The sequence below is a fragment of the Neofelis nebulosa genome, chromosome 7 (genome assembly GCF_028018385.1).
Source record: "Neofelis nebulosa isolate mNeoNeb1 chromosome 7, mNeoNeb1.pri, whole genome shotgun sequence".
NCBI classification, from domain to species: Eukaryota; Metazoa; Chordata; class Mammalia; order Carnivora; family Felidae; genus Neofelis; species Neofelis nebulosa.
In genome coordinates this window covers 2155165-2435420 of record NC_080788.1, presented here as the reverse complement: position 1 = coordinate 2435420, position 280256 = coordinate 2155165, and the positions used below count along the sequence as shown (strand labels likewise).

General features: G+C 57.2%; 5 protein-coding genes and 2 long non-coding RNA genes across 13 annotated transcripts; 3 read left to right on the top strand and 4 right to left on the bottom strand.

Moving 5' to 3' along the window:
* Positions 1-25084: 25084 nt before the first annotated feature.
* TLNRD1 (talin rod domain containing 1) lies at positions 25085-28106 on the bottom strand. The gene has a single exon (XM_058736378.1). The coding sequence runs from the start codon at positions 26837-26839 to the stop codon at positions 25748-25750; it is 1092 nt and encodes a 363-aa protein (XP_058592361.1). The 5' UTR covers positions 26840-28106; the 3' UTR covers positions 25085-25747.
* Positions 28107-39177: 11071 nt separating this feature from the next.
* Positions 39178-47682, top strand: MESD (mesoderm development LRP chaperone). Its single transcript, XM_058736377.1, has 3 exons — positions 39178-39419; positions 45193-45425; positions 46668-47682. Exons 1-3 carry the CDS (start codon positions 39216-39218, stop codon positions 46930-46932), a joined length of 702 nt encoding a protein of 233 aa, XP_058592360.1. The 5' UTR covers positions 39178-39215; the 3' UTR covers positions 46933-47682.
* Positions 47683-53451: 5769 nt separating this feature from the next.
* LOC131515921 (uncharacterized) lies at positions 53452-71847 on the top strand. The gene is made up of 9 exons (XR_009263744.1): positions 53452-54022; positions 59088-59249; positions 62491-62536; positions 62756-64829; positions 65155-65780; positions 66170-69343; positions 69814-70043; positions 70314-71175; positions 71789-71847. It is a non-coding gene; the product is annotated as an uncharacterized LOC131515921 (long non-coding RNA).
* On the bottom strand, positions 62685-195142 carry CEMIP (cell migration inducing hyaluronidase 1). 7 transcript variants are annotated; one of them, XM_058736370.1, is made up of 30 exons: positions 191645-191837; positions 119030-120496; positions 117600-117694; positions 113659-113808; positions 113027-113165; positions 112131-112367; positions 109315-109494; positions 106828-106898; positions 105684-105779; positions 105175-105296; positions 103064-103196; positions 102131-102322; positions 95929-96104; positions 94088-94297; positions 85726-85931; positions 85083-85152; positions 84177-84305; positions 81926-82011; positions 80895-81026; positions 79930-79965; positions 79693-79848; positions 76682-76862; positions 75454-75669; positions 73133-73344; positions 72303-72488; positions 70200-70404; positions 69946-70032; positions 69204-69361; positions 66922-67022; positions 62685-65366 (listed from the first exon to the last, which is right to left on the bottom strand). In XM_058736370.1, exons 3-30 carry the CDS (start codon positions 117676-117678, stop codon positions 65239-65241), a joined length of 4074 nt encoding a protein of 1357 aa, XP_058592353.1. In that variant the 5' UTR covers positions 117679-117694; positions 119030-120496; positions 191645-191837; the 3' UTR covers positions 62685-65238. The 7 variants fall into 7 exon arrangements, with proteins under 7 accessions (XP_058592353.1, XP_058592356.1, XP_058592354.1 ...); XM_058736373.1 differs by having other exon boundaries at positions 113659-113805; XM_058736371.1 differs by lacking the exons at positions 119030-120496; positions 191645-191837 and adding an exon at positions 194895-195142.
* Positions 156094-197349, bottom strand: LOC131515856 (collagen alpha-1(I) chain-like). Its single transcript, XM_058736268.1, has 14 exons — positions 197341-197349; positions 194787-195528; positions 194329-194574; positions 193918-194129; positions 171548-171783; positions 171287-171337; positions 167958-168066; positions 166408-166531; positions 166192-166268; positions 165788-166028; positions 157878-158048; positions 157573-157719; positions 156298-156426; positions 156094-156185 (listed from the first exon to the last, which is right to left on the bottom strand). The coding sequence occupies exons 1-14, from the start codon at positions 197347-197349 to the stop codon at positions 156094-156096; spliced, it is 2586 nt and encodes an 861-aa protein (XP_058592251.1).
* Positions 197350-207012: 9663 nt separating this feature from the next.
* ABHD17C (abhydrolase domain containing 17C, depalmitoylase) lies at positions 207013-255948 on the bottom strand. The gene is made up of 3 exons (XM_058736368.1): positions 255282-255948; positions 212982-213161; positions 207013-208513 (listed from the first exon to the last, which is right to left on the bottom strand). The coding sequence occupies exons 1-3, from the start codon at positions 255881-255883 to the stop codon at positions 208294-208296; spliced, it is 1002 nt and encodes a 333-aa protein (XP_058592351.1). The 5' UTR covers positions 255884-255948; the 3' UTR covers positions 207013-208293.
* LOC131515918 (uncharacterized) lies at positions 255670-269774 on the top strand. The gene is made up of 3 exons (XR_009263743.1): positions 255670-255757; positions 268577-268672; positions 268759-269774. It is a non-coding gene; the product is annotated as an uncharacterized LOC131515918 (long non-coding RNA).
* Positions 269775-280256: the final 10482 nt, after the last annotated feature.

The following is a 280256-nucleotide window of genomic DNA, read 5'->3' as shown; positions in this document are numbered from 1 at the left end:
CTTATTTGTGGAAAACCTAATTTCGCTGCTCAGAACGCCAGACGTTTATAGAGCTACAGTTTGGGGACATGCTGCTCGGGGGAAGGTGTCCCCAGGGAGCAACGGACCCCTTCGTGCCATCCCGCTTCCGAGCCGGGCTGCCGAGGGGACACGGCCCATCCCAGGGTCCGGAGCCAAGTTCCTTCTGTGCGAGGAAAGGGGCAGGAAGGCACCCAGGCCCCGGAGGGCGGGCCGCGAGACAGAGCCGGGGAGCTGCAGGGTCCTGGGCCGCGCGACCTCCACTCCGCTGCCCTGCGGCACAAAACCCGCGGGGAGAAGCGTCCGCTCGCCCCGGTTGCTGGTATTTCCAGGCAAAGAGCGAAGTAGGTGGGAGGGAGACAAAACCGTGGAAGGAGGGCAGGAGGGGGACACGGGGATAAATATAGTCTCTTCATTCTGGATGCTCCCCTATTTCAGTCCCCTGCCGACTTGCTCTCTCCTCTCTCTCTCTTGCTCTGTCTGTCTCTCACTCTCTCTCCCTCCCTTCCTCTCCCTCTCTCTCCCTCCCTCTCTCCTCTCTCCCTCTCTCTCTCTACTCTCAATCTGTCTGTCTACTCTCAATCTGTCTCTCACTCTCTTTCCCTTTCCCTCCCTTCGTCTCTCTCTGTCTCTCTCTCTCTGCCTCCCTCCCTCTCCCTCTCCCTCTCTCCTCTCTCTCTCCCTCCCTCTCCCTGTCTGCTCCCCCATGCACCCTAACGCCATTTGATTCTAATTCCTCCGTGAACCGTCTTCTTAAAACCAACAAAACCTCACTCATCCCACATTTAGGATTTGCTTCGAAACATCTGAGAGAAAAAAGAGAGAGAAACAGAAGACAGAAAACAGGTGAGGGGGGGTGACTGGGGTTCATTGTGTGACTCTGGGTATTTATTACAGTTTCATGATGAAGTAAATAAAGCGACCCGTCAGGTTCTTGGCCCCACGGTGGGCGTGGCCTCGCCAACACCCGGAGTTTGTACAAGACGCCACGCGGCAAACGGAATTCATAAAACGAAGAGGAATCAAGAAAGAAAGACAAAGAAACAAGAGACCCGAACAGGCATGAGGCCTGGGCGCTGATTACACAATTGTGACATCTAAGCCCTGAGCAGCCGCTGAGGAACAGCCCCTGTCTCGCACCCAGCACCCAGCACCCAGCACCCAGGATAAAACACCCACGACCTCAGTACCCTCAGTACTCAGCACCCAGCACCCACCACCCAGCATGAAGCACCCAACACCCCGCACTGCCAGCCTCCTGCGGCCATGCCCCGGGCTGACACGGTGTTCCCAAAGCCCGGCAAGTGTAAGTAAATGCTACAAACCTACCCGAGAAATCATTTGAATTTTTAACTATTCACGTTTCTGTCAGACCTGTTTGGTTTTGTGAACTTGGAACAATAATTGTTTAATCTTTTGTTGTGGTCCATGCTAACTATCCACAGTAGAGACCAATCTTTTATTTTTTTTTAATGTTTATTTATTTTTGAGAGGGAGAGAGGAGAGAGTGCAAGCAGGGGAGGGGCAGAGAGAGAGGGAGACCCAGAATCGGAAGCAGGCTCCAGGCTCCGAGCGGTCGGCCCAGAGCCCGACGCGGGGCTCGAACTCACGCGAGATCACGCGAGATCACGCGAGATCCTGACCTGAGCCGAAGTCGGAGGCTTAACCGACCGAGCCACCCAGGTGTCCCAAGAGGGACCGACCAGTTTTGTCTCTAATCCCCAATTCAGAAATGCAGTGAGTGTAAGCGACACTGAAAACCTTACATTTTAGAGCGACCTCTTTTGTAAGCTTGGTTTGACTTGCTGGAGCTCAGAACCGCATGAAGGCTTCTCTCTCTGGAACACCGCGCCTGCAGCCTGAGTACGGCCGGTGTAAGCGTGTGATTAGCATGTGACTGGTGGACCCTCGACGGCTGGGCATTCCTACAGGTCGCGCAGACACGGGATCCCCAAACCCCGGGCCGGCCTCCGTTTCTGCCATCCGCCCTCGAGGACTGGGTGTGTTTGTGACAAAAAGGCAAACATCATCCTGTTTTGCCCATATTTCTCTCCTCTGACACCAAAGGGCTTTCCACACTCAGTTGCTGCCCGACCGTGACTTCCCGCCCTTCCTTCCCGGCCCCAAGGACGGTTGGGTGTCTGTCCTCTCCCTCCGAGGGGCAGAGAAGCCGTGGAGTCTTGCCTTCGTGGTAGAAAGCCTACGGGGCAGGAAAACACACAACAGTCCACAAGAGGGAAACCGGCCGTGTGACGTGGACGTGTTTCCCTTCTCCCCTCTCACAGGGGCCGCCTTCAGTCCGGAGGACAGCGTCTTCACGCCCGGAAATCCCTCCGGGCCAAGACGGCTGCTGGATGCGGGCTGACTCCTCTCCGATTCGGCAGGCTGAGCCCAGTGGCCACACGTGGTCGGGGAGGGGGGCTCCGCTCCCCTGGCCCCTGGCCCCTCGCCAGCCGGGGAGCCCCAGAAAACCAGGGGAGTGTGGACGTGTGAACAGGGGCTTGGTCGGGTGAAAAGCGCTGTCTCCGGAGTTCGCACGGGCTGCGGACCCGACCCTGTGACCCACGTCCCCGGCGGTACAACGGTCACCAAGGGGGCCGTCGTCGCCCGGTCACGACGCGCATGGGCTGAGACCATCCGCAGAGCGCCCGGACCGGCACACGGCAAGCCCACGATAAAAACGAGCTGTTCTCATCTCCCAGTACAGGTAGCCCTCGATGCTACCTGTTTCGGTTCCCAGGTGTTCATCAGCCACGGACCGTACAGACGCTTCCAGAAACGCGCGGGAAGTTAACATCGACCCGCCGTTGGGGAGTCTCGGGATTCCCCCTTCCATTTCCCCTCAGCAAAAAAGACTCGGAGAAGCATGGACCGTTTCTGATTTCTAACGTGACCCCTCCCTCTCCCAGTGCCCTCGGTTTCTGGAAGATTCCTAACACGGCTTCTGCTCTCACAGCTACACTTCCCCTCGGGCCTTGCGGTATAATTCAGGTGGACCCGACGACTCGAATCCAGTTCACGCGGCTACCCCCCCTCCCCCTCCCCCTCCCCCTCCCCCTCACGTGCCTTGGTTCACTCATTCAGCAAATACTCCCGAGCGGAGCCCTGTGTCAGGGCCCGGTCAGTTACACGCTGGCAAGACCCAGCTTGCAGTCTAACGTCCGAAACGTCAGCTCCCTGTGCCTGCCATTTGCCCCATCCTTTTGCCATTAAAGCAAATTCCCTGGCCGCATAAAATGGAATCAGAGTAGGGGCTGAGCCACTTTGCTTCCTCTTGGTCCCCTGGTAATTTTACGTCATCTCCTCCGAGCCAGGGGCCTTTCCTGTCCTGGTCCTCTCCATCCGAAGCCTTAGAAGTCCCTTCTGATGAGTTCTGCCTTTCCTCCACCCCTCTGCTTCTCCCCACTCCGTCCCTGCATGTAGCCCTCTTTCCACCTTTTACATACGCCCTAAATCTGTGCCTGGGGAGAGATCAGCTGGGTCCTCCAGGCCCCTCTCCCTGTCCTCTCTCGCTGTGAACGGTATTAGTCAGGACAAGTCAGTTTTTGCTGCAGTAACGAGTACCATCCAGGTCTTAAAGCCACAACTAGCATGGGTTTAGTTCTGGCCCGGTCAGCCGGTGAGAGTCAGCAAAACGGGCTGACCGAGGCTCGGCGTCTTATACCGCGCCACGGGAACGGGTGGCCTTCTGGCCACCGGGGCAGGACGGAGAGGACCCGAGGGTCTCCCACCAGTGAGTGAGGGCGGCCGCAGGGACTGATGCACACCGCTGCCACTCACACACCACCGGCCAGAACGCGGCCCCCGCTCCATCCGCCTGCCAGAGGGGAGGGGGGCGCTGGGGAAGTGGCCCAGGCGGGAGAAGAACAGAAATGGGGGAGCACGAGCTCCCACCACGGGCTGCGTCACAATAACACAACCACTCATCTTCCAGGCCCTCCCGGTCCTTAAGCATCACGGACCCTTGGCGATGCTCTGACCCAGCCTAGGGTCACTCCCATCCCCCGCTGACCCCCCTTTTCTAAAATCCGCTTCACGTCCCATTACTCCCAGCCTGTCCCTGCTTCGCTCCTTAAGCCCACGAGCAAGATTCCTCGGGAGAGACTCCGGCCCATCTGACTTAATTCCTGAATAGCTTTTTGGGCAACCGGAGGGAAATCTGACTCGAGCCAGACGGCCCTGCCGGGGGACAACTGTAAGACAAGCACACGCAGGCCAGAGAGAGGAGTGAGGCAGAGGGCAGAGAGGACCACGCGACTCCTGGGGTTGGGGTAGGGTTGGGGTAGGGTTGGGGGACGTGAGGCAGACAGAGGCAAGGAAGGCGTCACCGGGAGCTCATCCAGCCTCTCGGAGCACGGCCCCCGTGCCCGCTGCCCCGGCACCACCTGACCCCCAGCCCCACCCCAGACCTGCCTCCCGGCGGGAATCTGCACTTTAACCAGATCCGAGGATCCTCACGCACACGGTACAAGTTTGGGAAGCCCTGTGTCAGAGCACTGAGAATGCACCTGTCGGGACGGACGACGTGGCAAGATCTCTGGAGCCCAGCGAGAGCTGGCAGACAGAATTCAGCAACCGCGTATCTCAAAAACAGAGGCATGAGACAGTCACATAGAGGGTGTGGGCACATGCCAGTGGTGGTGACAAGATATATGTTCTTTCGGCAGCAAAATGCAATGGGTTTATGAGCATGTTGTTCAAACCAAAGAGGAAGGAGATTCTGCGAAGCCTTTACCGAGTAAGGAATAATAAACGAGAATTACTTACGTGACGTTTACCGTCGTTGATGGGAGGTGTGCTAAATGTTATTGGTAGCCTCTGAATTTAGTACTTTATTTCAGGAGAGCGCAGATATCAGAAGGGCTTTGGTGCAGGGTCCCCCGGCACCCTCAGCCCCGCCAAGCTCTTTTTCTGTATCAACCCGTTGGTGGTCCAGGATCACAAACCACCCGCCTCGCCACCCCCCGCCTTCGCCTGAAGAAGACGCGGTCAGGGCATCTGATTTGGTCACTTCAAATTCTCGACGTTCTTACCGCCTACGCCCCGAGCCTCCCCCCTCCAGCCCGGGGACTTCTTCTCTCCGCACCGTTGCCCTTATCCGTCCTGAGCGGTCACAACCTCCAAGTTTACAGGCCATTCTTCACCTTTCGTGGGCTTGGTTACGTCCTCAATGGCCTGGAGAGAGGCATCCGGGCCACAGGCCACTTGGGAACAAATCCCGGACGAAAAGACGAAATGCAGACTGATTTCACGCAAAGGAAGGCTATTCCTTGCACCTGCTGATATACCAGGCTCCTTTCACTCTTTTTAAGGAACTTTTTATATCGCCATCGCTCCACATAGCCATAGATAGAGATGTAGGCATATGTATTCATTTCTTCATGCACGGGTTTGGGATCTATGCTCCAGCCACGCGCACCGTAAGCGGTGATAAGGCCTCTCTCCTCTTGGGAAAAGCCAGTGTCAGTGAGAGCAAAGCCAGCACACCAAAGGCCGCAGGTGGGAACACGGACAGCACATTCCCCATGCGTTCAAGGCTCCAACTTTCGATCATTCCGGACGCCTACTGTCCCCTCTGCTTTTAGACTCAACTCATTCTCAACCGTGAGCCAACCCCCTTCGGTGCCAAGTAGCTCAAGCTAGGTTTGTGTTGAGGTGGGACCGAGAGACCAAAGTCATTCTCTGAGGCCTTACCTTCTCCAGCCTGATGCACCCAGGCAAGCTAAGTGGGGACGCGGGAGGCAGTACGCAGCCCTGGACGTCTGTCACCATCTCCAGGATGACCTGAACGCACGCCCTGCTGAAGTCAGGCAAGAGGGCATCTCTGAGATCACATGCCAAGGCATGTCCACTAGAAGATTTGCCATACGGGAGGACGGGTGCATCCCACTGGTCCTGGGGCTGGCTGAGTCCGGAAAGAAAGGGAATGTGTGCTTTTGAAGAATCTACACATACCAGACTTCGTGCATTTCCTCAGTCGACAATCTGCGGGCTTACACGCGCCGTGGCATTGGGACGGCGATCGTCATTTTACAGAGGAGGACACTGAGGCTCAAGGTCGCCAGCTAGTGAACAGTAGAGGAAGGATCTGAACCCAGCTCTGCTAGACTCTAGAACCCTTTCTGTCCCGTCTCTGTGCTTCTGACTGTACCGTGCACACAGCTCCCCGGGGACCTTGTGGACCGCAGTTTCTGACTCATAGGTCTAGACTTGAGGGTTGGAACTGAGAGTCCACATTTCTAGCAAGTTCCCAGGTGATGTCGGTGGACCCACTTTGGAGAGCAAAACTGCAGAAGGCAACATGGCCTTGAGGGCTTACGTTGAGAATTCTCAAGGGCCCTTGGGAAGTAGGAGCAATCTTGGGGAAGGACTCTGACTTTCCCAGCCCATGGAATCGGGAAAGGTTTGAGCTAATTTTGCACAGCTCTTGTGGGGTAGGGAGGCCTCCAGCTAACATCTGGGCTACATAAGTATTTAGTTTTACAGAACACAACTTCCTTTTTTCTAACATGCAAACGAGTTTGCAATTCCTTTTTTGGTCTGCCGGACCCTGCTTCTTCCAGACCTTGTTCTTCACCCGCCCCGTTCAGCATCCCCCCACGCCCTGGGAGCCGAGAGCACCACCGCCGGCCGGCCATCGGCCCCCACCTCCCTGCGTCCCTACCCCAGAGCTCGCTGTCCAAAATATTAAAATTACAGCAATTATGCGAATTGCTTTGACAGATGGAGCTGGAGACATGGATTAGTGCAATGGAGCCCGCGTCGTCAATCCAGGGGGAGGAAGGGCAGAGAAAACTGGCGTAGGGATCCTTCTAGCCCAGAGTCTGGGCAACCCAAAGAGCGTGCCTGCGGTGCTTGGCCGTGAAGACAGCCCCAAATGTGCTCCGGGACCGGAGGTGCTCTCCAGGACGGAGGTGCGCTCCAGGACCAGGGCGGAGGCGCGCTCTACGACAAGGGCGCGCTCCAGGACAAATGCAAAGGCGCGCTCCAGGAGGAATGCGCGAATGCGCGCCCCAGGACAAAGGCGCGCTCCAGGACGAATGTGCCCCCCCCCCCCCCCCAAGGACAAAGGCACATTCCAGGACGAGGGCCAAGGCGCGCTCCAGGGCAAAGTCGCCGGGCGCCATGTCTCACAAGCAAGTCGGACGCCGCCAAGGCCTTTTCTCAGGGGACTGTGAGCTCCGCGTGTGATCCATCAACAGCCGCAGCTTGACGCACACCCGCCGGCCTCGTTCACAAAACCCAACCTACCAAACCGGAAGCTCGTGTTCCGCAGCACCCGCCTCCCCGGGGACCCTGCGTCCGGTCCCGGGTGCAACCCTCAGGACAGGTGTGCTCGCGTGGGCTTCGGAGACGCAGCCAAGGCCGCCCGTGGAGGCCCTGATGCCGCGGGGTCTGCACCGGGAGCCCCTTCGGTGTCCGCCAGTAACGGAGGAGGCGAAGGAACCGTGCTGTATTTGTACAGCAGAACGTGGGGAGCGCGCCAAGCGGACCAACAATTCGCGGGGATTTCACAGCACGCTGAATGGAAGACAAAAGTCATCTGAGGTTTTGGGAGTCAGAATGGCGGCATCCTTGGCGGAAGGGGGGAGGGGAAAGGGGGACAGGGGAAGGGGGCCTGGGGCCTAGCTGGGCTCAGTGTCCCCATGGGGGTGCCGGTTACGCCTGTGTTCACCGTGCGAGGAGTCATCAAGGGGTAGGTATCCTCACCGTTTGCGTGCTTGTCATGGATATATGTGACACTTGAGAAGTTTACTAAAAAAGGAAAGCCTAACAGCCCCCTCTAAATCAAAACCTTCTTTCTTTGAATCGGGGCGCCTGGGTGGCGCAGTCGGTTAAGCGTCCGACTTCAGCCAGGTCACGATCTCGCGGTCCGTGAGTTCGAGCCCCGCGTCGGGCTCTGGGCCGATGGCTCGGAGCCTGGAGCCTGTTTCCGATTCTGTGTCTCCCTCTCTCTCTGCCCCTCCCCCGTTCATGCTCTGTCTCTCTCTGTCCCAAAAAAATAAATAAAAAAAAACGTTGAAAAAAAAAAATTAAAAAAAAAAACAAAACCTTCTTTCTTTGAATGACTTCAAAGGAGCACGCTGGAAGGTGCCCTAGTCCCCCCTCCCACACCAGCCTCCACCACAGCCTGGCTTTGCGGGGCCCCTAAGCCACCGGCGACTGTCCCCTCCCTCCCCACGTCCTCACCAGGCTCTCAGGCCCTGAGCCCTGTGGTGAGGTCGCTGCCTCGCTAGGCTCCCTGCCTCCTGTCTCCCCCCAGCCAACCCCTTCCAACCTGGCTGTCCTCACTGCTGCTTTCCTCGTGACCTCCCTCCTCAGCCCTGGCACCCTAAGCAAAGAGAAAGCCTGGGTCCCCTCTCTCTGGCTCCTTCCTCCCAGAAGGAGGGATTTCCTCAGCCTCCCCGGGGCAAAAGTCGGCCTTAGCCTCACCGCCTGGCACCGGCCGTCCCTGCTCACTTGCCCAAAGCACGCAGGGTGCGCCCCTCGCAAAAAGCGGGAGAGAAAACTTCCTGAATTTTTTCTTCCCCCCCCATACCCGAGCCGGTCCCGAAACTTCACAATCCGCAGAAAGTCGGCTCAGCGGGGAGAACGCTGCCCACAGGCTACCAACGATGACAGAGCGTGAGCGTTTCCTCCGGCTACACAATGGAGAGGCTGAGTAATTCACCCACCACTGAATGACAGGGACTAAGATCACAGGGCTCAGAGGTCGGCTGAAAGTCCGCTGCCGGATTTGTCCTTCCTCTCGGGGGAAGCCTCCCTGAGAAAACCCTGCTTTTGCAGAGAATCAAAGCTGGAGTCACGGCCCAGGCAGTTCCTGGCCTGCCGGGCTGGGCCGGGTACTTCTCGGCCCTTCCCCGGGGTCAGGCCGCAGGAGGGCCGGGGACAGAGTGAGGCAATCCTGGCCTGGCAGCTGCCGCGGGGGCCGGCAAAGCCCCGCGGGCCGCAGTGGAGAGGAAGCGGGGCAGAGGCGGCCTGTCAGTCTTCCGCGGCCAAAGACTACGAGTCCAAACTGGATTTCTGACCCAGCCCAGACGATCCCCCTGGGAACGTCGGCACGGCCGTCATCGACGGGCCAGGGAAAAGCCAACGGAGCTGCTAGGAATGCACACACAGGCGGTCCCGGCGATTCCGGTGACACCGCGCACCGTGTGGCCTCGGACCAGGTGCCTGAAGCCTCCGCGACGCCCCTGCCCGTCTGGAAGTTGTGATGACAACATGCGTGCTTCCTGGCGGGGTCGTATGAGATGGGGGCGTACCTTAGGGGCTCTGTCCCTTCGCACGCCCTCACGATCGGGATTCTACCAATATCCTGGGCGTCCAGCATCCTCTTTCCAAAGAGAAGCCCTTCCGTGCAGAGGAAGTGTGTGTTTTAGTCATTCCCATACTAGCGATGAATTAGCACTCTGCTCCTGCGAGGGACTCAGGGCTCTGACTGGGCGGTGGGGGATGCGGTTAATTCAGGAGCACAGAGCACTCCGAGGGTTAGGCCCGGGCCCCCTGGTCCCGCCACCCCGCCCCACGCAGAGGCTCTGGGTAGCAGCGTTGTTCAGAGCACGGATTCTGGAGCCCCCCTGCCCAGGCTCAAATCCCATTTTCATCATTTAGCGGCCGTGACCTTGGGAAAGCTTCTGCACCTCTTCGGGCCTCGGTTTCCTCACCTATAAAATGGGGATGGTGATCCTGAGGTTATATCAGGATCACGAAGTCAGTTGTGTGTACGTGCTTGGAACCGCGCCTGGAACACAGGAAGTATCATATGCGCACGTGTTGGTTATTATTAAGAAGTTAGAACCTGGGGCCCGGATCCCGAATTACCAGGAAGATGATGTCCAGGACACATTGCCGCCATTTCCAAACTCAAGGCCCGGCCAGAGTCACTGTTCCTCCCCACATCCGGGCCATCCCATAGTCCTTTGCTGCCGACACAGGGAAAGGTCCGTCCACCCCGTCTGGGGGAACGGGAGTGTGGGGGCCGCTGAGGACGCCAGGCAGCAGAGTTGGCACATTTTCCTCGGCGAAACGCACCTAGGCTCCAAACCACCAGGGTTACCAACGGTTTTGTGGGCCCAGGCCTCACCTGGCTCATCCTAGAGCACCGTGTGTGTGAACACGGGGACCTACAGCCTGGAAAAGACACCGGTTTGTCCGGACAGAAGCGTCCTGGGGTTAAGATGGGTGAGAGCAAGCTGTCTCCCCACAGACATGGCACCCGAGCGACGCCCAAGACGAGAAGCTCCTCCGGTCGCAATTGTCTTTCTAGAGAAATCTCACAAAATGCCCTTATCAGACCTTGACCTCAGCCTTCAGACTCAAAAGACAAGAATTAGCTTATTTTGCTCTTCTGTGCATTCTGGCGATGACCTCACTTTCCTTTCCCTGGGACAACACCCTGCCGCAGCCCTTGTCCCCTCTTTGAACTTCCGGTTCCTCATCTGTACAAAGGGGATAAAAACCCAGACCTCCCAGGGCTTGAGAAGGTTTAAATGAAGTCAAGTACGCGCTGAGTTCGGAGATCCGGCCCGCATGTAGCTGGTCAGTCACACGGTTCCCGTTAGCATTTCTTTCTGAGCCAAACAAATCTCCTCGTTGCAAGGTGCCTCTTTCCAGAAGCTTTTCATTTCTCAACTCCTCTTTGCTCCAAGCCCGGACCCTGCTCCTTCATCAATAATTTGGTTTGTACGAAGGTGTCGTCTTGGGGTCCTAGGGCAGAAATAAATGGGGCTACCTCGCTGCCTCCCGGCGAGTCCCACAGAAACTGTCCCAGATTGCTGGACGTAATTAGACATTTAAAAAAGGAAAGTATGTACTCGTGCTTACCCACAGCCTCCAGCTATTTAAGGGGCACAGAATGGCACCATTCGAAGCGACCTAATCCAATGACCTCATTTAAAGATGAGAAGACCAAGGCCACACGAGGACAACTTGTCCAAGGTCACAGAGGAGGGTGAAGGCAGGCTCGGGTCAGAACCCTTCAGCCCTGAGTCCCAGGGAGCGCTCAGTTCTCCTCCTGGGAGTTCGGGCCCCAAACACAGGAAGGCACGTTGGAAAGCGTGTGCAGAGATGACCGTAGGTCTTTCTCTTTGGGGTCAGTCCTATTTGCACTCCTACCATACTCCCCGACTAAACTCTAAGGGCAGGAACCAAGTTCAATAATTTCTTCACCGATGCTCTGTACTCACTAAATGTGTGTTGCTAAGCCTAGAGACACTTTCTGTACAATGAGAGCGCTCAAACTCGAGCTGTTCACACGGTTTCTACAAATCCATCCTAGGAAGTGATCACAAATGTGGAGGGGAAAAACTCATTCATAAAGATGCCCATGCGAATACTATTTGTAAAAGTAAACTATTGACAGGAAACAACTAAAATGTCTAACTGTGATGAATGACCCATTATACTGTAGTATACTTATATAATAATATTGAATTGTATTTTAACGACATTTTAATTAACTTAATTTCTAGAAAATGGGGGAATGTTGATTTTATGAAATATTTTTTTAGTGTTTATTTATTCCTGAGAGATAGAGAGACACAGAGCACGAGCCGGGGAGGGGCAGAGAGAGAGGGAAACACAGAATCTGAAGCAGGCTCCAGGCTCTGAGCTGTCAGCACAGAGCCCGACACGGGGCTCCAACTCACGAACCGTGAGATCATGACCTGAGCCAAAGTCAGACACCTAACCGAGTGAGCCACCCAGGCGCCCCGGGAATGTTAATTTTAAAAGCAGGTTACAAAATAATTTTTTTAGACAATGAGCTTTGTTAAAGAATATGTACCGGAAAAAAACTTGGAGAGATGCACACCAGAAATTAAAGAGTGGTTACCCCTAGGGCGTGGGTATCGGGGAGTTTCTTTTCCTTAGAACCTTGGGTGTTTTCTAAATTGTCTACAGTGGGTAAGCATTTTATGACAGAAAAAAAATCACTGTAAAAGTAACAACTGAGAAGCTTACTTTTAGAAGAGTATGTGCTTGGGTCCCTAGAACTCAGGGTACCAGGGAAGCCTGCAACAGAGAAATGTACTGCTTCCCGAGTGCTACATGCCCCTTTATCCCCAGCTCTCCTACAAGTAGGGCACGTGATTACTTCTGACCAATCACCTATGACACAGAGCACTGGACGTCACTTCTAGGCTGAATGAATCATTGAAACCACTGGCCTGGTTCTCTTGGCCTTGAGTAATACACTCATATTAACTCAAGTGCCTTTTTAAAAAATTTTTTTTATCGTTTACTTATTATTGAGAGACAGAGAGAGACAGAGCATGAGCAAGGGAGGGACAGAGAGAGGGGGAGACACAGAATCCGAAGCAGGCTCCAGGCCCTGAGCGGTCAGCACAGAGCCCGACGCGGGGCTCGAACCCACGAACCGCGAGATCATGACCTGAGCCGACGTCGGACGCTCAACCGACTGAGCCACCCAGGCGCCCTTTAACTCAAGTGCTTAACTGAAGGTAGACTTATTAATCAGATTATAAAAAGACAGGTCCCAGCTCCTCAGAAAGGCCTCTTTGCCTGGATTCACCTTTGAAAGAATTTTGACATAGTCTTTTCCAAAAGCGACTGCATTAACTCAGTCTCGTGGCAAAAGAAAAGCCATAGGACTCAAAATGCTTCACGGGCCGGCAAGGCCAGTGCCGCTCAGACTTCGGTCTTTTTGAATACACGATAATTTTTTTTTTTTTTTTTTTTTTTTTTTTTTTTTTTTTTTTTTACTGTTGGAAAGACCAGAGTGAGATTAAGGACCGATTCTGCAATGGGATAAGGCAAGTCCGTGAGGGTCCTGTTCGCCATTTCACTGTCCCCTTCCATTCGCCACCCTTCCATTTCACTGTCTCCTTTTTCCCTTTTGCTCAGACGGGTGAGATCTCCGTCACCGACAGGCTCTGGTCCTCAGCCAGCCTCCTGGAGCCACTGATGTAGGTGACAATTAGGGCCAGCTCTCTATTCCCCAGGACATTACGTAATATCCAAAGCCTCCCCAAAGGTGCCAGAAGTGGACCCTTCTAAGCACTGCTGTGATCTTCAGGACCAAGTTGTCACAACTCACCAATCATCCCACCTGTCCAGAGGCTTGGCTTCGGCATGTTTACAGTGTCATTCACGTATTTCCCCAGTCTTCTGTCCTCAGCACAATGACAGGCCAGAGCATGTTGTTAAGAATCTCCATACACAAGGGGCGCCTGGGGGGCTCAGTCATTAGAGCATGTGACTCTTGATCTCAGGGTCATGAATTCCAGCCCCACGCTGGGTGTAGAACTTACTTTAAAAAAAAAAAAAAAGGAGTACCAGGGCACCTGGGGGGCTCAGTTGGTGACACGTCCGACTTCGGCTCGGGTCATGATCTCACGGTTCGTGAGTTCGAGCCCCGCGTCGGGCTCTGTGCTGACAGCTGAGACTGGAGCCTGCTTCGGATTCTGTGTCTCTGTCTCTCTCTCTCTCTGCCCTTCCCCAGCTTGTGTGCTCCACCCCTCTCTCTCTCTCTCTCTCTCTCTCAAAAATAAACATTAAAAAGAAAAGAATGTCCGTCTGTAAGCCCCAGTTAACAAAGACACAAGTCCTGCCCAGCCTGACACACCCTTCCCTCAGTACAGCCCTCCCCCCAACACCACTCAAAGCTTCTCTCCTAAGAGACAAGTGACCAAGTACAATCTCCGTAATTTTTTGTCACATTCAGTTATGAGTTGGCGGCTTGCCTGGAACCAACTAGGACATCCTCCCTTTGGGGGAGGGCGAGGCCTGAAATCAGTGCTCCCGGACGAGGTTATTAGTACAAAGGCCAGAGCGATGCCAGTTAAGCAATCTGAGTCCAGATTTCTGTCCGGTATGTTTTGCCCCAGAAAACACCGCCTCAGATGTATTCCCCGGAGCCTTGCAGGACGGGCCTGCCGAAATCTAGTGTGTTCTAAGAGCAGTCATTCTTAGAGCATCGAGAGCCGGCCTCACTTGTGTTTCAAGGATGCCTGGCGGCCCAGCAGGCTTACAGGAGCAGGGGCGTGGCTCCGGGCACTTCTGGGGGATGCACTTGATAGGAAGTCTGCTGTGTGATAGGAAGCCAGGCAGTGAGCGGGGGAAAGCGCTCCCCTGGGGGACATTAAAGGCGGGGTTGTTCTGAGAAGGTCGGTGAACTGCCTCCAGCTGCTATGAGCTAATCTCTTAAGGGTTCGGATGCAGGCATCCTCGGACAGGAAGTACTTCGGGGAGTATTTGGGGAGAGGGCAGGGAGGCGCAAAGACAGGTTGCCAGACTGCGCCTCTCACACCTGCCCTTGGACCCCGTGGGTGGGGATTCCTCCTCGTGCCAGGGGAACGCGACCTCAGACTGGGCTCCTGAGCCCCATGGCAAGCTTTCGCGTGTGCTGAGAGGTGCCGCTGAAATCCTCACTGTCTTCATCTGGCATTTCCTTCGAAGTTGAAAAGCACAGTGTGAAGAAGCAGGGCCACTTGGAGACCATCAGGCCGTGGCCCACGCAAGGGGCCCGGCCCCGCCCCGGTGCCCCCGGCCGGCCAACGCTCTTCGGGTCCCTGTCACCTCAGCGGAAGGGAACGCGAATAACTCATTGTGGCTTTTATGGAGAGTGTTATGGCAACGCACCGTGGCCATGGTAACTCTATCTGCCTGTTACTCCCCTGAAACCGGAAAGTCGGCACTGGAAGGAAAGTTAAATGATTAAGTAGATAGAATGCTTTCGTTTAAAACAATCCCTTTAATTCGATGAGATAAGCATCATCATTTATTTTTAGGTAGTGTCCACAACCAAAGGCAAGAGAAAACAAAGAAAAACGGGTTGGATGAACTACTCCAGCTGCAGGGATGAAATGGAAGTGAAGCCCGAAGGCCCAAGTGCCAGTTTGCCGGACGCCTTCAGAGGCCTCTCGCTCTGCCCGCTGCGGGGGGTTCGGGCAGAGCGCCCCGCCTTCTTCCCCGAGGTTTCGGCTTCTTCCCTCCGCTCACAGGAGCCCGGGCTCAGCCCAGAGCCCGGCTCAAGCACACTGTTACAACCCAAACCTGACTATGGAAAGTCATGAGTAATTTTTGCACTGACAACAATTATGGGATTGAAAGGCAGGACTCACCCCCTCGGTCAATTCTCACGCCGGCTTCAAGGGCTCCCCGGGGAATGTGGCTCTAAGTCAGCTTGTGGGAAAAAGCGTCCCGTCCCGGGGTAGCGAGCGGTTTCCACATCCCCGCTGGGCCCAGCACCACCCCGAGGAGGCCAAGGAGAACGACTACCAAGCTGCCCCCCAGTCCCACAGCCGAGGCCCCAAGGAACCCCGACCGACTGAGACAAGAAAGTTTGGTCCGTCCAGGGCCTCTCAAACATCCCCCTGGAACCCACCCAAAGCTCTGGAAGGTCTTCAAAGGACCAGACGTGTCAGAGCAGCTCCGTCCCGCAGCACTGAGAGCCCCAGTCTTCGGACCCGGGGAGCTGTCTGGGCTCAAGGGGTTAGCAGCTGTTTGGACGGATGGGAAGGACATTCACGTAGAGGCCAACAAAAGCCGAGTGCAGAGCCGGGAGGTCCGCCGTGCAGGAGGCAGTGGGAGGTGAAGGCCACAGCCGGATCGGGGCCGTGTGCCCAGTCCAGAGGCGTGCCGTCCGGACTCCATTAACGTATCGAAACACTGACTGTGCGAAGCGGCGGTGAGGGTCTAACTTTGCTGCACTCGAGGCAAGGCAGGGGGAAGGTGAGAGCAGGCCTGACCTGGGCGAGTGACCCAGGCTGCAGCCAGGGTGCCTCGCTCTGGACCGCTGTCCCGGCGAAGGCCAGCGAGGAGCCGGGCGAGGGTCTGCGCAGTGCAGTCCGGGGTAAAGGATGTTCGTGCAGAAATGTTTATTGGGGCCCCTGGTCACTGCGGATGAAAAGATCACTCTGTCACCTGACGACAGGGGCTGGGGGCGTGGTGGGTAAACAGAGTGTGTGACGCAGTAAGTTCTAATAAAGGGGAAATACGAGGGACCCTAGGGACCCGCAGGAGGCTGCCACCAGGCTGAGGAGTAGGGGGCAGAGGGGAGAAGCAGCGTGCGGGAGGAACGGCCCAAGCGACATCCGGGCAAGAGCTCAGAGGTCAAATGAGAGCGCGGCCGGGGAAGGAAGTCACAAGCGTTACTTCGCAGGGAGTTGGCCGGGAGCTGTGAGACACCAGGCTGGTTGGAAATATCTCCATCAGGAGTTTGCCTTCCACCCTACAGTCGGCGGAGCCGCCGCGGAGGTTGCTAACTGGGCAAGTAAGAGAGAAGTCTGCACGCTAGAAATCCACATGCAGGTTATGCGACAAAGCCGGGGTTGATCTTCCTCAAGCACCCTCAGGAGATGAGGACCACGCAGCAGGTAGAAAGCCACTGGTCCACGTGATCAGCTCTGCCGGAGACTTTACGAGGGAAGGGAGGGCATCCTGAGCCCTCCCTCCGCAGATGGTCCAGGAGGGGTTCCGTCCAAAGGCTCATGTGAGGCTCGGAAGGAAACCCACAAAAACGGCCGTGGGCAAGGTTAAAAAATAACAGGGGCGCCTGGGTGGCTCAGTCGGTTAGGCGTCCGACTTCAGCTCAGGTCACGATCTCGCGATCTCTCGGTCCGTGAGTTCGAGCCCCGCGTGGGGCTCTGGGCTGACGGCTCGGAGCCTGGACCCTGCTTCCGATTCTGTGTCTCCCTCTCTCTCTGCCCCTCCCCCGTTCATGCTCTGTCTCTCTCTCTGTCTCAAAAATAAATAAACGTTAAAAAAAAAAATTAAAAAAAAAAAAACCAGGCATGGGGAGCATTTCAGCCTCGAAGGGCAGTTACTGAGCACACTGGCCACCTGCTCGGGATGACAACAATGAAAAAAAATAATAATTAAAAAAAGCAAAACACAAAAAACGGTTCTTGCCTTGGAAGGCTCCCAGTCTATCAGCCAGCCCACACCCCTGCCACACGCTTCTTCGGGTGCCCCAGCTCCGCTCCTGGTGACCCCACGGGATGCCAGGCAGCCCGGCCCAGGTCCCGTCTGCAGGTAAACTGGTCTCACCGGCCCCACCGAGAGGGTTCCTGATCCAAGGCCAGGGCAGCAACCTGGGGGAGGCGGGGACCTGTTCTGCTTCCTGTAGGGCAGACCCTGCCCAGTAACAGCCCTACACTCTGCATCAACACTACTCAAAATCAGTGAGTGAAAAGAAAATGATCCCCAGGCCTTGGAATAAAGCCCACTCTTTAAGGCACCTACAACCCCTAACTGAAAACTCCCCTCCAGCTACAAAAAAATAAGGTCAGTGAAAGTCTCACTTAAATGCCATGCAGTCACCTGGCACCAAAGGTAGGAAAGACCGGCTCTGATACCGACATCCTTCCCCGGTCACCAAAATAACATCAATCTGATCAAATCCAGGGACCTCCAAGTTCCCGAGTAGCCAGAGACCCAGGCTCGAAGGTCCTCGTGAACTCTACGGCGTTCATTCTCGTCGCTCGTCCTGTGCTCTCCCTCCTATCATCTGCATGACACCCGAAGTTTGTCAGAATCAGCCTGATTGGAGACCACTGGAAAATCCAGGGTGAGGCTCCCGCTGTCTCGACATCCCCAGGAGGCGTCACGTGACGTCCTGCACCCTGCGTGGTGTTTGTGACCCATTCTCTTCTCAGCCCGAAGGAAAAAAATGAGCCAGAACAAGGTAGGAGGAACCATTTAGTTTAGGTAATTAGGAAGTCCTTCCAAAAGTCTAAATGAACTCACAACAGACACTGTAGAATTCACTTCTCCACCCATCAAGAGGGTAGAAACATCTAGTCTCTCAGGCCTCAGATCCATACAAGCTGATGCCATATGGAATTTCCCGGACACACCTACACGGGAAAGATCAAACAGACTCTCACTTGTAATATATATTTAAGCCCTTTTCCTGTGGCACTTCAAGTGAATGATCCTCGTACGTCCAAGAAGGAATCGGCCCCCGTGCTACTAAAACCACTTACCGTATCTAAAAGGGAAGAAGCCGTGGGGAGTCCTGACGGTTCCCGCTCACTTCTCCCCAGTCATTCGGTGAGTTCTCTGAAAACCATGCTTTCCCAGACCTGCGTTTCTTGCAAAGTTAAACGGGTGTTAACGCTAAAGGGTGGTGTGCCCAGAAGACATCTCCATCGGAAGACGAAGCATCTCGAGTCGGTTTTGAGGGCGACAAAGGAGGGGGCTTCTGGGACTGTCGCTAAGAATATCCGTGCGGCTTAGTCATTCTTCTCAAACAAGCTGATATAAAGAACATGGCGACCATCAGACTTGCTAAGCCTGACACTGTTCTAGACCCAACTAATAATAAAGTGTCATGAGCAGCAGCCTGACCCTATGGGACACTGGTGTCCCGCCCTCATCCGTTACAGGTGTGGCTCTCTCCCATCTTCTCCGGCTGCCCAGGATGAAGCAGCCCCAGTGAAGTCAAGAACTGCCAGCGTTTCCGGAAACTCTAGTGGACAAGAAGCGTTGGGTTGAGTTGCAGAGGAGAATGTCGGGACTGCACTAGAATACTTGAATGACTATTGACATTATTTCACATCGTTGGAGACCACGGTTCCACTTTAGTTATGGTGGGAAAACTCCTGTTTTTGTCCTAAGTTGTCAGCGTCCTGGTGGCTGAGCCACATTGGATTTAAAGCCATCTTCTGGGACTCCCCCTGGTCACTAGCACGTCTGTCTGATGCCCGTGGCACGACTCCACTGAGAGATGCTCTCATGGAAAATCAAGACGGGTGGCCTACCAGACGATGCCCTCTCTTGTCATTGCAACAGACGACCGTCCGGCCGTCACTAACACAAAATGCCCCACACACCTTAGAAATGAAATTCCGAGTGGCAAGACCAGAACTACGCTTACACTTTCAGAAATACCTTTATCAGGGAACTTATAAGAGAAAGAACGTCCAAGTAAAATCTAGCCTCCAAGGAAGCTTTTAGGGCAATCGTGCCAAAATCCTACCTAAGGGGTGGTGCTCGAATGACGTGCCAATTAATTTTAGAACAGGAAGCGGATGGCCATCAAACAAAAAGTGAGGTTGAAGCCGGAAAGGCACCAGTAAGCACTGGATGGACGAGGTTCCCTGCAGCGGTTCTGGAATTTCTGGAGGTTTGACACCCATCTGGGTCTCCTGAGAAGTTGCCGAGTAGGAGTGTCTGGCTGGTTCGGGTGGCAGAGTCTGCGACTTGATCTCGGGCTCCTGAGGTCGAGCCCCATGTTGGGTGTAGAGTTTACTTACGATAAAAAGCTCTTTAAAAATTTTTTTAACGTTTATTTATTTTTGACAGAGAGAGAGAGACAGAGTACGAGAAAGGGAGGGGCAGAGAGGGAGACCCAGAATCCGAAGCAGGCTCCAGGCTCCGAGCTGTCGGCACAGAGCCCGACGCGGGGCTCGAACTCACGAACCGTGAGATCGTGACCTGAGCCGAAGCCGGACGCTCAACTGACTGAGCCCCCCAGGCGCCCCACCAATAAAAAGCTCTTCAAAAAAGTGACTGATAATATAGCCAAGGCGATTGATTTTTCATTCGATTGGTATCTTGAGTGCCATCTGAAATCCAGGCAAAATAGGACAAAGTCAGAAGCTATGAACTCTTAGTTGAGGCCCTGAGATTTCTGAAGTGTTTCAGGGCACGATGCTTGGTAACCTTGAACGCACAGCCCATCCGTTTCTCTTCCTGAAACACAGGGTTTTGAAAGTTCTCTGTGTGCCCCACTTCTGCATAACCTGGATACATGTAGTTATTAATACAAGCAAGTGGATTCATTTTTAAATTAGGCTAGCAAATCTCAATTAGCATTCAACCTCCTCCGTGAAGTCTGAAATGTTTGCCTGACGCTGCGGTTTGAAGAACTTAAGACCAGGGGCGCCTGGGCGGCTCAGTCAGTTAAGCATCCGACTTCGGCTCCGGTCCCCATCTCGCGGTTCGTGGGTTCGAGCCCCGCATCGGGCTCTGTGCCGACAGCTGGGAGCCTGCAGCCTGCTTCAGATTCTGTCTCCCTCTTTCTCTATCCCTTCCCCATTCACCCTCTGTCTGTCTGTCTCTCTCTCTCTCTCAAAAATAAATAAACATTAAAAAAATTTAAAAATTTAAATAAAGACAAGCAATGTTTCAAGGTGCCTGGGCAGGCGTGGGCAGACGGACGAAGAGGCAGGGCTATGCTCCCTATCTGGGATGTCCTTGAGCATATCACAACATATCAGCTGTGTCAAATTAAGTGAAGGGTGAAGGAAAGAATACTGAGGGAAACAGACTTGCACATAAATGTTTTAGATGATACTCCCAATGACCCGATGGAAGCAAAGTGAGGTCCACGGAGCTCATCACACGCTGACACTTCACAGCAACTCATCAGAAATATTTAACTTTTACAATGGGAAAAGAGAGGTACAAATGTTTAGATGACATGCCCAGCAAACACCTGCCTACCTCCCAAGACCGCCGGAAGGACCCAGCGACACAGCACACGCAAACGCGTAAGTTGAAAAGAAGTAAGTAAACACAGTAACTGCCTCAGCTCCCACGGCAAATAAGGCCGTAGTCCGGTCATGGTCACTACGTGCGTCTCCTAGAACAATGCTTCTCAAAGTTACCGTGTCCACAGATCACCCCGGAGTCCTTGCCAAAGAGCAGATTTCTCATCGGGTAGGTCGGGGGTGGGGGTGGGGGTGGGGAGATCCTGCTCCCCACCCAGTTCCTGGGCAAGGCAATGCCAGCCCCCGGGACCACCCTCGTGAGGAGCGTGGCTCTGAGAGGTCACCCCAGTTCTTGGTGCAGGACAGCTCTGGTAGGACACATTCCTGAGTGCACTGCAGGGGTGAGCGTCCCTACCGTGGGCTTTGGAGAAAGTCTGCACGCTTCCTTTGGTTCTGAACAGAGTACTTTAAACTCACTAGCAAAGTGTCCTTTCTCGGGCAGCCCAAGAGCTCAAGGGTTGATTTTTAATTACGGTGTCTGCCAGGCTCTAGTTTTCTAGGACGAGAGTCGGCAACATGCAAAAACACAGAAAGCTGATTTGCCCGTTTACTATCCTACACTTCAGCTCCTCTCCAAGGGGGGTCGGAGGAAGGGAAGAACTCTGTCCTCGTAAACACGCCCCGACACACACAGCAAAAGAAAACCCTGCCAGTTTGGAACTAAATTTGGACTAAATTATCTTCTCTATCGGAAGAATCGGGCTCAAAATATCCAGGAGGGGAAAAAAACAAAACAAAACAAAAAAGAAAAAAAAAAAACCACCTGAGCAAACAAGAAACTTGCAGAAATGCAGCTCCCTCCTGATACAGAAGCACTCCGGTCTCACGGAGTCTGGCCGGGAATAAAAAGACACCAGCAGGGTCTGCAGACCGGTGGTTGTCCAGGCTGCGTGTGCATCAGAATCACCTCGCTGGACAAAATTCAGACGCTCCACCCCCAGGGTTTCCGATGAATCGGGCCGGAGGGAGGGCGCAGAAAGGTGCTGATAAGGCCACTGCCGGGGTCCCCAGACATGGCCCGCAGCACAGTCTATGCAAGGGGGAGGCACCACGTCTCCCATACAGCCGCACCCCGGCGCCCAGCACCGGGCCTGGCACGCACCGCTGGCCCCCAACAAGCATTTGCCGAACGAATGCCTGTTCTAACTTTCACTGCCAGAAACATTTTCCTGCTCGCCTATATACACTTGCACTTTGAAAGCCAATTACACGTGTCCCAGGCATGACAGCCCGTGACCCGTAAACGGGGACCTGTAAACGAAATCCATCCCAATCACAGACACTAGTACCAGTCTTCCCAGACACTCTCCAGACAGTCGGCCTCTGAGCCTCCTCCCGCTAAAGCGGAAACGCACACACAACTCACCGGTCCGAAGGACCCCAAAAAGAAGGACCCTACTCGGGTAAGACAGGTCAATTCATTTCACGCGTGCTCGGGCAAAAACGAAATGTTTCATCGAGACAAGAATTTGCTGGGAGAGCACACAAATATCTGCGTCCCCCTCAGAAACCCAGAGACGGTGCCGGACCCAAGATGCAGCCCCGCAGGACGAAGTGCGGGGGGGGGGGGGGGGGGGGGGGGGGGGCGGCGTTGCGGATTAACTCCCTAACTCCGAGCTCTGCACAGAAGGGGCTGCGGCTGGCGGTCTTCAAATCCTCTGCCTGATCTGCACGTTACCATAGCCACCAACCTTCCAAGAAACAGGTGTTTCTGTTAAAATTAGCTGCTTCAAACTGTTAAGTGTTCTAGATCCCTAGATGCCAGCTTTTAAAAAAAGTGTTCACGGGATAACCAATCAGATGTCACTGATGCTTCCGTAATCATAGTCTTTAGATTTTCCTGAGAAACATCTCCCCTAAATTAGGAGAAAGGGGGGGTGGGAGGAAAGAAACTGAAGTCGGGGAGAACACACACACCACACACACAATTTCTCTAGGTTCCTCACATCGACCCGGAATGAATACTAGGATGAGGCCATGCTTAAACCAGCCAAGGAAAGACAGCTTTTTTTTTCGGGTTAAGTCTTGTGTTGGAAAGCCTTTTGTCCCGCTTATTTGCCTTGACCATCATAAATAACGGCTTTTGTTCTAAGACTTTAGGCATAATGATTTCCTTCTCTCCCGAAGATCCGAAGGAAGGTTTTCAACATCCCCGGTCAGGATGGCCCCATTAATCCTGGGTAAGAAAACGTGCCCTTGGATGTCAAAACAGCCCAAGGATGAGGTCTTAAGTGAACTCTAATGTGGTTTAATTAAAACAAAACAAAACAAAACAAAACAAAACCAGGCCACTCTGATTTTAGTCCTGGAACACCAGTGATCTCTGCTGACCTCGTTAAACCCAATGAACTAGGTCTGAGATGTTCCTTTTTTAAAAATCAGGGCTATTTTGGGGCGCCTGGGTGGCGCAGTCGGTTAAGCGTCCGACTTCAGCCAGGTCACGATCTCGCGGTCCGTGAGTTCGAGCCCCGCGTCGGGCTCTGGGCTGATGGCTCGGAGCCTGCAGCCTGTTTCCGATTCTGTGTCTCCCTCTCTCTCTGCCCCTCCCCCGTTCATGCTCTGTCTCTCTCTGTCCCAAAAATAAATAAAAATCGTTGAAAAAAAAAATTAAAAAAAAAAAATCAGGGCTATTTTAAAAACAAGTTTAGCAAGCTGGTGCACTGAAAGCTGAGATGACAAGAGGCCCTCGCCTACAGAAGCAGCACAGACACAGAGATGCACTGTGTTCTTTGTTCTGGTTTCCCGAGAACCTGCTGAACAAAATACAAGAATTCATTTCGAGCCACCTGCTGGAAGAAAAATCCCAAACTTATCTTAGAGACAGAAGGAGGGGAAGGGAGGATGTTAAGACACAGTGAAACTTTTAACCACTTCAGAGGACAGAGATTTTGAATATTACAGGACACCTTTCATATACAGAAATGTAAAGGGACACCACCAGGTGGCTAGGACAAAAAGAAGCTTTAAAATTGATTTGCTGGCAGGCTAGCTAACTTCATCCAAGTAGATAGAGAAAGCGAGGGTTTTTTGGCATGCGGTGTCCTGAAAATTGCTTCTGTACGGAATGAGCCCAAGCAACAACTGGCAATTATCTTTGTCTGAATCAAACACCAAACTTAACGGGTTCCTGGCCCTAGTTTTGTTTTACCTTGCTCTTTTCAGTTTGCTCTCTGTGACCTGCATAGGCTAAAGGAGGCAGATAATTAGAGACTCTACAATAACTTCCGTACATAAATAAAAGTAGCCATTCCTATAGGCAAGCAGGATGGTCGTTGGCACACGGGTTAAGATTCCTCCCCGCAAATACTTCCGGAACCTGGCTGACCCAGACTTAAAGAAGGGCAGGGGGACAGGAAAAAACATTCTCAAGGTCATTTTCAGTTTTTACACACTTTAAACGTCTAAATCTACCAGGACCCAGGAGAAAGCCAAGAGCTCCCTTGACTGTTTTTTAAGAAACGTGTATGTGTACTACCATTTTAAGACTTTTCCAAACATCGAATTCAGAGCAGTTACACGATCCTAGTCTTACCCAACACGGGTTTACACGCCGAGCATGATGTCCCAGTAACAAACACAGCTATTCAAGTAAAACAGTCGTCAAAAGGACTTTCTAACATATTACGGTGAGAAAGTCTTTCTTCTCAGATCCGCGGGAACTACAAAGGTTTAGGCACAACAAATCCCGAGAAAAGTGTAAACGGAGCAAATTTAAAGCATGTACGACTTCTCATCCGTGTGGCTCTCCAGGACAGGCGCTGCAAATAAACATGTTACACTTTCCGTGGGGAAATGTCCAAAACTTAACTAGGTTCAGCAAAACTGTAACACCCCTCCCTCCCCGATGTTTTCTTAGCGTGTCTGCAGAGAGGACAAACCACCTCAAAATAACTCCAAACTTCAACTGGCGGAGATTCTTCCAACGCAGAATCAACCAGGGCAGATCTTGAGACAAGGTCACCCAAATCAGCCCTTTGCCTGCAACTATGCTGCGGCTCTAGAAAGTTCTCCACGCTCCCCCCCTCCCCCCAACACCTCTCCCTCTATTACAGTCCAGATCCCTTTGTACTGTCTCCTGACATCACCGGATCTTGTCCGAATAGACCCGCCTACGTAAATGAGGCTCCACGCTCTCCTGGAAAGAACTTGGGTCCACTTTGACAGCTGCACTGCACGGACCCTCCGACCCGAGGAGGGTGGGGTACCACGCAGGATTAGGGAGACCCTTAATCTGAAAGAGACGGGCAGAATACCACTCAGACCAGGGTCCGCCTGAACCAGTGTTCATCAGGGCAGAAAGGGGTGGGAGACAAAGGGGGCTGGCTGACTTACGTTCCAGGAGAAACCGGAGGCAAGACAAAACCCCACCGACAGCCCAGCCCCCGCACCCACGCCTGTGACACGTGCTTTGCATCGACAGCGTCACACCGTGCTCTCTTCTTGAATTCCAGGCTGCTCAAAGCGGTGACTCTCCAGGAGAAAGGAGACGGGCTGAGGGCCGGGGGCACCGCTCCCGAAGCACAGTCTCCGGGGCGCCCTTCCAGAGAGCGCGTGCAGAGTGCAACGTCACAGCGATCGAGCATCAACAATAACTGCCAAAGGCCATCTGAGAAACATAACATTTTAATAGATGAAATAAATACTCCAGTACATGCACGGTAAAAACTTGACATGGGGGGGAGGGGGGAAGGAGGGGGGAAATCACTCTATAGTGTAAATTAAAAAATAAAACACACACTCACAGTAGCTTTCCCCCCCATTTGCAAATCACATGGCAATGTCATACTCTTTCCACACCAAGTATACGCCTAATCCAACACGATTTGCTTAAAAAAATAACAGCATACAAAAAAAAAAAAAAAGATAGCTACATCCATGTCTAAGGAGTGAAACTGAGGTAACCTTTCTTTTAATTAGGAAAAATCAAAACAAAACGGAAAAAAAAAAACAAAAAAAAAAACGGGCCAAAAAAGAAACGAACCCATGACCTCCTTCCTGCCCGATTGGTTAGAAAATTGAGGGGCGGAGCTCCGGAGCAGGAGCCGGGGGCGGGTGCGGGCGCGCCACCTCGCGGTCCCTGCTGCGTGCGCGCAGGTGGGTGCTGCGGCGGGAGGGGCCCCCAGCTCTCTGGAAGGTTCTTTCCGAGCGTCTGCCGTGGGGGAGGGGCTTCCCCTGGGATTTCTTTGGTATAAATGGAGAGGGGCAGAGAGTGAGTATCTTCCTCTAGTGGGGGGTGGGGGGGGAGGGCGAAGGGGCGCGGGGCGGGGGTGCTAATTCACAGAATTGGAATTCACTGGCGGTAAAGTCCTGGGCGAAGACCTCTCCCGTAAAGCCTGAGATAGCAGGGTGCAGCCTTCAGACACGGCGCAGGCCGAGTTCCTCAGCCTCTCCCTGTGGTCCGACATCTTGGCGCCCCCGTCGGGGTGCTGCGCCAGATCCCTGAGGCACTGGGTCAGGAGCACGCAGGCCGACACCACGCTCATGGCGCCGCCCAGGATGGCGGTCTGCACCGCCTTGCCCTCGGCGCTCACGGCCGCCGCGCGACCCAGGAACTGCGGCTCGGTGGCGAAGCCCACCAGGGCGCTCACGGCCTGCACCAGCGGCCCGCTGAAGAGCGCGCAGCGGCTGCGGGCCAGCTCGCTGGGCGCCGCCTTCACCTCGCGCACGCAGGCCAGCAGCGCCGACGCGCTGGTGCTCATGCACTTGACGCCCAGCTTGAACTGCTCGCGGGAGAAGCGGTCCCGGGACTTGTCGCTGGCCAGGGCGCACGCGTCCGTCAGGAACTTGAGGTTGCGCGACAGGCCCTGGGACACCTCCAGCAGCAGCTGCGGCGTCATGTCGGCCAGCGGGGTGGCGCGCAGCACGGCGCAGCCCTGCTCCACCTCGTGGCGGCAGCGCGTCACGCGGTAGCGGTCCACCAGGCCCGGCTGCGCGGGCTGCGCGCCCGGCGTGGCCACGGCCGCCAGGTAGGCCGCGTGGGCGGAGCACTCGGTCAGCGACACCACCAGGTCGCCCAGCTCCACCAGGCTGTCCCCTGCCTCCCCGAAGCGGCCCATGTTGAGCTGGCTCTGCACGTCGTGGGTGAGGATGGAGAGCCCCTTGGTGCGCGCGATGATCGTGTCCCGGCACTGCTCGAAGGACTCGGCGGCGCCGGCGCAGGAGGAGGCGGGGCCCTCGAAGAGAACGGGCCGCGCCTCGCTCGACAGCAGCAGCAGGTCGGCCACCAGCTGCATCTTGCCCTTGCAGTGGTCGCAGACGGACACCAGCCTCTTCCGCGGCTGCGAGCAGGCCCCCCCGACGGCGCTCGCAGGAGCCGGAGAAGCGGCCTCGCCAGCGGGCTTCCCGGCGCTGCCGCTAGCCATCGCGCCCGGGGGGCACTGGCATGCCGCTGGGGAGCCCCCTACCGCCGCCGCTGCCACTGCCGCCGCCCCCGCGGCCGTCGCGACTCGGCTGGCCAGGACCGCGGTGCCTTCCCCGCACCATCATGCCATCCACCGCGCCGGGCGGAAGGCGCTGGGCTGCGGCGGCCGGGGCCCGGGCGGCGCGGGGCGGGCCCGAGGGCCAGAGGACGCAGGAGGCTCTCCGGGGCGCGGGGAGGGGCTGCGGCGTTCGGCCTCCTGGAGGGCTTGCGGGAACCATGAACCGGGGCACGGCCAGACTCACGGAGCGCGCTCCTCGTCGCCGGGCTGCCAGGAAAGTCCCTTCTGCTGGGCCGCCGCTGCCGCCGCCTTCCTGGGCATGGCCCGGCCCGGCCGCCGGAGCGGGAGGGCGGGAGTGTGGGGGGGGGGGGGGGGAGCTGGGAGGTGTCCTTCCTTCCTTCCTTCCTTTCTTTGAAATCAAAATCTCTTCCTCGGGGAGGAGCGCGGGCGGCGGCTCGGGCGGGCTCTGCTGTCAGCCTCCTCGGGCTCGGCGGCGCACGTGGGCTTCAGGCGCCCCGACCCCGCCGGGCGGCACTTGCCCGCGACGGCGGCCGGGGCCGGCGCGGTGGGGCGCGCATCTCCCGCCGCCCGGTCTCGGGACGCGGCGCCGGCGGCGGCGGCGGCGGCGGCGGCGGCAGGGCCGAGGGTGTGGCCGGAGCTGGAGTCAGAGTCGGGCGGGAGCCTGCACTGATTGCGCACAGCGGCCGCCCCGCTCGCGCGCTCGCCCGCCCGCCACGCCCGGGCGCGCCGGCCGCCGCGGCCGCCCCTTCCCGCCTCGCCGGCTCACAGCGCGCGGCCCGGCGCCGAGGCGGCACGCCCTCCCCGACCGCGCGCCCCGAGGCCGGCCGCCGGCCGCGGGCGCGAGTCCATCCCGGTCGCCTGGTCGCCTGGGGCCCGCGGCGGCTGCGCTCTCCCGAGCCCCCGGGCCCTGCGCATCGGACGCCCGGCGCGCGTCTCCCCGGCGGCCGCGCCAACTCAGAAGGTCCCCGCGGCGCCGCGGCCGCCCGCCCGGGCCCCGGCTCCTGCCATTTCCGTCAGCCGCCAACTTCCGAGCGAGCCGGGAGAAACCGAAAGGAAAAGGGCGGGGGCCGCCTCCCGTGCCCGCGCGGGCCGTGCGAGCGCCGCCGCCGCCCTGCCGGGGCCGCCCGAGCCTGCTCCCCTCCGCGTCCGCGCCTCGCCCCCGGGCTCGCCGCCGCCGCCCGGCCGTCACCTCCCCGGAGCCTATAGAAATCTTTTGTGTGGCGTCACCGCCTTTCGTTTAAATCCCGCTTCCTCCTCTCGCCCTTCCTCCCGCCCCCTCCGCCGCTCCCGGATGCTCGCGCGATGCGCTGCTCCTCCCCCGGGAAGCTGGGTGGCTGCGGGGGGACGCCGCCGCCCAGCGCGCCCGCCGCGGGCGCGGGGCCGGGGATCCCGCGGGGGTGGGGGTGGGGGCGGGCCGGGGGTCCCGCGGGGGTGGGGGGCGGGGGTGGGTCGTCCGGGCGCACGGCCCGGGCGGGGACGCGGGGCGCGGCCGCCGGCGGCCTGACGGGCGCCCTGGGCCGGCCCCGGGGCTGCACGCTTCCCGCCCGCCGAGTGGGCGAGTCTCGAAGGGGACTGTTTGGGCGCCGCAGGGAGGAGGGCGTCCCCTGGAGACGCGCCGGGGGCCTGGCTGCGCGCTCCGCGGGACCCGGGCCGGCTGGGCCAGACGTCGCCCTGCCCTTTGTTGTGCGTGCCCCTCCTCCCCGGGGCGCCGAGGGCGCCGGCCGGGGAGTCGGAGAGGAGCCGGGGTGGGGGTGGGGGTGGGGGTGGGGGTGGGGGGTTGGCTGTGTGGTTGGATCGCGGTCTTTCCGCCGGACTTCCTACGGGCACTCTCTCTCGGGCCGTGTAGGAGTTGTGTGACCCAGTGCGAGCTCTCCCCCCAAGTGGCCGTGGTCTCGTCTCGAGATCCGATGGCGTGCACCGACTGCTGGAGGGCCTGGCTCGCCAGCCGTAGAGGCTAGACCCTCTCCTAACGAGGACGCCTTCCGCTCCGTGATGGGGTCGTAGTGGCCCCTGTGAAGGAAGACGAACAGCCTTTCGGGGGGAACGTTGCCGTCCCGTTTTACAGATAAGGAACCGATGGTCTGATGGCTCAAGAGCCTCCCTAAGGACAGGAGGACAGCCAGTGGCCGGGCGAGGAGCCCACCCCAACCTGTTTTCATCTTACCCAGACCTGGCTGGTCAGGAAGCGGTTCAGGCACCTGGGCTCCCTCCCAGCCCAGGGCCCCCCAGATGCCCAGCCCCTCGCAAGCTGGGTGTGTCCGCCAACGGAAATGTTTGTTCCTCTGTCCCTTCCTGGGACCTCGGGGTCACCTTTTTTTTTTTTTTTCAGCCAGCCAGTTAAGGTTACTTATAACTAAGATGACCTTGCAACTTATCCAAACTGAGGCTTCTCTGAGAGTGAATTGTGAAATACATTACTTTAAAAATTAACCAAGAACAACGGATACGAACCTGAATGGGTATAGTCACCCTACTTATAACACAAAGTGTCCTTAGATATCTTCTAGAATCTAGCCGGACCCACTTGTTTTGCAAACCAAGGCCAACGAAACTGGTGATTTTCTAAACACGGGGCAAATCTATAGGGTTAAAATCCCTTTTGTTTTTCTCTGAGCAAAAACCAGTTGGACGAATCGAGCTCTTTCCCTGGCAATCCAGGAAAGTACCCTGTTCTTCCGTAGCTCCGGAAACTTACTAGAAGTCAAACCCTTCCCGCCATTCCTGGTTTATTCATGAAACTTGCTCTAGGATCGGGATTTTCTCCCAAAGCTCCTTGGCTCTTCGGGGTGATGTTTTCCTTCTACGTATGCACTCTCTTGGTTTTGCTGGAAGCCTTCTGCCTCCTCCGTGAGCTCTCTTACACATAGAATGTCCCGCCATATTTGCTTTAGCTTTAAAAGCAGATCGGATTATCTTCTTGGCCTTCCTGCTTCATTTCTCAGGTACGGCAGCTCCTACACTGACCCTTCCCCATGCTATCTGCGCCTGCCTTTTGGGTCACCTTACCCTGTGCCATCATTCATTCACCCCACGAACACTGGACACCCAGCACGTGCCAGGACCCATGCCGGGCACGAAAGTCACATAATAAGTAATGGAAGGGCTCCACCTTCGGAGGAGCAGAGCCCAGAGAGGGCAACAAAGTGACACAAGGGAGTCGTCATCGGAATGGTGACAGCACGGAGGACAGAGAGTATCAGGGATACTGCTGCTCACCGGCGTTCAGTTGCAATTAGGCGGGGACGTGAGCAGGACAGACACCCGTGTCAAGCCCGGTGCTGTAGCCTATTGTAGCCTAACTTGAACCGTAGAAGGCGGGCTGTATGTGCCCCTCGGAGTCACTGGAGTAAGGACTTTTCTCTTGAGAAAACTCCACTCATTGGGGCGCCTGGCGGACCCCGACTTCGGTTCAGGTCACGATCTCACAGTTTGTGAGTTTGAGGCCTACATTGGGCTCACTGCTGTCTGCGCAGAGCCCGCTTCGGGTTCTCTGTCCCCTTCTCTCTGCCCGGCTTGCGCTCTCCCAACGTAAATAAATATTAAAAAAAAAAAAAAAAAAAAAAACACCTCCGCTCATCATCCCTTCGAATCCTCTCTTGAAATATAATAATGAGCCAAAGGCACTATGCAAAGCATTTTCCACTAAAATGGAAATAGGGTCAGAGAAGAAAGCTGCAAATACACGGGCTGAAGGGTTGGCTGGGGGAAGGTGAGTGGAACCCTCAAGGGGAAGCTGGGGCCGGGTGGAAAATAGCACGGCCCCTGGAGAACGTGTTCTCAGTGCCTGGCTCAAGGCCGACACTTCGTGGGCATTTAATAAATACGTGAATGAGCAAGATGCGAGTAGAGAGCTGCCTGAGGGTTTGGGGAGGCGAGGTGGAGCTGATTGGGATCGGACCAGGCAGGACTGGGGAGACGTGCTTTCTCTCCTTCCTCGCCTATTCTAGAAGGGGTGTTGACCACCCGGACTTTGGGCAGGGATGACACCTTTGACAGTATGAACGCTCTGTTTGGGTTGATTTTAATGTTTTTTTTTTTCTTTTTGAGAGAGAGAGCATGGGGGAGGGCCAGAGAGAGAGAGAAAGAATCCTAAATAGACTCCCCTCGGTCAGCACAGAGCCCGACGCGGGACTCGAACTCACCCACCGTGACATCACGACCTGAGCTGAAATCAAGAGTGGGAGGCTTAACCGACTGAGCCACCCAGGTGCCCTGGGTTTTTGGGGTTCTTTTCAATTGTAGCCAAACATTCACAACATAAAACTTTCCGTGTAGCCGTTTCTGTGAACTTGGCCGCAGTTCAGTGGCGTTATGCACGTTCGCGGTGTTGTGCAACTGCCCGCACCACCTGCCTTCGGATACCTCTCGTCTTCCCAAACGGAAGTTCTGTTCCACTCACCGTTCACGCCTCAGGTCCCTCCCCCCAGCCCCTGCCACCCACTGTTCCGTTTTCTGCCTCTATAGATTTGTCTGCTCTGCGTTCCTTATGTAAGTGGAACTACACGTACCCTAGTTTTCCTTCTGTGTCTGGCTTATTTCACCTAGAATAACGTCTTCGTGGGTCACGGGTATTGTAGCAGGTGTCCGAATTTCCTTCCCTTTGAAGACTGAATAACATTCCATTGCAGGGGTCTAGGCTGGGTTTTGATGCCCAAGGGTCAGGCGCTCTCCGGGGCTTGAAGACCGACAACCGAGCTGCGTCTGGTCTGCTGTGCCACCTGGTGGTCACTGAGGGGCGTTCTCTGCCCTGATGCATCTTTCCCTTGAAGCAGCTCTCCCTTGGTCTTGTTTTGGCTCCCAGGTGAGCCCCTTCCGACTCAGGCGGTCTTTTCTTACACATAGCCAAACAGCACTCTGCATCATCTTCCTTTTCGATCCTCCTCTACAGGACGGGAATTTATATCTGGAAACTTACCCCTACCCCCTCCTTTTCCCTGATTCACTCAGCCCCACTGGTGATGAACGAGTGTGTGACAGCCCTAGGGCTGTGGTTCATCAGGGGCGGAATCACGTTGTGACAGGTCCACCCCCCCCACCCCCCCCCACCCCCCAGCATGCCGTCTTGCGCTCTGGTGTATCTTGTTCCCAGCTCTTAAGAACTCCTGGGGAAGATCACATGCATTACTCCCACATCCTCCCCATCCTCCCCCCCGCCCCCCCCCCGCCTCCTCCCTCCCTCTGTGCCCTCTCTCTGTTCATCTGAAGCTGAACGGGGGAGGGAGGCGGTGTGCAGGGCCGGTTATACCACGGCAGGCACACGTGAGCACTCAGGTCCCAAGAGCTGGGAGATCTGGAATTCTCTCCAGTCTGGTTTCCAGAAAGCCCTGCATAGAGGTGAAGATTGCTTTCACGGGTAAATTCTCTACCCCATTTCCCGACTGGTGAATCATCTTGGGGGTTATTTTCCATTTTCCAGAACTCTGTAGGGGAGGAAAGATAAATGCCAAGATCCAGGTTCCCTGAGTTCCCAACACCAGTCCTGCCAAACCATTTTTGATATCTCTCATGGTGCCTAGCACATAATAAGTCAGTAACCGCAGACTGACTAGCTTTATGGCCTTCGGGTGGAGCCTCTCCGACCCCCCCACAGACCAGGGCATCTCTGCCCCCCGAGCATCCATTGTGCACAGCTGCAGTGCGGCCGTGAGCACAGTGTATTTGTAGCTGTTGGGGACGACCCTGTCACGTCTTTTTTTTTTTTTTTTTTTTAATTTTTTTTTTCAACGTTTTTAATTTATTTTTGGACAGAGAGAGACAGAGCATGAATGGGGGAGGGGCAGAGAGAGAGGGAGACACAGAATCGGAAACGGGCTCCAGGCTCCGAGCCATCAGCCCAGAGCCTGACGCGGGGCTCGAACTCACGGACCGCGAGATCGTGACCCGGCTGAAGTCGGACGCTTAACCGACTGCGCCACCCAGGCGCCCCGTCCCTGTCACGTCTTTAAGCGCAAGGACTTGATGTGTTCCTCTCTTCCCCCACACCTATTCGCAATTCTCTGCAAGGAAGGCGTCCTTTCACTGAGCCAAAATCCTGCTGGCCACAGCTCTTACTTAGCCGTGAAAGTCCTGGACATTCACAAACCCACAGCAGGGGCACGGCCTGTGTGTGGTCATGACGTATGGCTCCTGGTTCTGGGGTTGAAGCAGAGGCCAGAGGCCTATTTGCTCAGCAAGAGCATGCACCCCATTTTTTCTTACAGCTTCTCGTAGACAGTCCAGGGGGGGCGGTTCTTTGGAATCAGAGACTGTGAGTTCACTGGACGTATCCGTGCTGCAGAGCACAGCTGATGTTTCAGGCGACACCGATAAAAGTCGTCCCTTCTCCTCTTAGAAGATTCAGATCTGATCCTCAAATTTTCAAGGCAGTTGCAGTACCATGGATAATTCGGATTAAGTGTATTATTCTGGGAATTTCAGTCAAAATTAGACTTTTTTCCCTTATGTGCTGGTAGAGAGAACAGTATTAATCAATATTTTAGGGGCATCAGTGTGTTTACGTGTGTCTCACCCCTTTTAGAATACAACTGACTTGAAATCCCACTGCTCAGAGATAACCATTATCCACATATTTATAGCTATTTTCCTATGCATTCATAGATACATATGATTTTAATCCCACTTTATAACATTTTATTTAATAAATAAGATGACCGGTTTTAATATCAACAAATATACATCTAGGAATCGTATGTGATGATTGTAATGTTCCCCATTGGACAAGCGGACAACAGTTTTGCAATCTGTGAGTGTAGATTTTACAGTCCGCTCTTGTCGAACATCCAAGGTTCTCCTGTTTTCCCCTCTTTTAAAAAAAAAAAAATTTATGTTTATTTATTTTTGACAGAGAGAGAGAGAGAGAGAGAGAGAGAGAGAGAGAGAGAGAGAGAGAGAGAGAGCACCAGTGGGGGAGGGGCAGAGAGAGAGGGAGACACAGAATCCGAAGCAGGCTCCAGGCTCCGAGCTGTCAGCACAGGGCCCGACGCGGGGCTCGAACTCACAAACCGTGAGATCATGGCCTGAGCCAAAGTTGGGACGCTCAACCGACTGAGCCGCCCAGACACCCCTCCTGTTTTCCCCTCTTATGGAAAGAGTCACAGGGGCGCCTGGATGGCTCAGTGGGTTAAGCCTCTGACTCTTGGTTTCGTCTCAGGTCATGACCTCGCGGTTTGTGAGTTCGAGCCCGCGTCGGGCTCTGCGCTGACAGCTCGGAGCCTGGGGCCTGCTTCGGATTCTGTGTCTCCCTCTCTCTCTGCGCCTCCCCCACTGATGCTCTGTCTCTCTCTGTCTCTCAAAAAAGAAACGTTAAAAAATTAAAAAAAAAAAAAAAGAAAAGAGTTACATAGCATTATTACAACAGGTACATGAAGAAATACATGTAAAGCACTCGGGAGAATTGCTGCCATATGGTTAAGTGCTCCATGTTATGATCGCCTCTAGTGTTTTCTTTGTCTGTTTCCTCGGAGTCGGTTCTTGGAAGCAGAATTGCTAAGCAGAGATCATGTACATTTTTGTAGGGTTTTGATAGCTTTCGCCTAATTTTCTTGTAGAAAAACTGCCCCCCCACCCCCGTAAGCAAATGAGACTGCTTATGTCATAAGCATTGTCAACAGGGTACACAATAGTTTTATCCTGGCCCATAGGATAGGTAAAAAATCATATCTTGTATGTATCCTGGTGAGATTCAGCACTTTTTGTGCGTGTATAAATTGGCCATTTATTGATTCTGAGTAGAGAACAGTATTGCTCATGTCCTTTCCCATTTTTCAGTTGGGGTGTTCATCTTTTTTCTTACTGAGTTGGAAGATATTTTTGTCCATGCTGTGTTGGAGTCTAATTTACTTTTTGCCTTTGAACTTATTTTCCTGGGGCTTGGCAAACACACGTTATAACTGTTCTACTTAGATGGGAGTCCCCCTCTCCTGTTCACCCAGAGTGGTGGTGGCCAGGAATGGACTCTCACCCTAGCCTGGGCCAATCACGTTCTCCTCTGGAAATCTGGGAGTGCTACCAAAAGAGAATCAAGTAGTTGCTGTCTGTGAATAAATTTAGGGGCAGGTAAAGCCCGTGAGAGATGTTTTGCCTTTTCTTGCATTGGGCTAGGAAGTGGCAAAAGCAAGGAATGGTAAATAACCATTGTTCCCCATCTCCAACTTAGCCCCACCCCCAGGACCCTCCTCCCTTACCTCCCCATGATTCAGTCTTTAAAGGGTTAACGTTTGGCACACCAGAGCCTCCCAAACCACCCAAACCACAGGTACCTTTCAGGTTACAGGCCTCAGTTCTGTTAGTCAGTATTCTATTTCAGTTTTTCAACATTCTGAACATCACTAACCCCTTTCCCTGCCCGGATGCCCGCCCCGATTCCCAACACTGCCAGAAACTCTTGTCGCAGCCTCCGGTTGAGGCATCCCTCCTCTGCTGTTGAGGACACAAGCCAGGATAAACCCAGATGAGGACACCGGTTAGATCTGAGACTCGATTGTACAATCTGCAGTCACTGAACCGCTGAAAGGAGAGGTGGGTATGAAACCCGAAAGCGACGAGAAGTTCGTGGCTTCACTTAGCCCCTAACCATGCAAATCTCTTTCACTTCTGTTCCCTCCTCTCCTGCCCCGCGGCACTGCCTCAGACCTGGTCAGACTCCTATCTCACCCCATCTGAGCATTCCTGCTTCCAGACTCCTCTTCAGTGGCTCTTACCCATGGCTCCCCGTTTAACTATGTGAGTGTCTCAGTGATTAACCCAGTTGGTGCTACCTGGAAGGCAGACACACCCTGTCACTCAATACACCTGTGACCTCAGACAAATTATGTAATTCCAAAATCATATCATCCCTTTGGGCCGTGACCCCCCGTAATCTGCATTATACTGACTGTGTATTGTTTATCTCCTCTGCTAGACGGCCAGCTCTTTAGCGCAGGGATCTTGCCATCAATGCCTCATCTGGTTTTTGGTTGACAGTAGGCCCTTAGAAAATAAATGCTCGCAGAGTTGAACTGACTCAAGTTCCAAACACCAAAACGGTGACAGCAGTCAATCCAGATGTTTTCACAAAAGCCAGTGGATTATAAACTGAATTGATTTGTGCCTTCGATGAAAGTCAGTAGCCCCGGAATTTTTCACACAATCCCACTAGTATCTGTGAAACAGTAAATGACTTTTTTTTTTTTCTTCCTGTATAACCAGACACCGTGGACCAGGAATCTCAGCACTTTCGCACCTTAGCTTGGCAGCTGGCAAAATAAATTAGCAGGGTGACCCCTCCCAGCGGAGCACATGATCGACCACAGCTGTTCATGTTTTTTAGCATGACTGCACCGGGACAGGGCTGTGAGCCACTGGGTGGAGCCCTGGGGAGAAAGCTTATGACATTTCCCCTATGATTTCAGAGAAGAAAAGGAAAAAAACCCTCTTTTTCTTGTGAGTTTCTGCTCCATGTCAACGGAAAATGTCATAGACTGTATACATATGGATGCACGAATGCGTGCCTCTGCTGGGGGAGAGAATTTACACAACAACGGTCCTGGGAGAGAAGGTGCTGCCTGCATTGTTAGGTAGCTGTCTACTCAGCAGCCACTTCCTCTCGTCCCTTGATAACAGAATCCCGCTTTTATTTGGGGTGACAACGTATACAGCTAGAAGACAGTCTCCCAGCGTCCTTCGGGGGGCTAGGTTCCAGCCAATGAGATGTGAGCAGACACGTGTGGCTATCCACGCAGGCTGCTTAAAGGAAGCTAGCTCCCTAGAAAAGTGTGCCCCTTTGACCCTCCTTCCTTCCCCCGTCCCCTGGATGAAAGTCATCCTAACGCAGGTGCTCCAGGGGCCATCCCAGCACTTGCCGTGAACTTGAGGGTAGAAACCAGCAGCCAGTATGATGGAGCAGGGTAAGAAAGAGGCCGGGTGCCCGATGACCGAGGTACACCACCAGCCCTAGACGCTTACGTTTCTAACCGCTTCTGCGAAAGAAAAATGAAACAGTTAACAACAAAGCCCTCTGTCTTGTTTCAGCCACTTTACGAGAAACTCAGTTTTCTGTTATATGCAGCCTACCACGGATCCAATCCTATCCAAGCGGGATATGCTAGTTTGCCAGGGCCGCTGTACCAGAGTAGAGCAGATCAGGTGGTTTAAACAACAGGACTTTATTTTCTCACTGCTCTGGAGGCCAGAAGTCCCTGGTGGAGGTGTTGGCAGGATTGGTTTCTTCTGAGACCTCTCTCCTTGGCTTGTAGAGTGCCACCCTCTTCCTGTGTCTTCACATCATCTCTACCCCGTAGGATTATGATCAAATTTCCTTTCTTTTTTTTTTTTTTCCAATTTTTTAAATGTTTGTTTATTTTTGAGAAAAAGAAACACAGAGTGTGAGTAGGGGAGGAGAGAGAGGGAGACATAGAATCCGAAGCAGGCTCCAGGCTCTGAACTCTCAGCACAGAGCCCCACAAGGGGATCACGAGATCAAGGACCACGAGATCATGACCTGGGCCGAAGGGAGACACTTAACCGACTGAGCCACCCAGACGACCCCCAAATTTCCTCTTCTTAAAAAAAGACGGCATACTGGGACCAATCTTTGCAACCTCTTGTTAACTTAATTACCTCGGTAGCGCCCCTATCTCCAAATACAGTCACATTTTGAGGTACTGGGATTAGGATTTCAACATATGAAATCTGGGGGAGATACAATTCAGCCCATAACATAAGGCATGAATAAAGAGGTTTATTGTGGCTATTTTTTTTCTTTTGGTAATAGAAAAATTGGTAAGAAGTGTCCATCAGTAGGGTAGTAGAGAAATAAACTATCGCAAATATGCTATGCCGAAGCATAAAGAAAGTTCGCGTTATATTGCTAAGTGAAAACACTTAAGAAGCCAAAATGTTTACCAATATGTACACTCTGTTGCCACAGACATACATATAACAAGATTTATATGAAACACATTTCGAGACATTTTCGTTTAAAAATGTACAGAAAAATGTATACAATATGTGACAAACGGCTTGATTGGAGTACAGTTGTGGGGTGGAGCAGAATGTTTGGAACGTTGTACAACGTGTGACTATCTTACAAGTACAGTGTCTTTTTTCATGTTTGTACATAATTAACAATTTAAAAGAAACATCAGCAGGTCGGGCCATTTAAAACTCGTGTAATTCGAAAGCATCTCTGTCCACGCTCTTTTTAAGTAAGAAACAAACAAAAAGATCCAGCTTTAAAATGCATTAGTCAGAGCCTACAGTATTAGGTTAAAATCAGACAAAATACTGAAGCTGTCTTAAAAATGAAAAGCGATGCGTTTAAGTCTTATTCGCGTTCCAGAGATGACAGGGATCCTGAAAGCTGGTGGCGCTGAATCCTCTGTGCCCAAGAGCAGAGCAGCGGGCCCCGTCCATCCGTGACCTGAAAAGGCAGAGCCACCTGCCACTCACTACTTGGTAAGCGGCTGCAGGAAGGGAGAAGCGCCCGACAGGCTACGACGGTTTTCCCGGAGCCCAGGCAGCTCCCAGAACTTCCCCTCCAGTTCCTTTCGCAGGCCAGAAACGGAGGCCCCTCGAGAAGCTGTCTGGGGGCTCCTGGAGGCCCTGAGGGGACTTGTGGACGAGGCTTCCCGCCAGCAAACCAGCGGGCGCGGCGGCGGCGACCAGGCCAGGGGCCGAGAGCCTTATCTGGACCGCGGGAGGGGGCGGGGCGGAGCCAAGATGGCGCAGGGGCGGGGCCTCTGGAGGAGAGTACGAGGTGGGGCCTGGTAGGCCGGCGCGGGCCAGGAGGCGGACCCAGGGGCGGGGCCTGTGGCGGGGCCGACGCGGGCCGGGAGGCGGGTACGAGGCGGGACCTGGTAGGTCGGCGCGGGGCAGGAGCGGGGCCGGAAGGAGAGCCTGGGGGCGGGGCGTGGTAAACTGGCGCGGGTCGGGAGGCGGGCCAAGGGGTGTGGCCTATGGCCGGGCCGACGCGAGCCCGGAAGCGGGTACGAGGCGGGGACTGGTAGGTCTGCGTGACGCGGGGGCGGGGCAGGGGAGGGTGGGGTCGGAACGATAGCCCGGGGGCGGGGCGTGGTAAGGCCGTGAGGGCGGCGGGGGCGGGCCCAGGGGCGGGGTCTACGGTGGGGCTGACGCGAGCCCGGAGGCGGGCACGAGGCGGGGCGCGGCGGGCCGGCGCGGTCCAGGAGGCGGGGCCGGGGGGGGTTGGGGCCGGAGCGGGGCGTGGTAGGTCGGCGCGGGCCGGGAGGCGGGGTCGGAAGAAGAACCCGGGGGCGGGGTCCGCGGCGCGCGCAAGCGTGATCTCCGCGGTGGCGCGGCGAAGATGGCGGCCTCCGGTTGGGTGCGCGCGGCCCTGGTCCTTCTCTGCGCCTCTGACCTGCTGCTGCCGCCGCTGCCGCCGAGGGCCTGCGCTGCCGAGGGCGCGGCCGGGACGCCCGGGGAGGCCAGCCCGCCTCCGCGGAAGAAGAAGAAGGATATTCGCGACTACAACGATGCGGACATGGCGCGTCTGCTGGAGCAGTGGGAGGTCCGCGCGCGCGCACCCGCCGGCTGCTCTCGGTCCCGGGCCCCGGGCCCGCTGACCTCCGACCCCTCTGCACGGGCGCCCTCCACACCCCGTCTCGGTGTCGCCCTCTCTGCCAAGGCCGGGCGGCCTTGCTGCCCCGCACCAGCCTCACCCCAGTGCCTCCTTGCGCCCTTCCGGGGCCTCGCCCTACTTTCTCGGCGCCCCGGTGGTCAGTGAGCCCGGCGCGTGGGGAGGGGGACCTTTCGCACGCTGCTCCTCGAGGCTGGGCTGAGCGGGCGGGTGAGGGGTACACAGCGAGGGTCATCTCCCCTTTACTGGTTCTCCCGTCTTCTGGACCAGAAGCGTCCAGACTCCTCGTTCCAGTATATTTCTTGCTGAGGGTTTTGTAATTTGGGGAGTGGGGGTGGGGGAGGTCAAAAGCTGGTGCTCACATTTCGTTTAAAGGAGCAAAGACTTGTTTTTGTGAGAGTAGGTTTTTTGGTTTGTTTCCTGAGTGCTCTGGAGTGTGTGATAAGGTTTTTAGATGAGGTTCACTGGAGGAAAACTCGTGCCTTTTTTCCCTTGCAAAAGTGGTTGAATGGTCCTGGCTCATTTGCAGAGCTGGTGGAGTGGAGTCCGAAACTTGGGTTCGTTTTTAAAGTTTATGTATTTTGAGAGAGAGAAAAGAGAGCATGAGTGGGTTAGGAGCAGAAAGAGGGGGAGAGAGAATTCCCAGCAGTGCAGAGCGTGAGGCGGGTCTGGAACTGAAGGAGCCCTGAGATGGTGACCTCAGCGGAGTTCAAGAGTCAGCCGCTTAACCGACTAAGCTACCCAGGCGCCCCGAGAAACTTGGGTTCTGCTGGCTGTGTAACCTTGGGCAATTCCCGTTTCCGCTCTGGGCTTCAGGTTCCTTATCTGCAAAATGAGGTTTTACCCGATGATGCCTTCCCAGGCTGATGTCTTCTTACTTTGTGGTTATCTCCGTGTGCGTGCCTCATTTGATAGAGACTTTCAGACGTGAGTTTAAAAAATACCACCTGATGAATTTGACTAGGAGAAAGCAGACTTGTCCTTCCATGCGTATCCGCAGCTGATGGCAAGATGGGGGTAGCTATGAGTGTGCGTGGGGTAGATATGAGTGTGCACACTGCTAACGAAGAGGGAACGTCTCGCAGCAGCTCCTTCCCTGTTTACTGTCTCCCTTGTAATCGCCCATCTGTTTATGGTCTAGCTACTGAAGTGTCTGATTCCCTAAAGTAAGAGTGCTGTCTCTTGAGGAAATAATACCTTGAAGTACTAAGTTAGACAGAAACGGAGATGAACAAGGGATCCGACCATCAGGAACAGCAGTGACGGTACAAACAACCATAAAACAAAGTAGGAATTGCGGAGTACTGTGGGAAGAAGGTGCGGTGGGACTTTCAGAGGGTTCCAGGGAGCACAGGGCATCTGGCTAGAGGCAGGGGCGATGTGGAGAAGGGCAGCGGGAGCTGGGGGGGGGGGGTGCAGATAATAGAGGCCAGGCTTGGCAGCTAGACTGGCTGGGTTCAAACCACTTGTGACTTTGATGGTGAAAGTCTCCTTACCCACAAAACAGAGGCATTCGCAATGCCCACCTCAGAGTAGTTTGAGGATTAGCCGAGGAAACCTGGGAAGAACCTGGGCTAGTGCCACTCTGATGGCCAGCCGTGCTGGTAGGAAATAGTTCGGTTAGCTGGAGAAGGCTGCGTTTGAAGCAAGGTAGTGAGCGGTTCGGGTGGAAAGGCCGATGGGAACCAGGCTGCTCTGGGCCTCCAGTGTTCCGGGGTCTTCGCTTAGTTTAGAAGACAATACACGGACCCTGATGAGTTTGAAAAGCTGTGTGACCCAAATACTGCCATAATGGAATGCTTCCGTGTGATCGTTCATACCTTGGGACTGACACACGTGTTCCCTCGCTCGTGTCCCCTCCGCGTGCAGATGGTTTTTACAGCTCAGAGCCCGGCATCGGGGTCATTTCCCGCTGTTGGTTTTCTCATTAGACATATTAAGCATTTCCCCAGGTTACTGCACGGCCTTCATAACGCTTTGAGAGGGTTCAGAGTGTGCCCCGGAGTGAGGTTCCAGCTGTGGCGGGGGTTCTTGAATCGTGGGCTCTCATGATTAGAAAAATTGGTCAGCAAAGTTTAGGATGGGTGGGCAGAGACTCCGAAGGCAGAAACAACTTCGTAGTTAATACTTACTGAGTTTTTGTTAGCTAACAGGACTGCTCTGGGCATGCGCACTCCTTTAATGCGCTCACCCTGCTTTCTAGATGATGACTTTTGAAGCCCAGAGAGGTTGAGTAACTTGCCCCACGTTCTACAGCATATAAGCTGAATTCCGAATTTCGTCATTTGACTCTCAAGCCTATTCTTTTCACCATTTTACTGCCTGGCCGCGCACCCTGGTGAGCCGAAGTACAAGTGCAAGGTGATGGGAGGTCCTGCATGAGCTGGAGTCTCCTGGATCAGAGTGGAGGGGGGAATGTGAGAGAGTGTGCTCAACTTGGTAGCTGGAGGTTGTGTGACCAGGCAGGAGACAGCATGATGTGCTGAAGGCACAGGGGTTTTGAACCCGGCCTTACTGCTTGTAAGTGTGACCCTCATTTTCCTTAACCGTGAAGCCGGACAACCTCCCCCTTGGCAGGGTGCCGTGCAGACCAGGTGAGCTAACTTTTGCACACCGTCCACAAATGTGATTGCCCTTCCCCGTAGCAGTGATTTTTCTGTGGGAGAGCTTTTGTGAGAAACGGTACTTCCTCCCCCAGGGGGCGATCCCTAAATCCCCCCGCCCTACCTCCTTCCCACTGGTGTGAGAATCATTCTTCCATTGAGATGCCTGCCTCCCGGGTCAAGTGGGGCAGAACGGGAACCCTTTCCTCTGTGTTAGGTTTAATGCTGAGTCCCAGGTGGTGTAGGAAAACCGAAGGCAGTTCTTTCATTCTACAGCAAGGGGCAGGTGGGGGGCGGATCCCAGAGCCAGAAATGTGGGTTCGCTGTCCAGTGTCGGTGTCCCCCCTGCTAGCATGTGACCTCGAGTAAGTTATTTTCTTCTCCGAGGCTCGTCCCCCTCATCTATTCAGTGGGGGCCTCGCAGGGCTGTCCTGAGGTTGGGTGCATGGCAGCCAGTGTTAGCATCAAGGAGCACGGGAGGGAGGAACCAGCAGCCGAGGAGAAGCAGGGAAGAAGCAGGGAAGCCGGTCGAAAATGCCTGGAGGCAGGGTCGGGCTGTGTCTGGGGAATGCCTGACCTGTGACAGTCCCACCCCTGCCCAGGGGTAGAGGCTTGATTGAGTAGAGAAAATGATAAGAACACATCGGATGGCCCAGCGGAGAAGCCGAGGGGCATGGGAGGAAGTAAGTAGAACCCGACAGTCAGCCACATGGGGTACTGTTCCTCCCCCTCCCCTCCCCCCTTTTTGGTAACTGATACACACACAAAAACCTAGAAGGTGGAATTCAAGTTGTTTGAAACAATCCTTACCCTTGCTGTTTGCACTCGACTTCTGATCAGTTATGTTTTCATTGAAAAGAGATACTATGTGTGACGTACGGAGTTAACTTCGTGACCATTAGTGAAGTCGGTGTGAAAAATACAAATATTCTAGGTTACTGAGCCAACTCGAAGTCTGAAGGTGTTTTAAGAAGCGATAGCACATGTTAGGGAGGAATAAAACGGAGATGGAGACAGCCTGTGAATTCGGCGACCGGGAGGTCCTACGTCATCTCCACAGCTGGTTGCGGGTCTGATCATTGGGTGTTTATGGCCTGCCTTTATGTCACTGAACCCCCCCAAACCCTAGGAGGGAGATGCTGTCCCCCCCCACCCCATTATAGGGGGTTTTCCAACCTGCCCAAGACCCTCTGACTGCACAGCACGTGCCTCTGTGTGCCGGTCGCCACGGACTCTTAAAGCAAAATGAGGAAGAAACGGGGCGGTAGAGAGAGTGGCGGAGATGAGAAGCTCTATGCATCGTGTGTAGTCACTGTGGGGGCCGTGGGGCCAGCTGGTTCTGCTTTTCTGTTTAAAGATGAGGAAACAGGCCCAGGGGAGGAGGGAGTCCCGGCCGCGGTCGGCCGGCTAGTTAGGTGGGGCTCACGCAAGGTCCCAGGTCTGATGCGAACCCCGGGCACCTTCAGGCACCGCCGTACGAGTTCCTGTGCTCGCCTTTCATTAGGGGCATTTTAATAGACTGTCGACGTCCTTGTCAGTTTGTCAAGAGGACCGAGTAAGAGAGAGATAACGGGCTCTTCGTGTCATTTTAGGTTAGTCGTTTATTGGGTGTTCGATACCCGCTTTATTGAGAGAATTCACGCGCCCGACAGTTCACCCATTCAGAGTGTACGTTTCCGTGGTGTTTTCAGAGGGGCGTGCCGCCGTCACCACTATCAATTTTAGAACATGTTCGTCACCCCAGAAAGAGACTCTCGTCTTGGTCACCCTCCCCCACTTCCCCTGACCCTCCAGCCTGTGGCCGGCAGCCACGAATCTCTGTTCTGTTCTGGACGCTTCATGCCAGCCGTCTCGCACAGCGTGGTCTTCTGCGTGCGGCTTCTTTCACTTCGCATGGTGTCTCCAAGGACCACCCGTTTGGTGACTTCTCTCGGGACGTCGTTTCCTTTTGTGGCTGGAATTATTAGGCTTTTCTCCGAGGAACTCTGATGCTTAAATATTTTTATTTATCGCCCTGTCTGCCTGCCTACCTATGAAGAATCACGTGGTCCTTCGGCCACCACAGGGCGTCGTCTTCCTCCCGTAGTTCTGCCCCTAAGTGAAGAACCGGGTGTCATTGTCCCTAACGTATTTCCTCCTTGGCTCCAGCCTGGAAGTCACAGATGGTAGCGTCACAATTGCTCGTTCACACGACTGCAGAAAACGAAGCCTGCTAACTAGAGTTGAGTGAGTAGTTCAGGGTTTTTGATTAAAAATTATTTTTAATGTCTGTTTTTGAGAGAGCGAGAGAGACAGAGCACGAGCAGGGGAGGGGCAGAGAGAGAGGGAGACACAGAATCCGAAGCAGGCTCCAGTCTCAGCCGTCGGCACAGAGCTCGACGCGGGGCCCGAACCCACGAGCCGTGAGATCCTGACCTGAGCTGAAGCCGGAGGCTTAACCGACTGAGCCACCCGGGCGCCCTAGACAGTTCTTATTTTTTAGTTGACGTTGATACACATGAAATGCAGATTTTAAGTATAGTGTGCAGGAGTTTGACCGGTGAGTATCTGTGTTGTCCTGTCAAAGTAGAGACCATTTCTGTCATCTCAGAAGTTCCCTTGGGCCCCGTCCTAGTCACACCCACCTCATCCCCCACCCAGAGGCCACCGCCGTTCCTAATTTCTTAATTGTGTCTCATCTCGAACGTAAATAAGTTTATAGTGTTTCTGATTTTGTGCCTGGCTTCTGTCACTCACTATTGTCCTTTTGAGGTTTGGGGCACACCATCAGTGTTTTTTTCTTCTTCATTGCTGTGTTGTGGTTCATTGTGGGATCAAACCAGAATGTGGCCGTATTTACAGGCCACCGTATCGGGTAGATTCTTTGAAGCCATTACACAGGGGCCTCAGGTATCGGTGACCCGGAATGACGACGGGTGGGAAGTCCTGCCTGAGACTCGGGCTTCACCTGAAGGTCACGTAGAGGAGGACAGCTCCCGGGTCTCCTTTTCCTGTGCTAACGTGGGTCACCGCACCTGCGGGCACGCGCCGCCCTTCTCGCCTGCCCCGCTTGACAAGCACATTTCTGATGATGCGTGACGCTGTGTTTTGTGTCCTAATAGAAGGATGACGACATCGAAGAGGGGGACCTCCCGGAGCACAAAAGACCCTCGGCCCCTATCGACTTCTCCCAGATAGACCCGGGCAGGCCCGAGAGCATCCTGAAGATGACGAGGAAGGGGAAGACGCTCATGATGTTCGTCACTGTGTCGGGAAACCCCACTGAGAAGGAGACGGAGGAGATCACCAGCCTCTGGCAGGGCAGCCTTTTCAACGCCAACTACGACGTGCAGAGGTGAGGCGGTGGGCCGCTGAGAAAACCGTAGGTGGTGCTGGGACTTTTCCCCAGTCTGGAGTGGGCGCCCTTTCTGGCGGTGCCTCCCTCGGGCCCGGGACCTTTCCTGCCTCGGGTTTCCTCTTTGACGCTTCTGTTTATCCCTGCCTTTGTTTTCTTTTTAAAGAAAAACGTTTATTATTGGTCAAGGCCCGTAAGTTTTTTTGCCTTTTTTTTTTTTTTTTTTTTTTTTACTATCTCATTTGATCGTAAAATTTTCTATATCTTTATACCTTCAGCTGTTTTTTTTTCTGAGTGCAGCTGACAAACGGTCTATTCGTTTTGGGCGAACAACGTAGGGTTTGTCAGCTCCGTGTGCTCTGCTCCTTACACCTGTCACTCCCCCCCCCTCCCCACCCCCCTGTCCCCACACAACACTAGTACAGTGTCAGTGACCTTATCTCCTGTGCCGGGCTGCATAACTTCTGTTTCATCTGAGGAAGACTGGACAGGTGGTTGGCCTCTGGGGGCAGACTAGTCACAGCAGGACAGGGCCCCCCCCCCCCCCCCCAAGAGGTTTCTCACGCCAGAGATCCTTCCGTGTGTGGCCGTGTTCACACAGCCAGGTAACTGCTGCTGACAGGTAACTGATCCGAGGTCGAGGGTCCGGTTTTCATAGCTCAGTACGATCCTGAGATGCAGTTTTCGGGAAGTTTCTTGTTCCTCCTCAATTCAGGGTCTTCACGCGTCTTAGTTTAGGAAATAGCAGTGACAGACAGACACGAAGGGGTACCGAGCACGACGCTCGGTGCTGTCGTGGGCCTGCACGCAGGCCGAGGGGACCGGTCAGTGTGCCCCTGACGCCCTGTCCAGAGCCACCGCCCCACTCTGCGGGGTGGGCTGGGCGCGGCCCCCCAGGAGCGGGAGCTCCGCGCCCGCCGGCCACGCCGGTGCTCCACCCCACCCCGGGGCTCATCCCCTGCTTTGCCCCTTGGGGCCTGTGGAGTGTTGACGCGCTGAGGCGGAGCCAGATCGTTCCCCGGGGCTCCGAGACTGGAGGGGGCGGGGGGGGGGGGGGGGGGGGGTGGTGCACGGTTCGCTCAGCTCGGGTCGTGCGCGTCACCGTCAGTAGCTGCCGGGCTTCGAGGAGTGTAGCGTTTCGTTGTCGCGGCTGAAAGGAGTCGCTCCTCTTGGCCACGTGGCACAGGGCGGCTGTGCCCGTCAGCGCCTCACCGCGTGTCCTGACCGCGTGTTTCCGTCAAGGTTCATCGTGGGGTCCGACCGCGCTATCTTCATGCTTCGGGACGGAAGCTACGCCTGGGAGATCAAGGACTTCTTGGTCAGTCAGGACAGGTGCGCCGATGTGACGCTGGAGGGGCAGGTGTACCCCGGCCGGGGAGGCGGCGGGGAGAAGAATAAAACGAAGCGGGACAAGGGCAAGAAGAAGAAGGAGGGGGAGCCCAAACCCCGGGCCGCCGAGGCCGCGAAGGAAGGCAGCCGAGCCGGGAGTAAGAGGGCGGAGCTGTAAGGGGGCCTCCCCGGCCGCCCGGGGGCGCCCCGGGCTCGGGCAGGGGCGGGAGCCACTCCCCGGAGAATCCTGCGCCCCGCGACCGGTTGGCCGTCCACGCCAGAGTTACCGTTTAAGAGGCTTCGAGCGAGAAGACGGCGGCCTCGGCGTTAACGTTGGACTCGGACGCGTTCGAGGTTCCCGTAAGATCGCCGTAAATGGAAACGGTGGCCCTTCGTGTCCGGGGGGCGGCGCTGGCTCCTGAGGCGCCCCTCCCCCTCACGGCCCCGGCTCTGCAACCCCCCCCCCCCCCTCGTTTCCGCCAACCGGACGGCTGCCGGGTCCCAGCCAGCCGGACAGACGCCGTCCGTGGGACCGGGCCCCGCGGGCCGCAGACCCCGCCTCCGTGGCCGCGAACTCCCGCCCTGGCGCCGGGCTCGGTGCTCGTCCGCGCCGCACGGTCAGGACGCCGGGATGCGGAAGCCCGCACGTGCGCGGTCACGTGGACATGCAAAGTCCCGACTTTGAGTCTGACTGGAGTCCCCGCCGCCAGTCGGGGACACCTCCCGGCGGCCGTCGGGTTTCGCGTGGTCTGTAAAGGCCGGGAGTTGTGCCCGTGTCCTGCTCGGGGCGGCCGTGCGGGCGGCGGGGGCTCAAACGTGCCATTTAATGGGACGACCGTCAGGGTGTGAATCGGGAGCCGGCGGCGGGTGACAGAAGACTCCGTAACCTCATCGTTTCTAAACGGTTTTTTTTGACAAAGTGCCTAAATCTGTGGTGTTTTGTGTGGTACTAACGCGCCCTGTAACGTTCATGTGTCAGACCTCCCCTGCCTTCGAGTTACAGAATTTATATGCCGGTGTCATTTTTAAGGACTCACATTGTTTGTACAGAACTTCCCTCACAATTTTAACAGATTGAAAAGGGCACACGGACGTGGTTAGGAAACGTCACCGCTGCAGGAGGGTCCAGAGTGAAAAGTCTGTGCCTACCCCTGCCACGGCCTTGTCTCAGTGCAACCTCCTGTTAATTTGTTTCCAAAAACAAAAAAAAGTTCACTTCCCGGCCTGCAGCCTGTGTTTGTTGCGGCCTCACCCCGTCCACGAGGTGCACCCCCTCCTGTGTGGCTGGAGCTTAGCCCCTGCCCTGTCCCGGGGAGGGCCGTCTGAGCCCCTGCCCTGTCCCGGGGAGGGCCGTCTGAGCCCCTGCCCTGTCCCGGGGAGGGCCGTCTGCACCCTTGCACGCAGCCACGGTGGGGCAAGCACTGTCCCTTGGCACTCTCAGCGTGTCCCTTGAGCATGTCGGCTCTCTGTCCTCTCTAGTCAGGATGGAGCAGGTGTCCTGATGGGACGGGCATGGCACCCTTCACACGGTCCCGGGCCTTGTGTTTCCGGTTAGCAGCCGTCCGCGTGGGGGAGTCCTAATCCCACCGCTTCCTGCGCAGGGTGCAGCCACGTCCCCCAGTGCTCGGAGCGTCTCTTACATGCGAGGCATTGCTGGGAGCCGGGGACGGCCCGGACCTGGGCCCAGGCGTCCTGAAACTTTGGGACCTGGTGGGAGAAGACAAGTACGCATCATGCACAAAGTGGCAACTGTTGGAAGACCTACACGGGCCTCGAGGTGGGGTGGAGGTGGGAGCCTGGGGATGTCGGCGAGGCCGTCTCTGGGGCAGGAGCAGAGGAACGGTCTGTGTCAGGGCCCTGTGGTTAGAAGGAGCAGAGGGGGGCTGGGGGCACAGTGCAGCACCCGCCTGAAGAGGGAAGGAGGTGCGTGGGGTCTTGCGGGGAATTTGGGGTGCCCTGAGGGATTTTAAGCTGTGGTGGTTTGAGTGTGGGACACGATCCAGTTTGGACCAGGCTGCGCTGAAAAACTGATGGCGAGGGGCCCCCAGTGGGTGTGCGGGGCCGGCTGGGAGGGTGTTTTGGTCGCGGGCCACGGCTGCGGGTGGCCCAGATTAGCAGGGTGGGGGTGACCTCCGCCCCGCAGCTGACCCGCGCCGTGCCTCCCGGTAGACCCTTGAGTTTGCAGTTTTCGGCGTTTCGTTCCGACATACGGCTGCCCAGATATTTTGGTCAACTTTTGTTTATATCTGAAGGGCAGGTTCCCAGCAGTGGACTCGCCAGAACAAACGAAAGGTGACGTCTTGGTACATATTGCCGACCTGCTGTCCCAGGTGGTTCCGTTACCTTGTCCCCTTGCCAACAGTAGATCTCAGATCCTCGCTGGTACCGGGCGTTGCGTTTGGCCGGTTCACTAGACGCAAAAGCCGGTAGCTTTGTCGGCTACCCCGAGGCCACCGCGCCGGAGAGGCCCCGTGGAGACAGATGCCGGTGGCAGGTGGGGTCCGCACCTGCCCAGCCCCTGCCGTGTCCAGCCCACGTGCACGTGTGTGAGCTTGGGCGCCTTCAAATGCTTCCGGCCGCAGCCTCCAAGGCCTCCTGGAGATGGCTGTCACCACCTGGCCCGCCAGCCTGCAGATACACGAGCAAGAGAAGTGTGTTTAAGGGAGGTGGGGGGAGTGTGTCCACACACACCCTCCTACGTACGCAAGTTTACCTGTGCTCGTTCACGTCGCTTTTAATGTCCTGATCCAGTACATCCGCGTGGTAGCTTTAACGATCAGCTACGAAACACCAGCACGTCATTAGGGAGACATCCTTGCCCCCTTGGTCCTCATGCCCTCTGGTTTTTGACGGTCACGCTGTTTTTAGTGCTGCTGGTGGTTTCCTTTATATACAGTGGTAACCCTCTTTCTTATTTTTCTTGTTTTGTTTTGAGAGAGAGAATTCAAAGCAGGCTCCGTGCTGCCGTCGCAGAGCCCGCCTCGGGGCTTGAACACACGAACCTCGAGATCATGCCCTGAGCTGAGATTGAGTTGCGTAACCGACTGAGCTGCCCAGGCGCCCCTGTTTTTTATAAACCACCTTCACCAGCATGCGTTAACCCATAACCGAGGCGGGGAATTCACAGACTTTCTCCTCTCTCCCTGATTCTCATCAGTGTCTTACTTCTTCTAGTGGTCCAAGGCCAACTGTCTTTCTCCTTAATAATGATTTTTTTTTAATGATTTCTTTTTTTTTTTTTTAATTTTTTTAACGTTTTATTTATTTTTGAGACAGAGAGAGACAGAGAGAGACAGCATGAACGGGGGAGAGGCAGAAAGAGAGGGAGACACAGAATCGGAAGCAGGCTCCAGGCTCCGAGCCATCAGCCCAGAGCCCGACGCGGGGCTCAGACTCACAGACCACGAGATCGTGACCTGAGCTGAAGTCGGACACTTAACCGACTGAGCCACCCAGGTGCCCCAATAATGATTTTTTCTATCAGATTCCTGGAGATCCTTACTCCTTGCTAATGTTCAGTAATTTTGCTAAGGAGTTTTATGGATTTTCCTTCCTTCCTCTTTCTTTCTTTCTTTCTTTCTTTCTTTCTTTCTTTCTTTCTTTCTTTCTTTCTTTCTTTCTTTGTTTAATTCTCATAGAACATGGTGTGTTATTTTCAGTTGCAGATTCAGGGATTTTTTTTTTTTCTTACCATTTTGGAAACATTTACCTTTGTGTTGGGTTTTGGGCACCCAGTTTTTTTCTTAGTTCTGAAATGAGATTTTTTTCTTTCTTTCTTTTTTTTTTTTTTAATTTTTAATGTTTTTATTTTATTTTTGAGACAGAGAGAGACAGAGCATGAACAGGGGAGGGGCGGAGAGAAAGGCAGACACAGAATCCGAAGCAGGCTCCAGGCTCTGAGCTGTCAGCACAGAGCCCGATGCGGGGCTCGAACCCACGAACCATGAGATCATGACCCGAGCCAAAGTCGGACGCTCAACTGACTGAGCCACCCAGGCGCCCCGAGATTTTTTTCTTTAAAATCATTCTGGTTTTAATCTCAGTGAGTTGGTTTTATTAAAATTCAAGGTTTTATTAAATTTTATGAACTCAGAAAGTCCAAATGGAGAATCCCCACCTTGGGTTCTTCCCCCCCCCCCCCCCCCCCCAGAATATTTGTCTGTATTTGTAAGTATATTTTTCTGTTGTTTTTTTATTGCAAAATGTTTGGCTGCCACATCGTTGTTTTTCCCCTCCTGTTCATGCTCAGCAGACAGCTTTTCCCAGGCCTTGGCCTACAGCATCTATTTTAGGTGCATTCTGAGTTTCCTCCATCCTTGTCTGAGCATTGTTTTATCCGTTGGAGCTGGGACCCAGGGGCCGGCTGTCCCCCAGCTTTCCTATAGCTGAGCAGGGAGGCCAGGGGCCCGGGCAGGGCCGTGCGGTCTGGCTCGACAGGCGGGATCTGCCCCGCTGTGGGTTTACCCGTGCCCTGGACCAGGGCTTTCCTCGCACGGTGGCAGCAGGAGGGGTCACCACTGCTCCTGGGAGGCCACTTGTCAGGTCTCCGGAGAGTTTCTCAAATTAGCCGTGGACCTTGGGCTGTTGGCTCCTCTCAGAGAGGGAGGGTCAGGCTGGGGCGTCCTTTTCTGCTCCACTCTGAAAACCATGTTGCCTCCCGTGTCCGCAGGAGGAGGAAGGGCCACAGGGAAGCTGCTGTTGGCCAGGGCGGGCCTAGGGCACCGGGGGAGTTGGGGGGGGGGGGGCTTGTTGCAAGCACATGAGGTACAGGTGTCACAAGGTGCAGCAACCAATGCAAATACTGTTTTCACACTGTATTTAAAAAATTAAGTAAATGCGAAAAAGCTGACAAAAGTTGACAGCGTTAAAGGCAGAATCGGAGAGTGGGGATCAGAGTGAACAGTGAGGCCACGCCACACCAGCACGGGGTCCAGCAGATGTCTGTCAGCACGTCCTCTGTTTTAAATGGTCATATTTTCCCTGACTTCCTGGGTTCTTGCTCCCAGACCAAGAACTGAAATCCTTGTTTTTACTGAGATGATATGACGGCGACGTTAAGAGATCCCTATAAAAGGAAGAACTCAGCTACCCACACGCCACCCTTGAAGCTATTTTGAAGGGTGAAGCTATTTTCACCCTTGGCTTGAAGCTATTTTCATTCGACCACGCTTCCTTCCAGAACGTTATCTGTGCACTTTGTGGTCACACGGCCGTTGTCACAGCGGGAAGAGAATTTTGTTTTCAGCCTTTCCCACTTGGCGTCATACTGTAATAAAGTTTCCGTGGTGGCGAACTGACTCCATGTTTGACATTTAGTGGCTGCGCGACGTCCCATGCTTCTGCTGTGCCTTAAGCCGACTTTACAGACTGCTGGCGTGGAGCGAGTCGGGCCAGACCGTGGTGCCCAGCTTTGTCTCACTGTCCGCATCCCCTTCGGGGACCGTCTGCTTCTACCCAAGCCCACCGTGCTCGCACGAGTGACCCTACCCTGTTCCCACCCCGGCGTGGCCACGGCCATCCACGCCAGAGGTGGGCCCCACGCACCAGGGTGGCGAGTCGGATCCTCTCTCAGCCGGACGCTGAACGATTTGGTAGCTGTATTCATCAATGCATTTATTTGTTCAAAAAATACTCAACTGATGACCTACATGCCAGCCAGAGTTCAATAGAGAGAAAACAGCAATTTAATTTGTATGCCTCTGATTACTAAGGAGTTTTTGTGTTCTCTGCACTTAACTAAAAGTCACTCCCTTCTGTGAAAATGTTTAAAAAAAATTTTTTTTAATGTTTATTTATTTTTGAGAGAGAGAGAGACCGAGTGCAAGTGAGGGAGGGGCAGAGAGAAAGGGAGATGCAGAATCCGAAGCAGGCTCCAGGCTCTGAGCTGTCAGCACAGAGCCCGATGCAGGGCTGGAACCCACGAACAGTGAGCTCATGACCTGAGCTGAAGTCAGACGCTCAACTGACTGAGCCAGGGGCCCCAAAAATGATTTTTTTTAATAGGGATTATTTTATTTTGTTTTTAGTTTGAGAGAGAGAGAGAGAGAGAGAATCCCAAGCAGGCTGTATGCTCAGCACAGAGCCCGATGCTGGGCTCGATTCCATGACACTGGGATCGTGACCTGAGCCGAAATCAAGAGCCAGTGCTCGACTGCCTGAGCCCCCCAGGTGCCCCAGAATTGATCTGTTATCTTTCACCTCTTCATCTACTGGTGGATTCTGTTAAAAGTCATGTGCTGACCGTGGCTGAGTGAGGGGTTGCTGGATGGGAAAAATTCGAGAGGAGCCTGATGGGGGACCGGGTGTTCTTCCTAAACTGGATTCTGGCCGAAGGCAGGCCCAGGACTCGGATGTCAGGGCTCCCGAGAAGCTGCTGGACCCGCTTAGCTGGATCCTCCGCTAACACTGGGCGCCGAGGGCCCGTTTGAGATGAAGCCTCTGGAGGAGTCTGGCTCCAGGGAGGTCAAGGACAGGGGTCTGCCGTCTCTGACGTGGGTAATGTGTGTGTCCTTTGTTGAAGGTGGCAGTAACCCTTTGGCCTCGAAACCCGGTAAAGGAGTGTCTGCCCGTGGTGAGGCCAGCGCCCGGCGCCCTGGGGCCTCTGGGGTGGGCACAGGTCAGGCTTTTCCCGGGGTGGGGGGGGGGGGGGCGGGGGGGGTGGCTGGGACTGCGGGTCTTCAGGGAGAGGCCCCGAAGAGGGCAGTCGCTGAGTGGGACGCTCAAGTTCATTCGGGGCCTGGGGGCCGAGGAGGAGGGTGATGACGGCGACCGGAACTATGGCTGGGACTTCCCTTCCCCGCCTCCGGGGAGCCTCGCCCCTGCCTTGCCCTGGAGCCCGCTGTGGCAGGGCCAGCGGAGAGGGGCGCCGCTGCCTTCACCGGACCCCGTCGGTGAGGTGGGACGGCTGCACCCCGCGCCCCTAGAGCCAGGACCCCGCTCCCGCAGCCACGTGGCCGGGCCGCCTAAAGCCACGAGGGCCTTTAACAGTTAGGGGCGTGTCCACTAGGGGGCGGCAGAGACCGGCGTCCGTCCGCACTCTGACCCCGCCCCTCCGGCTCTAAAGAGCGGCTCCCGGAGTCCGCACCTGCCGAGCCGGGCCCCGCAGCGCCGGAACGCGCCTCCGCCCCGACTTGCTCCCGGACCCCGACGGACTCCCCGCCGTGCCGTGGAACGTGCACGAGCGCACTTCGTCCCCACGGCGACCCCGGGCGGCCGGGGCTGTGTTACCGCCCCCGTTTTACACGCAGGGAAACCGAGGCCCAGAGAAGGTAAGTATTTCTCCCAAGGGCACACCGCGAGGGGTTGCCGGAGACGGGAAGAGGTACTCGGCGGGGTCCCCCGCTTTCGGAGACCCCGCCGCAGGCGGGCTCTTCGCGCCCTCGATCTCACTCGTGCCCCAGCGCCCCGCGCTCGGTTCGCTCGCGGGACCCGCGGGGCCCGTAGCGCCGCCTTCTGCACGTGCGAACCATTCCCACCGCAAGCACAGCTGGGATGAGGCCGATGGCCTTGCCCCCGGGGCCTCCCCTGGACGCCGGGCTCCTTTCCGCTGTAGCACAGCCCCCCAGAGGGGAAGGGGGGGATGGGAGACCGCTTGGGCCACAGAAACTGTTCTGGAAGGAGTGCAGACATCCGCCCAGCACACTGCACCCAGGAGCGCAGCGGTCTGCGTCCGTTTTGGCTTTCCCGCGGCGGGAGCGGCCACTCTCCCACCAACTTGGTGTAGCGCTCCCAGATCTACGTGGGGCCCCGGGGCCTCCGGCAGGGGCCCCACCCTGAAAAGGGGGACGGACCCGGGCCACAGCTGCCTGGGTCCTGGGGGGGCCGCAGATCCAGGGTTTGCTGGACCAGGGGACTTCCCGTGGGCCGATTTCGGGAGGTCCCACCAAGTGTCACGGACCTTCTCCACTTGGTCCAGCGTCTGGGGACCCGTGAGCTGCAGCCAAGGCCACTCGCTGAGCTCCCCGCGGGCGTCGTTGAACTGACCCCTGTCCACGCGCGAGCCTGCCGCTCTGGACCTGAGCAGCCAGCCTGCACCGGGTTCCAGTCTTGGAGTGCCGTGCCCGGCCAACCCAGGCCAACTATTTTTCCTCCAGAGAGGTCGGCCGGAGTCTCCAAGATGCAGCGTCCGAGCCCACGAGTCCAGAGTCCAGAGCACTCCGGGCCAGGAGGGCTGCCGTCCGGAATGTCGGGAATTTCAGGGGACGTCTGCTCGGCTGTGCACCTGCTTTTCCCGGCCAGCCGGCAGGCACTCCTCCCCTGGGGGGGCGGCTTCGGTGCGGGCTTGGAGACACGGGGCCTCTTTGGTCCCTGCCTCCCGCCTCAGCCCCGACGTGGTGGCCCTGAGTGCCCTTATCTGACGTCCCTCACACTCACCCCTTCTCTAGACAGAGGTGAGGACTTCAGCCTGGCCTCAGATTTACATCCCAGGGTCTGGAGGAAGCAGGACAAGAGGGGCTCATTTCCAGTGCAAAGCAAGTCCCTAGACCCCTAAGGCCGAACCTTCCTCACATACTCCTGAGGCCTTTGCTCCTCCATTGGAACCTCTTGAGGGGGAGGGTGGTGTTTTCTGCCTTTCAGCGCCCAATTCTAATTTTTAATCAGTGCATGTGGTGGGCCAGAAGGTACCCGTCACTTCTCTGCACCACACTTGGGCCAGGTCACTTCTCTGCACCACACTTGGGCCAGAACAGCCCCCTGGGGAGGAGTTTGCCTTTTTGTTTTTGGGCTTTGCCAGATTGTTCTTTGGCCTTTTGAGATGCAGAACCAGGAGGGAGGAAAGAGGTAAGGGAGGAGGATATGCAAAGGCCCAGGGGCATGAGGGGGCAGGGCCAGGATGGAGACAGAGGCTGTGGCTGTGGGAGTGTGTCCCCGGGTAAGGGTGGGGAGCAGAGCCAGAGGGTGCACGTGTATGTGCGTGTGTGTGTGTGTGTATGTGACTACATGTGTGTGTGAGCGTGTGTGCAAGAGTGTGTGTGCGTGCACACGTGTGAATGTGTGCATGTGTGTGTGTGAGTGCGTGAGTGTGTGCGTGTGTGTATGTGAGTGTGTGCGTGGGTATGTGTGCGTGCGTGTGCATGTGAGTGTGAACACGTCAAATGTGGGGAAAGTCGGCCAGTTGAGCTCTCAGCTCTTCGGCCTGTAATACTGCGTGACTTCCAGAACCCACGGGGATTCTGCAGCTGACTCTGCCGGTGAGCGGGGTGTCCTCACACACTATGCAAGTATTTTCTCCACGAGGACTAGTAGTTCATCATGAGGCTGTAATGGGTGTAGCCCTTGCCATGTAGCCGAACGTTGAGGCTCTGACCCTGTCGGGTGACTAGAGTACAAAGAATGCCGTAATGAACGTCATTACACTGAGACTCTGTTGGCTTAGGGTAAGTTCCCCACAAGTAATTAGTGGGTCACAGACAAGGACTGTTTCTAAGGGTCTTGATGCACGATGCTAAATACTTCCTAAACCCGTTACTTCTTAAAAAAAAAAAAAAGTGTTTTTAATGTTTATTTATTTTTGAGAGAGCGTGAGCAGGGGAGGGTCAGAGAGAGAGGGAGACGCAGAATCCGAAGCAGGCTCCAGGCTCCCAGCTGTCGGCACAGAGCCCGACGCGGGGCTCGAACCCACGAACCATGGGAGCTCATGACCTGAGCCGAAGTCCGATGCTTAACTGACTGAGCCCCCCCCCAGTGCCCCCTTCAACAGTCACTTTTAATCTTTGCTTTGGGAAAGGGAACCTCAGTTTAGCCAATTTCTGATTACTGACTATATAATTGTTTCAGACTTTCTTTATTATTGTGCAAAACGCGGCAGCGAATGTCCTTGTCACAGATCCTCGTGCACCCCAGTAGCCCTTTCTTAGGATAGAGTTTTGGAGCCCAACTTTGCACACATCGTCAGACCACCTTTACATGACGGTAAATTATGTCACCATCGAAGAGTGTCCATTTCTTCTGGCCCTTTTTTCATATTTTCAGTTTGATGGGTGATTAGTAGCATCTCACTGTTGTTTGAGTTTGCATCTTACAATTGCCAGTGAGGTTGAATTTTTAAATGTGTTCGTGCGCCATGTGTCTGTTTTCCTTTGTGAGTGGCCCCTTCCTGTTTTTCTCCTGGTATTTTCCTTTTCTCCCCACTTAGACTTCGGAAGGGCATCTCGTACATAAAGTTATCAGTGGAGTCCAGCGGGAAGCCTTAGTAAGGGTCACTTCACGAAGGGGCCACTTGCAAGTCGCGTGAATAAAGTTTAGGGCCCCAGCAAGGAGCGGGTCAGCAGCCCTGGGCCTGGGGGTGCCGGGAGGGAGGGAGGCGGTTACTGGGCTTCAGCCAGACGGTGGTAAAGTGTGCTGACCCAAGCCCCGTGTTCCTTAGGAGGATAGCACCCGCCCGCAGGGCCCCGGCAGAGAGGGAAGCAGTGACATTAGTTCCCCGAGCCTCCCTCCCATCTCCTCAGGGTGCCTCCAGCCGGCCCGCCCAACCCGCTGGAAGTCAGCGGGGCGGGAGATGACCTGGTACCTTCCGGGGGAGTCTAATCCTCGTCTTCCGCCTTCCTCTCTGTGCTTGATGTGCTGAAGGGCCCAGACTGGCGGGGACTTTCCTGTTTCTCTCCGCGCTGCCTTCAAGGCGCCCTGCCGACTCGGCCTTCTGCCTCGGTGAGCCGAGCCGGCTAGTATCGGCTTGTGAGAACCAGTGCTCAGGCCGGCGGGGACCCGGGGATCCGCAGCTTGGCATCGGCCACGTTGGCCGCGTCGGGACATTCACACCATGGGCTTCAGCAAATGCTACAAACCAGGGATTTCTCCTCTTGCCCCCAGAGCCAGGCCACCTGCACCCCGCCGCTGTCCCCCGCCTCCGCCTTCTCTTTGAGCCCCTGCAGGAGGGAATGGGGGCCATCGGCTCTCCCTCTTGTCTCCCTGCTCCGCGTCCTGAGCCCTCCCCATCCCCGCTGGCTCCTGCAGGGTGGGGCCCAGAGTGGGGCGTCGGAGGAGGGGGGGCCACAAGGCTTCCCCACCCTGTGTCATCGCACACTGTCCTTGGGCGCCCTCCCTCATGGTCTTTGGCTTGAGACGTGTTCCGGATTATTCCCAGATACTGTCCTTTCGACTTTGATCTGAGCAGTGCATTTTCCGGTCGAATACTGGTGAGACCACTTTCTCCTTCAGCTCCTGCCTCTGGGGGCGGCCCATCACCTCTTCCTGGAAAGATCCTGCCATCTGAGCAGGTGGCCCTTTGGGCCGGGGTCCCTTCGAGCTAGCTCACGACGCTGCGGGTGACGTCCGTGGCGTGTGCGTGGCTCACGGGAAGCCTCGTGCGTCCTTCCCGGCTCAGAGGTGGAAGTGAATGCTACGTGTATCCAGAGGCAGCCCTCTGTTCCCCCCGGGAACTGCGGCCTCACTGCGTCCACTTTCAGATACCCCAGTGGGGGGACAGGCATCTTCAGCCTCTGCCTTCCCGAGTGACGAGTGACGGGGAACCAGGACAGCCCTCCAGAGGACACTCTTCCCGCTCCGCCCCAGCCCAGTGGCCAGTCAGCTCGGGGCTCAGCGAGCGTGCAGCTGAGAAGGGAAATGCCGGTCTTGTCTCTCCCGCAAATATCCCCGCCTCCCCGGCACCCCTCCCCTGGCTCGGGGGGTGCACCCCTTGAGAGAGGAGAAAGTGCCCAGCACCGTCCACTCTCGGGATATCCACCAGGGAACCCCGCCCCGGCAGCGTCTCTTGCCTTCTGTCCCCCGGTCTGGAGGGAGGTGACGGGGCCTCTCTCACGCGAGCCCTTCTGCAGAGCGTGGGTAACTGTCTGTCACCTGTTTCCCCCCGACAGGCCCCGCCCCGCAGACTGGTCCTCGGAAGAGACCCCTGTGCGTACCATTCCGTCATGATGACTCATTTTCTATTTTAGACGGCTGCGCTGCCACATTCCCAAGCCCTCAGCAAAATTCTGCTACGAGTGACCTCCCTGTGTCCATGTAATTTGGGGAGATCCAGAAAGAAAGAGGCCGTGTTCCCCACTGAGGTCATCGCATAGTGGAGAAAGGGGACGGCTCTGTCAGGGGAGACAGGGAGGTCCAAAGCGGAGGCCAGCCGGGCACGGGAGCAGTGGAGGCTCGTGGGTGTGTGTGCGCTCAGGACTTGGCAGTGAGGGGCGTCACTGAGTTTCTCCCAATGAGGGGACCTTCAGCAGGTTCATGTAACTACTAAGAGAAGAGGTGACCCCCAAACACTGAGGACACCTGGGCCGCCGACGTTAATGATGTAAACCCGTGGTCCGCAAATTATTTTATTTTGTTTTCTTTAATTTCTAAAACTTTTTTTTATGGTTTATTTATTTTTGAGAAAGACAGAACGTGAGCAGAGGAGGAGCAGAGGGAGAAGGAGATGCAGAACCCGAAGCAGGCTCCAGGGTCCGAGCCGTCAGCACAGAGCCCAACGCGGGGCCCGAACCCACGAACCGCGAGATCGTGACCTGGGCCGAAGTCGGACGCTCAACCTACGGAAGCACCCAGGTGACCCTAATTTCATTTTTTTTTTTTTTCTCTAATTTCATTTTCTTAATGGGCCCTGGAGATCTTCGATTCTTAGCACTGTTACCGGCCCGTTTTGTCGCACTTCAGAGATACTGCACATTTTCACAAACGGAAGGTTTGCGGTGACCTGGGGTTGAGTAAGTCCGTGGCTCCATTGTCTCAACAGCCGTGGCTTACTTCGTGCGTCTGCGTCACGTGTGGGTGGTTGTCGCAATATTTCAGACTGGCTCACCATTACTGTCTGTGTTGTGGTGATCTGTGATCGGTGCTTACGACTCCCTGAAACCCTGAACGATCGCCAGCATTTTTTAGCTGTAAAGTAGTTTAAAGTTAGGGTGTGTGCAGTTGACCTTTTTAGACACAATGCTATTGCATGTTAATAGACCACGGTCCGGTATAAATATAACATTAGTCTGCACTGGAAATCAAAGCTCATCTGATGCGCCCTGCTGACGTCCTCTGTGTGGGTGGCCGCACATCTCTGAGGCAAGCCCCTGTGCTTGCCCTTTCCGGGGGGTCGTCCTCCCCCCTCACTTCCCACTCCTTTCCTGCCCCTGGGGCAGGGGACCTCAGAGTGGGGTCGGAGGGCAGCTGGGTCCTGGCCCCCTGGACAGAGGGAGGAGAGGGGTCTGCCCGTGCCATCATTCGACCTTCAATGATGCGTTTATAAAACATTTTTTTGTTAAAGGTTATTTATTTTTGAGAGAGAGAAAGAGAGAGCGAGCGAGCAGGGGAGGGGCAGAGAGAGAGGGAGAGAGAATCCCAAGCGGGCTCCATGCTGTCAGCCCAGAGCCCGACGTGGGGCTAGAATTCATGAACCGGGAGATCGCGACCTGAGCCGAAAGCAAGAGTCGGATGCTCAACCGACTGAGCCACTCAGGCGCCCCTAATTTTTTTTTTTTTTTTTTTTTTTGAGAGAGCAAGAGTGTGAGCAGGGGAGGGGGGTGGAGAGAGAAAGAGAATCACAGGCAGGTTCCATACTCCGTGCAGGGCCTCACCTGGGGCTCGATCTCACAAATGTGAGATCATGACCTGAGCCAAAACCAAGAGTCAGATGCTCAACCAACTGAGCCCCCAGGCGCCCCTCGATGAAACGTTTATAGAGCACAACTCTGCCCCACGTGGGAAGTCAGATGGCCCGCCCTGAGGGAGGCTGGCAGAAGGGGCGAGTGGCCTCGGGTGGCAGGGTGTGGGCTGTGGTGGCTCGGGGCCCGGGGCCCCGGGGGAGGAAGGAGGAAGGTCCACGGGGCCAGGGGTGGGTCAGAGACGCCTTCGCGTGGAACTCAGCCTTGGAGAGAGTAGGGCAGGCACACGGCGAGTGGAGGAGGTGGAGGGAAGGGTGTGCCTGGTACAGGGAACGGGTCACATGTCACACTGCGGGGACACTAAGTGCTTTGGGTGGGCGAGACGTGATGAGATTCCTGTGTGCCTGGGGCCCGGGAAGCAGCAGTGGGTGACGGGGCCAGAGATGCAGACAGGACCCCAGGTGGGGGTCAGCCTGCACACCCAGCCGCGTCTGTCACGTGGATACAGGGACTGTTGCTTCAGACTCCATGCCCCTGCCTTTGGAGCAGATGCTATGAACTCTGACCCGTCGAGGCCACCACTGGGTATCTCTGCGTGGACACCCGTCCCTTCTTCCCTCCAGTCTGTGGAATGGCCCGCCCCCACCACTTCCTACGGTGTCTCCTCTGCCAGGCTCCGCAAGCACTGTTCCCTCATCAGGACCGCCCTCCTGCCCTTCCTCGTTACTTCCTGCTCCTTCCGCAGAAGCCCCTCCCGCCTCTCCCCTCCAGGCTGGCCTGTCAGCAGGCACGGGGCTTGGGGCCCAAGCTCTCGTATGGGGACTTCCCTATGGGCATCAGTGACTGTTGAAGGGTCCCTGAGTCCTCACTCCCGCTCCTTAGCCGCCCAGGGTCTCCGTCCCAGCCCTCCCACTGGGGCCGTTCCCGCGTCGCCAAAGCAGCATGTGTGCGGGCGTCCGAGTGGTGAACCGGCTGCCCGACGTTGCCCCCCGCACGCTGTTCCATCCTCAAGCCTGCACCTCTGCTCATTTCCCTTGTGCCAGGCCGTGCCTCGCCCGCCCCTGACTTCCGGGCGCCTCTAGCCCCTACTGATCCCCGACCGCTGCAGGTGAGGACGGTTCGTCCCTGTCCCCGGAGCCCTGACACCTGTCCTCCATGGGGGTCTTTTGTGTCCCCTGTGTGCTGTGCCTGGCACCCAGCAGGTGCTCAGACATTTACTGGATGAATGTTCAAATGTGATGCCTCCAAGCGATGTTCCTCCAGGGCGGGGTGTCAGATTTGTCCCTGGCCCACCAACACGGGTGTCCGAGCTGGTCCGCCGGACTTGTTCCTTGGCACCTCGATACCACAGCCTGATGCCAACCCCTTTCGGTGGACTGAGCACGCACGCACAGGCACACACACACGCACACTGAGCCCTGGGAGCCCTCTAGAAACCACCAAGAGAAGAGTTCTCTGTGGTGATGGAAATGTTTTATTTATTTTTTACGTTTTAATTTATTTTGAGAGACACAGAGGACAAATGGGGAGGGGCAGAGAGGGGGAGAGAGGATCCCAAGCAGGCTCCACGCTGTATCGCGGAGTTCAACGCGGGGCTCGAACCCGCGACCCGTGAGATCGTGACCTGAGCTGAAATCAGGAGTCAAGAGTCGGACGCTCACCGCCTGAGCCGCCAGGCGCCCGCTGATGGGAGCGTGCGCTAGACCTGCCCCATCCGGGACGGCCACCACTAGCCACGTGGGCTGGAGGAACTGAACTTTTGATTGTATTTAACTTGTAATTAACTCGAATTTAGCCACACGTGGCTAGTGGCTGCCAGCCGGGCAGTGCAGTTCTAGAACACTCCCCGGTCTCCCCGTTCTAGGCTCTGCGTCTCACCTTCTCCCCACCCCGATCCTGTGGGCCCCTCCCAGCGTGGCCGAGGGGACCGCTCTAGCCTGCCTCTGCCACTCTTGCCTGACAGCTTGGTTTGGACCTACCTCCCCACCCCCACTCCTACGCTGTTCTCAGACACTGTGCGTGGCCTCCAGAAGGAGGAGACAGTCCCGCTTCCAGCCAAGGCCCTGTTGGCCCGTCCTGGCTTTCCCCCGGGGGACAGTGCTGCCCTGAGGGCTTACTGATGGCTTGGGAGTGAGGAGGGCAGGGCGCGTCCTGGGCATGGCCGGTCACATGAACGAATGCCTCTTCTCCCACAGGACCAGCTGCACCGGCTCTTGTGGGCGCCCCGGAGAGCAGGACAAGGTAGGACATTAACATATGAATAATTCTTGGAAGTGACAGAGAGGCAGACTGGGGGGGCGGTGGGATTTCATCAGTCTCATTTTTGCTTAGATATCTGGCTTAAAACGAGGCCCCCTTTAATGGAAAACAAAAGCAGCAGGCGGGAGGCTGAGATCCTGTGTATGTTTACTATGGTACAAGGTTTTCCAAACCACAGCCAGTGCCCTCTGCCACCAGCAGAAGGTTCCGGGTACGTGGTCCAAAGGACATCCCCGAACGTGACATTTAGGACGATCCATTTCTCCATCGACGACTTCTCCAAGTGCATACATAATAAATAAATAGAAAACACATCTTTGTTCGTGGCAACACCTATGAGAAATGTTTACGAACAAAACATCTAATTCCCGAAAAAGGACCAGCCGTTTCGGCAACAGGAAAGAGACCAGCATTTCAGGGGAGTGTGGCTCGCCCCAGAGGGCCTAACTCATTTGGACGCCGACAGACAGAACCGTGGGAGCGATTTTCCAGGCAGTGAGAAAACGTGTGCCACCAAGAGCACGCCGGGCCCCTGGCTCTTGCTGGCTGGCGTCGGAGGGAGAGTGCGCGCACGGACCCTGAGCTGCTGGGCGTGTGTATAACTCTGAGCATTTTCAAACAGATACACTCTCTGAAACCAACCGAACCAAAGACTGTCCACACTCCTGGCCACCGGAAGCGACCCCACCCTAGCTGGTTCACAGTGTGAGACCCTCGCGTCGACAGAGTTTGAAAAACTCAACAGAACTGCAGACAGGGACATGAGGTCACGACTCCCCTCCCCACCCATCACCGGGAATCTGCGTGGAAGAGGTTTCTCCCGGGAGCACGGCCCCTGCTGTGTCCCACCTTCACCTCCCAGCAGCTGGACGGACCGTGCTCCGGGAAACCGCTCTGGCAGTCGGCTCAGCCTGGGGAGGGGACCCCCTCCCGAGGGCCACGGCTGCAGAGGGGGCAGAGAAGGCCGTCTTCGAAGGAAGAGGTGCCAAGAGTGTGTGGTTGGCACAGGAAAGGGGGACATGCAGCTCGGCGTGACCCTGGGGCCCCCCGGGAGAGTGTGAACCCCAGAAGGGGTCCCCTCCCTCAGGAGCTCTCTGAGCTCCCTGCAGGGCGGAGGGTGCGCGAGGCAGACAGCTCAGGGGTCAGCGGTAGCTGTGAGCCCCCGACCCCGGCAGCCGAGCCGGCTCACCCAAAGCGTTGACGCAAGCCCGCTACTGTGCCCTGGGCCGCACCTGTGCACCTGCACTCGGGTAGCACCAGCGGGACGGCCGTGGCCACCAGGACAAGCGGGGGCCGCAGGGCCGCCCCAACCTGCGGGGCGGGCAGCGGGCCTGCAGGGAAACAGCCATCGGCCAATTCTCTCTATTCTTATGACTTTTTCAGGGGACTCGTCCCCGTTCGGGGAGCTCCGGTGGGAGCGCCAGGGGCCGGTTGTTGAGGCAATGTGGTGTGGCGGCAGGTGCTGGCCGGGGGCCTCTCGGCCCGGCCCTGGCCTGGCCGCGTGGTTCTTCCCCATCTCGGGGTCTCACACGCCCCCTCCGTGAAAGGAGGGTCTTGGACTGGACGTACCCTAAGGTCCTCTCCGACTCTGAAACCTCGGGCTCCTGAGGTGAGAGCACGCTCCCAGGTCTCGGGATAAAGAACAAATGAGGCCCCAGGTAGGAGCTCACTTCCCTCGACTTGGTCCAGCCCGCCCTGGGGCCAGGAGGTGCTCAGTGCTCTGGGCACCTCCGCCCGGCCCGGCCCCCCCGCCCCGGCTCATGCGGCCTTGCTGGGTGTGCCAGCAAGCTTCAGGCACAGGGTGACCCAGTGGTCAGCAGCTTCAGCAGGTGGGAGCACCTCCGAGCTACTGGGGGGGGGGGGGGGCTGCCCGAGCCCGCCCTGCAAGGTACCCACCCCCTTCCTCCTCCTGCAGGCCGCGTCCTGACCCACCCGAGCACGCGGGATCCTGGCCCGGTCTTCTTCTGATCCCGCCCATCCTGCAGCCTGGGAGCCCGGACCCCAGGCCGGACCTCCCGCAGCTCTGCCCTCACGGCCCAGGGCGCCCAGCCACACGGCACCCTCGCGTCTGCCGCTGGCTTCCGCCTGCAGTGTGGTCTCAGAACGCAGAGGGCCTCTAAAAGTCACCTCGTCCCCGCCCCCCCCCCATTCCAGGACCCGAGGCCTCCTGAACGGTCGGGTGAACCCTCCAGAGGCAGGGCTCGCCCGTCCCCCGAGGGGAGCTGGTCCCGTCCTGGCCGCCTCCATCTACACACCGGCTCCTGACCCCTTGAAGGTTGGTGTCTGCTCACGGCTCCCTTTCCCCCGAATCGACCAGCCTGCTGTGCGCGCTGGAGAGCGCGGGGTCTGTGAACGGCTGGGTCAGGGCTCCTGCCGCCAGTGCAGCTCGGGTCTCCTTGCGTAGCCCCCGCGCCCCCCCCCCACTGAAGAGGCACAGGTAGGAGAGAAGCACCCAAGAGGCTGCAGGAAGGAAGGTTTCCAGCACGGTCGGCTGCCCCCCCGGGGGCCTTCGGGAGACGCTGGAGTGGGGGCGGGTGGCCGCGCCAGGGTCTCTGACACCCTCCCCCCCACCCGTCAGGGCTGCCCCCGGCCCTTCCCAGGGGGAGCCAGCCGTCCCGCCTGGCCCGCGGCCAAGAGTCCACCGTCCGAGTCCACTGTGGAGCGACACGAGGTGGCTGGCGTCCTCACAGTTTCTTCTTCCTCACCACAGGGATGGGCACCACTTGGAAGATTTTGGCACCGTGGTCCTCAGTGTCCAGAGTCACCCAGGTGGGCCGGAAGCTCCCTTTGAAGCCAACGAACGCCATTTTCTCTGGAAAGCGGGTGAGTCACATGAACAGAAATCCCAAGAGAGTGGCTTCCGCCAGGGCTCCCATCGCCCTTCCCTGCAGGCATTTCCAGGCGCCCTCTCCCAGCCGCCCCGGGCTCTGCCCCCCCCGGGAGCAGCTTTGCGCCTGATGATGTCATTTGCGAGGGGCACACAGGGTCTCACCCGAGCCTCCAGTCGGCCATGCGGGGTGGTGGCCCTACTTTGCACAGGAGGCCCCCCCCAGGTCCCCGGCCGCCTTCGGGCTGAGCCTCTGATCACCAGCGAGTCCCTGTGCCTCTCTGAAGCCCAGCGTCCCCTGTCAGCCAGCCAGTCACACGAGGGATGACGCTCAGCTACAGGACCTCTCCCAGCTCCAACATGCCGTGGCTTTGGAAGGACTCCGTCCGAGGGTTCAGAGTAAGTGGTGCAGCCAGACTAGACGTCTAGGCCCCCGGCCCCACGCAGCGAGCCCTGCCTTGCATTCGGAGCTTAACCGAGGGAGGGGCGTGGGGCTCTCTGTCCACACTCGGGATCGGCCCGGCCTGGCGGGCGGCACACACGTGCCACCTCTGGGAAGACGCCACTTAGATCACCTCACCTACGTCAGCTTTTGGCAACAGGGTCTTAGTTAAAAAGGCAGAGGCCCCAAGATGAGTCCAGGATTGAGCCCGAGAAGATACTTCTCTGTTCTTGGGGCTCTCTTTTGGCTCGAGGGAAGGGCCTTCAGGGCCTCCGGGCTTTCCCGTGAGAGCTGCCAGGAACTGACGTCCCACATGACGGGCCACGAGCTTTGATGCTCCTCACAGGATGGCGTGGCAGCTGAGCTCTGGGTTAGAAGCGTTCGGATCCAAATTCTAATCTTGGGCAAGTTACTTAAGCGTCTGGTTCCATCCCAGACAGAAGCAACGGCACCGTGACCCGTGAACGCGTGGCAATCGCAGCGAGCTCAGCAGGTGCACAGCCTAGCACCACGCGTGGACCCCAGCGGACGTTAGCGTCTGCGGGCTTGTTCCGCCTCCCTCCCAGCCTCCCCTGGGCTCCGCGGTGACGGTGATGAGGGTCTTGCTGGGCGGGCTTCCCTGTGGGGTCTGCGCTGGGCTTCACCGCAAAAGCACCGAAGGACCTCCGACAAGCCGCAGCAATGCCTCGGGCTTTCGTTTCTCCGTCCCTCCCTACCTGGGCGTATGAGTGTCCAGCCCACCAGAACATGGAGGACAAGGCAGAGCCCCGCCTGTCCCTGTAGCGGGAGCCGGGACGGGGGCAGATCAAGCCACTATCCTGCTGATGCTTTGGTTTAACAAGGGGAGGGGGCCCGTGCTGAGCGGACGGGTGAACAACTCAGGAAGTGGCTTCCCGTGTCTGGTCACACGTTGGGAGGAGGCTGCTGGCGTGTAGGGATGGTGAACGGGCGGCATCCGGCCTGCACATTCTGGAAGGCCACCTAGTGTCGAGGACCCTGGGGTCTGGTGGGGAGCACTGTGGTCTCGGCAAGAGGTAGCAGCAGCCCGCACACCAGGCATCTGGACTTACGTGTAGACCCCTGGTATGGAGCGCTTACCTTTCAACCTGAGGTTCTTATCTGCGCCGAGCTTTTCTAACACTCTGGTCCACAGGCCCCTGGAAGTGTATCGTCCCTTCGACACCACGAGCACGATGGAGCTGCACGAGAGGAGGTGTCAGAGGCCAGGAGGGGAGAGCAGGTAAGGTGGGGGCAGTCAGCAGCGCCCAGAGGCCCGGCTGCGGGTTTGGGGAAAGGCCACCTGTCCCTTGTGCCGAGCGGACCAGCTCTTTCCATGCTTGACCCACATCCTGGCCTCCCTCCCACACATCTGGCCGCAGTCGGCACCCAGGGACCTCCCCACACCTGCTCTCAACTCACTTGCTGCCTGCACGTGTGTCTGTCCCCAGAGAGGACGGGGTAGGTGCACAGAGGAGGGACTTCGGCTTGCATTTATTAATGCGAATGTCCTCAGCCCATTGGGTTGGGACCAGATAGAAACATGGCAGGAGAGCAAGCCAGAAGCTGGGGTCACCGCGTGCTTGGGGAGTGTTAACCTCCACGTTCACATCACTTTCTGCCCGGTTTGCACATGGGAGATTGGGGCGAGTTTACTAGGCCCAAGGGGAGTCGTGCTCGGAGGCGGGGGGCAGGGGCCTGGAGCGAGGCGTGTGCCCAGCCGGACGGGCCCCGACTTGCAGAAGCCCAGCTTGGGGGCCCGGCGAGACTCTCTGCTCCCCGCCTTGGTCGTGTTCAGGCCCACATGTTGGGAACACAGCCTCACGGTGGCAGACTCCGCGGGGCCGGGACAGACAGGCGAGGTGAGCACCTCCCCCCCAGGAATAGCAGCCTAACGGGCTCCCGGCTCACATCTCACAGGAATCCCATAACCACAGACCACAGTCCAGACGCGGAAAAACCAGACAGGGTTCTGGAAGCCGCGGTCACCCCCGTTTGTGTCCCTTCGGGAGCAGAAGGAACACCCTTCAGATGCACCGGGCTCGTCAGCCCTAGGGACAGGGAGGGGAGCTGGGGCTGCCTGGGGACGAGGCCCCAGGGGACGGCAAGGTGAAGCCAGCAGAGAGAGGGAGCATCGCACACTTGTTCTCGGCACTGGGCTCGGGCGCCGTTCCCAGGAGGCCATTTCGTCATCGTTCCAGTTCGGAGGAAAAGCTCACGTCCCTTTGGCACAGCTAGGCCTCGCCGCTTGGGAGAACCCAGACAAAGGTCGTGCCCTCTAGACTGGGCTCTGGGTTAGCTCCCAGGAGCGGGACGCAGACGGGGCTCCTCGTGCGTCACAGCATCCTGATGGGGCCAGAAGCCTGCACGCTCAGAGGTGTCCCTGTCTGCCCCGTATGGGACTGTCACGGCCTGTGAATGCCTACACTCATCAGCACAGGGTATGGTGGCAAGGCAGAGGCCGCTCTGACAAGCCACCCGGACTTCCCACTGTGCCAGGTCGTGGCCCCTGAGAGCGAGTTGTACCCCCCGTTTAGCGAGAAACGCAAAACCGAGTTAGACGTGGCCCCGACGCGAGGAAGCGCGGGCCCTCGCCCGGAAGCGGCCGCGTCCCCGGGGCTGCTGAGACTCGTGTGTTAGTAGAGGCAGAACTTTGTGGTTGCGTTGGAAGAGACCTCACCAAAGAGGTGCGCGTTAGATTGGGAAGGTGCCGGGAGTTACCAGGGATTTCTAGGAAAGGGCACAGGAGGTGCTGGGGGAAATTCAAGCCAGCAGCTGGCAGGGAGGCCGGGTCAGGCTGGGGCGGCAGAGGCCTGGCCCGTCAGGAGGTTGAGCCGGAGGGCCTGCTTCGCAGCCACAGACAGGCCGGGCTGGAGGGTGAGCGGGCAGGTGGGGGTCCGGGACCCGGTCACAGAGGAGGAAGGAACAGGGGAGTCACGCAGGAAGCCCAGACCGTGGTCCAGCCGTCTGCAAGGTTCAGGCCCACGAACCGAAACACGGTGAACGGGAGGAGGGGCCGGGCTGGGAGGTGACGGCCAAGGGCGAGGTTGGGTTCCACGGGAGACTTGTAGCCCGTCAGACGTGGCGGTGCCGGGAGAGGTGTGGGCTGGAGAACTTAAGAGCCACCGGCACTTGGATCGCATCGAAAGCGTGGGCGGGGTGAGGTCATGCTGGGAAAGCGTGTCGTGGCCGGGGAACGAGGCCAGGGCCAGGCTTCCCACTTGTAAGCGGGCAGCCCGGCCGCCTCGGCCTGACCTACATTCGCCGCCCCGTGCCCGTTAGGTCGTCAGAGGCGCGGGCAGACCTCGAACGCGCCCTCGGCGCCCCCAGACCGGACGCGATGGGGTGGGGGTGGGAGGGGGGGGGGACGCGCGCAGACTCACTTGTCGGGGATGGCCGTCACGTGACTGAACAGCTGCCACGGGACGCCCTGCAGCATGGTGCTGCTGAAGCTCGTGTGGCTCACCACGTGCCCGCGGCTGCCGTCGATCGCCACCATCTGGATGCCGTCCTCGGAGCTGGGGTACCTCGTCCCATCCACCTGCAGGCCCAAAGCAGCACAGCTGGGAGCGGGCTCGGGGCGCCCATGTGGACCCTGAAGCCGGGCGGTCCGTGCAGCCGCTCAGAGCCCAAAACCCTCTCCGAGCGGCTCTCTGGGGCCCTCTGTGTGGGTGGGCGCTGGGAAAGGGACCTTACTTGGCTGCAAGGTCTGCGCGGATGCAATTAAGTTAAGGATCTTGAGATGAGGTCATCCTGGATTTAGGGCCCGTCCTAAATCCGGCGATGGGTGTCCTCGTAGGAGGAAGGAAGGGGGTGTGGGGCCCAGACACCCAGGGTGAAGGCCGTGCGAGGACAGAGGCCGATGCCGGGGGCGGGTGGGGGGGCACGTCCACAACCCGGGGGACGTCAGCAGAGGCCTCGGGCAGACGGTCTCAGAGCCTCCAGGGGGACCCGGCCCTGCCGAGCCCCCGATTTGAGGCTTCCGTCCTCCAGGATGGCCAGAGAACAAGTTTCTTTTGTGGCGGGCAACCCTGGCTTGTGGTCGTCGGTGACAACAGCCCCAGGACATAACACCGCCTCCCCCTGTGGCCAAGCAGCGCCCCTGCAGGGGCCGGAACCACTCACTTCAATGTAAGCCACGTCGCTCAGGAGGTGAAAGAAACGCTCCCTGGAACTCTCCATCTTCACCTCCAGGAAGCGGTCCTTTGTCTTCTGGAAAGCAAGTAAGACCGGCTGCCCTGGCTGGGTTGGGGGCGCCACGGGCACGGCCTGACGGGGGCAGCCGCCCCCCTCGCCTCCCCGCACCCCCGGCCACCCCAGGATCGGACGGGGGTGCCGAGCGGGTGTCTGGAAGGGGCCCTAACGTGACGGCCGCTCACCAGCTGGGCACCACGGAGCTTCCTGGGCATCGGCACGTCCACCACCGCTCTCTCGGCGAACCTGGGGTAGGCAGTGGCCGTGCAGTCGCTGACGCCCGCGTTCTTGGGGATCAGGGCCTTGATCCTGATTCGCTCGCAGCCTTTCACGGAGCAGAAGGCGAACCTCTCCCTCTCGTTCTGGGCTCTCAGCTTCAGGAACAACAGCCTGCGTGCGGGGACCACGGCCGGGCTCGCTCATGCGTTCGCCACCCTCCTCCCCCTCTGTCTTCACGTCACCTCCCAAGCCCCACGCTGGCCCCCGCGGTGAGACCCACGGGCCTTACGAGATGGCCACCAGGCCGTGTCTGCCACGGGGTCACGTGTGGTCCGAGAGAGAAACGAGCACCCGGGCGTCAAAGCTCGCAACGCCAACGGGGACCGTTTTCTGGGCACGTGCCCTATGCCACGCTCCGCGCAGGCCGTGAGTGGACACACCATCTCGCTTAACCCTCAGACGGTCCCGTCCAGTAGGTGCCGTCACCGCCCCGCTTTCTCGGACTCCGAGCAGCTGACTGACTCGGGACCACACGGGAGGACGGTCACAGAGCCGGGCCACCCCGTCACTGTGCCTGCTGAGGCGAGCCTTCCTCACTATACTTTTCTCAAAACTGCATCTTTTCCCTGATTGTTGGACAGGACTAGAGGCCGCGGGGGTGGTGCAGGGGGTCGGCCGACGAGGAAACCGAGGCACTAACTTAGGACTTGTCACCGTTCCTCCTGCTGAGAAACGACCTTCCAGGCTGACTCCCATGCCTGCAGCATTTGAAAGGCTGTTCCCGTGCCGACCCCTCTCTGGGAGCCGCCTGCGCCCGGACGGCCCGGCGAGCTGGGTTCGCGCCATGATGCCATGACCTCCACCCACCGTCGCATAGCCGGTCGTGCCAGGGAAGCACCTGGACGCGCAGAGGGGCCGATCGAGACTTCAGACGGGCCCCAGGTATTGGGAAAGCCCAGTGCTTTGGGTCCTGTAACCCAGCTCGCAGCCCCCAAGGGTGTCACCGAATTAAAGCACAGCCTAATCACCACCAGGCACTGACGGTGGGTGTGGAGGTCGGCCTGCAGAGGCTGGGCTCCCCGGTCCGCCCCTCTGTACCCTGAGTCTTGGGGGGGGGGGGGGCGTCCGTGATTACACGGTGCCTCCTGGGGCCGGCAGGCACACCTGGGGACTTTATCGGTTGGCCCTGTCCTCCACCGGTTCCATCAGCTTAAGTCTCTGTTCCCTCTTCACCTGTGGCCTTGTCTGCCCCACGAGTGGTTTAGAATTTATGTGAAAATCGGGTGCTATTTATTTCCCCCCCAAACCTAGCATTCTACTAATGCCTCTGATTTTCAAATTCTAATTTTTCTCTCATCAAATTGATAAAACCATGTCTGAGAGAGAGAGTGCCCCTGCTAGGTATTTCCTTATCGCTCGCTGATTGCAATCAAGAGAGGGAACACGGCCATCAAGGGATCCTTTACGGCTACTCCCTAGGGGGATGGCTGTAAGCGGCCTCACCGCTCGGACATTGTTGGCATTCCGGAGGTGTTGGACTTACTCTCTCTTTCAGGGAGGGGACCAGACAGCTCCCTATTCTCCACAGACACTCCAGCCCTGTTATCCCTCCACAGTGACGGCTCTGGGGACAGGTGGACCTGGGTTTGAAACCAACTGTGCCAAGGTTGTGCCGTGGCCTCGGGGCAGGACCCCGCTATTTCCTCTGTCCCTTCTTTGTCCCCTTCTGGACAAGGGATGATGTCATCTGCTCCCCATGGCTTGGGAGGATCTGAGGGAACGGACCATGTCTCCTCCGTTTAAGGAAAAGCTGCTTTTGCTTTTTGCCTGAAATGGGCCTATTTCCTCCCATCCCCGTGTACATTCACGAATATTTACCCCCAGCTCAGCAGCTTGGAAAATGTCACTGGCGGATGGAACCTGAGTTCGGCCCCTGAGTCGAAGCCCCTGGGAAAGCGTTCTCCGTCAACGGCAGGTAACCCACTGGGGGTTGGCCTGCTGGGAGGGCCAGGGACACGGCCCGGCCCAGGGCCGAGCCGCCCTCCCGCGGCCACGGCGGGGGTCCTCACCCTGAGTCCTCGTCCCAGTAGTAGTGGCCCCTGCCCGTAAAGCTCTGTTCCACCTTGTCCATCTGGAGGGTCCGCACGAAGGTGCCCGTCTTGGATGTCTGCTTCAGCAGGCGGTTGTGGACGTCGGACAGAATGGAGAAGGACGTGCCGCGGGGGTAGCAGAACCCCACTCGGATCCAGTCGCCCCTAGAGGCGGGGGGGGGGGGGGGGTCAGGCCACAAGCAAGGGCGTCCGGGCCTCAGAGAGTCTGGGGCCCGCCTGGAGAGAGACCAGAGAATTCTCCCCCAGACAGCACCTCCGTTTCTGCTGGGGGGGGGGGGGCGTAACCATCTGGCTGCCAAGTGTTGGGGGAGGGGAGCATGGCTGGCGGGGTGAGGGACTCCCTGGGTGCCGCCCAGGCCTAGGTCGGGGTGCTGCCCTGCAGCTCAGCCCCTCCTGGTCCAGCCCTGTCTCAGGGCTCATTTCATCTCTTTCGGTGTCATTTTCCACATCTACTTGGCGTCCGTGTCCCAGGAGCACGTGACAAGTGACAGGCACAGACAGCGCCCGAACATCGACGCCGGAGGCCAGATCCGGGCGGGAATGCTGTCGTGCTGCACCTCGAGGGGACGCTGGCCCCCGCTCCCACGTGGGGCGTAGGGAGGCCCGCGGAGCCAGGCTTTCTGCCCGAGCCCGGCCGCGCCCGGGGCAGGGGGGCTCCGCCCCGGGGCTCAGATTCTGGACTACTGGGTGCCCTCGGCCCCTCTGCAGGGGTGACGTGGGCCGGCCTGCGGTCCCGAGGCGTCACCACCGCTGCCTGGGGCTCCGTCGGAGCGGCTGCGCCCACTTACTTGTTGAAGTTGATGAGCCAGATGGCCAGCTCGGCGGGCGCCGGCTGGTCCCAGTGCACGGTGTAGCCCTTCTGCAGGGCGACCACCGGCTGGTACTGCTGGTAATGGGTGCTCCGGGCCAGGGCCCCCTCCAGGTGGAGGGGGCGGCTGGGGAAGTCGTTCTTGATGATCTTCATCCGTAGGTTGCTGGTCTTGTAGGCCTGAATGTACATCTTTTAGGACCCGAAAAGGAAACACGACAGGACAGTTACAAGGGATTATTCCAGAGCGTCTGGTTAACATCTGACAACGGGCCCCACTTTCAAAGGAACGTTCTCGAGGAGCCCTTTTAAGGATGCGTGAATGGACGGCTGGGGGTGCGGCCATCGCCGTTCTGTGCGATCCCGTGGACACCTTCTCAACAGAGGGCTCCGTCTGGGACACAGCGGTGGAAACACGGGAGGAGTCTCCTTAACAGTCAGATAGCAGACTCCGGGGAAGGGAAGGGAGGGGACGTGCAGGGGGGAGGAGAGCAAACTGGCTAATCCTGTGCGCACAGCCCCCTCGCCCCCGCTGCTGTCCTGCCTGCATCTGGGAGGCAGCTTTGGGCACGCTCCTTCTCTGTCTGCCTCCCGAGGTCTGGCCCCCGTGGCCAGGCCCCGTGTCACTACGCCCTGCACGAAGGAGTGCCGTCTTGCTTCAGAGAAGTCCCTGAAAGCAAGACTACGAGCTCTCGGGTCCCAGGGACCCAAGAGCTGTGTTGTTTTGGGCCCGCCTCGGTGGAGATCTTGGCGTCCTGCCCTATGGCACGGCCCCTGTGCAGGTGACACCACCATGGCCGTGGCCAGCACAGTAGCGTAAAACTGGGCACGTGGGAGGGAGGGGTGGTCTCCCCAGCACTGCCTACGGGATGGAAAGAGGAGCTTCGGCTGCCTGTGGCACGTGGCCGTCCCGAGAACCAAAGCTTTAAGGGTATGTTACAGCACGGCGAAAGCTGTAAAGGGAAGGGGGGAGATTATGAGTAATAATGAAGCAGTAGCCGGTCAGGAGAACCGGGCAGGTGCTGACAAAGCTTTTGCACAGAAGACAAGCCCCGTGTGGGAGGGACAGGGTGCGGGGGAAGATCCAGGCCTGGTTTCACCAGCACCCTCGCCTCCCTGTGCCCACCTGGCCCTGTGGCCCCTTCCCCTCTCTGGCACCAGCTCTCTCTCCCGCCTCTCCCGGACCCCAGGCCACCTTCCGGCTCCTTTCTCACCCACCCTCCAGTCCTGACGTCCACAGTGTCCGCCTGTATGGTGGTCTTGAGGACAGCTTCTTCATACACGTCCCCTGCCGGCCCCGGGACTCCCCTCCTACTTTAATGCTGCCGTTTTCCTGGCTATCTTCCCTCTTCCTCGTTTATTCACCATCAGCCAAATAATAGCTAATGCCAGCATCGTAATAGCTAGCTGGTATTTTCGGCTCTGTCGTGTCCCAGGTGCTGTTCCCCACGACGGCCATTGGCCACATGTGGCCCCCGAGCCCCGGAAACGTGACCGGTGTGGCTGAGGACCCACCTGGGTTTTAAATTTTGATTAATTTAAACCTCAAACCCAAAGCAGTGTAAGAGATTTTCCCACTGCACGTGACTTTATCCTTTTGGGGAGGTAGGACTAGCTTTCACTTCGTCGAAAATCTGCATCCAAACTGAGCGGGCTCGAAGTGGAAACCGTGTCGTGGATTTCGAAGACTTAGAGGAGGAAAAATTACATCCAGGAAAAGTACCTCACTAACGATTTTTATAAATCGATTGCCTGTTGAGATGATAGGATTTTGAGTACGCTGAGTTAAAATATATTATTACGATTAATTTCCCCTGTTTCTTTTTCCTTTTTCACAGGGCCTCTGGAAAATTTAGGACCACGGGGCTGGTTTGCGTTATGTTTCCGGCGGGTGGGGCCAGCGACGCACTTTGCATCCGTCATATGAACCTTAGGCCCGCAATCTCAGAAGGAGGTTCGACTATTATCCTGATTTCACAGATGAGGACACTGAGGCTCCAACAGTCACCCACAGGTCTGGTTCCACATGTGTCCGCGTCTTTGCACTGACTCCAGGCACTGGGGCCTGACTTGAATCCGAGTGACCTCCCAGTGCCCTCCTCCTAGGCATTCTGCTTTCTGCCTGCAACGTGGTTTTCACTTTGATTTTTTGAAAATGCTACTGGGTGGGGAGGAGAAAGAAAAAGGAAAAGAGGAGGAGGAAACCTGACTCTCTCTCTGATCGGCATGGAGCCGGGCATACAGCAGGCGCTCGCTCCTGCTGAGGGGCTGGTGACACCAGGGGTGCCCTTGCTTCCCCACCTGTGCGTAGCGCCCGCTGCAGATGGCCCCTCTCCAGTCGGGGACGTTGATGCAGTCCGGGTGCCGGACCAGCCAGTTGTCGTCCTTGGTGAGGTAGGACCCCGGGTACTCGGACACAGAGCCATCGACATCATGGAACACGGACGTCTTATCCCCATCCATGTCCAGCTGGTTGAACCAGGGCCCCGGCTCTCCGAAGAACACTCTGGAAGTAATCTAAACAGAGCGCCGGGAAGTGAGGCTGGGCCGGAGGTGAAGGGAGACTGCAGCCCGCTCACCGGCCTCCACTCCAGACCCAACGCATTCGTGAGGCCTGGCTGCTGTGGGTGACCCTGGAGAGTGCTCTGAGGTGTGGGCTCAAAGCCTGCAGAGAGGAGGGGGCACAGGAGTGTGTGTGTGTGCGCACGTGCACAAGTGTGAGAGGGGGAGAGAGGTGTGTGCATGAGAAAGCACACACGTGGGGCAACGTGTGAGAGAGGACCGTGTGCTGTGTGTCTAAGAGGGGGGTGTGTGCACCTGTTTGAGGAGGACAGTCTGTCGACACGAGCCCGTGGCGGGCTCTGTGACTGACCTCCCCCAGGCCTCGGTGGCCTGAGTAAAGAAATGAAGTCACAAGTTCTCACGCCTTTCCCTTCAGCCCGCCGGCGCGAGGCAGACGGGCAAAGGGCAAGACCAGAGGGGAGGAGAAGGAAGAAAGTTCTAGGGGATCCAGAACCCAGACAAAGCATCCCAGGTCCCTCCCAGCCTCAAAGTGCCACCCTCCGTCCCGCCCTCCTCACCCCCAGCTCTTCATTGGCACCTGTCTGTGCCCAGGAAGACCCCATTTGTGGTGCCCTCTCAGAGAGACATGAGCGCCTTGGACACCCTGGGATTGGAGATTAACTGACCAACCCAGGTGGCCCTGTCAGAAGACTCCATGTTCAAAACCGAGGCCTGTGGAGAAACAGCCCCAGGACCTTGCGTCTGGAGGGAGGCTGTGCTGAGGCTCTGGGGGGTTCGGGGCAGGGTGAGGGCAAGTGGGACGCAGCCAGACCCGACCTGTAGGGCAACCTACACTTGTACTTTTCCAGCTTGGATGCAGACAGGCTGGGGCGCGGCCCAGCCTGCTTGGAGGAAGTCGTTCGCTCCCTGCGGTGGTGGCAACGGCTCAAACTCCAGCCCCGGGGGACTTGTGAATCACCGCCCGAAGTCTGGATTTGCCCAGAGCCCGCCCCAGCACCTCACTCACCGGGACATCCTCAAAGGCAATGTTGGTCACATTGTTATGGGGGCAGCTTTGCCAGGCGTTGTTCAGCCGGAAGGCCAGGGCACTGGTGTGCCGGCCCTCCAGGGCCACAAACTTGCGGAAGGTGCAGTTCTGGATGTTGATGGGGCCGTCATAGAACTGAATTCCTCGGATTGGAAAATTCCTACAGAGTTAAGGAAGTGAGAGGTCAGCCTGTTGGCCACGTTACGCCACCGAGTTGTTTGCACCCTTCAAGGCGATGGAAACAGAGACTTTCTGGGTAAACCGTCCTGATCCCCACCTCCTGCCACTCCTCGCTGCAGGGCATTATTGATTCATTCATCAGTTCATGAGGAAGTATTTATAGACACAGTAAATGTCAATAAATGCTAGATGACTTGATGGATGGATGGATGGATGGAAGGAAGGTTGGATGGATGGATGGATGGATGGGTAGATGGATGAAAGGAAGGAAAGAAGGAAGAATGGATGGGTGGGTGGATGGATGGATGGAAGGAAGGGTGGGTGGATGGATGGATGGATAGATGAAAGGAAAGAGAAGGAAGGATGGATGGGTGGATGGATGGAAGGAAGGAAAGAAAAGGAAGGAAAGAAGGAAGAATGGATGGGTGGGTGGGTGGATGGTAGGAAGGAAGGAAGGGTGGGTGGGTGGATGGATGGAAGGATAGATGGAGGAATGGATGGATGGATGGAAATGTGTTTAGTTGCTGGCTTGGGGGTTGGGGAATCGTCCTCTATTCAAACACTGGCCCCAGTTTTTCCATCCTGTTAAGAGTCATTGGGTAAATACCATAAATACTCTGTAGAATGCCAGTATTGTGTCCCTTGGGAGACTAGAGCCATTAGTCATTATTTAGTCTCAGTTGCCATAACCATTTAATCAGATTAAGACCCAAATGGGTTTCCTCTGAGTAAGCCTTTCAATTGTGAATCTGTTGGGTCTGGAAAACAGGCGAGGGGGAAGACCGAACGGAAGGGGATGATGCTGTAGCGAGATAACGCGCGTGACCTTTCAAAGCATGTAACCCTACAGGAGCGGCAGGCCCCACTGGGAAGGTAAGACTGTGGGCTGTCAAAGGACCCCAAGAAGGCTCCGATCTCCAGGAGTCAGGGAGAGGATGGGAGGCGGAGGTAGAAAGGACCGGAGAACGGGCAACTTGGCTCAGCAGAGGGCGGGGACTCAGAGACTCCTCTCCTCTGCCCTCGGACTCCTACACGGGGCCTGGCAAGGGCCAGCTGGGCTTCTCGGTGACCCTGGATCTAGGCTGGTTTGTTCTGGAAGCCCAATGTGCATGGTTCTGCTGGTATCTGTGCCTCTGGGCCAGGTCCCCTCCTTCCACAGCTGGCATGAAGGAGGGAGGGCAGAAAGAGGGAAAGAAGCATAGAGAAGGGTCTGTCCCTGGGAGGATACACCGCAGCCCCCCGTCCTCTACCTGGGGCTCCCCTCCCCACGTGCAGGTCCCCCAGGAAAGCCCGGATCACACCAGCCTTGGTGTGTGCCTTCAGTCGACACCAAGAACTTCCCGCGTTTCTGCATCTTTAAAAGCAGTCAATTCGCGTTGGCGCCTTGAATCCTGGTTCTCAGGGGGTGCCTCCGGGCACTGTTCAAGTTAAGGCATCTTGGGAACCAGCCACTCTTACTGGCTGTGTATGCAAAGCGTATGCTTACTTTTCATCTAAGCCCAACCCAGGACCATTGCGGACAAATCCCTCGTGACCAGGAGGACACGGTCCCTGCTCACAAACGCCGCGTGAGGGACTTGCCTGGTTCAGCAGAACTGTCGGGCCTCCATAAACAAACTCAGCCCTGAAAGTCATCAGGACATTCCGGCCCCGGAGGGCTGGTAACTCTCAGCAAAAAAACGCCCAAGTACGCAGATCCAGAGTTACTCATAAACACCATCCAAAGGGGCTGGTCTATCGCTGCGACCAGAGACCAGGGCTCCCAGACCACTTGCGCCAAAGGAGGCCGTGGTTCTGTCCGCAGAATCTTTGCAAAGGCGCACGTCCACCGGGGTGGGAGCTCCGGGCCCGTGTCCTGCCCACAGAGGCAGGGATTACATTTCCCCGGAGAAAGGCTGGGGGGAAGCTCTGGGGGCAGGAGGGCTCTCGGCCCTCGGGGAGCAGACCCCCATGCGTCTGCCTGGCTCAGAGCCTGGCCGTCGGGTTTGGGTTCACGTCTGAGCAGAATCACCATCAGACGGGGGACAGACGTCCTCACACCGACCCAGCTGAGGCTCCCTCAGGAACTGACCGAGCCCCTCTGCTCTGTGAGCTGGTCAGCTCTCCCGGTCCCCCCTCCTCCAGCCGCCTGGCCAGCCTCCCCCCGCTTTGCCTGAAACACCTTCTGCAACAGAGAGCCCGGGACCCCTCAGGACAGCCCTATGGTTCTGCTGATGAACAGGCCTGGCCGTCAGACAGTTCTTCCCGCACTAAACTCCTTCTAACCGTGGGGCCCATGGGGAATGAGTTCCGTCTTGTAAGCATCTGGAAGCCCCGACCATGTGTGACGTCGCCTCCCGTGCTGGTCCCCCTCGTCTGACCCCTGAACTCCTGACCGGAGTTCCCAGTCTGCGTGTGACACAGCGCTGGGCTCTGTCACCTTCCTGGGTATCGTCCTCCAAGCGTGCTTTGGCCCATCTCTCTCTCCCCCGACCCCAGAAGTGGGTGCAATGCTCCGAGTAGGGTGCTATGAGAGGAACCCCCGGCCGCTGACCCCAGACACCGTAGCCCTAGAACCACCCCGTGCATCTGGACCATCAGGTCCCCCTGCCGACTGCCATTCGACACTGAACGCTTGATTTCTCTCTCCCGCTCTAGACCTCACCCCACCGCCGGCCAACCTCCCTTGTTTCAGTGACTCCTCTGACTGGTAACTGACAGGGGGGTTCACAGTCGACAGGCGGAGATCTCCCACGAGCATCATTCCGTCTGTGGCTGCCACTCGGCTTAAGGCACGCAGGACGAGGAAGCCTCCGTGGCTGCAAACCTACTGGCCTATAGGGAGGGTCCTCCCGCTGTGGTCCAGGCCGCCGGGGCCCCAGATCCTGTTGTCCATCATCTCCGTCCCCACGTTGCCACTCTCGCCGACGAACAGGCTGTTCTTGATCTCCTGCTTGGAGCCATCATCATACGGGAAGGTCCCGCCGCTGTGGGGAGGAGGCGTCTGGAATGAGCCGTCCGCAGCCGGCTTCCCGCACAGGGCTCGGCACAAGGACAGCTGCTCTTACCTGGCCAGGGTCAGGCCGATGCCATTATCAGCGAACCTGGGGACGAGAGCGGACGGTCAGAGCCTGCCCTCGCGCCACGGCCAGGGACGTGGCCGAGGGCGGGACGCTTCCCTGTCCCTGGTGTCACATGTGGATACCGTGTGGGGAAGCGGCTGCGGGCTCTCCCACCCTGCGCGGCAAGCTTGCCTCCCGCTCGACGTCCGCTCGCGGACAGTGGCCTCCAGCATTGCCCCCACGCTGCTGACTCCAGGGCTCGTGGGAGGTTGGATCAGGGGGACGTGAAGGACCTCGCCACTCTCGGGGCCAGCCCCGGGTGACGGCTCGGTACGTGCGGGCGGGTTGCACTCCCCTTAGCCACACCCACTCCCATTTCAGCCACAGCGGGAAGGACAGACGGACAGCTGGTGCCACGTCTCCCGGGTAGGCAGGCAGGCGCCGGCCCCGGGGCCCCGGGGGCCCGGGAAGGGCGGGACCCGGTGTCACAATTGTGCTGTGGCCCTGCTTTGGCGTCCCAGGAGTTGAAATTTCAAGCCCCGGTCCAACCGCTTCCTAGTCGTGTGACCTCCCGGGAAAGTCACTGAGCTCAGCCTCAGTTGACCATCTCTAAAAATGGAGATAATTTGCATCTTTGAGAAACACAGTGAGGAAGGAAGGCAAATGAGGATTCTGCACGCAGCAGGTGCCTGGGACATGCTGGCCTTCTCTTCCTTCCCTCCTTCCGACGACTGGCTCCATGGCCCGAGAGAGCCTCACCCCGTGGCAGGTATGACACCCAGTACCCAGCATATGCTGTTTTCAGGGGTCTCGGGGGTGGGGGGGGGGTCGCTGCCTCTGCCTGGCCGGGGACTGACCAGAAGGCCGATGTCTGTGTGCCTGTTTCCTCCCTGCCCCGCTCTCCCCTCCCCCATGCGGGGGAGGCACCCCCCACCCCGTCCTCGTGTCAGGACCCCGTGCCCGGTCCTCACCGGCAGCTGTCCAGCCACACGTCCCCGCCGCGCAGCCAGGCCCCGTGGTCCTGGTTCTTGTAGGCGGTGAAGTGTTTGATGATGGCCGGCTCCCGGGGCTTCAGCGGGTCGGCATCCTGGTGAGGGCTGTACCTGGAGCATGCCACGGGGAGGGCACAGGTGGCCGTGTCAGGGGGACGGCTCAGCCGACCCCCCTCTGGGCCGAGAGCGTCTCTCCACACACACAGAAGCAAGGAGTCCTTCCTCCAGGGCCCCAGCCCCACGCAGGTTACAGACAGGCCACTGCTCTCGTCCGTGGGCACCGAGGAGCCCCCACCCCACCCCACCCGGGGGGGGGTGGGGTCAAGGCACAGCACGAACTGGCCGGGCCCCACCCCGGCGTGCGGTATGGCCCCTGGAAGGAGAGTGAGCTGCCCAGCGGCCTGGTAACCCGGGGGGCCCCCTTGGCCTAAAGCCTCTTCCGGAATCCAGCTCGTTGGCTACAAAACGGGGCACGGAGCCCAGCTGCTCAGTGTGTCCGGACCAGCAAAAGCCACCCGTCGTTGTTATCACGGACCCTAGTGCCACCCACTTCCGACGTAGACCGACGCCTCAGTCTCTAAAGGGCGCTGGTGTTTCTAATACCCTCGAGGTGTCGATGGCACCCGTGGAAAGCAGCCGCTGGCCTTCGGCTGAGCTCTGGATTGTTCTGGATTGCTTTGTGGGCACAACCCGCACGTCCCTTTAGACCTCGGCCCAACCCAGTCCTACCGACCGTGCAGGTACTGGCTTTGCTGAGGGATCCGGGAACCTCTAGAGATTTCTGTTTCCCTTCGGCTGCTGTAGCATAAACCCTAATTCAGTCTTTGCCCCGCTCGGGCTTTCCGCATCGGACCCCCAGCAGCTAGCTCACGGTCCAGGACGTAGAAAGTGCTCACCAGACACTGACAAGTGAGTGAGCGAACGAGCGGACGAACGAACGAATGAGTGGAGAGGACTGGGCTGGGTCAAGAGGTCAGCAGGGAGAGTGTGCGTCCCCACGGGTCATCTACCTGGCAGAGATGATGGACAGGAAGGGCCGCTTGTCCTTGGCAGAGGCCTCCGTAGTTTTGACCCCGTTGTCAATGATCATGCCCGCCTGTGGGGGAGGAGACGGTCAGGGACGCATCCACGGCCACGGCAGGTGGCAGGCACCTCGTCACGCCACGCACACTCTTAAACGTTCCAGTAACGCCGGCTCTGCTCTCAGGACGCATTAGTGGAGGCAAGGGGTCTGCAGTGAGGGAGGGGAGGAGCCCATGCTTCTGCTCTGCTCAGGGTGAATCTGAGGTGTTCACAAAGGAACCAAGAGGTCTGGGGGCTAAGTGTCTTGTCCAGGGCCACGGAGCTAAGTCCGTGACCAGAAGTCACCTTGCTTTGGGCGGTTACAAGCCCAGGCCCAACGTCAGGGGCTACGGGAAATGTGTCTGGTGATTTAAAGGAAACACTGCACTTGAGACCCCTCCCCTGGGGCAGGGGTCTCGGTTCCTCCCACTGGACTCTCGGCCTCCCGGGAAGGCCCGAAGGCAGGTTCCCAGGTTCCCTTCTTGAGTAGCTGAGGCCACTCTGGCTAGAACATTCTTCAAGGGACTGACAGTGAGGCAGTAGTGGCGTGAGTAGAACATGAGGGGCTGGATCCCCGCTGCTCGCTCATGGGCCGTGACCTTCACCCTGCAAGCCTCAGCTGTGGCCTCCACAAGCCGGGCTACGAACACTGATTTCAGAGAATATGGCGGGAGGCTCGGTGCTGGCCCCGGTGGACGCCCCATACCAGGACCCTCGCTCACTGGGCACAGGGTCAGGGCTCACTGGAGGGGCACCGAGACTGGGGGCCCTCGCCCACTGGTTACGGGGTCAGGCCTCACTCGGGGGGCACCAAGACTGGGGACCCTCGCCCGCCGGGTGCAGGGTCAGCGCTCACTGGAGGGGGCACTGTGCCCGGGGACCCTCGCCCACTGGGCACGAAGTCAGGGTTCACTGGAGGGGCACTGTGCCCGGGGACCCTCGCCCACTGGGCACAAAGTTAGGGCTCACTGGACAGGGCACTGTGCCCAGAGACCCTCATCCACTGGGCACAAAGTCAGGGCTCACTGGGGGCGGGTACCTCACCCTGCCACCTTCCCCAAGGCCCGCCCCTCCTCCTGTGCCCCTGAGTCCTTGCCTACTTCCTTGTAGGAAACCACTGTCCCTCACAGACCTCCCTGCTCTGACCTCTCCAGGCCCACCGCCCAGCTCAGGGGACGGCTTCTGGAGGACGAGGTCCTGACAAACGGCCCACACGTGCTGTGTCCTCTCGGCTGCCCACACGGCACCCCTGGCCGCTCCTTCGTGGCCCACGACGGCCTCAGAAACGCCTGCTCTGTCAGGGGGACACCGATGACCGGCAACTCTTCCTTCTCAGCTCCCTGGGGTGTGTCCTCTGCCCGTGCCCCCCCGCACCCCTGCGGGCCCCTCTCTGGCTCCACCGCCCGTGTAAGCACAAGCCGAGTGTGAGAAGGTTTCTCTTCTCACAGTCTTCTCCCCGGTTGACCTTCTTTTTTAAACCCTACCGTGTCCGTTCCCCGCCCCCCCCCCCCAGGGGCCTCAGTTTCCTCATCTGCACTATCAGGGACTGGACAGAAGATCCGGACACGGGACTCTGTCCACACACCGTGCCAGCGCCCCCAGCACCACCTGTGTCCCCAGGGCGGCTCCCCGGTCCCAGCCTGGCTCCCCAGCTCCGCGTCCCACGGCTCTGGTGTCCGTGCCGTCCTGGGTGGGCGTCCTCCACACCCTCGGGGCCCCGGCCCCTTCCTTGCGCCTCACTCGGCAGCGTCTGGTTTCCCCCCCGCCCCCCGCACCCCCCGGGCTCTGTGCGGAAGGACCAGCCCGCTTCCTGGAGCAAAAGCCAAGGGGACGGAGGAGAGGGGCCCGTGCCACGTCTCCGTTCCTTTAGAAGCGCGTCCTGACTGCGTCCGGCATCCAGGCCGGGCCAGCCTGTCACAGCCGGCATCGCGCCCGGCCTCCAGGGGGGCGGCGGGCCTGCGCTCGGGTGTCCCCCCGCCGTCAGCCTGCAGGAAGGCGCATCCCGCCTCTCTTCCCGGCTCTGACCGGGGGCCGTGTCGCGTGGCAGGAGTGGCCACGGGACATTGTCGCTAAGAAGGCCGCTTTGTTTCCTTCCAGACCTGCGCCAGGAAGGCGGCTGGTGCCCGGCCGGAGCCCGGCGGCGGGCCGGGGGAGGGGGACCGGCGGGAGGCCGGGGGCGCGCGGTCTGGAAGGACTTACGCGGTAGTTGGAGTGTGCTCGGTTATTGTGGAACCTTCCCAGCGGGATGTGCTCGGAGTAACCTGGCGAGTACGTTCCCACCGACGGGCCCGTCGGAACGTGGTGAAAAATGAACCAGAATCCGGTTTCCTGTGGGAGGAGGGCACCGGGGGGGAGAGCCGCCGAAATCAGCCCAGCACACCCCTGGTCGGGGCCGCGGGCTGGCGCCAGCCCCCCACGGGCCCCCCGCCGCCCTCCCCCAAACACATCTCCGGGAGACGGTCCAAACTCTGGCAGATGCGTTTCGTGGGGCCCACCCGGGCTGTGCCGACCCTTCACAGGGTCCCGCTCGATCGGCCGTGGGCTCCAAGCGGCTGGATTGCAGAGTCCCGGAGGGGAACGTCCCATGATGTGCTTGGCCCCTCTCATCTGGCAGCTGGGGAAGCCGAGGCCCAGAGACGGCACCTGGCCCGCTCGGGGTCCCCCGGACGGCGAGCCGCAGGGAGGAGTGGCCGTGTAGACGGAGTGCCGTGTTTGGGTCCCACGCACGCCCCTGGGCACGGCAGCGCTCCCTGCCTCGGTTTCCCCACCCACCACATGGAGGGTAGTGGCGCCGGCCTCGGGGGGCTGACGCGAGAATTAAACTACTTCGGCTTGGAGCGCTGGTGTGCCAGGCACCGCCCAGGCTGCACCCATTGGATCCCACGAGGAGTCATTTCGATAAAGTGCTTTGATCGCCGATATGATGCAGCGACGGAGCCATCCGTCAAAAGCAAGTCCATCTACCGCCAGTCTGGTTTTTATGTCTCCGCCCCAGCGGAGCCTGAGCTGGGGCCCCGAACCCACACTCCGGGCTCATCCCCGGCCGCCGCCGCCTCCCAGCCCCCCACCTTCCCTTCTGCCCGGCCCGGGACCCCTTGCGCTCACCTCAGAGCCCGCGGCCGCACAGTTGATGAGGTTGTTGTTGGGGTTGGCCATCCAGAAGGTGGACACTGCGCTGCAGGGGGGGGGGGGGGGGGGACAGAGATCGCGTGGGGTCACGTGACGGGCAGCCAGCTCCTGCACCCCTCGTCAGACACTCGAGGAATCCTTAATTTGCGATGAGACTCGGTTTTCTCGTTCGAGTGCGGTACATCTAAGCGCCTCACGTGCTCAGAATTTCCAGGGGGCCATGGCCCCGTGGGGCGGAGGCAGACCAGAGGTCACGAGTGCCCGGGAGAGGGGCCGTTACTAAGGGGGAGACCCCGCACCGGCGGGCGGGTCACACGGGAACCCCCGTTTGCCGGTGCCCACGGCCACACGCCCTCTCACGGGAGCGCCGTGTGACGTCGGCAGAAGCCGGAGGATAAGAACAGAGGTTCTCTGATGGACATGAGGCGAGCTGGGGAGGTACAGCACACCCTGCCCTCTGCACCCCCTGCGCCCTCTGGCCGCGAGGCTGAAGGCACCAGGTGGTGAAGGGCTGGCAGGTGCAAGCTTCCCAGAAGCCCCAGGGTGCAGAGGTCAGAGGCCACCTGGGGCGGGGAAGGAGGGGGGGGGTTGTGTGTGGCCTGGAGACGAAGCCACTCACTTGCAGTCCTGCCGGGGCTTGGGGACGTAGCCCGGGTACGAGTCTTCCGTGATCATCCTGCACATCTTGCTGTCCCGGTCGGAGGGGAGGAGGGTTCCAGACTTGACCAGGAGGCCCAGACAGTGGTCAAAGGTGTTGCGTTCCTCCGGCCCGTCCTCCGTGAAGAAGCAGTGGCCCAGGGAGTTATAGCCCACCACGTCCTTGACCTGCAGGGGCCAAGACAGGAGGGGACACGTCGCCCAGCGTCCAGCTGCTCATCAGGCACACGTGAGACGCCGCCAGCCGTACGGCCGGTCCCGCTGGGAGCAGGGGAGGCGTGGGGAGGGGGAGGGACGAACGGCGACTTCGAAGCCCCTTCCCGCTGGAGGTGCTGCGGCCGAGGCTCCGCGGGGCGGGAGGGGACAGGGTGTCAGAAGTGCGTCCAGGAGGAGGCAGGGACAGGTCACGTGAACCCGCCCTGGCGAGAACGCGGCGGGCCCCCGGCCCACAAGGACGGCAGGCGAGGTCCGGCACAGGAAGGTAGGGGGAGCGTCCCCGGGAGGCAGCCCGAGGGCCAGGCCAGGCCGTGCCCTCACCCGGGGGCCCGGGCCAGCCTCACCGCCCAGGAGGCACAGCCCGCGACATCTGCAGACTCGAGGGCCAAGAACCAGAAAAGTGTGCGAACCCCAGCTCGTCAGAACCCATCTTGGAATCCCGGAGTCAGCGGGGGGCGAGGGGCGCAGGGGGGAGGAGGAGCGGGAAGGCCGTTCTCAGGCCCCGAGAGAGCCGGGATGGTCCCAGGGCATCTGTCACACAGGCCCCCGGCCCCCGGCCCCCTTGCCCGCCGCAGATGAGCCATTCCAGCTCTGCCATCTCGGAGGCCCCTTCTGGGCCTGAACCCCGCTAACATAGCAGTCTTGGAACCAAGAGATCCTCAGGTGGGCCTGAGCCCCAGCTCCCTGCCCGGCGCCAGTCGCTCACAAGCATCTCTGGCAGACGGGCTCTGTGCTCCCCCTCGAATGCCCCAGAGACGGGACGCTCACCACCTCACCAGGCAGCCTGTCCACGGTGGGACCCCCAGGATGGCGAGAAGCACCTCGTTCTTAACCGAGACCTGCCGGCCTCACCCCCACCCTGGGGCCTGACCGCCCAGTGGCGTCACCCGACGAGGACGCTCCTGCCTCCCTAGGACCGTTCCACTCACACCTGTTAAGTGCCTACCGCCAGGCCCGGCCCGGAACATCCACACACCGTCCAGACACAGCTCCCCCCCCGCAGTACCGGGCACAGTTGGAGGGGCCGGCCCGTACTTGGCCGGATGTTTAGCGGCAACCCTGGCCTCCGCCCCCGATGCCGACAGCACCTCCTCAGAGTGACAACAGGGGCGCCTGGGCGGCCCGGTCGGTTGAGCCTCCGACTTCGGCTCGGGTCACGATCTCTCAGTCTGTGGGTTCGAGCCCCGCGTCGGGCTCTGTGCTGACAGCGCGGAGCCCGGAGCCTGCTTCGGATTCTGTGTCTCCCTCTCTCTCTGCCTCTCCCCTGCTCGCACTCTGTCTCTGTCTCTCAAAAATAAATAAACATTAACAAAAATTTTTTTAAATGTCTCCAGGCTCATTGCCAATATTGCACTGGTGTGTGTGTGTGTGTGTGTGTGTGTGTGAGAGAGAGACAAAACTGGCCTGACTGGGATGCACAGATCGAGGGTAAATACCCCAACTCCCTCCCAAGTCGTTGACAAAGCCTGCCCATTCCCATTTTTAGGCAACCATGCTCTGGAAGCATCCGGAACGGGGACCCTTTGTGTCCTTTTAGTCTTGCTGAAACCTCGCACGATTCTATGATCACTGTTTTCGGTTCTTTGCTTTGTTGTGTTTTTAGAGGTAGGGAAAGTGAGGCTCTGGGAAGTCAAGTGATTTGCCCAAGGTCACAAGACCCACGTGCTCAAGGTCAGGGCTGGAACCCCAGTTTTCTAATTGTGTCCATTCACCGGAAAGGGGAGGATCCGCCCTGTTCCAGGCGAGCTCTGTTCCCTCAAGCGTCCGTCCCTAAACTCTGGCCACTGGCAAGGGCGTGATCTTGAATCCCATTCGGTCCCTCAATGAGCATTTTGTAAACACCAAAGTCATCCAGTGGGACTGTTTCCTCTCCTCCCAGTGAGCTCTGAAAGCGTGTTATAAATAGCCTGGAAAGACAAGGACGGGAGGAAGAGGCAAAGAGCTGGGAGGCATCTCAGAGCAAGTTCCGGGCCTCAACTTGGCAAGGAGGGCAAGATGCCCAGGGAAGGGGCGGGGGGGGGGGGGGTGGCGGCTCCCAGGGGCTCATGAACCTCGGGCTGGAGCTCCGCTTGGACCCAGGCCCCCTGCTTCCCACCCGAGGCTCTTCCAAAATCGTAAGCCCCTGCCCGCCCCACCGTCTGATCACACCTTGCGTGGCCCTTCTCTGAAGGAAGTGACTGGTGGATCGGGGACATTCTAATCCTGACCAGTGCCCCAGGGAGAACTCCCTCCAAGCCCCTTGAGGTGCGCCACAGAGAGAAAAGTCCCCATCGAAAGGAGGAACAAGGACTATTTTTTGGGTGTCAGGTATCTTACAGAATCTCACTTAATTCTTATGACCACATCATTCCCTCTCACCCGATGACACTGAGGCAGAGAGTTGCCCAAAGCCACTTTCCCTTCAGGGACAGAACTGAGACCCGATTCTCCATCTGCCTGATCCTATAACCTGTGTGCTAATCGGCTGTCTGTACCCCAGGCAGAAAAAACCCCCCTCATCCCGTGTTGCATTTCTTTCTCCTTATCGGGCTGGCAGGGGGAGGGCGGTGAGGGTGGTGTGGGCGGTCCAGGCGACAGCACGGGACGGGGGAAGCAGGTGCTGGGTGGGGAGTAGAAGGCACAAGTTTCCGCCACAGATTTGCTGCGCCCGGCCCGGGAGCCCCTGGTGTGACAGGTGCCTCCTGGAGCCTTCTGGCTCCTGGGTCTACGATCAGTCTGCCTTAGAGCATTTCCCAGGATTAGATATTTACACCGTGACATACACAGAACTGGAGACAGAAGACGGGCAGACAGGTAGAAAAATCGGGAGGCTGGAGCCGCACGTGCAAACACACGCATTCAGATTTGCAGGAGGTCACCAGGTCCCTGCGCACGCTAATCCAATAACGTTTACGTATTTCTGACACAGAGAGGGACAGAGCGTGAGTGGGGGGAGGGGCGGAGAGAGAGGAGACACAGGATCTGAAACAGGCTCCAGGCTCTGAGCCGTCAGCCCAGAGCCCGACGCGGGGCTCGAACTCACAAACCGCGAGATCGTGACCTGAGCCGCAGCCGGACGCTCAACCGACCGAGCCCCCCAGGCGCCCCCTTCCGCAGTATTCTCTTCCACGAACTACACCCGTTCCTTCCTTCTCCTGGACATCACCCCTGTTGACGGTTGCCAGTCCTGAGAGGGATTCCTGAAAGCTCTTTTTAAAGTCTTCAACCATCGTTAGGTGGGGCTTCACCAAAATTTCTCAGCCCTCAGGGGCTGCTTCAGTAAAAATGACCATTTAATCTGCCGTCTGGTGTTACAGCAGAGGGAGGCGCCGGGAAGGAAGCTGGGAAAACGGGTACAAGGAGGCGCGTCCCCGGGGCAAAGCCGCCTGCCTACAGCAAGAGAAAGAAACGGCCGTCGGAGACAAGGAGACCCGAGTGGAAACGGGCCCTGCTGATGCCGCCGTCCCGGGTACGTGTGACACAGTTCGTCGTAGTGAGAAACTTGCGGCAAATACGATCATATTAAAAGAAAGACCGGGATTCCCAGGCTTCCACCGCTAATCGTGTGTGTTTTTGAGCCACCGGAGAAAAGAGGCCCGGTGTCGGCGGTAACTTGCTTTGCAGTGTCGTAAGGAGCGTCGGAACACGCGCACGAAGCCGGGAAGGAGGCAGAGCCCCGTCGCCCTCCGTCCGCCTCGCCAGGAAAGGACCGAGGCCCGGAGCGGGAGGCAAGGACAGCGGCCGTGGCCCGTTTCCGGTTGCTTCCTGCGCTGACCGGTGGGTGGGGCGGCCCTCCCTCGTCCCCGACCCGTCAGCAGAAGCCCCGGCCAGGAAACTCGTGGGGGAAGCAAGCAAGGGTTCCTCACGTGGGCTCAGGAGCAGCCAAGTTCAAGAAGCGACTGAGACTATGAACTCGAGAAACCGGGAAGAGGGGAAACCAGGAGACACGCACGCTCGCCCGTGAGTCCCAGAGCTGAGGTGGGGACACAGGGCAGGGGGCTCCTGCCAGGGGTGTCCAGGGGTGCCCCGGCCATCGGCAGAAGGACACGGGATGGCGTGTCCCTAAGGCTGGAGGGCTTGTGGGGGCGGCACGGGGCACGGCCAGCAGACCCAAGCCGGGGGCGTCCCGGCTGCTCCTGGAGGCACTTACACCAACGACGACACATTGCGAGCAGGGGACGAGGTGGGGAAGCGGGGAAGGACACGTTTTCTTCCCCACCCCACTCTTCGCCCCAAAAACAGGGGAGTCGGGGGGCGGTGGGGGGACGAACAGAATCCATATGGGCGTCTTTTCTACCTTCCTCAAAACTACTGGAAGACATTCATTGTTTCCACGAAGGAAAGGTGGGGGGTCCCCCGTGTCCTGCCCCGGAGCTCAGAAACACACACGAGGACGCGGTGGGAGCCCCCCGCAGGCCCCCAGGTACCCCGCGTGCGGACACCTTGTAGGACGGCCTTCCCCTGAGCACTGGCCTCGCCCACACGGTAAACCGCTCGCGCCGAGACGAAGCGAGCGAACGTAAAATGCCGACGGAGAGGGTCCGGCCCCCTTCCGACGATGCGGTGCGGCTCCCAAACCCCAGCTCCCCTTTGGGGGAGGAACAGGAAGGGCTCAGGGAGTCAGAGGCCCGCGCTTCGTCCGGGTTTGAGCCACGGCGATTCGGGTTCACCGTGGAAGGGCCACACGGGTCCGTGGCTCTGGATGGCACCCGGGGGGCTGACGGCTGCTGCCTCCCAGTCTGGTGGCCGGCGTCCCCGGGTGGGCAGACGGAAGGACGGCCGCGGGGCAGGACCGCAGGGTCTCCTGCCTCCGAGGGGGCTGTCCGCGGCTCTGGCTCCAGAAAGCCTTCTCTGCCACGGGGGCAGCTCCCCGCCTGCATCCCTGCTCGGGCCGCTCGCCCCGCGGCTGCCTGCCGAGGCCTCCGCCCCCCTCACCACTGCTGGCCCTGCGTCCCCCACCACTGCCTGTTTCGGCCGAGACCCGGGCTCCGGGCTCTCGGAAGCCTACCGTGACCAAGATGGCCACAACCTCTCATTCTTGTCGTCTTTTTAAAAAAAATTGTTTGTGTTTATGTATGTATTTTTTGAGAGAGAGAGAGAGAGAGAGATAGCGAGCAGGGGAGGGGCAGAGAGGGAGGGAGAGAGAGAGGGAGAGAGAGAGAGTCCCAAGCAGGCCCCGCGCTGTCAGCACAGAGCCTGAACTCATGAGCCGTGAGATCGTGACCTGAGCCAAAACCGAGAGTCCGACGCTTAACTGAGCCACCAGGTGCCCCCTTCGTTCTTATTTTCTAACTGAGAAACCACGAGAGGTGTTTGTCAGGCCCTGCACAGCCGCACGTCCACGCTACATGGCGCGTGCGTGTGTATGTGTGAAATGTCCACGCTACGCGTGTGCGTGTGACTGCCCCGAGCTTGAGAACAGCTCCCACTCAGCCCAGATCTGTAGTTACAGGGCCTCTGGGAATCTTAGTACCTTTCTCTCCAGGAACGGGAAGCAGGGGTGAATTTACGCTGAGTTTAAGGACGAAACTTCAGAACCAATGCTCCAATCAAGCAAAGGGCCTCACACTCGGGCCTGTTCCCCTTCTTAACTAATTCTGCGCCGTCCCGGTTCCCACAGCGTCTGAGCTCAGTCACCACCCGCGAGGGACCGTCTCCGACTGCCCGCGTGGGGTCCGGTCGGCAAACCGCGCGGGCGGACGGCACGGACCAGACGCTGCTCCGGGGCCGAGTGTGTGCCCCGCGCCCCGCGTCCTTGGCTCCCTCCTTACAACCACCGCGTGGGACGGGTCCTGCCCGCCTCCCCGTTTTCCGGAGGAGGAAACAGAGGCACGGAGAGGTATGGTGACTGGCCCAGGCCGCACGACTCGCAAGTGGCAGGAGCCGATGAAAACCCAGAGCCCGAGCTTGTCCGGTGCCTCGTGCTGCTTCCCTGATGGTTTCCCCTTGTAAGTCCTACTGTCTTTCTGCTTCAGCCAGAAGACGGCCCCCTTCCGTCTTCCTTGAGCCGGAAAAAAGTTCACGTTCAGCACAACCCCTCCCCTCCCGCCGGGGAGGATCAGCCCCGGCCCCCGGTCAGCTTCCACGGGAGCCCCGGCCGGGGGGGGGTCCCCTGTGGCACCCGTGCCTGTGTTTGCTGCGACTTCCCCACCCGGCTGAGGAGGGAACGGGGTGCCACGGCTCATACCCTGGGGACTAAGCCCTAGAACCCGAGGCTTCCAGACCAGGCCCCGCGGCCCATGCCGTCCCCCCGTTTCTCAGTGGGTTTTCAAATCCGAGCACTTGAGGCAGCAGGCACCGCTCAGAACATAGGAGCTCACCGAGCAGACTGGCAGTGGCTTCACCAGCAGCACGCGGACGGCCTCACCCCTCCCCTGCCCGGTGCGGAGGTCCATCACGTCGGGCTTCGAGCAGGGCTGCAAACTCGGGGGGCTTTGGGGGCCAACGGGCCACGGGTCGAGTGGCACCGGCCTGGGGCGTTTGCTGTAATGTGCTAGGGAGTGGGGGACACAGGGGAGCCCTCGGATGCAGGCCCGGCTCAGCTGTGGCCCTGCCCCAGGCCCTTGTGCCGTGCTGGAGTGTGGGTCCCACCTGCCTACCCAGACCACTTTTCTTTTTTTTTTTTTCTCTTTCAAATGCAATTGCTTTTTGAAACTAAAAATTTTTGAACGTTTTATTTTTGGAGAGAGAAACAAAAGCATGCAGGGGAGGGGCAGAGAGAGAGAGAGAGAGAGAGAGGGAGGGAGACACAGAATCCGAAGCAGGCTCCAGGCTCTGAGCCATCAGCACAGAGCCCGACGCGGGGCTCGAACCCACGAACCGTGAGACCACGACCCGAGCCCACGTCGGACGCTTGACCGACCCAGCCACGCAGGCGCCCCCCCAAGACCCCTTTTCAAGAGAAGCCAAGAATCCAGATTTCTCTGTGAAACCTCTTAATTTTTAAATGATGGAAACTAATCCCAATGTTTCTTTAAACACTATTTAAGCCAAACAAAACACAATCTGGATTCAGCTTGCAGAATGCCAGCTTGTAACGTCCAGGTCTTAGAATTTCTAGAGGATAAAAGTTGAGTTCTTTATCTTTTCTTTTTCTTTCTTTCTTTCTTTCTTTCTTTCTTTCTTTCTTTCTTTCTTTCTTTCTTTCTTTCTTTCTTTTCTTCCTTCTCTTTCTTCCTTCCTTCCTTTCCTTCCTTCTCTTCCTCCCTTCCTTTTTCTTTTCTTTTCTTTTTTCTTTTTTCCCTTCCTTCCTTTCCTTTCTTTTCTTTCTTCCTTCTCTTTCTTCCTTCCTTCCTTTCCTTCCTTCTCTTCCTCCCTTCCTTCCTTTTTCCCTTTTCTTTCTTTCTTTCTTTCTTTCTTTCTTTCTTTCTTTCTTTCTTTCTTTCTTTCTTTCTTTCTTTCTTTCGTTTTTTTGAGAAGCACAGAGAGAGAGGCAGAGGCAGAGAGAGAGAGAATCCCAAGCAGGCTCCACACTCAGCACAGAGCCTGACTGGGGGCTCGACCCCACAAACCATTAGAATGTGACTTGAGACAAAATGAAGAGTCCGATTTTGACTGAGCCGAGTCACCCCGGGCGCCCCCCAAGTTAAGTTCATTTAAAGAAGAACAACTTAGTGTAAAAATCGGCTGTGCGAATCGGGACAAGCCTGATGCACACTCTGCTCACGAAGCCGTGCCTCCCGGCGGAGCTCACGCTGAAGGACGCCCGGTGCCACAGGGGAAAGGTCTGTTGCAGCCGCCACAAGCGTGGGGGGCAGAGGCCACGGCGTGGACTCTTGGCATGACCCCCTTGCCGGCCCTGGCAGACCCGTCGTGCCACGGAAAGGTCCTCGGATGGCCCACCGCTCTAACGCGGCACCGAGGGGCTGGGATTCCCCGGGACCACTGCCAACTCGCCCCCCCTGCAGCCCGGCGCCCTTCGGCAAAGGCACAGCCCTGTTCCCTCTTTCCGCTTTGGCTGGAGACCTGCTCTCAACTGGCACCATGCTCAACTGTGAGGCAAGGATGGTTCAATCCCCAGCAGAAACGACCAGATCCGGACGTCCCTCCAGCGCCGACGGCCCGGAGGAAGGGGACTCGAGGGCGGGGAGGTGACGGAGCCTCCTCTTCCCCGGGAAGCAGGTACTTACCAGCAGGCCATTGGAGCCGTGCACGGTGACGCAGCGCGAGAACGTGTGGTGGATGGAGAGCTCCCGGACGTAGGTGGGCGGGTCGTAGCCTCCCCGTCCGTCCACGTCGCCCGCCAGGTGGAAGTGAATGGGGTACTGCCCCACCAGCTGCTGCCCCATGTGCTTCAGCTCCACGCCCTCCAGGTGGGCCGCCTTGAAGCCCAGCGCGAACTGGAAGAGGGGAGCTGAGGGTCGGAACGGTCTGGGAGGTGCCCCCGGCTCCTCGCTGCCGCCACGTCCCACACACGCAAAGGGCCGGGCCAAGCCCTGCCTCGGCCATGAAGCAAATCAAAGATCCGATCTGCAAATGGCCCTTCTCATCCCCCGGGGCGGGGGCGGGGGGGGGGGGTCGAGGCTCTGCGAGGAACACAGGGATGTTACCAGGCAGTGAACTTCCCCGGGGCGGGGACCCGCGGACGGACTGGGCAAGAGCGCTTCCATCCCCGCCCCCACTCCTAGGTCCCCGAGGGTCACGAGGAAGGGGGATCCCCCAGATAACCGGGGGCGGGGGGAGGCTGGCATGAGCCCTCCCCCCGCCAGGAGGATGGGAAGCCGGGGTAGGGCGGGCCATGGGGCAGAAGGAGCCTGTGGCCTGGCCCACGGTCTCCAGGTGAGAGGAAGGGGATGCTGAGCCCAAGTCCCCATCAGCCCGTGACTCCGGGAGCGTGTGCGGGGCTCGGGGTGCCCCAGGGGCTGGCTACACCGTGCACGTCCTCGAAAGCACGCTCCAGAAACGCCTCCCGTCAACAGTGGGGCTCAGCCCTCTGCCACTAGAGTAGGGTGACCTTCGGGACTCGCCAACCACTGTCCCCAAGGCAGGCGTCACCCGCAACGTGGCTCTGGTCGGGCCGCCCTGGAGGGCTCTGTTGGCAATGCCTCCGAGGTCTGGTTTGGGCCACGTGGCAGGGAGCTGGAAACAGTTCTCGGCTGAGAACGTTCCCGCAACCCCTGCCCCCTTCCTCCCCAGAACCCGACGGGGGCGTAGGTGCACCTGCTTCTGGAGGTTTACCGTGACCTCGCGTTGAACGAGCAGGGCCCGGGGACTCTGGGAGCCCCTGGGGGAACACGTGGCTTCACAGCATGACGCTGCCACGTTGGAGCCGGTGGGGCTCCGGTGGGGAGGTCTGGAAGCTTCCCTCTGGCGCGCAGTGGGGTCACCGAAAAACCTTATCCTGATGACACGCGATCGTAGCTTCGCGAAGCTCTACGTCAGTGACCCTAAGTCACTGACAACAGCGGCCACACACGGAGCTTCTGGGCGTCCAACGGTACCCAAGGTGCCGGGTAAGGGCCCCGTACACAGGGATGCCGACGAACGTCCTCTTTGGGCTCAACGCTAGGCAAGCACGAGCTCCGAGAACCGACAGCCGTTTCGACTTATTGCCGGGGGAGGACTCGGCAGCCGGGATCTCCGTCTCTGCCCGGAATGCTCGCGGGCAAGCTTTGCGCCAGACCCTGCACTTCCCCCCCCCCACTCTTCCTGAACTTGCATGGATCTGTGGCAAGTGGGGCTGTGTGAGTCAAATGCCCGTTCTTCCGGGGAACCCTTGGGGTGGGGGGGGACACCGAAGAAAGAGAGCGAGCACAGTGGCTGAGGGTCGGAAGCCGTGAAGGCAGGGAGCGCGGTGTGCCGTGTGACTGGGGGGCGGACTCATCTGTCTTGTGGCCGAGTGTTGACGGCTGGGACAGCACAGCTCTGGTCTCTCCCCCGCCGGTCCTGCCTTCTGCTCCCCGGCCCGGCCCGGCCAGGGTCCCGGCCAGGCTGGCATCGTGAGAATCCTCCCGGCCGCGAGGACCCTTACCTTGATGTGGCCCCCAAAGGTATCGAAGTCAAAGAAGCTGCAGATGTGGTTGCTGTAGGGGTAACACCTGTCCTCCATCTCCCCCATCACCACGATGTTCCGGCTCAGGAGCCCGACCTCCGCCCGCATGTCCACACCGTCGATCTCCTCCCCGATGTGCAGGTACAGGGGCTTCCCTAGGGCGGAGAGGGGGGCGGGAGATCAGAGGCCTGTGCTTCAGGCCCCACGGCTGCCACTCGTGTATCACCGCGCCCCGTGTGCTCGGAGGTCCCCGTGGTCCCCCAGCCCGGTCCCATTTTATAGAAGAACGAAGGCCATGCAGAGATGGCATTTGTCTCCCGGCATCGGTCCCTCCTGGGGTCTGTCGGTTGTAGCTCCCCATGTGCTCCTGGGGAGACCCACGTGTCCCAGCACCCCTGAGGGCGGCTGTCATACCAGCCCCGGCTCTGGCTCCGCCCCCAGCCTGGAATGTGGGCGTGTCCTGGCCACCCGAAGGAAGGAAGGAAGGAAGGAAGGAAGGAAGGAAGGACACGTACTCTCTCCCCTGTATGCCGACCCCAGCCCCACCCCTCCCACAGTCTCAGGGGCCTGGATTCCAGTAACTTCTTCTCTTGCCTAGTGTGGGTGCCTTAGGTTCTGTCTCCAAACTCATCCAGGCCTCCTACCCTTAAAAATACTATCAAAAGACCTTTCTGCACCACTCGGATGCCCCTGTAGGCAAGGTCGGTCCCCTCATGCCGCCGCGAGTCCCTGGGCGAGGGTGCCAGCTCCCAGCACCACTCCACTGGTCCAGTCCGACTCACTTACTCCCCTCCAGCCTTCTCCTCCTCCTGCTCCCCCGGGGGAGGGGCAGGTGCACCCCAGGAAGGTGTGGAGCGACAGGACCCCGGAACCTTGGAACTGTCTTCCGGCCCCAAATCTGCCCCCACCCAGTCCCAGATTCTTCCGTGGCATAAAGACATCTTGGCCTGCCTCTAAACGTGGCTCGTCACTGGGATGGCTGACCCGGCCAGCAGGTGTCTCCTCCATTCGGGGACACAGTTACGGGGCACAACCTCTCGTGGGGATTCCCGGCCCGCGCCGCAGGGCACACGCCGTCCCTGCGGCCCCGGCTCGAGCGACAGGCACACATATCAGCCCACAACACGGCTGAGCCCCGTGCACAAAGGCTGGGGCTGTGACGGATCCGACTTCGGCTCGGGTCGTGACCTCACAGTTCGTGGGGTCGAGCCCCGTTTCGGGCTCTGTGCTGACTGGAAGCCTCTCCTTCGTCCCTGGCTGGTCCGGTCTCCTGCCGGTCGGCCCGTGACCTTCACAAGCATGCCAGGGGCGGGGCCTTCCGGGCAGGTGGCGGGGGAAGAGTCTCCTGCGCAAAGAGCTTTGCGCGGGGTTCTGGGTGACCCGCCAGGGGCGCTGGGCAGGAAGCTGCTCCTGGCCAGCGAGGAAGGGGCCTCAGGTGCCCATCAGCTTTAAACGCCCGAAGGCCAGCAGCCGCTACAAGAATTGATGACAAGGCCCCTGGTCTGTCTGGCTCGTGTCTCTGAGCACGCTGGACGCGGACCTTCTTTTCTTTACCAGCGGCCACCCCCGTGGGCGGCTTCGCCAGCAGCCCCCGCAGAAGCTTCATGGGTCCCCTCCACCAAGCGAGGCCACGCCTCGGCCTGTCCCTGGAGGACAGAAGGAAGGCTGGCCGGCCGGGGCACTGGAAGCAGCTCAGAGGCGCCCAGGAACCTGCCCACATGAGTGCCCGCCCGACGGGCCGGGTCCCGGGAGGCACGGTGTGGCACTCGCTTCCCGGGGCGGAACGCGTGACGGGAGAGGTCGGAGGGGGTGTGCAGGCTGGGTCCTGCCAGCCAGTCACGGGGGCTCTGTGCTTCCCGATCCCACCCCGATGGCTCCTTCTCCGCCCAGCCCTCCCACCATCCTCCACACGCACCTTCGCTCCCCGGGGTTCCCGCCATGCCGGCCGGGCCAGGACACCAGGCCTCCCCCTGCAGACACACATCCCCGGACGCCCAGCCACCCCTCACAGCGTGTGCAGCTGGGGGCCCAGTGTCCCCCTCAACTACGGGCGGGGACCAGCGGAACCCGTGTGTGCTGACCAGGGGTGACCCCCGCTCTGGTGGGGGGCTCAGAGGGCCTCCCCAGGGATCCGCCCTCCTCTCCAACACGGCTGGTGGCGATGCAGCCAGGCTGCTCGTGTCAGATGGGGACTCAGGTGATAGCTGTGAGTCCCCGAGCACAGCACTTTCGCTCCCAGGACCCGGGGCTCTCCTTCCAGAAGATACGAACCGCACGCGTCTCCAAGGTCACCGTGCTTGTTAACTGAGTTAATCCATGGAGTGAGCTCAACACAGTGCCTGGCACGTGGCAGGGGCTGGTGTGGCCCAAGTGGCACGTGTGGCTGTGGCCCGCGTCATCCTCAGGGAAGACTGGAGTCTGGGGCTCCCGCCACTGCCTCACCTCCAGGTGGGGCATTTTTCTTTGTTCCATGGGGGGGATCGCAGGGTGAGGGAACGGCCTCGAGGGATGCGGAGGGACTGTGTCTACCCAACACCTGCAGCGGGGGCCAGGGGGGCACAGGGCAGGAACGCTTCACTTCAGCTGCCCCTTCTGCACCGTGGGCCCTTTACAGGACCTGTCAGGACCTTTAAAGAATCCATCAGGACCTTTGCAGGACCTGTCAGGACCTTTACAGGACCCATCAGGACCTTTGTAGGACCTGTTAGGACCTTTACAGGACCCATCAGGACCTTTGTGGAACCTGTCAGGACCTTTACAGAGCCCATCAGGACCTTTACAGGACCTGTCAGGACCTTTACAGAGCCCATCAGGACCTTTACAAGACCTTTACAGGACCTGTCAGGACCTTTGTGGAACCTGTCAGGACCTTTACAGAGCCCATCAGGACCTTTACAGGACCCGTCAGGACTTTTATAGAACCCATCAGGACCTTTACAGGACCCGTCAGGACCTTTGTGGAACCCATCAGGGCCTTTACAGAACCACACAGTTTATCTGTCCTGCTGCTGTGTTCACAGGCCACTCCCAGGCCCTGCTTCCCCCCCCCCCCCCCCCCCCCCGTCCTGTCTGCAGACCCTCCCACCCAGCCTCACCCCTCCTTTGCTCCTCCCACCGCTGATGTATGAGGGCCAACCAGAGAAAGCAGATATGGCTGAGCCAGATTGTCCCAAATAACCCAGGAGGGCCACGGGCACAGGTGAGGGGGGGGGGCCTGGGGAAAGCGGCGGGGGGGCTCTGCAGGTGCCCTGGCTCCACAGCCCGAGCTCTCTCTGCAGGCTGGGCTCCCACCTGGACACTCGGGGGTCCAGAGAGGAAAGGCATCGAGGCCCTTCCAGTGGGAGAGACAGGCAGGTGCACTTGAGGCTCAGACCCAGCAGGGCCCGGTGCGTCTGGGGGAGGGGCTCGGGCTGGAGGAGATCTAAGCCACGGAGTCCCCAGGTCCCTCCTACGGGCCAGTCATCGAGTGGAGGCCCTGGGGACGGGGGCCTCCGAGGAGGGGGACGGAGTAGAACAGGGAGCCTTTGGAGCCAGAGAGCTCGGGGTTTGAGTCCCGGCTCCGGCCGCCCGCACAGACACCAGCTCGCCAGCTAGAGCCCCCCGAGGTGACGGACATGCTCCGTTGCACGCATCCAGTAGGCCAGCCGCCGGCCGCCCGCGGCTACTGGACAGGCGGGATCTGGCTGGGGTGACGGAGCGGTACAATTTTCCACTTTAATTTTAATGAGATGTGAACAGCTTCGTGTGGCTGGTGCCTGCGATGGAAAGCAGGAGGCCGGCCGTTTGATTTCCCTGAACCTGAGTGTCCTCCTCTGTCCCGGAGAGACGGTGGCCGCCACCTTGTGGGGTCACCGCGAGGAGTGAACAAGATGGCTCTCGCCGCGTGCTCGGCAATCACGGGACACAAGAGGGGGCGACGCCAGCGGACAGCGGTACCGTTGAGAGGCGCGCGCGCGGGGTGGGGAGGGGGTGCAAGGAAAAGCCGGGGTGTGGGAACGGAGGTGGAGAAGGTCTCAGGTTTCCAGCCGCCGTGTCAGGAGGTGTGGGCATCCACGCGGCGGACGGCAGGGCTGAAACAGCGTTTGCAGATGAGTCACAGTTTCGTGACTCTGTGATGCTCATCTGTTTCCTGTCAGAAAGCCCTTCGTGTGCACAGAAGCCTGTTTCTTGGAATCTGGGGGCAGCGAGGACAGAGGGCCCAGGAAGGCTGTGTCCCTCCCTGCAACCAGCCCTGGGGGGACCCTGAGACGTCACTGTTGGGGGCACGGTTTTGGAAAAGACTGGGCGGGTGGGCCTTTGCTTCATGCCAGTGGGGGACGGGGAGGCGGACAACGGGCTCGGGGCTGAACGGGAGAAACGTGAGCCTCCACAAGACAGACGGACGGACACGCCCCCTGCCCCCAACTACCTGGGGCTTTTCTGACGCTGCCCACCAGGGGGCGCTGTCCTCAGGTAAGCGCCCAATGCTCCTGAGCCAAGTGCAGGGTTCACGGGAGCCTAATAACTTTAAGGGGGTGGGGGCTGGGAAGGGGGGCAGGGGTGGGGGCCTGGTGGAAATACAGGCAAGGCCGTGCTACGCCGAGGGAGTGAGGAGGGTCCCCAGGGGCTCCAGCCTCTTCTCCTGTCCTCCCTGGGTGCTCGGGGCCCAGGGCAGCCCCATCCCACTCTCTGTCCAGCCCTAAGGAGCCTCAGGAAGCAGCTGGGCCTGTTGGCCAAACGCTGCCCAGCGGGGCCGCTCTCCAGCACCCGTGCCCAAGCCGCACCGTCGGGCGAGGCCCGCGTGCCCTGACACCGCGTGGCCCTCGGCTCTCTGGGCCTCTCGGCGCTCACAGCTCCCCCATCGGGACCTCTGCCCCCGAGCCTCGGGGTGCGCGACACAGGGGTGCAGACGTGGGCTGGTCTCTGCCGGGCGCTCCTCCGTCGACCTCCGTGCAGGCACGGGCGTCACGGGCTTTTCACCCTCTTAGAACCACAAGTGCCACCCCGGAGCCACACGTCACCGCACATTGAGCAGTTGACATCAGCTCAAACCGTCTCACCGACAGTCCAGGAGGACACCTGACGTCCCAGGGGACCCGTGCACGTGGACTGGCCCTGGGGACACAGGAGTCGCCTGGCAAAGACCAGGGCCTATCGCTCAGGGGGGCCTTTCCTTCAGGGAGGGAGCCGCTCTCCATTCAGTAGTCCCAGAGGGGGGCCGGTGAGGGTGCACCACCGGGGGCGGGGGGGGGGGTTGTGTGGCACACAAGCCCCCAGCCCGTCTGCTCTCTCCCCGGAAGGTGGCCTGAGCCCCGTGTCCAGGGACCGTGCACGGTGCTCTCGGACAGCGATGCCCCGAGGACGCTTCCCGCTCGCTCCCGCTACCCAGACCCCCGAAGCGGCCCCTGCCCCTCGTCCTTGTGCACCTGGGCTCTCCAGCTCCTCCCTCGCTTGTCTAAGCTCAACGGCCTCCCGGAAAATTCCTTTTTTGCTTGCGACAGTCAAGTTGGATTCCGTTGCTTGTGACCAAAGCACCCTCGTGGATGGATACGGAACTCTCTCCACTAATAACGATTGACCTGGACTATACCTTTAACCCCAACCGTCTGAGACTCCAGGAACCTCACATGATATACATTGCAGCACCACTAAATCTACGTTTAGGAGAAGAATAAGGAAGACCCAGAAGCTACAGACGGAAAGGATTTAAAACTGCGGTAGGTCGCATCATGGCCTAACAAATATTCACCCCCTTCCCTCATCCTTGGCGGGAGACGCAGGCCGACACGCCCTTCCGTGTTGAGCTTGACTGTGTTACTTGCTTTGTCCGGTGGAATGTGGCTGTGAGAACATGCCAGTCCTGAGCCCAGGCCCTGAGTCCCCTTGTGTGTCTGTCCCCTCCCCCACGGGAAGACAGTGTCCCGGGAAGAGTGAGAGTCGCGGGTGACTCTCAGTCAGTCAGGTGAGAGCCGACCTGAACCCCGCTGGCCCCCTGGAGCCACGCTCGGTCCAGGGAAGCTGAACCCTCGACAAGCTGCAGATGTGGGAGTAAGAGATAAGCGCTTGCCACAGAGGTTCGGGTCTGTTTTGTTACGCGGCATTATCACGGCGGTGGCTGACTGATACAGATTTCCCCTGCTTTCCGACAACTTTAAGCCTAATAGGTCCGCTCGGCCTGGGGAGGGGCTAGCGAGGGTCTTACCTGCCACCTTGACCTGGTTGGAGGCACAGGCTCTGCAGGGGAGCACCTGGAACTCTTCTGCCTGGTACATGGAGTAATCGGTGCTGGCGACGACCAGCGTGTCTCCGGGCTTCCACGACCGCACGTCGTCCTCCAGGTTCAGGACGGTGCTGTTCACGTTGGTGTCGATGGTGACGGTGAGTCTGGGTCTCACTGGCACCCCAAACGGGAGGGACTGAGAAACGGCCCTCGGTCCTTGGCGAACTTTTGACCGCCCGCCCCCCCCCTCCCCCTCCCTAAATAAATGCTAGGTTTGCCTATCCAAACCCAAATCGCCAGGCTCAGCCCATCCCAGGCTTGGTTCAGGTTTTTGAAGTCAACAAAACCTTACCAGAAAAGAGCCGTTCATTAGCCCTGCCAGGGGAATTTTCCACCGGCTCCTTCGCTAGAGTTAAATGTGGTCCCTCACCACACCCACCCTGCTCAAGCTGCACCACAAATATAGTTCCCCTCAACTAGTATTTACAGTAGCCGTAAGCCCTCCGCCCCACCCCCCGGGAGAACTCTCGTCCCTAACGACTGCCTTCTGGACGGGGCCAAGGACCGGCCGACCATTTCCAGGCCCTCCTCACAGGCACCTCGGGATCCGGGTTAAAAATAACAGCACCCAGAGGCCGCGAGCTCGCGCCTCTGCAGGGGGGCGGGGGGGGGGGGCGCGCAGGGAGGTCGGCTCTGTCCGCCGCGCCCTGGCTTTCTCGGACCAGGCCCTTCCCCTTCCTGAAAGGCATTCGGGCAGGGCGGGGCTCTGCCGGCTGCTGCCAGCTCCCAGGAGCGTCCCCCGGCTCCCGTGTCACAGACGCGCTCCCCACGGCGAGCTCGGCAGTGGCCCCATGTCACCGCCACGCGCAGAGGCGGCCGGCCCAGCCACACCCCGGTCCCCGGCAAGCTGCTTACCAGGCTTCCCGCAGAGGAACCGCACGCGGTAGCCGTGGCAGGGGCGGCCCCGGTCGTAGCACGCAAACCTGTAATCCTGGCCTTTTTTGTGGACAACCTCGGCGGTGAGGTTAGCGCCGTCCAGCGTAGTGGCCTGGAAACGGCACGGAAATTACAGGGCAAAATCATCTTTCTTTTCGTACAAAGGAGGGTGATGATTCATGCTATACACGTATTGCCCCAAGCCTCAGAGTGCCCCTGCTGCAGATGCTGTTTGCTGCGGCCCGAGACTTTTCTTCCAGGGACCGAGTGTCACTTCGGTGGCAAGAAAACGGTCTTGTGACAAGGAGAACGGCATGAACTCGCAGGATGGACGGGCGCCCCGCCCGGGGTCCTCGGGTCCTCGGGGTCCAAACCACTGACGGCCCCGCCGGCCGCTGGCTGAGCCGTTACGGCCTCTCCACGGTGACACGGCACTTTTTCCGGAGCCCCTCACGACCCGCACGCCAGCCCTGCAGCTGTGCGCTCTGGAGGACGGGCTCTGTCCAAACTCCTGGCGCCCCACGTGGTTCCGCATCATGGAAGGGGGGGGGGCCCGGGAAAATCTGGCGCGCACGACCTCCTTCCTCCTCCCGGGCAAGCCAGGAGGGCTCTGGCTTTACGGGCACCAAGGCGGACACCCAGAGAGGCTGTGTGACCTCCCCGGGGCGAGGCAAGCCAGCGCGCAGCAGAGCCGAAATTCGAACCCACACCGAGCCCGTGCTTCCCCCCACCTCCCGCTGCTGCCCTCGGGCGAGCCGCCCTGCGTGCCTTGCTCTGCGTCCGTCTCCTCCCGCTGGACCCCGGGCTCCGGGGAGGGCAAGGAGCCGGGCTCTGCCCGCCTCCCGGCCCAGGGCTTGGCACACAGTGGGGTCTCGGGGATGGGCACGGACGGGCGGGCGGCTTCAAGGCCAGGTGGAGGGTTCAGGGAGCGGGCTCAGAGGAGGTCGTGATCCCTGCCAGCTGGGGCTCGTCCCGGAGCCCGGGTGTGTCTGCATCAGGACTGTGGCCGTCATCAGGGGCAGGCAATTTAGCGCAAGGCCACAGCTGTTGTCCTCTTTGGCACAGAGACCAAAGGGACCAGGGCTGGGGAAACAGGGGAGGCCAAGTATAGTCAGCCTACTTAATGATAGGGTGGCGGGGGGTGGGGGGGCTTTTCAGGAAACACTAGTTTGAACACAGCAGGTATCTGTCCTCCTTGGCTTCAAAGAGCCACGTAGCAGTGAGCTCAGGCGTCATTTAACTCCGCCCTTTCCTGCCAGTGACACACTCACGCCCATGATCTTGGGGGGCGGGGTGGGGGTGGGGGCGTCCAGCTCCCCCACAGAAGCAGGAGTCGCAGACTTGCCTGCTCCTTGCAAAAAGCTAAGGCCGGTAATTAGCGATTGTAAAATAATTAACAGTATCACCACGATAATGAAATAAAATAATTGTGAAATAATACAATTTACGGGCACTTCACGTATTGTTGCATTAAATCGACAGAATGATCGTGCGGGGGAACGACGATCATCTGCACTGTTGCCTGGGAGGAAACGGGGGCCCTACGTCACTTGACGGGCACCTGCCGTGAGGAAGGAGCAGCTCAGGGTCCCCTCGGGGTGGAGGGACTCCAAGTGAAACTGCTGAGCCAACGCTGTCCGTTCTCCCATCGCGGGTTTGTATTCAGCTCAGTGGAGCCCAGGGCGGTGGGTGTGCTCTCCACCCGGGCTGGGTTCAGCCTGCACCCCAAATCCCACTGGATCCTGTGCACCCCAGGGCCCAAAGGAGGTCAACTCTGCGGGAAGACTGAAGGAGAGGCCCCAGCCCCACGCCGGGCGCTCTCAGCCACGGCTGCGGGCGCAGGCTCAGGAGGAGGCAAGGGAAGGGGAGACTAGAATCCAGGAGAGAATCCGGGGTGCTCGCGTGGGAGCTCCCCGGCCAGCCGGCGCGAAGCAGACAGGAGCCTCTCTAACGGGAACAGGGCTCTCTGGCTCACCAGTGTCCTGGGACAGCCCTGAGGATCCCCACCCCCACCCCCAACTCAAATGGCAAGAAAGACTGTCAGCTGTAGCCTCCTCTTCAAAACCGTCCCATCATTTTGAGCTCGGTACCTGTATATCGATGGGGCGGTTGCAGATTTTTCCCGGGTGAGCCGCCCGGAGGTCTGAAATTTTCTCCCCGCCTTTAGTCTGCGGCGCTTTGTCGTGGTCGAACCACCCCGTCCATTCCACGTCTAGACAGAAAGCAAAGGGCAGGGTCGGGCAGGAAGGGCCGGCGAGGGCACGTCCCGCTCGGCGTGGCCCCAGGCGCCCCGAGGACGAAGACGGGCTCTGCAGCCCACTACCTGGGGCACCGAGGGGTGCTCTCTGCACCCCTGTCCCGCCCCGGCTGTCTCCCGTCCAGTGCTACTGCTTGGCACAGAGAGAATTCAAGAGGGAGGGCGTCCCTCTGGGCTACCGGCCGCCCTGGACCGATTCATTAGTGACAGCTTTCCGTCCGTCGCAAATTTAATTTACGGCCATCCGGTGACTTGCGGCCGCAAGAGAAGCACGCTTGCTTTGCCAAGACAGGAAGTCCTGGCCACTGTTGGGTTTTGTCCTGGGGGCCCCAAAGTCCTCACCTTGAACCCACTCGCTGGATGAAGAAACGTTGAAATGCTCGCCGTGCTCCGTCCGGAATACTTTGAACACCCGGGCAGCAGCGGAGCCGCGGTGCCCTGAGGGAGAGACCAGACCCCCCCCTGGACTCTGAGCGCCGTGATTCCGAGGCAGAGAAAGCCCCGCTACGCCCACGGATCCTGAGCTATTTCTTTTAAAAAAAAAAAAAAAAAAGTTTCAGGCCAGTGTTTCTACTTGGGAAGCAGACGCAGATTATGTCTACTGTCCCTTCTCGTGATTCTGTTTTAAGAGTCGACTTTTGGAGGGGCGCCTGGGTGGCTCAGTCGGCCCAGGGTTTTCATCTCCAGGGGATGACCTCGCGGTTCGTGAGCTCGAGCCCCGCGTTAGGCTCTCTGCTGCCAGCGCTGAGCCTGTTTTGCGCGTGAGCTCTCGCTCACAAGTAAATAAGCATTAAAACAGATAAAAGCTTGGAGCGCCTGGGTGGCTCAGTCGGTTAAGCGTCCGACTTAGGCTCAGGTCATGATCTCACAGTTCGTGAGTTCGAGCCCCGCGTTGGGCTCTGTGCTGACGGCTCTGTGCTGACGGCTCGGAGCCTGGAGCCTGTTTCAGATTCTGTGTCTCCCTTTCTCTCTGCCCCTCCCCTGCTCATGCTCTGTCTCTCTCTGTCTCAAAAATAAATAAACATTAAAAATTTTTTTTTTTTTAAATAAAAAAATAAATAAATAAAAGCTCGATTCCAGTGTTCCGGCAAATCTGTATCTCGGAGGCTCGTAATTTCTCACGTGAATTCCCGTCTAAGATTAGAACAGTGCCTTCCGCAGACTTCTCCGGGCAGAGGAGGCCCCCCCTTGGGTGGTAAAGGCCCATCCATAGACTCTTTTTAGTCCAAAGACTATCTCTGCTGGATTGTCCCAGCTCCCGCCTGTCCCAGGTCACTCGTTTCGAATTAAGTCAGCGGCCACCTCTTTGCAAATATGTTAAATATTATCTCCGTGATCGGCTTTTGCCGCTTTGGCGTGACACGTTCGGGACGATGGGTGTTGAAGGGGGCTCCGCGATGCTCGGAGGGAAGAGGGGGGTTCGGAAAGGGCCCCATGTTCAGGGGGACGCCGGCGGGGATGCGGCCTCTTGCCAACTATTTATTACCGTGATATTCAATGTGGTCTTCGACGGAAGAAGAGGGATTTCCTTTCACAGTTAGGAAACTCCAAGGGTGTCTGCAAAAACCAACAAGCAAAAGTCAAGTTCTTCGCACGTCTGAACCTGTAGCGGAGGCACAGCCCAGACAGACTGCCACCAGCGGGCAGCCCTCCCCGCCGTTCGGGGGCGATCAGCCCCCTGGCGGGGCTTCCCGGCTCCGGAGAACAGGGGCCGTTCTCTGCCAGCGCTGGGCTTCCTCGCCACCTGGCTCGCCCGCTGTTGGGCTCGCCCCGAGCGTCGTCAACCCTGCTCTGGCAGGAGCCCAGGTATGAATCACAAACAAACAAGCCCGCGGACCCACACGCCACCCGCCAGGCTCAGTTAGGTCCTGAAGCAAGCGCTCTGGTTCCATTGGGAAAACAAGGACACAGGTTCCAAGGGAGAAAGGTTCTTCCCAGGCTGCCCAGGAGGTCAGCACGAGGGAGACCCCGGAGGGCCTGTGCCCCGGCTGCCCCGGGAGCCGCACTGGCTTCGGGGAAGGAGGAGACGCGTCTCGCTCCCCATGGGGGACGGAGGAGGAAGAGATTTCCTCCCCCGAAGCGTGCTGTAAGGCAGGAAGGTTTTCTTACCCATTTCTGTCTCCCTCCCGCCCCGATGCCTGCTACAGCCTGAGATGCCGATAGATTACGGCACTCGAGAGCTTTTCTTATTTTTGTTTTGAGCTTTCATTTCGGGCAGGGAGCCTTCATTCACGCCGGGGATTTGACTGGGTCACTCTCTTGCTTGAGATCCTTCAGTGGCTCCCCGTTGCCCTTTAGGTGAAATCCACACTCCTTGGCACAGCGCGAAAGCTCGTCCCCTGCCCACCTCCTCAGCCTCCCCTCTGTCCCCTCCCGCCCTATCCCTCTTCTGCCGCCTGTGCGCTCCCCCCGCCCCCGGCCTCTGCACCTGCAGTCTCTCGTGGGGAATCTGCTTGTCCTCACCCTCACCTGCGGCTCGGCCCAGCCTCTTGCTCACGCGTCCCTGCCACTTCCCTTTCCACGCCTGCCTTCCCGCGAGAGCTCAGCGCACTTCGTCAGGCCCAGAGCCTCGGGCCGGCGTCTGCACGATAACTGCAGCCCCAATTCCCAGTTCCACTGCTCTTAGAGGTTTTGAGTTTGCCCCTCACAGTGCGTCTGTGCAAACGAGGGGGGAGAACGGAATCCCGCCTGCCTGTGTCCCAGGCCCGGGGGATCGGCCGTGACAGAACGTGTCCAAGCATCCCCCCCTTCCGGTGGCTTTGTTCATCAGGAACACGTTATTTGAATCCTTATTCTGTGCCAGAGGCGATGGCAAATATCTCACTCTTGTTGTCACATCTAATCCCTCCCAACGGTCCTTTGAGACGGCTCCCAATGTATCCCACTGTACGGAGGCAGGAACCGTGCAGAGAAAGAACGAGTCACTTCCTGCAGCCACACCTACCAGGAGGTGCAAATTCAGGCCAAATCAGAGGCCCGACGGTGGGCCCTCAGCTGTTACCTTCTTCTGCCGAGGCCCTAAGAGCCCAGTCCCCTGGTGGACAGCTCTCACGTGATAAATCAAGAAGCTGGCCTTCTGGCTTATTAACAAGGGGATGGGAGCCCCCTCGGCTTCTGCTAACAAAGGAACCTCGAGAAACCAAGGTGTGCTCGTCATCTCGGACTACTTGAGCTCCTGTCCAGGCCCTTCTAGAAGAAACAGCCCCTGGGCTGTCAGGGAATCACCCCGGAGCCCAGGGCATCCCCCGAGCCCTCACCCCTGCCTTGCCCGGGAATCTCTGTCCAGCCCATAAAACGGGGCTGGGGGTGGGGGTGGGGGGAAGTGCTCTGCTGTCCCCGATCCTGCTCCCGGATCTGCAGAGCTGAAGGGAGGGCCCCCCCCCTCCATCTTCCAGCAGCCACAGGATAGATAACCTCAACCCCAACGTCCCACCGCGCTGAGGTCGGATCCAACGTGATAAAAAGCTGTGGCTACTGTGGGGCAAACGGCTTCCTCTCGGGGCCAACGCGTGTGCCCCAACGTCAGGCATGAAGCTTATAACCCGAGACAAAGCAGACCACGTTGGAGCACAACCCAGGGGCCCTCCTCCCCGGGTGCGCGGCCGGGCAGGGACACTTTATGTGGTCTCTACACAGATGTCTGCCAGTCCCCGAGGCACGCGATGACCCCTTGGCCAAAGAAAGGGAAGGCGCAGCGAGCTATGCGGACGTCCAGCTTGTATTTTGTAAGTGGCTGAGTGAAATGGACGAGCCCGTGCAAGGAAAGACCGCTGCGTTTTAAGAAGGGAAGAAGCTTTTGCAAGAAAACCTGGGCGCCCAGACTTGCCCGGTGCAGACGGGCGATTGCCCGCCACAACCCAGGCCGGCACTGGGGGGGTGGCGTGCCGTGGGGAAGGGACAGAGGCTAAGGTAAGCTGCGGGGCGCGGGGCGGCTCTGGTGTCCTGGCAGAGGCGACGGCCCTGACCGCGGTACCTGAATCCAAGGTGTAGGAAGTGTTTGCTGCCCAGCTTCGTCATGGCCTTCCTGGCCGCATCATCCAGGTTCCGGGACCCCTCGTCGTTCACTGCCACCGAAAGGATCCGGCCCGCGGGCACCGCGTTCAAGTACTGGACCAGGCGTTCACTCTCCTTCTTGGATCTGTAGGTGTCAAACCTAAAAAGGTCGGAGGTTGGGGTTTAATAGTCCTGACAGCAGCCCCTGCAAAGAGATGTCTGAGCTCACGGTTGTGTTACAACCACCAACACGCCATCCAGAGCCCCCCGCGGGCTGTGAGCTTTCAAGAAAGTTGCTTCTGTGCCAGCAAACGCCAATCTTCCCGACCTTGACAAAGGTCACCCGGTCCCGCACAGAAAATACCCACGAAGTATGACTTCAAACAAACATCTGTACCACCAGGGGTGCGCATTTACGGGGAAAAGACACAACTTCACAACGACCCCCATGGAACTCTAAAGATTTGGTGCAATGACAACAGAAATGCCCAAAGAATGCGTCTTGGGAATTAACAGGCGAAACTGCTCTAAAGCAGATCTAGGGGCGCCTGGGGGGCTCAGTCGGTTGAGCGTCCGACTTAGGCTCAGGTCATGATCTCACGGTTCGTGAGTTTGAGCCCCGCGTCGGGCTCTGCGCTGACAGCTCGGAGCCTGGAGCCTGTTTCGGATTCTGGGTCTCCCTCTCTCTCTGCCCCTCCCCGGCCCATGCTCTCTCTCTCTCAAAAATAAATAAAAACATTAAAAAAGGTGTTTTTTTTTAACGGATCTAGAAAAAATGAACTGGCATGAAGACCTAGATTTGGGGAAAGAGAAATGGTGGTGGTCACGGGGGTGGGGCCGGCTGGCTAGGTGCTCCTGAGCCCTCAGACTGGAGAGCAAGTGTCTATGCAGCTGGCGGGTCCGGGCCGGGGCCGCTCATTCTGCGCCCCCCGCCCCCCTGGCTTCGAGCCGGGCCAACCTCAGTGCCACAACCACACCGCACGTCTTCACACGCCCTTCCCCACCTCCCCCTGCCTGATCACATGCTTACTGCCTGTCAAGGGCTGACCTACATTCTTCTCCCTCCCGGAACCTTCTCAGATGGCAGCTAGTAGCTCCTGTGTGCGGGCGTGTGTCGTGTTGGTGACCCTCTTCACTCACACACCTCCGGCCGCCGGGTTCTCGAAGCCACACACACACATACTTTAACCAAAGGAGATTCGGCCGAGCAGCCGTTCCGTCTTGGGAACCTGAACCCCAGCTGCCAGGGTGGCTTCCCACGGACCGCCCAGCCCCGGGGCACCCGCGGGAGTCGCCCAGGGTCAAGGGTCTGGGCAGATCCGGGTTTGAATCCCGGCTCTGACACTCGCTGGCCTTGTGACGCAGCACACGGAGCCCACGGGGCCTCAGTGTTTCCCTCTGTACGACGTGGATAATCACAGAACCTACTCGGGGGGTTGATGATACAGATGGCTGGTCAACGCGGTTAACTGGTCGTTTTGCACAAAGCCCAATGAATGTCACTGGTGTTCACCGCAGGGCAAGGGGGGTCGTGCCGCATATTCCTGCCCAACGTGCCCTGTGTCCCCGCGGCCCCCTGCTCCCGGCTCCCTGCTCCTCGCGCCCTGGTTCTTGCGGAGCCGGCGCCCCCCCGCATCCAGCAGCAGCAGGACGGCTCGGGGTCTGCCCGCCTGCCCCAGCCGAGTCCTTCCTGGGGGGTCCTCCCCTCCGAGTGCCCTGGGACAGCCTCTGCTCACACCCGAGCAGGGAAGGGGTGGGGCGGAGGGAGCGGAGACTTGCCCTCCCTGCCTCTTAGGCATCTCTCGAGGGCTTCCATTTGCCCTGCCGTAGCTTCTGACCGAGTCCCGGCCGGCGCCCCCTCTCAGGCCAGGCAGAAGCCTCCCGGCCACCTCTGCTCTCTTTCCTTCTGTCTCCACCATCCATCCATTCTCTACTCGGCAGCCAGAACGTTCTTTTCATCAGATCAGACCCTTCTTAAAACCCTCCAGGGGTTGGGGCGCCTGGGTGGCGCAGTCGGTTAAGCGTCCGACTTCAGCCAGGTCACGATCTCGCGGTCCGTGAGTTCGAGCCCCGCGTCAGGCTCTGGGCTGATGGCTCGGAGCCTGGAGCCTGTTTCCGATTCTGTGTCTCCCTCTCTCTCTGCCCCTACCCCGTTCATGCTCTGTCTCTCTCTGTCCCAAAAATAAATTAAAAATGTTGAAAAAAAAAAAACCCTCCAGGGGCTTCACGTCCCACTTAGAATAAAACCCGACTCCTTACGGTGCCCCGCGAGGTCCCGCACCTGCCCCTGCCCCAAACCCAGACATTACTGTGTCCCAGTGCCATTGCTCTGCAACCCCCTGCCTCTCTGCTGGCCCTTCCGGGTTTCCATCACGACCCCCTCACCACTGGCCCTTTGCACTTGCCGCCGTCTTGAACACTCTCTCCCCGACTCATGTTCACCCTGCAGTTCTCCGCTCAAATGTTGCTCCTTGAGGCTGGCCTTCCCTGGCTGACGCCACGTGGGCTTCCCCGGTCACTTTCTGCCTCTTCACTGTGTCTTTTCTCCCTAATCACCAACGATCGCGATCTGGAATGATGTCGTGTGTACGTGCGTGTGCGTCTGCCTGTTCCCGCTAATTCTCTTCTGTAGGCAAATGCCCAGGGAGGGAGGGACGAAACTCCTGGAGGTGAGGGCTTCTGGCTGGCCGGCTCCCTGCCGTATCTCAGCGCCTGGACCAGCACCTGGCTACGACCCAGGCTCGGTGAACGTCTGTGGAACGAAGGGCTGTGTGTTCACGTGAAGGCAGACCTTACCGGTCGGAGTGGATGACAGTCGCCGATTTGGGGTCGATGATATGCACAATGACTCCACGGTGACCCCAGCTCCTTTCGAAAAAGTAGCCCCCCTCCTGCATGCCGCCTGGGTGAAGGGTCTTGTTCAGAAACGTCCAGGAGAGCTTCTTCTGTCCGTGTAGCTCAAGGACGCCTCCTCTGCCGACCCCGATGTACTTGAGGCCAAAGTAGGGGTCCGGCTGGATGCCTTCGTCGGCCCTGCGAGAGAAAACAGCTGCCCAAAGTCAGCCGACACTCCACGGGACGCGGAACCCAGAGGGGACCTCGCCGCTCCCTCCCTGACCGCCGGAGAACCGGTCACACGCGGGGACTTGGGAGGCCGGCAGCAAGGGCGTCACCGACCAGATCTTCCTAAGCCAGACGGAAATGAGGCCAAAAGGCCAAGCCAAAGCCCTTATCATGAGTTTGTACGTTGCTGCTTCTTTCCGGGCCTGACTGTGCTACGCTCCGGTCCACGTCAGAGGCCCTGCACGGTGCACACGGACCTCTGTATATTTCTGGCCACCACTTCTGAGAACTCTCAGTTGGCCAGAGGCTGGCACCGTGTGGAAATTTGCTTTATCGTGTCCATCCTGACCCGTTGAATAAACACCCCCAGAGGCCCCCTGAGCCTCGACGTGATGGAAAGGCAGCCGGAAGTCTGGCAGGGACGTGCGTCCCCTCGGCGTGGACCCACAAGAAACACAACACCGCCTCCAGCTCGCCCCAGCGGCCCACGTCTGTGTTGCTCGTGGTTCCGCCCGGCGGGCTGCGACCACGGTCCCCGTCCCGCCATCCTGCCTCCCTCCCGCCTTTGGAAGGCCTCCTTCCCGTCAGATCCAAGAGGAGCATTTGACCCGCGGAAGCTGACCGCCCACCTGCCGTACAGAATGATGCTGAAGTTGCCCTGGTAAGGGCAGAGGGCGCTCCCCGCGTGCAGCTCCCCTCCGTTGTCAACCAGGATGTGCCGGGTACGCAGGACGATCGCCTCGTCTTGGTCCTTAATGACCAGCTTTCCTGAGGAGGCGGGCAGGGGTGGGGTTGACGAAGACGCGTGTTAGCGGGGAGGCCGTAGGGGGAGCCGCGGGCGGACCCACGAAGCCCCCGCCTCGGCCAGACGGGCAAGAAGGTGGGTCTGTCCCGGGACTCCTACCCTTCCCGCGCTCACTACCGGCTTCTCCTCTCTCCTCTCACCCTGCGATGCGGGGACACCGCCTGCCGGCTTGCACCCGCCGCCGTGCACGCCGTGCTCAACGGGCGAGCGTCTGGCGGCGTGACCGGCCGGCACGCTCCGAGCGCCAGCGAGAGCCTCCCTCTACGCTTCCTTCGCCAAGACGTGGACCGCTGACGGGCTGCTCCTAAGCGCCCAGAGCGGATGGCGTCACGACCCACCAGACGCTCTGACCCGAACCCGGGGCCCGTGACCGTCATTCTGCCCGACCGGACCCCCGGCCGCCTGCTGGGCTCCGAGGCCGCGGCCGGGAGGGAGGTCGGGGGGAGGCCGGCTTACCTCCCTCTGAGACGTGGATGGAGTTCACCGTGGCAGAAGACATGAGCAGCAGTGTCCTGCCCCGGCCGATGTGCACGCGGTGGCCCGGGTCGTGGCCAGGGCTCCAGGGCTGCAGCTCAGGGCTCTGGTCGGGGCACTCGGCCGCCACTGCTAAGGACAGAGGGGCGTCACTGCTTCCACCCACGCCCCTCACCAAGCAAAGGCTCTGCCACGCGGGAGCCTCCCCCACCTTCACGGCTCTCGTGGCCCGAGCCGTGTAGGCACAGGAGCCCTGGGGTCCGGCCCCACATCTTTACTACAGTCCGTCCCATCTGTCCACAGGTCACTTCCTTTCTCCGGGGTCAGTCTCTCCGTTTACAAAACGGAGGGCGTGGCAGATGATTCTTTAAAACATTCCCAGACCCGAAGCTAGGTAACGATCTGCCCAGAGTTCTTGCAATCCAAGAGAGTCCTCCCTCTGGAAAGCGGCGCTCTGAGAGTTAAGGAAGCCCCCTCCCTTTCCGCGCGAGACTCTGACTTTAGTTAATTTTCTAGCTCTGCTCCCCTGGAAACCCAAGAGGGGATGGTGTTATATCGTAAACCGGGTCACCAAGCAACGTTGCTTCGAACAAAAGCGACCCCTTATCAGTGAGCGGCATCTAAATGGGTCAGAACTGTGCATGATTTGTTCTCTCTCCCTGGCGGAGTCGTCTCCCTGCAGGGTCCCCCCTGGGCGCGGTGACTCCTGGAGCCCGGCCCGTCTCCTGCGGGGACCCAGCAAGTCATGTCTATGCAGTTGTCGTGACGGATCGCCACGGTCCTTTTTAAAAGAGAGTAATTTGGAAAAAAAGGTGCCAATATTTAACAACACATTGTTTACATACTAGTATGTTCTGTGGAACAGATGTTATTGGCAGAGTTGAGAAAGAGAGAGAGAGAGAGAGAGAGAGAGAGGGCGCGGCTCTGCGGGCCTGAGGCCCCCAGCCAGGGCAGCTCCCACACCTGGCCCCAGCTGCCACCTGGGGAACCACACAGGGTGGCTTCTGGAAAGCCACGTGGCACGCAGCCAGGACGTCCCCGGGCAAGAGAAACACACGCCTCGCGCCCGCGCCAACGGCGGCCTGTGTTTCCACCCTGCACCCTCCTCAGGGACCTGACGCCGAGTGTGGCCTGTGGTGGCCCCGGGGTCGGCATGTTTAGCTGAACGAGGGCCCCGTGGGGGGCGCTGGGGAGGCGTGTGTCCCCCGCCCCAGCGGGAGCACCGGGAGCAGTCCCCTGGCCATCTGGAAGAATCTCCCTGCAGCGAGGAAAAATCCAGAAGGAAACTGGTAGGAAGACCAAACGAGAAGGGCTTGCGTCCGAGAAAAAGCCCCAATGCCTTCCTCTCCTCCGTGCCCAGAGGTTGCTACGTACGAGGGTTGGGGGATGTGGGCGCTGGAGAGGCAGGAGGGCGGGGTGCAGGTGCCAGGAGGAGGTCGGAAGGGACGGACGCGAGCTCCCGGCTCAGGCTTCGAGGAGGACGGTTGTGTCTCTTGAGCAAAGCGCGTGCAGGGAATGAAGTCCACGACAGGGGGCCGTGACCCCAGGAGGGATTCAGTAGGATCCCCAGCACGTCGGTTCAAAGTGTCGCTTTACTTCCGTCCCGTTATCTCTGGGATGAGAGTGTCTGCCCCGCATTTACGCGTCCCCAGAGAGCTGGGAGGGGGGTGCCGGATACGGACCCCCGAACCCACATCACCTCCTCCTCTTTGTGCATCTGAAGGCAGTAACCGGCCCTCTGTCCTCTGCCAGGCAGCCCGATGCGGGCTGGCCGAGCCGTGTCCCCACCCGCCCGGCCCCGGCCCGCCAGCACCCCCCTTCCGCCCGCCATCCACTCCGTCGTCAGCGCGAATCCAGTCTCCGGATCTCCTCCACCGAGCACAGAATTCCACGCTGTTCGGAAAGCACCTCTCCCAGCTGCTGGAAACCCCCACGGGCTCCAGCAGTGGTGACAAACTGAACACTAGGACGCTTGCTCATCGCTGGACTTTCCGGAGCCTCCAGCAGGCACTGCTCTGCCTCAGCATTTAGCAGCCGAGGGTCCCGGGGGCCCAGACGAGAGCCCCCGTGGGTCAGTGCTCACGCGTGGGCTTGTCTTTGACTGGGTCACGTGCCTGGCTGGCTTCCAGCAGAGGCCAGAGGCCCCGGGCTGCCCTCCACCCAGTTCCGGACCCGGAGTATCCGTTTCCAAGGAGGCGTCCCCGCAGCGCGCGGAGGACACGTGTGGCCCGTGGCGAGCCACGCGGTGGAGGCCCGGCACCAAGAGCTTGCTGAGGAGGAGTCCCTTCGACCGCACGGGACACAGCCTCAGGGCCTCGCCACCCGCATCTCCCAGGACGAGCCCGACGGCCCCTTTACTCCCCAGGCACACGCGTGGCACCAGAGGTCACGTCTGGATCTGGAAGTGGTCAGCCTGAGCCCACGGGCCCTCAGGGGAGTGCAGGTCCCAGGGCACGGCTCCGGCCCCACAGCAGAAGCTCGGCGGTCACCAGACGGGCTCTTTCCTTACAGCTGGATGCTTGCACCCGGGGACGGCCCGTCTCGGTGGGTTTTCGTCTGCGTGAGCTCACCAGTGGCTGGAAACGGTCGGCGCCTTGGCTGGACTGTCTCCGCAGCAAGCACCCTCCCCGGGAGGGGCCGCGGGAGCAGGAAGGAGGGCGGAGGGTGGAGGGACGTGAACGCAAGGCCCACCCGCTCGGGGCACGAACAGCAAGACGTCAGGGAGAAGGAGAAGCGTGGACCAGGGGCAACCAGAGGCACGGCCGCCTTTCCGGGGGTTTAGACCCACACCCAGAGTGAGGAGGAGAGGAGACACCCAGGGTGCGGGAGGACAGCACCCCGTAGGGCCGCCCCAGGGCCCCGAGGCGGGCCCTCCTACGAGCGAACCGGAACCCCCTTCCTGGCCTGGAGCTGCTGCCCCTCGGTGTTTATGAGGGGCGAACACGACGGAAGAAGGAAGGAACGATATTCCAGCAATGCTGACAACTGTTTCGTCGAGAGCGAAAACGTCTGAAAGGCTGCGCGAGGGGCCGCGTGGAAGGAATGTCGCTCGTGATGGATACAGAGGCCCTCCTTCCCTCCGCGGGTTGAGGAAAACAAAACATAACCTAAGTTCCTTTATTCTTCTCGTAGGAAAGCATCCGGCTATTAGCGACAGCAGCATTTTAAAAACCAGAGCGGCTGACGGTTGGCGTTATGACCGCCAGCCCCGGGCTCGACCTTGTCTCCCATCTTCTGCCTCCTTCGACCCCGAGTCCGGCTCACGCGGCGGCTGCTTCCTGCCGGCCCTGCAAACTGGCCTGGAGCTTCGGGTGGTTCTTAGAAAATCATCCAAACAGCAAGGTGACATCGAGATCAGAGCAGCCACCCTGCGTAGAGCGGCGCAAGGTGCCCGAAGCTTCCCCGAGCCTGGGATGGCGAAGGGAGAAGGGGACGAAGAGCTCAGGTGAGGGGTGGCGAGCTGGCTCCCAGAGGTGTGACCTTCCTCCGGCCCCCGAGGTGCTTTGCCAAGTTTGAATTAGTCGTCGACGCTTGACACGAAGAATTTTATGGAAAAATCTATGCTTCTGGCTTCTCTGAGCAACCCGTGAGCTCCCGCCTTCCCGCGTGACAGCAGATTGGCCAGATCTGAGACGCGGGGGTCCCTCTCGAGGAGTGTGAACGGCCCAGGCGGCCACGGTGCCCACGCGGCCCCCCACACTGCTCCGCGTCTCGTCCTTGGCTCCCGCAGATGCTGGGTTTGGAGCCCCTGGGGCCGATTCAGCCCCTTGATTGTGTGGACTACAAAACCGGGGCCGGGATGAGACCCGCCTGGGAAGGGGCGGGTCAGCAGGGACCGGCCGGAGCCCAGCCACCCCGCCCCCCGCCCCGCGGCTGCCTCCCACCGAGGCGCGCGGCAGTCCCACGGCTTTGTGGCGACTCACCTGCGGACGCGGCCAGGGTGAGCCAGCTGAGTGTCAGCATCGCCTGGAAGGTGCCGTCCTGCCCGCTGGCGGCTCCCATCCTGGCCGCGCGCTCCCTGAAACTGAAGCGAGCGAGTGAGACCCGGGAGCTGGGCGGGCCGGAGTCAGAGAGGCGGCAGATGCGCACACACACACACACACACACACACACACACACACACACACACACGGGGCCACCTGCACACACAGCACAGCGCCCCAGCCAGCGCACAGGCCTCAGCCGCCCCGACTCGGGGCCGGGCAGACCAGGGCACGCGAGCCCTGTCACTGTCCCGCCCGTGTCCTGCAGCTCAGAGACCCGGTGATGGATGGAATTTCATCCTCGGAGCTCGAGCTCCCTCTCCTCCAGAATGAAGCTTTTTTTTCTTAAGTTCAGAAGCAGAGAAAACAAAAAATACCCCCCACCCCCACCACCACGGAATGTGAGCTGGGAATCAGATGCCGTGAACGTGCTGTGCGATCTCAGTGTTTTTGATTGACCTCTCTGGGCCTCAGATTCCTAACCTGGAAAATGAGGGTGTGGGCTGGCCGATTTCTAAGCTTCACTCCTTTTTTTTTATCAGTCCGTGCTTCTAAAGCAAGTCTTGGTGATATTGAAACCCTGACTATGATGCCTGTGCGTTATAAACCCTCTGTATGGTACCTGCCCGAAGGAAGGTGAGGCAGACAGAGACAATCGTCCCCTGGCGGTTCCCTCCTTACCTGGTAAACAAACCCCTGACTTTGACCTGGGCGTATGGCCAGCTAGTCTAAAGGCTACCTCTTCCAGACTCTCTTACATTTAGTCGTGGCCTTGGAATGGAGTTATGGCCAACACAGCCCCAGTGCGGTATGCGAATTCCAGGAAATGCCCTTGAGGGAAGATAAGAGGACCTTCCTCCCGCCTCCCTCCTTCCTTCCTGCTAACTGGAAGGTGGATATGATGGCTGGACCTTCTGGCTACATAGTGCCAGCCATGCGGAAGGTGACAAAGCAAATCCAGAGGAACATCTAGGCCCTGCCCCTGTGGAGGCCTCGACAGCCCTAGACCATGGGTTTATTTTTATGGGAGAGAGAATTAAATTTCTATGTCGTTAAACTTCCGTTTCATTAAAGCTGCTTCATTTTTTTCCTTTTTACTCATACGGACGGCGAATATGGGACTCTGTCTAGAAAAGCCTCAAGACAGGAACTTTAAAAAGAAGATGCCAGATTCCCCCTGCAGACTAGAATGCACCTGTTAGAAGATGCTTGCTTGTCCTCAGGCCCCATGCGGCCCACACCGAGGGCTCACACTGGGCCTGGGGGGCGACCAGCGCCGGCTTCCCTGCCCGGGGCCCCAGGTCCTGTCCTGAGCGAGACGGAGGCTGTGCCCAGGCACTCACTGACGGAGGGGCCCGAATCTCGCTCACCCAACACAGGCTCCTCCCCTTGAACTCGCTCAGGGACAAGTCTGACCCACCCTGGCCTGTGGGCTCCAGGTAAAGCGCTTTGGGGGAGCTCGGGGAGTCGGGCAGGCAGGAGGGTCCGAGGCGGAGCCCCCTGCCCTCTGCCTGGCCGTCCCTCGCAGGCGTGCGGGGAGCTGAGGTGGGGGGAGGAGAAACCGATACTCTGAGATTCAATGCCTGCGGTTTTCTCCCGGCCCGGCCCAGGCCTGGTCTTCGAGAACAACGGGCTCATTCTAGTGCCTCGGCCGGCTGCTGGAGGGACGCATCTCGGCATCTGGGAATGGCGCCTTTCCCATGGTCCCAGAGGAGGAGTGTCTGCGCTAGAAAGGAGGGGGCCCCGGGGACGGGAGGGCTGCATGGCCCTCAGGGGACGGCCACAGCCCCGTTCCAACTCTTCAGCGGTTTAGAAAACCCAGAGGAAGCGTGCCGTCTGTTGCTGAGAAGGCCCAGGTCGTCGTGGGCTCCTCTGAAGGGGCCTGGACTTTGGGGCCATCAGCCGGGTGAAGGGAGGGGACAGGCACCAAGGCTGGTGGTGACGGGTATGGGAGGCAGTCTGGGTGCGGGTACCCCTTCTGGCCCACTGCCAGGGGCCCCTCAGGAAAGCATCTCCTTCGGTGGCCTCAGACTTCCCGTGGGCAGAATGGAAGTTTGCGTCCAGGTGTAGCTCTGAGGTCTTCTGATCGCATCATAGTTCATTTCAAAGACCAAAGAAACAAAGCAGAATCGCTTTCTGGATGGGCGTGAAAACAATTCCACTTGGCGGTGGGGGGGGGGGGGGGCGGAAATCGTGCTCAAAACCTCTTTTCTCCAACATTAAGGAGACCTGTGCCGTGTCTCTGTCTGACCCCCGGAGGCACAGACTTCGTGCCCGGAGAGGGGAACCCCACATTGCTGGGGTCCGAGGGGCCTCTGCACTTCCTCTCTCCGCAGTGGCCGCGAACAGAGACCCCGAGAAGCATTCTGTTGAAGCAAAGCCCCAGACTTTCTCTGATCTCACTGGGGAATTCATCAAGGGGGACAGCTTTCTCCGTGGGCCACTAAAAGCTCTCTGGCGACGAGAGCTGAGATTCGGCCTCTCCGGCTGGCCAGACTCGGTCTCGACCCGGCTCCCAGCTGCCAAAGACCCGGGGAGAGCGCGTTGGCCGATGGCGCCGGGGGTTTCCACAGGAGGCCGCTGGCCAGAGCTGGCCGACCGCTGCTCGATGGCCCCGAGCCGGCGATATCCTACTCCGCTTTCCAGAACAGGAGCATTTCTGCCATCGTGCCGCCGCCCAGGCCTCTCAGGGTCGAGAAGAAGCGGCACCTAACCGGGAACGAGAGACGTGGCCTCCGTCCGCCTGGCCTCGCTGCCTCACGCACCGGCGGCCTGCGATTTGGCTCCTCCTCCGGGAGGCCTGGGCCGCAGCGGCCCCGGGGCCCAGCGCTTGTCACCTGCAGAGACAGGGGGGAGAGTGTTGTTCGAGTGTCCAGAGAAGCCCCCGGACAGTTGCTCAGCCCTCCCCAGAAGAGCCCGGCCCCACGGGCCGAGAGACCCACCGCCCCGTGGGGCCGCGCAAGCCGGAATTCTCCAAGAGTACCGGATGCGGGCCCAGAGGAGGGGGAGAGGGTCACTTGAAGCTCTGCGGCAGGGGTGAGATGGGACCTGCCGGGCTCAGCCGTCTCCCCCTGTCAAACCCACACGAACCCAGACAAGGCTCGGCCCAGCAACCAGCAGGACAGCGTGGTCTGGAGTCCTCGGTCCTGGCCACGCAGCTGACCTCGGGGGAAGCATCTGACCGCCTGGGGCTCCCTTTTTTTTTTTGAATTTTGAATTTTTGTCTGTAAAACCTGAAATGATGCATCCCAAATGCCAAGGTCACTGTGGGATCGAGACGCTGCCAGGCCCGAGCTCCTAGCCCTGTGCCTGCCTGACCCGCGGCCAGCCCCCCCCCCCCCGGTTGTTCGAGCCCCGGGCATCAGGACACGCGGTTGCACAGGTGCTAGAACCAGGGAGAAGGGTCTGAGAACCTGCCACCGGCTGTGTGGCCCCAGACCAGCCACTCAACTTCTCTGTGCCTTACTCTTCCCGATTGTCGAACAGGCTCCTGCTACCCACGAGCAGGAGTTATTTCCGTGAGGGTCAGCGGGACAGGCTGGCTCTAAAGGTGGCGGCTTACCACCGTGAGCGCCGGGGTCTTCCGCACAAAGGGAGGTAAGGAGACGGCCCCGGGGTTCAGAAGAACAGGGCACTCCCTCTTGGCCTCGCTTCGCAGAGTTCAGGGCAAATAGGTGACGTGGGCCCCGTGGGTCTGGACACTTCCCTTACAGTGACACGCGTGTAGACAGGCCACTCTAGTCCCTGCTGAGGCGGGGCGGGGGTTCTCTGGAACCAGCCCCACCCCCTGGATTCTCGTGGGTGCTTTGACTTCCTCTTTTACGCCCCACAGTGTTCACGAGTCTCAGCTGGGCTGAGCTGTGCCCCCCCGAGAGTCCTGTGGTGACGTCTTACCCCTCCGGACCTCGGAATGCGACCGCATTTGGAGAGGGAGCCTTTCAAGAGGGGATTAAGGTACAATGAGGTCCCCAGGGTGGGTCCTGAGTCGGCATGACTGGTGTCCGTGTAAGAAGAGGGTGTTAGGATCACAGACACGCACGGAGGGGAGAGCAGGTGCGGACACGGGAGGAAGACGGCTGTCGACACACTAAAGAGAGTGGCCTCGGAGGACAGCAACCGTGCTGACCTACAGCCCCCGGAACTCTGAACAGTGAAGCCGCCCCGTCTGTGGCCCCAGCAAACGACGCCGTGTCCCCGAGCGAGCTCATCTTCCCAGGCCTTCGGCCTCCCGTCCGCAGCGATGACACCAAGAGTCCCGGCAAACGCCAGCGTAGCTTTTGCGAGGCTCCGGGCACCGCTTTAGGCCCCGGCCACACGTCGACCGATCTGCTCTTCTGTAGCAGGGGGCCACGGTCAGCCCTCGACACGGATGGGGAAACTGAGGTACAGAGCACGCAACTTGCCCGAGGCACACAGCCAGCAGGTAGCAAAGCCCAAAGCCTGCTCCCTCCTCCAGAAAGGGCGTTTCTAGTTCCCAAAGATTAAACGGTTTGCGGTCTCGTCTCAAACTGCGAGAACGTAGAAGCCGGAGGGAAAGTCAGTGCTTCTCAAACTCCGTGCACACATGAACCCCCCCCGGGGAGCTGACTCAAAGGCAGACCCCGACTCGTTGGAGCAGGGCGGGGTGGGGGGGTCCTCTGAGGGCTACAGAGGCAGCAGGCGGTGACACAGTCAGGTCTGAACCTGGCAGGTCTGGCCCCAACGACATGCCCTGTAACGCAGGACCGCACCCCTGTCCCCCAGCCGGGCCTCCCACGAGCAGCAAAGGTCGGATTCAAGCCACCTCTCTGCCTCTCGCTATGCGTCAGTGATCCGGAAATCACAGCGCCCAACGCCCCCCGCCCCCAAGGGAGAAGGAAGGGGCAGGGGACAGGGCAGCCCACGCACCTTCCGGACCACAGGTGAACACGGGAGGAGCCCCCGCCCCTGCCCCCGCCCCGGCAGCCTGGGCCCTTTCTCGAATGTTGTGTGAAGGACTCCGGGGACAGGGAGCCCCGCCTGGCCGCCTCAGAGAGAGGCGCTCACAAGACCCCTCGCTCCTGCACACCAGCGTCTCCCGGGGCTGCTTCGAGGACCAGCCCCTCCCCCAGGAAGAACACCCGCCCAGACGGTTCTCACCGCCGCAAAGACCGAAAACATTCCAAGGAGACCCGCGACCTCACAAAGCCCGGCCTCCTCTCTGGAAACCGGGCTCCCGCGTCCTTCCGACCGGCCACGTCGCATCGGGCTCGCACCACGTAGGAGCAGACACGGCACGAGACCCGCTCCGGCCGGCCCGTGCGTGCGTGCACGCATGAGTCACGGGGGACTTGTTAAAACACGGGTTCTAACCCGGCAGGTCTGGGGTGGGGCGTGAGTCTGCGCTTCTGAGCGGCTCCCGGGGGAGCCTGGACCGCTGAGCTGGGCCGCGCCCTGAGCCTCCAGGATCTCCTCATTCACAGATGGGCAAACCGAGGCCTGTCGAGCCAGAGACAGTTGCCCACGTTGCTCAGGAGAAGCGAATGGAAATCTGAACCAGCATCTGAGAGGAGAATTTCTGCCCGACTCTAACTCATGGGACGCCTGCCTGTCCCTTCCTTGGCCGGGCAGGGTTGGGGGGGGAGGGACACAGAAGGGAGGGGGGCCCATCCAGTCCTGCCCCCGTTCCAACCCGGCATCACTTTATGTCACAGTTTGGGGAGTAGACACGTGCCTTTTCCGATGCCCTTGACACACCCACAGACTCTTAAATGATCTTCCCCAGACAAAACACCTCCTTTGATGCGGGAAATCCCCTCTGGGGAGCCAAGCAGGAGAGATGGGGGGGGGGGGGTTCCGCAGATCAGAGAGATTCGCACCAAGGCTCCCCCAGCCCCGAGCACTCGGGGTCCTGCCGTGCCACCGAACCCAAGTCCCTCATTGCGCCGCCGAAGCAGCACCCGTGATCCCCGGTCCCATCACATGTGCCACAGGCACCGAAATCGGAACCAGGAGCACGGCCCTCGCAGCAAACCAGACGCAGACACGACGACGTTTCCTAACGAGAAGTGGCTCCTAAAGACTTGCAGCAGCTTAAGCCCTGGAGTGAACCATTAACTACAAGGATAGATCTACCTCTCCTCTTCGTTTCCAGCTCCTCTGCCCGACTCCCGGCCGCTAGGCACATGTGGCTATGCAAACCTGCATTTAAAATCAGGTAGGGCCGCCTGGGTGGCCCAGTCGGTCAGGCATCCGACTCTCGGTTTCGGCTCAGGTCACGATCTCGCGGTTCGTGAGTTCGAGCCCCGCGTTGGGCTCTGTGCTGACCGAGCAGAGCCTGCTTGGGAGTCTCTCTCTCTCTCTCTCTCTCTCTCTCTCTGCGCCATCCACCCCCCCCCCCCCCCGCCCCGGCTCACACTGCCTCTCTTTCAAAATAAACTTAAAAAAATTTTTTTTAGTAAGAAAAATAATTTAGAAAACCAGGCAAAACGAAACCCGCACATCCTCCGCCCTCCCAGGCACACGTGAAGTGCCCGGAAGCCCCTGGCTGCCAGTGGGAGAGCAGAGCGGAACCCTCCCGTCATCGCCGAACCCCGTCGGTCAGCCCCGGTTCAGAGCCCCAGGATTCGCAGACCATCTGAGTGAGCCGGGTTCCCCGACCGGGAGCGTCGGCCCCCCCATCTGGGGATCGCGGCAGCCTCGCCCTCCCCGCCCCCACCCCCACCCACCGCCCGCTCCGAATCAGAAGCTCCGGGTGGCCCAGCCATCTGTGTGTGAGCCCTCCCAGCGGGGCTCATGTGCGCTCACATCTGACCCCCGTGAACCTCGTGAGTGTTTGACAGTGTGTTGGCTGAGCGCTAACCGTTTGGCCTGTGTCACCAGACGGATCCAAATTCGGGTCTCAGGTCGGCTGCTTAAGAGCCGGGCTTGGCCGTTCACTTAAGGGTCTAAGCCTCAGCCCCACGGCTGTGAGGTCGGGGAAGCCACCGGAGGGGGTGGAGTGATGCACCCCACGGTGACTGAGCCACGATGGTCCGCCACTGGGAGTCTGTCCCCACCCTCGGGGCCCGGCTCCTGCCGGCTGCATGGGGCTGCCTCACGTACCAAGTGGGGCCCTTAGGGGCCTCTTCTACTGGTTAATGGGCCGCACTGGGTCATCCGTTCAGAGGCACCACTACACCAGAGACTTTCTCAAAAGCTTGATGTGGGGGACCGCACAGGGAAGTCCCCCCCGCCCCACTCAGCGGTGGTTACGGTCGGGGAGGGAACACACGTGACACAGGGGGGCCCCACGCTGGGCCCCGGGCAGAGGTCGTGCCTGGACGGGGCCCCGGACCAGTAGGCCGCCTCAGCGGGAGGCGCAGGCGGTGGGTGGGGGGTCCCGTCGGCCCCGGGGGCCCCGGGGCAGGCCGAGGAGGTGCTCTGGCAACAGCTCGGCTCCTGCTTTGCTCCGGGAGGCCCGGCGGCCCTCACACTGGGGCCGAGCGCAGCGCCCGGGAGAGGACAGGAGCCAGACGAAAGGATGAGCCGAGACAGGGCTTAACCACACCACCCGGGATTCACTTATGCTTCTAGCAGCTTCCACGCGGGGCCGGGGAGGGGGGATGCCAGGAGGCCCGTGCTCGGGGAGCGGGTCCCGTCTCCGTCCCCAGCCGGCTTCCCGCTAACTCCCTCCCGGGCCCCCGCGGGCTCGCACACTTTCTGCCACCTTGACTCCAAGGCCGTCTCTCCCCCTCCTCCCCTGACCTCAAGTCCTTATCAGCTGCTTCTTCCTCGGCACCCTCAGCTTACTGACCCAGCCTTTCTTTAGTTTCTTTTTTTAAATGTTTATTTATTTTTGAGACAGAGAGAGACAGAGCATGAACAGGGGAGGGGCAGAGAGGGAGGGAGACACGGAATCCGAAACGGGCTCCAGGCTCTGAGCTGTCCGCACAGAGCCCGACGCGGGGCTCGAACTCACGGACCGTGAGATCATGACCTGAGTCGAAGTCGGACGCCCAACCCACTGAGCCACCCAGGCGCCCCTGACCCAGCCTTTCTTTAAACTTCTCTCACCCCGTGCTTGGGACTGACTGAATGGTTCCCACTGTTAACTCGGGCTGCGGGCTCCTTGAGGGTAAGCCCGTTTTTCTTTTCCCACAGAGCGCAGCTGGGCACACAGCGGCCGCCCGGCGACCCCTGGGTGGCGGTTGCCTGTGTGTGCCGCGTGGCTGCCGAAGGAGCAAACGACTTGGCTATCTGACCGCGCGGCATCGTTGGACTCTTTGTCCAGTGCTCTCGAGAACACCGCGTGGGAGTCCGAAAGCAGCAACCGGAGACGTTTACACAAGCTACCACTTTTCAAAATTATAACTCTCTTTTGAAGTCTCTTAAGTCATACCCTCAGTGGAGGAAAGGAGATGATCTTCCCTCTTGAGGATGTTTCTCTCCCCCCGGGGTCTTGAAGGAAGAGGGGACGTCATGTCCCTGCTGCAGGTGCCTTCTCCCCAGACTCAGAGTCCAAGGCCGGCGTGCCTCTGCTACGGTCAGAGCAGCGCTGGCTGTGGTGAGCGTCCTGGCCCGTCCTCTCCTGCTAAGCCCGGCACTTGCGGGGACGGAGGGATTGCACGCTCTAAAAGGGGACCTCCAGAGGCGCCTGGGTGGCTCAGTCGGTAGAGCGTCCGACTTTGGCTCAGGTCATGATCTCACGGTTCGTGAGTTGGAGCCCCGCGTCGGACTCTGTGCTGACAGCTCGGAGCCTGGAGCCTGTTTCGGATTCTGTGTCTCCCTCTCCCTCTGCCCCTCCCCCGCTCATGCTCTGTCCGTCTGTTTCTCTTTCTTTCAAAAAATAAACAAAACATTAAAGCAATGAAAGGTGACCCAAGTGTCCCCGGGTCCCTACCTCCAGTCCCCAGGCACCAGGTGCCCAGCACCTCCAAGCTCACTTACTCACGAGGGAAGTCTGGCCCCTTGCACGGCTCCTCTCTCCCTCCGGGTCTGTCTGGGACTCCTCGAGGGCACCTGCACGCGTCCACGAGCCAGCCCTGTCGCTGTCCATGCAGCCAGTGCCCTGGGACGTCACAGCTACAACCCCGGGTCAGCCCTGCTGAGCTCCAAGTCTGCCCTCGCAGGCTGGGCCTTCCCCCGGGAGAAGAGCCTGTCACTGTGCCTCGGTGGCTGGCACACGGGGGTCCCCAGCACAGAGAACCGCCCGGCTGAGATGGAGGGCCCGCACTCTGTCACACGTGCCCAGCCGGGTGATGGCTTCTCCAACTGTGGGGCTCCTCTCCCAGTACCTCCTTGCTCCCTCCCCCCCCACCCCCCATCGGAGCGTCTGTCTGGTCTGCAAAGCTCATCACGTGGCTCTACCCACCCCCACCCCCGGGGCCGGGCGAGCCTGAGCGGGGGCGGGTGGCGGGAAGGCTCCCGTACCCGGCGTGCCCCCACTAGACGTCAGAGCCCCTCGCCCCTCCAGGCGGGCGGCTGAAAGGTCAGACGATGCCCAGAACAGCCTGATCGCAAAGCACAGTGACCTCAGAGGGAAGCTTCTCCCAGGGCTCTGAGTCAGAAGCCAGACCTTTCCAACTCAGACCACCAAGCTGCACACCTTCCCGGCTGGCTGAGTGGCTAGGGCAATAAACACTCCATCAATTGTGTTTTCTAACCGAAAGTTCTAGCATCAGCAGCTGGCTGGGCATTTCTCCTGGCCTCGGGTCATATCATGTGTGCCTACTTATTTCTGGGGCTCCAGAAAGATCTTTGCAAAAAGGCCCCTACCTTCTCATCACGTCCCGCCCGAGTGGCACCTGCTGAACCCCTCCCCCCGCCCCCAAGGGCATCGTGACAGCCCCTGCCGGCCCGTCCTCCACGCCGAGGGGGGCTCCCGCCTGAAAGGGGGCAGGAAGGCTCATTCCCACAAGCCGCTTTATTTCCAGGAGCACGAAATCAGTGCCAAAGAGACCGAAGGTGCGGGAGGTCAGGGGCAGCAGAGGGGAGGGGTGCGGGGTCCGGATCCTGAAGCACCCCCGGGGCAGGAGTTGGGACTTGGCCCTGCCACTTCGGCCCTGGCGGACAGGAGGAGCGGGGGACAGAAGGAGCCCACGTGTGGTTCACAAAGACGCTGTCGGCAGGGGTGGGCCCGGCTGGGCGGGGTGGGGCCTCCAGCAGCAGCCGAGGCCTCCACCGCCAGAGTCGAATGAATCCCACACGCGTTTCGGGAGTGCCCGCCGCATGACAACTCGGGAAAAGAGCTCGTCGCGGGTTCAGCTCGAGCTCAAAGTCCCGCAGCGGAGGGGCCCGGGTTAAACGAACAGCCAGCGCGTCCCGTACCGTTCGCGCTCCACACAAGGCCTTCGACGCCGACAGCGCAGCCTCCTGGAGCCACACGCCAGGCGCCCCACGCGGACCGCGTGCGCCCCACGGACGACTGTCACCGCGACGCCAGCGCCCAGGGGGAAGGGGGGTGACGTGGCAGGGTCTGCAGGGGCTGGCTTGCAGCTGAGTGCGCGCCGGGGAAGGGAAGGTGTTCTCGAAACCGCGGAGCCCCGGAAAACGTTAACTGCCGACAGAGCGGTGTTCCGTGCGGTTCTGGGCCGTGGGTCCCAGGCATTTTCGCGCCGTGGAGCTTAGCTCCAAAGCACCTAGTTCCAGACGGGAGGGAGGGAGGGAGGGAAGGAGGGGAGGGAGGGAGGGAGGGAGGGAGGGAGGAAGGGAGGAAGGGAGGGAGGGAGGGAGGGAGGGAGGAAGGAAGGAAGGAAGGAAGGAAGGAAGGAAGGAAGGAAGGAAGGAAGGAAGGAAGGAAGAAGGAGGGAATGGAAAGGAGGAAGGAAGGCAGGAAGGCAGGCAGGCAGGCAGGAAGGAAGGAGCTGCGGGTCTGGGGCAGGACCCAGTCACCTGGCTTGCACACACACCCTGACGCCTTGGGTGACTGAGGCAGGCAGTGCCCTTCGAGAGGCGCCAGTCGAGACCCGTGCCTGGACTGACGATCTGGTCACCACACAGTACAAACCAGGGCCTTCCTCCAGACCGGAAACAAGGACCTGCGCGGGCAGAAAAATGCTCCCGCGCCCGGGACCAGCCCTTTGTAGGAGGTGCAAGGTCCAGACACGAATTTAGAACAGGAGGTGATGGGGGCACCTCGGTGGCTCAGTCGGTTAAATGTCCGACTTCGGCCCAGGTCATGATCTCGCGGTTCGTGGGTTCGAGCCCCGCGTTGGGCTCCGTGCTGACAGCTCAGAGCCTGGAATCTGCTTCGGATTCTGTGTCTCCCTCTCTCTCTGCCCCTCCCCCACTCGCTCTCTCTGTCTCTCTCAAAAATAAATAGTAAAACATTAAAAAAATTTAGAACAGGAGGTGATGAATCTGAGTTTTGCCCAATGGAAGAATGAGTCTTAACAACCCACAGGGCGGGACGTGCTGCACTTGAACGCAGTGAGACACAGGGAGAACTGGACGGGGCCAGGACAAGGAGAATTCCAGAAGGGACAAAACCAGGCCGTGGGTTCTGGAGCCCACACGGACCTGCGGCACCCGTCCCTTCCTCCAGCAGCCCTCTCTCCTGTGCCCTCCAACCGTGGGCTTCAAGCGGGGGCTGACCCGCCCTCCTTGGCTCCCCACGTAGACACGTGACCCAGGCTGGCCCACGAATACACCCTCCCGCCTGCTGCCGGGATTGCTTCGGGGTGGTCACATGACCCGAGACAAAGAAAGGGCCCAGGGAACTGCCGCTTGTCACCCACTGAGGGTGGTCAGCGTGGAGCTTCCGGGACCACCTTTGCTCTGTACTGAGAGCGCCTGTCTGAGCACGAGGCGTACACGGAGGAGGGCGGAGCCTGGAGATGGAGAACTGCCATCTCTGAACACCCAGATCCAGCCCTGTCTGAAGCCAGTGCTAACGCCGAACTTGCAATTCTGTGGGCCCATCAACGTCCTTTTATGTTTGAGCCAATGTGAGTTGTGCTGCGGACATTTACCATGGAACCAATCCCGACTGAAGCAGATCCCAGGGGGGAAGGCAAGAGGAAGGTTAGTTGCTCGTAAGCCGTTTGGAGCCCTAGCCACAGCCGCTGACGGGCCAACGCGGTGACTCTGGCGCACACAGACGTTCCTGTGCCCTAAGACCCCTTCAGAGGTGCCCTTTCCCCGCTGCTCCCGAGCCACACCTGCTGGCTTCCGCGCATCTCCTACCTCCTTCGTCCAGCAGAGCCACTGCCGTGACCCAGGAGGGCCACCACACCCACCACTGACGCGTAGGCCCCGAAAAGCTCCGCCAGGAGCCGGGGCCCAGAGCGCTTACAGGAGAGCCCGGGCCGGGCGAGGGTTGGACGCGAGAGGCGGGCTTGTGGCACCTGCCGTGTCTGGGAGCGGGGCTGGAAGGCGGCGGGCTGGGGCTGGCGGCCGTTCAGACGGACCGCCTTCCTCCCGGCCCCGTTCTCAGGCTCACACAAACCCCGGAAGGGCAGAGACGGGAGTGTCTGCACAGTGGCCAGACTCTCCCCACTCCTCCCTCTGCCCGGCCGGGTCGGGGTCAGAAGACAACGCCTGATTCTGGTTCAGGTTTGGGCCAGACCCCTCCTTTGAGCGGAGGGGCTGGTCTTCTCCTGCGTTATTTATTTGCAGAAACCACTGTGGCTCCCTACTGCTTCAAACACACCTCCAGGAAGCGACTCGAGGTGGGGTCCCAGCCGAGGCCGAGCTGACGGCCCCACGGGGCCTGCCATCAGGTACCTGTGGTCCCGCAGGCAGGTGTGATTCACAGCCTTGGGCTCTAAACACAAGTCTGCGGTCTTTGGAAGCAAACGGGCTCTGGTAAACCCACCAGGGAGGAGCACCTAGAAACCCAGGGTCCTGGGAGACCCTGGGCCACGCTCGTCTGCCCTCTGCTTTCTCACTGGGAGGGGAGACCCAGGTCAACGGTACTTTGGTGCTTACTCAGAACTAGGTCCCCCACGGGGGCTGGGACACAGGTGGCTGAAATGGCAGTTCCTGCTTGGAGAAGCTCACCCACCAGCCCTGAGCTCTGGGGACCCTGCTTCAGCACTAGGGGACCCCAGGGCTCCACACAGTTGTTTCTCCACCGCCCTCCCCCCACACCCCCAACAACCTTTTCCCAGGAAAATTTTCACACACTAGACCAAGGTGAAAGAGTTTCACGGTGACCAACGTACTCATGACCTAGAGGCTACCAGTAACATTTCACTACATTTGCTTTCTCACGTTGCTATGCATCCATCCATCCACCAGCCATCCATCCATCCATCAGCCATCCATCCATCCATCAGCCATCCATCCATCCATCAGCCATCCATCCATCAGCCATCCATCCATCCATCAGCCATCCATCCATCCATCAGCCATCCATCCATCAGCCATCCATCCATCCATCAGCCATCCATCCATCCATCAGCCATCCATCCATCCATCCACCAGCCATCCATCCATCAGCCATCCATCCATCCATCAGCCATCCATCCATCCATCAGCCATCCATCCATCAGCCATCCATCCATCCATCAGCCATCCATCCATCCATCAGCCATCCATCCATCAGCCATCCATCCATCCATCAGCCATCCATCCATCCATCCACCAGCCATCCATCCATCAGCCATCCATCCATCCATCAGCCATCCATCCATCCATCAGCCATCCATCCATCAGCCATCCATCCATCCATCAGCCATCCATCCATCAGCCATCCATCCATCCATCCACCAGCCATCCATCCATCCATCAGCCATCCATCCATCAGCCATCCATCCATCCATCAGCCATCCATCCATCCATCAGCCATCCATCCATCAGCCATCCATCCATCCATCAGCCATCCATCCATCAGCCATCCATCCATCCATCAGCCATCCATCCATCCATCAGCCATCCATCCATCCACCAGCCATCCATCCATCCATCAGCCATCCATCCATCCACCAGCCATCCATCCACCAGCCATCCATCCATCCATCAGCCATCCATCCATCAGCCATCCATCCATCCATCAGCCATCCATCCATCCATCAGCCATCCATCCATCAGCCATCCATCCATCCATCAGCCATCCATCCATCCATCAGCCATCCATCCATCAGCCATCCATCCATCCATCAGCCATCCATCCATCCATCAGCCATCCATCCATCCATCCACCAGCCATCCATCCATCAGCCATCCATCCATCCATCAGCCATCCATCCATCCATCAGCCATCCATCCATCAGCCATCCATCCATCCATCAGCCATCCATCCATCCATCAGCCATCCATCCATCAGCCATCCATCCATCCATCAGCCATCCATCCATCCATCAGCCATCCATCCATCAGCCATCCATCCATCCATCAGCCATCCATCCATCCATCCACCAGCCATCCATCCATCCATCAGCCATCCATCCATCCATCAGCCATCCATCCATCAGCCATCCATCCATCCATCAGCCATCCATCCATCAGCCATCCATCCATCCATCAGCCATCCATCCATCCATCAGCCATCCATCCATCAGCCATCCATCCATCCATCAGCCATCCATCCATCCATCAGCCATCCATCCATCCACCAGCCATCCATCCATCCACCAGCCATCCATCCATCCACCAGCCATCCATCCACCAGCCATCCATCCATCCATCAGCCATCCATCCATCAGCCATCCATCCATCCATCAGCCATCCATCCATCCATCAGCCATCCATCCATCAGCCATCCATCCATCCATCAGCCATCCATCCATCCACCAGCCATCCATCCATCCATCAGCCATCCATCCATCCATCAGCCATCCATCCATCCATCAGCCATCCATCCATCCATCAGCCATCCATCCATCCATCCAGAAAGCAGCCTTATTTTTTGGATGCATTTCAAAGTAAATTGCAAGCAGCAATATACTCCCCCCCCCCAAATACTTCAGTATTAACTAGAGTTCAATATTCATTTAAATTTTTAAAACTCTTTGTAGGTAAGATCTACGTGTCGTGAAACGCACAAACCCTAACCGTGCATTTTCTGAGTTTTGAGAAATGTCTCTACCTGAGCGATCCGGCACAGATCGTTATCATCATCCAGAAGGGTCCCCTCATGCCCCTCCCCACCAACTCCCCTCTTGTGAGACACAACCAGGTTCTCTCAGAACCAGGTCACCTGTTCTGGAACTCTGGAGAAATGGAATTGCCCATAATGCAGTCTTTTGCGCGAGGCTTCTCTCACTCAGCACTCCGGGTTTTTTTTTATGTTTACTTATTTTTCAGAGACAGAGAGAGACAGCGCGGTTGCAGGGGAGGGGCAGGGAGAGAGGGAGACACAGAATCCGAAGCGGGCTCCAGGCTGTGAGCCATCAGCACAGAGCCCGACGCGGGGCTCGAACCCACGAACCGCGAGATCATGACCTGAGCCGAAGTGGACGTTTAACTGACTGACCCCCCCCAGGCGCCCCTCCGTCAGCATGTTTTTGAGGTTCATGCACGTGATTGTGCACATCAGCAGTGCACTTCTTACAACGGCGGGGCAGTACCCCCAATCGCACGAACGTGCCGTCCTACACACTTGCTTTCGTGTTGTGCTCTGGGGAGCCACACAGGACGGAGTTTAGGGGACAGAAGAGGCCCAACTTTGCTACCAGAACACAGCCAGACAAAGCCGTGTGCGCCGCTGTCCTCGAACCCAACTGCGCTCGGGGTGCAGGTTCCCTGGGGTCGAAGGCCAGCCCTGCCACTTAGCCCTCACATGACACGGGGAGAATCCGGGTAGCTTTCCGTTCTCCAGCTTCCCCGGCTGCAGGATGCTGGTGACGGCGGGGCCTTCCTCAAGCGGCTGCCGTGAGCAGTGACGTAATCAGATGTGCAAAGTGACTGGCCGAGCAGCGGGCCCCGTCAGTAGGTGTCCTAAATGTTCCCATACGTTGTGAGGGCAGGCTTTGACTTTAGAAGAGGTGAACTTGAACCTCACACGTGCCACGAAGCGACCCTGCGATTCTGGGACATTTCCGTAGGTTATTAAAATATGAGCGGCTACGGGGCCCCTGGGTGACTCAACTGAGGACGCGTCCGACTCTTGATTCCGGTTCAGGTCATGAGCTGACCATGATCTGTTCGTGGGTTCGAGCCCCGCGTCGGGCTCTGCGCTGACAGCTCAGAGCCTGGAGCCTGTTCCTGATTCTGTGTCTCCCTCTCTCTCTGCCCCTCCCCCGCTCCTGCTGTCTCTGTCTCTTAAAAATAAATAAACGTGAAAAAGAATAATAACAAAAATATCTCTCTCTCTGCCCTGCTTGCTCTCTCTCTCTCAAAACAAATAAGTAACCCTTTTTTTAAAAATAAAATAAAATAGGAGTGTCTTCATCATATTTATGATATTATCTCGTGGATTTATTTTCCCTCTTCCAATTCTTTCCTCTTTCCACTCAACTTTGTAGACTAACCCCCTTCAACGTTCCAGGCAAAGACTTCTCTCCAGCACATAAGGCCGTTCCTTTCTTCTGCCTGATGAGATCATTTTAAAAGATGATGTACACAAAGTGCTTAGGAAGGCAGCAGTATGCAGTAGGCGCTCTATAAAAGTGACCTCCTACCATCAGCAGAACAGCGACTAAATCCTAGGTGCTGGCGACAGCGCATGCTCAAGGAATGGCCCCGAAGCGTTGTTGCCCTGAGAAGTCAGGAGCCTTGGGCCCCCACCTGCAGAAGGTACCGGAAGGGGGATCCCAGAGGAGACCCTGCAGGGGCCTGAAGTGTCCCCGGGGTCCTCAGCCGGTGCCCGGGGCTGCGGCCCTTGTGTGGGTCACGGCCAGGGGAGTGGCCCGCCGCACACAGAGCCCCCGCCTCGGGCTCTGGCCTCCTTTGCCGAGCTGAGCTGCAGCCCGGGACGCTGGCCCACATTCAGCCGAACTTGGCCGTGTTGCCTGAGATCTTCCAGAAGCTTCAGCTGGAAAAAGTTAGTCCTTGCTTTTCCCCATAAAATGGGAGAGAGCGGCCATGGGTAAGGGAGGAGGTGGGACTGTCAGCTCGGGGCAGGTCCCGCGGGCATCCCGAGGGTCTGCAGGGGCCGTGACGGCGCCTGGCTGAGACCAGATTCCAGCACTACCTGAATCCAGCCTCTTCCGGCCCCTGATGGTGAGTTTGCTCCTAGTGTTGTATTTCCAGCACCTTGCAGCAAGGATGGGCCTTGAGGACCACTGAGTCCATGGCTTGGCCAGGGTCATATTGAAGATCCAAAGCTGGGTCCCAGTTCAACTCAACATACATGTATCATGTATTGGGTTGAAAATATGAAACTGTCACTATTGAGCCATTTTCATCTACAAAAAAAATGGCAGGTTCATGTCATTCAATCTACCCAGGCCCTCTTAGGTGTACGTTGTTCGTCATCCTGGAGTCTGGGCAAGTGGGGTGGGGGGCACAGAGGCCAGGGATCCGTGCTTGACCTTACAGTTATCCTGGGGTATATAATCCATGTTCCATGTGGCAATCTCTTCCTAAATAGTCCTACATCTTTTATTTTTTGAGACAGAGGGAGAACAAGTTGAGGAAGAACAGAGGGAGAAAGAGAGAGAGAGAGAGAGAGAGAGAGAGAGAGAGAGAGAATCTCAAGCAGGCTCCACACCCACCACTGAGCCCAACTCAGGGCTCGATCCCATGACACTGGGATCATGACCTGAGCCGAAATCAAGAGTCGGACGCTCAACCGACTGAACCACCCAGGTGCCCCAATAGTCCTACCTCTTGCTATGAGATCCACACCACTTGACGTGGTCAATTACTTTCTCAGGGCTTCAGAGACGCCCCTCTTCTGAGGTTTCCCAAAGGTCTGCTATGAGCCAAGGCTTGAGTCTGTGCTCCAGACCGTCTGTGACCTGCCCTTTCTCAGGACGGGTCTTCTTGGGCCATCGTTGTTCAGTAGGACTTGGGACTCCCAGGCCAACTGACTGGACCGGTGGGTACAACTGGCCAAAGCTAAGCTGGTTCTTTCTCTGCTGGTTCCAGCCCTTTCTTATGGCCGGGCTTTATACCTGTCTTTGATTCTAGGAGACACTCCCTGGGTCCTTATAACAAATCCAACCCCATGCTCTTTTTATCCACTTTTTTTAAATCTCGCTAAGTTTAAGTCAACTTGGTTTCTATTATTTGCAACCAAAGGAGTCTTGGTTTTTCAGCCCATAAAGGAGTAACCAAGCCTTTCTCTCTGAAGGTCCTAAATGGGCACTGGAACTTTCAGAGACAACACATTTCCTGTGTGGCTTTCTACCCTATCCTCAGTGACTCTCTCATGTGGCCACGATCCCATCTATCACGGCCACGACTCTGTAAGGACAGAGGATGTGATGCCCCCGACTCACCCCATATGCCAGGGCTGGACAGGAGTGAGTGGGGCGGGCTCATGAAGGGCTCAGAAACATGGCACCACGAGGGCGGGTCGTCGGGGGCATTTTGCCACTCGACTATTTAGGCACCCATTAGCAGCTGCTCTCGTGTGTTTACAATTCAATTCGTGTTGGAACAAAGACATGCCCGAGATCAAATAAACAGCTTCCAGACACTGAGCACTGCACGCACTCTGTCTTCCCCTTTGGTATTGACATTAAGACAAGCGCCACCTTGTCTGGCTGCTCTCCAGGGTCCTGGCATGGCGGGCTGAAAGGGAGGGGCGAGAGAACAGCCCTGAGTGGGTTGGGACATGACAGCAGAGGGGTAAAGCCTTCTTTGAATGGGGACAAAAGGGTTTGTGTTTTTTTTTTTTTTAAACATGTTTCTGTATAAAGGAAGATTATATGCCAGAGGAAATGTTTGCAAACTGGGTCAGGACAGTTCCCAAGCCATAAAAACAGACTGCTGTCCTCAGGACCAAACTAACACCATTGCTACTCTTAGTTACCGTTGAGACCTCTCCAATTTCCAAAAACAAAACAAAACAAAACAAAACAAAACAAAACAAAACAAAACAAAACAAAACAAAACCAAAGCATCGAAAGTAGCCATTGATTCCCAACAGGTTCTGATTCAAATGACACACATTGAGTGCCTTCTATGCACCAGGCACTGGGTTATTCACTTACTACCCGGTTCGTCCCTCACCTTGTCCCAGAGGTTAAGTGATTTGTCCCGATTCACATACTTAGGAAGTGAGGCGTCTCTTCTAGGGTCCAAACTGTCAGACTCTGAAGCCACTGCATTTTTTTTTCTAGCTGCTTTGCTCTTCTCAGAAACTAACAGTCCCTCGGCTGGATCACAGTGAACTGTCAGACAAGTGTCCCCTCTTGCCCAGCACACTCGGTCCCCTCCCTCTCTTGCTCATGAACCCGTCCACCCACATGGAAGTTCTACCAGAAACGTCCACTTCCTCGTCCTCTCCTGGCTGTGGGCCCCAGCACAACCACTATACTGCCTTGCTGGACATTCACGGTGGCCTCCTGACCAGTCTTCTGTCCCCAGTCTCTCTCTCCTTCTGACTCGTCCCCTACACTGCTGCCGAAATAGGTTGGCTCTCATCTCTTGCGCTTTGCGCCCTTCCAAGACCCTTGAGGTCTTGTGAGGTCCTTTGCCAAGTGGCCCCCACCTGCCTACCCAACCTCACCTCTTGCCAGTCTCCATCCTGACCCTACCTGCTGTGTTCAGGCCACCCCGGGCCACCAGAAGACCGCCCCCCCCCAAGCCCCATACACCTCCTTTTCCTTGCACTGATCTTTCTGCCTAGAAGGTTCTTTTCCAGCATCACCGCCTCGAGAAACCCTACCACCCGTCCAGGACGACTTACAAGTTACCTCTTCCTGGAGCCTGTATCAGATTCCCGAGAGGAATTAGTCACTGCTTTCCTTCTCATTTCCCTTCCCTGTTGAACACTTGTCCTTGTTCTTTATTATTATTACTGTCAAACAATTTGTTACATCTCTCCCATGCTAAAACACAAGCTACAAGAGAGCAGGGGACCTTACTTTTTTCACCTCTGTGCCCCTGGTCCAGGGACTGGCACAGAAGAGGGACTCAGGGAACGCTTGTTGCGTGAATAACAGAATCAAGGTGCCAAAGAGAGATTCATCAGTCCGCTGGTCACAAGCCCACCCCGCTGTCTCCTTGACCCTGCCCTCTCCCTGTCTGGCCCTGCTGTGGAGGGCCTCCCAATGGTCTGGCCACCTCCCCTCTCATGAGACCCGGCCTTCCTACTCACACGCGGTCACTACGGGGCCTCCCACGTGGGTCAGCACCCCTCGGTGCGACCATGGAACACCTGCTCCAGCCACACCAGTGAGCCCCTCCCCCGGGCTTTCCGACTTGGGGCCAGAGATGGGGCTTGAGGACAGTAGGTGCTGTTCCAACAAGGCAGCAGTCCTGTCAGCTTCCCTGTCCCCCATCGGTCCACAAGATCCAGTGCAGAGAGAGGAGGAGGGGAAACAGAGTCAGGGAAGGAGAGTCTTGACCACCTTTGAGTCTGGCTCCCAGCTGCCCTGAGGTCAGACCCCCCACTACTCATTTCACAATCTGGTCTTTCAAATCCAGTGAGCCGAGGGTTTGCGGAGCCCTCACCTTCTCCTTTTGGCTGAAGTTACTTTGGGTTGGGTTTCTGTCGCTCACAACCCCAGAACCCTGACATGCAGAGAAACCTGGACGAAAACCGGGCTGGCGCTGGCTGGGGTCCCATGCTGTGGCTCCCTGCCCCTGCACCCTGCACAGACATGGTCCACAAAGTCCCTTACAACATGGTGGCCCCTCCTCACTCCACCCTCAGGACGTGTCTTCTGGGAGGAGTGAAAAGGGGACACCAATAAGGAAGCTGTCACCCACCCACTGTCTCCTTGAACCAGTCTCTTGGCCAACTCCCACCAAAGCTTCCCCTGCACTTTCAGCCCCGCCTGGCGGGCCCCCCGGCCCTCACATGGCTTTCCCTCTCCCACCCCCTGACTGGACGACCTTACAGAGCTCACCCTCTCTCTCTGGCCCACCTTGCCAAAGGAATCTTCCTCGAACACATATCCACTGCATTCAGTCTTGCTCAGAAACATCCAGGCTGCCCCTTCCCCCCAACGGTGGCCCGTCCACTTTTGATGGCTTGGGACACTGTGGTCCCTCCATAACTCACCACACGTTGTGCTGGTCAACCTGCAGAGTCATGGGCCACACACGGTCTCCCAGGCGATCGCCGGAGGTTTCCGCCTCTGGGTCTTCCCTCACTCAGCGCCCCGCCCAGAAGCCTCTCTCACCTATTCATGTATTTTGCTTACTTCTCCATATTTCCATTCTGCCTTACTTCTGAGAACTTCCCCCAGTTACCCTAATCGACCCCCTTGCTTCTTGATAAGTTTTCTTGCTCTCTCCCTCTCCCCGTTGCCCACTCCACTCACCCCACCATGACTTTCAGATTAAGAGAAACTCTCTGTGTCCTTTGGAATCCTCCCCTCCACCCCATTCATGCGGCCCGTGTCTCAAGCCAGGACTGGCCCACGGTCTCCTAGGTCCTGGCAGAGCTGGGCGTATGACGGGGTGAGTAGGGAGGAGGCGGCCAGGATGACTCAGGGGTCTGTGGCCGGGGTGGAGGGGCCCCGGCGAAGGGAATGGTGAGCAGATTTCCCAGCTGGCTGACTTCCCGGCTACATCTGAGACGCTGTGGCAGCCACGGGTAGATGTGCAGTAGGCAGTCGTGTGGGTGGGGTGGAAGATGGGGAGAGAGATGTGGGTTGCAGACACAATTCGAAGAGGCCCCGAGGCCGTGGGGGAGGGTGCCGACCCATCAGGGGCCCCAGCGGCCGGGCGGAGGCCGAGGCCAGAGCCCTGGGGGCACAGAACTGATACAGCTGGGGTGACCCTGCCAAGTCCACGTGGGCCCTTCTCGGGGGGCTGCCCCCGCCCCCGGCAGTGTAGGGCTGGCCCCGCCTTCGAAGGCTTCTGGGCACAGCTTCCTTCCACCGAGGCTCTCCTTCCTGGCCATGAGCACCTGCCCCCTCCCAGCCAGCAAAGCTGCCGGGGCCTGTGGAGCCCCCGCCTGACATGTGTGGGGCTGCCGGCCAGGCCCCCACCTGCTGGGCCAGGCACCCCGCCTTTCCCTGCCTCCAGCGGGGGCCAGCGCGGCCTCTGCTCCCACAGGCTCCAGGCCGCTCGGGCTCTCGGAGGTTCTCCCTCCGGGGACACTTCCCATCCTGCTGGTACTTGCCAGAAGATCACCCAACCCCTGGAGAGGTTCTCCACGAACGGGGCGCTGCGCCCCGAACTCCGTCCGTCTCCCCAGAAATGCCAGGCGCGGCCCGTGCGCGGGCCAAAGCCAAAGGCCCCGCGGGCTCAGGTCTCGGCGGGACGAGGCTGTGCCTTCGCCACCAGCTGTTCCTGAGACAACAGGCCTGCAGATGCACTCTGGGGAGCGGGCTGTGTGGGGCCAACGCCAGGCGTCAGGGCGGGAGGCAGGAGCCGCCGCGGGCGCTGTCCGCGGGACCCAAATCCCTCATCAGCCCTTTCCCAGACCATGGGCTGGCGGGGGCCAGAGTGAGAGGGTCTCCCTCGGCCCGCCCAGACCATGCAGCGTCCTGCACGGCTCTCTCTCGGGGTTCCTTTTCCTTTCTTTTCCTTTCTTTTCCTTTCTTTCCCTTCCCCTCCCCTCCCCTCCCCTCCCTTCCCTTCCCCTCCCCTCCCCTCCCTTCCCTTTCCTTTTCTGACTTTCCAGTAAATAATTCACTTTCTGTTTTGCCTGGGCCGTCCCCTTCCTTGTTCGAACGGCCATGTTTATGTGCAGAGCCCTGTGGCCTCCAGGCTAAGGTCCCCCCTGTCCTATAGGAGGTATCGGTGCGGTGCGGGGCGGGGGGGGGGTGCACAGGCTCGACAGCCATGCATCACGGCATCACGGCCTCGCCGAAAACCACGGGGGAGTCCCTGGAAGCACGTGCACGTCCCCAGCGCACTGTCCACACCTGCTGTCCCCGGCCCCCGTAGGCGAGGTGGGCAGGCCGGTCGGCATCCGGAACCAGGCGGGCCGTCTTCCGCCCCAGCACCGCATAGCTCTGATCAAGGCCACGGCTTCGCCAGGCTGGAAGAGGGGGCCTCGGAATGGGTCTCCGAGCACCTGGAGGGAGGACCTGTCTTCTTGGTGGCATCGCTTGCCGCCGCCTCTGGTGACCGGGATCGTCCCACGGCCACAGATGGCAGCTGCCAGTCAAGGGCATCTTGCTGCCCAGGAGTGGGAAGACCTATCTGACGCCGAGGGTCCCGCTCCCGGGGCGCACGGCCTGAAGGACCTAATCGGCACCCCATGGTGACTGCTGGACACCCCTGCCAGCCTCCTGGTGGCTCACACTGGCTTTATCCATAGCCTCTCTTCCATGGAGCCTGAAGTTCACTAGCCACCAGCTCCACAAAGCCACCTAGGGACGCCCAGGGCATTGAAATACACGAACTCTCAAGCCCTTCCCTGGAGATCTTGATTCCGTACGTCTGGGATGGGACCCGGGATTGCACCTTTGTAAAAATGCCCTGGGGGCTCCTGATCCACAGCCAGCAAAGGGGAGCTACCTGCAGCCCCCCAAGTCCGCTCCCAGAACCTCAAGGCTCACCAGGCTTTGATACTTGTGGCCGAGGGGCGCCTGGGGGGCTCAGTCGGTTGAGCGTCCGACTCTTGGTTTTGGCTCAGGTCATGATCTCATGGTTCGTGAGTTCAAGCCCAGTGCTGGGCTCCACGCTGAAGGTGTGGGGCCGGCTTGGGGTTCTCTTTCTCCCTCTCTCTCTGCCCCTCCCCCACTTGCACGCACGCACGCTCTCTCTGTCTCTCTCTCCCTCTCAAAAAGAACTGAGCTGGTCTCCAGGCTGCTGCTTGTTGCCAAGCAGTGACCCCGCTCGGCGGTCTGCTCAAGTCCAGCCAGGCCAGCGTCAGGAAGCTCACTGCCTGGAGCATAGTACGCGCTCACTAAATGTCACCTTGCCTGTTGGTTGTCGCCACGGTGCATGTGCCAACACCGCTGGTCTCCGAATCCATGCACACTGCCACTCCGAGAAGAGGAGTTTGCACATCGGTTCCATCGGCCCAGAACCTACAACAGCGTCCCGGGTAGGGCGGGCTCTACACAGAGTCGCCTACCCCACAGTCAAGGCACAGCTAACCTGAAGTTAGGCGCTCCGTCGCGCACCGCTGTTGGGAACGCGAAGTGGCGCAGTGGCTTTGGGAAACCACAGAGTTACCATACGACCAAGCAATGCCACCCCCAGGTATGCGCGTGCACAAGGGAAGCGAAAACATACCTCCGCAAACAGAAACCTACACGGGTGTTCACAGAAACACTATCCAGGACCGCCCAGAAGAGAAACGATCCAGAGGTCCATCCACAGAAGGATGCATGAACAAAATGGCACACCCCTACCACAGAGTATTATTCAGCCATGAAAAGAGAAGAAAGCTTTGGCCCCCGCTACATCATGGACGAAGCTGGAAGACGTGACGCTCCGGGAAAGAAGCCAGACGCCAAAGGCGGCTTTCTGTACGATGCGACATCGCACGGAATGCACAGGCCATGCAGCAAGTCCATGCAGACACAAAGCAGATTGGTGGCTGTCGGGGCCCCGGGGGAGGGAGAGGGTGCCTGCCGACTGGGGTTGACGACATGATCTGAGAATACAGAGTAGGGGCGATGACGGTTGCGTTCTGTCAATAAGCACGTTAAAGAATAGGTTTCACGGTATGCAAATTAAAGCTCAAGCTGTTAGGAAAAAAAAACCCAAAACCCTGAGCCCTGTCACTTCCTCCCCATGGGCCGTCGGACAAGTTACTCAGCCGATATAAAAGGAAAAACACCCTGAATCAGAGAGTGCCTATGAGTCACGTGGCACCTGCGAGCCTCCATAAACCATCATTCCCATTATCGTCGTCAGTTATCATTATCTCACGCGTAATGGTCCCGAGCCGGGATCCGTCAACAGCACAGCCCGGGGAAGGACCATGGTTCTGTTTACCGGCACAGAGGGAGGGGCCGGTCGGAAGGTATGCACACGGCCTCACACCTACGAAGTAGCTGGCTCAAGATTCAGAGGTTCTCGTCTCCCTCCAACGTCTAGCATGCGCTTACTCGTCCATTCATTCAACAGTCCAGCACTAAGCCAGGCGCTGGGAATATCGATAGTCAACAAATCAGCGGTGGCCCGCACCCTCTCGAAGTTGACCATCTACTGGGGCGTCAACGGGTACCAACTCGGGTCATAACCCAAGTGCGTGATTACAAGCGACATGACGAGTTATGTTACGTGAGAACGTGGGATGCCATGAGAGTGTGACAGGGGAAGTAAAGGCAGGCCGGACGGGGTGGGCAGGGAAAGCTTCAGGGTATCCAGATTGCTGCAAGACGCAAGTGACGTGTCCGGGGCACGAGGGCAGAGAGCTCCTGGCTGGCGGAGTGACTGGGTGAGCGCGTGAGTGTGGGGCCCACACCCACTGTGCGCGTGAGTGTACGAGCGTAGGGGAAGGTGTCCAGCCGGAAACTCCAGAAACTCGCCGGGACTGAAGCACACGGTTTGTACGGGGATACAGGCTGATGTGGGCGGGCAAGGAAGCACCTGTCCCTCGCCCCTCCAGGACAAATTTCGGGGCGGAGTGGGCGGGGCGGGGGGGCACGCCCACGGAGGACGGAGTCACACGGAGGTGCAACCTGACTGGGCGGGACAGGGTGTGTTGGCGAGCTCCCCCAGATCTGCATGGGGGAGGCAGGAGGGGGCGCGCCCTGGAACGCGCGCTGGGCTCCCCAGCTGTCGGCTGCCTCTGCGTGAGGGTCCGGGATCCCAGCCTGCCGCGTCCCAATTTCCCGGGTCTAATCCAGCCACCTGGTGACTTGATCTGCCTCAGACAGGACTTTCCAGCTCCGTCATGGGCCGCCTGCCCCGTCCCAGGCCACGGCCAGGGTCACCATGGCACAGATGATGGCTGGAATGAGTCCTGGACCCACGAACTACAGCCCGTTCGTGGGAATGTCACATGCAAACACCTGTCTTTCCCGGACAGTGACCAGGGGACAAGGGAAGAGGAGGACACAGAAAACCAGAACAAAGGGGGGTGATGGTAAGAGTCCCCATTTTCCTTCTTATGAATCACTGTCTGGGTTTTTCTACACTGCCATGTAGCACAATATCTACCTGATGTTACCTCTTCAAACATTAGCTTCCTCCTCCCGTGCGTGATTATCAAATCACTGACCACTACCAAAAGTTGCTTAAGTTTATCCGTCTATTACTTCAAAGGCATTCCACAAATCGTATTTAGAGGCGCTCTAGACCAGTGGACTTGGAGGTTCTTCTGGCGCTCAAAGACGGACAAGTATCGGGCGTGTGGCCCGCCCCCCGGGGACAGCTCGGTCCGGGGCCACCTCTACTCCCGCCCAGACCTGCCCGGCCCCTCTTGGCTCGAGCTCCTCGCCCAGCCTCTCTGTGCTCCCGGACCATCTCCGTCATTCCAAGCTGCCCGCTGTCCCCAGGCACGCGTCCCGGGGGTGGTGGGCCCCGAAGTGGGTGGGGGCACAGGAAGTGAGGGACAGCCCCACGCAGGGAGCAGCTGGTCGGGTCCGACCGGCTTACGGGGCCCGGAGTGAAATGAGCAGACGTGCCTCAGCCCTGAGTCATCCGGGGTGGGGGGGGTGGCTGTCGGGATCACGCCCCCAACCGCAGAGGCAGCGGCCACCCAGAAAGGCCAGAGAGGACGGGGAGGGCAGAGCGGTCACCTGGCTGGCTGTGCAGGAGGGTCCACAGCTGTTCCCGCCCCCTCCTGCCCCTCCGTCCTGGCATTCGGCTTATTTTGACAGCCCCTGCTTCTGGCCGGAGCTTGGCCGGCTCTCTTCTCCGGGATACACGGAGCTGTCAGGGAAGGGGCGCAGGCAGCTGCAGGAAGGGGCAGACAGCGGTGGGGGCACCCGACAGGAAGCCCACGCCTACTGACCAGCTGCTCCGGGGCTGGCCGTGAGCGCCAGGGAGGCCACTCCGGGCCACGGGGACCCGCGTGAGTGGTTGGGGGCGGGGAGCCTGGGCGTCCTGCCTTCCTGCAAGGTGGGTATGCATGGCCAGTCTCCCCAAGGGCACGCCCCGTGGAGAGTCAGCGACCTGGGACTGAGGAGAAGCCAGACAAACACCGGGCTGTGTTCTCGCCTGCTCTGTCCCCAGTTCACCGCGAAGCCTTGGGCAATGGCCCCTCGCTGCCTCAGTTTCCCCATCTGAAAAACTAAGGAGAGGTCTCCTACCTTCCCAGGTGCTGCACCATGACCCCAGTTAACTCCTTAGTAAGTGGCCGCCTCGCTCCTGCCCCCAGGCCGCACCGCTGGCTGAGAGCGCACCCAAGGGGAGGGTTTCCACGGGGTCCGCCTGTACTCGCACCCAGAGCCAGCGTCCCACCCACCCAGCTGCCTCGAGCCAGGAGAGTGTGTGTGGTGGAACAGGACCCACGCGAGGGCGGATGCTCTCGACCGGTAAATCCGAAGTGCCAGCCACATCGGAGACGCCCGGTAAATGGCACCTGAACGGGCCCACGCGCAAACGGGTGGGAAGCGGGCCCTGGGGTCGGACTGGCTCTGCTTGCTAGCTGCCTGGCCTGGGACCACTCAGTTACCTAACTCTTCTGACTTCTGACAGATTCACCTGCACAGTGGGGACGCTGCGGCCCCTACGCTCACAGGGCCGTCGTGACACTCAGTAAGGACATTTCACGCGTGGCGGGCACACGGTAGGCTCGCGGTTCTCGCTCACGGGACAGCTCCACCTAATGCCCAGCCAACGTCTCCAAGGTCGTTTCGCGCAGTCTAACTTGCCTCTCGTCGCCAGCGAGGCTTCTCGGCGCTCACTCCCAGCTCGTGGCGTCCACCCCATCGCCCACACGGGACCTGGGGGCTCCTCCTGGCCCCTCCCAGTCCCGCATCCCTGACAGTTCTTCCCGCCCTCACCCTGCAGTTCTCGTGGGTCCATGGGTTCCTGTCTCCACACCCCCGGCCTCTCTCAGGCCTCACCCCGGGCTCACCTGCCCCGCCCCGCCCCCCCCCCCCCCAGCACCACAGGCTTCCCTTCACCCCTACCCCTGGCCGCTATCTGCCACCCTCGCCGGCCGTCAGCACCTCGAGAGCGCGGAGCGAGCCTTGCTGCTCGGTAAATGTTTGCTGACTGATGAATCAGCGAACACAGGAGACCAGAGTAAAGGTCCTGGTACCAGGAGGGAGGCCGAGTAGAAGGACAGGGCGTGAGAGGCCCATGGAATTCATCATCTGTGAATCCACCATGGTTTTGTTAAAAGGGAAACACAAATGCATCTTTAAAGCAGGTACGGATGGAGCCCAGCTCGCTTCTGTTCCAAGCGGGTGCTGCTAAGTTGGCTGTTGAGACCCTGGCATGACATCTTCTGTGAGAAATGCAAATCAAGAGGAGTCGGGGGGCGCCTGGGGGGCTCAGTCGGCTGAGCGTCCGGCCTCAGCTCGGGTCGTGATCTCGCGGTCCATGGGTCCGAGCCCCGCGTCAGGCTCTGGGCTGACAGCTCGGAGCCTGGAGCTGCTTCGGATTCTGTGTCTCCCTCTCTCTCTCTCTACCCCTCTTCGCTCAGGGTCTATCTCTTTCTCTCCAAAATAAATGAACATTAAAAAAAAAAAAAGTGAGTCAGGGCTCAGTGAGAGCTATTGATTAGCTGTACTCTATACCAGGTACTGTGTCACTAGGCAGCCCAGGATTTAATCTCCTCCGGGAAGGAACGGCTGTCCCCGTTTTACAGATGAGGACAGTCTTGGGAAGACTGCCGAGCTGTCTCAAGGTCATGTAGCTCCTGAGGGAGGGAGCTGTGAGTTGAGCCAAGGTCTGTCCGATCCTAAGGCTTGCGTTTAATTCCCACCAATATGGTCAGCTGCTCTGATTGGCCAGCCACCAGCCTCCCTGCCCAACACTGGCCAGAACCTTCCAGAAAGAGGGCTCTGGTGATCCCCCAGGGCCAGTGAGGGAGCAAGCAGAGGATGGGGAAGGGAAGGGGCGGGGAAGGGCAGACCTCCTGAGCTCAAAGAGCAGAGTAAGGCCAGGCCAGGTGCAGGGGGACAGACGTGCCTGAGAGAGAAACGGGGTCTGGTTCTGGAAATCAGACCCGCTCCTCCTGCCGGTACATCCGTGCCAAGGTGGTAGATGAGAAGCAAGGGGACGAGAGGCGGTTCCTGCCCTTTTTGGGGAACAGGAGGAGGGTCATGCCCTTCTTGCCTGTGAACGTCGGGGCCCCTCCTGGAACCTTCTCTCCACCCCACTCCACCCCACCACTGGCACGGGGGCCCTTTGCTTGGGGGTCGCCCGGTTCTGAAGGCTGAGAGCAGAGGTTGCAAATCTGCAGCCTAGAAACCACGTCTGGCCTACAAAGCAGTTTTAAGTATTTCAAAAATTGAGAAATTTCCCACTAATATCTGGGATTCCAGCGTTGCTGGAAAATCGTCTACCCTCCCCCCGCCCCCCCCCCCCCCCCCCCCCGGCCAGGTCACAATTCCCACATGGCACCCGTCAGCTGAGACGCGGCTGCCCCTTGCGCTGGGTGCCGTCTCCCCGGGGCAGGAGGAGAAGGAAGGGGACTCTTAAGTCCCCCCCCCCCCCCGGCCCCCGGTCCCAGCCCCACGCTCTGGGAGAGCTGCCGGAATGTTTCCAGAAGCTGTCTTCCTCCCCTCGTGGCCAGCAAGGACAGAGAGCTGCTTTGTCAGCGTGGTGGCCACACAGCGGGGACCCAGGCGGACTCACGCCTGCCTGGCTCTTGACCACCAGACTCAGTCCCCTCCGGGAAGCCTGCTGCTGTTTCTGATGTAACATGAAACACCTCTGGCTTCCCGGCCTGGCCCCCCAGGGCTCCCTCTCTGGCCCCCACACCGCTGCCTGGCCCGGCCCGGGGCACCTGGGCAAACAGGGCCCGGCCGCCTCCTGCGCCCCCGCCCCCAACAATCCCAGCAGTGTGGCCCGCGCGGCTCCCCAATGCTGCGGCCTGTTCACCCCCCTCCCCCCGCCCCTGCCCAGGGCACGTTGCCGGAGGCAGGCCATGTCAGAACCACCTGGCAATCCTTCATTCCAGCTTCAATCCTTCATTCCAGCTTCTGGGAGCTTCCAGAAAACTCAAATATTTGAAACAGACTGCCCTGCCGCGGTCCCGGAGGCGGCCTGGGGAGGACGCGGACGTCGGGCTGGGCAGTGTCCGGCCCGGACCCCGGCGCCCCCAGCTCTGCAGTCCCTGCGAGGCACCCTCCCGACCCCCCGACTCAGTGGAGCGTAAGCGGATGGGCCGTCTCCGCTCCTACGCGGCCGCCCTGCCCTCCCCTCGGTCACATTCCCAGAGCCCACGCGGCCGCCCTTCCGGGCCCCTCGGGAACGTCCGTCACTGAGGCCCTCTGGGAGCCGGCCTCTGAGCTTGGGATGCCCCTCTCCACCGTCCACCTTCTACCAGAATTGGGTGTTTACGATCTCCTCTTCCCCGATGGCCTGGGGGGGCCCCTGGAAGGAGGAGAGAGATTCACGACTCGGATGGACCCCACCCTTCCCGGCTGTGTGAACCCGGGCCCCGTCGCTTCCCTCCTTTTGCGGCTCTGTTTCCTGAGCCGTAGGATAGTGCTCACGGCGTGACCCCGGCAGGGTAACAGTGAGGACCCGGGAGGCAAAGGCACCAGGCCCAGGACCCACATCACCCAGCCGCTGCCTACGGCAGACCGTCTGGGGCGGGGCCAGCCGAGCAGAAAGCTGGGGCTGCCTCCGCACAGAGACTCGACTCGCTGGGCCAGCGGGAGGGGGGCAGGGTGGCAGCCACGCCCGGATCCGGCTGGAGAGCCCAGGGAAGGGCGCGGAGAGACCGCGGTCTGCACGGGGCAAGTGTTCTGGGTGCCAGGTGGACCCCGGGGCAGTGGGGTCCCGCCGACAGCCCTGCGTCTGGACCGCGAGCTCAGCTGGGGCGACTTCGCTCCCGCACGCCGGCATCTTGAGTGAAACGAAACGGACGCTGAAATGAGGTCCCAAAATAAATGCAAGAATGCTTGGTTTAGATGCTCTGAAATATCTAGGCATTTCCTCCCGGTGGAAGGCAGATGGGGAAGGAGAAAAACGTGACCGGAAAGTATCTGGCGCGAGAGTCGCGGGAAGCCAGTGGCGGGTGCAGCGGCCCCCACCGTGACGGGAGCGCTGGCCTGCGATCCGGGTTCTGGCTGCGTGACCCCCGGCAACGCTTAGCGTCCTTGGCTCCAGCCGCCTCCCAGGGGCACCTCGAGGCTGGTGTCCGCGAGGTGTTCCGTCCCAGGCCGCGGGCCGAATTGCTGCTGTGCTGTGGGTCTTGCCATTCTCAACGCCTCTTCCGCAGCCGCCCGGGGGACCCCCTGTTTACCTGATTCTGCACCGTACAACTCGCCGTCTACACCCCTCCCGCCCCTCTCCGTGCGTTCCATCTGTACATCCGTCCGTCTGCTTGTCGCGTTCGGAATCTGGTGAATCCATATTCTTCCCCGGGCCACGGCATCCCATTAGTCTGGCTTGTTATAAAAATACTACTTGGAACTTTCTACTGCCATGGTCATGGCAACAGCCCTTTGCTGAAAACCCTATTGGCTGGAAAATGAAAATCTGGGCATGGAAGCCGACACCAGACCGGATTTCTCTGCCTAACACGGCGGGGAGGCCTTTGGGTTTGACGGGGAGACGGGAAGGAGTGTGGCTGGGAGAATATCTGGGGGAGGGGGAAGGAAAGAGAGAGGGTCTGGCAGGGCTGGACACTGAGGACATGGGAAGTATGGCACACGGACACGTTTGAGGACGGTTTTTGCGCTATTTTTTTATGGAGTGTGCCATCAAATCTCCCTTCATAAAGCTGCCAGAAAATTCTGCCACATTCGCTCATGCTCTTGGTGGACGTGGACGAAAAAGGGACAGAATCTGCGAGATGGCGAGACATGGATGAAAAAGGGACAGAATCTGTGAGATGGCGAGACGTGGACGAAAAAGGGACAGAATCTGCGAGATGGCGAGCGGTTGTCAGAGGCAACTGTTTTTGAAGTCGCTGCCTCAATTTCCCCTGGAGAAAGGCCTTTCCCTGCTCCCCACCTGGAACACGGAGCACAGCCTGGGCTCCCCACCACCGACACCAGCCCCCAAAATAGGCCCTTTCTCTCTCAGAGAAGCAGAAGTTGAAGCCGAGCAAAGCTCAGCGTATTTAACCCTTCGGTTTGGGAGACAGAAGCTGTCGGGCGCTGTGGGGCCAGGAAAATACACCGGCAGCGGAGAGAGCGGAGACATTTTCCAAGCTCTTTTTGGTTGAAAAAGAAAAATAGAGAAACGCTTAATACAAAAAATCACTTCCCCCCTCCCCTCTAAATATATCAAGCCTGAGCCTCTTTTTACGAGCAAACCAAGTTACACGTGACCTGTTTTGACGTTTCCCAAGCAACAAAGGAAGTTAACATTTTAAAAGGACACTTAAAAAAAATGTAGATATTTCCATTTTTGCCTAAATTTATTATTATTATTATTATTTATTTATTTATTTATCTTAAAACAGCTCCATAGTTCTAGATGGGGCAAGGCTCTGATCTGTCTAGACAAGCCGTGGCCAACAGGGAGGCAGAGAAGAAGAGACGGTGACACGAGAAAGATCATGACGGGTGTAGCACACGCCTCAAGGTCCCTGAGGAAGGACGGGAGACCCTAAAGAGATCCAGGGTGTCCACAATCCTGGAGACACCGGTGAGCCATGCGCTTCATGGACGTCTCCAATCCATAAACAATAAAATAATATCATCTGTTCCCAGGCCGTGTAGACACCTTGCAGATTCAGACCACCCGAAGACAGGCTGGTGGATCCCACATGCTCGAGACAAACCGGACGCATCTAAGGGCCAGAGAAGCACGGACTGGCTGCCCCTGGAGGGTGAGGTGGCCGCGAAGGGCATTGACTATCACTCGGGCGCGGGACATTGTGATGTCACGACTGAGCGAGTAGCGATCGAGCTCCCACCCCGTCTGTGTGTGGGCGAGGCTCCGGTGGAGGCAGCGACCCCCTTCTCTGCCTAGAAATTCCTGCCTGTTCTTCGAGACTCTGCACGGGTGCTCCACGAAGACTTCCCCGACACTGCCCACCCCGGTCCAGCGGTCACTGTGGCTCTTCTGTGCCCACCGTATCACCAGGCGTGCCCCAGGGACTAGGGTCGTCTTTGTGTCTTTATGAGCCCTTGGAGGGCAGCGTGTCTGTAGTCCGGGAGCCCAGCACGGGGCTGGCATCTAGGAGGACCTCAGGATGTGACTGGTGAATGAATGAATGAATGAATGAATGGGTGAATGTTGGCCAACATGGACCCACCCCATGCTCTACTGGAGGGGGCCGGCTGGAACATTACCAGAAAAAAAAGGATGGATGGCGTGACAAGAACACGGAGGGACCCAGAGGAAAATGTGATGCATCCCCCAAAAGCTGCAGGTGCTCAAGGAATTGCTTGGTCTGGGCCCTACTTATGGATAGAATTTTACTAGGGAGTTACCTGTGGCAGGGACGTTCCAGGCAGAGGGACAGCAGGAGGGAAGGCATGGCAACTCGGGGTGACTTAGGGTAGCTTCACAAGAGCACAGGAAGAGACTTAGTCGGGGAAGGGAGGGCCGGGGCAGGGGTGGAGCTGAATTGCTAACCTCACTGAATGCCTGGTCAGCAAAGCTTGCTACACCTGTCTCTCTCTCTCAGCCCCTCCTCTGCTCACAATCTCTCTCTCTCTCTCTCTTCCTCTCTCAGCCCCTCCCCTTCGGACAATCCCTCTCTCTCTCTCTCTCTCTCTCTCTCTCTCTCTCCAATAAAGATTCAAAACATTTTTTGGTCCAAGACATATAATCTTCGAAAATGGAAACAGATCCCTATTTTGAAAAATAACACTTCATGACCGTAAGAAGACACACACACACACACACACACACACACACACACACACACACACCACACGGTTTATTTTAAACCGACGCTTCAGAAACCCGTAGGGTCTGACACGGTAACTTACGGGCAGCGTAGATCAAAGAGTGAATTACTCATGACCACGACTGTAATAATATAACTTCACGCCCGTGGAAATCGTTGCTAAAAATGGGAAGGGCAAGGTTTCTGAACCCGGTTTTGCAAAACAGAAGCAGGCCCCCTGGCCGAGCTCACGGCACACGGTATATGCCAGGCATGTGCACCCGCCTCGGCAAACACATTCCTGGCCTTCGGGCCAGAGCAGGTGACGCTTAAAACAGGAGCCGTGTGGACGGCCACGGATGGGAAGTGTTGGCGACAGGTTCTTTCTATCCCCGTCTGGCCCTCGCCGTCACCCCAACTTCCAAATCCACCTTTCCGAGGAGCCGGGAGAGGCGGGGGAAGGAATGTGGCCCCCCCACGCTTCAAAGAGCCCCGTGGCCACAGCTGCACCTGAGCCCCTCCGAGAGGAGGGACGACAGGCCGCAACCCGGGGTCGGCCCGGGGCCACCCGACCCCCACCGTCATGCGTTCCTACCGCGAAGCCCTCTTGCGTCCAGAGCTGCGGGTCTCTGTAAAGAGACAGAGAACCAGGGGGCTCGGGGAGCCCAGATACCCCCGCTGGGCTTCGGAATCGCGGGTGTCCTCCACCCTGGTCTCCACCTGGGACCCCGGCTCAGAGAGGCCCGTCTCTGCCTCCCCACTGCCTGCCGCTCGGCCCTGGAGGAGGCACACTCTGTCCGGGCCACCGCTGCCTCGCCCTCGAGATCCTGAGTCCACACACCCCACGGGCCTGCCACCCCCACCCCACCCCCCCAGCTAAGCCCGAACCCAGGCTCCTGTGCCTCGCAGGACACCGGGGGCTGGAGCGTTGGGAAATGGCACGGCCCGCCGGGCCCGCCACACTTCATTCGGGGCCACCTGGGGACATTTCCCAAAGGGCGGCCTCGCAGGCTTTCTGTCCCCTCCTGCCCCCCGCTGCCCCCTGTTCTGTCCCCTCCTGCCCCCCGCCGCCCCCCGTTCTGTCCCCTCCTGTCCCCTGCTGCCCCCGTTCTGTCCCCTCCTGCCCCCCGCTGCCCCCGTTCTGTTCCTTCCTGCCCCCCGCTTCCCCCCCCCCGTTCTGTCCCCTGCTGCCCCCATTCCGTCCCCTCCTGCCCCCTGCTGCCCCCGTTCTGTCCCCTCCTGCCCCCCGCTGCCCCTGTTCTGTCCCCCGCTGCCCCCGTGCTCCTTCTGAACCTCTCCGCACGCCCTCCTTGAGCTCCATCGTGTCCTTCACGACCTTGCTTGAAGCTGCAACCCTCACACAAGGCTCCTTCCTTCTCCTCCCGGGCCAAACACACAGAGCCCTCCCCAGGCCACCTGCTCCCCACATCTCCCATTCGCCTGGGCTGGGAGCTGGGGGACCGCCGTCCCCTAGACCAGGGATCCTCAAACCTCACCCTGCGTCATCTCCGCGACCCCCGTGTTGTAACTGCTTCTGGATGGACTTCCGCCTAGACACGAACGCCGGGAGGGGCCAGGTCTGGGTCCACCTCGTGGCTAGTGCCCCATTCTACAGAAGGGGAAACTGAGCCTCAGGGAGGACTACAGACACGCCCAGCCACACCGCCGGCAAGCAGCGGAACCAGGGCGGGAGCCACGTCACCCACCTCCACACAGCTCACTGTCCCGTGACATCGCCCAGCCCAGAGGGTCCCAGTTACGTGACGGCCCAAACGTAAAGGCGATTTTGTTGCCAGTCAACGCAGCTTCCAAAGGGCTCACGGGAGGGAAGAAATCAAATGCAGGGACTCTCCTGCGAGAAACGGAAGGCACTCGTCCCCGGGGCGCCTGGCGGGTTCCCTCAGTAGAGCGTGAGGCTCTCGATCTCCGGGTCGTGAGTTCGAGCCCCGCGTTGGGTGTAGAGAGGACTAAACATAAAATAAAATAAAGATATCCATCCCTAAGGCCACTCTGCAGCACCCCGTCCCTGCCCACACCACCCTGGGTGGGAGGGAGGGCACAGTGACTGGCCCCAGCAGGTTCCAGGGCCCCCAGGACTGGCCTTAGCCACCGGCAGAGCGGGGAGTCAGAGAAATCACAGCTTCAGAGCCAGAGGGACACCTCTGGGACGTCCTCATCAGGACGTCCTCTTACTCCCTCCTGGGCTCAGTCTGACAAAAAGCCTGAAAAGCCCCAGGTACAGGCACAACCGTGCGTCATGGGCTGGCGCTGGCCAGCGATCGCAGTAACGGCTGCAGAAAGCCGGGCTGCGATCTGTTGCCGACAGACGGGTGTGAAGGAAACTGAGTCACCGAGCGTTGGATGAATGACAAACAGGAGTGGTGACCAACGCGAGCCACAGGCGGCCATAAGAGTGAGCGGCCGCCAGCCCAGACCAGGACCCCGGGCCCACGCAGGGCTGTGACGCAAAGGGTCTGCTGTGCAGAAGCAGCCAGAACCTCCGGAGCCGGGGTACCCACGGGGAGGACGCGTGCGATCGCACACGCGTGTGCACGCACACACCCCGCCCTTCTGCTGTGCCGTGCAGCTCCCCCAAAGGCCACGCCGGGGGAGACCCCTCCAGAGACCCCTCTGTAATTACGGGACCTGTGGCACAGGAGGTGAAGAGTCATCCCAAAGCTCCTTCTGCTTTTCTGAGCGGGTCTCATTCTACTAGGCTTTGCTCCAGAACACCCCACGCGCAAAATCCATAAATAGGCGACGGAGACTATGTTCCCATTTCCGGAGAAACGTTCACCCCCACGAGAGGACAGTCACGTTACAGGTGGCTGGTCACAGGAGTCCATTAAAGGGCAAGCAAGGTCCAGGGTCCGACACACGCCGTTCGCATCAAGCTCAGTGATCAAATTATTCAAATCGTTTACAGCCTTGCTTAGTCTGGACAATTCGATAGTTGGACCAGACCTCTTCCTTCCGGATTCTGGTACTTGGTGTTCTGAAGAAGTCTTGGGGCAAACCAACGTGCTTTCCTTTGCATGAAATTCTTTTTTTTTTTTTTTTTTTTAATGTTTATTTATTTTTGAGAGACAGAGGCAGAGCGCGAGCGGGGGAGAGGCAGAGAGAGAGAGGGAGACACAGAATCCGAAGCAGGTTCCAGGCTCCCAGCCGTCAGCACAGAGCCCGACGCGGGGCTCGAACCCACGGACCGTGAGATCACGACCTGAGCCGAAGTCGGACATTTAACCGACTGAGCCACCCCGGCACCGCGTGAAATTCTTTTTCAAAAAAATCCTCAGGAAATGCCTGTTTCCTGTGCACCTGACAAACAGCATCCCATCGGGACCTATCTATTTGCGATTCTGACAGATTTATATCTCTCTCTACATATTCCATCTAGTTGCAGATCTCTGTTGCAGCCTTCTGGAGACGGGGAAGAAGGGAAGGGGACGATTCAGATTTATTGTGGAAATGCCACACGGTAAACGGACAGCAAATTAACTTGCCAGCTGAGAGGGTTCAGCAGTTCCGGGGGGGGACGGAGGCAGAGTTCCCACCAGCCTCCCCTCCGCCGTGTCCTGCCAGAATTCCTCCAAGTCTCAGCTCCTATCATACTACGTTTGACTATCTCCGTGGCATTTTTCTGGGGACTGTTTTTTTTTTTTTTTTTTTTTTTTTTTAAATTTTTTTTTTCAACGTTTTTTATTTAGTTTTTGGGACAGAGAGAGACAGAGCATGAATGGGGGAGGGTCAGAGAGAGAGGGAGACACAGAATCGGAAACAGGCTCCAGGCTCCGAGCCGTCAGCCCAGAGCCCGACGCGGGGCTCGAACTCACGGACCGCGAGATCGTGACCTGGCTGAAGTCGGACGCTTAACCGACTGCGCCACCCAGGCGCCCCTGGGGACTGTTTTTTTGAAGTTCTTCTCGGATCACGGTCTTTGGGCTGAAACTTGTCTGGCTGTAGTGTGGTCCGTGTTTATAGGCCCGGGTTTTTTTTCTTCCACCTCACGCCCGTGGTGATGGCCACATTCTCTGTGTCTCCGCCTCTCTCCCTCTCTCTCCCTCTCTCTCTCTCTCTCTCTCTCTCTCTCTCTCTCTCATCCCAGCTACAGAGAATTGAGCTCATCACTGCCTCAGGTCAGGGGACAGCATCACCACTGGGGCGGCCCGGTGATGGTATCACTTTCACCATCAAGTGTGAGGGGACATTGGCGGTAGTCCCAGGTCACACTCAAGGGTCCCTCTGCTAAAAAAGGCAGCATCCAGGCCCACTCAGGATGACGCAGCCCCAGAGAGAGGCCGAGTGCCCCACCGGTAACTGGCCAGCAAATGCGTTCCGTGGATGATGCCAACGTGCAGCATCTGGAGAAAACGTACTATCCTGTAAAATCCACGGTCTTGCAGGCAGGAACAGACGTTCTTTAAAATTCCCCTGCTGTGCCCGCGGCAGCCTGACTCCCAGAAGGCGCCGGGGCCACCACAGGTGAATGACGGCGGTGGGCAGGTGCCCTGGGGACAAGGAAGGACGCTGAGGCTCCCACACAGTGGCTCACACAGTTGCAGGAGGGAGCCTGGAAGGCGGGTCTGTGCGCGTCGTGCACGCGGGAGGAAGGCCGGGCGGCGGTCTTTCCTTTCGTCGCGGAAGGTTCCAGCTGCCGGGACCCTAAGGGGCCCACACGTACGTCAGGCAGCCTGCCGTGGTCAGGACGGCGGGAGAGCGGCTTCGTGGGTGGGGGGCCGCCCGCAGGCCCCTAACTGGGGAAAAGGGAAGCGTCCTGAAAGCCCAGGGGTCTCCCGTCTGTCCTGCCACACGGCCTCCGACCCGGAGGGCCCAGGAGGCCGGTGGCTTGGCTCCAGGTGAGCTGACCGATGGAGACTCGGATTCTCTCGTTCCCGTTCTCTTCGCAGAGGCTGACGAGAAGGCGCACCGGCCCCGCTGGCTTGTCCGAACCCCGGCCATTTGTGCTGAGGCTTGGCTGGCTCTCAGCACTTGGGGCTGAAATAGCGGGTCAGACAGAGGCCGTCCCGGCCCAGCCCTGTCCTGGAAATTCTTATGAACGTGTCCAAGAATAAGAGGAGAAAATAATGCGTGCTCCGCGAAGGGTGGGGGGGAGGCTTGGGGCCTCGGGGTGAGGCTTTTCACGCATTCAGCCCGGTAGTTCCCGGCGTGTGTCGTCACTCACACCGGTCACCCCCGCCCCCCCCCCCCGAGCCTCGGTTCCCTCGATGCCGCCACAGGTTTGTTGTGAGCGTTAGCCAAAGAGACCGCACGCGTGCGCACGGATGCACACACGCGTGCGCACGGGTCCACACTCGTACACACGCACGGCACAGGGACACGGCGCCCACCTGGCACGCGGGAGGCACTCAGGAACGGGCTTCATCGCTACGTGGGGACCCCGAGGCCGCCGAAACCTGTGCCGCGGGTTTGCGACCACGGCCCGTAAGAGGAGCTACGTGGGTGCTGTGGGGGTGCTGCTTCCCCCTCCTGCCTCCTCCTCTGGCTGGTGGGGAAAACACACAAACCCAAATGGAGCTCAAAGGATCCACTTTACTCAGGCTCTCTGGTAACAGCTAGTTGGAGAATGCTCTAGAACGTCATTCATCCCAACTCGAAGTGATGAAACCTGGGCCTACAGGTAGGACCGGCCTTCTTCTACTGGCCCAGGGAGGTCACTTTTCACCTTTCGAGCCGGAGAAAGCGGGCTGACCGAATCTATGCCCTAATGGTCTGCTTCCCACACAGGAAGGGGGCACGTGAGGTCCCGCCTTCCCCCAGAAGAAGGGAAGGTCAAAGGCAGTGAGTCCGTCCCACGTAGAAAGGGTCTGTCAAGGTCTCGGTGAACCACAAGCCAGGAGGACAAGGCAGGATGGGGGGGCCTGCCAGTCTAGACGAGGAACAGGGTGGCGGGGGGGAGGCTGGTGCAGACAGCCCCCCCCCCCACGGAAACAGAGGCCAGAAGTTCCCCGCGGTGCCAGGTCGTGGAGCGGGGGCTGGGGACGCAAAAGCTCCAGCGCCCGCGGGGAGGGAGGCTGCGGGTCTGTCTGCAAAAGAGGATGCCGGGGGATGTCCGCTCGGGTCCCAGGAGGAGACCTGAGGACTTCAGGAATGCCAGCTGAGACTCTGACAGGGGCGACTCACCCGGTGGCAGTTCCAACCGCGAGCCTAGAAGGTGAGAGCCTGAGGCGCGGACAAGAGAAGGCCGGGTGCCTGCAGAGGCCAGGAGTGGGGGAACCGACAGCAGAGGAAGAAGGTTCCGGCGGGGGGGCGGTGGGGGGTGAGCCAGAGCTGGGAACAGGGCGGGTGAGCCAAAGGCGAGGCAAATACCCCTGGCTCCCCGTCTCCAGCGCCTGGCAGGTATCGCTAAGCACACACCGCGTCCTCTCCCAGGGACCCCGCGTGTGCCGTCGCCGCCCTGCTCCCCCTAGTGATGAACAAGACCTAACCGCCGTCCCAGGCCTCGAGAAAGGCCTCCGGCCCCAGGGAGCTTCGGGCCCGCCATGTCCCCATCACGTCAGCCGGGCCCCTCCCTGGTGGCGGGCCGCCTCGAAGTCCCGGGGCCTGCACACCGGGGGCCGCGTCCCAGCCCTGGCCCTCACCAGCGGCGCAGGTCCCACCTGTGAGATCAGGACACGTCTGGTGGCGGGGGGCACGTGTGGGAATCCCCACACTTGGCCGGCCGGGCGTGCACACGGCGGACGCCGAAGAAGGGTCCGTTCATTGCCCCCGTCTCGCCCCTGGGAGGCCCCCTCATCTGGACCTCAGCCCAAATAGACTGCTCACGGAACATTCTGACCCCTCCCCCCCCCCCCCCCCCCCCGGTCTCTCTCAGAAATGATGAAGCTAAGATTTGCTGGACGGGGCTCAGCCGGTAAGAGCTCAGCTGGCAGAGTGGAGCCTCCCCACGTCTGCGTCCAGGGGACCCCCAGCGGTGGCGTGGGTGTGTGAGGTCACGGAGAGCAGAGGGCACGGAATCTCCAGGGCCCGTGGCAGGGAGAGGCCTCTTGGCCCGAGAAGTCCCGAAGGGGCCACCGCAGGAGGCCTCCGTGCGAGGAGCCCAGAGAGCAAGCGATTTTCTTGGGATCACACCGTTACTCAGTAGCACAGCCAACACGGATGCTGGCCCCCTGACTCCCGGTGCCATGGTCCCCCCCCCCCACCCCGCCCCCCGGGTGCGACAGTTTTCCGAACTTGGCTCTGATGCCCGACCATCTGTGTGGAGGCCGCCCCGCCAGCAAGGTGCCCTGGGTGGAAGCTGATGGAAGCCGACGAAGGCGCAGAAACCACACGGCATCCTGTCAGGGGGAGGGATCCTCTCCAACTGGAAATGTCCTCATTTTATGCCACAAACAACAAGACGGGAGGAAATAAACCCAGACCATTAGCCAAGTGGCACCGCCTGCTTCTGCAAGGACTGAGCCCCCGCACCGGCCGTCATTACGGGGCAAGTGGCTGCTTTAAGCACAGCGCCGACCCTGCTAATGTCAGGTCGGAGCTCTCGGCTCCGGGCTTGGCCACAATCTCTTGCGTCCTTCCTGTGGACGATCAAGGTGGGGACAAGGGCTCGCGCAAACAGAGTCCCCGTGAGAACCAGTCGACGGGCACCGACAGGGAGCCTTGTGATGCCACACCCAGGGGACCTTGGCCCCGGTTTCGGAGACCTGATGCCTGGCACAGGCTGGGTTTGGCTTGGAAAGGGACGGGGCTGTGACCACACGCTAGAGCGGGCCGTCAAAACACCGTGAGGTCATTGCAAACATCAACCTCCCTCAACTTCCTGCAAGGTCTCAGACGTGGCGGCCCCAAGGACGACTGCGCACTCGGCCAGGACCGTGCTTTGAGCGCCTGTGGGGAGCCAGGCCCCGGGCTCAGCCCCGAGGCTGGGGGGGAACACGACACCAGCGAGGGCAGCTGTGCACAAGGAGGGTCGGCTTCTCGGCCTTGTCTGGGGGCATCTGTCAGAGCAACAGGATGCTTCTTTAGGCTCGACCAGATCCACCAGCTGTCAGACACAGGTAAGGTTTGCACGAGTCGGCACGCCTTCATTTATTCTCAACTTGGGGATGAAACACAATCCAGCCGGCGGACCAGAGCCTCCAGCTGCCCAACCAGGAGGAAAAGGAAACCGTCCACATCACCCTTCTTGTGCCCGATGGCCAATGGCCGTCTTCCCGCACGGTGGCTCTCGGAAACCCGAGAGCTTCCCAGAGCCCCTGCCTTGCCTGCCTTCCAGCCCCAAGGTGAGGCAGAAAGGCCCACGTGGGGACTTCAGAGACCCCCTTCTGGGATGTGCCCAGAGCGGAACCTTGAGTTCGCTCCCCCTCCCTCGCCCCAGGTCTGTTCCGTGACGCTGGGCACGTCGAAAGTAGCCCCTGAGAGGGAGTGCCCTGGCAAGGAAGGAGACCCGGGAGGAAGTAAGTGGTCCTCTCCCCTACCAAAGCCCTCACCCTCACCCCTGCTCACTTCCCCATCTCACACCCTGATTGAGCAGCAGCCCTGTCCTCTCCCAGTAGCCCTGTCCACCACCTCTTATAGACCTCTAGAATCTGTCCCCATCACTGGGTCACCGTTCTTTTCTTCTGGTTGAGGGAAAAAGCCTCCGAGCTGGTCTCCCTGCCCTGATCTGCCTTCTCCCACCCAACCCGCGTGGCTGCCAGAGCCATCTTGCCCAAATCCAAATGTACCCACGTCTGCCTCCTGCTCACGCTCTCTCCATGGCTCTCAGTCGCCTCTGGGCCGGAACTCCTGAGGGTGACCCTTTACAGCCCGGCCTCTGCTCACCTGCCCGGTCGCTCCCAGCACCACTAGACGAAACCGTCGCGAACAACGTAGAAATTAAACTTTCTGAACACAACAAGCCGGGGAGAATACGTTCTCCCACGCTCCACGCCCCGCGAGACTCCAAGCCGCCTCCGCTCCGCCCTCCACCACGCGGTCGGTGGCGGTCTCCCCGTGGGGTGGCGCATTCCAAGGGGCCAGGGAGGGGCGAAGTCCACCCCTAAAGTCTGAGCAAAGAGCACGGAGCCTGGGGCGCGGGAGACGGTCAGTACACGTTGGCCGAATGGAACGCTGGTTTGAGCAGTCCCTTTCTAACTGCTGCCTTCCGGAAGGTTTTCCATTGTTGCCACGAAGCCCAAAGTCAGCTACTTTTGAAGCACCCTACTGCATCCTGAACCCCATTGTCAGATGGGCTTATTCGGTGCCTACAGTTGCCCTAAGCGTGGCCGTGTCTTAGTTCGTTGAGTGTGCACAGCAACCCAGTCATATAATAGCAGCCTTAGGTGCTATTATAATCTCCATTTTATGGGGGAGAACACTGGGTTTGCAAACCAGCGGGAAAGATTTGCCCCAAGTTACCCGGTCTTCACGCCCCGGGGTCAAATCCAGACCCACCGGCTTCTATACCCTGCACCTTTAGCAACTCTCATCACCCCATTTCACAGATGAGGAGACGGAGGCTCAGAAAGTTCAGGGAGATGTTCAGGGCCACACAGCTTGCAACCCCCTTGCTGAGAGCCACCACCCTCCCCGCATCTGGTGATCAGCCCCGTGGTTCGGGAGGCTGAGAAGAAAGGACTGGATGTGTCGACAACCAGGTCCCCAAGACCCCAGAAGAGCAGGAGAAGCTGTGAGGACAGAGGACGCACTGTCCCCAGTCCTCGGGAAACGTATGCCGGCCAAAGGAAGGAAGACTTGGGTCCTGCCTGGATGTTCTTGGCAGCTGGGGATACATGTGACTCACGGTATTTATACAGAACAGGCTGCCCACGTTCCTCTGACCTGCCTGGGTAGCAAGGCTACCACGGAATACCAGTGCCCGAGAGAATTCCAGATTAAACAAAGGAAAATCAATCAGGGAGAAGAGACACACACACACGCACACACACACACAGAACAAAAGGTGGCATGGTTTCACACAGCTCCTCAGGATCCCGGAAGGTCCAGAGCGGGAGCTGTGACTTTGCACAGGGGGAAGGGCGAACACCGCCCCGTCATGCTGGGCAGTCCGGGCACCCCCACTCCCATCCTCGGGCCCCCCGCAGAGGCCTAGAGCTTGCACACGTGCCTCTGAGTCCCGACCCTGACCTAATGGGGCCGAGTAAGCAAGTCTTTCCACTTGATGGAGCCTCCGTTTCCCCAACCACAAAATCGGGTTATCAAAACCCACATCTTGAGGTTTGCTGCGAGGACCCATGAAATAATGCACAGTGTGGCGTGCGGGCCTGATACATAGTAAGCGCTCAATAAACGCGGCCCCGCTCCCCTCCCCTCCCCCGTGTAAGAGAACATCCTTCTCTCCCCTCAAAGTGGTAAAATAGACGGAAAAGTCCTTGCCTGCCATTTAAGTGATCAACGCCCCCACCTTCTCGTCCTGAGTGCTACAGAGGGTGAGGAGGGGAGTACAGGACGTGCCCCGGGGGCCCTCGTGCCCGCGCCCTCGCCCTCGCTCCAGGGCACAGCCTGTCGTGACCAACACACAAACGGGTGGCAGAGAAACCCGAGGAAAACCGATTTTTGCAGCACAGCCACCGGCCTCCTGAACAAAGCAACAAGCGAGCTGGGCCCAGCAAGGCATCCGGGATCACCCCCGAGAGTGACCATCGGTCCAAACGCGGCCCAAGCCTCCCGCAGACGGAATCCGCTCCCCGGCGTGTGAGGCGGCCAACGTCAAACCTTGCGTCTCTCCACCGCTGCTCCTAACCGCACGGGGACGGCCAGGGCATCTATGCAAGAGGGGAAATGGGTGAGGCCAGTTTGAGAATTATATAATCCTCCATTTTCAAAAACAGGACTGGGTATTTTTGGAAAGAACTGGCAGGGCAAGCTGCTTAATAGCCTCTCTGGATGGCCTGCGGAGACTCAGAAAACGGCTCTCTCTCTGGGGCTCTAGAAAAATGTGCTCCCGGTACAGCTGAAGAAGGACCAAGAGGCCACGCTGGCTTGAGCCGCTGGAGACAGGCGCTGGGCTCTGGGACTTCGCAGACATAGCGGGAGCCTGTAGAAGCCTGGGCCGGCTCCGCAACGCACCCTGGACGGAGGGGAGTCGGGAGCCGTCCTCCCGCGGGTGTCTACGGGCCGACCCCTGCGGCGGCTCCTGCCAAGCCCCCTGGGGGACACAGCTGGTCAAGGGTGGCAAAGGCCTGGCGACCACTTCCATACCCCACTTGCTGCTCCCGAGCCAGACATGACTAATCAAGCACAGCTCTCCTCCTCCATGAGCCCCAGACCCAACCCTTCCCACAGTTCCCGAAGCCACCCACAGTCACCGGGAACCAGCGGGAACCAGCTGACACTTCTTGATTCCGTCGGCAATAACTAGCAAGCCGCACGCGGGCGTCAGTTTGGGTCCCCGGTGTGTCACGTTAGGATACGGACAAGCTGCTGGATGAGGGGAAACCTTCCCATTTGTCTGGGGGCAAATAGCAAGTGCTTTCGAGTACGTGGCACCTTGCCAAAATTGAAGCCACCCACAAATACTCAGGTTCGCCCCTCCTGTGGGCCCCTGGTAAGTCGGCACCTCCCTACCCCCTCTGAAGTCGCATGATCATGTGACTTGACTTGGGCAGAAGTGACATATGTCACACACATCAAGGTTTTTTGTTTTTTTAAAAATTTTTTTTTCAACGTTTTTTATTTATTTTTGGGACAGAGAGAGACAGAGCATGAACGGGGGAGGGGCAGAGAGAGAGGGAGACACAGAATCGGAAACAGGCTCCAGGCTCCGCGCCGTCAGCCCAGAGCCTGACGCGGGGCTCGAACTCACGGACCGCGAGATCGTGACCTGGCTGAAGTCGGACGCTTAACCGACTGCGCCACCCAGGCGCCCCAAGGTTTTTTTTTTTAATGTTATTTGTTTTTGAGAGAGACAGAGACAGAGTGCGAGCAGGCGAGGGGCAGAGAGAGAGGGAGACACGGAATCCGGAAGCGGGCTCCAGGCTCCGAGCTGTCAGCACAGAGCCCGACGCGGAGCTCGAACCCATGAACCGCGAGATCATGACCCGAGCCGAAGTCGGACGCTCAACCGACTGAGCCACCCAGGCGCCCCACACATGTGAAGTTTTAAGAGCCAGCGTATGGCTGGCCACGTGCCCCTCCCCCCACCCCGGTGGTCGCAGAAGTACCCACTGAGACGGAGCTCCCACCGGTGTGGGGCCCTGAGCGGCCACGGTGGGCAGTGCCTCCTTGCTGAAATTTATGTTCCCCGATCAGACCATTTTCACAAGAGGTGGGGCATGTTAGCAAGTCAGAGATCTCGCTGAAAAATGAAACAGTACTTGGAAATTGACCCAGAAACACCAAAATTATTTCCAAGATGACCGAACACAACCATTTAAAAATAAAGCCAGAGTTTACCACCACGGCCTCCTACGTGAAGGGCCTTGCTCATCTATGCAACGGTCACCCGAATCCTCAGATCCGGCCACACCCCAGCCTTAAATGTCCCCACGATGCTCTCTGCCTTTGCTCGCCATTATTTGTGGAGATCCTGTTCTCTCGGAAGCAATATCCAGTTATTTAAAATACGACCTCCCCACTTCTTTTCTCTGCAATGACAGATACACTAAGGTTTCGGGAAAGCCTGCCCCTGGCCTTCCACACCCCCAGCTCCCAGCTATATATAATCATAATAATTATATCAGCTAATGTGCCATAATTTTAGCTCCTTCTTTCTACTAACGGCTTTCGGTTAGTATTTCTACGATAATAGCCTTATTGTAAACCTTTTACTGTCAGCCAACAACATTTTTTTTCTGCAAACAGGGTATATATTACAAACATCGAAATATAATAATAGATATCCCCTACTGTCTTCAGGCATGTAAATAACACCTCTCCGGTGAAGTCACGAAGTCATGGGGGAAAGGAGCCATCTCCTCAGCTCTGTTCGTACCTCTTCTCCTAGAGGCAGGGTGTGCAGCTCAGGGTTCGTTGGTCAGCTGGTCTGTGCCCAGCGCTGTGCCTGGGGCTGTGTGGACGCCATATTCTCCCGCCCCCATGTCATGCCTGTCTCTCTCTCCCGAGCTCCCGTCCCACCCCTCCTCACACAAAGTGAGCAGAGTTTAAATCCAGCCGACCGGCCCAGGTTGGAACACCGGAGGGGGAGACAGACTCAGTTTGGGTGGAGGTGGTGAGGGACTCTAGCAAAGGAATTCTGACACCAGAGTGATGGGGGAAGGCTTCCTGGAGGAGGAGCAGACTTGAGCTGGGCTGGGGGGCCTGGCTTGTTTGCGGGGCAGCGGGAGGGCTGGCCTGAGTGAAGCCAATACCAGGTGGGGAGGAGGGGGGAGGGTGAGACCGTGAAGGTAGGCATACGTGTCAGCCTGAAGGCATTCCCAGAGAAGGAGGCAGGAAGGGGCCAGAGGCAACATCGGAACAGAGTTTCTGCCTCCCCCAAAGCCCCGATTCTGTGCTTTGGAGCTTCCCCTCCCTGGAGAGGGGCCGGTGGGAGCCGGTCCAACCTGCCTCTCCTCCACCGACGGGAGCACGGAGAAGGGAGGCCTGGGGCCCAGGGCCCCGCTGCGGTGGACGGAGCACGCGGGGCCTCTCACCCTCCCTCCTGCTCCCTGCACCAGGTGAACCTTCCAGGCCACCGCGCACACTTTGTCCTGAGACCTTCCACACCTTTTAAAACAGAACAGCACCAGCTTTCACTGCAAAACAGCACTGCAAAGGGTTTGCTTTAGAAAGTCGTGGTCTCTCTTTCCCCGCTTGGGAGTGTTAAGCATAAATTTCAATGTGGAAGAATATTGGAAAGAGGGCACCAGTAATGGACTCATCCCAGGAAAAGTATTTATTCTTGCCTTGCCTCGGCCAAGGAAAGTTTCTCTGCTGGAAAAAGCACCTCACCGTCCACCGAGCTGTATGGCAAAGATTAAAAATAGAAATAAAGAAGTAATTCTGACATGTTTATCATTTTCCCTTTAACTCCTAGCGTTCTGGAGCTTTTCCCTCCTGCTTGGAAGAAAATCGTATTTCTTAAGGCTTCCAAGGAGTATCCCACTAATAAAACATGGTCTCTATCTCTCTTTTTTTTTTTTTTTAAAGGCACAGGCCCGGTCTTTTTAATTAGAGGATGTTTATTCTGGCCCTTCATTTTTATAACTGGGAAGCAAAGGCGGAGGAAGGAAGGGAGAGAAAAAGGCCCACTGAGCACCCACTTGGTTCCAGGCACGGTGCCGTGGTTTTCCGTGTGTTCCGTTGTGGGATCCCCATGGCCACGCTACCTGGAGGGATTCTTGGCCTCATTTTCACGATCAGCGAGTCTGAGGTACAGTCGCTAACTGACTCCCCACGTGACACACACAGCCTGGGCCAGAGCAACAACCAGAAGTAACGTCTGTGACACGTCGCCTACATCGCACGGTCTGGCACGTCGGTGACTTCTCCAAGGCCAAGTTGAGCAAACCGCGGTCCTGGTCGGCTTCACGGTTTTGCCTTCGCCCCGAGTCCCAGTTCAGGGCTGCAGAGCCGGCCGAGGAGTCCGGGACCGACAGACTCGCCCCGTCCCATCCCTCAGCCCGTCTGGTCTTCCCCACGGCCCTGGTGGCTGGGCCAGGCAGCCACACAATGTCCACTGGGTCAAGGAGGAAAGAGAACTGCGGACAGAACAAGGGGGTTCCCACAGTCGCAGAGAAGAACCTGGTCCTTCCCATGTTCGTCCGGTGTGTCTTCCACGGAACCACACACAGACTACAGATGGCGGGCTTTCCCTGACGTGGCGGGGGAGGGGACAGCCTCCCCAGACAAGCGAATTCCTACCGTACTCTCATCGGTGTGACCGGCCGGCGCTCGGGGACCGGACTGGGGGCTGTCCACCTGCACCGCCCCTGCCCGTCCTGGGGGGAGGGGAGACAGCACACGCAGCCAGATGTCGCTGCCGTGCGAGGTCCACGGCCCTCAGGTGAGGCCCACGAGTGTGCACGCGTGGGGAAGGAGGCGTCGGGTTGGTGCCACGGGCTCCGTGGCATCCCTCACCCCCTGGTAGCACCCCTCTCCTCACCCACATTTCCCCTGCAAACAGGTACGGGACACGAGGGGAGGGGACCCGGCACATGCTGGACGCGCCAGGGAGCTTCTGCTCAACACGGTGCATGAGGAGCTGGGCGAGAGGACCCCGGGAGAGGACGGTGAAGCGGTTCCCGGAGAACCGCACCGATGCGCTCAGGTGGCAGGCGAGGGGGGCAGGGCGCCCCCAAGGACAGATGCAGGGATGCCGCACGGCAAATCGAAGACGGACGTGCGGTTCCAGCACCAGAAAGGAAGGGGATGGAGACCGGGGGGTGGCACCTGCTGAGGAGGCCGGGCCAAGCCACAGGCGGCTCGGGAGTCAGGCCCGCTGGGTGGGATCCCACGGGAAGAAGGCTCCCTGCTGGGGCCTGGGCCGTCCCCCGGCCCCTGCGGCCCAGGCCACAAGCACACGCACGCTCAGCGGGGGCCACGGGGTGCCACTCGCTGCTTTGCTCCGGCCCAGGTACGCCTCCTGTCGCTGAAAAAGGGCTGAAAATAGGGGCGCTTGGGTAGCTCAGTGGGTTGAGCATCCGACTCTTGATTTCAGCTCGGGTCATGATCTCGGGGTTCCTGGGTTTGAGGCCCGCATCAGGTTCTGTCCGCACTGGCAGCGTGGAGCCTGCTTGGGATTCTCTCCCTTTCACTTTCTCTCTGTCCCTCCCCCTGCTCACGTTCTCTCTCTCTCAATCAATCAATAAATGACTGACTGAAAAATAAAAAGGGCTTGGCGTGGGGATCGTTTCCTAATGTGAAACTATCAAATCACCATAATGTGCACCTGAAATAAATAGGATATTATATGTCAACTATAGTTCAATTTACTTTTTTTTAATTTTTTTTTTAACGTTTATTTATTTTTGAGACAGAGAGAGACAGAGCATGAACGGGGGAGGGTCAGAGAGAGGGAGACACAGAATCTGAAACAGGCTCCAGGCTCTGAGCTGTCAGCACAGAGCCCGACGCGGGGCTCGAACTCACGGACCGCGAGATCGTGACCTGAGCCAAAGTCAGTCGCTTAACCGACTGAGCCACCCAGGCGCCCCTATAGTTCAATTTAAAAATTAATGAGAAAGAGGGAAAAAGAAGGAAGGAGGGAGGGAAGAAAAAAGGAAAGGAAAGGAAGAGAAAAATGAAAACAAAAGAAGGAAAAGAGAAGAAAAATAAGGTAAAAAGGGGCCCTATGAAACATTCTGCCGACGCAGAAGACAACTATCCCACCAGAGGCCAGAAACAAGTGAACTTGACAAGATATCTAATTTGCCATCTCAGCAAACTCCAAGGACACCCGGGCTCACGGAACAAAAGCCCAAAGACGAGGCGATGAGACAACAGGACACAAAAGGTAGCTGCTGGAGAACAGGTAAGGGGACACTGGGGGTTCGCGGGGACACTGAAAGGCGGCCGGGGGACTGAAATCTGCAGCGGGAGGAGAGAATAATAGAGGAAGCCCTGGGCGGCTCCCGTCTCCAGTCCTGCACCTTTGCTGTGCCCGCCCCCACCCCGGGCCCAGAGCAGACCCTCCAGGCCCCCTGAAGGCCCTCGGGGGGCGGGCAATGCTCGGCCTCGAGGCCTTGGGGGGTGCGGAAGAAGAGAAGGACTCCATCAGGTGGTGACAAGGAGCTTGGTCTGGAGGAAGGCGGGAGCGATGGGGGAGGACCAGGCTGGAGCACAGACACAACCGCGGGAAGCCAGGAAGCGCTGGCCACAAGCCAGAGTGTGACCTTTGGGCTGCTATGGATGGGAGGTGGCCTCTCGGCTTAGATCGGTATACCTTCGGTGCTGCAAAGTACGCAGCCAGGTGCTGGAGACACCCCAGCAAGCGAAACATGCCCCCCCCCCCCCATCCTTTAGAAGGTCACAGGCCACTGGGTTTTCTGTAGGGGAGAAAAAACTCTCAACTTAGCCTTTCAGAAAGACACTTGTAACGGATATAAACTTAATTCATACTTTCACAGCATCAAAGTTATTCCGGGCAGCATGATGGAGACGCCGGCTCTGAAATGATCTGCCTGCGTCCAAATCTGAACCGTCCCACCCTGCTGTGTGACCTTGGGCAAGTGACTTCACCTTTCTGGTTCTTACCTCTTAAAACAGCCCCGCTGCTCCTATCACAAATGATGGTGACCGTTCTATTAACCTCTCTGGAACAGTGACCTGCTTCTGGTCACAGAGGGGCTCATTAGCTCGCTCAAGGTCAAGGGGGGCATGGTTACACAATTATTTTTAGTCTTCACCTTCTCCCTTTATCGCCAAGAGGCAAACGCCTTAGTAAAATTACAACCAATCGTGCATCGTGAAGGGTGATCACTGCCAGGCCTAAGCTAGGCGTTTGGTAACAGTGCGATTCGTCCCATGGGGTTTCTTAGCCTGATAAACGAGACCTCGCCATCTGTTCTGCGCATGAAAGACTTGACCAGACTCTTTTTATGATCATCTCTAACCGTAAATTTGGCTAGTCTGATCAGGGAGTCAAGCCCGCCCGTAGAAAAGCATGAGGTTTCTCTCGGTACACCTTGAAACATCAAACGTCCCTGGGAGAGGCCGGAACAGTGGCGAGGAAGAAAGCGATTCCCGTTTCCTGAGTTCTACGATGCTCTGCGCTTTGCACTTGATATGCCTTGACTCCGGCAACCCGCAGAACAGTCGCACAAGCAGGCCCGATGGGGTCCGTTATACAGGGGCCAAACGCGAGCCTCAGCAAGGGCAGGGAACTCACACGAGGCCACGCACCCGATGGAGGATCTGAATCTAAGTCTGTCTCCGAAATCCACACTCTTTTATACCAGCCCGTAGTACTAACCGGAGGGTAACGGGGGTCTACAGGGATGACCCGAAGCCTCTGATCAAAATTAGCCTCAGAAGGACACGAAGAGAAAAGCGTTCAAGTGGTCCCTCGGACACTGGCCACCCAGGAAATCATCACCCTGCTGAACAGCCACTCCCAGGGCTCACCGAAGTCAGCCACAGACACGAACAACGTTCTCGCTGACTGTGAACTGCCAGGGGCCATGACAGAAGTTCTCTGGTGCTCAAAGCAGCTGGTCAGATTATGCCAGAGAAACCAAGGCGTTTGTGGACCGTGTTTAAATCGGGTTCACGGAGGGGCACCTGGGTGGCTCGGTGGGTTCAGCGTCCAACTCCTGATTCAGCTCAGGTCATGATCTCACGGTTTGGGTTCGAGCTCCACATTGGGCTCTGTGCTGATGGTGCAGAGCCGGCTTGGGATTCTCTCTCTCCCTTTCTCTCTGCCCCTCCCCTGCTCACTCGTTCTTTCTTTCTTTCTTTTTCTTTTCTTTCTTTCTTTCTTTCTTCCTTTTCTTTCTTGTTTCTTTCTTCCTTTCTTTTTCTTTCTTTCTTTCTTTCTTTCTTTCTTTCTTTCTTTCTTTCTTTCTCCCTTTTCTTTCTTCCTTTCTTCTTTCTTTCTTTTCCTTTCTTTCTTCCTTTCTTTTTTTTCTTTTCTTTCTTCCTTTCTTCTTTCTTTCTTTTCCTTTCTTTCTTTCTTCCTTCCTTTCTTTTCTTTCTTCTTTTCTTTCTTCCTTTCTTTCTTTCTTTTCCTTTCTTTCTTCCTTTCTTTTTTCTTCATTTTTTTCTTTCCTTCTTTCTTCCTTTTCTCTCTTTTCTTTCTTCCTTTCTTTCTTCTTTCTTTTCCTTTCTTTCTTCCTTTCTTTTTTCTTTCTTCATTTCTTTCTTCCTTCCTTTTTCTTTCTTCCTTTCTTTCTTCTTTCTTTTTCTTTTCTTTCTTTCTTCCTTTCTTCTTTCTTTCTTTTCTTTCTTTTCTTTCCTTCCTCTTTCTCTCAAAAAATAAACTAAAAAAAAGTTGTTAAAAATAAATAAATCGGATTCACAGAAAGCGTGACAGGAGAGGAGACACGGTCCATTCGGAAGGTCGCCTCTGGCACGTCTATACTTGACCACGTCCGGGAGGGAATGAAACCAGTCCCATCGATCGCTCCCTGTAGAACTGTGCTCTGGGTTCCTGCGGTCCCTCAGTCACACCGGCTGGAAGGTCACACACACACACACGGACAGCCACGGCACTTGCCTCCTCAGTGATGCAGGGACACGTGCAGCAGGCTGTCCCTGAGAATGACACAGCCTACCCACCCTCTCTTTCCCGCCTTCCCCAGACTTGGTTAGCCCTGTCCCTTCCTGACACTCTTCTATTCGAGGATTTCTCGCGTTGAATTGCAACTGCCCGCTGACTTTTCTGTCCCCCTCCCCACTAGAGCTCAGGCAGGTTAGGGGAAGAGGCCGTATCCTAGAATCCGAGTGCCCACCGCGGGGTCTGGCATGCAGTCGGCATTCAAACACGTTTACTAAATCAATAAGAAAGACAGTGTCAAGGTGACGGGCAGACTGATGGAGAGACAGGTGAATGAGCGGAAGGCAAGTTGGGTAGGAAGTATTTAACCAGCCACACTCTTCCCCCGATTGCTTCAGAGGCTGGCCTCACCGTATGAACTTTTCCCAGGTAAAGAAATATTCTTTTACGAGATTTTAAACAGCTACAGAGCCGGGCGTTAAATGGAGACACAGACACTGACTTAACTTCTCCCCTACTGCCGAGCATTTGGGAAGTTTCCAATTTTTCATGGTTATAACCATCGTTTACAAAGATTCTTATAAACGCGTGCTCGCACTCTTCCCTGATACGTTCTTTAAGATAAGGTCCCAGGAGTGAAATCCTTGCCTTTAATGCAGTGCCCGTTTCTCAGGCTTCTGCCGCACCGGATTCTCCCTCCAGCGTTACAGGAGGCCGCTCAGGCCCGCACACGGCCACAGCCCTGCACCGAAGAGGCGTCAGCGACCCACTCACTTGTGCACTGGCAATCCCCAGCGCTCCTACCTGTCATCCGGTCCCCTCGTCACCGGGCACTTCTTCATGTCTCCTTGCATTCTGGGACAGCAGCGCGTGCTGTAGCGTGATCAACATCAGGGGCAATTTTCAGCAAACTCTAATTCTTTCTACTTGAAGGCCTCCGAGCGCCTTACTGGTTTCCTCACACGGACCCTCCAGCCTCCCCCCCCCCCCCCCGTGTCCCTTCACTTCAGCCCGACGCCTCTTAGGTCGCGGAGTTGGTCTTCTCTCGAAGGGAGCTCCAACTACCTTCCCTTCCGTTTCCGGTAGCCACGTCCTGCGTCGTTCCTTCTCCAGCTCTTCAGGGCCACGGCTCCTTCCTTCTTTCCTGCCGCGTGACATTTCCACGGGCCTGGGTTTGTTTTGCTCTGTTTTCCGGCGTATTCCTCTTTGATGATGCCACGCCATCTCGGCTCGCTAATCGTCACCGCGTGGCCCAGGTAGACGCCTGGGACCCCACCACCGTCTCTAGGCTGCTCGTGGACCTGAGTTGGGACACAGGCGGGCCGGTGTCCCCAGCCCCCTGGTGGGACAGTGAGAAGCAGCTGGGCTCTGACCGACAGTTGCCGTTGATGGAAGCATCTGGCCTAGAGACTGCTCCACACTCGGTCTTCAGTCGGCCTGAAGCGGAGGCTCCGGGCGCGGAGGGTCCATGCGTGTGCTGGCCACCTTCCCACGTGGGTGCCATTAATGCCACCAAATGCCACTCGTCCTCGGGGCTCAGGGGACTCCAGCAGAGTCTGCCTTTTCCAGGTGTTTCCCCTTTGGTCCGAGGAGGGACTTATGGGCTTTGATAGACTGTACTGACTTCCCCAAACCCACACCGCTTTCTCAGGAAGGAGTCACCATCCAGTCCTTGGTGACACCTTAGCATTTGGGTCCACGTATACTATTTTCAGTAGAACGTCTTGACGTAGATGGTAAATGGATGATACCATTTGGGCACAGAGATGATAGGCAGCTGATACATTGCCTGTTGCCCGGGGAACCCCCTCCCCGCCCCAAACCTGCAATGCCGGGGGGCCTCCTTCTTCATCACCGTGTGGTGAACTAAACTACCCACGTTTCTGGTCACAGTGATTGACCTGAAATGAGCATGTGATTCAAACTAGGGCAGTTAGAGGCTTCCCCGGGGTCGTCTTCTCCTATGTGGAGCTCAGGGAACAGGGTCTCGCCAGGAGGGTCTCGGGGATCCCGGCCGCCAGCCTGCCTCCTGCGTCCATCTGCCTCGGAGCGTCAGCCACCACCCTCGTAAGCCACGTAGCCACCGGCCACGGCGTGATCGTAGGTCTCCCCACTGAGCCTTCCTTTGCCCATCTGTAAAACCAGGAGAAAAATGCCTCGCCCTGGTCTACGGACCTCAAGGAGCTAATCAGAGTGACAGAAGGTGGGTATTGAAGGGTTTTACAAATCGCCCACGAGGTACTAGACAGATGATGATAGGCCCGACTTGGCAACGGGCTGCGGTACGTCGAGAACGGAGATATGAAGAAAGAGGGATGGTCAGCTGGATACTGCCCTGATCACCCTCAGTCGTCACACCATGTTATTACAGCGGGCACCTGAGGTCCAGAGGCACCCCGCAGAGGCCCCCCCCCCCCCAGAGTTCACCTGCCTATGACACACAGAGACACAATCTCAGTGACATGGCAACCATCACAGAAGTAAGACCATCCCTGGCGGATCTCCGCAACATTAGCACAACAGCAAGACACTGACAAAAGCTGAACTGACAGAATGTGTTAAGCGAAGGCCCCCGGCGTTGGGGCAGGACCCTCACGGCCATCAGACTTCTCGTCCCTGGTCTGCATCTCACTCGTCCCTCGCCAAGGCTCTTCGCACCTCTACGCCCGTTCCAAGCAAGGCAGCCCGCGACCTAACCCTCTCCCCAGAACCCCCGGGACTCGCGTTTCTGATGATCACTTGGTGTCCATCATCAACCCACCTCGACAGGCTACTTTCGTGTTATAAGCCGAGGCCCTTCCATTTCAAATGGACACCCCGGAGCTTAGGCCTCCACGTGGCTATGACCTCAGCCGGAAGGGAGTGGGGACTAATGTCATTCTTGAGGGAGTGCCCATTAAAGCCCGAAGCACATTCTCAAGACTATTCTTAAAGGTGGCAAATTTTTATCCTTCTTAGGGGTGATTCCCTGAAATGCCGGCGGTCACGTGAAAAGACGGTCCAACAGTATAACGTGGAGTGACAGGGAGCGGTGTGACCCTACAGCTTACACAGTAACTCTCTTCTGGGGCCTAGAAGGCAGCTCTAAAGAGCTTTTCAAAGTGTCCCAAGCAGCTGTCTATGAGCACAGTTAATGTCACCCCCGTCCCGTCCCCACCCCTACGGGAGGCAGAGAGAACACGGGCTTTCGTGGAGACGCCGTAAATACATGATCCAACAGAGACTTTCACTCCCGTTTGCCCTTCCTGGTTCCTGGAAGAAAACTGCTCTCTAGGGCATGGTCACGGTCAATTAGCAGTTAAGTGCATATACAATGAAGAATGTTCTGTTAACCAGCATTTGACTTTTTTTTTTTTTTTTTTCAAGAAATTCAATATTGGGAGATTTCCTTTTATAGCAACTGGTTTACGAAAAGTATGGGTTCGTGGCTCAAAATAAGTTCTGTGATAAAAAGTGGGGGAGAAAAGACCTCTGATAGCTCAAACAACGGCCCTTTGTACCCCAAATCAAAGCCATCAAGACACTAACAAATGAAATACGAGACACAGAGATCAAGCTTTTCCCCAGGAAGTCCAACATTGGAGATTTCGAGGCGGTACGTTGAATGAAGGCCGACCATTTGAATTTCGCTCCCGGCCCACGGTCGAGATTTGTTTGCGTAGCCCTTGTAAATTTGTTTTAGGGTTGTAGCTGTACCAGAACTCTAAGCTGCAGGAATTTTTGCCTGGCTTTACGTTTGTACATATTGAAATGACATAATAATAAAGGTAACTTAAGTCAACACTGGACATCCTTGAGAATGTTTCCCCTTGAAAGCGGCCTGCAGCTCATTCGGACCAGGGCGACACGGCTCCAGACGCACTGACCGCACCGTAACCGCCAGAGGAGAGGCAGGCCCAGCTCGCTGGCAAACGGGCTCTTCAAACACCAAAGTCGGGGCTGGGCCAGGACCGCACGGGGAGAGCCTGGCTCACGAGGCCACTGAAACTTGAAAAGAAGGTCTGCTTGTTTGCAAGTCTTTGTAAATATTGTCCCGGGCCGGGCAGGAAGAGGCAGGTTTTAGAAACACCCATAACCCTCTTCCTCTGTGTGTAGCTCTTGCTCGGGACCTGACTCACAGAATTAGCCTGCTTTGGCAGCCCTGTTGGGCAATGAGGCAGGACAGGTCCTCCCTGGCTGATGTGGTCTCCAAGCTGCTGATGTCGCCAGTGCACAGAGCTGTTGTTTGGCCCGCCTCTCCCGCCTTCCTGAGCTTGGGGAGCCGGAAAGCAGGGTGGTGTCCGCGCAGAAATTGGGGTCCTCGAGCTGCCCACGCACACCAACAGCAAACGTGCCATTCTAGGCACCGCGACCCTCGGCCCCCGCACGACGGGCCCCTCACCCTGGTTCCGCAAATTCAGGCCTGGCCCACCTCCCACGTTGGACGGGAGTTAAAACCTTTCCAAAAACGATGAAAGCAACCAACCTCTATCTATCCCCCGTGGCCCCTTTGCTTGTCAGCTGGCCCGGGTATGAGGACAAGAACTCACCCAGGGGCGAGTCTGGGGCTCGCCCCCCACCTTTCACAGCCAGGCCGCCTGCACTGGGCCAGGGCGGCGAGGCCGGAACCGCGGACCCCCTGTGAGGGGAGACGCGGAGTGGACGCAGGGCCACAGGGACAGCTCAGGCCCCAACGCAGGACTCACCCCCTGACCTGGGGCTCTGGAAACATCCGTGGAGAGTGACGGCATCTGGAAGCTGTTCCACATGAGGCGTGTACCCTGCACAGTCACCAGTGGCTTTCTCCTTCCTGCCGTGACCACGAGGGGCTCCGAGCCGGCCGGAAGCTTGGTCCTCCGTGGAAGGAGGGAGAGCCCAACAGCGGTCCCTATCCGAGAAGACACAACCCCTGCCCACGAGGCACTCTTCAGGTGGGAAGGGAGGACGCACCTCACCTCTCCTCTCCATCACCCTGATCTGCGACCCACGAACGGCCCTGTCTTACCACTGACCTCCTTAGGATTTCAAGGTCTGCTAACATGGTGACAAAGTCGAAGTCCTATCATCCCAAGGGGTTGAACCTTTACCTGATGGGCCCAGGTGCACGGTCACAAAACACCCAGAGAGAACACAGGAGGCGGTGGGCGGCCTCACCGACTGCTCCGTGGGTACCCAGAAAGGGCATCTCTCCGGGGCGGACGCAACCCAGGGCCTCTGACTACAGAGCTATTGCTCTCCCGAGCGCATCCCGACCCGGGCGTGTGAACGTGCTAGAAACCTTCCAGGACAGGTACCCAACCCACAGATTTATGTCGGCCGTTCAAAGATGCAGAGAAAAGCAGCAGGAACCAACCCCGAATTGCAGGAAAGTGATGTCACTGCTCCCGCCAGCCCACGCCCGACGGTCATTATTTTAAAAGCTATGAGGCCATCCATTAAAGCTGGCGCTGGAGCCATGCCCCTGTCAACATCCGGGTGCGTGGGCAGGGCCCAGGGCCCAGCCTCTGGGGGCTGCATTGCTGGCATTGTGGGTGAGGGCTGGGGCCCGGGCCGCTGGGACCTGCCCGCCCACGCCTGGCCGAGGACAAGAGCACCGGGAAGCCAGAAAGGGGCCACAGGGCTTCCTTCAGGCTCTGGAACCCGCCCTACAGCAGCTGAAGGCCCGAGCCAGCCTTCAGGACAGGCAGCCCAAATTCTGTGCGGCGTGGCCCCTGCCTCCCGGGTCCCCCCGCTCTTGGGGGCCGCCCTGTCCCGTTTCTGCACTCGCATGGGCAACGCATGCCAAGGAAGTTAACTGACGGCTGGGATGCCCGCTGAGATTCACCCGAGCACCAGGGGCCCGCAGACTTGGATTGTGACCACCAACCACTGCGATGTGTCACCACCATCCAAGTACGTTCAAGTGCGGCAACGCTCCCGAGTAAGCAATTCTCTCAAAGGTGGGCGTGCCGGATGGACCCCCGACATGGCCCCGCGCCCCTCACCCTGCCCTCGTCTCCCCCTGCCTCGCTTTGCCGGAAGGACGGAGCAGATCTGTGCGCGCCCTCCCCTGTCTCATCAGTCACCTCGAGAACACACCCAGGTTAATCTGCTGGATGATGAGACACATGCTCCGGTCACCCTCGTCCCCTCAGTAGAAAGTCAGCCCGAGCCAAAAATGCGGGTGGGGACATCCTCGACCAGCCAGCCTCCGATGAGTCTGAAACTGAACATAGACACAGGAGCAAGCCGGCACCAGCTGAGCCTGTCCAGACCGGCCGAGCCAGCGGGCCCGCCCATCGAACAACAGTACGTGGTTCCTGTCCTAAAGCACTGGCTGGGGGTACTGTGTTACACAGCACTAGCTTACTGATACACTGGGGAAAGAGGGTCAAGGAACTCTTCCCAGGGAAGGGGCGGGCGCCTGGGCAGGGTCAGGAAGGGCGAACAGTAGTCTGACAGATGTTTGGGCAGAGAAAAGAGCATTTGCAACCGGAAGGTGGTGAAAAGCAGCATTGTGTCAGCAGGACCCAGACAAGCTCTGGAATGTTCTTAACGTCTAAAATGAAAGGGAAAAACAGGTGGACGAGAAGCCGGAGAGACAGGTGTGGCCCAGGCCCCGGGGGGTCCCCAAGCCTCTCGGCCATCCGTTTTACTTTACGACCGGTTTCCGGAAAGTTCAAAGAAGGGGTCAAGTACACCGCGCACCGAGATGTTTCAAATGCGACTGGTGAGGTTTCCGAACGTACGGTTTGTGAAGCCTCAAGAGTGTGACTATAACATGTATTTGATGAAAAATAAAGCCTGGAATTAGGAAGAAGCCCTAAAGCATGATGATATGAAAGTCAAGGTTTCCCCAGGATTTTAGTAAAGAGAAATGCCAGCGGCTTAAAAGGAGCTGCCCCAACGGGGCGCCCGGCTGGCTGAGTCGGCGGGGCTTGTGACTCCTGATCTCAGGCTCGTGAGTTTGAGCCACAAGTTAGGTGTGGGGCCTACTTTAAAAAAAAGAAAAAAAAAAACTATTTATAATCTAAAATTTTTTTCAGGGCGCCTGGGTGGCTCAGGAGGTTAAGCATCCGACTTCGGCTCAGGTCACGATCTCACGGGTCGTGGGGTCGAGCCCCACGTCGGGCTCTGTGCCGACAGCCCGGAGCCTGGAGCCTGCTTCCGATTCTGGGTCTCCCTCTCTCTCTGCCCCTCCCCCGCTCACACGCTGTCTGTCTGTCTGTCTCTCTCTCTCTCTCAGAAATAAAAAGAGTTGCCCCAAGCAGTGGGGAGTATCTGACCTGTGAGAAAACACGGACAAGCCAACCGCAGTCGATTGTTATTCATTCATTCATTCACTCACTCATTCATTCCAGAAAGGTAGCAGACACTGACCCTGTCGGATCCCACAATACGTCCTGAGGCTCTGTGAATAAGAAGACAGGAGTCCCCCCTGGGGACCCCCTCCGGCACTCCCAGCCGGCGCCCCCAGACATCCAGCCTCACCGCACCGTGTAACTCCCGCGGTCTGCAGTGATGAAGGCCTCTGGGAACCCAGGGGTGGTGACGTGATTTTGGCTGCCCCTTCTTCGTGAACAAAACTTGGCATAAACTCCTGTCTCCCAGGAGAGCCCGCACACGGTGCCCAGAATTACGACGTCCCCGGGACCAGGACTCCCTAGTCCGGCCCACGAGTGGGAGCCCCCAGAGGTGGTCTCCCTGAGGCCTGGACTCGTGGTCTCTGGAGGGAGGAACCAGGAAGCCCCTCTCCCCATCCAGGGCTACCCGAGGAGGCTGGCTGGAGAGGGCACGGCGGCTGGCGGCCCAGCGTGCCACCGGATTGATCCTGTTTGGCCAAGCTCTCAGTCTCCACGGGGCCTTGGGGACACAGCCAGGCCCGGTCCACAGAGGAGGGGTCTCTGAGGTGCGCCCAGATGGCCAGATCAAACGTGTGGCTCAGTTCCTACCACGCCAGCCCCGTTGCCTTCCCACGTCTTCCACACTGCCGACTGGACCCCGGGAGAACTTCTGCCGGCAGCACAGATCGACAGATAAAGGGAAGCTGGCTCCATACCTGCTGTCTAGGCCACAGGTTCGTAAATGGGGGGGGGGGGGGGGGACACCCGAGGGAGAGTGTTTCTTTGCAGCGTGAACTGAAATAAATTCCAGACAGGTCGAGGAGCGTACGGGTCCGTCCACAGGACCACCAGAAAGCCCTGGAACTGCACACGGAGAGACGAAACCGGGAGGTAAACAGACCAAACGTAGGGTTGGACTACACGGGGGTATTTCACATACTTCACAAAATAACCAAAAAGGAAGACAGGCAGCGAGAGCTTCACAGGTGTACAAAGAGGTCGGGTACGCTGATAAGAAAGATCGGGGCGCGTGGGGGGCCCTGTCGGTTGGGCGTCCGACTTCGGCTCAGGTCACGATCTCACGGTCCGTGAGTTCGAGCCCCGCGTCGGGCTCCGTGCCGACGGCTCGGAGCCTGGAGCCTGCTGTGGATTCTGTGTCTCCCTCTCTCTCTGCCCCTCCCCTGCTTGTGCTCTGTCTCAAAAATCAATAAACTTAAAAAAAAAATTTAAAAACAAAAAAAAGAAAGAAAGATAGAAACACCCCACCGGATAGGCATAACACCAACAGGAGGTTCCTAAAAGAGACAAGTAACTAGTTAGACAGACATACGGATGGTCTCAGACTTCACTAAAATCTGAGAAATACAAAAAAATCATCAGGTGTGATTTTTACCTATTAAAATGATCTTTGGGGCGCCTGGGGGGCTCAGCTGGTTAAGCATCTGACTCTGGATTTCAGCTCAGGTCAGGATCTCACGGTTTGTGAGAAGGAGCCCCACACCGAGTTCCATGCCAACAGCCTGGAGCCTGCGTGGGATTCTCTCTCTCCTTCTCTCTCTGCCCCTCCCCCACTTGCTCTCTCTCTAAAATAAACAAACTGTAGGGGCGCCTGGGTGGCTCAGTCGGTTGAGCGGCCGACTTCGGCTCAGGTCATGATCTCACGGTCCGTGAGTTCAAGCCCCGCGTCGGGCTCTGTGCTGACCGCTCGGAGCCTGGAGCCTGTTTCAGATTCTGTGTCTCCCTCTCTCTCTGACCCTCCCCGCCCCCCCCGTTCATGCTCTGTCTCTGTCTCAAAAATAAATAAATGTTAAAAAAAAATTAAAAACAAAATAAATAAAATAAAATAAACAAACTTTAAAATGACCTTTGAAGTTTTAATATTTATCTCTTGCTGGTGAAAGTGCAGGGGGCCCTATTAATCTGGATAAATCTCTAGAGGCCACGTGGATGAAGAACCACAAAAGTGTCCACATACCTTGACCTCCTTAATTTCGGCCTCAGGAAGGTCTCTCCCGGACATCACTCAGAAGTTGGTAGAAACCTCGACACGAAAACGATCAACTTTTTTTCAAAGAGTGAAAATTTAGAAATGAATCGGATGTCCTTTTACAGGCATCCAAATGAGGGTTGTAAAATCAGAGGCGAGGACGTTTAACTTGCTTGCGTGCAGGGTAAAATTCTGTCCTCAGTACGTAAACATACACACGGCAATGACAACACAAAACACACACAAAAAACTAGAAACAACAGTCACCAAAATTCTTACCGTGACTGTCTTACGTGGGGGAACTGGGGCTTTTTTTTTTTGTCTTTTCTCTACTTTCCAAGGGGTAAGGGGATACAGTTCCATGGTTACGTTACTTCGTCACACGCGCACTGCCCACCCCTGGCAGGGCCCCCGGGACGCTGTAGACATCACAGGAGGTGTTGGGGAGCACTGGAGAGTGACGGCGTGTGTCCCCAGCACACAGAGCACATGCAGTGATCTCAGGCTGTACTCGGACAGGTTTCATACCCTCCATTCAGTAACCCGGGCCCGTCATCGCCTGCCCTGCTCAGCGATGACAGCCACAGGCTGCTCCCCTGTAAGGGCGTCCCCCATCCTAAAGTTTTCTCTGTCCCCACGCTTGTCTTCGTCTATACGCGCTGGCCGCGTATAGAGCTCTTCTAACGGACAATATCGCCCCGTCTCGCTTTGTCCAAAGGGCCCTTCTCCGCCAACACACAAGTTCTCACTGTGATTCCTAGGGCTCGGAGGAAGCGTGAAGTCCCCTTGGGGATCCCGGAGTTCTGGCTTCTGTGCCCCCTCCGTGCCTCGTACAGACACAGAACGAGCGTACTACGCCCACTTACTCCCGTGGCTCCCCCAACCTCAAATTATAAGGTGGGAGAATGAAGGACTGGGTCGCGGATGCTTCGTGTCTGGGGCAGAGCGGTTGCTGGATAAAGTGGCCCAGCAAATGCAGCTGCTCATGTTTTTACTGACTCACCTGGCACTCGCTCAAAGCTTCAGGCCCCGGTATCTTTGTCGGTAAATAGGTCACGCTGATAAATGCTTCGGTGGCTTATCACGCACTTAAGTGGGACACAGAGCACTCACCGAAAATCTTGTGACAAGAGCATTTCATCCAGAATGCCTTCAGTCTGCTCATTCATTTCCTGGCGGCCTCCTTTTGCCTCCATCTGGGGTTTCAAGTTCTCAATCATAGCCATCCAGGGGGAAAAACGGACCCGCTGACGGATGCATCAGCGGTACGCAATTCCACCACGGTCCTATCTGCTTACAAAGCGCTCCTCGGGGGGCGCCTGGGTGGCGCAGTCGGTTGAGCATCCGACTTCAGCCAGGTCACGATCTCGCGGTCCGTGAGTTCGAGCCCCGCGTCGGGCTCTGGGCTGATGGCTCGGAGCCTGGAGCCTGTTTCCGATTCTGTGTCTCCCTCTCTCTCTGCCCCTCCCCCGTTCATGCTCTGTCTCTCTCTGTCCCAAAAATAAATAAAAAACGTTGAAAAAAAAAAAAAATCAAAGCGCTCCTCGGGACTAAGTGCCGTTAGCGGAGAGAAGCTAACCCGAATCTCCATTTCAAATCCTTGCTAATCTCTTTATGGAAATACTTGCTGGTACAAACTGTGTAGGGTTGCGATAGCAAATTGCAAAATGGGACAGAAACAATTCTGTACCTTATCCCCGGCGAGAGAGAACCGCTAAATACCCCTGCGCGTCGAAAAGGAATTGACTTTTAGGAAGCAGCAGGCATAGAAACTACCAATTTGGAAGCTCACTCTTACCTTGTGCGAGGTTGTAAGGGACACACTTCTGGCTGAGGTCCGTGCGGGACGGCGAGCCGCGGCCCTCGGTCAGGAGCGAAGGAGGGCCGCTGGGCCCTCTGCTCAAACCCAAGACGCATCCCAGCTCAGAAGAACAAAGACGGAAAGGCGACAGTGTCCCCCAGAGGCACCTGGGCCGCGCTACGGACTCTGCTCCCCTCTCACAGTCCGTGCCACACGCTGCTTATCAGTGCATTGAGAAGAATTTCGGGAATAAAAACACATCGACTTTGTTTAACGCAGCTTATCTGTGCCAAATTTATTTGACTTCAGCCTGCCTGTTAACGGCCAAGGAAGTCATGCTCCTGAGGAATGCACATTAGGAAAGGCTCCTCTAGGCTTGGGTTTCCAAACCGTAATCGGTGATAAGTTATTTCTTTCTTTTAACTATATTTTTAAAATATTTTTTAATGTTTATTTCTTTTTGAGAGAGAGAGAGAGAGAGAGAGAGAGAGAGAGAGAGAGCGAGCAGGGGAGGAGCAGAGAGAAAGGGAGACACAGAATCCGAAGCAGGCTCGAACTCACAAACCACAAGATCATGACCTGAGCCGAAGTCGGACGCTTAAGCGACTGAGCCACCCAGGCGCCCAAGATTCATTCATTCATTCATTCATTCATTCATTCATTCATTCAAAGACAGAGCACAAGCAGGGGATGGGCAGAGAGAGGAGACACAGAATCTGAAGCAGGCTCCAGGCTCTGAGCTGTCAGCACAGAGCCTGACGGGGCTCGAACTCACAAACCGCGAGATCATGACCTGAGCCGAAGTCGGACGCTTAAGCGACTGAGCCACCCAGGCGCCCCAACGTTTATTTATTTTTAGGAGAGACGGACAGAGCACGAGTGGGGGAGGGGCAGAGAGAGAGGGAGACACAGAATCCAAAGCAGGCACAGAGCTGGACACGGGGCTCGATCTCATGAATGGTGAGATGGTAACCTGAGCCGAAGATGCTTAACAGACTGAGTCACCCCGGCGCCCGGTGATAAGTTGTTCTAATCTCGCGGGTGTCCTACCCGTGGGAGAGCCAGCTCTGAGGGCCAGAGCTCCACCGATGAGCCACGACAGCTATCCTTTCCCTTTGGGTCGCAGACAAACCCCAAGGCTAACGCCTGGCAAGGGGCCGTCGGCAAAGGCTGGCAAAGGCCCTACCCCCTGGTGACAGGTGAGTAAGGAGCTTTCAGGATGTTGGCTTTACATACCCAACCCGCCGTCACACCGCTGATGGCTCCGCGGTCTGGAGAACAGAGGTGGAAAGCCGTCCCCCACGAAGACACGATGGCCTGCCGGGTCATACGGTCACAGTGACTGTGTCAACCCAGGCGGCCGTCAAAACCGCGGCCCCACACGCCTGCTCGCGGGACACCCCGAGCCAGGGCACGGAGACCCTGGGAAGTCTGCTCTGGGCACCTTTGAAACTTTGCATTGTCATCAGAAGTGGGAAAACTGCTAACCCGTTTCCCTGTTCTGCTTCCCGTGAGGCTGGTTCAGGCCCGGGGCCAGGCGAGACGGCCTCGTCGGGAAGCCGGGTTGTGCAGGGCTTGCCGTGCGACCCTAAGAAGTCGCCCGATTCCCCGGTTTCCTCACCCGTAAGCGGGAGAAGAAACCAAGTCAATGCTCACTCTCGGGGCCCTGCTGCACGACGTGAGGGAGGGACCGTGCGGCGAGCAGAGGGCAGGTGCGAGCGAGAGCCTGTCCTCGCCAACAGTGCTCACCCGTCCACGCGTGCTAAGCACCGGCTCGGTTCTGGAGAAGCCACGTGAGGAACTACACCCCGCTCCTGGTCCCATAGGCCACAGGGCCGGGGGTCCCCCACGACGTGGCCTGTCCCTCTGCAGCGGCCTCGGGGGCGCCCCGGGCCGTCAGAGGGGGGCCGCTAACCTCCGACAAAGTTTTTCAAGTTTGCAAACTCGCCCGGAAGTCACAGGTTTGCCTTCTTTGCTCGAAATGACTGCTGATTCAACTGAGTTGCTGACAAATGGGGAGATTCGCCATTTGTACGCCTGCTCTGTCCCGGGCCGCAGCCCCGAGAGCCTTGCAGGTGCTACGTGACCACTAGCTCCTTTATGTTATTCTCAGAAAAAACACAGTCATCCCGCTTTGGGGGATGGATCGCCAACTAGGGCACAGAGAGGTGCGGTAACTTGTCCAAAGTCACACGGCAAGTCAGTGAGGGAGGCGGATTTGCGGCCAGGTGTGTGGGGTTCCCATGCCCCTTTTCCAGTTTTTTACATCAGCTCTAATGTTGTAGAAACCCAAGAAAATACAAACTAAGGAGCCTTGTAAAATGGCGAGGAAGGAATACGGCAAACAGTTTATTCTGTGGTCAGCAAAATCGAGGGGAGTTTTCCCTAAAGCACTTGTCCATATTTCTCTCTGGTCATCTGGTTAGGATCCTCTTGGAGATGCTGGTGATCTGGACCTCAACTTATGGGTCTGTTGAGTGGGCAGAACTCAGTACAGCTCTGGGCACCCGGGCGACCCTCAGGGGACATTTGTGGGTGGATGTCGTTCCCTGAAATTCCCTGAATGCCTAATTACAAACGCCGGGCGGAGAGGAGAGGAAGCCACGGGAAGGTGGCCCCTGGGCCTCTGCAGGCCACACAGCAGAGGATCCGCTTCATGCGGGGCAGAACCGGAGAAGCATCCACGCTGCCCACTCTGTCCCTTCCCAAGGTGAGCCCCTCACAGACGCTCTGTTCCCGTGCCCCACCTGCTGCAGGCCAGCCCTCAAGGCAGTTAGGGATTTGCCCCAGAATCTGTGAAGAATTAGGAAGGCGCTTCCGGAGATCAGCACGAAGGCCAAAGGCCAGAGGCCCGTACCCTCCTGACCCCACACTGAGGCCGCACAGGGAGCAGGGGATACATCAGTCTAGAAGGGCTCGGGGTCACGAGCCTCCGAAATTTTCCCTCAGAGGCTCGGAGCTCTGCCTGCAGAGGGACCGGGCCTCGTGTTGTCAGAGACTCGGGCCGCCAATCCCCGAAACGTCTCCAACGTGATGCTCTCCCTCCTGCCCTCCACCCCCCACTGGCCGGGTTCCAATAGTTCCCCTTGGGCGGCCGAGGCCTCCTTCTTGCCCTTGCTGGGCCCTGCCAGCCACACTCCCCAGGGAGAGCGGGCGTCCTGGAGTGCACCTCCTGCTAAGAATACCACCCTCAGGACTGATGGACGCAAACCCAACCCAAACCACCTGCCACCAGGAACAAGGGTCTAACGTCCCCCTCGTCCAAGTCACCACGGTTGGAGGCCAGACTCCCCGACTCAGCTGTAAAGGACCAACCCCCCCTGCCCCCACCCTTACGATCTCGTTTCCAGGAACTCCTAGACCTTCCCCCAGACTCCTGTTTCCTGGATTCTCTGAACTTAGCTCAGACTATTCCTTCCTTCCGAAACCTTCTTCCTCTGCCCAGGAGACCATACTCTCCTTCAAGAGCCAACCACACACTTCCTTCGCCCCGGCCTCTTGCCTGCTGGTCGGTTTCCCCCGCGGGTTACGCATCAGCAATCTGTACCATGTCATTCACACCTCGCTTCCAGCACAGACCACAGGTCGCTGAATGTCTGTCCGTCTGTCTCCCCGGCTAGACCATGAGCTCCTCCAGCACAGGGAGGTACGACGGAGCCATGTCTGAATCCCAGCTGGCCATCAAGAATCGGGGCATCCACCGTGAGTGCTGTGGAGTTGAAATTAACTCTCCAGCTGCTTTCGTGTGAGTTACACTATCTATCCCCAGAAACATGCTCTCTCAAAATTCAAAAACTCAAGCAACATCGGTCATCACTCAGAGAGAGGGCGTCTGGACTCACACAGACGCGGGCCCCAGTTCCAACTCCATCAGCTGCCAATGTCCCTGCGGTGTGGCACCGTGGTTCAAGGCTGCTGAGTGACCGCGGGGGGGCCTCACGGAGTCCTATCCATCCGACGCCTTGCTCGGGGCTGTCGGACGATCAAGTGATTGCATGCTGCCTGAAACCGGTATATGCTCCGTAAGGCCGGGTTATCCATAATAATGACGAGAATGACCACAGGGCCACCCCAGTGCAGACCCTACCCCGGCTGGTCGGGCTCTGGTTTCGTTGAATTCGCATCAGATCTATTCCGCCCGGAAATGTGTGCCATTGGGGGCTGGGGCTCAGATGCAGAACTCATGCCTTCGTGTATTTAATAAATGTTTTGTGCCTACTATGTGCTAGGCCTTGGGAATAAACAGACCATGACAGCCTCTGCGTCTGAGCCCAGGGCCGGGGGGGAGGGTCTGTCCCGAATGAAGAAATGCCTCTTTCTTGGGCTGAGATGAGGCCCTTTGTGCATCGTGGGAGGCAGATCCCAGCCTCCTGCCCAGAATGGCCTCCAGCGGGCCGTGTGCAAATCTGACGCTCACCACTCAGGGTGGACTCTCCCGTCTCTGTTCCCCCGACCTTGGGGAGGTGATGTCCTCACGCAACCCAGCAGAACAGAGGCTCACGTTTGTGCTTATTAAGCAAGATTCAATCAAAGCATCATCCTTTTTTTTTAATATGTTAAAAATAGTCTCTTATTTAAAGTAACTGTATATGGGGATGTTCAAAGTAAAAATGAACTTCACTACATGGTCATTCTCAGAAAATCCCAGGAAATGTTTATGTGTTACCATTTGTAACAACATTACCCAACGATCTTAAAATTCAAAACAGACTCCAGCTCTTTCTCCGCCACCTGGCGCATGCATAGACACAGCCCACAATTTTGTGGTCAGAGGAATCTCTGAGCCTCTCCAAAGGGGTGAACCAGACAGACACCGTGGAGAGGGCTGTGCCTTCTTATTTTTTAAAAATCATTTAAATGAGGACAAATTCTTGCATAGGGAAGTTCCAAAGCCAAAACCCGACAGCTGCTTTCTTTTTTGCTACCGGGAACTGAATTGAGAAATCTCATGAACTCGGTCCCTTCTGAAGAAGTCATGGATGCAGGGACACGTCGGCCCAGAAGAAGCTGTAAAACATTCTGGCATCGACCACTGCAAATTCGTTCCCTGCTCTGAAAACGAAGGGAAGCCGGGTTCGGGTCACGGGGAAAGCTGACAAGAACTCACCCTCCTCCCCACTTCCCCCTGGCAGGGCTCCGCCCCCTCTCCCCTGGCAGGGCTCCGCCCCCTCTCCCCTGGCAGGGCTCCGCCCCTTTCCCCTGGCAGGGCTACGCCCCCTCTCCCCTGGCAGGGCTCCGCCCCCTCTCCCCTGGCAGGGCTCTGCCCCCTCTCCCCTGGCAGGGCTCCGCCCCCTCTCCCCTGGCAGCGCTCCGCCCCTTTCCCCTGGCAGCGCTCCGCCCCTTTCCCCTGGCAGGGCTCCGCCCCAAACCACATCAACAGTTGGGTTAACAGCCTGAGGGGAGGCACCGTCAGCGTCCCCAAAACCTTGTGTGCCTGGTCCCGGGCGCCGACCCCTACCCAGGCGGGGATAACGGCAGAGCCAGCTCCAACGGCAAGGTCACCAGCGCGCCCCAACCAGGATGACCCCGGGGGAGCGCTGACCGGGGTGACCCTGAGGCCGAGGCCAGCGTGCAAGATTTAAAAGAGCACCGAAAAACTCAGACTTTAATCCAGACAACATTGCAAATGCCCCATTTCACAAATCGAAATTCCTGCAGCAAATCCATAGCGAACCAACTATCACGATTTTAAATAAAGACAGGGTCAGCGCGACTGAGTTTTCCCTTTTGCCTCCAGGGCCTGTATTGACTTAGGCTGTAGCGGTGCTCAGGCGGGCGCACGGGTCGGTGAAGTGTGGGGCAGCCACAGCCGGGAAGAGAAAGAACCAAACCGCGCTCGTGGCTCAGCAACATCGGTGGGGGGGGGGGGGGGGGGGGGGGGGGAACAACCTTTGCTGAGTAACACGGAAATGGATCTGAAACATATGGATTAAGTTCCTCCGAAAATAAACACGATTTTGAAAGGAAAGGAAAAAGTACTTAGCCGCTATGTTTGAGGTTTTCCTGAGCCCAAACCTTTGGAAAATTAGCATATGACCAAATTACTCAGGGCAACACAGCTTTGAAACAGGCTTGTCATAAAACCACCAGTTTGCTTAATAACGTTTTCTTTTTTTAAACGGTTTGCCCAAATCTGCTCCCCTCCTCACTCCTCTTGAGGCTCCTTCCTGTTATTCTTTAGGGGAAGGAGAAAGCTCTGCACACCCGCTGTCAGCCTGGGGGGTTCTGGAGACCCAGGAACTGGGAGACTCGATGGGGCTGAGCTGGGAATAACTGCTCCCACCACACAGCAGGGACAAGAGCCTGGGAAGAAGGCAGGCGGCTGACGTACTCGACCAGAGCTGGACGGATGCCCAGATGCCATCCTCTACCAGCTCTGTACCCTCGGGCACCTGTGTCCTCATCACACACCAGCAGGCACCACTGCTCACCACCCCCCACCCCCCCACCCAGGGGAGAGGACAGAGCCAGGCATGGCCTCTGCATCTGGTGGACAGCTCAGGATCCCCGCGGGCCGCCCCCAGATGGTCCCATGGGATCTAGGGAACCAGGGTCTTTGGTCACAGATGCCAAGAGGTCAGGGTGACATAGGAGCCAGCCGACATCCTGCCCCTAGCAAGCGGGGACAGGCTAAAACCCCATGGTTTGGGAGTCAAGGCCAAAGTTCAGGGTGTTCCAGGTCTGGACGTGGACGTGAGGCCAGATGCCCCAGATGCCGGTCGCCCACAGGCACCGCAGCCCTCCCCGACACTGCCCGGTTCGGCGGGTTGCTGGTCTGGCAGGCAAGCCCGGGGCAAGTGCGGATGTCCACCCGGAGGGAAACGTCCCCTGCCACTTTCCTCTGCGGGCTCATCACACAGCCAGCGGGGCTTTCCGGAGCTGGAGGTACCCTCTAAACTCTCGGCACTGACCATGCCTCACCTTGATCACCTGGCATCAGTCATATGATTCCGGCTTTAGAGCTGGAAGGGGTTCTTCGGATCCCATCGGCGAGGGCGGGGTTCTCTCTGGGTCCCCCCCCACCCCCCATTCAGAGCGTGGACCTCCTCCTTTGGGGCAGCTCTGTAAGAAGCACGCAGGGGCCGCAGCTTGACCTGGAACCTTCCACCTCACCCCAGGCCAGCAGAACTTATCCATTTCTATACTTCTGACTTACAGTCCCGTTCCAACCCCATTTTCAAAAACGTCCCACATTCAGATGTGGCTACCTCGGTGAGAAAGGGTGCAAGATCCTGGATGTTCCAGGTCGTATACCCTGGAAATAAGCTATGTTTTCCTTCTTGCCAGCTTCTCTAGAATCCAAAGAATGGACAAGATTGACGGACAAGGTTGAAAATAAGTCCATTTTCTGTGAGAAGCTCACGCCTGTCTTCACCTCCTGTGCCCGCTACAGCTTGAGTTTTCTTTTTTCCTTTAATGTTTATTTATTTTTGAGAGAGAGAGACAGAGCACGAGCAGGGGAGGGGCAGAGAGAGAGGGAGACACAGAATCGGAAGCAGGCTCCAGGCTCCGAGCTGTCAGTACAGAGCCGGACGCGGGGCTCGAACTCACGGACTGTGAGATCATGACCTGAGCTGAAGTCGGACGCTTAAGCGACTGAGCCCCCCAGGCGCCCCACAGCTTGAGTTTTCTGAGCCAGCCCCTGTCACAGATCCTTACCCCTGGCAACCCACACGCCCCATAGTTGTTAGATAGTCACATGCAGGAAAATTCTGGCTTCGTTTCATTAAAAATTGTTGACACAGAGCCCCGCGAGACATCCAGAATATTAAGATGTAGCCAGACAAACCACAATCATAGCAAGATGACATTATTAAATAGGATGGCCAAAAGCAAAATGCAGTGATCCAGGACAGAGGTGTTCAAACCGTGCTCCTTGGAACCCACAGAGCCCTGTGGAACCCCTCGGGGGCCTCAAGATAAAAGCCCACTCCCAGCCACAGCCCCTTTTTATCTGATTTGTAAATCAGAGTTAGTAAGATTTTGTTGGGGGAAAAAACGTACGGTTAAAGTCATTTACAGTCACTAGTCTACGAGACTAAAGGCACCGAACGACTCTCTCTTCTGCCGGGTACAGCCCCAGGTCTGGGCAGGTAAGCGGCGCTGTGCCCGTGAGAGGCTGAAGGTAGTCAGAGGCCCAAGCCTGCCTGTGCTTCTGGATCTTTCCCCGCGGCCTTTTCTCTATGTGGAACGCCTCCTGAACTCCCCTCCCCAAACCTCACCTTCGCCTCTTGGGAAAATTCCTATAAATTTCTGCTAGTCCTTCCAGATGCACGGTATGGCCCCTTCTCAGGGAAGCTTCTAGAATGTCTCCCAGCTTCACCTGCCCTCAGCAGGCCCCCCGCCCACCACCCCTCCTGACCCGTGTGTCCCAGCCCCCATCACACCCGCCTGGAGACTTCTGGCTTAGGTGTCCGCTCCCCCAGCGAGGCGGGCAGCTTGGAGGGCAGGGCCCACGGATGACCTCTGCCTCCCCGGTGGCTAACACAGGGCCCACGTGTAGAGACGATCAAAAGCGCCTTCGGCTGACCCACATCCCTGGGAGGAGCCGCTCATCCCCACAGGGAGGGGGCCTGAGGAAGATAATTGAGGCTTAAATGTCATTTTTAGGTTCAAAACGCAGTTGTGATTTAGAGTCAAGGGAAGTCATCTAAATGTAAACACGACTTCTCTGTGTCTGGAACCAGAGGGAGAGGAGACCCCCCCAAGTGATCTCTTAATTCCAGCAAAATTACACTCAGCAAAATTACACCAAGCAAAGACGAATTGCCATTTGCACAACGGTCCCGCACTTAAAAGTGACTCAGCTCAGAGCGCTGGAAAATTTATTATGACAACGGACAAGGGATTCAAGATATTTAGTTGACTGATAAGACGGTTTAGAAGCAACAATAATCACCTCCAAGAATGTGAGGGGTTGGTATAAGGTCACCAGGGGGACACAGGCCAGCTGGATCGCAGGTGCTCAGACACCAGAAACCCACAAGGCACACCCGGAAGTGCCGAGGTCGAGGACAGGAAGGTGCGGGTGTCCCCACTGGCACCCCACAGGGGGCTCTGTGGACCAGCGCAGACTCTCAGCCCCCCACCCACCCAGACTGGCCAATGGGAGCGAGCTTCCTAACCCGGTCCCGAGACTCGTTTGCCTATTCAAGTCTCAGTCCTGCATCCATCCTGCCTCAGAAGCAGAAGATTCGAAGATAACACCCCCAGCCATCTGCCGGTGCCACGAGGAGCCAGACTGTCCGGAGCTGGCGACCTGCTCGGAGTGAGTACGGGGCCAGGGGACGGCTGTGCTCGCCAGGGCTCCCTCACCCGCAGGGGGTGGGCTCGCTGAGCCCACGAGCCTGGAGAGGGGCCCTGGAAAAGCAGCAGGGTGGGGAAGGGTGTTTCCTGGCCCTGAGGGAGCCGAGCGGAGAGCAAATGTATATTTGATGACATTTCTCTGCAGGCAGTCTCCCTTCTGAAGAGCCAGGTTTGAACAAAGCCTGGCACTGGAGCAGACGGAGGACAGGAGGACAGGGAAGGAGCGGGAGACCCACCAGAGGGGCAAGGATGGCCCCTGGAGGGAGCGAGCGGGGCCGGGGGGCGGGGGCAGAGGCACAGAGAGGAATCCCGTGAGAGCCACCACAGTCCTACCCCCTCTAACACAGTTTCTGTGTGTCGGGCTCTTGGGGAAGGAGGCTCAGGGCCCAGGTAAACACTGTGAAAAGGGCACTCAGCACTGAGAAGGGCCCCTCTGTGCCCACTACCCCTCCTAACGCTCTCTTGACCCACAGCTACAAACGCAGGATGCACTCGCTCTACAGACGGTGCCGCCCTGCAGACACCACAGAAGGGGGCCACTCCAGCAGCGGGGTTCAAGGGCCGTAGGCGCCCCTCTCAGCCTGCTGCCCCCCCCTCCCCCGAATGCCGCTCTTGCCATCAGACTGGTCTGTCCCGGAGACTCAGCCCCTGCTGTTGCGCACAGAGTGCCACGGGGCCCGCGGAGACCCCCTCTCCCTCCTACACCTGTTCCTCCCCTCGTTGGCCCCGCATTCCAAGAATGTTCTGTAGTTCAGTCGTCTTCCTACCAGAAAGCTGCGCGCTGGGGACCGGAACCTGCAGGGGAGTCCAGAGAAGACAGCCAGCCCTTCGAGGTCAACTGGGGTTCAGCCTCCTGCTCCATTCACATCGCCGCATTGCCGGGCAGGCGACAATGACCGAGAGACTCCCAGCATCTGTGGACTGCATCCTTGAGCTTAGAGGCAGGGAGCTAAAGAGTCTTCTGATCTGCTGAGGAAAATAAATAAATAAATAAATAAATAAATAAATAAATAAATAAAACTAATAGACAGGAAATCTAGGGGGACTAGAATGTGAAACTGGCAGAAACACACACGCGCGCGCACACACACACACACACACACACACACACACATTCTGGGGGAAAAACTCTAACTGTGAGATTGGGCCCGTTATAGTTCCATTATCCAAACTTCACACTCTCAGTGACATATACCAGGCAGAACCCCCACGTGCAGCGCTGTGTCCTGGGCGGTATGTCACAGCCCCCGGCAGGGCTCCACCAGGAAGGGGTGTGCTTCCTGCCAGGTCGCGAGCGCTCGCGGGCTTCCTAGACCAGGCACTGCCCCGGGCAGCGACCCTCGCTCCATCCTGCACAATCCAGAAGTGGGGGCCGTGGAAGCCACTCCCCCGGCAAGACCCAAGAGAACTCCCTGCCCCCCACCAGCAGGACAAGGAGGCCCCCTGGAGGTCCCGCCTTCTTCGGGAGAAGGATCAGGGAGAAATAATCCTCCAACCCAGGGAGCTGTGACAGTATTTTGAAAACGACTCACTTTGTCTTTCTTCCAAGCGTACAGGTGAGAAACACAGGCGACTGACTCGTCTCACAAAAATTCTTCCATTTAGCTTTCAGTGAGATTTTTGTTGGCACTGGGATCAGCTTCGATACGGGCGTGACTTTTGTCAACCAGTTCTCCAACAGGAACATTAAGCAGGGTTTGGAGTCTGTGTCAAACGATGGCAGGTTAGCAGAGAGAGAGAGAGAGAGAGAGAGAGAGAGAGAGACAGCAGAGGGCAGAGGGCTGGTGATTCAAAACAAATGCACAACTGCCTTTAAAATGCACCTGTAACCACCACCAACTTAAGAGCTTTCTCTGTGCTCAGCTAGGGGCTAAATGCTTTACACTTAGTTCTCATCAGCAATTCTGCAAGAGAGACTGTGTGGTCCCATGTGACAGACGAGGAGACAGGCACAGAGCTTAAGTGACTGTCACAAAATTACACACGCTGCCTCAAAAAAAAAAAAAAAAAGGTGCCTGATTCTTTTTACTCTCCACGGACCTCCATCGGTCACAACCGGAAGCCAACCTTGGAAATTTCTTACGATTTTGCACAGGTGCACATATACAAAAGGAACACACAGAGCCAGTGCCGTTTCTCATCAGAGAAAGGAGATGTTTAATTTGCACAGATATGAACCCCTACAGGTTCTCTCCTCCCTGTTTCCAAGCAACCAACTTGAAAAATCATCAACTGGGCTCCAGAGGAACCTTTAGAAGCTTCCTTACGAGTGCCATGCACCCTGCAGAAAACCATTAGGATCAGAAGTGAGTACAGTTGCGTTCCCAAATGCATCTGGACACATTCTCTAGAACTTGCTCTGGCCGGAGTCTCCTGTATTCCGTCCCTGTGACTCTGAAACTAATGTATCTTCCCAAGATCAAATTTACTAAATAACTTAATGGAATGCAGCAAGACCCTATGCGGTGCACAGAAAGCGGGCTGGGCGGTTCCTAATTAGGTCTGGCATTATCTCACTGCCTCAGTCGGATGCTCGGGCGTCACACATTTATGACACCTCCGAGGGACCTCAAGAGGTCCTTTGTGAGTGCCGCAAAAAGAGCCAGGAACGTCCTGTCCCCCAACACCATACCAGAGGTCCTGGACAGAGTTCACCTGCAGGCTGATCTAGGTCCCAGTCACAAGCCCTGGCTCCCTCCCGAGTGGCTCCTGCCGCCTCGGGACAGGATACAGAGGGCTCTCAAAACCTAGCTGTCCCTCTCCTCCCTCCTGTCGCCCCAACGCCTGGAGTCTGGGAGGACGCACCTTCCCGAGACCCAGGGCCGCACACCCGGAGTGGAGGAAGTGGCTGGGAGCTGTCCATGGTGGCGCCGCGCCTGGGCACGCAAAGCCGCGGGTCTCCGGCCCCGGGGCGCGCCCGGCATCCCTCTCCAGACCGCTGGAATGGAGACTCGCTCCCAGGCTCACCATCTCCGGGATGGGGCTGCAGCCAGGCGCTGGCTCACACATCAAAAGATTAGTTTCAAAACAGAGTTCTCACCTGTGGGCAACGCTGGCTGCGCGGAGCGAGACTCAGGACCTCAAAGCCGGCTGCTGGAGGCGCGCCTGGACGGCCGCCGTGCTGGACGCTTGGGGACCGGCGGCGGCGGTCTCTGAGAGCTGAGAGTCTGCGGCTGACGACCTCGGGCGCACTGGGCGCCTTTCTCCAGAGCACATGCGTGCCGCCGGGTCCATTCCAGAAGGTCTCTGGCCCTGGTTCCCGGAGCGGCGAGCCGGAGACGTGGCCGCAGCCCTGGCTTGCGCTCTGCCAGGTCCCTGCCTTTCCTCCCAACCTAAGGTAACCTTTTCTGGAGCCGACGTCCCGTGCCAGGCACCACCAAACCCTCTCCCGGCAACGCCGGGTTTGGAGTCTCAGTCTAAACATCAACAGGGGCCGTCAACTTCTTTTCACATCCAGTCGCCTCCCGCGCCAGCGCGACGCGGGGAGCCCAGCGCGATCCGGGGGTGCGGGAGCCAGAGGCGGCGGGAGGCGGAGGGGGGCCCAGGAGGAGGAAGAGCGCGCGGGGCCGAGCCGCAGGGCGCAACGTGGCCAGGCGCACACGCGCTAGTGCACAGTGTGAGCGGCCGGACCCGGCGACCCGACCCTCGGACCGGTCCCTCGCCCGCCAGCCACCGTCCCGGGCGCAAGACTCAGCCACTGAGAAGGAGGGAACGCTACGGAAAGCAAGAGCACCCCCCCCCCCAACCCTCGCGCTGGGTGCGCTCCGTGGACGCCGGCGCCCCCGGCACCTGCTGCTTGCACAGATCACACGGTCTCGGTGAAATCTCACAGAGGACAGTGACAGGGGCGCGTGCCCATCAACGGACGCTCGGACGGACGGACACACAGACAGACAGACAGAGGCGCACCGCAGAGCAGCGAGCGGGCGGGCCGACCGAAGCCACAGACGGGCGACGTTTTCCCGCGACCCTGCCCCCGCTCCGAGCTCGGGGCGTCCGCGCTCCCGGCCCTCTTACCTCCGGGTCCGCGGCGGCAACGGCGGCGGCGGCACGCCTCCCGGGCCGGGAGCGCGGCGGCAGGGGCGGTGCGGCGGCCCCAGCCCAGGGCCCCCGCGCGCTCCGGGGACGTGCGCCGGCGGAGGGGCGGCTGCGCCGGAGAAGCGAAGGGCTCCGCGCCCGGCCGGCCGCGCTCTGTCCCGGACGCCCCGCGCCTCCCGCGCCCGCCAGTCCGGCCCCACCGGCCGCGCCGCGCTCCGCTCCCCGGCGCCCCGGCCAGAGCGGCGGCTTTTATAGCGCGCGGCGGCTTCCCTGCGCCGCGCCGGCCGGGCTGGCTCCGCCCCGGGGCCCCAGGCGCCCGCCCCCGGCCGACCGCCCCTCGGCGAGGTGGGGCGGGGACCCCGGGCGGGCTCTGGCGGCCGCTCCGGGAGGCGCAGACCCGAGCCCGCCGCCGCCGCCGCCGCCGGGGGAGGGCGCCAGAGCCCGGGGCGCCGGGGGCCGGCCGCTCGGGGGGTGGGGGCGTGGGGGTCGGGGCGGGCGGGCGGGCGACCACCGACCCCGCGAGGCGGCGGGCGAGCACGTCCTGCGTGCGCCCGAGCGGCCGCGGGGTGGGGGCGGGGCTGGTGAGTCGCTGGCTCTTCTGCGGGTTTAACTTCTAAAAGCGTGGCCTTGGAGAGGGATCCTGGGATAGGGACCCGGTGTTTGCAAGCGGAGTCAGACGCGCCAGGCCGTGTGGCTGCGCGCACAGCTGGGGATCAGTTTCCTCGCCAGCAAATGGGTTCCGTGGGGCTTCCTCGCGGCCCTCCTGGGATTTCACCGGGGGCGCGGGAGCGCGGGTACCCCGCACGTAGTAGGTGCTCAGCGAGTTCGAATCCTTCCGGTGTCCAGACCAAGGCCCTCCAGGGTCAAAGCCAGCAGGGAGGGCTGGTGCAGCTTCTCCCCTGCCCGAGGGAGCACTACAAGTAGAAAGAGCCCGGGCCACCCCCCAACCCCCCCCCCCCCCCCCGGGGCACCTGGAGTCATCTCTCAATTCTGCCACGAACTTACTTGCGGTGTGACCCGGGGTCACCTGCCCCCCCCCCCCCTCCGGGTCTCTGCGTGTTTGTTGTTTGTAAAACGAGGGCCTTGGCGCCAGTCCTCCGTCCCTTCCACTTTTCTGGCGCTTACAACTCGCCCCTTCCACCCGGCTGACCGGCCTCCTCCTAGAAGATGCACCTGCCCTGTGAGGGCCACAGCTGTGCTGGGAAGGTCCTCGCGCTAAGGCAGCGGGGCTTCCCAGCCCCGGGAATCTGCCGCCGGGCTCTGAGGCCGAGCTGTAGGCCGAAGCTGCTGGGCTGGGGCAGAAACGCCGGTTCCCTGGCCAAAGCAGGGAAGTCCTGCATTCCTCTCCAGGCCTTTCCCACAAAGCTGGTCTTGACCCTCACCGGGGCTCCTAACTCATTCTCAGCCCTTCCTTGACTTCTTGAAAGGTAGGGAGCTGGGTCTTATGGTGGGCACCTGTCCCCCATCTCTCCTTTCCAGCGAATGTAGACGGAACCCACCCTTGTCCCCTCCTCCTCATATCATAATCTCTGGTTGCTTTCCTTTCCCAAGGGGGACCCCCCTGCCCCGGATGCCAGGACCCACAAACATTTGAACGATGCTGAGCATCTGGCCTAAGCAGAGAAAGGTCGGCTTCCAACCAGTCTCGCTGGGAGCAAGCGGAGAGCTACGGGGGAGACTTTGCTTCTCTCCCATCAGCAGAGAGCAGACCTGAGGCCTGCAGGGCATATGCTCTTGGCTGAGAGGTCTGCTCCCCAGGCACCGAGACACAAAACAGTGAAGGCAGACTCCTGTCTGGTGATGGGCCCTGAGAATTACTTAGTCACGTTTGCTCGAAGCACAGAAACGCCCAGCACATTCCTCTGGTGTCCAGCTTTACTTCATCACAGACCAGGGCCCCGGGCGAGAGGGTCGGGCTGATGGATCGTATGCAGGCTCCACGTGTCTGAAACCAGAGCTCCCCGGGGCATTGCCACCCGGCGCGCGATGGACAGGGTGTGCCGGGCGGCCCTTTGTGGCCCACTGTCAGCAGGGTTGCCGGGAGGAACGGCTAGCCACCCCTCCCTCAAGCCACCCGCTTGCCCTTGCGAGTGCAGAGAGCGGCTGGTTAAGAGGGCTGCGTCAGTTTTTTGCTTCTTATCGGAATCCCCCCCGCCCCCGAGAGTCTGCAGGGAGAGGGGAGATGCTCTTCAACGGTGGGACTCCGCCCAGAAAGCCTGCCCTTTTGCCTCCCCCGCGGGGGAGATGGAACCCGTCGGCCACGTCCTCTGTATCCAACGGCCTGTCTGCTCACCGCTCCCACACCCTGCCCGGGTCTGGCGTTTTCAGTCAGCTGGAGGGGTGTAAGTCTGTCCCCCCAGAGCGGGGGCCACCGCAGCCCATCTGCCGACGGGCAGAGCCCGGCCCCGGCCCCGCAGCAGCCCACCTGTGCCATGTCCGAAAGGCTGACCACACCTGTGGCTCCCACGCCCAAGCCTCCAGATGAGGTTTTCCCAGGAACACAGCAGGCACACCCGAGGAGGGGGGCGGGGCGTGGGGGGATGGGAGGCAGAATGCAGCTGGGGGAAGGAGAGAGTGGGCTGTTGGCTGCCAGGCTTCCAGGAGACCCCACAAAGAATAAAACGGAGACATCAGGTCTCCCGATCCACGGGCGTACTTAAATTCTACCGACAGGGGTCGCCCTTGCACACCAAGCCTGAAGCTGGCTTCTGAAAAAGGGAGACTCCCGGCCCGTTCCCTGGAGCCAGATTTCCAGGACTAATAGCTGCTCAGTTCCTGTTTTGTTGGATGCGGATGAGGTGGCAGGGCCAAGAAGAGACAAATACTTAATTTTTCTGGTGAGTGGAGGTCTGTGCTGGAATTCGGGACGGGAAATCTTAGAACGCTGGCCAAGCGCTTGCAAGGTCTGGGAGCGGATTTCCACATCTCCCTCTTCAAACTCATCACCACCAGAGAGAAAGAACATCCTCCCCTGTGGTTTTTTAATATCTGGTATTTTGCACAGACTCCTGTGTGCATGTGATGTGTTCACATCACGTATTTCTTTTCCCTAACTGCAAAGATGATGTGTGTTTCTTGCAGGGGGGGAAAAAAAACTTGGAAAGTTCAGAAAATGGACCAAGGAGAGACCACCTAATTGCAAACCTAAGGGGCGTATATTACAAGAACTTTGCAGAATGTACAAGAGCACGAAGGAAAAATATCACCGCGGCTCAGAGATCATCACCGTGAACTTGGAGTAGACAGCCTTCTTTCGCGTGCAAGTCACATACACAGACACGTATGCGAACACACACGTAAATTTTCCACGCGTAGCTCACTGTGTAGCTCAAAGCCTTTCTTCACCAGCCTGCACGTCCTGCGGAAGAGGAGCCCGAGCCCCTCAAGTTCACTGCTTTAAAAAAAAAATTAGAATACCTTAAAAAAAATAAAGAGGATAAATTTTATGTACTAAAATAAAAAATTAGGGGTGCCTGGCTGGCTCAATCAGAAGGGCATGTGACTCTTGATCTCGGGGTCATGAGTTCAAGCCCCACGTTGGGTGTAGAGATCACTTAAATAAACAGACAACCTTAAAATTTGTTTAATTTTTTTTTTAATGTTTCATTTATTCTTAGAGCATGAGTGGAGGAGGGGCAGAGCGAGAGAGGGACACAGAATCCGAAGCAGGCTCCAGGCTCTGAGCTGTCGGCACAGAGCCCGATGCGGGGCTCGAACTCACAAGCCGTGAGATCATGACCTGAGCCGAAGTCGGACGCTTACCCGACTGAGCACCCCCAGGCACCCCACAGGGGAAAAAAGCAAATACTCTTTGAAATGGGAAAAACAATCATGTCATATATAGTCCTAAGCCTCTTTTCACGTAATAATATACCATAAACACTTCCCCAAGTCTTTTTTTTTTTTTAAAGTAATCTCTATCCCCGACATGGGGCTCGAACTCATGACTCTAAGATCAAGACTCACATGCCCTACAGACGGAGCCATCCAGGTGCCCCCGCTTCCCTAAGTCCTAAGTCTCTTTCAACATTAATTTTAGGTGGTATATACCATTTCCTAATATGGACATAATTTATATAATCAAGCCCCTGTTCCTGATTCCAGTATTGTATTTTTTGTTTTTTGTTTTTTTTTTAATTTGACTTTTAAGTAGCCTCTACACCCAATTTGGGGCTCCAACTCATGACCCCAAGATCGAGAGTCATGTGGTCTACTGCCTGAGCCAGCCAGATACCCCTGACTCCAGCATTCTAAATAAGGCTGGGATTTTGAATATATTTGCACTTCTCTTTCATTATTTCCTTGGGAGAAATTTACGTTTGTAGCAGCTCGCAGCCAAGTTACCCACTAGGAAAGTCAGACCAACCTCCACTCCCCCGATCCACACAGGAGAGGGCCTGTTTCCCTGAGTCCCAATGCCCAGAATTGCTGTTTTTTGACTCATTGCCAATATGGCAATAAATATATATATTTATAAATATAAATATAAATAGGCCACATCATACTCGCCAGGATGCTGCCATTTTAACAAACACAGAAAATAGCAAGTGCGGACGGGGATGTGGAGGGACCGGGCACTACCGGTGAGAAAAGAAAACGATGCAGGTACCATGGAAAATAATACGGCACCCTTAAAAAAATGAAAACCCAAACTACCACGCCATCCAGCAATCCCGCAAGTGAGGACATATCCAAACGAACTGAAAGCAGGGTATTGAGGAGAGAGCTGTACTCTGGTCTTTGTCATCGCATTATCCACAGTAGCCCAAAGCCGGAAACAACAAGGGCCCGTCGACGAAAGAACGGATAAACGGGATGCGGTCTATACCTACGATGCAATGTTATTCAGCCTTAAAAGGAAGGAAATCCTGACTCAGGCCACCGTGTGGATGAACCTTGAGGACATTATTCTCAGTGACATGAGCCAGTCACAGAAAGACAAAAACTTTACGCCTCCTCTTTTACGAGGCTCCCAGAGTGAGTTCAAGGGTGGGAGGCCGAACGCGGCGGCCAGGGGCCGGGGGACGGCAGTGGGAGCTGGTGTTTAATAGAGTTCCCGTTCTGCAAGATTAAAAACTTCTGGAGACGGTTTGCCCAGAACATACGCAACACTATCAACTGTACCCTTTAAAACGGTTAAGGTGAAAATTTTTGTGCTATCTGGATTTTACCACAATTTCAAAAGGAAAAAGAAAGGAATTACAAAGAAATTATGGCTGGAGGTTTCCTTCCAGAATGGACAATGCTTCTCCAAAACCCTCCAGTTTACTTCTCACTTGGAACAAAGTCTACTGCGACCGTCGTCCGTCAGCACCCTGCTCCCCGGCTCTCCTGCCCGCCCCCCCCCCCCCCCCCCCCGTTTCTTCAGCACACCAGACAGGCTCCAGCCTGAGGCCCTTTGTCCCGGCTGTTCCTTCTGCCGGAAACGCCCTTCCCACACCCTGCCCCTCTCTGGAATTCTGCGCGACCCCTTCCCCGACTTCATTCAGGCGTCTACTCCAAAATCACATGTAAGACAGTTCTTTTCCATCCTCCTGCACACCGAGTCTCCAACACCATCACTCCCAGCCCATCCCCTTACCCCGATTTATTTTCCTTTTCTTTTTCCTTTTTTTAAAAAAAATTTTTATGTCTACTTTTGAGAGAGAGAGAGAGAGAGGGAGAGAGAGAGAGAGAAAATGCAAGCAGGGGAGGGGCAGAGAGAGAGAGAGAGGGAGACACAGAATCCAAAGCAGGCTCCGGGCTCTGAGCCATCAGCACAGAGCCCCACGCGGGGCTCGAACTCACAAACCGCGAGATCATGACCTGAGCCGACGTGGGACGTTTAACCGACTGAGCCCCGCCCCCCAGGCGCCCCTCTTTTTCCTTTCTTAATTGTCCCACTACCACTGGGGCAGTGTGAATGCCAAAGGATCAGGAATAGAGTCGTTTTATTAACCGCCGTGCCCCCTCCGCCCCCGCGCCTGGAACGGTGTCTCCACAGGAGAGCAGACACTGCGTGCGTATGTGTGCACTGACTGAATACATTTGGATTACTGAATTACAGCATCAGTCGTACAAGCGCCCACGGCAGAAGGTGGATCCAGTAAACACGATTTGTCTTCGATCTTTCTCCAAAGATCAACTAACTCACTTTCAACTCCATAACGTCGTTGGGAGACAGTGTGTTTCGTTGGAAGCCCCCGTGACCGTATTTGAGGAAAATCGGGGCCCAAAGGCTCCAAAGAGGCCTCCGCACCGATTTCCTAACAGAAAGCCCCAGGCCACCCTTCAGGACACCAGACGTTGCTGCCCGGGTTGGGGGGGGAGGGTATCTTTCCTGGCCTCTCCCCACCCTGAGCTCTCATGCAAGCTCGCAGGGGATTCTGTGTTGGAACCCCAGCAGCGCGTGCACCCCCGTCCCGCCCCCCACCTCCAGCCGCGAGCTCCGTGGCAGAGACGCGTCTCCCCCGTCTCTCTGTCCCCGGGCTGGCATGACCACAGACAGAGCGAACGAATGCTCAGCAGACGCGGAAGCCAGCAAATAACCACCTCTGCACTGAGATTTACACGATACGCCCGAAGAGAAATTTCCCAGCACGAACAATAAATGCGAACCACGCTGGTTAAACACTCTAAGTAATTCCCAGACAACCAAGGAGCACATTAGCGGATGCTCTCAGCTCCAAGTGTCCTCCGTGGCTTCGGCGGCAACATGACACAGGCATTGATCTTTTCCTGTGATGCCCCGAAACCTTCCGCCTTCTTTCCAGAAGTGTACAAGTGCACCCCGTAGACACGGACTGTGCTTAAACTGTCGCCAAATCAATCTCTCCTCTGAGGCAATTCTCCCCCCTTGTGTCACCTCTGTACAACAGCGAAGGGGCGGGACTAACCTGGACGTGCAGACGGAAAGCCCGAAGACCCCAGGCGAGCCCCACCTGCCCACAGGTGTGTGTGTGTGTGTGTGTGTGTGTGTGTGTGTGATAAAAGTGTACTCTTTCTCCCTCTCTCTCTGCCCCTACCCTGCTCATTCTCTCTCTCTCTCTCTCTCTCTCTCTCTCAAAATAAATAAATAAACATTTTTAAAGGGGGGGAGGGGGCACCTGGGTGGCTCAGTCAATTAAGCATCCGACTCTTGATTTCGGCTCAGGTCATGATCTCACGGTTTGTGAGTTCAAGCCCCACATTGGGCTCCGTGCTGGTGGTGCGGAGCCTGCTTGGGAATCTCCCTCCCTCTCCCTCTGCCCCTGTGCTGCTCTCTCTCCCTCTCTCTCAAAATAAATGAATAAGCATTAAAAAACAATGTGAGTGCCTCTCCAGGATGCCACTTCCTGGCTCCTCATGGCGCCCCACCCCAGGCACTCACGATGCTGTCTACCCCGTACCTGTCAAGGGGCATGGGTGCCCGTGGGCTAAAGCCACCGGCTTGCCTGGGGTGTCGAAGGAAGACATCACCACAGTGCATCTGGAGCAAAAAGTTGGATCTGTCCCTGGCCAAGCAATGAGTCTCGTACATGATGGTCTCATACCGAACGGGCAGGGCGGGGCTCAGGGACTCGTGGACTCTCACCAGCGGGAGATTTTAGGGACCAAGTGACCCTTTACCAAGGAGGCTTGGTCCCTGGAGCCAGGCTGTGGCCGACTGGCCGGCTTTCAGGAGCTGGGAACCCACTGAAGGAAGGCGTCACTGATGGACAGCTTTAAATCCTGTTCTCTTGGTCACCTGTTACTATGGTGTTGCCTTGAGCAGGGGAGTACAGGAGCTGTTCTCGGTAGGACCCCTTTTTCATTTCAACGTCAAATAACCTGGCTCAGAGATTTTCAAACGTTAACATGAACCGAATCCGATCGCCCACAGGGCTTGTTCAAACGGACCCCTGAGCCCCCCACCAGCCCCGGTCCCCACCAGGGGTTCTGATTGAGCACGGCTTGTGTGGCCCCGAGAATCTGCCCTGGGAGTGAGCTCTCAGGCGATGCTGAGGCTGCTGGTCCAGGGACCCCCACTTTGAGAACCACCGGCCTTCCGTGACAGGACTTGAGCGTAAATTATTGGCCGGTTAAAAAAAATGCTTCGCAATAAAATACCAGGAAGTCTGAGAACTACGTACGTGGATTTGTAAAATGGCTGTCAGTCACAGCCACGTGCGAAACGGACGGTGAGTAGAGAAGAGAAACATAGCAGTTACTCCTTCCACAGATCATAGTGAGAAAGGGTGAGTTCGAGGACACGGGGCAGGAAAGGGTGTCCTCTACCCACACGTTCCCAAGAGGCCCCTCGCTAATGTTCTGTTTCTCCAGACGCTGATCGCTAGTGGTCTCGGGGAGCCCAGAGCATTCTAGGCTCATGCGATCCTCACGTTAATGTTATGAGAGAAGTATTCAACCGTCCTTATTTTACGGGTGAGGAAACCGAGGCATGGAGAGGTGCAGCGGTGTCCCTGAGATAGGCAGCTAATAGCCGGTGGCACTCAAGTTCAAGCTCAGGTCGACAGGTGGATTCCACAGGTGGAATGCTGAACCACGACACCTCAACCCTCTCAGAAGGCTAAATGCTTTCTTACCTCCTCCCCGTGTTTATTGTTTCCTTTATGACGCACACCAAGATTGGCTTATTTTGTTTCCCTGTGTCTTGTCTGTTTCCCCTCCCAGAGGACGGGGGCTTTGACTTCATTACTGCCTCATCCCCAGAACCGAGCAAAGTAGAGTTTGGGGTCATAAATATGGTTGGAGGAAGAACGAATGAATGAATGAATGAATGAATTCCGCGCATCGTTTGGCTTGATAGACGAGCTCCGATTGAAAGAATATTACGTTTTGTTTTTTCTAGTGGCCACTAATTATGCACCGAGTGGTCTTGTTTTTAAGGAGAAGCCCCCCTGCGTCTTGCCCTGGGAGGGACGAGGGTCCGTCATTAAGGAGCCAGCCAGCGGGCTGTGCAGGAGCAGCATTCCCCAGCCCGGTCAGTCTGCCCTTTTGTTTGTTTGCCTTTCTTTAAATGACTCCGAGAACTTGATGGCACGGGCATGGACGTAGGTGGGAGGCCCGAGGTTCCTTCCCAGATGGAGGCCGGTACGTCGCGGGGTCCCCTCTGAGGAGTGGGGTAGTGACGGGGGAGCGACGAGGCGAGAGAGACCCCCGGCTTTTCACTTGGTGTCCCATAGAGCTGTACTCTCCCCCGTGAGCATGCGTTATTTTTGGAGTAAAACACAGCCGACAAGCAGCATTAAAAGGAGAATTTGTAAGACAGGGACTGGCGAATGAGAGCCCGCGAGCCGAATCTGGCCCACCGCCTGGTTTTATCAGTCAGGTCATTGGAGCACGGCACGTGCCCTTATTTCAACGTCTACGGTGCAGCTGTGACACATTGGGAGGCTGAGCGTGGGGACCATGTGGCCCCGGAAGCCGAAAACATGCCCTATCTGACCCTAGAAGGGAAACATTTTCTGACCTCTGATCTAAAGTCATTTAGCATAGGGGCGCCCGGGTGGCCCAGTCGGTTAAGCATCCGCCTTCGGCTCAGGTCATGATCTCACAGCTGGAATTGCCTGAGAGGCTAATGTTTAAGACGCTTTGGGGGTTCCAGCCCCACGTCGGGCTCTGTGCCGACAGCTCAGAGCCTGGAGCCTGCTTTGGGTTCTGTGTCTCCCTCTCCCTCTGTCCGCAACCCCCCGCCCTGCCTCAGGCTCTCTCTGTCTCTCTCTCTCAGAAATAAACAAACATGAAAAAAAATAAGGCCATTTAATATACATTTCTTACAGGTGTCCCCCGACAGAAACGAGGCACAGTGAAGCAGTTCACAGAACCAGGCTCTTTGTGCCCACGAGGGAGGCACCCACCTGCTGTCTTGTTAGCGGGTCCAGCAGCTTCCAGGCTCTGTTCCGAGCATACGCAGGAACCATAAAGCAACTCCGGCTCCAAAACAAAACCACCCTTCCCTATCCTTTCCAGGAACGCAACGTCTGCTCGCGTATCTGACGGGGCGTGCATTAGTTGGAGGTGGGGGACTTGGCTTCTGGCCGGACGGCAGACTGATGACCCTTGTCCTGCTGGATTTTGCTTCGCGGCACCTGCTACTACTTGGCGTGTTATACATTTATGGGCGCGTTATACCGCTGTCCCACTACCGCCGGACTGAAAGCTTTCCCGGGTGAGGGGTGCAGGCAGAGTGATTTCTGTGTAAAGAGCATGATACGGAGACCGCCTGGATATTTGCTGCTATCGGAATTAACGTATTTATCGATTTCTTCTTGTGCTTTAGAGAAACAATGTTTTGATGTATTTTGAGTCTACTGACAAAAGTACTAATAAAGCCAGCAAACACACGCACGCACACACGCACACACACACACACGCACACACACGCACGCACGCACACACGCACGCACGCACACACGCACACACACACACGCACACACACGCACGCACACACACGCACGCACACACGCACACACACGCACGCACGCACACACACACGCACGCACGCACGCACACACGCACACACACACGCACACACACGCACGCACGCACACACACACGCACGCACACACACACACACACACACGCACGCACACCCCACAATAGTCTGGCTTTAGAACATATTCAGCTGTTTTTGCCATGTTTTGTACCTTTTTCATTCTTTCTTTTCATCTTTTTTGTTTCTTTTCCTTTTTCTTCCTTTTCTTTCTCCTTCCTTCCTTTTGCTTTCTTTCTCCTGTCGTTTTTTCTTTCTTTTCTTTCTTTTTTCCTTCCTTCCTTCCTTCCTTCCTTCCTTCCTTCCTTCCTTCCTTCTCTTCTGTTCTCTTTTCTTTCTCTGTCTCTCCCCCCCACCTTTCGCTACAGTCTTTTGTGTAATTTTCAGCAGTGAGGGTCATGGCTACTATGGCTAATTCCCAATCTAAAGCAAAATAATGCTTCTGTTGTCTTACTGCTCAGTAAAACACCTGCTGTTTTGTTTTGAGAGAATCTCTGTGTATGTTCCCTTCTATTCTTGGGTTGGTAATAAGAGTTCTGCTTACTGTCCCTCGAGCTCTACCTGACTGGGCAGGCAAGGCTCGGGCGAACCCGGTCCAGCAAATTCCACCCAAGACAACACTGGGGTCAATGCCCTCTTCCCTGTCTGTTCTCCTTTGCACCCGGCAAATCACCCGCATGGTCTTTATCTCCTTACCAGTTCACGCATCTGCCTGCGGAGATTTCTTCCATGTTAGTCAGTAATGTTCGCTTTTTTCTACTGGGAGACTTGGTCCGCATCCCAAGTCCATCTTACGGCAGAAAACACAAGGGACCACACCTCCTAGGAGGTTCATTACTTGCACGTGTTACTCTCGTGAATGGGGTCTCTCTCGGGGTCCCCACGGTAACCACACACACCATCCTCAGGGGAAGGCTGTCCCCATGTGGAACTCCGGCAAAACTGTCCCCTTGGTTTTGGGAAAGGAGTCAGGAGGCAGAAAACACAAGCTACTTTGAGTGGATACAAACAAGTCACATCAAGGCTCCCCCTTACAGGCACCCCCTAATACTAGAAGTCTCAAGGCTCCCCCTTATAGGTACTGACCTAACACCAGCCGTCTCAAGGCGCCCCCTTACAGGTACCCACCTAAGACCAGGAAGTAGCCCGCCCTGTGCTGGAACACACATTCACGCGAGCTCGCCCTGTCCCCTTCCACCTCCATCTTGCCAACGCTTCCTCTTTCCGCACGCTCAGGCGGTCTGTCCCCAGAGCTGAAGACAAGCCTCTGTCACTTGCTCTTTTTCTGGTCAGTGGTCAAAGGGCTGAAACGACTATGGACCACAGTTGATTCGGGTTTTCCAAAAAGCAGGCACCATCCCCCCCCCCCCGCCCCCCCCCGGCCGTGGTGCCTGCATCACCTGTTTCGTGCCCAGGACCCACCGCAGACTCTGCCGGGGTCCCGGCTGCACTTTACTACCACTCGCCGGACGCCCTGGCTTCTTCCAAGAGTCCGCTCGGGTCTCTGGCAGCACAGAGGCGCACGCCCTGCGGGAGGCAGTGAAATCGGAAAGCCCCGAGGGTTTCTTCTTGAACAACATAGCATTTTCTCACTCGTGACTGTCTCTGACGCGGGGAGGAAGGAAAGGACGGCGGGAGTCACGCTCTGATCCATGCATTCTTTATTCCGTGGCCGACCGCCGTGCTCTCTCCACACCACAGTACACAGACTGGCAATCGTTCGCGATCCAGCTGTACAACAATCTGAGGCTTACAGTACATTTAAGGCTTTTAAATTTGAAAAGAAAAATGAAATCAAAACCGAGGAACCCCCCCAACCCAAACCCCCAACCAAGATGAGCAATGTAGCAATTTTTAAGCACCTTCCATTTCTGATGCTTACTCGGTGCAGCTCCAGTGTCAAAACCCAAGTAACTCCTAAACTAAAAGGATTAGTTTAGTGAACTTTCCATTACATAAGTTGTTCAAAGCATCAACTTGTAATTTTTTTTTTTGTCTTGGAAATGTTATAAAATTTTTTTAATAGCAAAACATAGGAATAAAAACATATTAACAAAATGTATTCAATCATTTACATTACAAACGAGGGATCTGCAGTTTGCCTTGTAGCCCGACAAAAGGAAATTACCCATTAAGAATCTATATGCACAATGCAATTGCAAATATGTACAGTACTTTAAAAAAGTCCTACCAGGAGGGCTTCACAGAAGGAAAGTCGGCTAGGCTCTGTGTTAGACCAACCGGACCATCAAAATATTAAAACTCTGTGGACTAGTAATAAATTTATGCTTAAAAAAACCCCAGTTTCCTTTTGATTAAGAATATTCCAGTTATGTTTACAGGGTTCCAGTGGATGAACCTGTTCATGATCGTTCCAGTAAATCACCCTTGGGCTGGTTTGTTTGGGGTAAGAGATCAGCCTGTGAACGAAACTTAGCAAAGGAATGAATTCTCATCACCCGAGTTTTCCGGTTGTATTCTAATCACAGCTTCACAAATGGATCGAACCCATGAATCCAGTGGCCGGAAAAAGAGCTGCGTGTCAAATACTGAGAACACTGGTGGGGAGAGGGCTGAGTCCTGCGTTAAGGGAACCGTGACCGGTGGGGACAGTGGGGCGACAGATGTGAGCGTTCCCCACACAGCACGGGAAAACCGACCGTCGGGCACCCAGCTCCCACTCCCCCCTTCCCGCCAGGCGGGGGACGCTGGCTGCCACAAATGTTCGGTTTAGCGTGCTGTGTGAACGAGGAGAGCCGCCTCCAGATACAGAAGGCTGGGACTTCCTCAGCAATTTGATTGGAACACCGAAAGGCGGGCGCTTCCCCCGTGGCTGTCACACCATCACCGCTGCCCAGTTCAAGCACGTGCGAAACAGAGGACTCGTGTGTTCACAGTAAATGAGGTACGATCAAGGCGCCTTCTTCAGGAATTAGGCAGTTCGTGAGATATGAACTGTTTTAGTCTGTCCAGGTATTGTGCGTAAAGTTCTATGTCATTGTGTCCGGCCCCTTCCACCCAGAGGGGCTCCACGGCTCGGGGACAGCGCTCGTACATGGCCAGGCCGTGGGAGAAGTCGATGACCTCGTCCTCTGTACCGTGGATGACCAACACAGGAGAGGTGACTTTAGAGATCTTGTCAATGCTGCAAAAGAGAACGGGGCGGGGAGAAAAAGGGCTCCGTTAGTGACGCCCCGGGGAAGATACGTTGCACCTAATGTAACCGGATCAGCAATCACAGGTGAGGAAGGGTAATACCTTCCTAGTAACTCATTTTTTTTTTAAGTAAACTTTTCGGGGGTGCCCGGGTGGCTCGGCTGGGTGGGCGTCCGATTCTTGGTTTCAGCTCAGGTTGTGATCTCGCGGTAGGTGAGTCTGAGCCCCGCGCTGTGCTCTGTGCTGACAGCATGGAGCCTGCTTGGGATCCTCTCTCTCCTCTCCCTCTCTGCCCCTCCCCTGCTCTCTCTCAAAATAAATAAATAAACTAACAACAACAACAAAAAAAGCCTTCTCATTTTGCGATACTCTTGGATTTCCAGAAAAGGTGCAAAGATAACAGAGTTCCTGTGCGCCCCAGCCCGTCTCCCATAAGGCTCACACCATACATTGCCACGGCAAGATTGTCGGAACCAAGAAACCAATGTCAGCATGTCACCGTAACCTAAACTCCAGACCTTGCTTGGGTTTTTGTTAGTTTCTCCACTGATGCCCTTTTTCTATTCCAGGATCTGGTCAAGAACACCATACCGCATTTGGTCACTGTGTTTTCGTTACAGTATTTCATTAAAAACAGAACGGCTAAAAGCCTCCGGACTAACCATCCAGTAACTAATATTTCTGACATATTCATGTTTTGGAGAGAGGATTTCTTTAAAAAAATAAATAGGCCAGAACTTAGCATGTCTGCCAGAGCGTCTCTTTGGAAAGCCGAACACCTAATCCACACGGCCCAGGGTCTCTGTCTTCTTGGCGAGACGGCTTCAGAATCGATGGACAAGATCCCCACAAACCTCATTTTCTAAGTGCTGATGCCTCGCTTTCCATAAACACTGTGCTACTTAGCATCGTAAACACGATGCAGGCCTAGCTTTGAGTCCGAATGATTTCGGACGGTTGACAAGAATCAAATCTACCCTCAAAGGATGGATATTTGAGGATCTCCAAAGGAATGTGCTGCAGGGTCCGAAGACATTTCCCAAAGAGAAACTCAAGACCTTAAGCCTCGTTGGCCGGCTAGGCAGGCGACTTCGCCCACGGACAGACCCCCACTTAACCTGTGGACGCGGCAAGAGAGGCGGATCTGGCCGGGTGTCCCCCCCAGAGTCCCCCGCCCGTGACTTCTTTCTGTGTTTGGTCCCAGCCACAGCTACCGAGGAGACAAAGTGTTACCGTCTTCGGGGACCCCGCTGCCGAAAGAGTAAACGTCTTCCACGGCCAGGCGCTTTGCCCTTTCCGTACAACACCTGCCTCACTCTCCAACGAGAAAGGAGGAGACAGGAAAGCCCACCTCCCGGTAACCACGGAGGGCGCTAACCCCAGGGAGGCATCACTACCGCAGGCCTGAGCCTGTGCAGGTAACAGAGCTCTCGAGACAACTGCACACAACCTTTATGAGTGACTCGTGACGTCTCCGATGGTTTCAGGACGTGCCAGGGATTTGCCAAGACCAGGGCCATGGGTGCCAGCATGCAATCTCGCAGATCCCCAACCCGCTTTTCTCCTGTTTAATTTTTTTTTAATGTTTATTTATTTTTGAGAAAAAACAGAGCGCGAGCGGGGGAAGGGCAGAGAGAGCGAGGGAGACATAGAATCCGAAGCAGGCTCCAGGCTCCGAGCGGTCAGCACAGAGCCCGACGCGGGGCTCGAACCCACGAACCGTGATATTATGACTCGAGCCGAAGTCGGACGCTGAACCGACTGAGCCCCCCAGGCGCCCCATTTCTCCTGTTTAATTTTAACGAGACTCCTTCTTCTGAGAATCTGGGAGTCCAGTTATCTTCACTTAGAAAGATATTTACTGACAGAACAGACTTGGGGCTGTTCTGCACAATTCAGGAGAATCTCTACAGCCTGGACAGTGTCTCCAGTTAGATGTCTGAGTCTAAATGTAAAGGAAAATAAGCTACAAACCAAATAATGATCACGACTCCTTTTTTTTTTTTTAACTTGAAGCTTTCTTTTCTTTTCTTTTTTTTTTAAGTTTTCTTATTTATTTTGAGAAAGAGACAGTGCAAGCAGGAGGGAGAGAGAGCGAGAATCCCAAGCAGGTTCCATCCACACTGTCAGTGCAGAGCCCAACACAGGCCTCCAGCCCACGAACCGTGAGATCACGACCTGAGTCGAAATCAAGAGTTGGACCCTCAACCGACTGAGCCACCCCGGCGCCCTGTTTCTTTTCTTCCTTCCTCCTTCCTTCCTTCCTTCCTTCCTTCCTTCCTTCCTTCCTTCCTTTCTTTTTTTCTTTCTTTCTTTCTTTCTTTCTTTCTTTCTTTCTTTCTTTCTTTCTTTCTTTCTTTCTCTCTCTCTTCCTTCCTTCCTTTCTCTCTTTCTTTTCCTTTCTTTCTTTTTTTTCTTCCTTTCTTTTTCTTTCTTTCTTTCTCTTTCTTTCTTTCTTTTTCTTTTTCTTCCTTCCTTCTTTCTTTTTCTTTCTCTCTCTCTTTCTCTCTCCCTTCCTTCCTTCTCTTTCTTTTTTTGTAATAGAAAAAGGAAACAGGAAATACCTTTTTTTAAAGACAGAAGCACCAACAGAGCTCTAAGAGAACATCTGCATGACTGCCTGTGGTTTGGAATCCATCATATTAATTGTCCAGGGCACTTTCTGGCAGTCCCCACGCCCCTACTTTAATTCAGCCAACAGCTCACCTGGCTCAGCCTCAGTTTCCTAATCTGTAAAATGAGTCCTTTGTAACTTGACCAACTTAAGGCCGTGGCGAAGAGTTAAGTGAGGAAGGCTCGCGGTGGAATGTTCAGCCCGGTGCCTGACGGACCAGACACAGCCAGCAAGGATTAGTTGCTGGGTTCACTGTTAATTAATAAGCTGCAATTAGTTGCCATGGCTGTATTTTAAGGTATATGCTAATTTGAGTCAGGAAGCAACCTATTCATTTTGTTGCCCCGGTAACTCCTAACATCGCTTCCCACAAAACACGCCAAACATCTCCCTTTCAACAAACTGGCCTCTCATTACCAATTCGGCACAAATAAGGCCACGTCTGAGGGGCACTCGCCCCACTTAGCATTCCCAGCCACGCCGCTAGGAATCTGCAGCTGGGTCAGGCTTCCCATGAAGCTGCATCTCATTAAACCCTGGTACAAACCGCACAGAACTCAAGTTCACCCAAGGTGTTATCAGAAGGCCTCGTTCTGTAAGAGGAGACAGTCTGGGCGGATGTTTATGTAACCAAATGGTGTTCTTTCCCCTCCGGCAAGAGCAGAATGACAGCCACGAGTGGGTCGATCAACACCCTAAAACTGGGCTTTATTTCTGCCGAGGCTTCTCCTGCAAAACGGCAGTAGGAGCTGGCCAGTCCCGCCGTGACAATCCCAGACCGCTTCAGCAACGTGCGACGGGACAAGCTGAGAGGGCAAATCGTCTTTAGGAAAAGTACTTTCCTCAAGCCCAGATTTTTCTTTTTCTTTTTTTTTTTTTTAAAGATTTTTTTTTTTTTTAAGTAATCTCTGCCCAACGTGGGGCTCGAACTCACAACCCCAAGACCATGAGTCGCACGCTCCAGCTACCAAGCCAGCCGGGCGCTCCTTCTCAACTCAGATTGTAAAAAAAAAAAAAAAAAAGTGAAATTTTCCAACAGAGATATTCAAGAAGCCACCGGCTCGTGGTTTCTGCATTTGGAGCGGGGTGGTCGGCCATTCCTGCTCCTTCCATTAGCGGGACGAGGAAATAGCAAGGACGGGCAGGTGGCAAATGTGCTGCCTCCCGGAAGCCGGCCGGGGAGGACCCGGCCCAGGGCTCTCGTCCATGCGCTCGGGCAAAGGGGTGGGGGCGGAACAGCAGGACAACATGGACAGCTCGCAGGGGTCTGGGGCCGGGCTGGGTTTGCTCACTTATGTCAGGACAGCGGCCTGTCAGCCCAGCACGGAAGTCACTGGCCCGCCAGCGGCTCGCCTCACCTGTTCCCTCGCCCGTCCCGTCTGACTGAAAGAGGAAGAGATTTCAAACCCGACGGTGCTCGTGGTTTGCGTGTCAGCGTGGAGACCACGAATGGCCTCATCGTACATTTTGCATCGAGCTCTTTGCAGTCCAACCATACGTGCCTGTCTCCGTGAACGAGCGAATACTGAACGGGAGGTGTTTATAGGATACGTGGGCATGGCTCTTTTTATCTTGCATTCACAGCCGAGCCAGCTAATCCTGGACGTCAGTCCCAGCAAGGTCCTTGCACATCATCTGGGAGAGTTCTACAGATGAGCGAGGCCCAGAGGACGAAGTCTCTGGCGGACGGACGCGTCCCAGTGGCCGCCACACCCCCAACGTGCCCAGCGCAGGGTCTGAGTCCTGGGCACATTCAGGAAATATTTATCGGTGCCCACAGCTAATGGTGGAGGCTGAACTCGGGTCGTCGGACGCCCCAGCACTGGCACAGGTGCAAGCTTACCTGGGGAACGCATCGAAGCAGTACGTTTTCCTGGTATCCGGAAAAGCCACGCGCAAGCCTGACATCAGAGGCGAGTGGAGGATGACAGCGGCACACTCGTAACGCGAGGCCAGGTCCACCGTGGGGACGGTCCCGATGCTCTGGCCGTACAGGATGATGTTCTCAGGACTCACGCCGTACCTGCAGAGACCAGGGGCGCACGCCGTGAGCTCACGTACGGGGGAGGACAGAGAGGCAAACCCTTGCTTGCTTAAACTCGCGAAAGCCCCACGGCTACCGGTTTAAAATGACATCATCTGACTTACACACTTTAGCTTAAAACGAACGTGAACGTCGCAGAGACAGATGTTAGGGGCTATCTCTGTCCTAAGGGACTGGGATTCCCCCTTCTATAACGTTTCGCAAAAATGACGGACGTGACATTTTTGGGAGCGGGAGGGACGAACGAAACGAACGCGTTATAAATTCCATTTTGGTATTCACGGGCATCTCGTTTCTTATTCCTCCCTCTCTACGGTTTCTCCGATAATCGCAAACGTATTTCTGAAAGAGAAGCGAACGCACGTTTGGCAAATTATACTATTGTTATTAAGAGCCCTTCAAGTGAGGTTTTAATAAAACATGAAAGGAATTAATGTCTATCAGAGGAAGGTACAGAGAGATGATTAATTTGAAGACGGCTATATTTTCTTCAGTGTCTCCTGCAGGCTAATCTCAGCTTCTCCACCCGCCAATGGTCTCCCGAGCCACTCCTTCCCGGCGTTTCATTGGGAGAAGGGACACGGGGCACGCGGCCACACTCCCCGGTCCCCCAGAGGACTCGGCTCCAGCCGGCAGAACCGAGAAGAATCCCAAGTGCAGCCTGCGGGTCGCGGCTCTAGAGAGAAGGGTGCACCGTGCCCGTCCTGGTGGGAAGCAGGCGGACGTCCTGGCGAGGCCCCGGCCTGGCGGGAGCACGCCGCGAAGGCTGGGATGGGAGACAACGTCCAACGTCAAGGGCGAGCAAGGACGAGGACGGGGCTCCGACACACCGCTGTGCGAGTCCCGATCGGCACAGGCACCTGGGAGATACTCTGGCATCGGCCGGCGGAGCTGAAGCCCGCGACCCAACAGTCTCCCTCCTCCTGCGGCTCACGCAGAGCGCGACGCTTTCTGATAATGGCCTTCGGTGACACGGACGGTCGGGACTTCAGGCTGGCCTGCTCCCCCTCAAGCTCCCCCGAACTCCATGGGAAAACGGGGGTTCTCGAGAAGGTCTTCGGGGAGGGAATGGCCACATTTCCGCGGGTGTGCGCGGGGACGTGGTCTGTGAACAGCCGGCACCTGAGCTGCGTCGCGGGGACAGACGGGACTTGCACACGCGGGGATAAAAAGGACTTTCTCCGTGAGCAGCACCGGGAAACACAGTGCCTCGTGGGAAAGCGCGGGGCAGGCGCGGGGCAGGTGCACGGCTCAGGGTGGCTGAGGGCAGAGCCAGAGGCGGGCGGGCAGGCTAAAGGGTTAGCGCCTGTCCTGCAGACGGTGAGGGGAGGGGGAGCTGTCCAAGGGCAAGGTGATGGGGACAGAGTGAATGTTCTGGGAAGACTCACCCTTTGGGGTGTGCAGGACGGTGACAGATGTGTGCAAGGGGACAGGGAGACAGTTACGGGGCTATTCAGAATCACATGGGGGGGGTGTGGAGAAGAGTACGACAAATTTAAAAACCACAACGTAGGAGCTGCTCTGTCCTCCCACAGAAAAACACGTGCCCGAACCCGATCCGCCCTCTCTCACTAAAGCAAAGAGCCCGTGCGGCCCCAGCCCCTGGCACCTAACACCACCCAGGGCACCTGTGCCTGCAGAAGAGGGTCCCGGGATAAAGGTCTTGGGGGGTCGTGCCTGGGGTTTCACGTCATTGGGAAGGACAGGTTAGTAGAAAACGGTCAGCAGGAGGAGTTTTATGGAGAGGTTTGAGGAAGGAACTGATGGCCGCGGCATCCTGTCCCGAATCTAAGGCAGAGACCAAGGATTCTAGAACACAGAGCCCCTCGATGAGGCCCAAAGGACGGGGGTGCCAGAGAGGAACCCGTCGTAGTGTTCCAGCAGACCACCTCGCGGGGAAACGCTCTACTGAGGGAAGCCACCGCAGGGTCCTTCCACCGCAGCAGGAGCGTTTAACCGGGGGCCCAGGGACCCATGAGGGGAGCAGACATAAGGCTGGGGCCCCCTCTGCCCTGCACAATGTCATCAGATTCCAGAACTGTCTGTGACCCCTCCCCCAAGCATAGCGGCCAGGGGACACTTCACGGGATGGGGAGGTGGGGGGTCCGCAGACGCCCGGAGAGAGAAGAAGTCCCACATTTAGAGCGTGAGCCCCTCCCTCTGCTGTGGATTACAAACCAATGAGCCCTAAATCACAGAAAAAGAGAAGAGGAGGAGGAAAATGCAAACTGAAGGCAGTGAACGCAGGGCTGAGGACTCAGACCAGCAGGGCTGGAAACGGAAAGCGAGAGCCCGCAGGTCGGCGGGGCACCACAGCAGGATGCCGGCCCCGGCAGGTGCGCAGAAAGGCGGGGGTGACGCAGGGCAGCCTTCCGCCGCAACGAGTGCGTGTCAACGCCGCTTTCTATCGTCATGGCCCCACCTGTGTTTTCGGGGTCTCGTCCCGCACACGGTGCCCCCTGGACCTCGGGGCCACCCTGAACAAACACGGCAGAAATGGGCCGAGCCTCAAGGGGCACGGCCCGCTGCTGGGGAGTGGAGGACAGAACCCGTCCAACGTCAGGGAACGGGACCTCCACGGTGACCTCCCCCAAGTGCTGCACAGAGGCTGGAGCCACTTCCCCGCGAGACCCATTAGCTCCTGGCTTCGCTTCGGCCAGCATCCGACGCCCAGGATGGTCTCTGCAAGTTTCACCTGCCACATCCGGACTCACATCCCCGCTGACCACCGACGCTTCGGACCCAGAGCTTCCACTCGAAAACATCACCAGGTAAAACACAAAGCACTCGCTGTAACGGGGAAACACTGACGATTACATTAAATCAAAGTCAAGAACATCCGGTCATCAGAACTCACCGGTGAGCAAGCGAAAAGGCAAAGCCACCAAAGGGGAAAAGCCCCTTGCCTCAGCACGTGACCACCAGAGGGCTCGTACCCGGGATGTATAGAGAATTACTACAGGGCGGCGAGCAAAAGACAACCCAACAAAAAAAATACAGCATTTTCTACAATAAAAGAAGAAATCTAAACGGCAGGGAGGGACAGACTCTTGACTTCGCCTCTGGTTACGATCTAACGTTTCGTGGGTTCGAGCCCTGCGTCCGGCTCTGTGCTGACAGCGTGGGGCCTGCTTGGGATCCCCTCTCTCTCCCTCTCTCTGCCTCTCCCCTGCTCGTGCTCTGTCTCTCCCTCTCAAGATAAATGAATAAACGTGAAAAAAATTCAAAACCAGCATGTGATACCGACCAAACGTACAGGTGCACAGAACCACTTTGGAGACGCTGGCGATACTCGCTAAGAGATGTACTGACACGCACCTGCGACCTGGTAACTACTCCCCGGCACACGGGCCACGGCCAGACGTGCGCAAGTGCGCCAAGAAACACACACGAGACGGTGTGCGGGCATGTGTCTGCACGGCTGGAGACAACCCTGAGCGTCAGCAGCTGGGTCGGTGCAGAAACCGGGGTGCGGCCACGCCAGAGTGCACATCACGCCTGTGCACCCAAGGACACACTGGTAAGGAAAAGGGGGCAGACACAGAGCACGCGCTACGTGGCACCACTTACAGAGACGCCCTCCCGCCCAGATTCAGCTCCACTGGTGGGGGATACGTAACAGGGCAGAAAGCTCATAAGGCAAAGCAGGGACCAGAAGCCTTACGAGTGAGGGCAGTGGCTGCGGACGGGGAAGGGAGGCGCTCAGACTGGGAAGAGACGTGCCTGAAGTTGCCCGTGACCCTCGTGGGATGCGGCTTACAGGATACGTCTGGTCACTGTGCACCTTCTACCGTCCACGAGCCTGGACGCTTACGTGTTAGGGACATTTCTATCTGGCTGCTACATTTTGCAACCAAAACTATGATTTAAAAGTTCACCAGATAGTTCTGATATGGAGACAGCCCCCCTCCCCGAAAAACCGTTACGACTCATGGTAGATTTTGCGCTAAAAATAAAGCCCATGAGGAAACGCGAGACCGTTAAAAATTACGTCTCGTAAAGACTTAGTGTGGGGAGAAATCAAGCTACCGTGTTCAGAAAAAAGCACCCTACAGACACGAGGTCACAATTATGTTCCGTAGAACAAAAACAATAAATGGAAAAGGGACTTGAAATCAACATATTAAAGAAGGCATGATGCTAATCTTCAGGTAGTCAGAACTTCCATTTCTCTCTTTCTTTTTTTAAAGTGATCTCTATGGGGGCGCCTGGGTGGCTCAGTCGGTTGAGCGTCCGACTTCAGCTCAGGTCACGATCTCACGGTCTGTGAGTTCGAGCCCCGCATCGGGCTCTAGGCTGACAGCTCAGAGCCTGGAGCCTGCTTCGGATTCTGTGTCTCCCTCTCTCTCTGCCCCTCCCCCGTTCATGCTCTGTCTCTCTCAAAAATAAATAAATGTTAAAAAAAAAAATTTTTTTTAATTTAAAATAAAAAAATAAAGTGATCTCTATGCCCAGTGTGGGGCTTGAGGGCGTGAACTCACAACCCTGAGATCGAGAGTCGCGTGCTCTACCGACTGAGCCAGCTGGGTGCCCCTCTCTTCTTGTTTCCTTTCGTTATTAGGTACTGACTTGTTTAAGAAAATGAATGACAGAAGCAATGCTGTGAGGTCTTTCTGCAAGGACTCGGGGAGCACTGTGTCCAACGCCGATGCTCCTGTGCGGGAAGGGCTTTGCCAACCGTGAAGCGCTGGGCCAACGCTCTGATTTGTGTCACGTTCAGGACTTTCCCACCGCTTTGTCCGGTCTTTCCTATACCGCCTGATGACAAAGGATGAGCTGGAGAACGGGTGGGGCAGGGGGGCAAGTAATTCTTTGAAGGGATCAAAGATATTCGGAGGGACTCATAAGGGGCCTTGGCGCCCACGCTCCCCTGTGCCGATGAGGCTACTGAAGTGTGTGTTTTTCACCGTACCACCGGGGTTTTGTTTTTGGTGGGAAAAAAGGTACAAATGGATAACCTCTATACTACCAATGGTTCCAAACTGAGACGCATCTGAATTTTTTGCGAATTTTTTTTATGTTTATTTCTTTTTGAGAGAGAGAGAGAGTGAGCAGGGGTAGGGGCAGAGAGAGAGAAGGAGACACAGAATCTGAAGCAGGCTCCAGGCTCTGAGCTGTCAGCACAGAGCCCAACATGGGATGCGAATTCACAAACTGTGAGATCATGACCTGAGCTGAAGTCGGCCACTTAACTGACTGAGCCACCCAGGCGCCCCTGATTTTCTTGAGAATTTAACAAAAAAAAAAATGTAAATCCCCTTCCTTAGAAATTTTCCATACTCAGAAATTCCAATGGGCTGTGGATTCCTCAGACTAAATGCTCACTGATACTAAGTACCAAGGGTCAGCCCAGATCCTAAATCCCTTTCAGCTCTCGAATTAAATAAAAAGACAGAGGGAAAACAGAGCCAGTAAATGCAATCCGCTTACAAAGCCTGTGTGAGATATGGGACATTTTAAGTTCATAACTTGAAAAAGAAAACACGGCAGGATCGAGTGAAAAGCATTCAAAAACATCAATAATCACCAAGTCCTAAACCTTCACCGCAAAGTAAACCAGAAGTCACGCCCTGCCGGCCGGGGACCAGGCGGCAGGCGGAAACAGCACATGCAAAACAGAAGAAACGTCCGTCCACCGGCTTCACTTGCAAAACATGAGACGTGCTGCCTTTCAGCGAGCACCCCTCCTCCACAGGCAGGTGTGGGGACAGGAGTGCGATCTCCGGGCCCCCCCACGCCGGGAGGTCTTTCACGAGGAGACCTCCCACCCCCTGCTGCCCGGGAACAGACACAGACACAGACACAGGCGCTGGGTGGGGGACTCCCAAGTGGAGGCCGGGGAGGCCAGGCGTCTGCACCGGACACGGTCCTCCCCCACCTGCTGGGCTGTGCTCCCGAGCATTTTGGAAGGTGCCTGTCTGCACACCAGGCCCACCTGCCACCCCGGGCGGGGGCGGGGGGGGGGCGTGGGGATCCACAGCCTCTGGGGACTCAGGAGCCTCGGCCCCACCCAGACAGAACTGGTCTCTGAATCTAAGACCGGGCCAGCCTCCCCGGTGCCTCCGCCTCCAGGCCGCAGTCCCGATGCCCACCGCCACTCCCCAGCCCGTCCTGACCCGGGGGGCCCCTGAGCGGAACCTCTGCTCCCACAACGCCCTGCAGGCTGCTATCCGAGGACGCTATCCATTCCGTGTCTCCTTGGCAGTCTGCGCTACCAAGGACGTCCTTCTTGGAATCCACTCCTGGGCCTCGGGGACACGGAGGTTCCTCCCCCAGCCCCACCACAAACCAGCCCGGTCCCCTTCCCTCGTGTCCCCTGCTGTGGTCTGCCTACACTCCTACATCTTCTCTTGGGATGACTTCACTGACCCCCGTGACTTTGACAACCAGTTCTCACTTGCAGCCCCGGTCTTTCTCCTGAGTCCCCGGGAGCAGGAGGTCCCCGGCCCCAGGGAGCGGAATTGTCACATGACCTTGCAAGGGGTCCTCCTCGGCCTCCTTGGATCCAGGAGGAACTCAACAGCGCAGTGACTTGTCCGAGGCCCTACAGCCAGTGACCGGCGGGGCTCTGAACGCATGGGTTGTCGGTTACGCGTAATTTCAAACTCAACGTGTCCGTAGCCACACTCATCACTTTCTGTCCTTGAAACCTTGTCAGTGGCTCGGTCATCAGGTCATATTCCCCTTTGTTGCCAGTCCAGGATCCCAAGTCAGGATGAAGGCAGAGGCGAGTACGTTATGAAGAGTAGTGGGTCGTGAAGTCACGCACTCAGCTAAAGGTCTGAACCCGGTTCTGACACTGACCTGGTTACACGGCGATTAATCCGCGGATTTGCTGCTATGCCTGGAAAATACTGCCTATTTTTTTTTTAACGGGTTCAAAAAATAGTTTCTGAGCACCTCCTTTGGTCTGGGGATAGAAAAATGGATATGAGTGGTCTCGAGGAGTGTGCAGCCTGCTGGTGAGTCACAGATGCACACACAAGTATGGGGGGGCCAAGTGGATGAGGTGTAGACGTAAGACGAGTAGTTAGGACTCGGGACATCATAGTCGATGAGGCAAGAAATTCAAGATCGGCCCAGGTGACAGCTAGGAGGGCCAAGGGCCTCTTGAGCTCTTGGTCAACCGCGTGCCCCTCTGCATGTCAAACTGAGACACATTTTTCTCGACTCCCCCCCGGGCGTCCTCATAAAATCTGTGGCCCTGAGTCAAAGACATAAGCTGGTATTTCCTGCACACTGATCTCCAGGGAGAGGCGAGAGGAAATGCACTCGTGACAGGACAGCCTCACGCTGGAGCACCACCATTCCTTGATGGGGGAGTCTGGGACAGACCCGGGGGTCCCACGACCCCCAGCAGGTCACTGAAATCTGAGCCCGGCCGGTGGATACACCGAACAGCTCAGAGTTACGTTTGTACAAAGACTGGAAGGCGGCCAGGAGGCCCTGATATTCGTGATGAACCCCAGGACCGTCAAGGAACCATCAAGAGGGCTTAGTGTCACCCCATCTTAAGTATGAGCACCACACCCAACTAAGCTTTCCATCTCTGAGCACCCCTCCTGATTCTCCTGTTCTCCCACGCCCCCACTAATCCCTCTTTGACCCCATCGTTCTCCTGAGGCCGGAATTCTGATCCCCTGGGTCCCCTACCAACCACAGCTCACCTTCTTCGATCCCCAGGGTTACAAACCCCAGAATCCTCGGACTTCTTCACCATTCTACAGTCATCAAGCCCCAGCCCCGGCTTCAGCACAGACAGGTGAAGGGCAACGACCAGGAGGGGGAGAAGAACACGCCCACGGAGGAGAAGACGTGACATGGGGAGAAGTGGGCACCTGCTCACCGGCCAAGCCCCGGAACGCGGATGGGGCGGAGCGGAGGGCGCTCTGACAGCCGGGAAAGTCCACCGCGTGTGCTTGCTGAGATCGGACACCGCGCTGTCACGCGGGGACCCTGCGGTCAGGACGAGAGACAGCTCCCCGGGCTTCCCCACCTCCACAGGTATGAGGAGGGCAGGACATGGGCGCGAGCGACAGGTGCTGGCTGAGCGTCCGTTCGCTGGGGCGTGCGCCTCCCTGGCCTCCCCGGAGCCACGTCTGCTGTTGCCTCCTTCCTTCCGCTCCTCCTCGCGTCCCACCCTTGAGCGCTGCCTCCCTCAGAGCTCCCTCTCCTGGAGCCTCTTCTCTTCGCGTCTGTCCCTGTGGACCCCGTGAGGCGCCACAGCCTTGCACGGCACCCGACACGTGGTCACCGCACACGAGCGTCCATTAACGGAGAGACGCGCGGCCGCGGTTCCTGACGCGTTGATGCACTCCCGACATCTCGGCTCAGCCCTGCCCCTCCCCCTTCCGTGGCACTTCCCCCTGAACTTCACACTCCCACATGGACTCCGTGTAGCCCCTCCCCCAGTCTTTCCCTCGCTCATCATCAGAGCCTTGACCGCACGCACTGGAGAAGGACTATGCACGTCTCTCTCTGGTCTCCCCTCTGCCTCTCGCACACCGTCAGCCGCTGAGTCCCACCGTGTCTGCGTGGAGACGCTTTCCCGACCCCACTCCTGCTCTGTGGTTGCATCCTGCGGTCGATCTAACAGGACCTGCCTGTCCATTCAGCGCGTGAGCGAGCGGGGACATCAGCACAGGCACCCTGCCGTGGGTCTGCTACTCAGAGGTCTTTCTGGAAGGCTCGCCATCATCGCCTCTGCCCTCCCGCGCGAGGCTCACGCTGTCCAGAGGGCCCCTGACCACTCAAACCACCCACCCGGTCTGCCCCATCTTTCTGGTTTGCGCGTCTCCTTCTAGGGCCGGTGAAGGGGCAGGTGTCCTAGTTCCTGACTGCTGACCTGGTTTCCATCCACGGCCTTACTCGGACTCGTGCTAACTGCACACACTTGCACATCACGGAGCCTGGGAATCCCCAGGCCGGGCCCCCCCTCCATTTCTGCCCTCGCCTCTCCCCTCTCAGACCCGCCCTCGCCCCGATGCAGCACATGAGCCACCACACCACGACTTCCACTCCACCCCTCCCCCATCCATCCCCCTACCACAGACCCCCTCCTTTAAAAGAGAGACAGAGAGGGGGGCCTGGGTGGCTCAGTCGGTTGAGCGTCCCACTTCGGCTCAGGTCATGATCTCTTGCGGTTCATGAGTTCGAGCCCCGCGTCAGGCTCTGTGCTGACGGCTCGGAGCCTGGAGCCTGCTTCTGATTCTGTGTCTCCTCCTCTCTCTGCCCCTCCCCTGCTCATGCTCTGTCTCGCTCTGTCTCTCAATAATAAATAAACTTTAAAATAAATAGATTAATTAACTAACTAACTAAATAAAAGAGAGACAGAGCAGGGCACCTGGCCGGCTCAGTCGGTGGGGCATGCGACTCTTGATCTCAGGGTTGTGAGCTCAAGCCCTACGTTGGGTGCAGAGAGGACTTAAAAATAAAATCTTAAAAAAACACCCAACAATCATGAAAGAGAGACAGAGAGACAAGAAGAAACCTGTATTATGTTCCTTTGCTAATCACACCCCTTCAGCAAATCACTAGCCTTAGGGTAAAACACGTCTTCAGATTAACCTCTATAATCTGGCCCCACCTTACCACACCAACCTTTTATTTTCTCTCCAAACGAACCTTCTCCGGCAGTCAGACTCCTCCCTGTCTCATAAACACCTTCTGCCTGGAACATGCTCATGCCTTCCCTCCAACAAGAAAACTCGGGGTCCCTCGGGTCCACTCTGGTCCCACCTCCTTCACACACGTCTCCCAAACACAGGTCTGCGTGGGGTCTTTTCCTTCCTGAGCCACTCACCGAGCGCACACCAGCACGATGGTGTGAGTGATCGACTGCTCTGTGGCAGGTCCCACACCGGCAATGAGACTTGAAGTCCCACAAGGGAAGGGAAACGATACCCACACTCAGGGCGGGGGGGGGGGGGGGGGGGGGGGGGGAGATCGTATCCTGGAGGCGTTTCTTCCCGGGAAGGGAACGTGGTTCTAGCCAAAGACCGTTTTCAGACAAATCACAAGTCAATTCCATACGTGGTTATCATGCCAATGGATAGATCACGCCCTCAAAGTTCAGCATCTTCTTGGGGATCTGGGTACGAGCTTCTGGAGTCTCCTGCCTGCAAACTAGCAAAGAGGCGTCCATCCGTCAAGGCTGAGAGTAAGCATCGTTTCCTAGGCGTTAGGTAAGAGTTACTTCGGACACGACCCAGGGAACTCAAGCCCCCCGCGTTTTGCCAGGGGCGAGCCTCGGCCCCAAATGACGGCACCCTGAAGCAGGCAACGCCATGTGCACAGCAGCCCCCCAGGAACCTACAAGGCTCCCCCCTCCGACCTCCGCAGATGTCTACCACCTTCCCTGCATCACGAGCGACGCCGGGTTTGGGGTGCCCGCTTCTCTGCTCCCGTCGGCCCCCAGGAGCCCCCGCACCCAGGGTCGGCCGGGCAGGTTGTCCTGTGGGAACCATCACTCCGCCGAGAACATAAAGGCCGTTTGTTTTCGTTCTAACGTGGGGCTTTCTCATCCGTCTACAAACACGGACAAGCCGAGCCTCCCCACGACACCTGCGTCCTGTTTAAGTTAAGGGACCTTCACTTCGCCCTGTGTCAAGAGCGTGTCCACTTATCTCCTCAAGAAGCATGCTTGGCACGGTGCCACTGACTTTGAAGTCAGTCTTTTAAATATTTCAGAGCCAGGATTCCTGGTGGAAATACCTTCGGACATAGGACAAAGCTAAATACACAAGGTAACATGAATGTGAACGGAAGGCGAGGTCGGGGATGCTGAGAAACCCTAACAAACTTCAGGGCAAAGCCTCGGAGTAAAAGGAGTGTCCGGGGAAAGCGAGTGCATCACCAGGACCCGCCGAAAACCACCGCCGCTCACGGCACCCTCCGTCCGTCCACATGCACGGAAACGGTAAGCCCGTCTCTCACGCTCTGTGGCCAAAGCTGAACCACAGGCCTCATCGTTTAATTGTCATAAAGATGAAAAAAGCACGATCACCTGAAACACGTTTCTTTTCTTCTTTAAAAGTACAGTGTCGGTTTAGACTTTTTCTTTAACGTTCACACGATGTTTCGCGAACACATTCGTACGTTCACTCCAGCGGTGAAAAGCAAGGAAACGCGTTTTAAAGTGGCTGCTGCGTTAACGCTGCTTGAAAAAATTAGTAAGTTTAGAGGTCAGTGAGGTCAGCTGTGTATCTGTTTCTTTTCATCCGATCAAGGGAATTTGGTGAAAAGGGACATTGATACACGAGATAATTACAGCCTCTGGAAGTGTTGATAATTGGGGCATGCTCACTCAGGGTATTCTCCCAACACTGGCTGCAAAATAAAATGTGCCAAACGCAACATTAGAAGCAGCCTCATTCACTGGACGGCACAGTGATCTGGGGGTGAACCACTGCTCCCCGGTTATGAGTCTTTGGGGAAATAAAGAACAACACACAGGGCAGCTGGGGGGCTCAGTCGGTTGAGTGTCCGACTTCAGCTCCGGTCATGACCTCACGGCTCATGGGTTCGAGCCCCACATCAGGCTGTGTGCTGACAGCTCAGAGCCTAGAGCCTGTAAGGTGCACCCACATGGGGGTACGACATTTCCTTCCAGGGGGCGGTGCAGGAAAGGGCGTCAGGCCTAAGCCCACGTTCGGAACAACTTTGTCCTTGACTCTGGGTCAAAGCAAAAATAAGTTAAGACCCGGAGCACCAGGGCGGCTCAGTTGCTTGAGGGTCCGACACTCAGTTTTGGCTCAGGTCACGATCGGTTCGTGAGATCGAGCCCCACATGGGGCTCTGCACTGACAGTGTGGATTCTCGCCCTCTGCCCCTCTGTGTGCACGCGCTCTCTCTCTCTCTCTCTCTCTCTCTCTCAAAATAAATAAAACTACACTTAAATAAGTAAATAATAAGCCTAGCATGACTTCATTTTAATTTTTAAAAAAAATCATTTTTCAGAGGAAAAGGTAGAGTCCTAAAGAACGCAAAATGAACTTTTTTAGATGTGCTACAATGAAAATGGAATAATTTGCTTGGACGTGTTTGAGTATAATTGTGCATGAAACTGCTCTCATAATAACAGACTCTTCTGGTGCTCTCTGACCACCTGATGTGCTGGAAAAGGCCAGGAGAGGCTGTCCCCGCCACCCCCCGCCCCTCCACCGCTGCACAAGTACCCGTGAAATGGTTGGACTCCCACCTACCCTACTTTTCCGAGAGGATTACAGAGCGGGCTTATGTAAAACATCCTGCACAGGCATCTGACCAAAAAAGCCATTTAATAAACAGCACTCCCGTCCCACCAAATACAGAGACGGACACTCGGCCACGTACAGCCTGACAGGTTCCGCGTTCCCTGCCCAAGAAGCACAGCCAAGGGGGACGTGCGCGTCTCGTGAAATCCCCGCGGTGGGGAGAAACCTAAAACCTCTCCTTCCATTATCTACCGGTCGCCAAGGCTGAATGTGGTTTCTTAAAACGAGACTCTCCAGAATCCAAGTCCCGATTATTCAACGTCACTGCAGGGGGAGGTGTAAGGCGAGCGCTCACACTGGCTGCGGTCCACACACTGGATCCAGTCGGTGAGTCCGCCCTGCCCGACACGGGCTGTGAGCGCCGGATCTGGGGTGCTGTACCCCACAGGCTGGTGTCCACCAGGTATAGCCGGACGGTCACATCCCGGGGCCGGGGCGTTCCCGACCCGCTGTGTCTTTTCAGGGTGCCCCCCCCCACCACCTCCCCGCTCTGCGGCTGGCGGTGTGAACCCACGCTCAGGGTCACTCCCGCAGGGACGGGCAGAGCTCGAACCGGATGGTCAATCGGCGTCCTCCTGGACATCCGTGCCCTCTCTTGGGTCACCTGCGTCACCACACAGAAAGGCCCTCCTTAATCACAGGGACGAAAGCAAAGCTGAGGGAGGGGCCGGTGAGCGGTTCCAGCCGGCGCCCAGTCCTGGGTGTCCCGGAGGTTTGACCTGGGTAGACCTGGGGTTCGTTCCTGTCTCTGGACGCTGGGCTCAAACCAGACTTTCGTGAGCAGCTCAGTACAAGGTCATGGCCACGTGAAGGTATGGGGGTGAGCACGTGCACAGCAGGCTAGGGGGAAGAACGGACTTGAAATCCTGGCCCTGCCCTGCACCAACTGCCCGACCTCTCTGTGCCCCCCTTCCTCAGTCCCCCTCCCAGGTCTGAGCCAGGAATTAAACGAGGTGATGAGAGAAACCCCACAGAGGTTCCTCCCTGCCCTCTCCAGGCGGCTCTCCAGTTTCCTCGGCCAGACATGGCTGGAGCGGGGATCTAACGTGGCCCCTGCACCTGCTGTGATCGCTCGGCCGCCTCCGCCTAGGTACCCCCGACTCACACTGGGGATGCCCTTCAAGGGCACTTTGCGTCCACTCAAAACGTGGGTCTGTAGAGGCGCCTGGGTGGCTCAGTCGGTTGAGCGTCCGACTTCAGCTCAGGTCATGATCTCGCAGTTCGTGAGTTCGAGCCCCGGGTCTGGCTCTGTGCTGACAGCTCGGAGCCTGGAGCCTGCCTCAGATTCTGTGTCTCCCTCTCTCTCTGCCCCTCCCCTGCTCATGCTCCGCCTCTCTCTCAAAAGTAAATAAACATTAAAAAAAAAAAAAAAACTAAAAAAAACAACAACAAAAAACGCGGGTCTGTTAAGTCAACACTGCTGGGGCAGACCCAGTGAGGAAGCCCCCTGTCCCTCCTCGATGGCATCTCTGCTTCCTCTCTCTCGGGTCTAACCCCGTCTTGTGTCCTTCCTCTTTGTGTCCCTACTCTTCTTCCAGAACCTTCCACCTGCCCCTTCATCCCTCTTAAGAACACAGAAAGCTCATAGCGTCAATTATGGAAATATCGCAAGCCACAGGACAGGGATGGAAAGGCCCCCGGAGATGGTACAGATGGATCGCTTTATTTTACAGATCATGGGACTAAAGCTTTGAGTGGTTACCGACTTAACCCCCAGTTGTAATTATCAAGGCAGCGGCCACCTTACGGCTCCGGAACATGGGCGCAGGTGAAGGAAGGAGGAGGATGCCCGGGAACTGCACCCAGGCTGGCAGAATCATCCCTTCGTGGGTGTGGCATGGGTTCGGAGGGGGCAGGCCCGTGTGACGGGTCAGTCTGCTCCGTGTCTGCCAACCTGTTCAGGGATCGCCTTCCCCCGCCCATGTGTGACGGGGCGCCTGCCCGACGGGGCTGGGACACGGCCGCCCCGCGGTGTTAGTTACCACCCCCTTCAGCGCAGAGGTAATGCGGGCTGGAATCAGGACGTCCACAGCACTGACCTGGGCGTTTCAGTTGCAGCGAGTGGCGCTTTGTCTCATGTTATTTTAAGTTTATTTATTTTGAGATAGAGAGAGAGACAGCATGAGTGGGGAAGAGGCGGAGAGAGGGAGAGAGGGAGACAGAGAATCCCAAGCAGGCTCTGTGCTGTCAGCACAGAGACACACGTGGGGCTTGAACTCACAGTGAGATCATGAGCTGAGCTGATACCAAGGGTCGAGTGCCTAACCGACGGGGCCACCCAGACGGCCCAGCAAATGGTACTTTAGAAGTGAACATTCTGGGGCACCTGGGTGGCTCAGCTGGTTAAGTGTCCGACTCTTGACTTGGCTCAGGCCACGATCACTTCGTGAGTTTGAGCACCGTGTCGGGCTCTGTGCAGACAGTGAGGAGCCTGCTTAGAATTCAACCTCTTTCTCTCTGCCCCCCCCCCCCACATGCGTTTTCTCTCAGTCTCAAAATAAATAAACTTAAAACAGAGTGAACATTCTGTTTAATGGGAACAGTTTCCATCGGGGATCACGAACAGTTCTGGAGACGGATGGTGGGGACAAGTGCACAACCGTGTGAATGTTCTCAAAGCCACAAAAATGTACACTTGGAAGTGGCTGAAATGGTAAATTTAATTCAGGTATGTTTAATCATAATAAAAGGAAGAAAAAAGGGGGGAACATTCTTCTTAAATCTGACCAATTATTCCCTTTTGAAAGAGTACAAAGGAATACTCCGGCCCTCCTGGGATTCCAAGTGACTTTTTACTGTAAGAGTAGAAACAATAAATAGTAAATAACAGAGTAATAAAGGGTAAAACTTGTTTTTTTTTTAATTTTTTTTTTAACGCTTATTCTTTTTTTGATGGAGAGAAATGGAGCGTGAGCGGGGGAGGGGCAGACAGAGGGGGAGGCACAGAATCCGAAGCAGCTCCAGGCTCCGAGCCATCACCACAGAGCCCGATGCGGGGCTCGAACTCACGAACCATAGATCATGACCTGAGCCAATGTCGGACGTTTAATCAACTGAGCCACCCAGGAGCCCCTTAAAATTAAAACAAATTTTTAGTGTTTATTTATTTTTGAGAGAGAGGGAGACAGAGCACGAGTAGAAGAAGGGCAGAGAGAGCGAGGGAGACCCAGAATCTGAAGCAGGCTCCAGGCTCCGAGCCGTCAGCACAGAGCCTGACGCGGGGCTCGAACTCACGGACCGTGAGATCACGACCTGAGCCGAAGTCGGATGCCCAAATGACCAAGCCACCCAGGCGCCCCTAAAACTTGTTTTTTTACCTGCAAAATGTCTAAAACCCAAAGGCATTAAAATGTGCCAGCGATGTGAAGAAGGAGGACCGTGAAGACAGGCACCTCACCAACGCGGTGTTCTACAGATCTAGCAACGTCTTCTACCCGCGATCTTTCTCAGAGGGGAGGTACAGACTTCAGGGAAGTCTAGGGGTGATCTACATGACAACTCTATTTCATTTAAACATAATTTTGACCTCATTGCCCCCCCAAGACCGTGTTCTCCTTCCCACCAGCTCTCCACTTTGCCTGGATTTTTTTTTTCTGAGCAAAAACAAAGGAAAACCACTCCCTAGTACAGTCCAAGGACTCCACTGTCCTCTTGTTCTTCTGGAGATAAAAGGAGTCCCCCAGGATCATCACAGAAGGCAGAGCAGAGCGTGGAAAGGCAGAGACGGCTTTCTTCTGCAGCACCCATCATGTGACTAAAACCGTGACGGAATTCCAATTTCTATATTTGGCCACTCAAGGGCAGTTGTGAAAGAGGTTGGCCGCACTCCGAAACACGCCCTGGCCCGTCGAGGACGGGGGCCTGGGGACCCTGGAGCCGGGCCCAGCCACCCAGACTGCCGGCAGCACCCCCAGCTGCGTGACTCCGAGGCGTCGCCCACGTGGGGCCCTCACTTCCTACCCAAGTCAGGCTAAAATAAGGCCTCGAGGTAACTTCCACGGGATATTTTAATTAAAATACTATGCAGCACACAAACACAAGGAAGCAAAAGCTACGTCCTGTTTATCGTAAGCCGGAAGCCTTTATTTGGCCGCTAAGAACACTGTGTGCCAGGACACGAGTAATTCAGAAGCGCCCAGCTTGCCGCGTCCCACCCACACGCTTCGCGGGCCGTGTCTCCGTATCGCCATGGCCCTGTCCCTGGCGTGTCCCACAGGCACCAGAGACGCGGTCGGAGACACAGGGGACCCGGCTCCTCCTGCAGACAACACCGGCCGGAGACGTGTGCCCTGAGCTGAGAGAAGGAGCCCGCGAGCCCTCAGGCCTGGGTTTGCGTCCCTGCTCTCGGCCCATGGTCGCCTCACGTGTTCCCTGCCGTGGCCGTGGCTCTTCTCCGGCAGGACGCGCCACGCTGGTCCTTTCGGACAGCGAGGGGTCTCGTGCAAGGTGCAACGCCGGTGACGCTCCCAACGGGGACGGACAGGGAGCAGGTGCTCGCTCTGGAATGAAACCGCCGTGCCGCTGCCGACACGTCAGACGGCGACACCCCCAGACGCGTGTATCACGCGCACCCCGGGGCCTGCAGTGGACACCTCCCTCTCCATCCGCCCAGCGGCCGCTCGGGGGGCAGGCCAGGCCGCGGCGGGGGAGCCCACGCGTTCTGTGGCACGGGGGACTTCGGGGCCACTGCGGAGGCCAGGGTCGAGATGCTGAGAGACAGGAAGGCTTTGCCAAGCACAGTAGTGGGTCAGACGCACTGGGGGTCCCGCTAACTCGGGCCACGCTCCTGGGACTCCGGTGCTGGACTGAGCTCTCTTCTTTGTTCTGAGCGCAAGTGGATTCCGCTCTGCTGGGCGAGGCTGATCTAGAACCTGCCACGTTGGCGCGAGGCCGATCTAGAACCTGCCTGCGTCGGCGCGAGGCCGGTCTAGAACCTGCCGTGTCGGGCCGAGGCCAGTCTAGAACCTGCCGCGTCGGTGCGAGGCCGGTCTAGAACCTCCCGCGTTGGCGCGAGGCTGGTCTAGAACCTCCCGCGTCGGCCCGAGGCTGGTCTAGAACCTCCCGCGTCGGCTGCGGGCGCTCACCTGGCTCTCCCCCACCCCAGCTGTTACCAGCGCTGCGGCCGGCTGGCCTGCTGGCTTGCCCTTCTTCCGGAGCCCCCCGGACCTCAGTCCCCGTCTCGCAGATTCGCTCCAGGACGCCAACCGGCAACAGAACCTGCTGAACTTCCTAATCCCTTTCTTCTGCCCTAGGATGTTCCTGCCTGAATATTCCTAATTCATCCGACTGCCTGCTCACAATTGACCCACGGTTTGTGAATTTCCCTCAAAGCAAGTCAATTCAGAAAAGGGGGATTTTTACTGCAGATTTTCAAAGTTAGTCAAGAATGGTGTTTTTCAAAAAAAAAAAAAAATTTAAAAAAGGGGCGCCTGGGTGGCTCAGTCGGTTGAGCGTCAGACTTCGGCTCAGGTCATGATTTCAGGGTTCGTGGTTTCGAGCCCCACTTCGGGCTCTGTGCTGATGGCTCGGGGCCTGGAGCCTGTTTCGGATTCTGTGTCCCCCTCTCTCTCTGCCCCTCCCCCGCTCATGCTTTGTCTCTCTCTCTCTCTGTCAAAAAAAAAAATTAAAAAAAAAAAAAAGAATTGTGTTTTTCATCAAAACTTGAAAGAAATCAAAACGATACAAAATCTTCTATAAAGTACTAACGTTAAATGTCTTCAATACGAAAGGTCTATTTGTATTTCTACCTTGAAAAAAAAGCCTATTGTCACCTTCCTCTACAACGTATTAGAATTCTTCAAATTAAAAAAAAAGTGAAACAATATGGCCAAAATGTTTATGAAAACATGAATACTCATTATAATCTAAACCTCACTTCTTTGGCATAAAGCAAAATTGATGAGCAAGGTTACACGTTTCCATAACTCTGAGTATCGGAACCAAGTATTACAGAGGAAGTATCTCAGCTAAGCTTTTTTTTTCTTTTTTTGCCCTGCTGGTTGCACACACACACGCTGACCGCTTTCTCTCTGGGGGCTTCCCGGGCATCAGAGAGAGAGAGAAAGGAATCACATATTTCCCAGCATGCAAGAATGAACAAGGAGGGTTTGGGTTTTGTCCTCGTGGGGTTACACGCTCGTGGTCTGGTTATATAGACTGGTTTCATGCTAAAATAGGAATGCCTGACTGTGAGGTCTGGCAGAGACAGACCCGGGCCTAACGCACTCCCCTCACTCAACAGACCGGAAATCTGGAGACCAGTAAATCACCCCAGTGCCGACGTCCCGTCGTGTTCAATGCCTCCAGCCACGTTCATGGGGCATCGGAGCCAGGATTTGTGATTCGTGGGCTCAGGGCCCGTGGACTCACTTTCCAAGGGGATGAGGCCCACACCTGCCTCTGCTGCCCCCGCCCCCCCCTTGTCCCGGGCACTTGCTCCCACAGGCTCAACCCTCCCAGGTCAGAAATCACACCCATCAGGCCAGACCAGAGGTGTTCCCTCTGGGGAAGGCTGGGTCTCCCCTGCTTATGCACAACAGCAAGGAACTACTGGGGGGCGGGGGGAGCTCCCGAAGAGGAGGACACACTTCCACTCCACCTACCTTGTCTCTGATTCTAACAACCTGCCAGGAGCTACTAGCCATTTCTTTAAAGTTCCCGGCAGCTAGGTGAATTACACGAGGCCACCAATCTGGCAGGGGCCACAGCCCGGCTCTGAGGCCACATCAGATGCCTGCCTCCAAAGCTGAGCCCCTCGGCCCTGAGCCCCCCGTCTCCACGTCTCCCCCAACAGCCCCTCTGTTCCTTGGCGGCCAGGGTGAGTCCGGAGCACGGGAGGCCTGCCGACCCCACCCCTCACTCCACACTCACGTCTATAAACAACAAAGCACCAGAACAGGTGATCAGAGAAAAATCACAAGATATATAGAAAGATCCTACAAATTCTGCAAAGGCAGCAATTAGCCAAGAGAGGAGGGACAATCTTAAAATTAAAAAAAAAAACAAAAAACAAAAAACAGAAAAAACTTTCCACACAACTCCTAAATCAAGGAGAAGTCAAAACCCCAACGACAGGCCAGGTAAAAATGACAAGTGCGTGGGTGTTGAAAGGCAAAACGATAATAAAATCATCACCATCACCATCAGCATCATCACGGCCGTCAAAATATCCAAGCCGACACTGACGTTAACCCAGAATACAAGGCGCCAGAGCCTAACGCACAGGCGGACGCCCCCACCTGCTAATAGCGGGCAGCGGAATTCTCCACCTGCCACGTCGGCCAGAGCCCCACACTCTCAGCGTCCAAGGGACAAAAGCCCGCAGACCCCCTCTCTTCCGAGGGTCTGTTAATTCTCGGAAACTGCAGAGAAGACTTCCTGGGCAGATATGGTGAGTACCGGGGGCAGGTTTCGGTCGGCTACGCTGTGTTCCTTCTTGTGTCCCCCGCCGGACAGAGCCCGGTACCCAGCGGGCACCCACACCTCTGAGCGAAACCCCCACGCATTCCAGGCGCGGCCGAGACACGTGCCCTTTGTAGCGGGGCGCCTCCTCCTGCCGGTGCCGAGGCTGACTCTGGTCATCCTCCAAGAAACCGGAGGACAAAAATATCATCGTGGGGGGTTGCATAACTCAGCGAACAAGGGAAGACTGCTCGGCACGGGATTTAAAAGACCAATAACGGCACTTATAACACAAATGGGGAAAGGAAAGGCATGTGTCTCTATTCTCCCCCTCAAATTCTACTCAAAACAAGAAAACGATGTGAAGGAATAATAATAATAATAATAATGTGAAGAAAACGATGTGAAGGAATAATAATAAGGAATAATAAAGCAAGCACTCCAGCGAGCCTAGGGCAGGGTGTCCATGACCCCCACAGACCCACGGAGCGGGGGCCACGCCGTCCCTGTGGAAGGCACTTCTAAACCCCGCTTCCGGCTCCGTTTTATGTTTCCGGCCATGTTTTTATTTTTCCCTTACTGTAACGTATCTCCCTTTATGCTTCACGGATGATTCACGGCGAGACACAAATCGGTCGGTCAAAAATCACTACGTGGTCCGAAACCCAACTTCCACAGTGATGACCCCGGCTCCTCAATGTATTTTCCGCCTAGGACAGAAAAGGATTACATAAAACGTTGAGAAAGACTTCGTCGCAAATGGCTATCGGCTTTGGTACTTTAAGTAACACACGCCAGGCCGCGCTGGCCCCGGGCCGTGGCTTCCTGCCGGGCTCCTGTCTGAACAGCGCCTTACGCGCCAGTGAATGGAGCCCCCGAGAGTTCCAGATAATCGAAACCTGACCTCACTTCAGGGCTATCGCTTGACTCCGTGACAAGTCAAACTTATCCCGAATGTCCACCTGGCTGGGAAAACTCCCAATAACTGTGCAGCAAGAACCACCTGCCGCAGGTGAATGTCCGACCTCCTGCCTTGAACCCTGACGTGGGTCAAGCTCGCGTGGCCCGCCGTCTGTCCCGTGGGCTGCTGGCTTGTCTTCCTCGGCTCAGGACCTGCCCCTGCAGTCTGGGCTGGAGGAGGGGCCCTGCCAGCTGACGGTCCCCACGAGCGATGTCCTCCAGAACCAGCATCCATGGCTGTGGCCGGGAGGGCCAGCCCGGGAGCCCAACGCGGGGCCCACACTCGGCGGCTGGGCTCACTGCCCGTGGGCGGTCGGGCCCCCCGGCCCCCTGGCCCACCTGAGCTCAGAGAGGCTGAGGGACAGGAGACCAGGTGCCCCGCACGGCACCGTGAGCGCCCCCACAAATGCCAGATGCCCACCTCCCTGTGCCCCTCGGTTTCCCAAAAGCCCCCAGCGTTACCCTATTTTAAGCCCTTGACTTTTGTTATAGTTTAAACTCCCTTAGAGCACAATACACAGAATACTTTCCAATGCCTTATTTTAAAAATCACGTAAAACGAACTTTGCTCGAAGGCCCGAGCAGCACCGAGGGGACGGGCCTCCCCGACCGGTGACTCTCCAGCTGGCCCGCTTTTGGGATCAGAAGGAACTCGTGTTATCCACCACTCGAAGTAACAGCATCTCCTCTATGGGGGCTCCCGACGCCCTGAGGAACCTTCGGCGACCCGGCTTCTCTGGGGTTTTGCCTACAGAGACTGTGCAAATACCCGCCTCCCCTAAGATTTCTCACTGAACGTTAACGAAGTGTCTCTTGACAGTCATTTGGTGCGTCTGGCTCCGTGTGCTCCACTCTGGACCCCCATCAAGAGGGGGATTTGGGGTCCCCAAGGCGACCCGTGGTGAATTCTCGCTGGATTGCGGCATTCCTAAAGACACGAGGAGCAGAGGCCCTAACGGCAGGATCCTGCCCGTCCCTGCATCATTGGACAGCAAGTCAGACTGCAAGGGATTCCGCACGACGAAACCCAGGAAGGTCTCCCCGTACAGAGTGCAGGCCATGCCCAGGGCGGCCCTGGTCACCAGCACACGTGATGACCTCGACAGTTCACAGCGAAATGTTGGTTCGCGGGGCGACCGGGGAGGCTCACTCGGTTGAGCGTCCGACTTTGGCTCGGGTCATGATTTTATGGTTCGTGAGTTCAAGCCCCCACGTCGGGCTCTGTGCTGACAGCTCAGAGCCTGGAGCCTGCTTCGGATTCTGTGCCTCCCTCTCTCTCTGCCCCTCCCCTGTTCATGCTCTGTCTCTCTCTCAAAAATAGAAAATAAACATTAGAAAATAAATTTTAAAAAAAGAAGAAGAAATACTGGTTTATGAAGCAGTAATTTAAGATCCGTCTGACCACTAGGTCAAAACGAGGGCCCAGCCCATTTGATACTTGCTTCCCAGCTGCCTGCCCTCAAACCCCACTGAAGAAGAAACACGTGAGTCCAGAAAGGACCAAGCCCACCAGGGCAGAGAGGACGGGAGGATGGGGCAGAATCAGAGGACAAGAGGTTTCGGTGCCTTTACAGGGCACAGAAGGGGAGTGGCGATTGTTGACGGATGAAAGCGAGTGGATAAAGTTGTCCGGGAGAGAGGACACTGCGGGGAAACTGGGAGCCGCGGGGATCACCGGACGGCTTCAGGCTCAAAACTGGCACAGAGCTAAAAATAGGGAATCGCACAGATCCGCCCCCCCCCCCCCCCGCCAGACCCTAAGGCCCCCTGGGGTGAGAGAGACTTCTGGTTCCTGCCCTTGAGTGAGCTCATCCCTGTCCTAACCCTGGGGCCTCCTTCCACCTGTGAACAGAATGTGCATCTCAGGGAACATGCCCAGGCTGCCTTCCCTCTCGGGGAGAGGCCACGGGAGGGAGGGACAGATCTGCTCATGCCACACGAGGACACCCAACCCGACGACCCAGTTCTCACAGAGCACCAGACACAGCGGTCAGGGCAGCGGACACGTGCTGAGCATTCGCTGCTGATCCGGCACAATTCTAACACCTTGGCGGCTACAGACTCATCTAACCTCAACACGTCTGGCTGGCAGCTGCCGTCGTCATGACGAAAGTGCTTTCCATGCAGGAAAAGGTATGGCGAGGATTCAACCTGAGTCTGAGGCAGAGACCAAGCTTCTAATCACTGAGAGACACTACCCAACACACCAGGAAAACGGGGGGCACTGGAGCCCCAAGTGCGAGCCTCACACGAACAGACAAGTGAGGGGCCAGCTTTTAGGACTTAAAAGAAAAAAAAAAGGGATACCAAAAAAGCAGGGATACTGATGGATCTGAGAACACACATCCATAAAACAAGAACAGGGTGCTCTGAAAAAGGAAAGTCAAAGGCTAACCGTGAACTGAGAGACAAAAGACACATAATGCTAACACAGAAAATCTAACTCAGAGGCTACAGCACCAAGCCAAAGAGATGTCCCGGGATGTCAAACGAACTAGACAAAGAGACGGGGACCTCGAGAGGCAGAGGGGGGCCTGCAGGCCAGGGTACCAGGGGCCATGCCAGGAGGGCGCTACGCAAGCGGACCCTGGCCCTCGGTGAGAGCCTGGCTGGCAGGGGGCATGTGGAGATGGGCCGGCTCACGGGCTCACTGAGCGGACGGGGCTGGGCTGGAGCGGAAGCTTCTTAACCACGATCACAAACACGGCCAACGGAGGCCAAAGAACCAGCAAACGCTGGAAACGGCAAAAGGAAGTCAGCAGGAGTGGATAATGGAGAAGAATCCTTGTGTTTCACAGCAGAAAACCAAAGTGCTGTCCAAGGTCGTTCCTGGGTGCTGGGGAGTCCGTGGCTTTTGTCATAATCTCCCCTGTTTATTACCACTCTAGGCACACGTATCGCTTGAGTCAAAACGTTAAGTTCTGTCGCGAGGATGTCACTCACGTCTCACATCGTCCTGTCTACGTTTCTCCCTGGCACGTCGGCAGGACCCGGTGCCGGCAGTGACCCTCGCCGTATTTGTTACTGGGACACGTTCTCCGGGACTTCCCCAAACACACCCTTCCTTCATAAAGACGAGGAGGGGGGCTGGTCCTACACACCGCACAGGTCACAGCTGTCGGCGGGACGAAACGCAGGCACGCCCGGGACCGACCAGCGAAGTTTCTCTGCCCTCACCGCGCCCTTCACAAACCGGCCGCGCCTCCGGCAGACGCAGGGTGACACCATCGCCCTGGAACGAAGCCACCGTCCTCCAAGTCACCAGCTGCTAATCTACGGTAATTACATTTAAGAATCTGATCTCAAAACCAAGACTGAATATTAATAAGGTCAGCGGCAAGGAGATACTGGCGGGCCAAGCGTGGGGCCTGAAATTACAAGACGACGTTTAGAATCTCCAAAGCTGGTCTCAAAGACAGCCGCAGCGCAGGCCTGAGGCCTCACGTGAAAGAGTCCGCGTGCACAGCAAACCAGCTGACTTGAGGGGAGGGCGTTGGAAGCGATCCAAAGCTTCGAGCGAGGCGCAATTCTGAGGGGGCTGTCGGGACGGTAGCATCGGCCGACCCCAGAAACCCCTGCTCTCCCAGCCCAGCCCACCTTCCGGACGAGCCGGCGTCACAGTGCACACACCACACGACGGTGATGTGCCACCGGAGCGCCCCGTCGGGCCACCGGCTCGGCAGACTCGTGAAACCCCCCGACTGTGCTACTGCAACCGTGTGGGAACTCGGCTCGAGGGCATCCTAAATTGTTCGGGACGACAAAGATTTTTTTTTTTTTTTTTAATTTTTTTTTTTTTCAACGTTTTTTATTTATTTTTGGGACAGAGAGAGACAAAGCATGAACGGGGGAGGGGCAGAGAGAGAGGGAGACACAGAATCCGAAACAGGCTCCAGGCTCCGAGCTGTCAGCACAGAGCCCGACGCGGGGCTCGAACTCACGGACCGCGAGATCGTGACCTGGCTGAAGTCGGCCGCTTAACCGACTGCGCCACCCAGGCGCCCCAAGGACGACAAAGATTTTAAAATCACTGTTTAAGTGCGTCTCGCTCTTAGTTTACCAAGCGAATGGACGACGGGAAAAACAGAAATACTAAAACTTAGCCCCGTGGTCAAGGCAAAGATGAAAAGTATCAGAGGTACCAGGGCTTTGGGAGGGCTCTTGGTTTTGTTTTTGGTGTTTCCCACCATCAAATGCTCACCGGCCTCCGGCCGACAGAGGCTATGTTCCATCGCAAAGGAAAAAAGAGAGCACTTCAAGAACGTGTATGAAAAGCTACAAATAAATGTGTTTTAAAGACTGTTTGCTCTTCCCGCCATCCTTCGGGGCCCCCGTAAGGGTGCGCATGACGGTCCCGGCAGACGCTCTCAGGAGCATCACCAACGCCGAAAAGAGAGGCAGACGCCAGGTTCTCACCAGGTCGTGCTCCGAAGTCAGCGTCCGGTTTCCGGCCCTGGTGATGGAGCACGGTTACACTGGGGAGCTTGGCGTCACTGATGCTCACAGAGCTGGGAAAACCGCTGGGAACCCCACAGGCAGCAGGTGAAACACGTATGGGGCGAGCCGCCCCCGGTCTGCCGTATGACTCCAGGATCTAGAAAAACCGCGTAATCGTCTGGTCCCGTGCCACCAGTCTGGTTTCGTTGAACTGACAGCCTCAGCTGGCATCACGGACCATGAAGAAGCCGGACGAAAACACTCAGGAGGGAAAATCCTGGGATTCCTCCTCTAGGGAGGTAACACGTACCTACAAATAAAATGCCTCAATGGACCAAAAAAAAAAAAAAAAAAAAGACTCCTTGAAAACTGAGATACGACTAGGGCATTATTTTTTTAATGAACTCTCAGTGAATAAAAGCTTCCCTATCACATGAAAGTCTTACCACTCCACTCTATCTCCTACTTTCAGAAACGCATGCATACGCAGCATCGAGCCGCATTAACTGGGGAGTCCAGGCCACGGGAGCGACAGGGCCATCACCCTGCCCTGCGGTCAAGTCTCAGAGATGTCACCAAACCAGAACGCATTCAGGGAGGACCACCACAACCGTGAAGGGTCGAAAGAACCGGGGGTACTGAGCCTGCGAAAAGAGATGATTAGGCACCAGCACTCGCTGAGGCTGTACCTGGAGTTCCATTCTGGAGGGAAGTCCGAGACGAGCTTTGCCCCGAGGGAGCGTACCTGACGATAGTGGTTTCCAAGTGCACGGCTGTTCAACGCAACGGCGAACCAAGAATTAGGACAGGGAAGAGAAAAAGTTAAGAGTTGAGCTTAACCACAGAAAAAAGTTGTCCTTAGAAGGATTCAACCGGTGATTTCCAGGTGTGAATTCAGTTATTCATCCAGACAACAGTTGAGCCTGAATGGCTGCCAGTAGTCAAGGAACCACCGGCAAAGATAAATCCAGGATTCAGGCGACCGGCTACCTGGGGATTGGAGGGGGTTGGCGGGAGTTAAGGGGGAGACAGAGAGGACCACACGGTCCGAGGTTTCCCCAGTCCTATGATAGGAAGTCCTATCACTTCCCCAGCTCTTCTCTGAGGGAAAGCTTTGGGATGTTTACTTTATATTACTAAAGCAAACACAAAGGCTAAATAATTAGTAGCGAGTCGTGAAAATACACCAAGAACCTACGAGCAAATTTTGCACTTGAAGGTAGCAAAGTTTTTTTTTTTTTAAGAATAAAGAAATTCTTGAATCAAGCATGACCTAGACTAACTGACTAGATCTGGACTTTTCCAGCTTCCACACACCGGCCAGGCTGCCCCTTCCTTCCCTCCTCCAACGAGACAGGGAGACGATTTAGTCTGCCAAATAAAATGGCGTGGAAGGTGATTTTGACAACGAAATGCGGGAGCGGCACAAATCTCAGCAATATTGGACCCATTAAACACGCCTGGCTCTGAGACACCACCGCTGTCCTTATTGTTCTTCTCTTGCTGTGGATGAATAAATGTGTCTCCCGGCACCGTGGACTGGCACGGGGACCCGCCGGAGTCCCCCAATCCTCACGTCCCTCCCAAGGATCGTGCGACCACACACTCGAATGGCTTCCCTGGCAAGGGAAGGGCCGAAGCCTTCAAATCCACTGATAGACATCACGGGCTTTACCGGGCACAGCACAGTTAACTAGATGAACAATCTTGCTCCTTAACGTCTCCGGCTATAATTCCGGAAAACTAAACTCCTGTGGGGTGGGGGGCTGGGGGAGGGGGGAAAGATGATTTCCCTTACAAATGGCACCTGACATCGGGGTCCACTCTGGCAAGACACCCGCACACGTTCCAAACTTCAGTCTTCTGCTGCCTGCGCCCCTCTCGCTGTTGGCTGGCAAAGACCCTGTCGCTTTCGTGCCTTGGTAAGAACCCGCAAAGTGGAGAGGTTTCCAAGGACTTACGTCACTTGCTGTCCCCTGCCCGTTGAGACAGGAACACGTCAAGAGGCTCGTCTGGGATTAGGCGGAAGAGCCCTTGCTGAGACCTGCCTAGCACTAGGCTTCGGGCAGCCGGGGACGAGGACCACCCTGTATCCTCGGGGTGGGCTCCATCCGGACGTCTTTCTGAGGTTCTCTGTCGAGCCTAAAGCACGCCAAGGTGCTTCGCAAGGTGGATTCGCAAGGACTTTTCACTCCCCGTCCGCAAACACAAACCCTGCAGCTCAGTAGGGGAAATGGGTCTGACTTGAAAGGCTCAGGAATAAAACCCTGTTCCGTGTTATTAAAATAGGTCATGATGGCTCTTTAGAGCCAGTCTCAGGAAGGACAATAAACACAGGAACACAGGAAGGAGAGATAGAAGCCAATGTGCTAAAAAAAAAAAAAAAAAAAAAGGTAAAATGTGGAAAGCCCGCGTTGCCGGACCATCCGTACAGGACGACGGACAACATCGCCGGAGAGCAAGCTGTAAGAGTGCCCAGGCCGCAGCACATTCAGAGACGCCGCGCTGGAAGGAATCTGACCATCCCGACAAAGACACTGACGCCTGGCCCTCGGCCGCTTCGCAGCCCCCGGGCTACTGCAGACCACTCACTCTCCCTAAACCTCCTTGTACTAGCGCCCCGAGTGCAAATGACAGTCCCTTTCTCCCAAAACGCTTCTCGGGACCAGAGAGGGCACACAGAAAAGCGCCCAGGAGGGTACAACACCCTTCAGAAAGGCAGGGTGCTATTCTGAAAATCTTTTTCTAATAAAATTTTCTCACGTTTGTTTATTTTTGAGAGAAGGGGAGAGACAGAGCAGGAGCCGGGGAGGGGCAGAGAGAGGGGCAGACACAGGACCCGAAGCAGGCTCCAGGCTCCGAGCTGTCGGCACAGAGCCCGACCCGGGGCTCGAACTCACCAACCGCGAGATCGTGACCTGAGCCGAAGTTGAACGCTTGACCGACTGAATCCCCCAGGCGCCCCTCTTTTTCAAATCCTTTTTTCTTTTCTTCCTTTCAGCTGATTTCCAAAGGTTCAGGAGACATTTTGTGTCTTCAGAATACTGCTAGACACAAGTACAGAATTCCACGGGGGGAAGTCTCTCCAAGGGTATTCAAAGTCATCTTTTAAATGCAAATGGAAGGGTTTTTGTTTTTTTTTTCTGTACTAGAAAAGACCTAATAACAATGAAAGATTGTACCAAGCATCTGGCCCAGCACCTGACACACGTCAGGGAAATTGTAAGGTTGAAAATTCTAAAAATTTAAATTTCTCAGCCTGCTCAGATCCTGTGATTCTAAGAGAAGTCCAAGAAACACTAACAGTATTCGTCTAGACCACCGGTGTCCAAACTTTTCACCACGCTTTCTCCTTCCTAAAAATGAGCACATATGGGGGCACCTGGATGGCTCAGTCGGTTATGCGTCCGACTCTTGGTTTCAGCTCAGGTCGTGATCTCAGTTTGTGGGTTTGAGCCCCACATCAGGCTCCGTGCTGAGAGCGTGGAGCCTGCTGGGGATTCTCTCTCTCCCTCGCTCTCTGTCTCTCTCTCAGAAATAAAAAAATAATAAAATGTCTTTTAATAAAAATGAGCACACGTATCCGATGCATGTACAAATATAGATATATACATATGAGTGTTTTAAAGCATCGTATGAAACCTGGGGTGCCTGGGTGGCTCGGTCGGTTGGGCATCCGACTTCAGCTCGGGTCATGATCTCACGGTCCATGAGTTTGAGCCCCGCGCCGAGCTCTGGGCTGACAACTCGGAGCCTGGAGGCTGCTTCCAATTCTGTGTCTCCCTCTCTCTCTGCCCCTCCCCTACTCATTCTCTCTCTCTCTCTCTCTCTCTCTGTCAAAAATAAATAAACATTAAAAATTTTTTAAAACTTTGTATGGAACCTTATGAACATTTAAAGCAAAAAGGCAGACACTGAAAAATAATAACGAATAGAAACAGAAGTTCTGCTGTTTCCACGTGTGCAGTGTGCAGCCTTGAGTACCTTCCAAGACACTCAGTGCCCATCACCCTGGGAGCCCACTGATGGAGAGAACACCGTCTGATTTTAGAACGTGAGCTCCAGGGGCAGGCTGCCTGGGTCCAAATCCTGGCTCACCTCTCGACTCCGTGTGACCCTGGTCAAGTCGTCCCTCTTTTCCTGGTCCTCGGTTTTCCAATCTCTAAACTGGAGACAACAACAGTCCCTGCCCTACAGATGCGATGATTAGAACTACGTAACGTATGACATTTGCTCCACACAAAGAAGAGGTTCAGGGAGTCGTGGCGAAACCCAAACTGACATCCAAGCAAACCTCTGGTTTATGAAGAGAGAAAATGGGGCCCGAAGACAGGACAGGACCAGGCACCGCGTGCCTGTGCATCTCAGTGCCTAAGCAGGGCCACGTCTCCTAGCTCCGGACCACCAGTGATCTTTTCACTGCACCCCACTCATTACAAATAGATGGGCCATACCTCCTGCCTGCCTGCCTGTCTCTCTCTCTATCTAATCTTTACGACGCTGATGTTGAAAACCAGTAGCCGAGACTCCGGCACCTTTCCTTTGATACGTATTTGGTATTAAATCTATTTAATATCCCCCCGAGATCCACTCTCGTATTGCAACCCATACTCCAATAATGCCAGGACGCCTCCCACGACGCACCAAGGTAAGCCCAGTTCTGCGGCTGGCTCATCACCACGTCTGAGTGCTGATACAGACAGCAAGACGTTGCCGGGAAATCAGACAGCGAGGATAGGATTTGTGCATGTCGATGGTGTGGAGTTTTCCTCGCAATAAAGAAGAGCCACAGGAAGGTGATAATCGCGTGGGGGAGGGGTGTGGACAGAAGCGTGTCACGGGTACGGCAGAATACTGATAACCATCGAAGGTGGGGGATAATAAGGACATGGGTTTTCTTTTTAATGTTTATTTATGTTTGAAAGAGAGAGAGAGACAGAGCCTGAGTGGGGGAGGGGCAGAGGGAGAGGGAGACACAGAATCCGAAGCAGGTCCTGGGCTCCGAGCTGTCAGCACAGAGCCCGACGCGGGGCTCGAACCCACAAACCGTGAGATCATCACCCGAGCCGAAGTCGGATGCTTAACCGACTGAGCCACCCGGACGCCCCAGGGACACCGTGCTCCTGCAGACGAGTCAGCTGTGGTCAGAACCAACTAGGAGCTCTCGGTAGCAGTGCCGAGAGCCAGCGAGCTATGGTCAGAGCTGTGGGAGCAGAGAAAGGGACCCGGGCTTTGTGGGGACCACGGGTCCGGTCCGCAGGCGCAGGGGGGATGGTCAGCGGGGTGTGCGGGCTGGAGAAGGGCGGTCCGGGCAAAGAGCTCGGGGAGCCCAGCTGTCCAATCTCCATAGGCACACAGGCCGCGGCCCTTTCAACGAGCCTGGCCAGAAAACACTGTGGGTGGAAGAGGCCACTCCCGACACCCTCAGGTTCCAACCGTCCCGGGTGTTAAGGAGTCACCTTTGCAGCTCCTGGTAAACGTGGACACAAGAGGAAAACGCAGACAACGGAAGCAGCGGCCACAGAGCGAGCGGGTGCTACGGAGGCCCCCAAGGAGCTCTCGTCCCCCGTTCAGCTCAGAGGGGACACGTGGGGACAACAGGCAGGCAGCAGGCATCACGGCAATCAAAACCACAGTCTTTGCCACACCTGATCGTGCGAAGGTAGCAAAGATGCTCTCACACCCTACACGCCGTGAAACGCTGGTCCCCGGGGAGCAGCGTCAGGCTTTCCAGAAGCTAGCTGGGGAAGCCAGGAGGTTTGCAGCACCAAAGGGACCCTGGGGTGATGGCCGGACCCAGGAGGGGGCAGCGCCTTCCACGGGAAACCACACGGGTGCTGGGAAGACACCAAGGGGGTCCAGGCTCCAGGCACAGAGCGTGACCTGGGAGCCACCAGCCACCAAGCAGAGCACACATCACCGGACGGCATGGTGCTGTCCCCCAAGGAGACACCCGTCACTCGGGGGAGCCTCTGACCCTGCCACGTGGGGCTCCCTCGGAGGCCAAGGGACACAGGCAGGGTTCTTCCAGACAAACGCCCATTCTCTCCGATTTGCTTTTGGTTTCGTGGCTTTTCCTCCTTTGAAGGGACAATTCCCAAATTCATCCCGAAGTCCAGGCTCGCACCCTGTCGCCCCTCCACTTGACCCCCTGGACGTCTGATGGGCATCTCAAAGGCGGCAATGCCACAGCCGGAGTCCCGGCCCAGCCTTGGCACTTGGGAGCCACGCCAGCCCCCGGCCACCTCAGTGAGGAGCGACTCCGGCCTCCCGCTGCTCAGCCAAGACCCTCGGACTCGTCCACGCCCCTCCCGTCCCCACTGCGCTCAGCCAATGCCCGTGGTCTGTCTGCACAAGAGCACCCCGGGTCCGAGCCCTTCTCACCACGTCTGCTGCCACCATCGCCTCTAACCCGCGATCCCCCAGGGGAGTCCCAACCCGTCTTCCTCCCTCCCCGGTACCCGGGCCCTCTGTTCATCACCAACACAATCACCCGGAACCACTGACACCCGTCAAATCCGGTCCCTTCTGTCCCCGAGGCCCCCGTTACACGCCGTAGGACCCCCACCGCCCCCCTTCACTGTGTCCCCCTCCTCACGGCCCCCACTGTGCATGCCTCGTGGCCCTGCTCCGGCCACACCGGCTTCCCTGATGTTCCACGAACCTTAGGGCCTCCGTCCCCTGGCCTTTCCTGCACCTGCACGGAGCCACGGGGCTGACCCCTTGGCGCTTGGGGCCAGAGGTCGCTCTTCGGATGAAGCACATTCTCACCTTTGAAAACCGCACCGTGGGCGCCCACTCTCCGGGACGCCCATCACCCTACTCCGTTCTACATTCTCTGCCCTTTAACACGTACCGTGTTCTCATCAAATACTGTTTACAGAATCATGGGGTTGGCTGCTTTTCCTTGGTTTCTGCCCCTTGCAAGGAAAAGCATAGGCAAGAGAATACGAGACTGAGTCAGAAAGGGATGTTTCCTGCTTCCAGATCCCAATGGCGGAGCGCCGCGGGAGGCGATACGAGACGTACAAGGTGTGGCCGCGGCGGGGGCTGTGGAGCCCAGCCGGTGGCAAAGGGCAGGGAGGGCGAGGGACGGGCCCAGCGACGAGGAAGCGGGGGTGCTGAGAGCAGGCTCCGGGGACGTCCCCGTGGGTGGGACCCAGACAACCGTGATCAGGCGAGCGAGCTCTGATGACTCAGCAGCAAGGTGTGGCTGGCCAGACGTGCGACGGACAGCGAGGCGCCCAAGGGGACCCGGAAAACACAGGGCGACACGAGGTCGGAGTGGTGACGAGCTGTGTTTACAGTACGCTGACTCTGAGGGGTGGCGGGGCCCCCCGTGGGTGCAGCCCAGGGGCGGTGGGACCCCAGGCCAGCCAGCTCCCGCTGGGCGTCAGGGACAGAGGCAGACACGGGGAAAGCCTTCATGGTGACAGTCCTGCCATCTTCGGCCCTCTCGTCATGACGTCCTTTCTGGGGTTTTCTCGAAGTCTGAGTGAGAAAAACTAATTTCATCCAATTAAATACATGACAGCACGTTCACTCAAAAAACTACTTCAGGGGCGCCCGGGTGGCTCAGTCGGTTAAGCATCTGACTCTGGATTTAGCTTGAGGTTCACGAGATCAAGCCCCAAGTCAGGCTCAGTGCCGACAGCGTGGAGCCTGCTTGGGGTTCTCTCTCTCCCTCTCCCTCTCTCTCTCTCTCTGCACCCTCCCCCCAAAATAAATAAAACTCAAAAACTGAAAAAAAACCCCAGCAACCAGAAACAGGGAATTTGAAATATCTCTGGTTTATGACAAGAGGGATAAATCAAAATACTGAAGTTAAACCGGCATATACAACTCCTGTACACAGACCTTTGCAGGCACTATAATCCTCACGATACACGGTCTGGTTCTGTCCGCGACAATCGCCAGAAATAGTGTTGGGTAAGTTGGAACTCTCACTTGATTACTAACTGTACTAGCAGAGGGCTTAGCTCGCAGTTATAATTAACGTCTGGAAACCCACTGAATACAGGCTCCCTTCGCACTCCTCCCCCAACCGAACTGGCCAGATTTCTTTTTTTTTTTTATTTTTTTAATCTTTATTTTTGAGAGAGAGAGAGAGAGAGAGAGAGAGAGAGAGAGAGACAGAATGTGAGCAGGGGAGGGGCAGAGAGAGAGGGAGGTACAGAATCGGAAGCAGGCTCCAGGCTCCGAGCTGTCAGCACAGAGCCCGACGCAGAGCTCGAACTCACGAACCGCGAGATAGTGACCTGAGCGAAGTCAGACGCTCAGCTCAGCTCAGCTCAACCGACGGAGCCACCCAGGCGCCCCAACTTCATTTTTAACCACTGAGAAATGGAGCCGAAAGAAACAAACTAACAATCACCACGGGATTCTCTGTGCTCCTTTTTTCTCCCCAGGACAACCGAAGCAGCACTGCGTTAAAAAGTAACCTTGCGGCCACGCTCTTCGCTCTTTCCGGTGATTCAGCAAATCACGGATGCGCGACAGTCAACTAGCAGGCTGGGGGCCGAAGCGCCATGACCTGGACTTTCTGGAAACAGGTTCACCACGGTGCCGGGGTCCTCGAGCGCTCTCAAGCAGGCCAATGGTGTGAGCTCCAAGACAGAGCCTCGAAGACTCGACAGGAATCAGAGCGACGAGGCACCGTGGGAGCGCTCGGATTTTCGAAGGAAGTGCGCGATTCGGGTCCCGCGGAAGGTTGAGGGAAAGGGAAGGCCAACTGCCTGCTGAGGTCGTCCCGTTCGTGTAGAGCCACCGGACCACCCTGGGTGGTGGCGGGGGGCTGGCTTTCACCTTCTCCTCCTCCCCACCCCTGACTCTAAGCCCCAAGAAGTCTCCGGTTCCAGCCGGAACATACACCCCGCGAGTGCGGCCTGCCAACGGCCTGGGGGAGGGAGAAGAGGAAGGGTTTGCCAAGGGACCGCAGGGTGCCGGGTTACAGGCAAAGTTTCCTCTCCTGTTCGGTCCTCCTGCGGGCACCCAGACGCCCGGGCAGGGGGGTGGGGGGCGCTGTCGGATTCGGAACCCCAACGCACACCCCCCCCCTCCCAGAGCTACGACAGGACACCCGGAGCCCAGACGAGCGCGTTCGAAGAGCCCTCCTCCTGGGCACCGAGCCCAGTAATGCCCCCGGATCCCGGCAGGCAACCGCGATCCGGAGGCAGACGACCCTCCCTCCCACGACGCATCGCCAGGAGGTCACCAGCGGCCTGACGCCACGTCACCCGCCTCACCGGGACTCCTCGCGTGGGCGCGCGTCGTCTCCCGTCGGCGCGAGAAAAGGGGGGTGCAGCACAATGACAGATGCCGACAGGCCACGTGCACGTAACTTTCGTGACGGGATCTGACCGCGCTGCTCTCGTGTTGCTCACGTCTTCGTGTGCCGAGTGCATACGTGACCTCGATCGCGGGTACGCATGCAGACAAAAGAGCACCGCACACGGGGGATGGGGGGGGGGAGGGCGTCTGGTGCTCTGGGGGTTTGCACCGTGCCCGCGGTCTCCCACGGACAAGGGCGGAAAAGCGTCAAACTGAAACATCTCTGCCCTTCTCTGCGTCCACACCGGCCCGGCCAGGGTTGCCCTTAGGTCTACGAAGAGCGGGGAAGGAAGCAATTTCTTTAATGGTCTTCCTGATCTGAGTGCCTGGCCTTCAGCAAGATCTGAACGTTCGGTCGTTACGGCTCTAATAACCGTATTGATGAGCGTAAACGATAAAAACGGCCCACGTGTGGCGCCCTCCCCTCGTGGAAGGCGCCGTGCTACAACACTTGCTGTTCATGCTGTTACTTTGCTATTACTGTTACTGTTACCACTGCACCTGTCACGGAGGCTCGTGCTGCTTGGGAAACCTGCCCGAGGCCACGCAGCTAAGGGTGGCACAAGCGGGATCCAGACTCAGGTCTGCCAGACTCCAAAGCCTCTGCCCTTAACCATAAAAGCCCCAGGGAGAGCTCAGACTCGCAAGAACATTCCTTTCCAGGTCACCCTTGAGACAACCTTGCTGCGTTCCTCTGACGGAAGGAGCCAGGGATCGGTGCGGCTGTAAATCGCCTCAATGAAGACACGAATCACGAAGTCACCTCAACCCGGGGGCCTCTGACAGGAGCCGCACACAAGCCACGCCGACACAGGCTCGCCCGTGTCTCCTGCCTCCTCTACCCACGCCCACCCACTCTCCTCTGCCCCGGGGGCTGCTCAGAACCTAGTTCATGCCACCGGCCACTTGTCCCCAGCAACCGGGGGGGGGGGGGTATCAGCTGCAGGGCAGGAGGGAGGGGAGGCCCTCTTCCTACCGCCCGTCACCTGCCGTGGGAGCCCACACGCGTGGTCACAGAAAGGCAAAGACGTCGCTGATCTACTGACCCGCTTTAAGAAGTGAATTGTGGGCTATTTTTCAAGGCCTGTGCTCTTTTGTGAGAGTGAGCCCTGTGGAGGCCGGGGCTCCGTGGAGACTGGGCCTCACCAGCCCCACAACCAGAGGGGGCGGGAGCTTGGCTGGCAGAGTCCCAGGGCCCGCTCTCTCTCTCTCTCTCTCTCTCTCTCTCTCTCTCTCTCTCTCGGAACAGGAAACCCAAGCGTGTGGCGCCTTGTTCAAGGTGACATGATGGGCCAGAAGGACAGCTGGAATCAGGATGAATCTCCCCGGGTCAAAAGGTTCTGCGCTTATCTAACTTTTGTAAATTAAATCTCTTGGACAAACCGGAAGCCTATTTAGAAAAATGCGGAAAAAGAAAGCAGTCTTCGAACAGCCGATTAGTGGCGCCCTACGTGAATCTGTGCTGAGACTCTGGATCCTGCCCACCAGGCTTCCTCTTCACCTGGAGATTTACAGCGTCCGCGCGGTGCAAGCAGAACGCAGCCAGAATTCTCGCCGCCGTTCCGAATGCCAGACTCCGAGTCTTACGCGGGATTACCGACACGGAACAGGGTGGAGAAGTCCTGCATCCCGGGAGGAGGAGAGTAGCGGGAGGGGAAGGCTTCTTCCAAGTTTATTTTTATTTATTCTGAGAGAGACAGAGAGGAGGCAGTGACGGGACAGGGAGGGAGAGAATCCCAAGCAGGCTCCACACCCAACGCAGAGCCCGACGCGGGACTCGATCCCACGAACCGTGAGGTCATGACCTGAGCTGAAATCAAGAGTCAGATGTTCAACCAACTGAGCCACCCAGGCGCCCCAAGGCTGCACCGTAAGTGACCTCGGGGTGGTATCCTGCAAGTGACTTCTCCAGAAAGGCCTTTTCCGCCCTTACGGAAAGACACAAATCACGGTTTCCGGCCCGAGCCTCCAAGGGCACCCTACGTACAAACCAACACGTCTGGCCGAGAGAACAAGCCCAGGACTGACTGCCCATTCGGTCGCTGGTCACGACTTCCACAAGGGGATCACCAGAGGGAAGTGAGGCCCGTGAAACAGAACCGTGGAGAATAATCGTGAATCACGGACCCAAAGCTCCGAATCCGGTTGGGCTGGAGAGAAACTGTCCCTGCCGGATGCGTGGGAAGGCGGCGTGGACGGCCGGGCGTGGAGCAGGTGCACTTGGAGGGAGAGGGGACGAGACAGCAAGGTGAGAGGCGCTGTGCAAACCCCAAAACGCACTTTTCAACGCATCTATTCTGAAGAGTCACGGTCTTCCGAGAGGGATATTCCCACACTGGCTGCCTTCAACGGCAAGCCGATACTCTGTTCCCTTTCTAGAAATACCACTACTTTCCCCTTATGTCACACACCGTCCGTAACACATTCTGTTCCCCTCGTCCCCAGTCAAGCCCAGCTAGAAACCCGAAGCATCCTTCCCGAACGGCACCGTAGTATCCCCTCTGACAAAGCTTAAGAACAAAGAAGTCAGGTCCGCAATTTCCCCAGTCCGGGGAAGGGCCTGCTTTGCTGCTCCCAGGGGAGACCCACCCGGAGAGGCCAAACGATACGCAGCATTCACAACCAGCGGACAGGGCTCTCGAAGGGCCCCACCACCCGAGGACACTCACTACAGCCTTCCCGGGACCTACCAATTTCCTAATTACGGATCCTATGAATCAGAGACACAGAAGTTACAAAACAGCAACCCTTGGTTACCTATTCAAAATGCCTCTAGGGGCGCCTGGGTGGCTCAGTGGGTTGAGTCCGACTTCGGCTCAGGTCACCATCTCGCGGTCCGTGGGTTCGAGCCCCGTGTCGGGCTCTGTGCTGACGGCTCGGAGCCTGGAGCCTGCTTCGGATTCTGTGTCTCCCTCTCTCTCTCTCTCTCTACCCCTCCCCTGCTCACGCTCTGTCTCTCTCTCTCTCTCAAAAATAAAACATTCACAAAATTTTTTAGAAATGCCTCGAAACTCTATCCCACCTTTCACCAAAAAAAGGAGAAAAAAGCAAGCAAGAACGAGTCTGCGGTTAGGGATGCTCAAGGGGAGCGAACCCTACGGAGCCCCGTATCGACACGTGCGTTTAACGGCTAATGGTGTGCCGGCAGAGGAAGTGAGTGTGGCTGCAACGTTATCTTTCCTAATTAGCCATTTGCACGCAGTCACCGGACGTCATCTATCTCTGTCTGCGCTGGCTTTCTCTGATTGGGTCGGTGTTTCTGTCACCAAATGCCTCGCTCCGCCACAGGCTCCGCGTCGGACGAATGTTCCCACAACTTCTGTGAATGACGACGGTGAGCGCAGGTGCCCCTCCTGTTCTTCCGGATGAAGACGCTCCCGGCTGCCTCACACCCCATCCTCTGGCTTATCTGCTCGACTCACCTTCCTGAGCCCTGGGTCCCACTTCTGCACAGCCTACGACGCCGACGTCCGCGAGGACCACCACCCCCCCCCCCCCCACCGCCCCGGGGACGTGTGTCGAGGGGGCTCCTCCGTCTCCGCCCATCTGAGCCAACAGAGGAGCCACCCTCCAGCTCGTTACACACTGCCTTCCAAGGAGGCCACCGGGCTTCCAGTGTCCCGTCTGCAAGTATCCCCAGGGGGTCCCGACGCGTTCCCCCAACCGCGCGTCCTCAAAACACAAACGTCACACGCGTCCTAACCGTCAAGCCGTCGATCACGCTCAGGTCCTCACTCGTAGAAGGTTCTCACCTTCCCTCCCTGTTCCCACACCGGCTGCCGGCGGTGGGGGGTGGGGGGGGGGCTAGACAGTCACGAGTCCCTTCCCCAAAACTCCTAAGTTGAAACCGCACCCCCAAAGTGACACTGTCAGGAGGTGGGGCCTCCGGAAGGCGGTCGGGTCACGAGCGTGGAGCCCTCTGGTGAGGTTGTGCCGCGAACGGTCCCTTGTCCCTTGAGCCGAGTGAAAATACATAAGCCAGCAGCCTGCAACCAGGCAGAGGGTCCTCACCGGACCCCGACCACGCTGGCACCCTGATCGCAGCCCCTAGAAGCGTGAGGAACAAACCGTGAGGTCCCGAGGACCACCCAGGCTGGGCATCTCCTCAGAGCAGCCCACGGACCGGGACGCCACGTGACTTCCTCCACGCTGTGTCCACACCCTTCCTGGATCCTGCGAACCTGCTTCTCTTCCACACCTTTGCTAGCGAGGTTCAAATGCTTAAAATAATCGTCTGCTGGCCCAACAGCAACGAACACCCTGCTTGCTTCAAGTTTCCTTCCTCCGGAAGCCTTTATTCTGAAAGACTCGCCCGCCCACCACACGGCTCCTCACTTAGAGGCCCCGCTAACCTACCCCAGGCACGTGCGCCCTCGGTAGTGTCTACGCGGGAAGTCCCCAGCCCAGCACTGGGCAGCCCGGGACAGCGCACATGGGGGGCGGATACAGGTGAAGAAAACGCACAGACGCTTCGCCATCCCGAGGACATCCACGTCACGGACACAGCGCGCGTACGTCGTACGACCCCCTACGGTGGTACCCTTGGATGTGAAAACTTTGGAGGGAAAATTAAACCCAACTCCTTCTAAGAGTCCAACCTAGGAAAAACTGAATTCACCCCATTTATCTATTTATGGGGCACCCATATGTGCCATTCACTAACCAAATATTTAAAAAAAATTTTTTTTTTTAACATTTATCCATCTTTTTGAGAGACGGGGAGAGACAGTGTGAGTCGGGGAGGGGCAGAGAGAGAGAGACAGACAGACAGACAGACAGAACCCGAAGCAAGCTCCAGGCTCTGAGCCGTCAGCACAGAGCCCGACGCAGGGCGTGAACTCATAAACCATGAGATCGTGACCTGAGCTGAAGTCGCTCAACCGACTGAGCCACCCAGGCGCCCCGTCGCTAAACAAATATTTAATGTATGCCATTATTTTAAGGCATTGTGGGGCATAAGGAGGACACAGAGCTCCTGCCCTCAAGAGACTTCCAATTCGGTGGGAATACAGTTAAATGACAGGATGTGGTAAGAAAGTACGGGAAGGGCAGGGCGGGGTACCAGGTGCCCATGGACACAAAGGGTCTCCGGATCCAATCAGGACCCGGTCAGGATGGAGCGTTCCCGGCACAGGAGGAGGGCACGCTCGAGAGGCCGGAGGCGAGCATTAGGAGGGAGAAGGGAGGCCAGCACCGGGCCGGGTACTGAGGGGAAGCAAGCGGGACGTGCACACCTGACTTACAGGCTTACAGTCCTCCTGCGGGAACCCACCTGGGGCCGAAGAAGAAGCACAGAGGACGAGAGAGCCGCCGACGGGAGGCCGTGAAGGGACCGAACAGCTTCCGCATCGGGCGACTCCTAAGTTGTCGGAGTAAGTGAGACACATACACGCCCCTCTTGAGAAACCTGATAAATAGGCCCGCATGGCATCGTGGGAAGAGCACTAAACCAGCAGCCAAGAGACTGGTCCCCTGTCCGACGGCCTTCCCTGGCCTCCGTCAGACGAGGTGGGCACAAGATCAATGTCCAGAAGTTAAGAAACAAATTCAGGGGCCAGCAACCTGCACTCTTTTCCTTGTTTATTTGTCGCTGTTGTTTCACTATGAAACCAAATGGAAGACATTATACCGAGTACGTCGCCCATAGAAAAAAACAGGGGTTTGTGAAACACTTTGGGTGTAAACGCATACAGACAGGTACCGACGTTACCTGCGTGCGCTCGATAGAGACCTGACGTGTAGTATTTGTTACTGGGGGGGGCCACTGTCGAAAAGGCTTGAAAAGCCCAGGGCAAGATCATCTGTAAGTTTCTTCAACCTCTAAGACGCTCATCGTAGCCTTTAAATTCTAACCCACTTTGGGGACGCCTGGGGGGCTCGGTCGGTTAAGCGTCCGACTCTTGGTCATGATCACAGGGTTGTGAGATCGAGCCCCACATCAGGCTCTGTGCTGGCAGTGCGGAGCCTGCTTGGGATCCTCTCTCTCCTCTCTCTCTGTCCCTCCCTTGCTCTCTGTCTTTCTCTATAAATAAATAAACATTAAAAAAATAAAATAAATTCTAACCCGTTTTACAGGAGTGTGAATCGATCCAGACGTGAATTGTGGCATGAAATTACATAAGTCATGGGAAAAATGTAGATCCATCATCAGATAATCCAAAACTGCATCGGACTGTTTATCCAGAAGCCGTGCCTTTAATTAAACTAAATGTGGCAAAAGTCTCCAGGAAATAACTACACGTCGCCTATGTGGTAACACGGCCACACCTGTATACTCAGGGCAAAGGGCTAGCCTTGATTCTGACGGGCTTTAGTTCTAACGCAGTTTGGCACAAGCAGGGACAGGGGCTCCTAACATTTTGATACCCAAGGGAGGACTTTAATGGTTCGTTTGTTACGGACTTCAGGCCAACCCTTATGCTTACTACCTTTACCAACGGCACACTGTAGCAAGGTATTGACTGTGTAGGACACACTGTTTTGAAACCCCTTCCAGGAACAGGTGGCTCTCACTGTATCTACGTACGATACATTCTCCTCCGCCCAAGTCATTTTCGAAAAACTATCAGCCAAGAGAAGTCCTTCAAGACTCCAGGGGAACACAAATTAGCATCTGAAATGTTCTTCTGTCGGACAAGCTATTTTCCCAGAAAGGCAGAGGGTGACTTATGAGCATGGCAGGAACAGGAAAGGAGACAGAACTCATTCCTGTCGGCCACCTGCATAAGCCAAGCAAAGACATTTTAGATCAAGTGCCCATCGCCATAACAGGGCCAACTGCATGTACCCTGGGGACTCTTTCCGGGGGAGGAAACCAGGTGACATGACAGACATGATCCCAAGTATTGTCACCATCATGGCTCCGGGGTGGGTGGGTGGGGGAAAAGTCACACACACCACAGCTAGAGCACAGCAGGTGATGTGACTGGCCCACCTGCCAGACACGTGCCCACGCAGAGAACAGACCTCAAGTTCTCTGAGTGCTGTCTCACCAGAGCACCACCAGCCGGGTTTGGGCCTGGTCCACCAAAGGCCCCGCCTCCATACCTACTTCCCAGTCCTTCTGTGAATGCTAACTCAAGGTCAAGTGATTCCCAAGCCCCATCCCAGAAGATTCAAGCTCGTCTTGGGCTTGTTCCTGAGGCTCTGTGAGGTGCGAGGCCCACAGGTCCGCCAGCTAAGCTCCTGGCCGGGAGGCTAACTTCCCACTAACTCCCCACTCCGCCCCTCCGGCCACCTCCAGGGCTGGCCACCTCCAGGGCTGCCCACACGTGGCCCCTCGGAGCACCTGACGACGGGAAAATCTGTGGAAGCCATCCCGTGTCGCCCCCGGATGGTTCCGCGACCCCCGCGCCTGGCCCAAGGTCACTGCAGTGTGACGACCTTCGGTCCCCGGCCGCCGGCTCGCACAAACTCGGCGCGAACCAAGTTGTTCCTGCCCGGGCCCCGCGGCGCCCCCAGGCCGCCGCGGGCGGTGACCGGAGCCACGAGGGCCCCGGGCCGGCGGCACCCAGGCGTGCCTGAGGGGGCAAAGCCCCGGGGTCCGCGCTCCCGGCGGCGTCTGGGGAGCGGGAAGGCCAGGGGCGGAGGGGGCAGGCGAACCCACCCGGCCCCACCGCCCACCCCGCGCGCGGCCGGCGAGGGTGGGGACCCCGGAGAGGTGCGGGGGGGGGGGGAGTGGGGGGCCGGGGGACCTCCCCTCCCCCCGCGGGCTCACCGGGTGCGCAGCGCCTGCCAGGCGGCGTCGATGTCGGCGTACAGGTTCTTCTCGGAGGGCTTGCCCGAGCTGACGCCGTAGCCCGAGTAGTCGTAGGAGAAGATGTTGCAGTTGATGCGCGAGCCCAGGCCGATGTAGAAGCTGCACATCTGGCCCAGGTCCACGGCGTTGCCGTGCGAGAACAGCAGCGTGTAGCGGCTGGAGGGCGCGCAGCGCACGAACATGCAGCCCAGCCGGTTGTCCCGGGCGGTGCGCGAGAAGAAGACCTCGACGGCGTCCAGCTCGCGCTGCGAGTACTGCCAGTCGGCGCGCTCGCTCAGGTGCAGGCTGCAGGCGCCGGGGCCCGCGCCGTCCTCGGGCGGCGGCGGCGCGGGCTGGGCCCCGGCGGCGGCGGCGGCGGCGGCGGAGGAGGAGGAGGAGGAGGAGGCGGCCGGGGCCGGGGCGCCGGGGCCGCGCTGCTCGGGCGCCAGCACCGTGTAGGTGGGCTCGGGCGGCAGGAAGGCCAGCTTGGCGGCGATGCGGCTCGGGCAGGGCGGGCAGCAGAAGAGCCAGCACAGCTCGCCCAGCGAGAAGCCGTTCATCCTGGGGCCGGGCTCGGGCATCGGGGCGGCCGGGAGCCCGCCGGCGGCGGCGGCGGCGGCGGCCGGGCAGGCGGGCGGGCGCGGGCGAGGGCGCGGGCGAGCGAGCGCGGAGGGCGGCTGCGGCCCGCCCGGCGGCAGGAGGCGGGGGCGGGAGGGGGCGGCGCTCGGAGCCGGGGCGGGTCAGCGGCGGCCCCGCGGCCGGGGCGAGGGGCGGGCGGCCGGGGCCCGCGCGCGGCACACAAAGCCGGCGGCGGCGGCGGCGGCGGCGGCGGCCATGGCTCCAGCGCGCCGCCCCCGCCCCCGCGCGCCCGCCGCCGCCGCCGCCGCCGCCACTTCCGGGTTACCGCGCGCCGCCCCACCCCCCACCCCCCACCGCGGGGCTCGGCACCTGGGCGGGGCTCCCCGCGACCCCTCCCTACGCGGGCGCGGGCGCGGGCACCTGCCGGGCCCGGGGAGCGCGCGCGCGTCTCCGGGATGCCCGGGCCCCGGGTCTCTGCTCGCGGGCGGCTGGGCCGCTGCCACGTGTGGAGCCCGGAAGGGGCGGCGGGCACCTGCCCGGCCCGGGGAGCGCGCGCGCGCGTCTCCGGGACGCCCCTGCTCCGGCCGATCCCACTCGGGGAGCCCTGAGGGGGCGCGGGAGCGCGCGCCCGGCTCGGTGGTCTGCCCGAGGGCGGCTGGGCCGATCCCACACGGGGAGCCCGGAGGGGGCGCGGGCACCTGCCCGGCCCGGGGAGCGCGCGCCCTTCCCCGGGACGCCCCTGTTCCCGGGTCTGCACCCGGGCAGCTGGGCGGATCCCCAGAAGGGATCGTGCAGGTGGCGCGGGCACCCTCCCGCATTGGACTGTTCCCCTCACTCCTCTCTCCCTGCTCCAAATCCAAGTTCGGGCGTGGATGGAGGTTCTTGGGAAATCTACTGAAAAGAACCTTAATGGGTGGACGAGAACGGGCATGTCCCTGAGATATTCGGCCCTTGGTGTCTGTGCTCAACTGCCTCGCCCTCAGGTCTCGGCACCTTAAGGGGTGCTGCTGTTGAGGGACACAGCGGTCGGCGCCGCGTGTCCCCGTTACAGGACTGTTTCCGCATAAGTAGCAACGATGTCGCCTTCGTAGGGGCATGACTGGGCCTGCAGGCTGTTCCTGTATGGGTGAGAGTATCCGGGCCGCTCTGCACTGAGCAGGGCACCTTCCCCAGGTGGTCACTTCTGGTCCCACGTGCGGCGGATTTCCAGGTGTCCTCCACAGGGCTAGTGAGAAGTCCAAGGGTCCCAGGTGGCTAAGTGGTCTGAATCATGAAGGATTGCTTGTAATGACTTAAGTCCACTGTCATCTTGGAGTTCGCCTTTAAGTGATTTTTTTGAATTGTAACTCTCGGTGCCTGAAACCGGGCGGGCCCTCGTGCCAGTTTCCCAGAACCTTCCACTCTCCCTCCTCCCTCCCGATTTGGCGGCTGAGCTCTCTTTCAGGAATGAACAGGAGATCCCCCTCCTGGACTGCCAGCACGGCAGCTAGCACGGGCCGGCCTGGACCTGTTGTTTTAACTAACAGATGCCCTGCGGAATTTAAGTTTAGCTGTGGCTTTTAAAGGAGTATTTTGAGCACCTTCTTCTGCACGAATTAGCCAGTTCAAATTGCGATAACCTTCGGGACCTGCTTTTAAAAGACTACGTCTTTTTGTTTCTTTATTTAAATATATATAGGTTGTTTTAATGTTTATTTGTTTTGAGAGAGAGAGCAAGAGAGTAAGTGAAGGAGAGGTAGGGAGAGAGGGGGAGAGAGAATCTCAAGCAGGCTCCGAGCCGTCAGCGCAGATCCCCATCTGGGGCTCGAACTCACCAACCGTGAGATCATAACCTAAGCCGACATCAGGAGTCGGTCGCTTAACCGATTGAGCCAAAGACTGCTTCTTAGGGTCTCAAGCCAACGTTCACACAAACCTGAGACAGCTCAGCTTCCGGGGGTATGTAGTATTTGTTTGTGTACGGCACCCGAAAGACTCTTTCTTCAGTAAAATAATTTTAGACGTTTTGGAACCATCCAAAACCCGAGAGAAAACCTGGTTGGCACAGCCTGTGGTCAAAACATTTCATGGCCTGTTTTTAAATTATTCACACTTGGCGGAGTTTTCCCTCCAACCAGGTTCTTCGCTTCACCGGATTGGCTTCCCTTCTTTAAAAACGTTTATGACTTGGTACACTTCTGGGTGCTTTGCTTGGATACGTACTCGGTTTCCTGTATTCAGCACTTGTGTATATTTTCGTAATGTTTTCATGCTCACAGCACCCAAGGTGTTTTTTGTACAGCAGTTCTACAAAGACAGTTCCTTCTCTGGAGTGCCTTAGAGTCTAATTACGGCCTCAGGAGAAAATTCACAGCAGTTTTTCACGTGCCTTTGGAGAAGAAAAAGAAAGAGAGAGAGAGAGAGAGAGAGAGAGAGAGAGAGAGCAACTCCCCACGCAGGCTAAGGAGAGCATCTTGAATCCCGGCTCTGCAGTGGGGTTTCTGTGGGGAGCTCAGGTGATCGCCGCGTCTAACTCAGAATAGGAAGAGAACTTTGAGGACCGGGGTGAAGATGTGTAGCTTGCCCCTCGGTCTTTCTCAGATTCCACCGTTACCGCTCATTTGGGCAGGAGTCGAGCAGCGGGCGGACCACAGAAGGGCGCCGCGATGCGAGTCTCAAGGAGGTGTCCTCTGGGAGGCTGGTGGGGCAGACGGGGTCTCTGTCCTCCGTGGCCCGTAGCCGTGCTCACGTCGCCGGGAAAATTAAAAAAGCTGGGGGCGCCTGGGTGGCGCAGTCGGTTAAGCGTCCGACTTCAGCCAGGTCACGATCTCGCGGTCTGTGAGTTCGAGCCCCGCGTCAGGCTCTGGGCTGACGGCTCGGAGCCTGGAGCCTGTTTCCGATTCTGTGTCTCCCTCTGTCTCTGCCCCTCCCCCGTTCATGCTCTGTCTCTCTCTGTCCCAAAAATAAATAAAAAACGTTGAAAAAAAAAAAAAAAAGCCAGACACGTCTGCGTACGTCATGTCACTCCACAAAGGGCCTGTGGAGGGCCCTGCGGTGTAATACCGGTGCACGAACAAGTACATACATCCCCCCGGGAGCTGAGCTGTCTCAGGTTTGTGTGAACGTTGGCTTGAGACCCGTAAGTTGGATGCCATAGAGCAGAGCGACCAAAGCTTTGTCGCCCCGTGCGACGTATGATCGTGGGAGGGTCTGTTCAGCACCTCGGCGCGTCCACGGCCGTCAGTGTGTCTTAAAGGCATGTTGATTGGGGGACTTTAACAGGCAACCCAGAAAGAATAAATCTTCCCCATAAATGCAAAGGGCAGAGATGACCAGCTGTTCACTTTGAGCTTGAAGAATTTCTCTGTGGCTCCTCACCATCTAGCAGAGGAAGGTCTGACTTTGAACTTGGGTCAGTGAACCTATTTACGAGGTACTCCCCATGAGCCAGTCACAGGGTTGATCTGGGGAAGGCGAAGGCAGCTGAGACACAATGGCCATCTTTAATTGACCATAAGGGAAGGATGTTTGTGCTTTAAAAAGGAATCTGGTTGTTTAGATGGGCGGTAGAAGAGAAATCTAAAGGACGTTGCCCTGCTTTGCGTTTCTTTCTTTTTTTCTTTATAAATTTGTTTTTAAATGTGTATTTATTTTTGAGGGACAGAGCGTGAGCAGGGGAGGGGCAGAGAGAGAGGGAGACACAGAATCCGAAGCAGGCTCCAGGCTCTGAGCTGTCAGCACCGAACCCGACACGGGGCTCGAACTCACAGACTGTGAGATCGTGACCTGAGCCCGAGTGGGACGCTTAACCGCCTGAGCCGCCCAGGCGCCCCATTGCGTTTCTCTTAATTTGGGAGTGGATGTCCTGTGAAGGCAAGGATGGGGTTTATTGTGGGCACCACTCTTTCCCCCCCTCACCCTATGCCTGGCTGAGAGAAAATGCTCAGGAAACATTAAACTGGTAAATTAAAGACTGAATGAGGGATTTGATGAGGGCACCAAGAGACAAGCCCGTTTCTCTGGTTCAGGCAGTACTATGAGACGAGTACAGGCTTTGAGGAAGATACAGAGAAACCTGTAGCCAACACCAGTGTCCCGGGGTAGCCTACGCCTGTCCTCTGGCCGGGGACCGGCGACATCCCCCCATCTTGCTTACGCACAGAGCTTGGGTTTTGTTCCGGTGACAGTGGCCCTCCCCTGCTGCGACCATGGCCATGTGACTGGGTTCTGGCCAATGGTCTGTAAGTGGGGAACTCAGGTGGGGAGAGACTGAGCAGAGCCAGACCCTGTCCCTTTCTTCCCGCTTGGGCTGCGGGCATTACTGGAGCCACAGCAGCCACCTTGCAGCCGTGAAGAGTGAACGTCACGTAGAAGACGGTGGACACAAGAGGCAAGGATCCAGATGCTTCCTGGCGGTGGTGAGCAGCTGCCCGGCCCACCTTTGTCTGGGCTTCTTGTTGGGCGAGAAAAAGAAACCACTTTATCGCTGCCGTTGGATTCCGTGTGCCCTAGAGCCTAATGCAGTGATGAGGAAGCCGCTTCAGAAATTAAAAGCAAAAGGTCTTACGTCGTTCTTACCTGCTTTCTCAACAAGGACAAAGAGTATTTCGTTGATTGACCGTGGCACAGTTACGTCTGGACCCTGCTTTTTCACCAGAGAAAACTATTAAAGTGTGGCTAAACGTGGGATAGATTTTTTTTTTTTTGAAGAGAGATCCGTTAAACTAACACATCTGAAATGTGGGAAAAAAAGAATGAAAGCTTACAATTTTGGAAAAAACAGCATAGCTGACGGAGGCTGTTCCGGGGACCCCGCACCAGTGTTCATTAGGGGAAGGGGCCTTCCACTCAGCTAAGGGCTCTTGGAGGCAAACTGTCTTTTCCCAGAACCTTTTTCAGCCTGAGGGTGCTTCTCACAAGTCTTCTAAATGGGCTGGAATCCAGCTGGGGAGATCTCAGAGACCCACGACATGCTGAGAAAGCGTCGCAAGAGACGAAGATTGAAAGAAAGAAAACGCCAACCGCCCACGGATGCGTGTTTTCACAGCTCCATCCGCTGCAAGGGTGACTGTGTCTTCAGACCTGCCTTTTGCATGAGTCCCCCCTCCGTGTGGATTGTTGACGGGAGGCCCAGCATCCCTGAAATTGATCACAGCCTCGTAGACCTCTTAAGGTAGGGACTTGTCCCCCTGGTTTCTCCCTGTGTGATCAGCACCAGCTCAAAGCACATTTGTCACTTGGTTGGAATTCAGTTGCTGGGAATTTCTAACCACTTTTCTCAAATGTGCAGAGATGCAAAGGACTATGTGAAATAGTGTTTCAAAAAAAATTTTTTTTAATGTTTATTTTTGAGAGAGAGAGACACAGACAGAGTATGAGCAGAGGAGGGGCAGAGAGAGAGAGGGAGACACAGAATCCGAAGCAGGCTCCAAGCTCCAAACTGTCAGCACAGAGCCCGACGTGGGGCTCGAACCCACAAACCGCGAGATCATGACCTGAGCCAAAGTCGGCCACCCAACCGACTGAGCCACCCAGGTGCCCCCATGAGTAATGTTTTAAAGTGGAAAGTGGGAACGGCCTTTTATATGCCGACCTTGAAAATCTAATTTTGAGGTGATAGTGAATAATATCTTGGTATTAATTTTAAGGGTTTTTTTTTCCAGAATTGTGTATAGTTGCACCTTAAAACCGTGTACATGAATGATTAATCTGTAGCGTTATTCCAGGGAATTTATAATAACAAATGCTAAACACGTACTTCAAAAAATGGTAGGTTGCAGCAAAAGACCAGACAGAAAAAACTAGCATGGCCTAATTGTTTATACATCTCTCACGTCTGATAGAGTTGATGTTTCAGATGAGTGAGGGTATATTAATTCACTCAATAATTGGTTAAATGTTTGCAAAGAGAGAAAGTTCAATTCTGATGGGTAAAAAAGAAATCAAGGATTTTTTTTTAAGTTTATTTATTTATTTATTTATTCTGAGAGAGACAGAGAGAGAGACAGAGAGTGAGTGGGGAAGGGGCAGAGAGAGAGGGAGACAGAATCCCAAGCAGGCTCCACACTGTCAGCACAGAGTCCTATGCGGGGCTCGATCTCACGAACCCGTGAGATCATGACCTGAGCCAAAATCAAGAGTCAGATGCTTGTCCGACTGAGCCCCGATGTATAGAATTCTTAAATCACTATCTTGTACACTTGAAAGTAATAGCATACTGTATGTTAACTATATTGGAATTATTTTTTAAATTTTATTTATTTGTATTATTTATTTTTGAGAGAGAGAGAGAGAGAGAGCGAGCATGAGTTGGGGAGGGGCAGAGAGTGAAGGAGACACAGAATCCAAAGCAGGCTCCAGGCTCCGAGCTGTCAGCACCGAACCCGACACGGGGCTCGAACTCACGGACCGTGAGATCGTGACCTGAGCCGAAGTCAGACGCTTAACCAACTATTTTTAATGTTCTTTAATTGATCCAAAAGTTTTTTTAAAGGATTAAAGAGGGGCGCCTGGGTGGCGCAGTCAGTTAAGCGTCCGACTTCAGCCAGGTCACGATCTCGCGGTCCGTGAGTTCGAGCCCCGCGTCAGGCTCTGGGCCGATGGCTCGGAGCCTGGAGCCTGTTTCCGATTCTGTGTCTCCCTCTCTCTCTGCCCCTCCCCCATTCATGCTCTGTCTCTCTCTGTCCCAAAAATAAAATAAAAAACGTTGAAAAATAAATAAATAAATAAAGGATTAAAGAGCCCTAGTACTCTGTTGGACATAACGTGGAAAAGTAAGACCTGGTCCACAACTTCCTGGTGGGACTGCTCACGTGTATCACTTTCTAGAAGGAAACTCGACGATGTGTATCAGGAGACTTGAAAGCGCGCCCCCTCTGTAGCCAAGTAATCCCGGTTGGATCGTAGCCTAAGGAAATAACTTGCTTTGCACGTGGATTTTAAATACTAGGATGTTTATGATGCATAGTTTATTATAGCAAAGGGAAAAAATTGATAACATCGAAGCCTGAAGTCAGGGATAGTGTCTCAGACAATAGACCGACACGTGAGACCGGAATCGAAGCACATTTCATATAGTGGGAAAATATCTATAGTGGTTGAATGAAACCAGTCCGAAATAGGTGCTGCAACACGAAAAAACAGTCCCCGGCCAGCGAGATTCTGGAGACTTTGATTTGGTTGGTCCTTCGTTTCTGGAGTCTGGGTATACTCATTATAGGTTCTGGACATGTACTATTTTTATAATCACGAGGGACTCATAACGGTTATTTTAAGCCAAACGGGGGGTGGGGGGGGGGGGAAGGAGAGGAAAGCAAGTACCTTAGAGTAATGAACATGTTTCAAAACCAAACGTCCCAAAGATGAAGTCAGACTCCACTCACGTGGGAAGAAAATAATGTTATGGCAGCTGAGACCAGCAAGGCTCTGCTGAGACCTACTATGTGCCAGGAATGTGGTGTTCCTGCAGGAAACAGAAGACCGGCCAGATCCCGGAGGACCTGTTTTTCCTCTCTCTCCTTCGGAGTCTCTATTATGTGATGGTAGGCACGTTCTCAGGCTGGTTCCTGCCCAGCCCAGGAATGTGCTTTCTCTTCTGTGCTGTTTCTTGCAGCGGCTCCCTCTCTGCCTCTCCCCCTGTCCTCTGACTCCCTGTCCTGGCGATGGGGGTGGTGCTCCGGGATGGGGTGGGGACAGCACTCGGGACTGTGAGCCTGTGCGCAGCTCTCCTTTGCCTCCTGTCCTCCTGCTTCTCCGCTGAACTGCTCGTAAACGCTGTCATCCCCTGGACCCTGTCATCCCGTGGCAGTCTGTCGTTCCTGGAGGGTGCGGCCCCCTTCCCAACATGCAAGATCCTCTTCCTCCCCGCCCTTTCCTTCCCTCCCTCTGAACCCCTTCCACACTCCCTTGTGTCGCACTCCTGCCTTGATCAGACAGCCCAGAATGCCCGTCCTGACCTTGGCCCAACGGACGGCAGATCCCGTCACCTTCGTATGCACCCCCCACCTCACTTGCTGTCCCTGTGCTGTGCCCACTTTGCTGTGTCCCTTCCCTGGTTAGGTCAGGTGTTTAACCAACTGTGACTGAGCACTCATTCAAATCAGTACAGACCTCGTCGTTGTTTAATAACTGCTTTTCTATTCTTACACGTGATGAGATGGGAGGCAGCTTGATTCAGTGGCGTCGCCCAGGATTTAGAGGGGGATAGACCCGGACGAGAGCTCAAAGGTTACGAATGCAGATGCTGGAACAGCACATGCCTGAATTCCAGCCCCTGGAAACCACTCACGGCAGCCTCCCCCACTCCCGGGCTTTGTGAGTGAAACGTCTCGTGGCTCGACGTCCTTCGTGTGGGTGTCGGTCAAAACGACCCTGGTTTCCACGTCGCCCAAGTGGGGAGCCCAGATGCGGAGGGAGCCACTCGCCGGCCCCGTGCGGGTGACCCGTGCCTCCTTCCGCACGTCACAATCTGCCCCTGCTTCATTTACTACACCAGCTGCCAGCTCCTGCGGGCCGGCACAGAGATGCGTTCTGCCCCTCTGCCCTCTTGAGTTTGGGTTTGCCTGCGATTGCTCTGAGTAGCGGAGCTTGGGAAGCGGGATTCCGTGAGGCTTCCAAGGCTAGGTTTGTGGTAGGGCCCCTCCCTGAGCAAAGAAAGCACCAAAAACCCAAAAACCTCAAGGCGTATGTGTGCCCGACAACATCCCTCGCGACCTTGTAACATGAGACCGCTTAATCAGCCTGCACGTTTGCGTGTTACCATCTATGGGAGACAACAGAACAGAGCCTACAGAAAAATCTACGCCACGGGACGTTCCGGGCTCAGTTCTTCGGGGACGAACCCAGCTGGGCGGTGTCGGCACGAATAAAGTTGCTTCCTGGAAAGAAAAGCCTCAGCGTCACGACTCCCCGTGGGAGAGATCCCCTGCTGCAGATTCTAAGGAGCCTCCCAGCTTCCGTCAGACTCTCTTGATCTGTTTCCCGTGGGGAAGGCCAGCTGCCAGGCTGTGGGGAGGCTCCCGCCACCCAAATGGACGGCCTGCAGACAGACCGACAGGCGACAGACAGATGTCTGGCCAACCCCGGCCCCGCCTACCGTCCCAGGCCAGGTACCAGACATGATGCCTGAGGGAGGGAGCCTTGGGAGGTCCCGGCCTTGGCCACCAGCTGCTTACAGCCTTATGAAGGCGAGAGCCACCAGCTGGGCCCCTCAGCCCACGAGAACAATGGGAGACAGTAACTGGCCTTGGCCACCAAGCCGTGGAGCCATTTGCCACAAAGCGCAGATAACTGGAACGCGACGCTTTATTGTCGTGCCGTGTAAAATCCTCTTTGTTAGGACCCACTGGAAGAAGTTTGCAATTCAAGCTTGACACTGAGAACTCTTGAGTAGCAAATTGTCCCTCTGTGATCCACTCACTTGCAGTGAACACTGTGAATTTTACGGTCTGGATTCTGTCCTTTTGCATGGGTTGCCAAGAAGCTCAGAGCCAAACGGTGCCTTTTTTTTTTTTTTTTTTTTTAATGTTTACTTATTGATTTTTGAGAGAGAGAGAGAGAGACCGCATGAACAGGGGAGGGGCAGACAGAGAGGGAGACACAGCCCCAAGCAGGCTCCAGGCTCCGAGCCGTCGGCACAGAACCCGATGTGGGGCTTGACCTCATGAAATGTGAGATCGTGACCTCAGCCGAAGTCGGATGCTCCACCGACTGAGCCCCCCCGGGCGCCCCAAATGCTGCCCATTTGGAAGAAAGCACGTAGGAGATCTTTTGCAATGATGGTTGGCTTTTTATTCTATTTTGTCGCCTCTGTTTTTTCCCCTTTATTTTTAACTCCCCACTTTTATGCTGACTTAAAACTTTGATATCCTCCTAAGCTTTCTTTTTTTTTTTTTTTTAACGTTTATTTATTTTTGAGACAGAGAGAGACAGAGCATGAACGGGGGAGGGTCAGAGAGAGAGAGGGAGACACAGAATCCGAAACAGGCTCCAGGCTCTGAGCGGTCAGCACAGAGCCCGATGCGGGGCTTGAACTCACGGACCGTGAGATCGTGACCTGAGCTGAAGTCGGACGCTCAACCGACTGAGCCACCCAGGCGCCCCCCTTCTAAGCTTTCTTAAATCACTTTTGTAAAAAGGTAGGGTGCAGTTCACCTAAGTGAATATAGTGTTTTCTGAGAACTGCACGGGACTTACAAAGGGGTCACAAAGTTGAATGATGCCCGAGCTGGGTTTTGAAGGAACAGGGGGTCATTCTAAGCAAAGGATACCTTTTCCCCCTCCTGAGATAAGTCCCTCCACTAGTACCACTGACCCATCACCTCCGGGAGTATTCTAGAAACTTCTTGTGCCATCTATCAGCTTCAATCTGTACTGCCTCCTGGATTCTTTCCTTTAGCTGGCAAGGATTTCCAAGTTTCCCCACCTCTGAAACAAGCAAGCAAACAACCCCCCCCCACCCTTGCTGGCTGCCTCCCACTGTCTCAAGCTTCCGTGCTCATTTCTCCCTTCACTGCCAAGCTTTTGGAAAGAGTGGTCTATACTCACCGTCTACACTTTGTCGACGTTCAATAACCCCGTAACCCGGTGGTTCCCAGACTTGTCTACCTATTAAGATTATCTGAGTATTGGGGCGCCTGGGTGGCTCAGTTGGTTGGGCGGCCGACTTCGGCTCAGGTCATGATCTCGCGGTCCGTGAGTTTGAGCCCCGCGTCGGGCTCTGTGCTGACAGCTCGGAGCCTGGAACCTGCTTCGGATTCCGTGTCTCCCTCTCTCTGCCCCTCCCCTGTTCATGCTCTGTCTCTCCCTGTCTCAAAAATAAAATAAAATAAAATAAACGTTAAAAAAATTAAAAAAAAAAAAGATTATCTGAGTATTTTTTTTAAACTTCCCAAGCCCAGGTCGCACCCCAGATCAATAAGTCACAATGTCCAGTGGCAGGACCCAAGAACTGGTGTTGGAAACTCCCCAGGAAATTCTGGTCTCAGCGGGAGTCCCTGCCGTCACGTTTTGCAGGCTGCTTCCTCGAGGGCCACCGATGAAATTACTCTCTAATAGCTAAATCGAACGCTACCTTCGTATTCTTTATCCTGCTTTCTTCCCCCAAGCGTTTGGAGTAGGTGTCCACCAGCCAAGCACACGGGCCGAGCATTTGAGGCCCTTCCACGGCGTGACCTCTAACAAAGTCGGAGCCTGGTGCCGTGTCCATGAATGGGTTCAGTGGGACTTGGGAGACCACACGGGGGCAGGACGCGGACCCCGGAAGCGAGGCCCGTTCTCTAACGTGGGATGGGTGGACCCAGCTCTGGACAGCAGGAAAGCCTCCTGGGAGCCCCCCCGGAACGTGCCTGTCGGCCAAGCATCCCGCCCGCTCCTGTTCTGTGCCGGCATCGTGGGGAAGCGCCGGGAGATGCTGTGGGCGCCCAGGGCCCGCTCACCCTCCACCCCGGGGGAAGGCAGGCGGTCGGGAAAGGCTTCACGGAGAAGGTGGCTTCCGAACAAGAGGAAGTATCCAGAACGCGTACAGACGGGCAGCGTAAGCGGCGGCCCAGGTCGCTGGGCAGAATCGGGGCGGGGGGGGGGGGCGGGAAGGCAGGTGCGCGGAGCCCCCCTGCATGCCGGCGGTGGGTCGGAAACTGTCAGGTTGTGGCCCCTGGGGAAGCTGACTCTGAGAGCGTAAGGGTGCGGGAGGCTCTCGGTCCCGCTCCCGTTAAAGGGAAGTAGGAATGGACGGAAGGAGGTGGACCGTGGGGTGGGCTCGAGGGAGGCCTCACCGCCTGCACGCACGTCTCTGGCGACCGGAGTGTGAACGGCTTCTCCATGGTCACACGGCCCGTACATCTGGGAGAAGAAATCCGAATCTGATTCAGGTTCCGAAGTCCACGTTCACCCCTGCTCGTGCGTTCTCCGATCTGGACGTGGAGTGATATCACCTCCAAGGACGTCAAAATTGGCTTTCGGTGAAAGCACCCTTAGATGGCCCAATGATTTGTGGCGCCCCAAAGGGGCACAGAACATGACAAGTATATACTGTTATTTGTGCTACTAAGATTTCCAGCGGCGGGGGGAGGGTAATTAGGAAACACTGCCTACAAAGGCTTGGGGAGGGGACAGCAGTGACACCAAGGTTGGAACACACTCTTCAGGGCAGACTTAGTGGGGTTAAGAGGCACAGCATAAAATCAGGTTATACGCACTGGGACTAAATTACAGAGGAATTACAAAATGTCAGGGCCGGCACCTTGAACTTCTCCAGACGGTGGGGAACCATCTGGCATTTTCCATCAGAAGAGTAGCATATGCTTTAGCAAAGTACCAGGAGCGGCAGAGTGAGGGATGGTGGGAGACGACGGGACAAGGGAGGCAGAGCCATAAACCAAGTAGGAGGTGAAGAGAGACCCAGCGGCTGACCCAGCGTCAAATCCGTGATGATGTCACCCAGAGATTCTTTTTTTTAAATTTTTTTAATGTTTCTTTATTTTTGAGAGAGAGAGAGAGAGAGACGGAGTGTGAGCGGGGGAGGGGCAGAGAGAGAGGGAGACACAGAATCCGAAGCAGGCTCCAGGCTCCGAGCCGTCGGCACAGAGCCCGACACGGGGCTCGAACCCACGAACCGTGAGATCATGACCCGGGCCGAAATCAGATGCTCAACCGACTGAGCCACCCAGGCGCCCCTAGAGATTCTCAACTAATTAATTCTTCAAAGGCTCTATTTCCAGATCAGGTCACATTCCGAGCATCCGAGTGGACGTGAACTCTGGCGGACGCCGTTCAACTCCCACCTGGGGGTAGAGCGTGGCATAGAGAACCTGATGGTGAGTCGTAGACAAGCCATAGGGCTACGTCTTGTTTTTAGGGAAGGGCGTTTCTTTGATAAGACAGAGACATGGTGTTTTTGCAGGCAGGAGGGGTGCCTGACGGAGGGAGCGGAGAAAGAGGACGGTACAGGATCGAAAGCACAAGGAGAGGACCAGACTTGACCAAAGACGACATTCCACTGGCAGTCTCAGCTGCAAACGGGAGCAGAAAGGTGAAGGAAGACACGACGAGGGTAAGAAGGCAGGTTGGAGGATCCTTCAGCCGGTCGGTGAGCTGTCTGCTGAGACATCATGCGGGGACACCCTTGGGCTGGACGGGTTAACAAGTAAAGCTGAGGCTTGAAACACCGCCTGGGAGTAAGTGACAATGTGTGACCCCATGTTGAGCAGCAGCGAGGGTCTGGCTGAGGCTCTGGAAGGCCATTCCTTGAAAAGAACTTTGCTGAGTGAGTACATTGACAAAACCAGCCTGCCCCGCTTGGTCAAACGCTGAACTGGACGAGGAAATCTCAGGACAGGTCATTCATCTTTGAAACTACTCGTCTCATTAAAGAAAACAACACCTAAGCACCACATTCAGCGATTCAACCAATCTAACATTTGGTGGGTTTTATATTTAGGGCCAAAAACCCATTTCTAACAAATCCAGCCCCGCATTCAAATCATTTCCAGATCTGCAGACTTGGGGGTGAGCTTTACGAGTTACAGTGAAACCAAGAGACCTTGGAGGCCGGAGTGGGGTGGCTGTGTTCTCCAACCCGATGTGGAATGACAGAGAGGTATCCTCTCCGATGGCTGGGCAAAGAAAGTCATCTCAGCAGGTGGCTGCACCCCTGGAACTGGATGTGCCCGGGAGAGCTCGGGGCCGCTGCAAATCAGACCGGTCATAGTGTCCATCCGTAAACAGATTCTGTCAGAATCTCTGCCGTGGGGTCCACCTGCGTGGGAGGGAGAATCAGCAGGGAGCAGACGGGGTGGGGGGGGGGGGGAATCCTACGTTCGTATTTCAGATTCAGACAACCCTCCCTTCCCTGCCCCAAGCTTCACCGTCCAACGCGGAGATGGGCAAAGGCCAGAACAGACTAGAGAGCTCGCAGACCCGGAGAGGAAGGGGTTGGGGGTGAGGAGGGGGGGAGCAAGGATTCCAGAGCTAGCCCGGCGTAAACGACAGCGAGGCCCCGTGACGGCTCTTGGCTCTGTGCCCTGGTGGTTGTCAAGACCCTGGGCTCCAGACGTTCCATTGGTCTGGGTAGGCAAGTCCGGTCCTCAGGTCTTTGAACTAAAGACACACGTTTTTGCCTTTAGTGCCTTGGTGTCTCATCGACTTGCACAACCTTACCCCACGGGCCTTTGCTTTGGTTTGAATGTTTAACTGCCACTAACCAGGGGCGCCTGGGGGGCTCGGCCGGTTGAGCGTCCGACTTGGGCTCAGGTCATGATCTCACGGTTCGTGGGTTCCAGCCCCGCGTCGGGCTCTGTGCGGACGGCTCGGAGCCTGGAGCCCACTTCGGATTCTGTGTCTCCCTCTCTTTCTGCCCCTCCCCCGCTCTCTCTCTCTCTCAAAAATAAACAAACATTAAAAAAAATAACTGCCACCCACCTGCCCAAGTGCCCCGAGACTGTAACTGCCGGGGGCTGTCCTCGGACACTGCCGCGTGCTCTGTTTTGCCACCTGGAAGATGCAGAGAACAGGAACATCTGGTACCCCAAGTATGTGGAAAGATTTAGATGAAGGCAACCCACATGCAATATGATTAAAGAGCACTGTGAGAATGTCAAATGCTATAAATACGGATAATATAATGATAACTGAGAAGCGGTTGGCTAATTGAAGCCAGTCCCCAGAGCTATCCTGTAATTATGGTATGCTTGTGTCAGATAAGCCCTGAAGCATGGCAAGGACCCCTGACGCAAACAGGCAGGTCACATAATTTGCATCTCACTAATTTCTGAGATACCCAGGCGACCGCAAGAGGCATTCTTAAGAGTTTTGGTAAGTCAAGAGAATTTCTTGACCTCAGCACTGTTTGTCTGCCTGACTTTATGGTGCGTGACCTCAGCCACCGACTGGCAGTTCTAAGAGAGACCTGGGGGGTGGGAGGTGGGGTGGGGATGCCTGGGTGGTCAGGTAGGTTAAGCGTCTGACTTCAGCTCAGGTCACGATCTCATGGTTCATGGGTTCGAGCCCCACGTCGGACTCTGTGCTGACAGCTCGGAGCCCGGAGCCTGCTTCCCATTCTGTGTCTCCCCCTCTCTCTGCCCCTTCCCCGCTCATGCTCTCTCTCTGTCTCTCTCTCTCAAAAATAAGTAAACACTTTTTAAAAATTTTAAGAGAGACTGGGTCTTTTAGAAATCCATCCGAGTGTGAAATGCCAGGACAAGGTTTTCCTCAGCCTGAATAGATGAGAACGAAAAAAAAAAAAAAATCAGGGGTGAGGGATATACACTTTCAAGGTCAACAATCCCTAAGTCAAGAACTAGGACTTTAGTGTTCACAGTAACATTACCTTTTGTTGAAGTGTTGGTACTTATCCCCAATTCCCCGGCCAGATTTCGATGTTTGCTATGCCCCCCAATAAGGCAGTTGTGCTCTTAATATGACGACTAAAACCACCAGGGCGCCAAACGCTTGTCGATCTGTTTATTGGAGAGACGTTGTTGAGGCGGGAGTCTGGACGGGATTGGTGTTGAATCCCGGGCACTTCAACTGCTTAAACACGCCCTACTTTCTACGCCCTCCCCACTAGTCTGTAGGCTCCGTGAGGGCAGAAAGCGTATTTGTCTCTGTTGTCATCACATCCCCGGGGTCCAGTGCCATGGCCCTCAATCCGTGGCTGTGCTCTGTGCACCTGGAGGCCTGTCCCAGTTTCCCTTCTAACTGGTCATTTAAAAATAGTTTGATGGGGCCCCAGTCAGTTCTCCCTCTCTCTGCCCCTCCCCCCCATTTCTCGAGAGAGAGAGAGAGAGAGAGAGAGAGAGAGAGAGAGCATGAAAGGGGGAGGGGCAGAGAGAGAGGGAGAGACAGAATCCGAAGCAGGCTCCAGGCTCCGAGCCGTCAGCCCCAGAGCCCGACACGGGGCTCGAACCCACGAACCGCGAGATCATGACCTGAGTTGAAGTTGGACGCTTAATTGAGCCACCCAGGCACCCCTAAAAAATAATAAAAAATAACTTAAAAAACGTTTGCCCCTTTTACTCCCTGTAGTCCTATCTTGAGTTCTTATCACACCAAGTCACCCGATCCTGGAAGACTGCATTTACTACCCTCTATCTCGACCTCAAATGCACGTTATCACCAGAGAACTGTGCGTTCTGATGTCGGCAGCCCAGGCTGCATGCGCCGTTTCCAGCCCCTTCCAAATAATTTTCTCTGTGAATCACGAGGCTTCTCCTGTGTGAGTCAAACCTTCCCTCCACAGCAACTGGCTCCACAGGCTTATCTGGGCGTCTGTCTCGCTCTTCTTCTAAATTCAAGCTAAAGCCCTTCTGATCAGGTCACGTGGCCGCCGTGACATAAACATCCACCCCGACCCTCTCCAGGGCGTTCCTTCCCCAGCCAGGTGTCAGGGTGCTGTTCAGCTGTTTCAACCAGCTGTTGGGCTTAGTTGCAGGGTTATTTGGAGACTCTGATAGTCAGAGTTTCTTCTTTATCGGCTACCGAATCACTCCGGCTCAATTTCCAGCCATTCCTCCCCTTCGAGACGGTCCGTGGAGGAAGGGAGAGTTTCACCCACCCTCCCGCTCAACCCCCACCTTCACCCCCAAGCTGAGAGACCCAGGAAGCCCAGTCCCTTCCCTCCCAGCACCTTGATGTTTGCAGAAGGATCACAATCATGGGTGACTAAGAAACCCTGCTTTATTTTGGAAAGTCTAACGAGATAAGGTTTATTTTGTTCTCTTACATCATCTCTATTTTTTTTTTCATGTTTATTTATTTATTTTGCGAGAGAGATGGACCGGGTCAGAGAGAGAGAGAGAGAGAGAGGAAGAGAGAATCCCAAGCAGGTTCCACGTTGCCAGTGCACAGCCCGACCCGGGGCTCGAACTCATGAACCGTGACATCATGAGCTGAGCCGAAATCCAGAGTCAGACGCTTAACTGACTGAGCCACCCAGGTGCCCCTTTTATGTATTCCTTATTAAAGGAATCACTCATCCATCAGATTTTGAGGCACATAGCATTTGGAAAACTGTGAAAAATGCCTTTCCCTTTGCTCTGTCAAACGAGGAAAGAGGATAGATTTTTTTAAAAAATAGATCAATAAATTCTGAGAATATAGAGTGGAAAGTGTGAACAAATTTGCGCCAGACGCACGGTCCGCGAGGAACAAGGGGGCTAAGAGGGAGGGAAGAAGACATTACGGTTGGGTGGATTTCAAGGAAGTGTCTCTTTTTGGCCACGCTTCGCCTTACCAGCCAGTCCCCAGCCTCGGAGGAACGCAAACACCTGTCTCCTCAGCTTTTCATCGCGGGCCGCCAAGCATCAGCACGAAAACCTGTGCCGCGTTAGCACTAAGTGTGCCATCAATGCCACTCACGAGTCCTCGTACTCACTCCTTGTTGACCTCCTGAGGTTCCTAGTCCAACCACACCTGGGTATGGCGTGAACTCCAGAGCCACAGGTCCAGAGAGACAGAGACAGGCTGACCCGTGCGCAGAGGCTTAGTAACTCACACCCTGCCTTCCGAGGGATTCTTGAAGGAACGTGTGACGTTTGGGTCATGATCTCATGGTTTGTGAGTTCGAGCCCCACATGGGGCTCTGTGCTGACAGCTCGGAGCCTGGAGCCTGCTTGGGATTCCATGTTTCCCTCTCTCCCTTCCCCTCCCCCACTAGCACTCTCTCTCTCTCTCTCAAAAATAAACATCAAAAAGATAAATAAATGGCCTTAATGCCTTATGGTTGTCACAGGATCACAAAGCACAGAACGAAGTCATTAGATGGGTGCTGTAGACGGCTGTGGGCTGTTGTGTGAGCCAGTGTGGGCTCTGGAGCAAGGGACGCTGGGAGAATTCTGAATCAGGGCCGTGGAGCAGGGAAGAAGGAGGACGAGACGGAGTAGATAATGTTCCAGAGGTAGAATCGATAACGCTGAGAGAGGGGTGTGGGGGGGAGCAGGGTCAGTTGAACACGACTCAGAAATGCTGGCAGGGCACCCAGCGGCGGGGGCGGGGGGAGTAGACCGGATAGACTGGAGGAGGTGGTCGAGTTTGATTCTGAGCACCCGAGGCACAGGTGCACGGGGGACATCCCGCCGGGGCAGCGGTGACCCTCAGACGGGCGGCACCGAGCCCGGGAGAGAGACGCAGGTGATGCAAGGTCAGAGGTCAGCATGGAGTGGGGCGCCTCTGCCCAGGATCCCTCCCTCCCTCTTCCCTGGAGACACAACCCCCTGTTGTCTGGGGAGCAGCTCTGCCTTCCGGCCCCGCGGTCCCGGACACGAGGGTCTCCCCGGAGCCTCACGCCCATACACGCCCTGGTCGCTGTTGCCTGACCCGGAGTTGGATCGGGACAAAGGAACGTGACTTCTTCTTGGGGATTTTTTTCATTTCATTTCCAAGTGCACCTGCTTCTCCTCCTCGCATATTATTGTGGCTTGAGGACCAGCTCTCTGGGGTTTCACTCGCTGGTGCTGGACGGTGCGGGATGCACATACAAGACAGGCACTTTTGCGGTCCTGTTTCTGTCGTGTCGAGGAAGCCAGTTGAGCATAAAAGACGATGGAAGTGACGTAGGGAAAATCAGAGAGAAAGACAGCCGGCCGTTTGGGCGTCCGTGGTTCCTGATGTTCCAGAGGCTTCTCCGCTCGTGGTGGATCCACGAGCCGAACACCTCTCCTCCCGCCTCAACCAGGACAAGTGGGATCTCAGTCCCTGCCAACAAGCGTCCTGACAAAGACACCCCAGAGATTATTTCCTGTGAAAGCAGCTTCCCCCCGCCCGTGAACGTCCAGATCCTCCTGTGCCTCCTTCCCGAGAAGCTTCCGTAACCCCGAGCGGGAGGTGACCTCCCCCACCTCCGAGGCCCTGTACCCAAGCACCTTCTCGTCCTGACTCATCACCTGTCCTTCTGCGGCCGTTCCGATGTGTGTGTTAGCTCCCTGCCCCAAACTGCGAGCCCCCGGAAACAGTTGTCAAACCTCAGCAGGTCCGGCTAACGTCTGAGACGATGCACTCCCAACCTCCCGATGCCCGTGCTGCAAGGCCACGCTTGGAGTATCGAGGATGCGAACCAGTGGTGTCCACACGTGGCCACACGCTGAAACCACAGGGAGCTTTAACGACTACTGACACCCGCGTCCCGCCTCCAGATGCTGAGATGTAATGTGCCCGGGGGGGTGGCAGGACTTTGGAAATTCTGAAAGATCCTGAAGGGCTTTGGATGTGCAGACAGGTTTGGAACCGCGGCTCTGTGCAAGACAGAATTAGACTCAAAACAGCTGGACGTGAGTCCCATCTCCGCTAGTTTCTGGTGACTGGGTAAGGCATGGGGGAAAATGTGTAACCTCTAGAGTTTAGTACGATTACGAGGAATTCCTGGGGTGTGTCTGGATCAGAGCTTTCCAACGTGGCCACTCACTGCGGGGGACTGTTGACACCTGCCACGCGGCTAGTGCCACATGCTGAAAATATTTCAGATATTTTGGATTAAACAAAGTATATTATTAAGATTAATTTCGGGGCACCTGGGTGTGTCAGTCGGTTGGGCGTCCGACTTCGGCTCAGGTCACGATCTCACGGTTTGTGAGTTCGAGCCCCGCGTCGGGCTCCGTGCGGACAGCTCGGAGCCTGGAACCTGCTTCGGATTCTGTGTCTCCCTCTCTCTCTCTCTCCCTCTGCCCCTTCCCTGCTCACGCTCTGTCTCTGTCTCTCAAAAGTAAATAAACATTAAAAACAATTTTTTTTAAAGATCAATTTCACCTGTTCCTGCTGTCCTTTTGTAAGGTGGCTGCTAGAAAGTTTACACTAACATATTGTATTTCTATTGGAGAATACTGGCCTGGACGCTTAAAAGCAATGGTGGGTAGGGGGTGCCTGGGTGGCTCAGTCGGTTGAGCATCCGACTTCGGCTCAGGTCACGATCTTGCGGTCCGTGGGTTCGAGCAACGCGTCGGGCTCTGTGCTGACAGCTCAGAGTCTGGAGCCTGTTTCAGATTCTGTGTCTCCCTCTCTCTCTGCCCCTCCCCTGTTCATGCTCGCTCTCTCTCTCTCTCTCAAAAGTAAATAAACGTTAAAAAAATAAATAAATAAAAAATAAAGCAATGGTGGGTAAAACGTTAACCTGACATTCCTGAGGACTTCTAAAGTCCTCCGTGCAAGCAAATAAATATTTAAAAGATATCTTGGAAGGAATGAGCGCGTCTGTGTCCTGGCAATCAGGAAACAGAAGCATATTTAGTTTCAAGGTGCTGCCTACATGAAATCAGATTCCCGGGGACAGAGCTCAAAAGGTAAATTGTATCCTCAAAGGGGGAAAGAGACGGGCTGGCGCTAACACAGACATGGTCACAAAAGCGTAGTAATTGCGAGGGGAACATGGCGGACACAACCTGGCGTCTCTGCTCCCCTGCTTCCTTGTCCACGTGCCTTCTGGGCCTTTCCGTGGTCATATGAGAGAGCCTGAGTTCAGCTGCCAGAACAGAACAGGCTTCCTGGCCAGAGCCCGGAGCACAGAGGATTGTGCCCTGGGTTCCGGACTGTGATACAAACAGCCCTGCCACTAGGGCCACGTGATCCGGCAAATTCCAGGGTGCCCGGGGACTTCCTGGCACGGTGCCCGAGGACTTCATGGAAGTAGGGAGTTCGTGTGAAGGTCAAGTCCGGCACCGCCCACCGCGTTCCGGAAGCGGGCCCGGCTCCCGCTGGAAAGGCAGGTCCTGGCGTGCCGCGGGCTCCCGGGTGAGAGTGTGTGTCACGCGTGAGTCACGGAAGGATCCAAACTGCCATTAGGATCTGGGTGCTGGCGACGCCCCCAGCCGTGAGGTGGTGTGGGCACGACAGTGGCCCGCGACCGAAACCGTGCCTTTGCCGGGCCTGGACGGTCTGGAGGCACAAGTAAGTTCCACAAGGGGACACGTACGAAGTCCCCCCACCTGTGTGGCAACTCCCGGCCGTGGCCTCCCGGGGAGGAAGGAGGGTTGCCCGGATGCAATCAGCCGGCTCCGCGTATCCTCTCGGCCCCAAACCAGCTGCTGCCAGGACAGCGCCGCTCAGCGGCAAAGGAGCCGACAGAGCCTCTGGAAGGGCCGAGATCCTCTGAACGTGTCACCCGGAGTCCGTGTGCTCCCGTGCAGAAACACCCAGGTCGTGGGGAGCTAGACGCCAGGAGTGGGCACGGCCGGGATGGGCGCCTGGCCGGCCAAGCAGGACGGTGGGAGCAAGGGCCAAGGCGAGTGAAGGTAGTTGAAGAGCTGATGGGAATGGCGGCAGGTGAATAAATAAATACGGGATATTGGACGTGTAAGGGGGGGTAGGGTGGGGCGGGTGCCTGGGTGGCTCAGTGGCTTGAGCGTCCGACTTCGGCTCAGGTCGTGATCTCCCTACGGTGTGGAACCCGACGCGGGGTTCGATCCTGTGAACCGTGAGATCGTGACCTGAGCCCCAACTGAGTCAGAAACTCAACTGGCTGAGCCACCCAGGCGCCCCAGGCGTCTGACCCTTGATTTCTCGATACATATTTGTTATCATACGTAAACACAGGCAACAGGAGGGCACTATGGGGTCAACGGTCGCTGATTCGGCGACACGTACCGTTCAGCCCGCGCACATGCACACGCGCATCTACCCACACAAATGGTGACATTTCTGTCAGGACAGGATCCTGTTCACACCATTCTGTGAGCCATCATCGTTTATTTAAGCAATCCACCCGTTTGGAGACACGCACACTGAGTTGACAGCTAATTGAAAGCATTCCACGCTTCGTTTCCATGCTACGCTTTTCGGCTGAACCGATTGTTTTATTCCGCCTTTCTTTGAACAGTTTTTCTTCTGATTTTGGCCATTTGCATTTCTTTTAAACTTAAGCATCCTGTTCATTCCTTCTGCTCATATTTCTGTTAGGAACGATCAAAATTCATCTATATACTCGTACAAGTCAGAGATTACTACAACGCTTGTGGTGAACAAGCAGTGTCCTTTTTGAACCGTTGCCTACGATTTTCTTCCTTCCTTTCTCCCCTTCCTTCCTTTCTTTCTTCCTTCCTTTCTTCCCTTCTTTCTTTCTCCCTTCCTTTTTTCTTCCTTCTTTTCTTTCTTCCTTCCTTCCTTCTTTCCCTTCCTTTTCTTTCTTTCTTTCTTCCTTCCTTTCTTTCTTCCTTCCTTTCTTTTTTCTTCCTTCCTTTCTTTCTTCCTTTTTTTCTTTCTTTCTTCCTTCCTTTTCTTCCTTCCTTCCTTCTTTCCCTTCCTTTTCTTTCTTTCTTCCTTCCTTCCTTCTTTCCCTTCCTTTTCTTTCTTTCTTCCTTCCTTCCTTTCTTCCTTTCTTTCTTTCTTCCTTCCTTCCTTTCTTCCTTCCTTCCTTCCTTTCTTTCTTCCTTTCTTTTTTCTTCCTTCCCTTCTTTCTTCCTTTTTTCCTTTCTTTCTTCCTTCCTTTTCTTCCTTCCTTCCTTCCTTCTTTCCCTTCCTTTTCTTTCTTCCTTCCTTCCTTCCTTCCTTCCTTCCTTCCTTCCTTCCTTTCTTTCTTCCTTTCTTTCTTCCTTCCTTCCTTTCTTTCTTCCTTTTTTCCTTTCTTTCTTCCTTCCTTTTCTTCCTTCCTTCCTTTCTTCCTTCCTTTCTTCCTTCCTTCCTTCCTTCCTTTCTTCCTTCCTTCCTTCCTTTCTTTTTTCTTCCTTCCTTTCTTCCTTCCTTCCTTCCTTTCTTCCTTCTTTCCTTTCTTTCTTCCTTCCTTCCTTCCTTCCTTCCTTCCTTCCTTCCTTCCTTCCTTCCTTTTTCTTCCTTTCTTCTGTTCTTTCCTTTTTTCTTTCTTTCTTTCTTTCTTTCTTTCTTTTTCTTTCTTTCTTCCTTTCTTCCTTTCTTTTTTTATTCCTTCCTTTCTCCCCTTCCTTCCTTCCTTTCTTTCTTCCTTCCTTTCTTCCCTTCTTTCTTTCTCCCTTCCTTTTTTCTTCCTTCTTTTCTTTCTTCCTTCCTTCCTTCTTTTCTTCCTTTTCTTTCTTCCTTCCTTCCTTTCTTTCTTCCTTTCCTTTCTTCCTTCCTTTCTTCCTTCCTTCCTTTCTTCCCTTCTTTCTTTCTCCCTTCCTTTCTTCCTTTCTTTCTTCCTTCCTTCCTTCCTTCCTTCCTTTCTTCCTTTCTTTCTTTCTTCCTTCCTTCCTTCCTTTCTTCCTTCCTTTCTTTTTTCTTCCTTCCCTTCTTTCTTCCTTTTTCCTTTCTTTCTTCCTTCCTTTTCTTCCTTCCTTCCTTCTTTCCCTTCCTTTTCTTTCTTCCTTCCTTCCTTCCTTCCTTTCTTTCTTTCTTCCTTCCTTCCTTTCTTCCTTCCTTCCTTCTTTCCTTCCTTCCTTCCTTCCTTCCTTTTTTCTTCCTTTCTTCTGTTCTTTCCTTTTTTCTTCCTTTCTTTCTTTCTTTTTCTTTCTTTCTTCCCTTCTTCCTTTCTTTCTTTCTTCCTTTCTTTCTTCCTTTCTTCCTTCTTTTCTTTTTTCTTCCTTCCTTTATTCCTTCCTTCCTTTCTTTCTTCCTTCCTTCCTTCTTTCCTTTCTTTCTTCCTTCCTTCCTTCCTTTCTTCCTTTCTCTTTTTTTCTTCCTTCCTTTCTTCCTTCCTTTTTTCTTTCTTCTTTTCTTTCTTCCTTCCTTCCTTTCTTTGTTCCTTCCTTCCTTCCTTCCTTCCTTCCTTCCTTCCTTCCTTCCTTTCTTTGTTCCTTCCTTCCTTCCTTCCTTTCTTTGTTCCTTCCTTCCTTCCTTCCTTCCTTCCTTCCTTCCTTCCTTTCTTTTTTTGTCTTTGTGCTCTTGAGTTGGTTGTCAAATTTGCCTTTCAGACCCTTTGCTCTCTTCTGTTTCAGAGGATAGAGAAGAAGTTCAATCCTTACACCCTCTGTGTGTTAATTGAATGCTGGAAACTTACCCTCTGCAAATTTAAATCTGGAAGTAACATCTAAGTGCACAGTTTCTACCTTAATTTGTGAAGTCCAGTAAGCATTCAACGGGAACGTTTCTCCAGCTTTGTTTTGTCTTTTCAGATCTTCCTACGTTCCCGATGCCAGAGTCCAGTATCCTGATAGCCCGCAACATGAAAACCACTCTCGTCACACGTACTTCCTCCCTGAGCCCGGCTTGCCGTCGCTCTGGGATAACCGAGCATCCCGGGATGTGATTCACCCTCCAGTCTCTCTCTCCCTTCTGTGGGCTCCGCACGGAGGTGGGCAGCAGGGAACATTGGAGGGTTGAGCTGGGGCTCACAAATTATCTCCAGACCATGGCGCACACGGAGAGCAGTCTTGCCTCGCAGACCGGGGCCTGGGGCTGCCCGGGCTGCTGGGCTGTGGGTCAGTGCACCTGTGAGAACAGAGCCTCAGATAAGGAGTGAAAAAAATCTGCAAAAAAACCCCAACATGTTCCCGTCACATCTTGGGCCGAACCCTGCCCTGTGCAGGGGTA

Bases quoted from the DNA above. Each gene is read 5' to 3' on its own strand.
- TLNRD1 (XM_058736378.1), bottom strand. From the start codon at position 26,839: ATGGCTAGCGGCAGCGCCGGGAAGCCCGCTGGCGAGGCCGCTTCTCCG.
- MESD (XM_058736377.1), top strand. From the start codon at position 39,216: ATGGCGGCCTCCGGTTGGGTGCGCGCGGCCCTGGTCCTTCTCTGCGCC. The intron at 39,420-45,192 runs GTCCGCGCGCGC...GTGTCCTAATAG, and splicing joins GTCTGCTGGAGCAGTGGGAG to AAGGATGACGACATCGAAGA. The intron at 45,426-46,667 runs GTGAGGCGGTGG...GTTTCCGTCAAG, and splicing joins GCCAACTACGACGTGCAGAG to GTTCATCGTGGGGTCCGACC.
- CEMIP (XM_058736371.1), bottom strand. From the start codon at position 117,678: ATGGGAGCCGCCAGCGGGCAGGACGGCACCTTCCAGGCGATGCTGACA. The intron at 105,780-106,827 runs GTAATAAATAGT...TCTCTCCCTCAG, and splicing joins AGACCACATTGAATATCACG to GGCACCGCGGCTCCGCTGCT. The intron at 79,849-79,929 runs GTAAGAGCAGCT...TCCTCCCCACAG, and splicing joins ATCGGCCTGACCCTGGCCAG to CGGCGGGACCTTCCCGTATG.
- LOC131515856 (XM_058736268.1), bottom strand. The intron at 166,269-166,407 runs GTGAGGGATGCC...CCCTCCCCCCAG, and splicing joins GAGAGGGGTGCTACCAGGGG to GACGGGCAGGGGCGGTGCAG. The intron at 156,186-156,297 runs GTCAGCTCACCT...CCTTTTCCCCAG, and splicing joins GAGAATCCGAGTCTCCATCG to TTAGGGGCCTGCGGGCGGCC.
- ABHD17C (XM_058736368.1), bottom strand. From the start codon at position 255,883: ATGCCCGAGCCCGGCCCCAGGATGAACGGCTTCTCGCTGGGCGAGCTG. The intron at 213,162-255,281 runs GTGAGCCCGCGG...TGGTCTCTGCAG, and splicing joins TGGCAGGCGCTGCGCACCCG to GTACGGCGTGAGTCCTGAGA. The intron at 208,514-212,981 runs GTAAGCTTGCAC...TCTCTTTTGCAG, and splicing joins TGCTTCGATGCGTTCCCCAG to CATTGACAAGATCTCTAAAG.